At 38.2% G+C, this 269,134-nt stretch overlaps 3 protein-coding genes and 1 long non-coding RNA gene across 10 annotated transcripts; 1 reads left to right on the forward strand and 3 right to left on the reverse strand.

Annotated features, from left to right (window-relative positions):
* Positions 1–1,602: 1,602 nt before the first annotated feature.
* On the reverse strand, positions 1,603–44,903 carry GRXCR1 (glutaredoxin and cysteine rich domain containing 1). Of its 2 annotated transcripts, XM_085059896.1 has the most exons (5): positions 44,505–44,891; positions 35,229–35,240; positions 10,697–10,936; positions 3,515–3,580; positions 1,603–1,856 (listed from the first exon to the last, which is right to left on the reverse strand). In XM_085059896.1, exons 1-5 carry the CDS (start codon positions 44,889–44,891, stop codon positions 1,677–1,679), a joined length of 885 nt encoding a protein of 294 aa, XP_084916022.1. In that variant the 3' UTR covers positions 1,603–1,676. The 2 variants fall into 2 exon arrangements, with proteins under 2 accessions (XP_084916022.1, XP_084916021.1); XM_085059895.1 differs by lacking the exon at positions 35,229–35,240 and having other exon boundaries at positions 44,496–44,903.
* Positions 44,904–108,586: 63,683 nt separating this feature from the next.
* On the forward strand, positions 108,587–212,096 carry ATP8A1 (ATPase phospholipid transporting 8A1). 6 transcript variants are annotated; one of them, XM_085059059.1, is made up of 37 exons: positions 108,587–108,894; positions 114,722–114,836; positions 116,032–116,131; positions 117,871–117,969; positions 120,974–121,019; positions 124,950–124,990; positions 125,893–125,966; positions 130,250–130,319; positions 130,936–131,063; positions 135,528–135,639; positions 136,451–136,616; positions 138,836–138,963; positions 140,981–141,058; positions 143,497–143,585; positions 144,041–144,085; positions 146,683–146,755; positions 149,290–149,395; positions 150,598–150,680; positions 150,865–150,914; positions 156,313–156,382; positions 157,350–157,434; positions 160,875–161,014; positions 162,065–162,203; positions 163,368–163,432; positions 166,595–166,767; positions 172,057–172,240; positions 172,347–172,457; positions 178,502–178,576; positions 178,697–178,819; positions 181,274–181,352; positions 185,213–185,274; positions 187,660–187,716; positions 188,164–188,271; positions 200,001–200,089; positions 200,509–200,601; positions 207,212–207,303; positions 207,635–212,096. In XM_085059059.1, the coding sequence occupies exons 1-37, from the start codon at positions 108,846–108,848 to the stop codon at positions 207,730–207,732; spliced, it is 3,495 nt and encodes a 1,164-aa protein (XP_084915185.1). In that variant the 5' UTR covers positions 108,587–108,845; the 3' UTR covers positions 207,733–212,096. The 6 variants fall into 6 exon arrangements, with proteins under 6 accessions (XP_084915185.1, XP_084915187.1, XP_084915184.1 ...); XM_085059058.1 differs by lacking the exon at positions 125,893–125,966 and adding an exon at positions 128,507–128,580 and having other exon boundaries at positions 108,589–108,894; XM_085059061.1 differs by lacking the exon at positions 144,041–144,085 and having other exon boundaries at positions 108,588–108,894.
* LOC146438416 (uncharacterized) lies at positions 172,721–189,054 on the reverse strand. Its single transcript, XR_014851761.1, has 3 exons — positions 188,916–189,054; positions 173,532–173,625; positions 172,721–173,039 (listed from the first exon to the last, which is right to left on the reverse strand). It is a non-coding gene; the product is annotated as an uncharacterized LOC146438416 (long non-coding RNA).
* A 3,837-nt stretch (positions 212,097–215,933) lies between the features above and the next one.
* Positions 215,934–218,465, reverse strand: SHISA3 (shisa family member 3). The gene is made up of 2 exons (XM_085059897.1): positions 218,174–218,465; positions 215,934–217,325 (listed from the first exon to the last, which is right to left on the reverse strand). The coding sequence occupies exons 1-2, from the start codon at positions 218,463–218,465 to the stop codon at positions 216,874–216,876; spliced, it is 744 nt and encodes a 247-aa protein (XP_084916023.1). The 3' UTR covers positions 215,934–216,873.
* Positions 218,466–269,134: the final 50,669 nt, after the last annotated feature.

The raw sequence follows: 269,134 nt of genomic DNA on the forward strand, positions 1-269,134 counted from the left end.
GAAGATCCAGACACTTCCTCTGAGCCTTGATGTAGAAGCTGTAGGAGCAGTGGGATCTAACAAGCACTTTCAAGCCTGCACATTCAATGTGTCATAGAATATGCATAAGTCCCTTAGATTCAAATCTTCAAAAAGATAAGTAAGCTCAACTTGTCCAACTCTTCAGCACCAGCTATCACCTCTAGACACAGTAAGTGGAAGAAATGGGGAGGAAAGGCGGCTGATGATGCAGGTGAGGAAAATAAGGCATCAGAAAAACAAATTCATTTAAACAGGGCTCTTTTTGCAAACCGTGTTTTGCGGAGCTGTGGCTACTCTGGTTTATACCACAGCTGTGCTGTGCGCAAAACACTGAAAGAATACCTGAGTTTTCCATCACAGAGAAATTAAGAATGGTTATATGGGAAAGCAGGAAGGAAAATGTGGTACCCAACCAGAGTAAGCAACATCTGGTAAAGCCAGCTACACTTACCTAAACCACAGTCAGCAGAGCTTTACAAAGAATGAGGCAAGAAGCATAAAGTAACACGGTTTAACACTTGCTAAAGCAGTTTGCCAGGGAAGCCTTTTCTAGCCAACACCAATTTCAACAAGGTGCTTTCTACTACCTTTCTACTACTTGTGTCAGTATAGGCTGGCAGCAGGAATGCGAGGCAGATGTGCAACATCAAAATGAGCAGATGGTGGCAGCTTGCTAAAGTTACCCTGTTAAAAAGTATTCTGTGGAAGTGTGTGAATGATAATGCATTTCCAAACTGGAATACATTCAGTGTGGAGAGCCCACAGTCCATTGAGACTAGTCACACATGAATTCTCTTGTGTTTGTGTTGGGGAAACCCACCAAAAATGGCAAAGGTAAATACAGTACTGGAGTTGCCTGGGCCTTCCTGGAGCGCAGATGCCCTGAAACTCTCATGCCAGGCTAGTGATCAAAGCACAACAATTACTAAGATGAAAAAGCTGAAATCTCATCCTCAATTACTTTATATGCAATTTATAAAGCTGTCAGGTGTTCCCACTGAATCAATAAAAGATCTACTGTTATATATAGAACCATAAAGCTCTGAGATACTACAATGGTTATCAATACCTACTATGTCAAATGTTTATGTAACTTTGTCTAACAACATTAATTATGTAACAAACAGAAAGCAGTACTGGAAGAGTAAGATGATTAATGGGACTTTGAAGAAATGTTTCTGTTCTTCTGTTGCCACATAGAATTCATGACAGAATTCAGTGACTTTTTTCAAGGCAGTGCTAAGTGGAATGGTTTGGGCTAGTCCACATAACTAAATCTTTATTCCCACTGCTTTTGAAAGCAGAACTACGCAATAATCTGAAGGTTAAGTTTCATTTTGCTGCAATTTTGAGTGCATTACTCAAAAACACGTGCTATTGCTGATGATCCCATATGGAAAGAGGAGGAAATCACTTAATGTGATAAGTTTTCCAGACTACAAATGTCTCTATAAGGATATAGAGAAAGATATATTCTGGAGTTCATTATATGGTCTACAACCAAAGATTAAAAAGCTCAAATGATCAAACCAGCAGAAGTATACTACAAATGGATTTTTATTGACTGAATTGGATAAAGAGATTAATTTTAAAAAATCATATTACAAACTGGTGCAATACCACAAAATTAGTTCGAACACGTGGAGATGCCATTTTTAGCCTGCACAGGTCCTGCAGCGCTGTAGCCCATTCTCATTGCAAGCTGTGCACTTGAGGGCTTTGAAGGAGTCCGTAAAGCAGTTCCGGAACACAGACATCTTGCTCCCATGGCACGCTGAGCACGGCAGGAAACCAAAGCCCCCACAAGAGAGGCACTCCTGAGGATGCTGGACTCTCTGCTCAAGGAATTGAAGAAAGACAAAAATGTTACCTCATCGACCACCAGAAGGTCTAGGACGATAAGCACTCCAGGACAGCTAAAAATGCATACCCTCCACCCCATCCCCTGGCAAACCACCACGGAAGGCAAGTCTGACTTTTCTTTTGGTCAGATCCACATGCAATGTCAGAGAGGCTCACTGCAGGTTCATTGGTTGCTTTTTACCTCAGTTGCTTGCATTTATACTCGCCAAAGTAGCCAGCTAAAGCACAGCTTGCATACATTACTCGGACATTGTTTAGGTCTAGATTAAATCTATGGGGCATTGCAATGATTGAATCCAAACTCCAGACAGTTTATGCTGATGTTATGTTTTCTGTGCTGCATGTTAAGATGTTATGACTTTCAGCATTTGCATGCCCATGCTGAACATATTATACCTATTATAGTTATATCTGATGATATCAAAAATCAATTCATAGCTCCTGACAAGTAGTACTCAAGGAAATAAGTGGTGTATTCAACTTTATGGATTGAATGTTGAATTTAAGTGTAAAGTGTAAAGAAGAGAAAATATCAATTTTCAACAGTTATACCCTGAAAAAATTGCTTCAGGCAAGATTTGAAGCCTCTCAATTTTCCCAGTTCCCAAGTAAAACAATAAATTTACTCCATTTTTTATTGGATTAAAGACAATGGAGATCACAGGAAGAGATTTCAAAGATACTTTTAAGTTTCACTTGCTTAAAATGTGGCTAGTTTGTCCAATGATTGCCTTAAAGTTCAAATCAGAGAAAGGAAAGGTACGCCACTTTGGGTACTTACCACCGCATGTTTTAGCATTCCACTGTGGAGTAAAGACTTTACAAGTTTATTCACAAAGAAAAACCAAAAATCCATAAAATTCCTGCTAGTGTTAGTCTGGGGAATTCTGTACCACTAAAAATTAGTGACAAATTATTACCAGAGTATAGTAAAATACCCACAGAAAATGTCATACCTGGAGCATCATCAAGAAAAATGAAAATATTTCTGCAAACCCATTAATAATAGCACTCATCTATTGAAAGCTCTGATGAACATGAAAAACAGACACTTTTTTTCTTTTTGTTCTGGAGCTCATAAATTGGCTGTTCTTCTTCACCAGGCAAACAGCTCCTATTAGCTTCTCCAGGGAATTTGTGCAAATTGTTGTAATTGGAAACTTTCAGCATTTGCCCAGATTTTGTAAACGTCAAGCTATAGGTCTAGCCAGAATGCAGATACAAAGATTCCCATCATGTTCACTGTAACACACAGGACAGTGGTGCAGCATTCACACAAGAAGCCTGACTCCCCCCAGGCCAGGGTGAAGGTTAAATACCAAAAGTTATGGGAAAGGTTAAATATCAAAAGTTATGGGAAAGAAAAAATTATTTCCTTTTCCTAATATAACAAAATCTAGATATAAGAGAGATGGGCATTTTGAGTTTGTGTGATCTGATCATCATTCATGTTTTCTCAAACTTAATGGGCTGTGATACTATGATATCATTAATTCAAAGAGTAAAACAAAAAAAGCATTTGGGATCATCAGTTTTTAGCAGAAGAAAAGGAAATGGTAAAGAAGACAATCTACTCAATCACAAGTAGTAAATGTATATTCCCTCTATTTATTTGTAGAAATATAATTACCTCAATTTTGGTTAAGAGATCCTGCAGTTCCCCAGATTCATTCATTAGTAAAATTTTCTCAGCACCCTATTAGGAAAAAGAAGATTAAAAATGTCAGCCATTTTACCATGAAAAAACAGAGATGATTAGAAGATTTGGTCTTGAAATTTTAAACAGTCTGAGGACAAATTTGACTCACATTGATTATATTGCAATTAGGTCAACCTTAGTAAAGCTAGAAGGAGAGGAGAATCTAATCACAGGTCTGATAGTAATGCCTGAAGTTTGGTACCAGGTGACATATCACATTGCCTTTTCTCTAAAAGGTGACGCAGCCTGGAAATTCTGATTGTGTTCCTTTTGTTTTACAGGGTATGTTTCCTGTCAGAATAAGAAATATTTCTAGTTGTCACGTCAAAAAAATTACAATTATATAAATATACAACACATCAGAGAATGCAGCAAAATGAGAAGAGGAGATTGTGTTTCAAATATCCTGGCATCTGAGAATTGAATTAAGACATAATGTGCTTAATGTATAACACAAAGAGAAAAGGACTAATGAAAATACTCTCATTGATGTCAGACACCACAATAAGTAATAATAATTAACCTGACTACATTAGGCCTCTGAGGGTTTCTGTGTCCTGAACCAAGGCTCTATCGAAGTGTTGGGGATTTTTTTCCTCCTGAAAGTAAACACTAAGAGTTCTGCAGACAAGATTAAAGTGTCAGGGAGGGTACGGACTTTTTGTTCCCTTTCCCTTCTAATTAGAGGGCCACATTTGAATGTCTTCACTTAAGTAACCAAATTCATTGAATACTAAGTATTGTGAAACACTTGCAGACACTTTTAATTAGTGAATCACAAGACACCAACAAAAGGTGAGGAAACTGAGGCACAGATGCACAGGTTTTATTTGCTGCCAGGGATTGACCTCATGATGAGTTCATGCCATTGTGCTGCCCCAGTTTGCTGGTCCCTGCATGTCTTTTTTCTTTGAGTTTTCTTCCAGCGTTAACGAGGATGTGTGGTGGGATGTCGGCACACTTCTCAGATGTGCCATTAGTTTGAGCTGCCCATGGTCAGCCCCAGCCCCTCTCTCAGTTTCTGAGAGGTACAGGAAAAGCTGCTGGTGAGCACAGAGAATACATGTGTGTCTCTAATGTACCTCTAAGTGTCCAACCATTCACAGCACCTTGCTGGGGACTACAAGTGTGTAGCCCAAAAGCGAAATTAAGTCAACCAAATCTTTCAAAGGTCTTTGTATGACGCCCTACTAAGGTTATTTTCCGTGTAGAAAGCCTTTTTGCTCTGGCTTTGTACAAAACAGGAGCACTTTTGACTCTGTGTTTGATTATTTTCATTTTAGTTAAAAAGGAAAAGGTTCATATTACAGTGGATGTGGAAAGCCACTTTTTCAGTGGACACTACTCTTACAGTGTTATACTTTCAAAGAGGTATTTAATAAAAAAGAAGTATCACACAAGATTATTAGTTGTACTTAATTAATCACAGAAGATGACAGGGGACTGATGAGGCTTATTGTGCTGACTCTTTTATTGAAAGCCATTATGGATCGTGGGCACAGAGTGCACCAGCTCCAGCACATGCCCTAGGCTTTCTGTGTCCCCAGTGGAGCAGCTTTTAGCACTCTGTTGGCTGCTTTCACTCCTGTCCTCTCATCTCTCTCTGCTCTCACAGAGAGCAGGCAATGGGAGTGATTGGCACAGCAGTGAGGACTGGCCAAGGCAGCCCATGGAGTGTTAGCTCAGACCCTGAATATGCTGCAGCAGCTTAAGACAAAGCTTGTGCTGCCCATCTGATGCAGAGACACTAAGGGTTTGCAGCTTTATTGATGATGGGATTTCAGTATTCCCAGCTCCTTAACCTAGACAAGCCTCAATTTTTCCCCTTTAGGAAAGGATCTCTTCTCTGCAGCCACAGCTGGCAAAAGCATTCCTGTGACTTCAGATCATGTTACAGTGATGTTGTATGAAAATGCTAGCTGGCTTTAACAGCACAGTAACAAAAAGTTTGAGAGGTTTCCCACTATAGATTTGTATTTAAAGGATTTATATTTCTGATGACATTCAGTCAGTCAGCTGTGTTCCTTTCAAAGTTGAAAGGTATGGTTTTTTAATTAAAACATGAACATCAGAATGGCTATCAATGTTTTTAACTGTTCCTGTCTGTCTTCTCTGATTAATGGCTGCTCCAAGTGAAATATAAATAACAGTCTGCAGAGGTTAACCTTCCCTCTGGATCTTTGAGTCTTAACACACAGAGTATATAATTAATAGAGTAATTAAAGCAGCTGTTAACTAAGTCCAATAGCTGCTTTCTGACCAGAAAGTGATGCTTTTCTTCCTGGGTTGTGCTCACTCCACAATTACTCACAAAGGTATGTGAAGCATTAAATAGTCTGTCTCTCTGGAGATTAACATCAGGAGTATGAGGGCAAATCTTTAGAGAATCAGCAGGGAGAGGTGAGTTTGCAGTTTTGGTAACCAGTTAAATTTCAAAGCAGAAGCCCTTGAATCCTTTATCTACTCACTTTGGTGAAATTCTACTGTGCTGGAGGAGTCCAGGGGCTGTAGTCATATCTTTGCCCTTCTTTTGGAAAGGAAATGCCACAGACTTGGCTAAATCATTCAGCAATTTTTCTAGACCATTTTAATTAATAAAATTATTTTCCCAATTATCCCTTGAGAACATCTAGAAACTGCCATAATATTTCAAATATTAAATTCCTATATGTAATTCCCATTAACTGCAGAACTAGGACAAGGTCCACTAAGTTTTCTACTGCCCCAGCTCAGTCCTGTCAATAAACTTGTGTGTTGCTACCTATCTTGGATATAACCCACTACCGTTTTCATTGTGTAATTCTTGATCAAGGAATAAACACAGATATATGGCTCTGCATTTGGCCGTACTAGAATACCTGCTGGTTTTGGGAAGCAGCTTCTCTTCCACATCATTCCTTATATACTGAGAAAAATCAGCAAGGCACTGCAACATCCCTCTTGTGGACACATTTGCTGTGCAGGTAAACTGCACGCCCTGTTTCCCATTTTGCTAAGCACATAAGCAAGGCCTCTTTTTAAGGCAGCAAAAGGGCACTCACACAGTTCACCATCAGTGGACCTGCCATGTTGTTCACTGTGGTGTACCAGGGAGCTTGGCTCTGTGTGTCCCTGTCTGCCCACAGCTCACACCCTTCAATCTGCAACACCACAGCTCTCCCAGCCTGGGTCCCCTGGGCAGCAGATACACAGTGGGTGCAAATATCTGCCTGGAAATCTGCCCATAAACTCACAAAATTGACTCTGCTGCAGTATAGTACCAGCACCAGAAATTCTGGATTTGGTATGCAAAGAACAGGAAAGGTTGATGTGTTAAAAGGAATTGAACCCTGCATTTCCTGACATGTCAAACTGCAAAATGGAGGAGACAAGTGGCAAAATGCTAGGAGATGGAATAAAATAATTACATCGTAGTTTTACTGTAACAGAGCCATTCATATCTGCCCATCAAGTGAATACCAGGAGAATGTATTTCACAAAACACAAGGCTGTAGAGAGCTACCAAACATATATGGCCGCTGGAAATCAGCTAAAAGGAAACTGTTAATTCTTGTTTTCTAAAATTCAGTTACAAAAATAGCCTCATCATTCTTTGGAAATAATCATAACCAGTGTGTCAAAGAAAATCATTTTACTGTAAATCTCACGCTGTTGTGGATTAATTGTAGCTGGGAAAACTAAACAGGAAATATTTTCTTCAGAAAAAAAGTCTTAAATTCACATATCTGAAAAAAAATCAAGTAGGTTTGTATGGCAAGTGAATGTTAGTATTCAATCATGTATTTCAAGTGGAAAAAGAAAATACATGTATTTTTAATATATAATGCTGTGAGTTATCTTGTTTACAAAGAATGACTTAATTTGCCTTTTTTTATTTGCATCCCTTTCCAGGAGAGTGGGTCTTTGCATAACATAAACATTTAACAATTCCCAGTGCCTTCATAAGAGTAAATGAATCCCCTTTTTTTTTTTTTTTCTGTGTGGCTTTCTGTTTTCTGGAAGTAATTTTTTTTCTGCATTGGTATCCCAGCAGATGGCATAATTCCATTTCAGATGGAGACAACCTCAGGTGAAAAGAAGGGATTAGATCAGCCAGTAAAGAGCATGCAGCAGAAAGAGACTGCAATTTCCTGACAGACTGATATTTAGACAGTGTGTGTCAAGAAATACAATGATTCAATCCTGAAAAAAAATGAGAAGATTAAAAGCCTTGCTGTACTGCAGCATGCAGGACTTTACTTGACAGGGGCTAAATATGATTTTTCTATTGCTTCTGCCCAAGTCAGAGATTTGTTTCATTGTCCCTTTGCAGGCAATGATAAATTCCACAGCACTGAATATTTATCCCCACAGCTTGCGGTGCTCAAACAACTTTGTCCATGCTTCTGAACAGTTTGGGTACCATGTAGTCTATCAGATGCACATATGCTGGGTTTTGGTGCTTTTGTTACTTTTATCTCATTGAGAATAATCTTTCAGCTTTCAAAACTGTTAATATTTTAATTCAGGGTTATGTTTTTTTTCTCATTATGACTCACTGAAAACTGCATAGCTCAATATAGATTCTTCTTTGTATTGCCACATGCAATCTCCTCCAGGGAGGGATTTTTCAGGAAGTAAATATTCAAAATTTTTAAAAAGAGAGAGAAAAAAAAAAAGAAGAAAATATTGCAGTATTTATTTACTGACATACCAGCTTTGGGATTTCTGTGTTGCACTTGCATATCAGAAGTTAGTTAATATAAAAGGCATTATAGAAATATCCACTGTTACCAACGAGACCAAATTGTGTAATTGGTTCTAAATTGCATTTTAATGACACACAAACCTAGCACAGGTACCAGCCAACACCCAGCCTTTGGGGTCGTGATGCACTGTCTTCTGAAGGGGAATTGGCAGAGCTGGGGGGTGAATAGTCCATTGCCAGACCTCCTCAACATGCAAAGTGTCTCCCCCCTTATTTCTCTAAATGAATGAATTTCAAATTCTCTTGCAAAGCCATAGTAAGACAGAGAAATAATTTCCATAAAATAATGGGGCTTGTCCATTTACCAAACAGAATGTGTGCCCACAGGTCCCTTGTCAGGGCAAGAGGCTCACCCTGGGGCTCTCTTTTCCCACCACCCTGCCAGCCACAGGTGCTCTGTTTGCAGCTACCTGCACTGCCCAAGCAAGCCCTGCTCGCTCTGAACTTTCTCATCATGGCTCATTTCGACTAAAGCACTCTAGAGAGTGTGCTGCAGCACAGCAGTGCCTCCCAGTATGATGATGAGTAGTGGAGAGAGGCAGAGGACACAAAGCTGGTGTGGGAGCAGGGGTGAGGCACACACTGCCATGTGCTCTGTGTGAGCAGAGGAGCTCTCTCATGCACTGTTCCCTGCCTGCAAAGCTGGTTTGCCACAAATAATGTCACTCTGATGTGGAATAACTACAATCCTCTCATTAAAATAAGTTTGTTCTAGTTAATTACAGTGTTCCTCATCAATTTAAGGGAAAAAAAAAGAGAAAGAAAAAGAAGCAAGAAAACACACCCCATATCTGGGGGGTTTTCTGGTTTCTAGCATCCTAGTGCTTTTCGTTTTCTTGAGCTAAACAAGTTAAATGCAGTTGCCTCACTGCAATAAATGTCTGTAGATCAGAAAGCTAAATTATGTCATTTTTTAACATATAGGAGGTAGATTTGTCTCTCCCACAGAAAGCTATCTTTCTGATTCACTTGCCTTCTTTTCTATACCTCTCCAAAGTATCTCATACAGTACTTAGTTTTAATGAGATTTTATTGGTTTTTACACTATCATTGCTCTGTTAAAAGAAAAGATTCTGACAAAATTAAAAAAAAAATAAAAAACAACTGGCAGTGACTTAATGGGACATCCATAATAGCAAAATAACAGTATCCAGGCATTACCTACAGCTAAGTAAATAATTTATTTAATGAATTTCAATATCTTCTCTGAATTCTTTTGACACATTGATCATACATAGGCTGAGATTTTCTGGAGGTCAATCATAACTCACTACTTACACTTTTAACATGATAATTAGTCTGAATCCTGTTGAATTTTAAAGTGCTGTTGAATGTAGCACTCCTGCTCCTGCACTTCTACTCTGAGAATTCTCCAGCTTGGAGTTTTGATAAAAGCATATTCTACTGTGAAGTAAAAATCACCTTCTGACAGTATTCTGCACACAAGTGATTTTGTAGCTGCTCTAGTGGTCTGGCAAGGCCTGTGACAGAAAATGCATTTGCTATACAGCTCAGGGAAACCTAACTCATGCAGAACACACACAAACTTAGGAAGGTATGGGGAAAAAGAGGAGAAAGTGTTCATACAGGCCCAATATGTATTATCCCTGATTGTTAGTTACACTGCATTTTGTTACTTAAATGTTTTGTGAAAATGAAAGCTTTAAGTGTTGCAAACACAATAACCTCACTATGTTTAAATATTGTTTGCCTTCACAAATCGCAGTCTCGCAGTTGGTGCTAATTGCTAGCTTTTTACCACTCAAGACAAATACCTTCTCTGAGCTCCCAACTCTTTTCTTTGTGTCACTTTCCAGAATCTTTTTCTTTTGATTTTTTTTCAGTCTATAAGAAATACATTTCAAAAGTACAGGTTCAATGAAAAGGTGATTTCAGATATCACTAGGCTTCTAGACCTAGAATTCTAGTGTACAAGTGGGGATTTTAATTTTCCATTTGGAGTTTATGTCTTACAATAGGGCAGAGTTGAACTGTTTTTCTCTCTCTTCTACAGCTAAACGTTTTTTAAAGTAAGTATTAACCGATTCTGTATCTAAAAAAATGTTCAGTTGATTACAGATCCTGATACATGCTACATCATCTAAAATTCAATGTATATTTAAAGTCTGACACTCCAAGGTGTTAACTTCATAATCAACACACGTATTACTAAATGGCAGGTTTATGCTATGTGTGTTCATCTTCCTGGGTCAATCATACATGCAGGTTCTCATGAGGGAAAAAAAGATGCATTTATCTAGATTTTCATTGTAGGCAATTTTCTAAAAACCCAGCTTCTCACTCGTCAAGATTTTCATCTGCTCTTCCCAGCTGTAGAATAAAACATTGGTTCACGCTTTACTTACCCCAAGGTAATGGCCATCAATAAACACAACAGGGAGTGAGGGAACTTCGCAGACTCTTCTGCACCTTTCATCTAGTTCTTTTCCATAATCACTGTTCAGAGCAATATTTTTTTCTTCGAACTTAACTCTGTGATTTTGAAATATCTTTCTAACCAGTTCGCATCTTTCAAAAGTGGTTCTCACCACACGAAGACTGGTAGTGTAAATTACTATGCGGCCAAACTCTGGGACTGTTGAGACCTGGAAAAAAAATAGTTCCCATTATACTAATCAAAGCTTTAAAAGCTTCCAAGTATTGAGTAATTTTATTTAAAATATTATTTAAGAAAAAAAAAAGCATCTTAAAACACAATCCAACATTTAACTTTTTTCAAATGTGAAGGTGGAACGCGAAGAATTGAGTTCTTGCAAACACCATCTTAAGGCAATATAAGTTGTTTAAGTAAGGTGCATCTTGACTTTTTTTGGAAAGTCTTAGAGATGGTGTGTCAAGTTATTTATTTTCAAGAAACAGATATATTTTTGATCCTGGTGGATTTAAAAATGCAAATAAATTGACGCTGTTCTGCTGACATCTGATTCTGCTAATACAGTCACTCGTGTTTGCACAAACAGAGTCTGGTAGTACCCAGACTAAGACTAAACTTGTAGCTCAGATGTTGGCAATATCCTTCAAGACAAGAGCCTAATCTATGCTTTAGCACATCCATGAGTAAACATTAACTTAAATTACTTTAGTTCACCTCTCCATGATGAACTAGATTATGACTGCAGAAGGTACAGATGTATCCCTAATTTTTAATGTGGTTCCACAACAAATTACTCTTAACATCCAAACAACAATTAAAAAGTATGTTTTGTGTGTATTCAATGTCCAATTGAAAACCTCTTGCAGCTGGCTGGAAAACATTTCACGCTACAATTCAGATTTGACTTTTTACCCACTTTTACCTTTTTCCATATGTAAAAGTTTATGCCGCTTCTTTCCTTTCTAGGATGAAAACAATTAGATAGTGTAAATATTACAGGGGTTAAGTTGCCCGAGACAGAGGGATAGATTTTCAAAAAGCCTGAGCATCATTACTCTAAACAAAGAAATTATATTTAAATAGGTAACTAAAATCCCAGCTTTTTTTAAAGGTGGTAATGCATTTCCAAGCTTTCCAAATTATCCATTATATTCAGCAAATTATATTTAATTATTTCATCAGTATTCCAGGTGTCAAAACACAAGTTGGAAAATAAAAAGCAAAGATACCTTTACTACCCAGCAGCACTGTATGGAAAATGAACCTTGATGGGTGAATAGATAATTTTTTATCTATGTCATGGAAAACCTATAAAAACATAGTTGTTAATTTGGGCAGATGCCGTTGTGGATTTTGCGATATAACCAGTCATGATTTATCTTACTACCTAAACACAAAAAAAAAAAAAAAAATAATCTGTGCAAAAAGTATATTCTGCTTAGATAGGTGTTTTCAAAGTTCTTCATATGCTAAAGGATTCTCAGGAAAAATATTTGCATTTCACAGATCACTTACAGAAGACTGGAAGTGTAATTGGCAACATATGTAACCATGGCTTTCATCTCCCATTCTGGAAAGGAACCTGGTTGTGATAGGTCAATATTTTTTCTCTTTGAATGGATGACAGAAATTCAATTTTAGGAACAAGTGCTATGAAAATGGGCTACTTTTCTCCAGCCAGTTTTTGAGGTTGAAAATCTGTTATACTGCTATTGCAACATTGACTCTCCTCCAGGTTATTGTTCACACATTCCAAGGGAGAGAATTAGCTCATCCTCTATGTAAAAGACAAGTACTCTACATAAATGCTGCAAAATATTTTAGTAACCATACATGGGTTGCTTGAAGGAAGAGGAGTTCATTGTTTTCACAAGCAACCAAAAGGAGTCTTAAAATATTACTTAAATAGAAAATTTCACATGTTCATGAATTCTTCCTCTTTGGAGTGACAATACATTTTGAAGTGCAAAACTATTCAACAGGATGGAAGCTCTTATTCCTCCATAGCTCTAATCTCTAATGCTGTTTGTTCCCAGACACCAGAGGCTGGCAGCATAGGCACAGACAGTCATTATCTGGTGAAGCATCAAGACTGTGGTGTCCCTACAGCATACAAATAAGCAGCTGAAGAGACGGAAAAATGGAAAGTTGTAAAGTGATCTGGAAAGATATCAAGTGGAAGGTGTGTACAAAGAATCGCTTTTATGTTTATTCCTTTATTTTTTCTTAATGTGGCAGTGAAGAAATATTACTGTTTGCCCTGCAAAGAAGTATCAAGGACATTGATTAAATAATTATTCAGGAAATTTTGGTGAAAACCTTGTTTTCTGTCCTACAAATGCACACAACTTCTCCTTGCAAGGACTTTATCATGGCAGAAAAATCTTTCTTGTCACCTGTCTGCCACATTGGTAATTAAAAACAGGGGGTTTATAATAAGAATCTATGTTAATTTTTTTTTTTTTTTACCCAATATGAAGGCTGGAAACTGTAATATTTAATTACCAGAATACACTCTTGAAGTAAATCAGTAAACACTGTGTTTTCCTTTCCTAGGTTGGAACTGTGGCAAAAGCATAATAAATAACAAGCAAAGTAAACAAATGAAAAGAAAGACACTTTAGAAAATGAACTTTTTACAATTTTGCTTTGCAAACTTGAAATTAGAATCACCTCATGTAACACACAAATGCACATAAAATTCTAGGTGAAATTAAACAGAAGGCAATTCTCTGGTTAATGGGCATGACAAAACTTTAATAAAGCTGTGGAAGTTGGACAGATGAATGTACCAAAAGATTTGGAGCAACTTACATTAACCACTTACTTGCACTTCTTGTAGGTGAAATTCTCATTGAAACAAGAAGCTTTTATATATTTTTCATTTATTTTTTGCTTTGTAGATTGCTAATGCATGGCTGTAGCTCTAGTACTTTTCCTACCCTTTCCCCCTAGATTTTACAACAATAAGCTAACCTTGCAATACATTCCTGAAATACTGTTTCATCTTATTGTCAGGAAGAGGACCTACAAGAACATTTTGTTTTCCAACCAGAATCTGAGAAGTCATAACAAGAACTGGGGCAAAGAAGCACTTGGACCAACTCCAAGGCGCTGACCCAGGGGTGGGTTACTGGAGCAACTGAATCTCCTCTTGGATGTACCCATTAGATATTCTAATTAATTAACCTTCTAAATTGGAGAAATTCTGTGCCAGATGTGCCCATCACCACTGGGACACCTGGAAGCTTCCAAATAAGGGTCTGATTTTTACCTTACAATTGCAAACACACTGTTGCAAGGGTCTTTTCTCTTTTGATTATAGGCAGCACTTATGGACATGATTTGGCCCAAGGTGGCAACTTTTGTGTCAGATTCAGGAAACTCTGTGCACATGGGCTAAGATTGTGTTTCAGAGAAAGGGTCTATATAGTAAGATTGCCAAGGAAGGGATTTAGGTTTTCAGGGAAAAATCAAGTTGCTTTGGTAACAACCCTCTACATAATTTAGAGCTCTCAGTTTAGCAGCCCAGTGTAACCATCTCCCCAAGAGTCTAAGGGCACATCCTGCTTCACTGCTTCAGCCTGAAGAGCTTGCATTTTTCTTGGGAGTGTCAAAGAGCCAGGAACAACAAAAGCATGACCTGCACCACTTCACAGTAAAGCTGCTACTTCCAGTGACTAAGAAACAGCTGCCCCTTCTTTCTGTCTAGAGAGAAACGTAGTTGCTTCATCAGTTCAATGCTGTTCGTGACTGAACATGAAAAAACCACAATGTTACTTACATTGTGTCTGACTCAGTTTTTTCCCAGACTTCTTTATCAGGTCGATCATAACTTTTGAAAGTCATAGAATCATAGAATGGTTTGGGTTGTAAGGGACCTTAAGGATCCTCTAGTTCCAGCACCCCTACCATGAGCAGGGACACCTCCCACCAGACCAGGTTTTTCAAAGCCCTGTCCATCCTGGTCCTGGTGTACAACTGGGGGAAGTCTATCCCTGTACTGGTTTGAAAACAAACCAGTGGGAGATCACAAGTCAAGATTGAAATTAAAAATAAGTGAAATAATACAAGGAAAAGCACTGACAAAGTCAGATACAACCTAACACCCTGTTAGGGTGGTAGTAGCAGTCTAACTGAAGTAGTCCAGTTGAAGCGGTGATCTTGTGAAGGTCTAGTCTCTAGCTGAAGATCCAGTAGTAGCTCTGGTCTTCTGTGAACCCAGTAGACAGGGCTAGCTCAGGCAGTTCCAAGGCTAGGTTATATCCAGGTGGGAACACCTGGCTCCTCCCTCCTGGGCAGAGCATCTCACAATGGGATGAGATAAGTCTATGAGTCACACGGTGGGTCCTTGATGGCCCATTGCCTGTCATGCGGGGTGGGTCATTAGCAAGTGATAATAGCTAACGGATGGCCCATTGCCTGTCATCCGGAGTGGGTGATAGCAGCTAATGGCCCACAGCTGGTGGTAATAGAATACTTAACTACATCAATATTGCAACCTAGGACATTATCCACCCCTTATTCTATTACCAACTACACAGTTCTCACTTAAGATAAGGTCTCTTTGTGGGACACAACGGGTTTCTCTATCTGCCTGCATCACCTACCAAGTATAACTAGGTCTTTGGGCAAAAACCACTCCACGGATGGGTTTGCCTTTTCCTGAGGTGGGACTAATCCAAACAGTCTTTCTTAAAAAACCTCTTACGTGTACCACAGGGACTTTATCTCTATCTACTGTGTGCAAAGGTTCGGACTCGGCAGGACCGGCTCGATTGATAGAACTCCTTGTGTTAACCATCTAGGTGGCTTTTGTTAAGTTCAGTTTTCAATTTTTGAAGGTTCCCCCGCCAAGTGCCTTTAAAGTTGTCTTAAGTAGTCTGTTGCACCGTTCAACTTTCTCGGCAGCTGGTGCATGATAGGGGATATGGTATATCCATTCAATTCCGTGTTCTCTAGCTCAGGTGCTTATGAGGCCATTCTTGAAATGGGTTCCATTGTCAGACTCGATTCTCTCAGGGGTACCATGTCTCCACAGGACTTGCTTTTCTAGACCTAAGATGGTGTTCCGGGCAGTAGCATGAGGCACAGGGTAGGTCTCTAACCATCCCGTGGTTGCTTCGACCATGGTCAACACGTAGCGCTTTCTTTGGCGGGTTTGGGGAAGTGTGATGTAGTCAACTTGCCATACTTCCCCATACCTGTACTTTGACCATCGTCTCCCATACCACAGAGGCTTTACCCGCTTGGCTTGTTTGATTGCAGCGCAAGTCTCACAGCTGTGGATGACCTGTGAGATGTTTTCCATGGTCAAGTCCACCCCTCGGTCACGAGCCCACTTGTATGTCGCATCTCTTCTTTGATGACCAGAGGCATCATGGGCCCAACGAGCTAGAAATAATTTTCTTTTGTGCTGCCAGTCTAGATCCACCTGTGACACTTCCACCTTGGTAGCTCGGTCCACCTGCTCGTTGTTACGATGCTCTTCATTAGCCCGACTCTTGGGTACATGTGCATCTACGTGTCGAACTTTCACGGTCAGCTTTTCTGCCCGGGCGGCGATGTCCTGCCAAATCTCAGCGGCCCAGATGGGTTTTCCTCTGCGCTGCCAGTTAGCCTTTCTCCAGCGATCTAACCATCCCCACAGCGCGTTGGCTACCATCCAGGAGTCAGTGTAGAGATAGAGCCTTGGCCATTTCTCTCGCTCGGCAATATCCAAAGCCAGTTGGATGGCTTTAAGCTCTGCGACCTGACTCGATCCACCTTGTCCCTCGGTAGCTTGTACAGCTTGTCGTGTGGGGCTCTATACTGCAGCTTTCTATTTCTGATCTGTGCCTACAATTCGGCAGGAACCATCGGTGAAGAGGGCATAGCGTCTTTCACTCTCCGGCAGCTCGTTATACGGGGGTGCTTTCTCGGCACGTGCTACTTGCTCCTCTGCTTCTTCTGAAGATAATTTAAAAGTCTCACCTTCAGGCCAGTTTGTTATGATTTCCAGAATCTTAGGGCGATTCGGGTTTCCAATACGGGCGCGCTGTGTGATGAGGGCAATCCATTTGCTCCACGTGGCATCAGTGGCATGGTGAGTAGAGGGAACCTTTCTCTTGAACATCCACCCCAGCACTGGCAGTCGGGGTGTAAGGAGAAGTTGTGTTTCTGTGCCGATCACCTCTGAGGCGGCTTGGACTCCTTCGTAAGCTGCTAAGATTTCTTTCTCGGTGGGAGTGTAGTTGACTTCAGACCCTCTGTAACTTCGACTCTAGAATCCCAGTGGTCGACCTCGGGTCTCACCAGGCACCTTCTGCCAAAGGCTCCAGGACAGACCATGGCTCCTGGCTGCAGAGTAAAGCACATTCTTTACCTCTGGTCCTGTCCTGACTGGGCCAAGGGCTACCGCATGAGCGATCTCCTGTTTGATCTGGGTGAAGGCTTGCTGCTGTTCAGGGCTCCAGTGGAAATCGTTCTTCTTGCGGGTTATGAGGTAGAGAGGACTCACGATCTGGCTGTACTCAGGGATGTGCATTTTCCAAAAGCCTATGGCGCCTAGGAAGGCTTGTGTCTCCTTTTTGTTGGTTGGTGGAGACATCGCGATGATCTTATTGATGACCTCAGAAGGAATTTGACGCCGTCTATCTTGCCACTTTACTCCCAGGAACTGGATCTCTCGGGCAGGTTTCTTGACTTTGCTCTTCTTGATGGCGAAACCGGCTTCTAGGAGAATTCTGATGATTTTCTCTCCTTTCTCAAATACTTCCGTTGCTGTGTCGCCCCACACAATGATGTTATCAATATACTGCAGATGTTCTGGAGCCTCACCCTTTTCTAGTGCAGCCTGGATCAGTCCATGGCAGATGGTGGGACTGTGCTTCTACCCCTGGGGCAGTCGGTTCCACGTGTACTGCACACCTCTCCAGGTGAAAGCAAACTGAGGCTTGCACTCTGCTGCCAGAGGAATGGAGAAAAAGGCATTGGCAATGTCGATGGTCGCATACCACTTTGCTGCTTTGGATTCTAGCTCGTACTGAAGTTCTAACATGTCCGGTACAGCAGCACTCAGTGGTGGTGTGACTTCATTCAGGCCACGGTAATCTACCATTAGTCTCCATTCTTCACTGGACTTACGCACCGGCCATATAGGGCTGTTAAAGGGTGAGTGAGCCTTGCTGACCACCCCTTGGCTCTCCAGTTCTCGAATCATCTTATGGATGGGGGCCACAGAGTCTCTGTCAGTGCGGTATTGCCGGCGGTGCACTGTTGCTGTAGCAATTGGTATCCGCTGTTCTTCAATTCTCAGTAGTCCTACAGCAGACGGGTTATCTGAGAGACCAGGCAGGGTATTCAGTTGTCTTATGTCTTCCGTCTCTACGGCTGCTATCCCAAAAGCCTAGCGATGTTCCTTTGGGTCTTTGAAATATCTACTCCTGAGATAATCTATGCCGAGGATGCATGGGTTGTCTGGACCAGTCACAATGGGGTGTTTCTGCCACTCGTTCCCAGTTAAACTCACTTCAGCTTCTAGTACAGTCAGCTGCTGGGATCCTCCTGTCACCCCAGAAATGGAAATGGATTCGGTCCCCACATACCTGGATGGCATCAGGGTGCACTGAGCGCCGGTGTCAACCAAAGCCGTGTATCTTTGTGGGTCAGACGTGCCAGGCCATCGGATCCACACAGTCCAATAGATCCGAATATCCCTTTCCTCTACCTGGCTAGAGGCAGGGCTCCTCTAATCCTGTTTTTGGTGCACGATGTTCTTCTCCTGTAAATGTGTTCCTGAGGTTCCTTCAAGAGGATCAGTCATATTATCCTTTCCATTCTGTCGGGGATTCTGTCCACAAGAGACTGGGGCAGTGTTGTACTTAGATGAGCCTCTTGAAGTGGATGTTTCTGTTTTCAATTCACGTACCCGGGCTGCTAAGGAGGAGGTGGGTTTCCTATCCTACTTTCTCATGTTTTCCCCATGCTCCTGAAGGAAAAACCAGAGGTCACGTCGTGGAGTTTGTCTTCTTTCCCTGGCTGGGGGACGTCTGCTCTTGATGGCAGAGACTCGGGTTGGTTTCGGTGTGACATGGAAAAATCCTTCTTTGAACTCTTTCCTTAGTTTCTGGAGGCTCTCTTCAATCAAGCTCCGGACTTGCTCGGCCAGGTTTGTTTCCACTGATGAGACCTGAGTGCATAGTGGAGCGGTGACAGTGTCCTCATAAATTCTCAGTTTGTTTGTTAACACGCCCACCTGGTCTTCGCCTTCCCTCCACTGCAATGTTGCCAGGTAACGAGAGTATATCTCTGGTCCGAGCCGCGCGAATCTTAGCCACATTTGTGAAGTGCACCGGACATTATCTGGGCTCTTGGGGAATTTCTCGTTGTCTGAGAAAATGATCTCTAGCACGGCTAATTCCCTCAGGCATCGGATACCTTGTTCTATGGTGTTCCATTTTCTTTGGTGCATCTGGAGGTCTTCTTTGCACAGGTATCTGTCCCGTACACTCAGCAGCAATCGCCGCCAGAGGCTGAGAGTTTCCTGGGTTTTCCCAATCTCTTGGTCAATGACCACATCTTGAGACAGGGATCTCAGTTGTCTGGCCTCACTTCCATCCAGAATCGTGTCATTAGCTGCGGCGTCCCAGATACGGAGCAGCCAGGTCAAGATGGACTCATTCGCCTGCCAGGTGAATTCCCTCCGTAGGTCACGCAGCTCCCCCAGGGATAGAGAGTGAGTGATGATCTCCGGCTCCGTCTCTTCTGATTGGTGAGATGGTCCTGCCGCATCCTCATCAGTCGCTGTGCGGACTGACTTGCTCTTGGATTTCTTTTTCTGGACGGGGGCAACCGCTACTGGCTTTGGCTGTTCTGATTCGGCAATGGTCTGTGTTGAGACATTGACTGCTCCCTTGGTTCTTTTCCTCTTGCCTGCTGACTTGTTTCTTTTCTCCTCCTCTTCGAGAAGACGCTGTACAACACCAAGTATTGTTCTGTTTCTCAGCATGAGGTACACTGTGCTGGTCGCAGAGAAGAAAGAAAACAGAACTAACAGGAAGATTATGCCATCCTTAGCATCCAGAGAGAGCTCAATATTGTCAAAAATGGCTGTGCCTGGCCTGAAATGCTGGAAGAAACCGCTCTCTCCTCCTAGCCCCAGAGGGTGGGTGCGATTGCTGAGGAGGTCCCAGATGGAGCAGGTCAGGTTAGGCCAGGCAGACAAAGTCGAGTAAATATACCGAATGGTGTTCATCGCCTCACAGGTTACTATGCAATAGGCATAATAAACCAATAGAGCAATTTTCATTCCATGCCCTGATCGTAACAAGAGCAATACGACGGGCAGATAGTTTCCCATTTGAGGAAAGATATAGAGAGCGAGATAAAGCACCCATATAGATAAGCTGAGCATCGTGGTGATAGGATTTCTGAGTTTCCCCAGGTCGAGCCCCACGTTGGGCGCCAAAATATGTACTGGTTTGAAAACAAACCAGTGGGAGATCACAAGTTAAGATTGAAATTAAAAATAAGTGAAATAATACAAGGAAAAGCACTGACAAAGTCAGATACAACCTAACACCCTGTTAGGGTGGTAGTAGCAGTCTAACTGAAGTAGTCCAGTTGAAGCGGTGATCTTGTGAAGGTCTAGTCTCTAGCTGAAGATCCAGTAGTAGCTCTGGTCTTCTGTGAACCCAGTAGACAGGGCTAGCTCAGGCAGTTCCAAGGCTAGGTTATATCCAGGTGGGAACACCTGGCTCCTCCCTCCTGGGCAGAGCATCTCACAATGGGATGAGATAAGTCTATGAGTCACACGGTGGGTCCTTGATGGCCCATTGCCTGTCATGCGGGGTGGGTCATTAGCAAGTGATGATAGCTAACGGATGGCCCATTGTCTGTCATCCGGAGTGGGTGATAGCAGCTAATGGCCCACAGCTGGTGGTAATAGAATACTTAACTACATCAATATTGCAACCTAGGACAATCCCTCTGCCATCCCACTGGTGTCCATCTGACATTGTTGCAGCTAAATATAATCATTAACTGGGCAAATCTTCTGCAAGCAACATGAGGGATGTCAGCCATGAGGTTAAATCTGTGAGCTCATTATCAAGAGGGACCGCAAAAGGGAGGAATAAATTGCTGATGAAAAAGAGAAGGCTTAATAGAGCAAGCAGATGAGCAACAAAATGAAGGGATGCTGGGGACTGGAAAAGGGCTGAAAATACAGGACTAACCAAAACTTAAAATATCAGGATACTGACAGAGGAAGAGTAGTATAGACTAAATGTAGAAATAAAAACATGAAAAATATGACCAGAAAAGAGACAGACAGAAAAACAAAACAACATAAATGATAAAACAGGGAGAAGGTCACTGAAATAAGACATCCTGAACCTTAAAAAAAAAAATCCCAGTAGTCAGTGTAACTGTAAAACAAATGTATTACAGAATATGTGAATCTTCAAGTTGCTTAAAAATTTTGGAGCACCTTTAAAAAAAAACAAAAACTTTTGTGTATTGCTGGAGCTTCAGAAATATGAAATATTTGAGAATCACACTCCTAAAACATGTCTTTGAGAATTTATCTTTTCTGTATAACAGTTGCCTTGACAATAATAACAGACTTCTCAGCAGCTCTGAAAAGACAGTACAACAGTCAGGTGTTTCCATGGTGCTTTCTGGCTTCTTCTGAAAGCCAGATAAATACGATAAATCTCTCATAGATATCTCTGGGTTCAGATTTTCCCCACCACACCTTATCCCTGACTTCTGAGTCCAGCTGCAACTGAACAGGCAGCAAGAAGAGTCTCTGTTTTTTTATTGGTCTCATGGCTAACTTGGCCCTGACCAGTCCCACCAGTCTGAGCAGATATTTCTCTTCTATTTGTGAGGGGAATTTATAAAATTAAATATTGAATAACAATACTAAATTAGTTCATCAGCATATTTGTCATAAATCACTCTCTAAATACTATAGATTTTCTTTAATATATTTTATCATTTTCTATAATACATTTTTGTCTGCCTTGCTGGCTTTGAGTGGCTTATTATCTTTGGACCAAAACCCTTAATATGGACATTTTTGCAGCACAGCTAACAGCTAATGGTGGTCCAAGCTAATGCTTTTCCACCTGTAGTATAAGGACCACTGCTATACCTCGGGGCATAAAGTGATTGCTCCAAAAACAGTGGTAAAATTTGCTTTTTGAAAATCTTTGTATGTGACCATGTCTGCAAAACAAGTAAACAGACAAGTCCATCAGTGAGAGGAATACTATACTCATTATGTTAGCCTTATTTTTATTTGGTTGCAAATGAAAACCATGAGAGCAACATTACCAAAGTAGTCACGGGATTTTTTTAATCCTCTCTCTAGATAGAAGGAGTTAACTTGTGCTTTAACCCCATTGGATGAAAATAATAGCTATTTATCTTACATGCATATTTATAAATCCTTAATTTCAGTGGAAGCATCACCCACAAATTTACATTTGATTCTTTTTAAGAATGAAGTAATAAATTTTTAAAAAGTTGAGCTGGTGTCGTACTTTGGTAAAAGCTGAAAAGCTTTATCACATATGAGATTTTTAAATATTTTTACTATGTTCAGGTATAACATCCAACATGTTATTCACGCAGTACTGAATTGCTTGTGTGACCTAAATCAAGAGCTGATATGCTCTTCTCTGTCTCAGAATATCATCTTTCAACATCTCAGAGTGTTCTGCTGAATTATGCACCCCTTGGCTCTGTAATTAGATACTATCAGACTGGCAGCAGTATCTGATTCACTAAGTAGGCTGAGGCAGGAATCTAGAGCAGGTTACAAACCCTGTGCCAGAGATGCTTCAGTGAGTAAATACAACACTCATGATCTAATGAAAATGTTGAGCAAAAGAAAACCATAGTAAAAAAAATTAAAATAAATAATTTCTGTTTATATATAATTTATGTAAAACATATATATATATTTACATGTCTAAAAACTTTCAATTAAGCTGCTCACTTTATAATTGGCATTACATCATTTATAGTTTGAATTTGTATCAATAACTGAACGGCAAGAAGAATTTTGATCTAACACTAATTTTCTGATCACAATCTGATTTGAATTTCTGTTTTTATTTTGCGCACAGAAAATGAAGGGAAGAAAATAGCTATAACTTTCTTGTTGAAGAAGTTCTGCAGAAAAACAACCCATAATTTAACTAGTTAATTTCTGCAAGCTTTTACTAGCTTTGCATTTTTAAAGACTTTTAAAACATATACTAAAATTCATTAACGTTTTATGAAAGACAATTTAAAAGACAAAAGCTATGACCAAAATGTTTCCATTTTTTCTACGATACTGAACATACATGTTTTCAAAAATGTATAGCATTTAATGACAAACACCTTTTCATCAAGCCACTGTTTATGTGAAATTATGTAGCATTCTTTGAATGAGATGGCTGAAGACTGAAGGTCTGTGTTCTAGAAAAACCACAATATTTGCCATCATAACCACATAGAACAATGCTAATGGTGTTGTGAATCAGTCCATTCTGTCTGTTGGTTGCCTGGTTCAAATTAAAATTTTAACATCATTTTTCAAGGAGAATTGATTTGCTGGTCAGAAGTTCTCTTCCAACACAAAAATTTCATCTACCAAAGTAAAATGCTTTTCTTTGCCAAATTAGATGTATTTACACCTCCTGAAGTTGTTGCAAGCAGTCCCCAGTCATGGTGTGCATTCCTGGTATGAAATCACATTCCACTCCACTTCACTGCAGTCCAGCCCTTCATGGGCTCTCACACAGCAAAAGCCTGTGCACACCTAAATTTGAATTTATAGCCTCTCTTAAGTGCTTTATTACGTTAATACTGCAGTCCTGTTTGCATTGCCTTCAAGGACCTGGCACTACATCAATATTCAGTAAAATTCAGACCTATATTAGATTAAGGAAACCATGCATTTTAGAAAAGCTCAATAGAATGAAGACTGGTATCTGCAACTCAGCAAGTCATATACTCAAGTCAAAGCATGTACTGGACTTCTCTTAAAATAACATTATACTTTTTCTTATGCAGTTTTGGCAAGTAAAGGGACTATTAAACTGTAGGACTTGTTATCTGTGACCCCTTAGGGCAGTGGAATGACATCACCAGTTGCCAATCCTCATAACTATCAGCAGGCTGGGAAGGTCCATCAGTACCAATTACAAGCAAGATCATCAAGAGCTGCACTCCTAAACAAGGTAGCTAGAGATTCTGGGGCACTTCCAAACAGGTACTATCTTTGCTTTCTCCAGGAAAGTGTTCAGGTCACTGTTCTTCTCAGCTTTTAAAACAGCACAGATACTTGTGTGGCTTTTGTCAGGCTGTCTGCTGTAACTCACCTCCCCCACAAACAGCAGCCCTGGGAATACATCAATTTCCAAAAAGTGTACAGGAGCACAGGCTCCTCTGCCTGTCACAACACACGGCATGAGACATCTCTTTTTTTCCTGTTCATGTTTCTTAGGACTAGATAATTCTGAGGGGTTGGACACAGTTACAGAGAAGGACTATGATCCAACAGTAGCCTGAATTCTCTGATCTAACTCCTGGGCAATTCTTGTCTCTCTTATCTACACACACAACATATACTGCTGATTGTAAAACAGCACAGTTTTACCTCCTGAAGGTTGATGTCCTCAAAATTGCTTAGCTGCAGTGTAAAATAGATACAGTGTGCAATTATACCTCAGATATTGGTATAACATATTTATATACATATCTGTAATTCATTTGTACTTTTCAGACTGTATATCAATGTTGGGGATGTCATAAGAAAATAACAAAAGTAATAATAATATTGCATCTGATATTTATACTGTTCCTTTCATCCTAAAATCACTTGGCAGTATACTAAAACATGAAAAGCCAAAAGGAAGCCTTTCCATCCTCTGATACCACATGTATGTGTGTCATTACCTCTTCTGTTCCCCAAATAATAAAACACAGCATCATGCCTCTTTTTCTGCCACTGCAGACTTTTCCACATATCTTCTGCACAGACTGCTGTTCAAGGGATATCAAAGTGTTTTGATTTCAAAGCAGAAAGAATACTTACAATACCACAGCAAATGAGCAGAGGGCATGCCCTGGCCTCTCCCTGCTCTTTGTAATGCTTCAGCTCTGGGCAGGTTCAGGAGGTACAAAGACTCCAGCTGAGCTCACCTCCCAGAGCCCTTATTGCTGCTCATCCAGCACACATTCATACAGCCAGGTTACAGCTGCTCACAGGTGACCTGAGCCCAGAGAAGAGAACAGCTTATCTCCCCAGGGTTCACGGTCTCTGCTAGACCCTGCTGCCTCTGCCTCTGCAGCCTCTGGAGTCAAACTGTGTGACACAGGTCTGGCACTGGCTCGGGGGTAAAAGCAGCTCTTGTTCAACAGGGCACAGCAATGCTGGGAAGTCAGCCAGGGCAAAACGCATTTCAAATAAATGAAAAATATGTTCAAATTAGTTGAAAGAAGATCCATATCTGTCCATGCCTAATTGGATTTTATTTATCAGGTGCTGAAAGTCCTATCAGTATTTTCTTATTAATGTATTTATGCCATTCTGCATATGATAGGATAAAGTGAAATATTTGAAAATCAGAAGCAAATGTTCCTGTGATTAACTCTTGCCTAATCTGTGCTTCTCCTGGGAAGAAACACTGTAATATAATGCTTGTTTCTCTCTTTTGTTTGCTCACTCCTTATTTCTCTCTCCTCATATTTTCCAATTTGACATCTCCAAGAAACTCTTCTCAAATATAAAAAGTGAGAATCTCTGGGAAGACTCTTGGATATGCTACTCTGGTTTATAAGAAAGAAGCATTTCTTTGTTCTGCAAGGACACTCCTCACAAAGATTGGAGGGGAAGAGGCAGGAGGTACTGAAAATAGTTTTGTGCTCAGCAGTTTGCATGGGGCACTAGAACCTGAAACAAGGAGTGTCCAACAACCTCCTTTAACATTGTGCAGTTCTGTGAAACACACCTGAATCCAGCAGAAGCCAGACAAGTTGTACCTAGACTGTCTTGTGACATTGATATGAAGCCACTTCAGCCAGGGCCTCATGTGTGAGGAGTAGGCTAAGATAGGTAACAGCTGAGTTGTTACTAATATTTGAAAACCCCTTAATTGTTGCAGAGATCTGTGTGATTCAATTTGCTAGTGTCCTCTTCCCCTCACATAGGCCTTATAAAGACACCAAGTAAAACACAATATTATGGAGCACAGAGCAAATATCAATACAATATTAGAGCCAGCCACATGGGCCCACAGGTAATTATTTTGCCAGTAAAAAGTTGGACTGCCAATAATTTTGGAATTTCTACTACCAAAGAAAATCATAGAACCATAGAATGGTTTGGGTTGGAAACAGACCTCAAAGCCTACTTGATTGCACCCCTCCTATTTTGGGCAGGGACACCTTCCACTAGACCAGGTCACTCAAAACCCCATTCAGCCTGACCTTGAACAATTCCAGGGATAGAGAATTCACAACTTTTCTGGGGAACATGTTCCAGTGCCGTACCACCCCCAAAGTAAAGAATTTCTTCCTAATATCTAATCTAAACCACTCTCCTTCTGTTGGAAGTTATTGCCCCTATTCCTATCACTTCATCTTTATGGCTTCTTTCATATCAGAAAAATCCCACACAAAATTCAGTATAGTGCAATTTTCCTAACAGTGTTAACAGAGAAAATTATTTCAGAAAATTTTCATCAACCAGCACAGTAATAGTGCAAAAATATTATGCAATTATTTTCTTAGGAGAGACAGATTCAGTTCTTTTCTGTTCGTTTACAGCAGGAACCTCCCAGTGCATCATTAAGGCAGCAGTCAGAAAATATCTAAGCCAAGTTTCAGCAAGGAATATGATAACTTTCCCCTTCATTTTCTAAGTATGCTGTGGGATCTCACACCAAAATAGACAATTGAAACTTCATATACAATCTCTCAGCCTCATTATGGTCTCTCCTACAAAATATGTCTCTGTAGCCAAATGCTTCCTGTATTAAGCAACACTTGAAATCAGGAATTGGGTGTTGTCCCATTGTTTGGATCATTTGAGTATATCAATCATTGTAAGCCATGGAAAGAATTACTTTAGGATGATCATTTTGTATCAATTTGTTAGACTAAAAATACAGATACATTTCAAGGTCTTTAACCAGTTCCAACTGATAGCCAAGTTTCAGCCTTGTAAATGTAAATGTGACAGAGAGAAAGCTCTGTTGTTCACAAGGCATTCACTAAATGAAGTGAATGAAACAGCAATATTTCCTAGAACATACTAGGGCAAAGGGAATGTATTTGTCATTAAGAAGGTTGACTTGAGGTATACTTCATAAAATTATTTTCTCTCTTGGAGCACAATTCTTTGAGCACACATTATTGACTATTCACCTGGATAAAGTTCCGTGGGAGTTAGTGTATGTATTTTACCAAACACAGTGTTTTCTTGTTAGATGAGCAAAATGGTCTCAGACCACATGGGAAGTACACTTGCTTTTTCTGACATTGATCTTCATCTTCACTGAGAGCTTGAGTGCTTCTCAGCCTTCAGTGGCAGGCACATTCCAGCCTTGTATTTTCATCTGTTAGTTCAGTAACTGTATTTTGCCATCTCTGAAACAAACTGATTGGGAAAGCAGAGAGTAAAGAAAGTTAATAATTGCTCTGATGCTGTTAATCAAACAGCTTGTTCATATATTACGCTCTTCTTCCCTTATCAATTCATTTAAGAGTAGCATAATTCCCTATACAAGAGGAAAGGTGCTAGGATTATTTTACTTTATAAACACAGTATTTGCAAAATGGCTCCTTTGAGACGGGGAACAACACTAGATCATAAAATATTTCTTTCCATTTAATATGACCATGCTTAATAACTACCTTAACCAATACAGGCTACATCATTGCCCAGAGAAGTTGTAAATTCCCCATCCCTGGAAGTGTTCAAGGGCAGGTTAGATGGGACTCTGGGCAACCTCGTTTAGCAAGTGGCACCCCTGGCAAGGGGGTTTGAACTCGATAATCTTTAAGGTCACTTCCAACCCAAATCATTCTATGATTCTGTGATTCCACATTGTGCAAACTCCAGTCAGCACCTGTCCTAAAAATGAATTTTCTTTGCCATTGGGTTATGCCATATTACCCCTCTGTGCCTACTCTGTATTTCAAGGTTGATTGTAGTGTGTTGTAACCTGGCATCCAACCAGGGAAACATTTGTTTTCCACAGGTGCAGTGCTCGTAGGAGATTTATAAGCTAGTGTTCCTGGTGTTTGATTATCTGCTATGTTTGATAAATGGCTTCCAGCTGAACAATCTCAGTGGCAATATAAACATTTTTTCTTTGTTTGATGTAATCATTGGATCAGGAAATTGAAACCCATACTTCTGCACAATTGTGTTACAGTGTTATAGGATATATTAGCTCTCAGAACTGCTTCTTGGGTCTTTGCATAAAATAAATGCTGATTAGAAGTGCTTATTAAATTTTATTACCACCTCTTAAGCACTAGACTGTGCTGGTCAGGTACAGACGAAGAGCTAAATTCAGGAAAATTAAAAGGTAAAAACTGCACAAATTTTGCAAAACTTCAAATTCCCTTGTGGTCAGAACTGAAGTTCTAGTGGAAATTATGCCACAGTTTGTTCTTTTCCCTAAAAAAAATAATACAAAGAAAATTTACCATAAGATGTGGTTAAAATATAAGTGTTTTTAAGCTGTAATCAAAAGAATGAACAAGAGGAATAATCTTAATGTCGGTCAACAAGAAGTGTGGCTGAAGTACCCCTACATATTCCCGTTCATCTGTCCTTGCCAAAACTTCTGAATTCAAGCTGTAATTGAAAGCTCATGTTTTCCTCATCCCTTTTTCTTTCTTCACTTCAAAGATCTGACCAGATTGCAGAGTAAGCTTCCCATTCCCTCTAGAAACCCTGATTGCTCTTCATCTCTCTTCCATATCAAAGTCATTAATTTCAAAATAAGTTTTAAAATGAACACCCAATTTTGCCAGGCCTCCAGGAGAGACTTTATTTCCTCCAACACTGCCAGCATGCAGAAGCCTTTCTTCTGCTGCCTCTCCCTTTTGGCTTTTTTCTCTCAACACAGAGTACTTCACTGCCACACTTGACGTTTCTGGCAACTGTTGAAGAACGGATTGAAGTGAGGCCCTTACCTTTCCAGGAGATTTAAATTAGGTCAAAATCACAAGCCTGTGCTGCAGGTGAGCTGCAGATCAGCTGGGAGCTGATTTCCATGGTGCCAGCTCAGAAGTAGATGGGACCTCCTTGGTACCTTTCAATAGGGCTGAGCATATAATGAATCAGGCAAAGTGGGAGAGAAGCCCACCAGGGGAGTCACACCACAAAGCAGATAGATGTCCCCAGATGAAACTTGGGGCATTTGTGGTGAACACAGTTTCCTGGTTTCTGGACATTTATACTCACTGAAAATGTCACAAATATCTTGCCTTTTTGTATAAAGATCATCACCGTGAATTGCCACGGACCATGTACGACGCCATCATTTCAGATGAACTCTGCCCTTTGGCACTTTCTGTTGGTTGTAGTTTAGGTCTGAAATGTTGAATTTGAAGTATAGTTTCTCTCTCTGGTAACCTTGTTGAGGAATTTTCTGAATCCAAGTGAACACATTTACCTAATCATATTAACACTGAAGATACAGAGCACTTAAAACTATTGCAGAGTCTCTCCACAGCCAACACATCAGCTTCTCAGGCTCCCAAACAATGTTTCTCAAACCGACAACACAGGTCTTCCATTTATCTCCAAGATATCTCTATGAATCCAGATCCCAGGGAGTTTTCTCCAGCATCTCCTGGGTAAACTCAGTTTTTCTCCACAGTATTTGATCTATCTCCTGAATTCCCTCTACAAGATCAGTGTTTCTATTTTATTTCCCTCCAGCCAATCCTATGTATTCACAGTCACAGGCCTTGTGTAATTACCACTTGAGATTTTCTGAAAACAAATTATCTTATCTCAGTATCTACAACCCAGCTGAAACAATTTGCCATGATCTTCGTTTCCACTAGTTACAGCTTTTGGTTAGATTTATCTTTTTGAGGGGAGGGGAGGACTTTTTCTTCCCCACCAATATCCTCTTGTGTTTCACTCATTAAATCCCAGTGTTCCACATCATTTTCTGTCTCATCTCCTGCACTGCTTGACGTAAGTTGAATTCCTTCAAAAATCATCCAACACAAAATTTACAAAAGTGGTGAAGTACTTGATTATGTGTAAATAACTTGCAACAAAATTCACACCCAGTCCAAAGAAAACTTGCTGTGAAGCATTGCATATCAAGGGTCAAACTGAAAGTTCCCTCTTCTGCAAGAAGAGTATTATTTCTGGCAGATATGACTGATGTTGTGACAGGAATGGACACAGCTGTGATGTTTACACAAATGTACAACATTATGTTGCTGCATGAATCCTGTGAGCATTTGGAGATATTTTAATTTGGGACTAAATTTTGGCTTGAAATTTCATTACATATTAGAATCATTTGGCTACAGTAACATGTCTGATCTGTGTGAAACTAAGGGAACCCAGCTTTTAATTACCTAGTGATGGTTTATTACTATATTACATCGATGAGAAAAGACAAGGAAAGAGCTGAATTTCTACTTTGGCTATCTTCCACTGTTTACCTGGAGACAGTTCACTGAAGACTTTGCTTACAGAACAGCAGCATAATTGTTTATGCAATGTGCCTTGGACATGAGTAAGATACAGGCACTTTAAAATGTCTGGAAAATTGTGAAGTCAAACTAAATGTGAAAGTAAAAATTGTTCACAGTTTATCATTCCCACACATTTTCTGTGTCTACCAGCAGACAACACATAATTAGAGAACAGGCAAATTGGAAGGTCATTGTTACCTCAATGTACCTTGCAAACAGAAACTAATTAATGTAAAAGAGGGGGGAAAAGTCTACAGCATGTCACCTAAGGAAATGCTGCTATCAGTAAATTAAAAATGTATGGCTTAGCTGCTTAGCATCTGCCTGCCTGAAGCTGTGCCTGTAAATAGTGTGGAAGACCAGAGAACTGAAACAATGGATCACAGATGGGTCACGAGTAGAATGTTAGTATTAATTACACAATTCTAAACAAATTACAGTCCCCAGAAATCTGAGAATAAGTCTCGTTTCTTAGAAGATTTGTCCTAGATTACACCATTTAATTTCTTAATGCATAACAGGTATGAGTTACCACTTGTTGATAACAGTTATAAGTAGGAGTATGAAAAATAATTATTATTCAACATTTGGTCAGTGTTTATTTCACTTTTATCTTTCATAGCTACTAACAGGAATAAATAGACTGAGTAAAATGAAATTTGAACTTCTATAAAATGGAACTTTTTCACAAGTTTTAAAACTATTGTTCAATTTTTGTGCTTTTTTTTCTTCTGGGTCGTTCTCATTTCTGGTTCTACTCAAAATAGGGAGGGTTGGAAAAAAAGGAGGGAACACGTATGTCCACTTGAAAGTGTTCCGTTTATCACTTAGTGTTTGGTCACTTGACCAAAATGAACTTTTAAACACCCCTAGACTTGCCTATATTTGGATGTATGTACGAAATATTTGAATAAATGACTAGTTATTTTTATGGCATAGTTATTTTTCATACTGTCAGTTCCCATTTTAAGTTACCTTGGGGATTCCTTTCTAATAATGTGAGTAGGATTTTTAAAATATGTTTAATGCTCTTGGGATGGAATGTTTAATCCTACTACATACTCAGACTTTGGTGGTAATTCTACTGTTTACTTTTGTACCTTTTCCCATGATGACACCCTGAACTGTTTAAAAAAAACACAATACATTTGCCTAAAACAGCAGTTGTGGAGTTCAAATCCTATTTTCTCTTGCCATGAGCAGTTTGTCATTTTGCTTGTCATTTATCACACTCTTCGGGATGTTTGAAACTATGTTGCCTATTCAGGGACAATCATTGGCCAGCTCATGTCATCTTTGAGAATATTCTGTAAGTAAGGATAGCTTTAGTCAGAAGTGAACCAGAACAGGACTTGCTGAGGATAGAGAGATAAAAATGAAGGTGTTTGATATCTCAGACCATGTGGAGGTCTGCAAACAGCATCGCTCTGGTGTGTCCTGGTTGGAGAACCCTGACCCCATCTGTCTGTAGTCACTGCTGCTTCACCCAGTAGAACATTTCATACTGCAAAGAAACAAACTTGTGTGATCAGCAGCAAATGGCTGTCATGAAAATTACTCTGTCTATTCTGGCCCATTTCTTTTTAACTTGCCAGCAGCTTAGGAATACCCCGTATAGTGTTTTCTGCCAGGCAGATGAAGTTTTTAAAAAAGGAAGATTTCTATTCCTTCCCTCTTTCTCTTTGCTCCTCTCTTTCACCAGTTCCTTACTCATTCTTTCTAAAATATTCCCTTGGTGTCCTTAAACTGCTAGAGAGACTGATAAATGCTAATGATAACATAATAATAATACATACATACAGGGGTATCTGACTCATTTTACATTTAAACACTGCCAGGTGCAGTTAACTCATGCAGTGATCCTCTTTATAATTCTCAAATATCGGCTAGTTTGGTTAATTAACAGGCATTGGAGGTCTTTGAAAATTGTATTCTAAGCTATTGAGTTTCTTGCAAATGCCATACATCACATTTCTGACTGAAGAATAGAACAGTTAGTTGGTGAGGTCCTGCTCATGTTATTACATGGCTTTTATTTCTTTGTCAGCTCTGCTGTGTGTGGTAAGTGGACCTGTTTTCCCAAGACTTACTTTCAATGTACCAGAATATCATAGGAAACAGCACAATAGTCCATTACTTCTTTGTATTTGCACCAGTGCTGCAACTGGTGATTTTCCTAGTGCTAGAGAGAATCAGCAAGTAAAAACTGGTATTCAGGAAAGCCCTAATCAGTTACACTTAGCTCCATCAACAATATATTACATTTTCATTGAAAACTGTTTCAGACTTTCAGGGATTAATTACAGCCTAGAGTCAGTCCATCTTATCTAACAGAACTGCTCACTCAAAAAACAACTAAAGAAGGTAATAGCATAAATGATATGAAGTGTCCTTCTCAACTGCCATCAGCAGTATAGAAAATTGAAAAATTAATATCAGTTCTTTACAATTGACCTTCCTAAGCAATAAAATGACAGGAAAGGGTTAAACAAATTCTGGTTTTGATTTGGGATGCACTCTGGTGTTTTCATGTTCAGCAGATAACAAGATTTCTGTCAAAAGTTATTTTATCTGTTCTGTATTCCTACAAATGGAAGCTGAAATGAGATGCACTAAAATCCTGAAACTCCCAAGGAATGTTGAGCAAAACTGGGAAACTACCACACTCCCTTAGTTTTCAATCCCAAACATGTGACAAATTATGTGCTTTTTCTTTCCCGACGCTAAATACAACTTGAGGTCTACCTGAAAATGTTATTCATGCGGTGGAGATAAAAAGAGGTTATTCTGTAAAGGTTGGAGTTATCATTTGCACTACACAGTTAGGGGAAAGGACAACCATTTGCCAGGTGGACAAAGAGCATTATCTCACCTGGGGTCACAATGCACTCTGCAACCCGTAATGAATTCTGCCCAGATCTTTGAACGAGGCAAAGATCAAAGTTACTGAGTCATTAGTGCATCAAAGTGCTGATCCAGTCCTTGCCTCTCAGAGAGCCCTATCACTCAATATATGGAAGTGATGCAAAAGAGTATCTTGTAGTCATAGCCCTACTTTGTTCTGCATTAGCACTGAGTGATGAAGGACCTTGTTTCCCTGCTATATTACTTAACCTAATTGGAACTATGGTCTCAGCCATCTCATTACTTAATAATACCTAGAAATTTGGTACCTTCATCTTCAAACCCTGAGTAGTTAATTATTACTTATATACCCAATATCCATTTTTTAAGTTAAAGATCCATCTATATTGCACACTTAAAGTGCTTCATTTCTTTTTTAAGTAACAGATTTTAAAAAAAGGCAGAAAGCTTGAGATTTTCATGCAGAGAGAGAGGATACAACTCCTAGACAGCATACATAAACCAGCTCTGCCCTAAAATAACCTATACTGTGGCTGCTAGCCTTGATGCATGAAAGGGGACAGATGACTCATCCACCAGCTCTGTGTGAGCAAAATACAAGACAACTTCATGAAGCAGAATTATAGGTTCTATTGCTGGAAAAACACTAAGGGGTAAGATTTTGTTCTCTCTTGGTTTTTAACCATATGGGTGTAATGTCTGAAAATCAGAATATAGCAGGTTGCATGCTCTATAGCAGCTCCTAAATCTGTTAGTCAAAATAGCTGCCAAGTTAGTTATTCTGTATGTGTCACATCTGCAGTTGGACTAATGTTTTAGCAAGGGCAGTGTAAGCAGGTTTATGTTCTAGTTTAATTCAGGATTTTGCCCAGATATGTGTATTTTTAAAATAAAACAAATACTAATGTTTATATAATCATACTTTTCATGTAATGATCTTCTTACAAGGGGGTTAGAATCTATATCATGCCATACAGTTAAATGTGTTCTGTTCAAGGAATAAGATTACAAATGAAGATGCTGAGATTATTAAATCAGCTGCCTGCTTTTCTTTTGGAATGTTTCAATGGTTTTGCATAGATATCATTTAATACTGTGCAACAAGAAAAATCAATAAGAAGATTTATTCTAATTTCATGTCATGTCTTTAAATAATACTGAAACTCCATACTTGATTGCATTTCTGCTAGCTGAACAACCTTCTGCCAAACTGAGAATTGAGATAGCATAAAAAAACAGATCAGAAAGTTCATTAGACAGCTCTCCTTTTTTTGAAACCTCTTGTCCATTGCTGTTGTGTCTTCAAAAGGCAACTGCTGGAGCAGCTGATGATAATACCACCTGGCTGAAAAAACTACATGATTCAAGTCTACTCCCAGCCAGGAGCAGCTAAAAAAACCCAAACATATAATATTAGTTACCTCCATTCAGCTGCAAATATTGCCCAGTAAAATTGTCCTTCCACCCTACAATCTTCCAAATGAGGATGTGAACATCATCCACCAAGCAGACAGGTTTGCAAAAAGCTTGACTACCCAGCAGACACAAGAATAGCTGCCATGACAATATTTTGCAGAACAGTCTATTTCCTGAACAATTCATTAGGAAACTGAGCCTTTTAAATGCTTATGACAGTTTGTTTGGACTTGGAGGGTCTGAGTAGGTGCTTATATTTTTGAATCATTGTGGGATTGGAAAGAACAACCAGATTTACCCACTGCATGTGAGTGAATCTGATTGAAAGCATCATAGAATTATAGAATGCTTTAGGTTGGAAGAAGGCCTTGAAGATAATCTACTTCCAGCCCATCTGCCATCAGCAGGACACTTTCAACTAGACCAGGCTACTCAGAGACTCATCCAGCCTGGCCTTGAACACTTCCAGGAGTGGAGCATGCACAACTTTCCTGGGCAACTTGTTCCAACACCTCACCACCCTCACAGTAAAGAATTTTTTCCCAATAGCTAATAATGTGCTGTCTTTGAATTTGAACCCAATCCCCCTTGTCCTGTCACTACATGCTCTTGTAAAGAGTCTTGCTCCATCTTTCCTGCAAGTTCCCTTCAGGTACTGGAAGTCCACAATTAGATCAATCCAAAGCCTTCTCCTTTCCAAGCTCAACAAATCTAATTCTCTCAGCCTTTCCTCATAAGAGAGGTGCTCCATCCCTCTGATCAATTTGGTGGGCCTCCTCTGGACTTGCTCCAACAGGGCACTATCCCTCCTGTGCTGAGAATCCCAGAGCTGGATGAAGCACAGCAGGTGAGGTCTCACCTGAGACCTCATCAGCCAACACCTGGAAAGGGAAGTTCTCAAGATGCAGCTTAGGACCTGTGACAGGTGGAAAGGACTTAAGCAATAATGCTTAAAGCTCTCTTTGTTCACTGTGTCTGTCGGTCTGCCTCTTATGACATTCTCCACTTGAACAACAAGGAAATGTTTCACAGTTGCCTGAAGGGCTAAGAGGGACAGTCCTTTGTGTTCAGATGTAGTAAACCAATAGCATGATGTGAGCAGCTGGGCAGGAAAATACCACATTTTCTTTAAAAAGCTGTAAGCTCTGTAGAAACTGAGTTCTTTCTGTCTTACAGACTTTGCAAAGAGAAACAGATTTTTCTTAAATAACAGTATATGACTCCTGACAATTCCTAATAGTTTTAAAACTTGTTAGATAACTATCAATCAGTAGTATTCGAAATAAGGGTACTGAGAGTGAATTGCAAAGAAACTATTCTTTGCCTTTGTACCAGCATTGACTGATTTGTCAGTGCAGCAAATAGCATTGCATGGTGTTATAAACATGTGCAAATATTGGCCAGTAAGGCTTTTTATATTTCTTTTTGAGAAATGGAGAAAGAATGAATCTGTGTGTCATTTTTCTGCAGTACAGAACACATACTCCTCTGACACTGATTGATGGTGTCTCTAGATAAAGTTCCGAAGCAAAATGGTACTGAGGTTGTTAAAATGCTTTCCACAATTCATACTAGCAATGAATGATGGTTTTTCTGTCTTCTTTCTTGCCATGCGTGAAATGAGTCTCTACCTCAGTGACTCCAGCTGCTCATCTGTGACCATTTCTGTTGCTTTGTAGGATGGAGGCTATAAAGATTGGTTCTGTGGCAGCTTCTCCACAATATAACTGCATTTGCATCAAGCAAAAGCACAAGATTGCCTGTTCAAATGGGGAATTGTAACTTTCCAGCTTCTTTTCAAAGTCAACAGGCAGGGGATGCTGTCCTGTCTATTATTCCTCTTACAAGCCTTGGAAAAATTCAGTGAGGTTTGATTTTCATGTTTTGTACTACCTTGCAATGTAAACTGCAGCAATTACAAAGGTTTTCATGCATGAAAGCTTTATCCTTTTCTCTCTGGTAACAAATTCCATTCTGAAGAATGTTTTATTATATTTCAGCTACCAAATTATGATGCTACCAAATACTACAGTCACAGGTTAAAGTTCTAGCCAAAAAAAAAGTCTCTGACTATTTCTTTCTTTCAAGCTATTAATCACATACCTTGTTTTGGTGCAGTATGTAATAAACTGCCAAGCCTAGTAGATAAATATCACAGCAAGCTGTTGACAGACAGAGCAGTCTAGCAACACAATACCTGTGGCACATATACATTTATATTTTCTACTTTGTGTAAGCCTACTTGTGTAAGCCTACTTGTGTATTTGCAAATCCTAGTTCAGAACTGAAACAGTTTTGAGAACTGTAAACTAAATAATGAGATTTTAATGCACCTAACTTGTTATAAATTTTTTTAACATTTTAATAAAGGAGATGTTTTCCGTACTCATTGTTACCATATTTTTTCAATTGTACAGTTGAAAACTCTGGTGACAAATTGGCCCAATGTAGCCAAATATTTGCTTCCATGTTTGTAAAGTTTTAAGTAAAACATACTTCACCTAAGACACTCAAGTGCAATGAAGACCCTTAAATATTTGCTTGCAGGGTAATCTGTTTGTACACAAAATCAAGGGTCAATGACCAAGTATGATGATAGGATTTAAGTACATGGGAAATTTATTTCATCTTTATGTGTTCTACAAAATGTGTATTTGCTGTGTCAAAGGCATGCATAGATTCAGGAGCAATGAACTAGCAGGCAGGCTGTTGTACCATGTCAAAGAAAAGTGAATTGCCCCAAATTTTCTTGATAGTCCTAGTTTTAAGAATACTTCAAAAGATATTTTCTCCTAATTTTCCCTCTGAGTTACCGCGTTGAGCTTCAGATGGCAAGAGACAAGAACTATTGCTACTAATTAATGATTAAGGCTAATCAGTTCATCTTTTTCATCTCTGTTCTAAGTGGCTAATTCAGGAAAAAAAAAAAGTCCTTCTCTTAGACTAAGTAGAAAAAAATTCTGCACTAATATCCTAAGATTTTTTTGATAGGCTGCTTGTGTAACATGACTCTTTTTCAAGTTAGTTTGAAGCAAGATGAAGTATTTTCCATGTTAATTCAAAAGCTGAGCACCTTATTGAGCAGTCCCACAAAGGGACATTATGTAAGAGTCCCAGAGCAGTGCATAAGCTCAGACCCTATGCTCATCTGGTATTCCAGGTCATCTACCAGACAGATAATTAAAAGTAAGAGTCTGGAAAGCATATATGGCATTTCCTGCTAATACTGTTTCATTTTATGACTATTTCCAGCTCAGAGAATTTCCTGAGGCCAATGTGACTTAGGAATCCCACTTGGTACAACCAGGAAGCCTCTTTTTCCATTTGACATTTGTATTCATTCTTTCAAAAAGACACCAAAACTATTTTTAGATTTAAAGAGAGAGGATGAAACAAGGTGGCAGAACGTGATTATTTGCAATCTCTTGTGCCTTGAATGCCTGTTTCAGTCTCCTCTCTACCTCTTTTCCTTAACAAGCAAGTCACAGGCTGCAAGCTTTTCTAGGATACCTCCATGCAGGAACAATGCGATAGGTGGATGGATGGATGGATGGATGGATGGAAGGAAGGAAGGAAGGAAGGAAGGAAGGAAGGAAGGAAGGAAGGAAGGAAGGAAGGAAGGAAGGAAGGAAGGAAGGAAGGAAGGAAGGAAATGGAAGTCAAGCATAATGCTGCAGAACACAGTAGTATTTGGTATGTTAAGCCGAGAAGCAGCAAGCCTGTGCTCTGCTCCTGCTCCAACAACTTATTCTGGCTGTCTTGTGACTGTCTGTTTCAAAGTTCATCTCCCATCACTGCCTCCTGCAGACATAATTTGTAACAAAGCAGCATCTGCTTATTTACTTTTTGTGTAGGAGCTGATCCAGCAGGCATGCTCATGGGACACCTACTGCATGAAGCCATGCAGGTGGGACAGGGAGTGGAACCCTTATTCTTTGGCTCCTGTAGGACACAAGTGGGAGGTAATTGTCAGTTCCTGTCAGTCCTGAGATTCTGAGGCACATGGCCAAGGCAGAGCATTAGTCAAATTTTCATTTATTTTTCTGTAACAAGCAAAAGGCTGCTTTTCATAATCACTCGATCCTCTGTGTCATTAGAATTTTTCCTGTCCTCCAGTGGATTTCAGTGCAACACTGTTCAATAATTAGTTTTCCAGACTTGCTAACTCTAGGAATATACACTGGAAGTTTGTACCTCAAATACCTGCAGCTCACTGGGATTTATCTCTATCCATTTAAGGAACATTACTACATCAAATGTTCTGTACAAACAATCCATCACATCTTTTTCTTTTGTAAATTATGTCCATTTGGGAGTCACAGAGTGGTGTGTATGGATGAGAATATGAAGGCAAAGTTCAGGAGACTTTTTACAATTTTTGTCCAGTCCTAGCAGAGGTCTTTGAATTCAAAGAGTCCAATGATTCTGGAGTGTCAGCACTGATCATCTGCCAATCAACAAGGAAGACTTGCTGATCTCATCATGACTTCTCAAGTGAAAGAGCAGATCTCTCTTTCTCATCTCCCCAGACTTTTGGGGATTGTAGTGATATATGCTCAGAGGCTGGAGCCCTCCCTACGCCACCCACCCTAAAAACCTTTGCTTGTACTAGTACACAAGAAACTGTCCTTAACATCATTTTGCAGCCTCTGTCTTCTTTGGAGGACAGACTTTCTGGTTTTGCTGCTGTATTTCACTTTGTCTCTGATTCTAGCAAGCCCTATTTGTTTGTAAGCTCTGCATGCCCTGCTGTGTATTCACTTCTCCAGGTAACCTACAAGTAAAGAAAGATGAAAGTGCACTTAACCACCTGAAAAGCTCTCCTTCTCTTAACAAGCTTCCACCTGATTCTTTCCCACATTTCTCTCTAAACATTAATAAGCTCATTCCTTATCAGGCTGAATAATGACTTTCACTTTGCAACCCTAAGTGTGAGCTCTACCTGAGAAATTGTGCTTGGCAATAGTGTAAAGGCTGAGTACATTATGTCTGACTCCTCACCCATATCCTCCCTGACGCAGTGCTCACAAAGGCATTCATCAGGTTTGTTAACCAGGCCTGCCCTTTTGCAAGAGACGTCAGCAGGCCCTGCCTGAGAATGAGTTCTGTGGCTAATTTAGCAGAACGTGACCTTTCAGAGGAGGCTGGAAGGCCAGTGGAGTGTGTAAGTATGGAAATGGAGGAAAAATACCCATGCTGAAAAAATGGAAAATGAGGAGAGACCTGTGTAAAACCTTTGGCTGAGCTCCATTACATTGCACATTGGGATGGAAACCCAGTCTGGCATAAAATGATCAGTGCACTATCTAGTAATGTATCAGAAAACCCAAGGATTTTTGCTCCATGTGACCTGAAAGCCATCATAGGAATAGCTTAGTCATAAAAATTGGTTGTGAAGAAAATTATATTTATTTCAAGTGAAAAAGAACTATTTCTCCACTACTTTTTAGGGAAAGATATAGAAAATATTCATACTCATTCACATTTAAACAATATTGTAATATTAGAAAACAAAATTTCTGGTACTGTACTGGAATAAAAACACAATTGCTTCAGATATGCAGAGAAGAGGATTATGCTTCTGATACAATTGGCAAGTCATTTCAGAGCTGCCCAGCTTCAGAGCTGCCAATGCTGTCGGTTTTAGTGTATCAACATGAGAAAATGTCATTTATATCAAGGAGATGCATGAACAGAGAGACTGGGAGTTCCAGCTCCTTCCTGCTTTTCAGGATTTTCAGCAGTGCGTGTTTCTCACAAATAAAATGTCCCCAGCTGTCTCACGCCTGTATTTCCAGCACTGTGGGGGGCTGCCCCAGGCCCAGGTTCGGTGCTAGTGGAGGCTGGGTGACACATGGGACTGTCCCTGACCTCCACCGATGACCACCGGTGACCTCCCTCCCACCTTCCCCGCCCAGAGTGGTTGTTATGCCAACACCCATCGCCACCCCACCCACCACTCCTCACCCCTGCCAGGATGTGGTTGCTATGTCAACAGTCGTTCGTGGCATCCACCCCGAGGAGGAAAAGGCTGCAGGGGTTGCCATGGAAACTGTGCTGTCCTGAAGCATCAACAAAGCTGGTCGCCTCTCCACCTTTCTTCCCCCAGAATGTTCTGCCACGAAGCAGGAAAAAGGAAGTGTCCTGCTCTGTCCCACGTTCCATCCCCACGGCTGTGTTAGCCCAGCTGCAGCAGCTGCTCTTCCACTCACCTGGCAGCAGCTTCACCAGCTGTGCAGGGATGACCTGATGGGAGATCTTTCACTGTCACAGTGCTGGAGCAGCTGTCATCTGGGGACAGACAGCCCTCGGACAGAGAAATGTGAGGGACTCAGCTTCCCAGGGAACAGTGGAAATGAGAAGTCACAGATTGAGTGGGTGAGGGAAGTGCTCAGTGCGTGACTGTGGGAAGATATAGCGGGGGACACACATCTACTTGGCAGTAGATACACATTCTCATACCAGGCTTATATCATATAGCAACAACAACCAAAACCACCTTTTCGTCTAGAAATACTTCCTGCATTACATCACTCTCTTAAAATTGAGCAAAGCTCCAGAGGTGAGATTTTTCTTTCAGAGAAGTTTGTTGCAGGAAGAAAGTGTCTGAACCAAATCTGTAGAAAAGCTGTAGTAAGAAAATGTGTCAAAAATATGTACAAATCCAAATATTTCCATAGAACATTAAAATACACAGGAGTGCTTTTAGCAAAGGTATTTGAACAGAAGAAAAATCAATGGTCTTGATTCACAACAAAATGAAGCCCAGTTAATGAATCCCTGCTTATCCCTAGAATACCTGAGAAAAGTGATTTGCTTTAAAGGATCTCTCCTCTATCACAGAGAACCTCTTGGGAATTGGGAAAATAGTATATTAGAGGAATTTTCAGAAATAGTCTAAAGAATCAGAATGCTGACCTTGCAGTAAAAAAACACCCCCTAGTTTCAGGATCACAAGACAAGACACACACACACACTCAGTATTTATCTTCTTACATACACATTTTAGTCAGTACATGATAGAGTAAATACTGAATAAGAAGTGTTTGCATACAAGAATTTATCAGTGCTTACAATACAGGATTGTCAAAAGTTCATGAGCATACTGTGAGACTACAAATACTGGCTTTGACACTAACTCTGAGAAATATGCAATGAACCTATCTCAGCAGATTTCCTGCTGCTGGATCATCAAAGGGCCAGAGATGGACTCTCCTCAGGGAGGGGGCACTCTCCTCTTAACTATTGTTCTACCTCTGCTGCTGTTTATCTGAGAGAAACATGTAACTGCAGATGACCTCACATAATCAGAGGTAACTTATAAAAATATGCAGATCAAGAGATTTTATGTTGTACCTGCTAATAAACACATCTTTCTACCTTATTATATCTTTGAAAGAACACTTGTTGTTCTCTAACTGGTATTACAGCACAATTAATTGTCTGAAACACGCTTAAAGAAAACTAGAAATCATCCTCTAATCTCATTCTAAACGACATGATTTCATTTGTAATTGGACGGATTTCAATCATATTTCTCATTAGGATCGAGCAGTTTCGAATTTATCTCAAAGCTAACCTTTGTGTTTTGCTCTCCTCTGTGCTCACCATGTGGCATAAAAAATTGGCTCACAGTATGACATAAAAGATAGCAAACCATCATTTTTTTTCACTAGACTTTCAGCTTTATCTCTGGGGAAATGGGAATTTGTTTGTGTAGAAACCTCAAATCATTATATTCTCCGTATTATCAAATACATGTCTTTGATCCAGCAGGTGTTTAATGTAAGAATATACAGTTATTTCTGGAAATCACTCATCTAGACCTGCCTATGAAAAAGCTGCTCAGTTCCACATGTATTTTCCCCATCCACTTTCAAAACCTGCCTTTTCTTCTGGACTTTGCAATGTCTGTAGCAGAGAGTTCTTCATTGTAATTACATGCGGTATGAAAAACTATTTCATTTGTTTTCATCTGATAATTTAATTCTTCCCCTTTCTTCCACAGTAAAATATTGTCAATAAAAAATTCCTTACCACCTTTTAAACCAGTCATTATTTTACATGTTTTAATTAAAGACTTCTCTGGTAGACTTGGATGCATGTAATTTTCTGAAGTGATAAGATGGATATGCCTCCTTTCAAGAAAATACTTTCTTCTGGCAAAACACATCATGGAAACAGCACTGGTCCTAGCATTAACTCTGCTAGGAATACAAGAAGCTTTGCAATCAAAGTACATTGATTTCAATCCATGGGCCTTTCCTGAAGAACTTCCAGCCTAAAACTGGGGTTAGAAAAAGCAGTATGGCAGAGGCACAAATTAAGGTACATATGCCTTCAAATGGGTCTCTTTATTTAGCTGATTCAAATTTCTTAGCTTGGTGTCACTGATGTAGTAGAAGACAGCTTTCAGGAAGTAATGAGACTAGTGTGAGAAAATGGTGTACTCTGTGCAGTGAAACAGCACGGAACAGTGGAATTTAAGTTGGAGAAGAACCCAAACATGCTTCAGTTAGTACTTTGTGATTCATATCTGCCTAGAAAAAGTGAATTTGTGATAAATTTTATCAGAGTGAGGAACTCAAGGACAAAATCTTCCATGAGTAGCTTCAAAGAAAGCAAACTACTCAAGTGCTATGTGATATGATGTAAAGAACAAAACTGAACAGGCAATTCTCCTCTGAAACTTCGACTTCCACAGGAACATTCATATTGATAAAAAGACTGTTAATTTAGATACAACACAGAGGATAATTTCATATCCGGAAGCAAGAGAATGTTAATCTACAGCCATTCATAAATGTAATATGACATTACCTCATGTCAAAGTAATTTCAAAATGCAAAAACTCTCATTAGTAATATCAAATTCCCCATGATCGAAAACTGCATAAAAGTTTTTAAATAATGCCCTGAAGCTATCACAGGGTAATTTAATTGAAAAGCATAATTCTGGATTCTAAGAACCTTCAGAAAGAGTCTGGTTGCACACTTGTTGCTATCTGTGTGAATATTAATGATTGAAAGGCTTGAGTGGCATATAGAGATAAATTATATATATGGGATAAATATTTTAGAACTTTTATCTTGATTTTTCTGAAGGCCTGTGTTTCTCTGCCTAAGGCATTAGTGTGGCATATACTGTTTCAAATACAGATATTCTGCTCCTTCTACAAAATAGATAGAATACAGATATTAATAAAAGAGACCTCTAAGGTTTCATTCCCCTGAAATTTTCATGTGGGAAAACCGTCATTGCTGCCACCCTGCACCTAGTTAGATCTACTTTGCAGATTAAACAGAATGGAATTTGCAAGTATACATATTTACATGTAGGGAACAGTAGATAACATCGTAAACTCATTAGAATTAATATAATAGGAGTGGAAACATGACACATCCCTGTAAATGACACATCCCTGTACAGGAGACCTGTATAGATCTCCAGCAAAGCACCAGTTAAATCCTCTGTTACATTTCTCTCCTAATCCATACATGGGAAGCACAACATACATATTTCTCCTCAGCAAACATGAGGTCAATTTTGAAAAACAAAGTTCACACTCAATATGCAGTGTGGAGCTGTTTTATGGTAGAAGGACCAGTGAGCCTCTCTCATGCAACAACAGAAAGTGGATAGCAATGGGAATGGGACAGAATATTGAGAAATCCTAAAGGAGAGCAGTTTGACCAAAGGGAAGAATAGTGTGTGGAGTTAAAAGGAACAGAGAGAGGGCTTGCAGCCAGCAGAACTGCATCACCTACCTGAAATACTTTTGCCAAATTGTCAAAAAGGGCTTGACCAGCGCTGACTTTATGCTTGACTCCCCTGACTGTGCCATTTTTGCTGAGGATGTTGACTCGCTTTGTACCAAACCCCTTCTCTTTAGTGGCTCTGACTAAAATGAGCAAGTCATCCTGCTCGTTCTCATTTTCATCACACTCCGACCCTATGTGTCCATTCTGCTGCCCGTCCACTTCGCTCAGCCGGCTGGTCTGGTCAGTCTCAGAGCTGCTGGCATACTCAGAGTCCAGAGAGTCAGCAGCCTCACCGTCGGCGTACACCTCCTTCAGCACGCGCCCGCTGTGCGAGGACGCCACGCGGAACCGAACCTTCCTCGAGAGCCGCTCGCTGTCCGCCTTCACCTCGCTTTTGAACATCGCCTCTTCCATGGACAGAAACAGTTTGCATTGTTCCAGCGTGGTGCCCATCGCATTTGCCAGTTTGTCACACTTAGCAACAATATCGGCGCTGTTTTCTGTTGACAGGGGTTCTCATATTAAACTAAAGAGGGTTCCCGAGAAGCCACTGCCGTTCTGCAGTTAATAATGGATGCATTTGTGCTATGGTTACCTTTAAACTAAAACCTGAAAAGCGATCTCATTAATTAAATATTAAAAAGACATTGTGTACTTTTTAGCACTGAGGAAGAAAGCAAGAAAGGGAGAAATTATATTCATTGATTAAAATAAAAATTCAGACTCATTAAGGGAGGAGAGGGAGAGGGAGAGGGAGAGGGAGAGGGAGAGGGAGAGGGAGAGGGAGAGGGAGAGGGAGAGGGAGAGGGAGAGGAGCATTTGGATAATGCTCTCAGGCACAAGGTGTGACTCTTGGGGTGTCCTGTGCAGGGCCAGGAGTTGGACTTTGCTAATCCTTGTAGGTCACTTCCAACTCATAGTAGTGATTCTGTGATTCTACAATAAACAAAATAACAGAAATTACACAAGTTTATATGAATGCAGTTTGATTCACTAAAAAAGGCAAAGAGAAGGAGTTTTCCTCAAGATCTATAAAGGCAAAACTGTTTATGTTCATTGCACCTGAGGGAAAAAAAAACAAAAACTTCAGCACCTGAGTCAATGATGAGCACATTTCTTTCATCAAAACAATTAACTTCCCTGCCAATCAGACCTCATTCATGGAAGTCTGCTTTTTATACAAGCTGAAGGAGATTCAGCAGGGAGCTCTGACTTGATGGGTTTTGATGCTGGTCTTTTCACAGACTGGCAGAGCAGTGGAGAAGCAATTAGTCAGAATTTGTTGCACAGAATAACACAATGTTATTAAATAAAACAGAGACACAGCAAGTACCACACAGCAACCACAGCATATGTTCTGTTTTGTCAGGGACTGGGCAAGGGAATCTGAACAAGGAGTAAGTGAAAGTTAATTAATTGAGGCAGCAGGGATCAACAATGGGAAGTAGGGTAAGGTGGATTCATCCACGGGAAATCATATTGCCCTATCCTAGCACATCACAAGTAGTGGTTGCCACAGTATTCAGCATCCAGCTCTAGATGTAAAAATAACCAACCCACACTTGAGGTTTCTGGTTATGTCTACTCAATATCATGTAGTAGCACCTTAAACCCCCAAGCTGATTCTGAGTTTGCATGGTGATTCCTACTTGCAGTGCTATTTCTGTGTTTCCTTCATTTAAAGAAAAATGCAGCATCAAGAACTCAATCCTCTTCTCACTTTCCTGACAAACATTCCCTAGACACTCTCTACAGCTTCATTTTCTCTCTAGACTCATGAATACTGAATTGCTTCCTGAAGCCTATGACCCCTGACAGTGTAGGCATGAAATGAGTCCCCAGATGCCCAGCCAACCCAGAATGGTAATGCCTGCAGTCAAAAGCAGCTGCAGAGCTTTGAGCATCAGAGACCTTCTGGTCAAGATTTTAGAAATGCAGGCTCAAATCTTTCAGCAATTATGTGGGGGTTATTGTGACTTTATTTTGAACAAGATGCATGAAATTATTGCTCCTCAGCCCAAATAGAATCACGATTTTCAAGGCTGAAATCTAAAATTAATTTCCCATCCACAAAGTGGAAACATAATGATTAGTGGAATTTCATAGCACTAGTGTTTGCCACACTTTTTTCTAAATGAGATGATTCACTATATTATTAACTACTATAATTAATACAGAAAAAATAGGCAAAAATAATAAGTTACAAGAGTTAAAATACATTGTTACTTATCTTTCAAAGAAGAAAAACGTCTACTATCAAAGTCTGTACTAATATTGAACACAGTTATAAGATGCTTTGTGAAACTCATTTGAGGAGGAGGATGCTGACTCACACTGATTGTGTCATAGCCACTTGCCCACAGGAGTTTTGACAAGAAATACAGTTCATTATTACTAAAATGTGACTCAGAACATTCTGTAGAAGAACGAATATTTCAAAGTGTCTTTTATGGAATTATCCAAACAGGGCTGCAAGATACCTGGAGAAATTATCCAGTCTGCTAAGTATCCCAAAGTTAACTGTATCATAGTGTTTCCATTATTATCTGAGTGGCTTTCTCTTGGAAACCTTCATTAATTAACTTTGTTCCTATTCATTTTTATTTAAATAATACAACCCAACTGTTTTTCAATTAGCTGCCACACATAAAAAATATGAACTTCTCTAACAGAAATATTTTGCACAAAAATTTTATCATATTTTTATCTTCTCCAATTGACACTATATATCCTTTAACAGAAACCAGGCAATGGGAAAGCTTGCATTGTCTGCAGTGCAAAGGATTTGATGCTACCTGAGTGATTTAGAAAGTTAATGTAGCATTGAATAAATGCAGAATTAATCAGTACCACATTTAAAAACACTCCAAATACTGTTAGCATCTTGTTCTCTGTTAGTAGAAAATTATCTCATTGTTTAGTTCCATGGCAATTCCATTGTTCACTGGGAAATATTTTTATGTCTGGTTATAACAAATAAGAAACTGTATGCACAGTTTTCTCTGCAGAAAAATAATTATGCAGAGTGAAGTGTGCCTCTTGACAGAAGCATTTACATGCATAAGACTTCATCCTGATGTTCCAGCTGCAGACCTTCTGTGAGGGAATATGTGACTTTGGGGCTAAGTGAACATATCCAGTAATAAACAGATTACAAACACTAAATAGGTTGTATTCATGACATAAGACATCTGAGAGTTCAAAAATCTGAGATGCACATATTCGTACCATCTGCCTGGGTGCATGTCCTCAACAACAGCAAAAATGCAGACTAAAATTATATTAAATGCTTAAACGAACTCCACTTGTGCAGTTTGATGCTGCACCCTGCCAACTGTTATATTTCTGTTCATCATTTTTAGCTTCCCTACACACACTTCTTTTCATTCGAAGGCTTATTTCATTTAATGAAAAGTATCCATTAAAAACTAATGTGGAGGGGGGGTTGCAGTAATGAGATATTTCTTGTCCATAATTATTACTCCTCCTGAATCATTTAGCTATTGTTAGATTTTATTTCTGCTTAGTTTGGTTCTAACGTTCTGCCATTGATTAATTCGAGGCCAGGGGATCCAGCAACCATAAAGTCAAAGCACACAGGAAATAAACTGTTTCTACAGAGATCTCTCCTGAATTGAGAAGCACTCTGTTAAAAAAAGAGCAAACACGTGGAAATGAGCTATTTCATCCATTGCCTCTTATGTGACTCTGTTTCATTTCACAAGGAACTGGACCAACCCCTTACCTGGATGTTGTGATAAATAACATGGCTGCCAATAACATCCTCAGATTTTATCATGTTCAATGTATAACTAAGTGGAAAGGAACAAAGAAGATGATGCTTCTGCTAGTTGTTGGCTTCTGATGCTTCTGCTTGACATAGAACTAAGATATCAGTACTGGAGCAGGGAACAGATGCTGCACGTGGCAAATAGAAAGACAAACATCTACTCTGAGACTGACACCTGAGAATTCACACTCCATGCAAGAAGGTACCTGCAGAGGCAACTCGTCACACCTTTCATCCATGACAAAGTAGAGGAAGTCTACCTAATAAATTTAGCCCCAATATTTACCTTTTAAATTACTGATATTAGCTCAGGTAAGTCAAAGCTGTTAATAATTTTAAAATTAAAAAACTAAGCTAAAGCAGCAATCACATTGTGCCAAGTGAGAGCTTTATAGCTGTATCAGGAAGGGGGGGAAAAGAGCAGAAGAGAATAGAAGGAAATTCTAATCTCATTTATAATTCTGATATAATTTCTTTAATGTATAGGTAAATCTTGCTGTGAGAGTTCATCATACATATACATACTTCAATTTCAGCAGCTTACGCAAGCGGACAATCTAACCTAGGTATTCCATTTCACTAAGTTTGGAGCATTACCAGCTTCATCTCAGAAAAGAACCACAATTCAATAACATTAAACTGCAGCAAAATGTTTGAAAGGATATCTAGAAATGTATTAAGCAGCAAAGATTGTTTGCACTTTGCTGAAGAAGTGTAGAGTGTGCTGTTTGAAATTTCTAAAAAAATGTACCTCATGACATTTCCATGGATCAGAGAATAAAAGGTATGAAAAAATAATATAATTTGTAGTATTCAAATAGCAGCAAAATGGAACCTGAATCACGAAATGAGGTTTTGGGAGAAAAAAGATGTCAAAAAAAGAAATAAGATATGCTGAAATCAACAACTGCCTTCTTAATTTCTGAACAAAGTATCATTTTAATAGACTGGTTTACCCCATGACAAAGCACTATATGCTCTGTTTTGATGCACAGTGTATGCAGGACCATTTTGTGTGATGTATTTGCAGGTTACTAAGTATATATAGCAAATCTGTAGGCTGACTTGATACCATCCACACTGGTGTCATTCATCCTTAGACAGATGGTATGAATTCACAGTGACATGCCTTGTGATACTAATTTTTTTTTCACTCTACAAAAGACTGTTTCCAACTCTATCACACTGGTAGTAATCAGAAGCATATTCTGAAATCTCTAATTCTTAATGCAAAATTAACAAAGCAATCACCAGGATGCAGATATTCAAAAGACCTGGGTTTCCCACCTGTTGCTGGGGAGAACGTATTTTGGTTTGTAAAAGTAAGTGTGTGGTAAACTTTGTTTATTTTGCTACAAGTAAGTAAAGTTTGTGAGCAATATACTCTATGCTTTAGAGATTACAAAAGCAGATGATTTGAACAGTGAATGCTAACCAAATTGCTTCTGTCTGAGACAGATTTAGTGCTTTTCCCAATTGTTCAGAGAAGGACCATTCCCACTTGCTAAGTTGGCAAAACATCTGCCTACTTTTCTGCAGGTCCAGAATAACATTTTAACTGTAGTAAAGTTCATGAGGGCAGACAGAGCACATTCAGGTCCCCATCAGGGAACTCTTGCATCTGGCAGTTGTTTGTCAGGTGTAGCAGCTGCTAAATGGAAATCATACAAACAAGAGCAAACCAAGGGTACTGTCACTATTATGATGCCTAATTATTCATATGACAAGTGCTTTACTGTCATTTCATTTTATTTGCAGATTTCATTTAACTTCTGTTAAATCATTGTTAGACAGAATGTGAGGGTTTCTGTGTCTATACTTCTGTTTACATTAGTGAATTGGGTGCACTGCTTGTTTAATTTATATAGTGAAGGAATTAAATGAATGAGGATATCAAGACTCATAACTAGGCCATTCACTCAAGTGCACAAGGAGGTAGGGGACATATGGGATCTTTCTGCCATCCTTTTCGCCAGGGTGAGCAGAAAGTCTCCATTTCCAAAATCCTTAGGGAGAAATCCTCTACATTCCATTTGGAAATGCAATCAGTTACTATCCTGAACTTGAAATTCACAGCCATTTCAACAGATCATTCATTTCTACTTTTCCCACCGTAGGTTTTCATAGGAGTCAAGCTGCTGAGCTAAGCACAGCAGCAACAGTACATGAAAAGCTTCTGTCATTACATGGTGCTTCAAGACTTAATTTGTTTATTTACACTGAACAAAGTAAAAGGTCAGACCTTAAATGTGTCACATATCTGAGTCTTGCAAGGCAAAGACCAGCTTTCCTTCAGGAAAGCCTGGAAAACACTTATAGCATACTGACTAGAGTAGTAAAAGTAGTGGCTGGAAATTTTGATCTATGTCAGCTCATAACAAGCATTATTTTTTATTACTTCTCTTACCTAGCTGGTATAAAAATGTATTGTTTTCAGCTCTTTTTTTTCCCATTCAAGTAAGTGGTCATCATAGGATGTGTGTAAATGTTAACTGTCTCTCCAGAAGCTCTAGCCTGTAGCTAGCCACCAAAGTATTTGGTGGACACAAATTTTATCATCTAAACTAGGACTGAGTTCCTATGCTGGGCTCCATTAAGATCTCTGTTATATCTTCTCCTGTGTTCTAGTTGAACAGGAAAAAATCATGAGAGGAAAATATTTCCAGTAAAGCAGCAATTTGTAGAGGAAAGAACTTTGTTGTGGAAAAAAAAATGTTTTAAAGATGGGGTCCATCAGAAAAAAACTCTTCAATTCAGCAGAGAACAAAAAATGCATGCTGTAATAGGCAATAACTCAGCCAGACTGTTCCTTCGTGTGATGTACTGGACAGATATTAAATAGACATAAAATTCCACCTACCCAAGTAACACCACCAGTTTGTGGGGCCACATATGCAGTAAAGTTATGTCCTCCTTGGGGGGTAGGATTAAGCACAGAGTGTGCACCTCTCCACCAATCCATCTCCCTGACAGGTAAGTCCCAGGGAAGGAGATATGGATGTCAGAATCTAGCACAGAACACATCTAAGGCTCAACCAAAGGATTGCAAGACTGTGGAGCAACCATTAAAAAAAAAAAAAAAAAAGACAAAAATGTTGTTTTCTGTCTTATTATCCCAATGGCTCTGCCTGGACTCCACTGAGTTTGGATTTACTGTAATTTATACTGGAAACAATAGGTAGGCCTGTGTTGCTAAAGAAAACAATTGAGATTAGAAGATATTAATAAAGCAAAATATTTGTACATAGCCCTTGTAAGTTCTGCTTAAATTTCCTAAATGTGAAAATATCTTCCCATATTTTTTGGTTCATTTATGAAAACTTTGCTTGAAATCTGACCTAAAATTTGATACCCCTTCTCCATCAAATGTCCCAGTCCAAATGCCAAAGATTTGGAAGAAGAACCTACTACAGGAAGCACTGATTCACCAGGAAGAATATCCCCTCCTGTATCTATATTTCATTTATAATTTTTTCAATGACTAGGTGTGAAAAACAAGGTTCACTCTCCTGTTAGGATTAAAAAGGTTTAATAAAGGACAATAGGGGACAGATAAAAGCAAAAGGTCAGCGCTGGGTGCTTTGGCATTCAGCCAAAAAAGCACACCTGGTATGGACAGAGACACCCTTTACATCCTCTTCAGCCTAATGCATATTCATAAACAGTTATACATATTCATATTTCCCTCCAAACTATTTTGCATGTTCTGGGAACTGATCCGCCTCCTCGGAGCATGCGGAGTCGTCTGTCATTGATCCTGTTATCACTCCCAGATTGTGGTTCCTGCAGGTGACAGGTGCTGATGGCTGGAGTGTCAGAGGCAGGGTCCATTCGTGGGATGTTATCCAGTTCAAGCAGACAGTTCAAGCATTCTAATAAAACTATAACAGCTATTTTACTACTATTAAACTCAGCTAGTACTAGAAAGAAAGACCTTAGTCATCATTACACAGCAATTTTTCACAACCAGGCTACCTCTATAAGAAAAGAGTTAAAACAATACACATAGTATCCATTGTAATATTTGTGAAAAGCCAACATTATGACATGTATTTATCACATAGGGAACAACCAGGAACTTTAAAAAGAGATTTACTCTTTGCTCGAAAAGAAAAATAACTTATGACAGTTTCCAAGGCTTGTTTTCAATTATGGCAAACAGCTCCTCTTCATTGGAAACAAAGATGAAAAAATCAGCATGAAAGCTTCAGAGAGTCATTTCCATTCTCAGAGCTCCACATGAAACAGTCTCAGCAGCAGCAGAGATAGCTGAACCCTGGCCTGAAATTTCTCATACATCTATTTCTCTCAGTTCCCACTAGAGACATGGGCCATCTTTCTGTGTTGAGCCTGTTAAAAAATATAAATAAGACAAGTATCAGGAATAAAAGGACCTGGCATTCAGTTACATTGGGAAGAACTGACGCTCTGGTGAAATTCAGTTTAGTGATGCTCTTCCTCATGTGATTCACAGCCATGTATTAAGTACCACAAATACGCTTTCCAGGTTATACATGTTTATGGATAGCATATCTGGGTAATATCATCTACATAAAATTTGAAATTCTATAAAACTTCTGTCATCTTTTGACTCATAAATACATACATATATCAGACACAAAATCCTTACACCTCTTCGTACAAGGTTGTTTTGTTAGGTCTATATGTTGCTTTCAATATTTTGGACAAACTCCAAGTAGCTCATTGAATGCTGCATTGTTAAATTTTGAAAGTGGTGGTCTTCCCCACACAAATTGATTTGTTCTGTTAAACAGCTTCTGAGTCCTATTGCTGAGCTGTGAACCTCATTAGTGAGTAGCCTTATTTAACCATATCTCCTAAATGCTCCTTGGAGGCAAGAAAAGTTTAATTATATAGTTTTAATGGAATTAGTCAGAGATTCTTACAGACAAATGAAAAGGACTTATAAGTACTGTGAGTCGGCTTATATTTTTTTCTATTTTATTCTATTTTATTCTTAGGTTATAGAAATAGTTTTTTAGGTCAGTTTATATCCAACCAGACTTTTTGGATGGGCAAAAGTTATTTTGGGACTCTCTGAGGGAATCAATGCTAGCAACATATAAGCAGCCCTTTTTTTGGTCAGATTTAATCTTCTGTGGTAGTTACTGCTTGCAGACTTATGAGAGACTGAACTGTTAATGTTTAATGACTCAAACAATCTACCACTTAGCAGCTCAGGTGCAGAGGGGATGTTCACCACGGCTGGAGGCAACAGCTGAGTTTTGAACAAGGTAAGGGGAAAGGCTAACAGGAGGCAAATCCTGTGAGGTGGGATAATGCTTTTTATCATGCCAATGTCCCCCCTTATATAATTGCTAAAAACTGACATACATACATACGTACATACATACATACAAAAAGTGTTAAAACTGCCCCCCGGGAAAATACCAGGACATTCACACATAGCCTGAAGGTATTAATCCCTGCAGATGGGCCATAAAGGGCCACAACTGACTCAACTTCATGGATGTGAGAGGCAGCTGTAATGTCTTAGAAGGTGTCATAAACCATTAAAGACTCCTGAAGTGTCCTGTGATTCAAAGTGACATCCAGTGTGAAACACTTCACCTCAGGAGAGGTATCTGGGCATTCCCACCTGAACCTGAGCAAATATAAGCCCAGTGGATTCTGTGTTTCTTGGGCTTCCCCCACTCCATCAAGACAGAGGCCAGCATTTTGATGATACTGAGACTCTCACCACTAAGACCAGAAGAAGAAGACAAACAGGACACCATCAGGATCCATGGACTCTTTCTTTTCCTGTTTATTTCTCGGTATCCCTCTCTGTTGTAACGTGTGTCCTGCCTGTCCCTGACCCCGCCCCCCTGACCCCTTCTGACTGGATGTGAGTCAGGACCGCCCCCCATCCCTAGAGATAAAATCCCCAGCAAGATCCGGAACAGCCTCTTTGGTTCTGGACTCATATGGAACCTGCACCCTCCCTTGCCTTCCCTTCCCCCTCCCCAGTCTCCCCATTCCTCCCCTGTTTTCCTCAATAAAAACACCATGCAGACCAGGAACCAAACAGCTGCCTTTCTAAACCTGCAACGCTTCTACAAGAACCGTGTCTGACCAGCCCCACAGCTCGTGGCCATGGAATGACCATCCTGCGTGTTCCGGTTCTAGGGCAGCCCTCCCCCCGCAGCAGGGGGGGCTGCCCTCAGGTTTTGCACTGCTGCACCTCTCTACCTCACATTAACTGTTAAACAAAAATCTGCACTATTGACTTTGGTATACAGTCTCATTTGCACCTTAATTTGGGCAGAGACATTTCTCTAATACTTTTAATAACCGGGTCTTAACAAGACTGAAAATTCTGCTGCTAAGCCTGCAGATGTCTACTACAACACTCTATCTGACTTGAAGCACATACCTTGCATGCCTCCCTCTAACATTCCACTATGCATTACTTTTGACATATATTTTTGAGCCAAAAACATGACTACTAGTCATTTACAGCTTTCACAGGAGAAAAAATATATTCAGGGCTTTCTTCTTATCATTTTTTTCTCCCCAGAAAACCACATCATTATTGTGATAGCAGACAGCAGATTCTCTAGTGATGATAATAATATATAATAATGCAGTTTAGGTCTCATTTCATACCAAGGAATAGAAATACTGAAAATAAGATAAAAGACTTCCATTTAGTTCCATTGTTACTAGCTGACGTCGCCTCTAGTATTCTCGCTGCAGGTTTCTTTCATTCAAAACTTGATAAATCTCTATATGCTTGTTCTCCGTGTCTTCAGTTTTTTGCCTGGAAAAGGCTCCAAAATCTTTTGAAGTTGGTTTTTTTCCAACTGCTGCTGTTGTACATAACATCAGGCTGACTCCCGTATAAAGAAGTTGATTTGCATACACTGTGATTCCCCATACAGCCATCAGCTGATAAGAAATCTCATCCAATCCCTGGATTGCAGTAATGTTTTTCATTTATGGTGGATATCAGTTTTTGTGACATAAATATTTATCTATATACAAATATATTCAATCCTAGATGGAGAGGATAGCATTTCATACAGCCTTCAGTATATCAGACATATATCAGCTTTCTCTTGTGTGCCTCTGGGGAGAGTTTAACAGCCATGACTTCCCAAAGGTAAATCGTTATCACACCTGGAGGCAGAAGTACCATTCATGGACACAGAAGAGGTGAGATTTGTTTGACTTTTCCACCAGACAGTAAACCACAACTGAGTCCAGAAGCAAACAGACAGAGGGCAGGGCGTTAGGGCATTGGTCTGTTTAATGGCTGAGGTAATTGCAAGAGGGATGAATCATGCTCTGTTATCTCAGCAAACAAATGGGAAATCACCTCACTCAGTCTGATTCAGAGAAACCCTTACTGTGAGCAGGGAAACAATGTCAGCAATGCTTGTCTGAACTGACTGAGGAAACGAGGCTGAAGCTGGGTGAAATCACTGCCTTATCCCAACAGACATTCCGAGCGCACTCAGTGCAGACGAGGAGCCTGGGCAGTAATTCAGCCGCTGGCACAGGGATGTCAGGTCTGTCAGCACAGCCAGGCTCTGGGTGACGCTGGCACTGCAGCCCCAGGCAGGTGCAGGTGGCTGGAGAGGCACCGCCAACAGGGAGGGAGGCCTTCCCGTTCTGCTTGACAACAGAGAAACAGGTATTTTTGATCGGAAGAGGAAGGAAAAGCTTGGAAGGACAGATTATGCTTTTTTCCACTGGCACTGATTGTTTCAAAACCATTGGGAACAAATGATGCAGTGAGATCCAGATTTTTCCCCTACACTTCAGTGCACTGTTGCTATCGTAAATCTAGTTATTTACGACGCCAATTTGCAGTCACTTCCCTGGGCCACTCATTTGCGATTTAAAAAAAAAATATGCCAAACACTGTCTGAAAGGATATGCACATACCATAGTGCCAGGGAAAAAATTAAAAATATGAAGCCTTCCACTTTAGCTACCCTTAATCTCTTTAGAGACTGCTCTTAAGAACTGGGAAACACTCACCAGCTCAGTACCCAGCAGTCTGATATATGAACACTGTTTAATAGGTTGCTTCGTACAATATAATGAATCATATATCTTCAGTCACATATTCTTTTGTTGTTGTTGCTTCCGTAATTGTTATTATTGTTATTACCATTATTATTGTTATTGCCATTATTGTTATTATTATTATTATTATTTCAGTCTTACTACATTCCTCGGGAAGCCAAAAGAACCAAGTACAGCTGCCATACACTACTCTTGTTTTCTTTTTGTTTTAGCTTGGATTTTGAGCACTTTGGCTGAGTTAATTCAATTTACAGGCTCATTAACCCGACTGCAAATGAAAGAGGAAGACAGTGTGTCTCCACAGGAATTCTCAATGTCAGAATCATCTCTGGGTCTTAAAATCTCAGGAGCTTCTGGTGAAGCATCAGTCTGCTTTCTTATACCTGAACCCAAAAAAGGATCGAACAGGTGAAGAAAGCACCAAAGAAACTGAAAGTAAAATTATAATTCTTTTTCCTCCAGTAAATACCACATTGCATGTGAATTTCTCTATAGGCTTCATGGTCAAATCTTTACAAATAATGACTGACTTGCCAAAAGGTTTTTAAGCTAAATCTCTTTTTTTTTTCCCCCTGATTTACTTTAAAGCTGTTTCAAAACAAAAGAAAAAATTTTCCTCTCTCAGAATCTTTCTCTTTCTAGCTCTACCTTGATTTGTCACTGCTGAGAGACAGTGACAGTTTTCAACACTGTTTCCAGAAGGCATATCTGAGGGCTGAGGTATCCTGAGCCTGCCTGCACAACTTTTCCAATGTAGCCAGCCCCGCAGCGTTATTACTGATCACATTGCTATTCCACCTTTTAGTTAGGAGATTCTTTCTGTGAGTGTGAAATTCCTTCATTTACAAATGTTTTTCTGGTTAGAATACCTTTTGGAGGGGCTTTTTGTTTTGCATTGAATTGTTTTGGTTTTATTGGTTTTATTGTAACTGTTAACTTGCTATTTCTTATTTCTTTGCTTCATGGAGCTGAATTATATCAGTTCCCAAAGGATGCAGCCTTCAGCTGAACACACATATAAAAATTACTATTTCTTTTGTGATGTATATTCATCAGAGGTAAATTCAAATGCACACTCTCATTTTACTGGGATTTTACATTTGAAGTAAGTATTCTCAAAGGAACAATTTCAAACCGAAACTTTGGTGAGGTTCAGTGTCAGTCCTAATTCTAAGCTCAGCAGGAACTCAGACTTCCTCATCACCCCCCATCAGTGATGTTGAGCTCCAGATATTGACTGAGCTGCAGTATATGTAATTTTAAAGTTTACCCTTCGTCTCCATTTAACAACACACAGGTCTCAAACAAGCCCTGTTCACGAGCAGTGGCCTTTATGCCTGGCAGTTAAATGCCTGGTGACTAAATGTCACTTCTTTGAATGCAAAAGCTATTTCATTGTCCAGAACTGTCCCTGGAACACTGAGCAGCATAATGATTCCTGATAAAATAGGCACCTGGGATGTCTGTTACTGCAATGAATTTTCATAGACATGCTCTGTCACTAGAATGCCTTTTATTGTGGTCTCCAAAGGCAGACATTTATTGGACCCAAAAATATCCTTTTGCTGGGACTTCAGTTCCAGGCCAAGTAATTTGTGAGATTTGCCCTCACAAATCTTTCTGTATCTTATATTTTGAGTGAGAGATTCTCATTTTTCTGCAGCATGCTTTACTTATTTTTGGCAAAAATAACCCAGATGGAAGCTAAATCAGCTGAGCAGGTGAAGATTTCTTTTTTAAAAGTGAAACATTTTGGTTGTTTGTCTCTAGCACAGAGATCAGATTATTTAAGGATGACACAGTGAGTGACACAAATTAATCTTAGTTATCAACAGCATTTCCTAAATGGTCAAAAATACTGAGTCAGGTCCCCTAAAATCTTAAGACTGGGTAATGATTGTACAATTTTAAAATGTGCATATTTATTTTCTCTTTGATCTTTAACTCTTTATTATTTTCAAATATTTCCTTGCAACAACATAGAAAACATTCACATATTCTTCAGAGAAGCTAAGATCTCCATGCAATCCTTTTACTTCAGTAGTTACCCAATCGCCCACAACCATGTCCAGTCAGGTTTTGAGTAATGAAATTTTTCAATCTTGTGCTGTTATTGCGATACAACAAAATTGTAAGGATTGCCAAAATGAGTCTCCTAGGGTGAGTTGCAACAGGGTGCCTACAGCATCTTGCATGTCTTGAACCTCTCCTGTAGAGTCTATTGTGTAAGGATATGCTAGCAAAAGAGAAAGTCATTAACTCACACAGCAAAAGTTATTCTCTTCAGTGAGATCTCAACGCCTGGCATCTGATAATCCATCAGCCACCTGCTTACATGGATTTCTGCTGTCAGTTCTTGCCAGGTCCATATTACTGCAGTGTATAAGCACCTAATCTTATTTAAGACTATCCTCACAATGTGATGAGAAAGCACTCATCAGTTATCCACATTGCTTAGCCTGGGAACAGCTGGACAACAAGTTGCCACCCCTTGCTGTGAGAAGAATTCACATGTGGAGTGACCTGAGGGGTGAACTTCTTTACGGATGCTGGATACAGAATCATCTATAGTTCACAAGGCCTTAATTGTCCTACCTGGCTTTCTAGTGATAGCATTTTGTTATTTCATTACAGCTCAGGTCAACACAGACCTTTCTCAGAGGGATGCTCACATTGTCTACTACAGGGGTGGAGGAAACTTGTGAAGGTTGTGTGAACATGATATGAGTGCCAGCAGCTAACAGCAGAAGCCCTCTGACCTTGAAGAAATCATAGATGCTATGCCATTTCCCAGACCCTCAATGATATTGAAACACTTCAGTCCTCCTGGGCAGACCCAAGTCTCATAATAGGAGATGGAGCTTCTGAGCAGCTCAAAGACTTCACAGCAACAGTGGTACTGTATGGCATTTACGTGAAATGGCCCACTATTAGTGCTCAGATGGCTGGACCAGTTTTTTTTTATGAAAAATTTGAACTCTAGATCACCTGTCAAATTTTATTTTTGTTGTTTCAGTCTCTCTTTCCTTTAAAAATATCACAAGCACACAATAAGGCACAAGGTTAAAGCCTCACTGAGTCGAGAGACATCAATGGGTGAAGTGAGGCTTTCTCTGCTCTCTCCCTGCAGCAGCTTGACAGAGGAGGGCAACACAGAGTGTAGCAGGGAGCCAAGTTATAATTTACATGAGCAAATGGGATAAAGTTCCTGTCCAAAACACTAAGGGTAGGATTCTTTGGTTTAGACATTTCAGCTACAGCTTTAACAATGTATTTGCCTGTGGCTAGCACAGGTCTTTCCCATGAGAATTCCTTTTGTGTTTTATAAATAAAGTTTGGATGTTATTAAAAACAGTGTCCCAAGATTTGGACAGTGCAGGCCTGGCCAATCTGGCCTAGGGGGAGGTTTCTGACTGACCAATCTGGGTGACCTTTGAAAACTCTATATATATGATGAAATCAAAACAATAAAGGTCTTTTCTTTCTTGCCACTGAGAACTGGGTTCTTTTCTCTGCTAGCTGCTCAACAGCGACATTTGCCTAAAGATTTTGTTAAAATACTGCCTTTTAAAAATACTTTTTGTCAAATCTGGAGCAAAAATAAAGGAATTATCACAGAATATGTGATAATGAGCTCTGTATTACCATTATTTTTTCATGTAATGCGGATTTTATCAGCTCTGTATTACCATTATTTGCTCATGTAATGCGGATTGATTTTTCCTGGTAGACAAGGATATCAATTTTTATACATATTATGCCCACAATTATGCAAGGAATACTTTAAACGAACATTGTATCTGAACACATTACAAATTTGTACACTTTTGACGCCATATATTATTGTTTCTTAGGACATATTACTTATCATTTGGTATCATTCAGAAGGCCTGAAAAAATGTTCATTCTGGGATAAAAGTTGGCATATAGTGTGATGTTATCACTTACAAGAGTACCATTAATGTATTACTGAAAATACATATGTGCTGTAAAATGCTATTTTATACTGGTAAATAATTGGTTTGAATAAATATGAAGTTTCATAGCCAGTTTTGGTTTTCTGTGACTACAGCTGGAGTAGAGGTACACACGTGCACACTCACTGGACGGAAATGCACTAATGTGTGTTTTGTTTTGTTGGTTTTCTTTTTTTTTTTTTTTTTTTTAAGAAAATTAGGATTATTTCCTCACTGTTGATGTATAGCTGTAGCCCTTACTTCATAAGACTACACTAGCCAGCATATGAGATGACAGATTTCAAGAGCTAGTAGGTTTCCTTGGTGCGCAGTACTTGAATTTGGTGCCATCAGCAGGAGTCAAGAGTCTCACTTTACCTTAGAGTAAATTAATAATGCTGGCGATATTCCACTTTTAACAAACACATATTGATGTATTTCCATTACGTATTTCATGTGCATATCACAACTTCTTTGCCATGTGTTGTTCAAAACAAAAAACTATTTTATCTGCATGTGTGTTTCAGTGTCATATTTGAACTCCTTGTACCTCCCTTTCTCTGTCCAAACGACTCTCAGCTTGGAACATTTTTCTCTAACTTTCAGGCACTATTAACAAGACAATAAAGCAGAGTGAGAAAGATATTAATTGGTATCATAATTTTCATTAGTTTCATATGCAATTATTTCATTAGGAGCAAATATTTTATTATGGCAAATTCTCTGAAAGCCTCTTAATCAAATTCAAAATTCCTGGCAAATAGCAGAAACATTTGCATATTGAGCAAAGTTTTCACAGTCCTTTTTTTTCTCCACTGCTTTGATCCCCTGTTCATCTGCTTCCCCACCAATCAAGTTTTGCTGCTTTGCCTGCTTTTTTCTGATCTCTTTTGTTGATCCTTCCTTGGAGGAACAAATATCACACGGCTTTTTACAGTAAAATAAAATTACTATTTAGAATGTCTAGCTTGTAAGCTTTCAGCAATATAAGTATTTGTTTTCAGTAAGTCCTACTTTATTAGCTATGTACCAGAAATGCATCGTTCCTCTGACTGGAACAAGATAGATTACAGCCAAGTAATTTCCAACCAAATTATCAAACTATGCAATTTGCTGTTTCATGATCAATAGGTGGTGTAATGCAAGAAGTGATTTCATACCTCTCTGGCTCCAATAATAAAATAATTTTATTACACCAGAATTATATGTATTATCTTCAAACTGGCTGTACCACTTCATATGTTATCTTGGGAAACATACATATTCCTAGTGAATTGGCTGATAATTTAACAGTGTTTTTTTTTAGTTTGACCTGAGAAAGTAATCTGTCTTCAGTGTTCCTAAGGACCTAATATTTTAAGGGGAAAAGTGTAATATCTCATTGGATCTGGGCATTTCAATTATTGTTTCCTTTGCTGAAATCAAGAACAAAACAAAATTTATGCAGGAATAAGAAATTAAAATACATTTTCAAATGGAGCTTGAACTGAGGCAATGATTGCAATGCCCATTGATAAAACTGATTTCTTGTTTAAATATTCAAACAATCTGACAAGCCAGAGAGTCATTTTGTCTTCCCATTTAAAGTCCAACATTGCAAAGTAAGAGTTGATATTTACATCTTTTCTGATTTACGTATATTTTCCTTTGGACACTGTTGCTTCATGTGTCTAACTCATAATCTCTAAATTGCAGGCTTGAAATATATAATATTGAAATAATGATTAAACATTTACTGATTTAGCAATACATTATTAAGAAATTAATTGCCTAATAATATAATCAAAGAATAGGCATATCACAACTACTGTTTTAGCTACATAATTTTGCATAATTATTGCAAACAATTACAAAGCTATCATCACTCAAGCATCATGAAGCACACACAACTACTACTGACTGAGAGCTCTATCACCCTTTCCTCCCATCACCACTCAGTACATGGCTGCAAGTCCATCTACCTTTACCACACCCCACACCAAGTCTTTCAGACACAAACCTGATGGAAAGCTCAGTGGGCTGTCTAGGAGAGCTCTCTCCAACACCCCAGAAGATCTCAGTTTACAAGTCATCTTCACTATTTGTAGATTTCTGTGATCCTAGCATGAGAAGATTCACCCCTCCTCTGTTCCTTACCTGATATCACTCCTTGTTCCAGTTTATTCTATTTCTAGAACCACCTTTTTCCACTCTTGCATCTCTTTCCTTTGATCAAACTGTTCCTTATGGACCAGATCTTTTGCTTGAAGACATATCTGGCTCCTCTTCACCTTCCAGTGTAGTGGATCTATCTTGTACTTGTAAGCCCTTAGATAGTGCAGGATCCTTCCTCTTGGTGCTAGAAGTCACCAACTTCCATTCCTTCACTTCTCCAGAGGCTGCACTAACTGTAGGATGAGGTATAGACACTGCACCCTTTTATCTCCTCTTACCTCATCCTTACCTGATAGCAGCAGGCACCCTTAAGTTTCTCAGAGGTTTCACAGCCATTCACCAGTGATCCCAGATCTTGTCCCCAGAAGCCCCCTAAGCAGAACCCATACAAACTGCTGTGTCTGTGGCTGCTTCTCTTTGTTGTGCCCAGGAGAGTCCCCACAGCAGGAATCACTGAAACCCTGCAAAGAAGCTAAAAGAACACAGCATCCCAACAGCTTGGACCAGCTCAGAGAAAAGCAAGCCCTATGAAACTTTGTAGAACTGAAATGTCCGTTAGATAACTGCAAATATCTGGAAAAGCCTGAGCAACCTCTGTATAGATAAGCTCTGAATTTGAAGGGGAAGCATTTGCTCTTATGGTTTTCCATGGCTGTTTTCCTCGACCAACCACACTGAAAATCTGAATTTAAACTCTGAATGTATACTAAATATACTAAATTAAAAGGCTGTTTCTTATGGCCATGTGTTGGCAATCCTATGATGTTGATAGTAGAAGTAAGGCAAAAAACCCCTTGCCCAAAGCCTGACCTATTTATTATATTGACCATATGCTTCAGGTTCTCTACACTGACACTCCAGCCAGCCAGAAATTTGGACTATGGCATGTGTCTCTCTGACAGACTATGCCAAAGACTTTTCTTTGTGGCCTCATATTTTGTTGCATCCCTTGCTGGCAAGGTTATAGTTTGGTACTTACTACATGTGCAGACCTGGAGCTCAGCTAGTTATCATCTGCCTCTCAGGCTGTATAATGGAAGATTCTGCAGATACCCAATTAAACTGTGACCACTGAAAGGTAAAAGAAAGCAAACATGAGATCAGGCACAGATCTACAAAAAGTCTCGTCTGTAAGACAGAGTGGCCTCAAATGTCAATGTCTTTAAGCTTTGTAATGTTTTTTATTCCCAATAATTGCATGTATGTGGAGCACTCTATATGCCTAAAGTCCAAATGGATGTTCATCTGCATTGCTGCAGTGCACAATGTTCCCATGGTCTGCAAAGTTTTTAGAGTAAAGGAAAATCTTGGCTGTAGACTGTGCCTGAAGTGTCTATTAGAGCTTACTTGCCCTGTGGACAAGATAAAGTATCTTTCTACCTGACACATTCCTGGGATAGATGTGACAGACAATACAGAAACTGCAGGTATAGTGCAGATGAAATATTTCAAGTCAAGATGTCCAGCAGCAGAGTTTTCTTACATGCTTCTTTGCAGTTCATTCATTAGGATATTTGCACAGATGGGAGAAATTTAAACAATAAAGGCTGAAGAATGTAAATATGCTCAGGGCAAACACAAACCTGTGGAGACCTATAAAGGGAAATCACTACATTCTCAGCCTCCATTTTATTCATGTTTTGTTTACTATACAAACATGGAGAGGCAGAGGTGATGAGGCATGTGCTCAGGAATTATTCAGCACCATCTGGCATCTTGAGGTAATTAGTGTGCACTGTATCTCCTTTGGAAACCATAGCAACTCTACAATAACTTAATTGTGTTCTCTGATGATGGCATAATAAATAATAAGTGTCCCTGCTATAATATACTAATTAATGCATTTTCAACTACCCAGCTGCTGTATACAAAAGTCCTGTCTATTACGGGTTTCTTGGTAAGAAGTGTTTGCAAAACAGAAAAAGAAAAGTATTCAAAAAGACCATAATTTTTCATGACCTCACTCCTAGATAAATTCAAGGAGGAAATGGTACATGATTTAATTGATTAAGTATTGTGGGAATCAGTCAGTCAGTCAACATGGTATATGGGAAATACATCAGCTTTGTCAAACAAATCTAATTGCAATTCTTAAGAGCATAAGCTTTGATGATGTAAAATAAATAAGCAGATGTAATCCACACAGCTCTATAAGGTATTTGATGTACTGCAACATGACAAAATGAGGCTAGAAATCAGTATTACCTAGTATCAACAAGGTGCATATTAAAAAGATCAAGAAAGGGCTAACAAATGGGAGAGGGGGCATGAGTGGGCTTTTGTGAAGCCAGACCTCAAAATCACAGTTCAGCTTTACAAAATGCAGTTTTTTACATCCAGAAACAATGAATACAACCCATTCAGCCAAAACAAATTAATCAAAAAAGTAGTGAATCTGAAAAATATTTCCGAGTAGTACTAGTTTCAGAAATTAATCTAGATTTTTGGGAAAAGAATACAAACTGGTGGATCCAGTAGCAATAAACCTGGTGTTAGAATATGGCTAACAAAGTTCAGGTGCCTGCTTGTATGCATTGCATGCTTGTTTGCAATGGAGGCAAGAGTGAAAGAAATTATTCATGGCTGGAGAAAAATCTCGAGCAGGAAAATGTGGCCATGCTGCAGCCATGGCATTAGCCAGTGTTTGTTTGTCACACTAGCAGTGGGAAGTCACCAAACCACAGCACAGTGCAAACAAGGCCAGCTGAAGGACAAGGGTTATTTACTCCATGTGTCATCTTTTCCTCGATTGCTTCCAGAACATGTGCTGGTACTTCAGCACAAGGCTGCCCTGCACAGTGAGCACAGGCCAGCTTGCTCAGAACCAGCCCAGGGATCTCTAACCAGGCCCAGCATCGTGTTATTTATGTTATTTAGACATGACAATTTTGTGTACAGCTCAATTCGGACACCATGAAATATGAGAAATGGAAGCCAAATGCATATTAATGTCCTAAAATCAAGTTGGATACTTTTTGGGAACACCCAGGTGACTGGGCTTAGTCCAGGAGATGGCAGTAATATTATGGCCTCTGCTGTAAAGAGGATGTAACAAGAAATGATCACATGGCCCCAATCAGTGAGCACTGACCTATGATTTAATAAAAATATACCATCATCTCATTCCCAGTCCGTGTTTACCACCATTACACTGTCACACTGTGAAAAAACCCAATCCTGGAACAGTACAAAATTTGGAAATACTGTGTTTACTTTAAGACTCAATTTAACTAGTCAGACACGTTTTAAAATCAGGTATTTGTCAGTAAAACCCAAACTCCTTAATAATGGGAATTCTCAGGGGAACATGTGAAATTTATCCAACTGAATATTACTAAGTGAGAGTTAACGACGCGTGCCATTGTCATGCATTAAGAATGTCAACACAAATCTCTCCTTAATGACAATCATATTGACTTCATTTTGTAGTGATAGGACAAGGAGTAATGGGTACAATTTGAAAGAGGAGAAATTTAGGTTAGATATAAGGAAGAAATTCTTTGCTGTGAAGATGATGAGGCACTGGAACAGGTTGCCCAGGGAGGCATTGGGCATTCCAACCCTGGCAGTGTTCAAGGACAGCTTGGATAAGGCATTGAGCAGCTTGGTCTAAAGGGAGGTGTCCCCGTCCATGGCAGAGGGGGTTGAGACTGAATGTTCTTTAAGACCTCTTCCAACTCCTTAACATTCTGTGAATTCTATGATTACGTAAAACACCAGCACAAAAATCATGTTTGTTCTTCTCTTATCCCACCAGGCCTGTTGGTCATATTAGTTTTGACCCACCTTTGTTTCCTAACACAGATATGACTGTGTTGATTTTCCAGCTTCTTAAGAAGGAATGTACATTTTGAAATCCAATGCAAGTAAATATACTTGGATTCAAAGTGGTAATTGAAATATTTTATAATCTTATTGTTACAATACTCAGCCCCATGCTAGCTTAGGCCAAAACTGTACCTAGATCCCTAACAACAGACCTAGTTTGTTTTATGGCAGTACAAATAGTGAGTTATGAACAGTTGTAGAGCAAAGATATTGAAGATAATATCACATACAGTTAAAAAAAATTGTGGTTCAAAAATTTAATTATGGTTAAAATGCATTGATACACTGGAAAAAATGCTAAGCATATACACAGGACTTTCAGAAAGAACAAATAATCACAAGACAATTGTGAATTATGCTTCTATTCATCATGACTCATATTTGAGTCATGGTAAGTGAAATTAATTTCAGTCACAGGCATAAGCACAAATGCTTTTTCTGTGGGAAGCTAAGAGTTGTTTTGACTGGTTATTAGTACTGCCTCAGATGACCATTCTCAAATATCTGGGGAAAACAAAATCCCACAAGGTCAGATTCTGCTGAACTCATCCCCATTCCAGCTCACAGAAAGAAACATTGGAATGATTGTGCATTTTTTCCTTTTCTCTAGCAGCCAACCCTTCCTTTAGAGACAGGTCATAACATCTACTCATGCTGAATTTAGTCACAGCAGATGAAACTGCTCCTCAGACTCCCCTCTCCCTGGCGTGCAGTGTTCTCAGCCTGCCACACGAGGGTTTGCATCCCACGAAATGCACATTTCATGGGGACCACTCCAGCATTCACACCTTCCACCAGTTCTGTGTCAGCAGGACACACAGCAGCACCACGGCAAGAACTATCAGCCAAAATGAGCCTTTTGTCATTTACGAGATGACAGGCTTGGACAAAAGTCTAAAGACTTACATCTACTCCTGTGAAAAGCAGATGATTGTGTAATATTTCATGCAATCAAGTCAATAGAAATTTGTTAATTTGTTTCTGTATTTTCTAATACTGAAAAAACTAAAGGACTGCTATTACCTTCAGTTGAACCGGTTTCAGCCCTGAGCTAAAAGGGTAATTCTACAGACCTGTGTAACTGACGCAAAATTCAGTAATGTTTGTATTTTTTTCCTGATTCTATTACATGAGCATACTTCATTGTTCATTTTCAGATATACTGGGAGTTAAGCATAAAAATAACAGTAACTGTGTCTATGTAATGTGTGGAGTGGGAGGAACAGGGGGACTTTGAAACAATTTCAGAATTAATAATAGTGTGCTATTCTAGGCACTGCTATTTTATACTAACTTCATAGAAAACTTCAAAATTGTTAAAATGTTTTTTGTTAGATGAGCAATGCTGACTGCATAAAGTATCTCACATTCTTTGCGGGACAAGGGAAGGGAATTGATCCATTTCCTTTCCTTTCCCCTTCCTTCCCCCTTCCTTCCCAACTCTCTCCTTTTCCTCCTCCATCCATACATTTTGGCAACTTGAATTTTCATGTGACAGTAACTCTTACCTTCACAATGCCTGTAGCACTGAGCTTATAGGCAGCAATCTAGCAGTCATGACTACAGACAGCTGGGGCTTTGTCCTTACAAGACATTTATGGATATGTGCCAAAGAGTAAAAGTTAGTTCCAGATGAAACCCAGTCTGAGCAGTCAATGGAACTCACCCCTACTAATAAGCCTAAGTGAGATACTTCAGCAGCTTGACTTGACAGCCATCATCAATCTCAATGCAGAAAGCAGTTCAGATAATTTACTGCTTAGACAGGTTAAGGTCTTTCTCCATGATTTTAGTTAATCCACAGAATCACTCAGGTAAACTTAGCTTCATTTCCAAGAATAGATGGATAGATGCTGAATTCCCTGCCTCAGATGTTGTAACATCAAAAAGGAAAAATGTTCTGGGCTGATTAAGGTAGTGGTGCTCTAACAAACTCAGCATCTCATCCAGATCTGCAAGGAAGGTGTGTAATGCCAGGAATTTTCATGGCTTTCACCCTGAGGACTCTCACACTCCATGACAGCCTTGGCTCTCCATCTCCCTCAAAGAACTTGCTACCCTTGCTCTCCTCCTCCTGCCTCCCACAAGTTCACATCTGCTGGCATGAGTTAATGCCATTTAGCAGTCTGACATTCTCTAAAGAAGCACTACCTTCCTGAAAGGTTTCAGCCTGACATCCCAGGCAGTCTGCAGAGGTCTGCCTGAGGACAGAGCCATCACTCACCTGCTCTCATTCTCCCACATCTCAGTCCTGCATTCCTCTTCCTGCAGTGCTGCCACAGCCTCCCCAGGAACAGAGCATCTCTCACAGCCTCCTTGGGCAGCAGCGTGTCCTCACCCCACACTCCTATGGAGGGCTTTTTCTGGGCTGCACACCGGGCTGTGCAATCTGCTGCATTGCCTTCATGTAGAGCAATGGGAAAATTCTTCCACACCACATTTCAGGGCTTCTTTCTAATCTTTGTTTTTCCTAGACTAAAATCACAAGCAATTTCCACAGCTCCATTAGGCAAGGTATTTCAGAAAACACTGACAACCTACATAATATGATTATTGTAATAATGAGGTCTTTCATGGGGCAAGTCTATGAATAATTACTACTAATTATGTAGCTGATAGATGCAGTAAGCCATTCATCAGGGCTTGAGTCCTGCACATTATAGGCTGTAATAACTTTTTCTGTTAGTGCAAATGCTGAGCAAAAAAGTGTAATCAATGAAAACATTATTAAAGATCTCTGCCACCACTAGAAAACAAATTGAAAATGTTTTTCTTGGTTTTGTTTTCCTTATTTGCTCTTGCAGCATTAGGCAGTAGTTGACCTTGGCCAATGACTCAGTCTGACTGCAGCACTATTTGAAAAACAGGAGTGAAGCAATAAGTACAATAGGAAGAATATGGAAAAGAAGAAAGACGGGCTTCATGCAGAATGTCATTGACTTTCTTTGTTAAGAAAATTTAGGAGGAATTTTTTTCTAGAAAGAGCTGAACCAAAGACAATAGACACAGAAAGTTGTTTTAGAGAGCTTAACATTCCCTGGACTGTCATTACACCTACCACATATAATTAAAAATTTCAGATTCATAAAGTTGGCATGTCATGCCTTATTCTGGGATCAGATACTCCTGAATTGTTTAGGGGGGATGTGATGGCAAAATCAATGTAACAAATATGGTTGTGAATACACGTAAAACAATAATACAAGAAACTAAAAATATTAGCATAGAATTCATATTAATTCAAAGATTAAATATTCATATATAAATGGACAAAGTTCTTCTTGGCCCCAAGTGCTCACACACTGCACAAGAAAGGGAACCAGAGCACACAAAGAATTCTGGCAACATTACAGCCAAGGAGATAATGCATGGAAAAGCAGTGGCTGGGTCATTATTTCTTTGACAAACGCTGACCCTTTAGACAATCTGGCTTAAAATTTAGGAGGTAAAATGCTGTTAAAGTGTTTGACACGGACTTGTGAATTTTGGTGTTTTCATGTTCCAAATTCTATGTGGGTTGTTTTTTGTTTTCCCAGAAAGAGAAGTATAATGTTATTAATAATACCAGGAAGGTGTATCTAGAATAAACCCGGGAAGGAAATAAGTAATTTTAAGTGCATCAAGAATATTAAGGATCATTCAAAAGAATATAAATTCAGAAGTTTGTGAAGAAGAAACATGCAAAAATCAACTGTTTGCCCAAAAACAAACAAACAAATTAAAAAAAGCACAAAAAAAAAAAAACCCACCCCAAAAACAAACAAACAACAACAAAAAAACCATTGTGATAATGCAACCATAGTAGTATTTCCTGGGGAAAAAAATCGTGGTTTCTATGAGCTTTTAAATTTTTGTGACAACAACAATTATAAATACAGGAAATTGAGTAGATTCCTACTATGAAACCACAACTTAAAAAAGGAAACAGAGGCAAAACAAAAACAAAAAGAAAAGAAAAAGAAAAAGAAAAAGAAAAAGAAAAAGAAAAAGAAAAAGAAAAAGAAAAAGAAAAAGAAAAACAAAAACAAAAACAAAAACAAAAACAAAAACAAAAACAAACAAAAACAAAGAAAAAGAGCAAACTTCTAAAGAAAAGTCTCAGACTTTATGACAATGTTCCTCCAACAGTATATCTGCCTATTTTATACTTTCAGAGCATTTCAGTAACCTCTGCCACAGAAGATACGGAAGACCCACAAATATTTTTTTCACTGCAATGAATTGACAGAAATACATCTTTTTATCTGAAGCAGAAACTAAACACCTCAATAGCATGCACGTGCCTTCTTGCTCAGACCTGTGGGTACAAGCATCATGTTGGTCATAATGGGAAGTCCCTCTGACTCCAAGAAAGCAAATCGTATTTGCATCTGTCTTTGTAGAATAAAGGCTGCAAGTTGCCATTGATGTAGAAGAAAAAAAATATTATTTTGGCAGGTGGAAGAAATGATAAATCTTACCACACAGTTCTCTGGCATGAAATTGCAGTAAATATTGCACCTTTCTTTCCTTCCCTTTCTTTGAGTATATACTTTGCCAGCTGTAGTTATATACAAACACCAACTTGGAGACAGGTTCTCTAGTTCCAAATGTATTCACACATCACTGAGGCTATCAGTCATCTGCAATACCTGGACACAGCTCAAGGTGGAACTATCTTATTTTTATTCATCTTTACCAAAAAAATAAAAATAGCAATAATTATATGCTTTTAATAATATTAATAAAAGTATCAAAATCCATGTATTTCTCAACATTTTCTTAACTGTAAAACAATCTATCTCCAAAGAAGTAGGAAGTAAGTCAAAGGAAAATGGATAAAATTGTGTTCTAATTATTTCCTCTGATTTACTTCAATAAAACAGGTTTTCCTGTTTTAACGCCAGGTGGAATGATCCAGCAAAATGAGATAACAAAGCTCTGAGCCAAATCCATGGCAATCAATGCAAAGCATTCATTGATTCAATGAATATTACAATGCATTGAATATTACATTCAATATTCAATGTATATTAAATTCCATCATCTTCAACACAAGCCAGATTAATCCTAGTTTAGTTCTCTTGATATCAGTTTACTGGCTCAAGTGTCTCGTTTTTCCCTTGAGCAGTTCCACTGTAGCTTTTTTTAACTGTCTCCATTAAGAGAAGGCAGAGTCATGTCAATACAACAGAGCTGAAGGGGCTCATGAGCCCTGTGGGTTTCAGTCACATCTTCCCCTCATCACCCAGCCATGGAGAGAGGAGTCCCCTACTGATGAAAGCTGAGTGAGCTGCAGTCTGCCCAGCAGCCTGCAAAGAGCCTCTCCCTCCTCTGCAGGTCTTTTATAAATGGCATAAAAGGAATACAAAAATCCCATGAGTATTCAGAAGCACACTAAGGCTTCCAGAGAATATGCTCAGCAGACCCACACAAGAATACAACTCTTACTGCTGAAGGAGACACAGAGGAAGGTCTACCAGACAAATGAATAGAAACTTCTCCGTATCTGTAGTTACAAAAATAAGGTGCTTAACAGATGAGCTAATGAAGACAGGATCCACCACAAGGCTGAGCAGCAAGTAAGCCACAGCACAGTCTCCTCCTTGCTTTAAAGATGTAAGAAAGATGGATCCCTACTTCTGGCAAGAAAACCCTATTACCACAAGCTTTGTGAATAATTTCTAAGGGAAAGCTCTCTGTTTGGCAGTGTTAATATGATAGTCAATGTTTCATTGGCAGAGCTGGCTGACTGCAGAATGGAAACTGGAGTACAGAGACCACTTCTGGTTTTACAAACAAGACCTTTATAGATTGCAAAGGTTGTAATGCTTGTCAAAATTTTTTACTATGCATCCTTCAACATTTATTCATCTCCATGAGTTTACAAGTGACTGAGTATCTTTTCTGGATTTAATTCACACTCTATGTATTGAAACAGCCAATCTAAAGTTAAAAATGTGTCTCTAAGTGACAAGTTCTAAATCCCATCCTCAGGCAAACAATAATTTGTAATTCCTGTTTGCCACTTTCACATTTTAAGCCAGTCCCATTTAATTAAAACTGCAGAAGTAGGTTATTTGTAAATCCTAGTACAGTACCACTATAAAAAATAAAATGCTAGTTTTACCTTAACCAAGTTTTCAAGTACATCATGCATGATTACTTTACCTTAATCTTTAACGTCCTCCAGAAATTAAAAAAATGTTTCAAGATTCTTGCAATCAGGAAAAAGAAATACAGTAGTGACACACATGAGAAAATGTTTCATTCCTTTTGCAGTCAAATTTAGAGTATAATAATAGAGTAGATTTTGAATACACAAGCTCGAAAATGACTGCATTTCAGATGCACTGAGAATAGGGGCTCCATTATCTTTATTGTATAAGAGCAAAAGACACTCTATAAAATGAGCCCAGGTATTTACAACATAAGTTTACAACTCACTCTTCTTTATACTAGAGTATTATTATACCTCCCAAGTGTTTTTATATTGAAAGAGTGGCTGCTTCCTTGCAATGTGAAATTGATTTAGTATTTCATAAAAGAGAAAAAAATCAATTTTTTTGAAACTGCTTTTTTAAAACCATATAAAGGGCTGTATCAAGTCAAGGGACCAAAAGCCCTTCTAACCTGATATTCAGGCTCAAGCAGTGACCAATAATGGGGGCCTAGGGATGCTCTTCCTTAATATTCAAATTCACAGAAAATCTAAAAAACAAAATGTATTTAGGGTTTAAGAATTTATTTCATTGCATTTCCTAACTGCTATGACTAAATGCATCTAGTTTTAAACTATAGTTACAAAAAATTTGTGTGCATATAATCCATCTATAATAAATACTCCCCATTAATTATTTCATCTAAAACCACAAAATATTTTGGAATACAATTAATGTAAAACAAGCTAAGTTACTTTGTCACTACAGTACCTTTTTTCTCATTTATGGGAAAAAAACTTATAAAAGACCAGATTATATGGAGTGTATGTGGAATAATTCTGCTTGCCAGTCCAAAGTGCCCTGTGTAATTTACTCACCATTAAAAGAATTCACAGAATTTGATTTCTATTTATGACAGTATTTAATTATTATGACATTATATAAAATGTATTTCTATTTATGACACTTTTAACACAATGCAGATGCCTGCTTTCATATACATCATAGGATTTCTGTATATGTCCAACTTAAATCTATTTCTGGCATACCTCCAGCTAAAACTTCATTTAAAAACTACACTTGACAATAAGGTAAAACCCTAAGTCACCAAACAGGACAATAAACAATCTTAGGCTGTTTCCGGAAAAGTGACAAAAGCAAATACTTTCGGCTCCTTTTTTGTTGTTGTTTGGGTTTTTTTCAAATTCAAAATAGAGTTCTAAGTCCTTTGAATTCTTCAAAACTGACACATTAAGCTACTACTTAAAATAAGATGAGGATGTAAGAAACAGGAGCAGCCTGGAGCACCTGGCAATGAGAGCATTAAGACATGCTGTACACCTCCCAGCTGAATGTTTTTTCCTGAAGTTGTTGATTTAGCCACAATAAAAATGAAAGCACATTAACAGTGGATTGAACAAAAGAAAGTTTTGTACCAGGGTCACTTGGTCATGTCCACATGGAACCAATGATTGCCATACCATTTCTTGGTATATAATTTTAGGTTTGAAAAGTAGGTAAACAGAAATGTCGTTACAAAAAATACTCGCACTGTGACCTGACACAGAATCTGATTTCAGATTTGATTTCAAATGTATGATATCTGTAGTGTCTCATCTTCTTTCATTCTTGTAGTGAGACCTTAGTGCCTGAAATCACTGCATATGTTCCCTCTACTGAAGGGAAAATAAACAAGGTGAAGAGGGAAGTGATGCATGCCTGCTCACTACAAGAAATTTGCAAGCAACTGTTCACAGAATAAGAGGATGTTCCACACAGAAGCTCGAAGTGAAAGACAGTTCTCTATCTGGAATACTTATTCAATCTTGATCTCCTGTTACTATTTGGAGGATGTTCTGGACATGAATATTGAGTTCAAAAATAATTGGGACAATGATCATTCTTTCAAGCCCTTGATGTAAAGCTTCTTCTTGCCACCAAATTAATTATAATCTTTTATGGTAATAATTAGTGGAAACAAGGACAACTCAAAGTCCCAAATTCAGATAAAAGATTACTTCTCACAGTAATATCTCACCATTTCCCTAACCACTGCTTCCTCCAGTGAGCACTATGGAGGGGGATCCACAGGATTTTCTCCAAGTATGGGAGGAAGTCCTCCTAGTCAGGACTTCCTAGTCATGCGACTTCTTGTCCTTGCTGCTGCTCTTCCTCTAGTCAATGTACTACAACAACTTGTTTTTAAGGGTTAATATAAGTTCTAAAGTTTAGAGTGGGACACATTGCAATGCTGCAACATCCTCTTGAAGCTAATATATACATTTAATCTCTTCTTTTTTTATATCAGGTAGTCTATGAAAGATTAATAGTGCTTTGAGGCTGGCTTTGTTTTCTTTACCAACAGCTTTATTGCTCATTTTTCACTTAAGCACTGTGTTCAACTTCCTATTAGGAGCTCAAGGCAAGTGAAGTGCCATATTAAAGATCAACTCGTTCAGAAACAATGATCTATGAAGGCACTAGAGCTAGCCATAGGCCGTGTATATATTGCATTTTGGTAGGATCACACAACTTTCTGCCAGTTCCCCAGGCTCAGGGATGGTTTTCCACCCACCCCAGCTGCATCTTCACTGAAGAAGCCTCAGTTATGTCCATACCACACTTCTGCAAGGAGACACACAAGGTTTGCATACCCTTGTTTACCTTGTCCTTCATGCATTTTTGGTATGACAGAATGCTAAACCAGGGCTGAGGTCCTACCTGAACAAAATGAAAGCCTACCCTTGGGTTTTCAGTTGCCTCATGGCTTCAAGATCCTGCCTTTCAGGCTATCAAAGTAAAAACAAAAGCACAGGTCTTATGCACAACCACATGAACACGGTGGCTACCCTAGAAAGCATCTCAGCTAACTTTTGCTTACTAAGGTTAAGTGTCCTAGAGCAGTGAATAATGCCAATGATACTGTTTATAGCTTTGCTTCTAAAGCACAGTTGTTCTGCTCACAGCTGTTCCAGGAAATGTCCTCCATGAAGGCTCCCTATTTGTTCTGAAAATGCACATACACAAGAAAAAAGACACTACTTTATAGTAAATTGCATAAACAACACAGAGGTAGATGGAGACAGGCCTTAGGACAAGGCAGGCTTTTTAAGATCATATTATCCAGCACTTGCACCTTGTAAAGAAAGGTGCATTAATATGTCTCATATGAAACCTGAAAATGGCACTAATTTGGTGACATTCTTCTAAAGACTATGCAAGGACTAACTAACTGAGTAAGCTCAATCCTCCTTCAAAAGCCACAGTAGAAAAATTCATGTACCAGGGCAGGTGGTATGAAAATGACCGCTTCGTAATTTTTATGGACAGTCATTTGGACTTTAATGTTAGCTGGAGAATAAGAGAATAACTTACTAAACATACCATAGGAGTGATGCCTGTTAGAGCCTTAAACTTGTATCTGCCGTTGCCATCAAAAATCTTTCACCAATTCATCAGTTCTGTTCTCTGTTAAAAAAAATTAAGCTGATGTTTTAACTAAGTGATCACCTTCACTAGATGTGTTTCCAGTTCCACTTTTCATCTGATATTCATTTCACAGGACATCTCTCAGCATTACAAGTCAGCTACATTTCCTTCACTGAATTACCTGTTTCACTGAAAGGTGCTGCTCTCCCCCTCCTTTTATAAAAAAAATAAAATGTCACCATCGTAAAATATCAACCATGCTTCAGGCCAAATGAGCATCATGCATGTCTCTAGCCCTACTTCCAGTATTACCATCTTCTCAGAGCACTTTGCTAATTACCTGGCTTCAGTGGCTACCTGACAGTCTCCTTGCAGCTCAGCTGGGGTAATCTAACATCACCTTCTGCTGGACCTCAAGGCTGAATTTGATATTATCACTTGCCCGTCTTCACTGTCTACAGACATACTGGAAGAAAACTGTACAAGCCCAACTATTGCATAGGAGACACAAGCCATAAAAGAGAATCAGCAAAGGAAAACCATAATTTAAAAAACAAAACAAAACAAAGCAAAACAGTTGGATATTCTGCAAGAATGTGTTTTGTGTCTTGAAGTGAAAAGCACAGCAGGTTTCTCTCATATGTTTTTCAGTTGCTCATTTTAATATCTTTACCTAGTAGCAGATTGCCTTAGAGTGGGAATTAAAGTCATTCTCCAGATGATTTCATCCCCTGTTACAACATTGTTTTGGTTGCTTCATGAGCAGTGAATCTTCTCTGTCTTGCCATATATACAGAACCTTATCTTGTCTTTCCTCATCCCTATGGCTTTTTTCAACTAGCATCAACTCTGCCATTTTATAATAAACATTCTTTCTTTTCTTAGACTCTCACCTTAACAGATTTCATCTCAGGCCAGCAAGGGAGCAACTGCCCAATAGAAAAGACTAGTCTAGGGTGAAATGGGTGGGAGAAAGAGAAGAGGATCAACTAAGACTACAAAAATTATTAGTGGAAATAAGGCACATTAAGGAGAAAATGGTTGAGATTAAAGAAAATAAGAAAAAAAGTGAAGAGGAAAAAACCCAAATAACCCAAAAAAGAAAATTCAGCACCAAAGTTAAAACAGATGATGAGAGTCAACTTACATCACCAAAAGCTCATACACATATGTTAACATGACTCTTCTGGGAACAGCATGGGAGTTGTGTGAGAAAAATATTTTGCCGTAAAAAGATCTTAGGATGACAGCAGGTCAGTGGCAAAACCACAATGATAATTTGCTCAAAGGGTGACAAGTCCTAGAAAAACAAGTGAGATAATCCCTTCTTATTTAGAGAAACAAAGCTTATGATTCACTATATGAAATATAGAACCAATGGGTCAAAGCTCAACATTAAATCTTCTGTCTATAAGTACGATGCCAACAAATGAAAAAGCAGACCTGAGGAAAGAAGATAATGAATTATACATAAGTGTTTCTGCAATATTACAAGCATTTTTAAAAAGTAAGTATAGAATGAATATGCAAGCAGCTTCTTTCTGTGTGGCAAGGTCTACTTAACAGTTTGGTGTAACTGAAACCCTACCTGCTGCTCCTCAATATCCCCAGGGTGTGGGCAGAGGCTGCAGACTAGCTCTTAGGAAGAGACATGCGGCACCATGGAAGAGAAGATGCAAGTATGAGATTGCTGGGAAGGCTCCCTGAAACACTTGTCTCTTCCCCATAGCCAGTATGCTGGCAGTGTATTCCTGGGACCTTCAAAAGGCAGGATTTCACAACTTATATATATATATAAGCACAGACACACCAGAGGCATACCTATATTTACATATATTGTAAACTATTGCCATTACCAAAGAAAAGCATGGAGCACAGAGTTACCCAGGTAGTGGAGATCTTGACAAATTTTAAATCAGTGGAAGGCCTGTACAAAGAGGTACTTATAGTAACAAAGATGGAAGATAAAGATTTGTAGGAGCTAGGTGTGTCCAGGTATGCAATTTCAGGTACATAGGTTTAGGAAGTTTGCAACTTTAACATTTTCACACTTTAAACCATACCCTTTTGTTTGCTTCTGTGCTTCTACCTAGCACGCGCCTAATATGTGTTACTTTAAAGCATCTTTCAGAAATGGCCAGGCTAAATATACTGAGCAAAGAATACAAAGTGGCTCCCACCCAGAAATGACACAGAACACATGGGAACTGCAACCACAGATATTTTTAGAATATATGCTCTGCAGGTGTGTGGACCCTCAAGTTGAAACACAGTATTTTTACTGGAATCTCTTCCCTTTCATGTGAACACACCCTACTGAGAGTAATGGCCATGTTGTATTGCCTATACTTACAGTATAGAGGACAGACAAGATCAATATCTCCTGTGTAAATTATGCATATTTTTGGTTAGACTTTAATCTGTTCCATTTAAATTCATGACTCATTTCTTATGTGTAGCTGAGACTTAAGGAGCTACATTTAAATTAAAGACTGTGAAATTACAATATTTTGACAAATCATAATGGTTAGTGTTCAAAGTTTTCTACTTCAATGGCACCATAGATTTTTAATATGCTAAAATTAGTCACCAAGTATTATTAGAAATTAGTCAGTGGTTTTAATGAACTGGTCTTGTCCCCATTAAACAAAAAGAGAGAATTTTAAACAGAAATTTACATCAAATAGGAAACTGTCTAAAACCCTTACTGTATGTTTCATTTTCAATCAACTTCTCTAACACTTCAGCCTGATGGCCTGGATTGAGACCTCCCCAGTAGATCTTCCAGCTACACCTACGCTCCCATTGCACTATATCCCTCTCTTTATCACTCTGCCTCAGAACTGGCCAGCATTTGGCAATTCCACCCCAAACATGAACTATCTTAGGTGTCCATTCCTATGATAGTATGGATATAGGCAGATCTACGCTATAATTTCTCTTATGTAATGCTGTATCCAAGCCAGAATCATGGTCCCAGTACTAATACTATGCTAGATGACAGACACACATAGTCATGGCTTATTCTCAGCAAGTAAAAATCCACAGACAGTCCACTCTCAAGTAGGATTGCAGATACTGGTTTCCAAGATGGTTTATTTCCATGACAGATAGAAGTGGGGGTGACAGAGATGGGTTAGGAAAGCATGTCTTCTGTGAGCTTTCTTCCAGAAGCTGAGCCTTCTGGAAGAAGAGGTTTTGGAGAGCTTAACTCCGCCATAGCAGAAAAAGGAGTGCAACCTCCTGGCTGCATGCTCCCAGACTTCCAGATATGCAAGACAAGGATATTGTCTTTAGTTTTGACCCCACTCTCTATGTGCTTAAAGGTGCTGGAAAATTGATAAACCTATAATGCAGGAGTTGCAAAGTCAGGAGGTACAGACGCTGGTCCAGCAGAGAAGGGAGCTGACGCAGCAGGCCTGGCACCAGTAACTGAGAGATTAGATTAATCTAGAGCCAGAAGTGGGAAATAGTTCTTTCTCAGCAGCCACCCTGCAACAGTAGTTTCTAGTTTATGAGCCCTGAGGGAGAGCTGGATCGACAGCAGCTGTGAGAGCTATTTGTCAGGAGTGTTTGGTCTGATCCTGAACCTTCTCTTACTTTTTGCCATTTACAGTGGAAGCTAGATGACATAAATTCTGAGCAAACTTAGCTTACTCAGGGGAAAGTGGGGCTGGAGTGAGCTCTCTGGAAAATCCCTCAGCTCTCAGGCTCCAAGAAAGAGCCTGAATGAGATTGGAAACTCATCCTGGACAGGTGAGTGAGCAGGATTCAGCTGAGCATCCAGCCTGTAGTTGGGCTTGGGCACGCTAAGAAGTTTCTCAAGGTATATTTCTAAACATTCCTGGGAGCTGCTGGGGTTAATAGTGGATGTTGTGTGTTTCATCTGATGAGTATTGTACAGGGGAAAAGGAGGCACCTTTGTTTGGTTTGTATTTGTCTGTCTTGAAGAAAATAAGCCTTATTTCTCAGATATGTTTTCATCAAGGCCTCACCAGCTTGGATGGCAGGCTCAGCTCCTCCTCAGAGGCCACCCTGCATCCCACCCCCTACAAACACCTTTCCCCAAACACCCAATACACCTGGTCTTGACCAGCTTAAAGAGTGGCACCAGACACTGTTAGAGCTGCCTCTCATGGCAACTATTTGTCAGAATTATGTTCTATGTAGGACTTCAGCAAAGTCAGCACTTAAAGCATGGAAAATACATGGATTAATTAATTTCCAGATTTTTCAAAAGTATCTGTTTGTGGAGTATGAGACAGGACACAATGCCCACCTAATACTATAGGGTAAAAAGTGTTTTTCTTCCACAGACAGTCTACGTATGGATATTGAAAAGAGCAGAGGCAGACAGTCTTAGGAAACAAACTAAGAGAACTTCCAGCACTGCATAAAGGTCTGAATAGTAGACCAGAGAAGTGAGATCAATAGGATGTAATGGGATCTCCAGGGGGATGCCTCCATCTAAGGAGATACCTGTAGCACTGCCTTCATTGAATATAGTGAGATGTCTTTCAGGTCCCTGTCTTGTACCTTCAGTGGCTGCCTGGAGACATCACTTATAGCTGGTTTTCTGCTGCCTTCAAATAACCCACACAAAGTTTCTCTCAGGCAGGCAGACAGATGTGATTGTGACCACAGAGACTGGTATGCAAAATATCTCAAGTTAAAATTGTGCTGCAGAACATTACTTCATAGTCTAGACTTACCCCTTCTGCAACAATTTAGGGGAGGTTACACACACCTCATGTAGGTTATAAGCTACACAAAGATCTTCACTATAAGAAGATAAGCCTTACCAGAGTTTTGTACTAAAGCATAATAGCATATACTGATGGGTGAAAAAAATGCCCCAACATTTAGTTTCCATGGCAATAGGAAAACTGTGACTAGTTTTCAAGGTCTTTGCTTTCTTTCTTTTATTGTTATTGCTGGTTGTAAAATATCTGAAGGAAGAGCAGCTAAAGTGCATCTACTCTAGAAGGAGATACAAGAATCCATCATTCAAATTACATCATCCATCAAGGATTAGTTTCCAGGAGTCTGACTTAGTGTTGCTTGAAAAATTACTTTAAGCAGTCCACAGGTGGGAATGGACATAACAGAGCAAGAATAGCAAGGCAAATGCCAATCTTCCTCCAACTAGCAGCACTGAAGCAACAACATTAGATTGCCATCTAAATATCATCTCCAAATTGGAATGTTCTCAGGACTCATTTTAATATACATATCAATTACACAAAGCCTCCTCCAGTCAACGTTAAAAAAAATCCACCTTGAAATTTATCTGAGACTCTTTCAGCTAAGCCTGTTCTGTGTTAGCTGAAAGTGGCTTGGGACCTTCCATCCCCTGTGTGCAGATGTGCAAGGAAGACTGATCAGAGGCCAGGCAGCCCAGGAAAGGTGAAGAGATAAGCTGCAGAAGAGTGTCTCCCACAGTCTCCACCAAGTAAGGAAACCTTGCTCTTTTTCTTCTATTAGGACTCCAGCATCAGTCCAGCTGTTGTATGAAATTGGTAGGTTCCTCAGGCTTCTGTTGCTACCTGGCCTCTCTGAGGGCTGTTTTTAGGGCAGCCAACCTTACACCACTGGAAATGGTTTATGGAATTCCCAGTCATTTCTAGATAGTCTCAATCATTTTTCAGGATGTTCTTATGAATATGCAACCTACCACAAGAACAAAGGTGGTACAAGACAAGACCAGCTATATTTCTTCTCATTGCTGCTATTGTTATGGCTTTCAACTGCATGTGGATTTTGTGATGGAATTGGCATCCATCTCTCGTCACCACTATCAAACAGCAAAGGGTAAAAAGCACTGCTTGAGCAATGCACTTAGAGAGCAATGCACTACTTAGCTGTCTACTCTTATGTACACTCAGTACACTTAATCTACTTAGTCTGACATGGCAAAGACCCAAATGGGTGGTAGAGGGCAAGATGGCAGTTCTGCTTCAGTCTCAAGCCAGCAAACAGGTATCATTTTCCTAACTGTGAGTACTTTGGGGGAGGGAAACAGGTGGTCTGGGATAAAACTCAACAAGGAGAAAGGCTGAGATGATACAATGGAATAGATTATAAACTGCATTTGTTTAACTAAAAGGTGGTAGAGACTATTTGCCACTTGGTCTATAACAAAGGGCCACTTTTACTTAAGGCTTGGACATGACAATTTGTGTGATTAAACTCTGAAAGACTTGTGTAAGACATTTGGAAGATTTGTGTATCAGTAAAATATTAGAATATTCTTTTTGGTTTAAACTGAAGGGGTAGTCTTTTTTTGTATCAGATACTGATGAATTTTAGGTTCATTATGCTACATCAGTGTCCTCTAAGCCTAGGCTTGTGCAGGTCATTAGTATGAGTTTTTTCTTGTTTTCTTGAGAATTTTCTGCCTTTGTCTACTTTCTCCCATTTTCATTTAAGCATTTTACATTGTTCCTTTGGCTGTTTTAAAATGGCACATAATTACTTACAGTCTGAGACCCAGCAGAACACTCAATCACCTACTAATGTATGAGTCTTACACATTTACCAGAGGGTAATATAAAATCCAAAAATGTCACCTGGCTAATTGTTTAATAATACTCATGCATTCACTATGCTACATCCTGCCACAGGTGCTGATAAAATGGAACACAGATGAATAGCTGTAGGCAACTTGCAGATAAAAACTTCAACCCCCTTGTTCAAGTCTTCCTGTCCTCTGAGCTTGCCCTGTGAGCACAGTGTGCACAGGAAAGCTGGACACACATAGCAGTAGACAAAGCTGGTAATATCACCTATTGTCACTCTCCTGACAATTTCCATTGAAAGATACTATTTTGGTTGTTTCTGCCTAACTATTTGGACTAAAATTTTCTATGCCAGGTTCTCTGCCTGAGGCTGAGTTTTATTGGAAGCATTGCAGGGAAAAAATACTCTGCTGTGTCAGAGAGCAGAGTTGATGGAGGAGGGGAATGTGTTGCTTTTTCTACATTACCAAAACAGTTTAATTAACTGAACAGGAATTTGCTTACCGCTGTTTTTCCCAGTCCTTGCAAGGTGCTACAGCTGAACAAGTGGCTGGATCTGTGTGGCTATGGAAAAAAACACCTGGATGATAAAAACTGCAGTGGAACAGATGTGTTTGAGTAAAACAGGTTTCAGATGTCCATTTTTGTTTCAGTGAGACTATTCCCAGCTAGAAAAAGAGGCTAACTCTAAACATTTACAGAGAAATTGGTATCTCAAAGCAGAGAAGGAGGAGAGAGTACTGGGATGAGACAGGAAGAATATGCACTTGAGGGAGGGAAGGAGAAAGGGAGAAAGGGAGAAAGGGAGGGAGAGAACAAAGGGGAAATGAGGAACACAGGCCTGGGCTTGCACCAGATAGCACTCTGTATTCCAGATCCTGATGGAAACAGAGACCACCAGGTTCCTTACCCTTTCCCTGCTAGCAGAAGCTCATACTGTTCTCATCATATGGCTGCTCTGAGAACAGAATGACAAGTTGTTATCTCACCCAGTGATGGAGATTTGTGTATCGGAACTAAAATACTCAATACTGTTGATTGACCCTGCCATGTTAATACAGTCAATATGATTCCTCTACAGCAGCACGAGTTTTCTCAGTTTCCTCAGAGTGGTTAGATCTAAAAAATATGCAGGAAAAAACATAAATTGCAAAGTCACTTATATAAAATTAGATTAAAAACTGATTCTGTATTTCCCATCACATTTCACGTGGGACTGATCCATTTAATTTCTCGCAGCAGTTAGCTGCCAAATTCTGTTTACATGCTTGCAGCAGAGAAAAACAGCAACCAATAGTCTAAAATGGGCATTTGGGCTGAGGGGAAGAGCCTGAGCATTTCTCAGTTCACTTGGCTCTCGCTCCCTCTCAAAAGTATGGGGGGAATTGATTTTGCATCTATAATTCAAAACCAAACAGTTTGGTAACCTTACCGTTAAATGCATGTGTATATATAATTTACCATTGCTCTTAATTTTAAACCTCCATTTTAAGCTATTTCAAAAAAGAACAACTTTCTTTGGACAGACTTTTTTTATTTCTACTCCCTACTTGATCAGTGCAGCAGGCAGTGAAATGCTAGAGTCCTCCCTTCCTCCTTTCTTTTCTTCCTCCCTCCCTCACACGGAGGATGTATTTACAAATCGTGTTTTACAGGAGGCTTCCAGACTTTAAACACCCATAAGCAATGCAATGAATCACAAGCACAGACATAATGCTGCATACACAGGAAGCAACCAAAATCACTCAAAAAAGTAACTGAAAAAATAAACATGTTCTGGGGTGGTGTTGGAAGTGATAGAGAGGCAGGAAATGCTCATTTCTGAACCTGTTCATTCTGAGTTATTTGAGGCATTGCAAGGAAAACAGCTAGCAATTCTACCTTCCATGTGATGTTTTTCATCAAATGAAGGATGCTAGCCAGAGACTAACCACTTCATCAGGTGTCAGGCTCAATGTGCTCTTCCCCAGCTCTCAAGGAAATGTGCTCTGCAGTCACATTAGTTAGGGGGAGAAAAAAAAAGGCTTATTTTTAGTGATATCCACTTGAATCACTGAGATTTCCGGCAGTTCGGAGGCCAGCAGCCAACCCTCAGGCCTTGCGTGGCAGGTGGGGATTTGGTGTGTCTCTGAGGTGACACAGGACTGGGCAAGAGGAAGGAGCCAGATGGCTGCCTCAAAGCCCAGCACTAGGCGAGCTGCCTCAGGAGAATGAGCTGCCACTGCTTTAGCTACCGAGGAGGAGGACTGGGGGAGGGGGAAAAGCACTCTCGGAGCATAGAGCAGCCAGCCAGCGTATATTCAAATGCCTGCTGTTCCCTTTCATTAGAAAGATAATCAGACTCGAAGTTAAAAGCAGTTGTGTTGGATATGTTTCTTCCATAATCCACCCCAAATTGTAGGTTTCACGGTAGCCTGAAGAGATGAAATTTAACAAATCAAAAAAGTCCATTTAAGCAGAATAAGTTTCAGCTGGGTATGCACCTTAGCATCAGAGCATCTCTGGGACCTGATCCATGCACTCCTGCAGCTCCTCATGGGCAGCCAGATTTGCACTATTGAAGTGAAATGTCATTTGCTCAGTGCAGCCTGCGAGGTGACTCAGGTCTAGTGTGCTCATCAAAAACAACAATGTAAACACATTAATAGGACATGGATTTCAGGCATATCAAAAATTACCTGGAGCACAGTACAAGTCTTGACAGAAATTATGTTCCTGCACATTAAAAAGATTGAGAGCTAAAAATCAGTTCATGGTAAAATGGAAAAATATAAAAGAATACCGCAAATAAAACCCATCTCTGCTCTGGGCATATTTCTCTTTAGTGCAGAGATCATTTCCAGAAGCTGCAGGAGGAAATAATTGTGAGAGTCTGCCAGACAATCTGCGACACAAAAGCCTGGAATGGAACGATAACCAGAGAAAAGCACTTTATTCCCTTTACGTGATATATTTGTTTTCCCATCAGAAACCACAGAGCCATGATAAGCTGATGTTAGGATTCTGCAGCTCTTTTCTTATGATGGATAGTTAAGGAATGGACTATAGCTATATTAAAAACTTCTGGTGGTGAAAGCCATCTCTGTCCAGGAAAGGCTCTTTTTAACTACCCAGCGAGCATCTCTTGGGTGCAAGATGGCACATGGCATACACAGTCTTGCGGTAGACTACTGCAGGAAGGCAAGCAATTCTGGTAACCAAGAAAGGGCTTCAGGAGCTCATTGATATTCTGGGACTATAGTTGTTTTGTAGTTTTATAGGAACATTTCTTCCTTTAATGCATTTTCCAGCAGATTCCCTGCAAAGAGTTCATTTGCTTGAGCCACGGGTGAGAGAGAGATTTCTGACCTAAAAACAATATCTGACCTAAAAACATTTTGGAAAGGAATGGGGAAGTGAATTGTGAAAGATTTTTTCTTTCTTTCTTTCTTTCTTTCTTTCTTTCTTTCTTTCTTTCTTTCTTTCTTTCTTTCTTTCTTTCTTTTCTTTCTTTCTTTTCTTTCTTTTCTTTCTTTTCTTTCTTTTCTTTCTTTTCTTTCTTTTCTTTCTTGTGTCTTCCACACACTGAAAACCCACAAGAAAAGACAGTGCTCTCTAAAGCAACATATAGCAGGAGTAAGGTGCTGCTCTGAAGGTTACTGCATGCTTAGCAGAAGCAGAGAAGTGGTTTATCATGGAATGCAGCACATAAAGGTCTCATTTGAATTAGCCTTGTCAATGACAAATATGGTTAGTAGCCCAAATTAACCCACTGAAATTTAAGTAAGCAGAATGTAATTAATGACTTAAATCGATAATGAAACTACCTATGTTAATCTTTCAAAAACAGACATTAATTTTTTCCTAAGCTTAGTCAGTACACAGATAAACAGCCAAAGTCAAAACATTATTTTCTTCATGAAGTTCCTTACCACAGAGATTTTCAGGCTGCAGTGAGCTAGCTAATGAGATATTAATTCCCTTTTCTTTTAGCTAAGCATAAGGGGGGATACATCAGAGGAAAAGAGAGAAGGAAATAAATGTGTGTCAGTGTTAGCACACTGAGTAATTTTAATTTCTGCCCCCCCCCGAAAAAAAAAATTCAAAATAAACACATGCATTGTTTTCTAATATTATTGCACCTAATTCTATCTTATGGTTATCAAGGAGAGGTACTCAACTGCACATAAGAGAAAAACCATTCCCCTGAGGCTGGAAATAGAAGAGATTGTGCAGTTTCTTTGAATGTAGTCCAGGTTCTGAAATTGCAAAACTTCTTTCTGTGAGAATAATCTTTGTCAGTACTGAATTACTTCTATCCACATTAATATGGGCTGACACCCTAGATGCACTTTGAAAGTCAGTGACCAGATTTTTTCTGTGCAGCTACTGAAAATTAATATCATAATGAATCACAGCATTTTCTTTTCTTTTCCCCCTCCTTTTTAAGTATGTATATATATATTAGAGAAAATTTTAGAGAGGAAATAAAATATCCTTCAACATTTTCCCCATCTCCAAAGTAGCATACACCACATAAAGGTTCTGTTTGTCACTTTTGCAAACACTTAAATAGCATGACAATGTAATATTCTCATCCTTTTCACTGTTTGGTATAAAGCTTTTACCAGCTACATCACAGTACTCTTTTATTTTGCCCATCAGGGAGTTTAAAACCCCCAGTGCTCAAGGATGCTGGGTTTTGCACAATTCCCAGTGCGCCTTTTGCTCTGAGCTGTGCCAGGAAGTTTGTGTCCAATGCTGAAGCCAAATTCTTTAGGACACAATGTGAGGAGGCGTCCTGCTCCTCATAATACTTTGGGAAAAAACCCACCAAAAATTATAACTAGCTTCCTAAAAGACAGGTGTAACTGAAACTGAAGAGTTAAATCTTTCTCTAAGCTACCTCACATGCATGCTCCTGAACGCCAGCAGAGCAAAAGGAGCTTGCCTTGGACAGCCTCTACTTTAAACAAGCATGGCTAGAAATTGCAGACGCTGATCTGTCAAGAAGCAAATTCAGTTTACAGCAATGCAGTTGCTCGATCTACTGCAGACTAAAAGAATGCCTGACTGAGGTCAGGTTTCCAGAGTATTCAGCAAATGCAGACCTGTAGACCTGAGTCTCCAGAAAATCTTGGAATTGTTTACATCTGGTAGTATTTTCTGATTCCTTCTGTTCACCTAGTAAGTATAGGAAAGAAGAAAAAGCATGATGATTTAAAGTAGTCAGCCTTCTGTCATTGATTAATCTATTTAGACATCTACAGGAGTTTACAAAAATAGATACAAAAATTCCCAGACCCTGGACTTTTTGTAAACCCATGAAAGCACAGGTTGCCTCAATGTGATCAGAGGTATGGAAATAAACTGAGGCAAAAGTGGAAATGTAGCTCATAAGTCAAACAGTACACTCAGGATATAGCTATAGTCTAAAATCATTGTTTGACTGTCTTGAGTAACCTTTAGTCTCAAATCAGACAATTAACCTGGAAATAAAAATCTTATCAGAGTAGAGAGGTTGATATTATTGCACGTTACCTTATCAAAGTGAGACATTCCTTTGCAGCGACACTCACTGATGGGTACAATTTCTTTGCACTTGGCAAGCAGGGTACTCAGTTTTTCTCTGCTAAAAACTATCTGGAGCTCTGTGCTGCCAAACACAAATGAAAAATTGCTACCCTAAATAGCTAAAATAGACAAGCAGTCTTACTGAAGGAAAGCATGCCACTTCTGCTCATGTGTTCCTGCCAAGCTGCATGAAGGACCACACTTTACATCTGGGTCACATCACTGGTGGTAAGTTTACCCTGCCCTTTGTCTGGGTCAAACCCTCTCCCTACAACACACTCAAAGCCATAACACTGCAATCATAAATTCTCCTCCTAGAGAAATAACAGGAGGAGAAATGTAAGAGTACCCTAAATCCTTACTGTTGCTCTGTTGATACACAAAGGTAAAACAAGGTGAGGTTTTAACAGCTGCTGTTCTGAAAAAGTACGCCTGTATTTACATGAAATGATGCAACAATTCTCTGAGAAGGAAAAAAATTGTATCTGAGTAAAGAAATTAAAGTTAGTATGGTGATGACATTGCTATAACACAATAACATAAAAAACAACCCTTGCAGTAATGCAAGGGTTGCTAAATTCTATCCGTCCTGTCAGCCTCTGGCACTACCTGTTATGGGAATCTTTGATTAATATTTAATCTTTTCTCCAGAAATCAGGTCTACAGATATGCAGTTCACAGTATCTGCACGGAAAACAAGTACATAAAACCAAACAATATTAGCGCTAAGATTGCACTCTGACTGTGAATGGGGAGAAAAGAGGTAGGTAAAATACCATAGAGAGTAACAGAAGACTGACCACAGACTCATTTTAGTCTGTCTTTCTGCAGTGTGGAGTACAGTCCCTGTGTCATGTTGGCTGGGGAGCTGACAAATGAAAAAGCACTAAAGGGCATTATTGTCTCTCCCATTATCCTGTCTTTAATGATCACACATTCAAACCAGTAATCTGTGGTGGGGCATGATGTGAGATGGCACAGAATTGCTTTAAGTAATGTGGGTAATGTCTGACATAGAGGGAATAGCTTAGATCAGTGTTTAAAATTTAATTTCCTAGACATTTCAAATTATTCTTCACTTAACACTAATTTAATATTTAGATATAAGTCTCTTCAGGGAAGGGGAGACAGAGGAAGTGTGACTGTGATGCCAATGATGGGGTGGTTAGAATGAAACAGCTAATCTAGAAAGTTAAAGCAATATAGAAGATAGAATTTATAGCAACTGTTCTTACTGACTACAGTGGAAAAACTGCACAGATGATTCCACTGTTTTGAAATGTAAATGCTGAATTGAATGTCATAAACCTTATTGCTGGCTCAGAAGATAGGGTGGTATCACTATGAACCCAAGCTGTATAATCCTAAATGTATTAGTGACTGAGATCTTGCTCCTAGAACATCATGTCTCTGTTCTTATTAGAGCCTGTAGCAAAACCAGAAGGCAAACAGCAAGAGAAATGGCTCTTCCCAAAAAAAAAAGGAGCACAAAACCAAAAATTCTTCCAGTCTTTCTAGTTATTTCTGTAACAGAGATTTATTATCCCCTCAAAAAGCAATTGAAGCACATTGCCATCTTCCAGATGTGAAGAACTACTTAAATGAACCAGAAGTATTACATTTTTCTGAAGGTAAAAAGAAATCTGCAACCATGTTGCTGCACGTGGGATACAGAAAAGACTTTAAGGAAATGAAAGTCCAGACAAAACAGCTTGTACAAGTTTTTTCCCCTGTTCCCTGTGCAGGACCTATCAGAGAAACAGACTGCAGTGAGCAGAGTGATGGGTTGGTCACTAGAGATTGTACATCTGTAGTAGCCCCTCCCTTCATCTACAATATGGATACAAAGGCTTAAATAGAATTTTCTATGTGGATAATTCCACCTGTGCTGGTTTAACCCAAGAGAATTGAACCATTCCAATTGCCTCCACAGCAGAGATGTCCAGGATTGCATGTGATAAAAAGTCCCTGGAGGAAGTTTGGACACCAAAGCCAAATTCCATCACTCTAGCTGAAAACAAAATAAGCCTGAAAGAATGCAAAAGGCTCAATACTTCTACGATCAAGTACTAAGAATCTGATGCTGTGACATTCAGTGAAATGTTTCTCTTCTAACCTCAGGGGAGCCTGTGCAATTCACAATGTCTGCTTCTGCTTTCTTCCTGTTCTGCTGGGCATCAACAACTCCACCAGACCACCTTCCGTATCCTACATGCTTACCATGATGTATCTGTGAAAGCAGCACTTTGTAGCAAGACCTTTCCTAATGCAAGACAGTTAAAAAAAAAAAAGCCACCAAAAATCAACCCACATATTTTCAACGGTGGTATTTAAATGTTACTGCAATTCTTTGTCATATTGTCAAGAGAGTTTTTGTATTTTTAGAAACTAGGCAGCGAAAAATAGAAGAGTAAGTCTAATATTACTCTCCTCTCGACATATAAGCCATTACGAAACGAGTTTAATCAGATTTTTTAAACTTATCTAAAATTGTTTTTATTTTCTTTTTTTACACTACAGTTTAATTCACCAAATTAAACTAAAAATTGGAATATGTCTTGATAGAACAATGTGCAATAGAATTCAGATTACATCCTACTCCCTTCTGAAGCTCAAGACAGTGACAAAACCATCTTCTTCACACTCTAAAAAGCAGGAGTACAAAAAATTATTTCTTAAAAAGAAAAGGGAGGAGAGAATCTCTGATATAATTTTTACAGTCTCTATTCATAGTTGTTTATGTTGAGTGCTCTGTGGTTTTGAATTGCTAGTATAATTTCAAGAGTGGGTAAATCAGGGGCAGGAGGGGTGAAGGAGGTAGGAAGAAGAAGCAGATGTTTCAAATGAACTGCTGAGTGCAGAGATTGGTCAGTTAATTTGACACAGCCAGATTCCCAGTGCTCCCTGGACATTGCTTTTCAAAAGTCATTAAGTAGCTGGCTTAAAAGAAAAAGTTTAAATTAAAACTGGATTTCATTGCTATGGCTATAACCATTATGTTTGAAAGACAAACATGTAATGTCCTACTTTTGTAGCTTCTTGGGTCATAAAACAGCAAAGTAGGCAAAGCCAGGAGATAAAGAAAAATCACTACTTGAATTCAGGTTGATCCTGAATTTCTAGACTGAGGTTACATTTTTCACTTGCCACTGTCTCCTTTTTTTCTTTCCCATTTAGTATTGTGTAGAACTATATTTCAAGAAAGGAGAAACTTATGAACCATAAAATACTTTTTCACAGCAAAGAAAAGTTCCCATATAAAATACAGGAAATGAGAAAAAAAATTATCCAACAATATATAAGTTTCAAATGTGTCTTCCAAAGGAAGCAGAATCAATAGCCTAAGCAAAACAATTGGTTCATTTGACCAGCTTTTTTCCTGTGTTCTAGAAGAAGGGGTAAAAAAAAAAAAAAGTTTTCTCAAGAAAAGAAGATAGGAATTCTCATTATGTTGAAACATGTGGCCTGGAGTGACAACAGAAGAAACCAATGTATCTTTTACCATCAAGTGAGGATACATGTCTTTACTGTTTTCTAATTTACAAAAGACAGCTTATCTGGATCAATCATTATCCCCACTAGCAGAAATAATTTGAGTTTTCCACAAGGTGTTAATTAAACTTAGCGACTGAACAACAGCAGCTAAAAACAAAAAAAAAACAGATAAATAAAAATTTGGCAAGGTTAGAAAGCACATGATCAATATAATGTTAAAAATTTTTAATACAAGGGAAACATCCAATATTGCTCAGGGACGGGAGGAAAAGACAAAGAAAGGTAACAGAAGTTATGCTTTATATGTGTGATAAGAAATCACACATTCATCCAGATGTTGTTGCTCTGGTGGGGAAAAATTAATCAAGCACGAAAAAGCCTAAGAATATTTTAGTCCTTCTATAAAAAGTAAAGTTTGACCTACATGGATCCTGTGCAGTCTTGCATTTTTGCATTCTCAAAGCAGTTTTGTTGATGTGTCATATAACTTGTAATTTGGACTATTTTCCAGCCAGGTCCTATACTGTTCACCAGCACGCCTCACAGTGGAGATGTTTCCAAGCTAAAGGACATAAAACATTAGGATGGTATTAGGACTTCTGTGGTTACTTTTTTTCTTTTCTAGTCTCTGTCTCATTCTGTGAAAACAACACAGACAATAAAAGTAATTAGGATGAAAATAATTCTATGCCCAACAAACTTAATGGTGTCTTAAAATCAAAGTATGCAAGGAAGATTCAGGTCAATTAGAATTATAATGATGTAAACCCCAGAAGTGTAATTCAAGGCCTACTCATGAACACAAAAGGGAAAACTATCACTGCATTAAAGCACCCATCATTCTCTTTCCTCTTCTCCACAGAAATGAGAATTTCCGAAGAATAACATATAAATATAGCATCACAGATGCAGCTACGGCAATTCCTACAAAATATCTCATAACAATACTTAACTTGAAACTGCATTTCTTGTCTTTTACATCTAATAATTAACATATCTGGGACCTGGGCACACAAAACCATCTGAAGTTATTTTCTTCTTTGTTACCATCAAAAAATATGGGCCTGTATCTCCCATGTGTCCTCCTTACACATGCACATATGCATACACACAAAAGCCATTTTATACCCTGCTTTGAGGATTCAGGCTTTGTCCTTTCTCTCCTACAGAGACAGAAGAAGCTCTCAAGAAGAATGACGTGAGTTAAGAAGTGGGGCTGAGGAGTCCTGGCAGGGCAGGGACCACTGGGATTGATGTGCAGTAGTTCCCTGGGTGGAAACCAAGCTGCCCTGCAGGTGCACCAAGCAGAGGACTGTGGAGAAATTGTGTAGGTCTGCTATTAGTACAATAGTCATCTCTGATTGCTAAAACTGATTCATTCACATATATTATTTTTTCACTCATTTAATTGTCAGGTGGATTGTCAGTTAGATACTGAATACTCCTATATAGTTAAATTTACAGCAGAATTTTCAAGCAGTGTCCTGATATGTATGCTCTCCCATGTATTTTCAGAATAATCAGGTGCATTCACATTGCGAAGCTATCAAAAAACTACTTTTGACAGGGATTCATTCAGCCTACTCGCCTTGCTGTTCCAGAGACAGGATTTGTGTCAGGTCAAACAACCTTCACATTTTTTTGACACGAGCACGATGACAGATTAAGCACACCCTGAGAATGAGCACTGAGAATGAGAGATGTTTCTTGGTGGGGGGAGCAAAGGCCAGCTTTTTTCTTGGAAGGCAAGTGCTTAGGAAAACTACTGGGCTTTTTGTCAGCAGGCTAACTCTTGATCCTAGCACACAGCTGGCAACTGTGTTTGCTTGGCCGGCTGTGGCTGCAGAGGCAGCGTGATCGCAGCGCTGCGGTGGAGCAGAGGAGCTCCCAGCATGGCAACATTGCTCTTCAGCCACTCAACTGTCTGCTGCAGAATACAGGACTGCAAAGGAAAAAAAATCACACCGGGTGAAGGGCATCTCTCATTTCAATTGCATAATAAAAGTTCTTCACTGCACCCCTTTTGTCCCCAGTGTAATCAAGGACTCAACAAAGCAGTGACATCTTCACTTTAACCATATAAATAGTGGCTTTGAACCAATATAGTGAGCATTTTGTGGTGAAATTAGAACTGAAATGGGTAGTCTATAAAATATATGGACTGCTTTAAAAGAATGTCCAATGCACTGAGTCTCAGGACTGCAGCCCTGAGACAAATCTCAAGGTAGAAGTAACCTGTGCCATAAGTCACTGCATGGTAATCCAGCAAGCACTTTAAAACCAGCCAAACCTTCTTCACCCAAACAAGTAATGAGTATTTATTCAGTATTTTGCCAGACTGTTAATCAAATTTTATTGATTTTCATCAGTTCATAAACATATAACAGTTTGAACTTCACATCATTCTTGACATAAGACCTAGATTAAAAATATTTCAAACCTAATGAAAGTGTTCCAAGGTCTGAAAAGAATCCAGATAAGTTGTGTTTATTTGGTGCCTGACAAATGCTGCTAATATCTGAGCCAGAATGTCTACAATAGCTTTTTAAAGCATCAAAACTTTTTTAATTGATTCATTTCAGAAGACTTGTCAAGTAGAAACACATATGGGGGTTCTTGTAAACTCAGTGGTAAGAAGCAAAATAAAGTAACTAAAGCAATAATATTTGGCAATCTGGAAAAGCAAATTTGAAGACTGGCAAACATTAAAATCAATCTAAAAATTCCATAGCATATGCTCCTATAGCATCCAACATTTATCTCCTCAAACAGGATTAACTGAATAATTCATAAGTGCTGCAGAATGGGGAATGAATGAGTTCCCTATACTAATCTCTGTGAAAGTGATTACCAGCATCACATGGGGTTCCCAGTATTCCTTTTTACACCATGAATGAATGTTTTACTTCAGTGTCATAAATGACCACTCACAAGGGCTTTATTCTGTCTATGCCATCATTATGTATAGAACATACACTGTTTCCAGCTATTTGCTCTTGCAGTGTGTATTATTTTCAAAAATAGTGCAGCATAACAATTGGAAATTTGTCTTCCATAGAAGCAGAGGATTTTTGTGCATAGGACTGAAATCAAACACTCATTTTACAGGAAAAAAAGAGCATATTAAAGGTATTGGTTGGGTTAGAGATTGTGTTTAAGCTCAGGACTCCTTTTGCTCTCAACTGTGTGTGCAAAGGCAGGGACTTCAATTGATAATATCAATTTTATTACCTGTCAAATGTAGTTTATAGCAGGTGCTTTTTCAGTGACAGCATCCCCATCCCCAGAATGATTTAATCACAAAGCCAAGTACAGATAATATTCTTGTGCAATCAACAAGAATCCAATTAGTGTATGTGTCTCCTTGGTTTTATCTCGGCTCTTCAGGCATTACCACAGGGATCCAGCTCTCGCAGCTTTGTGCAAGCAAACATTTCTTGAAGCAGAGGAGCTTTGCACTGACCAACACACTTGGGCCATGCAGTGCATTTATACAACTCTTCTGCTTCCTTTTTAGATGGGTCCCGCATCTATCTTTGCCTTCCATGAGTGGTCTGTGATCCTATTACCCAAATTTATTTGACACCCTCTGTGGCCATTGTTAGTGGAGGCTACAGTTTTCCTTCCATGTGGCAAAAGGCAGCTCCCAGGGGGAAGAGGAAGGCAGTAAGAGCAAAAGTTCTGGGAGTGAAACTGCTGGCCATGCACACAATGAGAATTGAGAGCAGGGTAGAACACCTGCAGGAACCTGAACAGGTTTCTATTCCTCTTTGTTCCTTTCCTGTGAGAGAAACGAATCAATTTCTTTTCATCGCCACATTTCCTTTGGGAAACTAAGGCAAAGGTCATGTGCTGAATGCTGAGTCAGTGCTTTGATTTATGCACACGTTGCAGTTCGTGTTTTATCCCTGCACATTGTGTAATCATGTGACATTGCCAACCACTAGTCAACTTATCTACACAATTAAAATAATTCTCCATAAATATACAGGAAATGCTAAGCATGACTGTAAAATAACACATAATTTTATGGATTGTTATTTTTAAAACTCATCTTATTTAGTTTTCTATATTTGCTCCTTTACAAGATAAGAATGAAAAGTAAGCAATACTACTCATTTTTTTCTAAACTAAGAATTTTATCATTTTTTCCAAAAGCTATTATCAGCCACATTTTACTGGTAAAGAGACAATTGTGGAAATCACTGCAGGAAATGAGAGGCGCTATCTGGAGCTAAATTAATGTTTGCCCTCTAGCTCACTGAAGAAAACAATTAATAAAACAGGGATGCTGTCAGTTGGACACATGCTGCTCTTCCACAATGGAGGATTAAGCACCTTCACTTTTTTCCCTTCCGTTTCCCAGAAAAGCATCCGGTTTAGCAAAACCACATTTTCTTCTCTTTTTTTCTTGTATTTTGCTTTGGCAAACTATACTTTCTCCTTAAATTATCTCTGCATAGAGTTCCATTTGGGTTCAAGTCTACTCAGTTCTCTGGGCCCTAAGCACACTGCAGCTGTGCCTGGTATCGCTGAGATATAAATAGATCATCATCTCAGTGGGTTTTAAAGCCACAAATAAGCTCATTAAAATTGACACATTGCATAAACTGCATTCAGTTCTATTAATGCTGATCTTTACATTCAGTAACCCTGAATACAGTTATTCCATAACATTGCAGGGAAAAGTGACAGTCAAAGTGATTTCTCCGGATTTAAGTTTACAGTAGGTATTTCTCTGAGTAGGAACAGCCTCCTTTTCAGCAGGCTAAAGTTTGAGAATTAAAAGAATGTATAGAGCAATATTTTTTTTGGCTTAGAGGGAACTTATCTTTATATCCTCACATGCATCAAATTCACCTTGGTCATAGAGATAAAATGTAAAACAGGTATGGTTGGTGCTGGTGGAGCTTTCACAACTAGATTAGCTAGTTAAACTCCACCCATGGTAAACACTGTTCTCTGTTTCAAAACCTGAATAATCATATGTTTTGATTTCCAAACATCTGATGTAACAGTGATTTCACTTTGTAGTCTACATTTTATGATCCTTTTCTCTCAGATAAACATTAGATTAGTTGCCTGGTGCCTAAATATATGCTAGTATTTCTAAAGAACTAGAAGAGAAATGAAAATGGAAGACTTTGAGAAAACTTTCTTTTAATTTCTCCTTCAATTTTCCTTTTCTGGGACAATAGAGCTTTTCAACTTCTTTGAAATCTTACCAACCTTCCACTACATTTGCATTCTATAACAGATTTATTTATATTTAGCATTTTTCTTTGGCTAGCATAAGAGGTTATGATGCTGGATTAGTGCTTTATTCATAGCAGGATTTCAGATGAGTCACGGATATATCTCTGCAGCAGCTGTTGCAGACCTTGTAATGCCATTATGCCCTGACTCTGAGCTGCACTCAGGTACTGTGGCTACCCTCCTAGTGATTTCTCCAACACAGAGGCCCTTCAATGTAGATGATGGAAAAGTATCAATGAAATTTTGATGTAGAGCATATCCTGTAGGCATAATTCGCACAACATGAACTTTATTAAGTTTTGTGACCTTTTCAGATCTTACACGGAAAAACACTGCAGAAATGAGGAACATGTACTTGCAGAAGTTTGTAACTGTGACCTGTCAAAAAAGAGACACTTCCTACAACACTGTAAAAAAAAAAAAAAAAGGAAGAAAAAAAAAATATCCCAGCTCATGGAAACAAAAAAACCCAAACCCAAAAACCCCAACTAGCCAATGAAATGAACAAGGGGAAAAAAACCTCACAAAATCAACAACAACAAAAACTAACCAAGCAAAACCCTTCCTTGCTCATAGTAAGAAAGTAATCCCACAGAACAAAAAGAAAAACAAATACTTCTTTGATGATGATTTTAAAAAATTCTATTTCCTTGTTCATGGTAAAAGCCTCTGCAGACTCACTAAGGACCATTAATGTCTATGAGAGCTTTTAGAGGACCTGCTGAAAAAGTACACAATTGTACTACAAAAAAAAATAGATCTCCTCTGATACCAGAAATTTGGTCAGGAACTCTGAATGTCTGCAGAGGATTAGAAAGAGTCTTACATACTCCCAACACCATTATAAAATTCTGAGTTATGGGGAAGAGTTATAAAAAGCATAGACCCAGATAATGCTTGAATTTTAAGCTTCAATGCTAAGAACTCTGCTAAGCTTCTACCCTTGAGTAATGCCATCTGCACAGAAATATTAACCCCATATTTACCTCTAAGGTCTCTTATGTTAAAATCATCACACTCAGCCAAATTCAGATTTAGAGCAGATAACCTGTTACACCTGGGGAGAGGTACATAAACTGCAGACACTTGTCCTAAGCACGCAGTAAATAACTGCTGTGATTACTTGTTTCTGTCAAGTCATCCAGTGGGATAACAGGCATTGCTTTGGACTAATGGAAGATATATACCTGGCTTCTTGCACACATTTCTAACATTACACTTGCTAGTCAATGCTCATTTCATTTTATTTCATTCCACTGCCTTTTTTTGAGCATATCTGGAGTATATCTGCTTTATCAGGATATAAATAAAGTAATAGAGGACATACATACAGAGATTTAATAGTAACAAGTTCTATTTATGAAAATGAGAAAAAGAATGGTGCAAATTGTTATAGTGTGAGGATACACAAATAACAAGGGATAGAAGAATAAGCTAAATAGTTTTTTACACTGCTGATTACCCAAAAAGATAGATTTTTTTTGACGTGTCAAGCATCTCAAAGTTAAAACATGAATTCTCACCCAACTAATATAAAGAAATGGGCATCTGTCATTTTACACATCCACTCACTCTGTATTAGAACCTCCCTCAAACCTTCTCAGAGACTCCTCCCATGCTGCATGTTTTCATTTTGCAGTGAACCCAGCACAAGGACATTATTTTGTTAAAAGGTCATGGAAAGCATTAGCTGAGTACACTCTTAAGGAAAAATATTTCATAAATACACATGGCTAGAATATTTCATAAGGGTCCAGTGTTGCAAGGTTTTGAGTACATGAGCAATGACCTCATTCCCCAGATTTGTCTGTATTTATCACTTATGTAAAAGGCAATAGACATTGTAAATATTTACAAATACATCTACACAGATCAAAATAATCTTGTTCTATAATGATAAATATTACCTCCAGGCAACTAGGTATAGGCTAGATATAGTATGTGTGAACAAAAAGGTACTGTTAAACTTAAAGCTGGATGTTTTAGTTCCTTACATTGGCTGTTCAAAAGTTCCTGAAACAAGACACATCCGAATCTTTTTTTTTTAAGATGTATTGTGGCTGCCTTTCTATCTAGGTAGTTTTATAGATCTCTTCACTGTGATATTGCAGAGTTAAATGAATGCTGAAGACAGACTTTATCAGAAAATAAAATATCATGTCATGTGCATCCAACATAGACTAGGGATAATTATATTCTTCATTTAAGAAAGCCATTCTTTTAAAGATTACATTACAACGCCCTTCTGCTCCTCATGTTTTTTTAATTGTGCCCCATTACCTTACTCTAGAGAAGACAGAAAATGGATAATGCAAAAGGTCACATCATTGAGGGAATAACCCTGATTCATAGCAGAGTATTATTTGGCACTGTGTTTTTTAGGGAGAAGTAGGTTTTTAGTTTGTTCTGTCAACTAGACAGTAACATGATGGGTTTAAAACCACTGAAAAAAAGATCTGGGCAGTAACCTTGCACTTCTAAGGTCAGTAACAAAAATGACTGTCATGTTTAGCATGTTCAGGATTTCACCCTGAGTGTTTTATTTTTACTAAAGGACATAGAATATATCAAAAGAAAGTTTTTCACAAAAGCAAATGAAAACAAAACTTCTTAGGGAAGCTAGGAAAAGTGGTTTGTGACCAAAGTCTAAACTGAGCAGTGCTTCATGCGTGCATTAAAGCCTGTAAGGTTCAACAGGATGCTGTGACTTTCAACTCAGGACAAACTGACCCTGTAACACTTACAGTAAAACTTCCTAGATTTTCAGAGGCATTCTAGAACCAAAGATAAAAAAATCCATCATGCAGGTTATTTTCAGTTTTCATTAAAATTGCTAGATTTAAAGCTAAACAATCTGAAATCTTTAATGTCAAAGTCATTCTTTTACAGGTGGACTAACATTCCCCTGGAATGGCTTGATGAAGTGTGCCATGAGTATTCTGACACTCCTGAGTTTCAAATCTTACCTTTTATAAGAGTTGTTGGACATTTGGTTATTACCCACAGGCCAAGAGCTGAGGTTCTTAACCAAGGACTAGGACAAGCACTAACCCCAATGTCAAATACCAGACATTTGCCCATGAGTATGTAGAAAGCATGAGCTTCTTGATGTACTAAAAGAGGTGTACTTGGGTAGCTTAGGACACTTTATCCATTATTTTGACTCCTCTCTCATTCTTTGCCTAGTACAATGATCCATTTCTCCTACCTTCCCTATCCACAACTATTTCCTGACTCCAGTCCTCAGTGCTGCAATCACACCTCATCTTCTTTGGCACACAGTGGTCTCCAAAAGTGACAGTGAAAAACACAGGAAGTTTAATTTTTTTAGTTGTTCAACGTTAATCTATTAAGTGCCCTCCTGATCTGGGAAAGACTCTGGGAAAGACACTGGGAAAAGCTAGTACAGAGGGGAATCCTGCTCTGTCCCTCTAGTCCCAGAAAGTGGTGTAACCTTCAGAGATTTGGCTGCCAAATACTGACTGCACTGAGAATCTGCAAGCTCAGATGTTTGGAGTCATGACTTGCCCAATTTCAAGTTCACTTTATTTTCAGCCTCTTCTGAGCAATGTCATAAAGCATTCCCCTGACAATTAGGCAGATCAGCTGCACCTCTGCAAAGGTTCTGCAGTTTCTTAACTAAATGATCAGTTAATATTTACCATAGGAGTCCCTCACCACACTATTTTCTCTCTCTCAAAGGGCTGGCTGCTCGTGTTTGGATGCAGTGAAATCAGGAAGTGACAAGAAGACACAGAGACCAGTTTCCTACCTCAAATCTGCTACACTGCAGGAGGGCACTACAGGCTGTGCCTATTGTACTGCCCTACTACTGCAGAGTGACATCTGCTCACTCTCCTCAAACCATGGAGCTGACTCATGCACTATATTGCTTTGTTTAACAGATTCTGTTATGAGTGGATTTCAGATGGATAATGAATTTTTGGTTTATGGCTTCCTTCTCTTTACTCATATGTGAATATTCCTTCCATCATAGCTTCTAGCTATCTTGATACTTAGATACTTAATCTCTTATCAGCACTTTCTGTAACTGCCTGTAAAACTGAAAGCATTTATTTTGATCGAGATTCTTCTTATTCCCCTTCCTTTTTCTCCCAGAAGCACGTATCTAATTGGATATGAGTATTTTAACAATGTTCTTTAAAAAAGTATCTCACCTATTTTCAATTTAAACTTCTGTTCACCATCCAGTTATCCTATACACAGTGTCATAACATCTTTAAAATTGAAAGTGTTAAAACCAGCATCAAATGGAGGAAAACAGCAGTGAATTCTATTATTGTTATAAATTCAAAATTATATAACTTAAATTTGCACTGATTTCTTAAAGTGAAAGTAATCACTGAACAGCAGAATTAAATGGTCATGCTGTGTAATTAAGACCTGTGTGTGCCACTAGTCATTACCCTTTTAGCATCTTCTTGTATGATTTGCCCTCACAGAAGAAACCAATTTAGAATAAACATTTGCATTTTGTTTCTCTTCTGTGGTTTTATTCTAGTATTTGCACAAGCATGTGATCAGCCACAGAGGCCATCTGGCTGGCCACACTCTCCCTGATCCATTTTCTTTAAGTGTCAACAGTGCTTGCTAATGTGCCATCTTCCTTCTGGATAAATCTGCTTGCCACAGCACTTTACCCAAACTATCAGCATGACTGTTTCAGTTTCTGTCTGCTGAGCAATGACTGCTTGTGTGTTTGCCACAGCTTCACAAACACCAGGGAATGTCTGCAGAATGCCACGGCAACCTTGAACCCACTGTGAAGGGCAAGTAGTCTGGCAAGAGTTCAAATCTTTGCCTTGTTGGGTTTTCTTTTTCCCAGGCATGATGCATTTTCTCTTATTTTCTACAGCTGTGAGTGACTATCAAGAGAGTCACATACAGACCTCAACTTTCATGTTCCCCTTTAATTGTCTGCTTTTGTATGACTGCACTTCCTGTTCACCCAATTTACTGATTATAGCATGACAAGGTCATATGGGTCCAGCAGACAGGTACTGGCAGTCCTGTAAGGAACTGTCTCTACTGTGGACCTATGTTTATGACTTAAGACCATGGAAACCCAAGATGCTGATCATTTCTGCCCAGCGTTGCATGGTCTTGAAAACCTGCAAAGAGACTTTGACAAACTGGGCAAACACCCACCATATGAAGCTCTGAAGTACTGACTGGGCAATCACAAGCCATACAAAGTTCAACAAGGAAAGTGCCAAACTGCACCTGGGATGGGGCAATCCTGGATGTATGGTCAGACTGGCAAATGAGATGCTGGAAAGCAGTGCTACAGAAAGGGACCTGGGTGTCCTGGTCAGCAGAAAGTTGAATATGAATCAGCAGTGCCCTGGCAGCCAGGAGGGCCAGCTGTGTCCTGGGTGGCATCAGGCACAGCATTGCCAGCTGGGCAAGGGAGGGGATTGTCCTGCTCTGCTCTGTGCTGGGGCAGCCTCACCTCTAGTGCTGGGGACAGTTTTGGTCAGTGTAAGAAAGATATAAAACTATTAGAGTGAATTCAAAGAAGGGAAAAAAAGACGGTGAAGGGCCTTGGGAGGAAAATGTATGAGGAGTGGCTGAGGTTACTTGGTCTGTTCAGCCTGGAGGAGACTGAGGACAGACCTCACTTCAGTCTACAACTTTCTCATGAGGGGAAGGGGAGGGGCACACACTGATCTCTGCTCTGTGGTGCCCAGTGACAGGACCCAAAGTAATGGCCTGAAGTTGTGTCAGGAGAGGTTTAGGTTGGATATTAGGAAAAAGTTTTTCGGTTGGGCCCTGGAATGGGCTCCCAGGGAAGTGGTCACAGCACCAAGCTCTACAGAGTTGAAGAAGCATTTGGTTAATGCTCTCAGGCACATGGTGTGACTCTTGGGGAGGAAGGACTAACAATTGGACTCAATGATCCTTGTGGGTCCCTTCCAATTCAGCTTATTCTGTGATTCTGTGACCTCTTTTGAAAGGCTAAGCACTGTTCTTAGCATTACTACTGAGGCGAAGACCTCACTGTAATAGGGCTGCCATCATTCATGTTAATATCAAACAAGAATAGCAAGGAACCTTAAAGAACATGTAGTTCCAAACCCCCTGCCATGAGCAAGGAACTTTTAGCTAGACCAGGTTGCTCAGAGTCTCATCCAGCCTGGTCTTGACCACCTCCAGGGACGGGGAGACCACAACCTCATTGGGCAACCTATTCCAGTGCCTTACCACCCTTACAGCAAAGAATTACTTCCTCATATCTAACCTAAACCTACTCTCCAGATTAAGGCAATTTCCCCTTTTGCAAAAAAAAAAAAACCCACAAAACAAACAAAACAAAAAAAACCACCAACCCCCCCCAAAAAAAAACCCAAAAAAACCAACCACCCATTCAAAAGATATATAGAACCTTCCAAAGTCAAGAATTTGGACAACTCCTAAATTGTGTGACAATGCCTAAAGAAGTAAATGACACAGTGAAGACAGCAGAGGTCCCCAAAGATCTCTTCCTACATAGCCTCCCTCTCTGTCTATATCCATCCTGCCTTTCTTGCAAATTGAGTTATGGGAAAGCCTATTTTGAGAAAAGATATGTATGTTCCCTCCACATGTAGAAAAGAAGATATGAAAGTAAAGGATAATGAGGTAGATTTAAAGAAGTATTGATACACTCACTTTGCTGACCAAAGGAATGTTCCTGATGGCACATTTAATAACATCTTTATTGTCTTTTCAAGGCCAAGCTACTAAACAGACCAAGACCTGACCATAATTGCATTGCACAATTGTGGACATCTGTAGGTTAGCTGCTTCCAACTACCACACTTCCTTTTAGCATGTGAGATCATTACTTTTCGGGAACTTGCATGTCTGATGTGGGCCAACTGATGCTGCCACACGGTGTTACAGGATGCACACCAGAGAACATGTTCTTGGAGACTTCCATTGCAAGCAATCATGAGTTTGGGTTATGCAATGGAATTATAATAGCCTTAGATATTTTTTCTTTCAGTGCCCTGAATGTGAATCCAGAAGAGTGTAAAGAAAATTTGAGTATTTAGGCTCAGGTATAGTGCCTGAACTACAAAGAATAGGATATATAGATGTAGCATCTATTTGTTACATTCTGGATCTGCTTTGTTTGTTTGTTCTCTTGGTTCTGCTTTTTTGCTTTCCTCTGATTTGTTTATGCACTTAGGCACTGCTACAGCAGCCAAGTGAGAAACTAATAGGAATGCTTTCACAGGTTTCCATAAATCAGCCTAGAGATTGAAGAATTTCATGTGTTTTGTGGCATGTTCTCTATGTCTAAATATCCACTTCAGGGGTTTGAGGTTTCTTTTATTGACATGTTTTGCCTCAGGGAAGGAGAATTTTTGTCTTTCATAATCATAAGGGATATGCTCAATATAAATTTACACTGTCTTGGACAGAACAAGCACATTCTATAATGAAAATTTCATAGATATAATATTTGGGCAAACAGAAGATTTGTTGTTTTCTGTTAAACCACCAAAATAACTGTCAGGAATTTCACTGGGAATACTTGAAATATCAGCAAAGAAAAATCAAGTTATTTTTAAAAATTGCTTTGGAGATATATTTATCTGAGAAGATTAAAAACCTAAGAAATTCCAAAGTTTAGAAAATAACAACGAGTTAACATATAATTTTGTAAATAAAACTTCTTATTACCATTTTAACAGTTTCAGGAAGAATTTTAAACCACTTATCTGATCTGCTTATAGAATTGTTAGCAGAAGCTTATGCTTAGACATAGGCACAACAGATATAAAAATCAGTACACAAAGCCTGTAAGTATTATCTTTTTAGAGGGTCAAAGAAAGTAAAGAAAGAAAAAGTAGGCTATTGCTCCTTTGAGCACAGCACTAGCTGTTCAACAATATTCTCCCAGTAAATTACAGACTCGTGAGCTGAAATGGTTGTTTTCCTGTACCTTTTTGAATTTTAGAGGTAGCTATTTATAACATTTCATTAAACACTTCCCATACTATGGGAGTATCTTGTGTATCAAATTACAAAAGTAACGGTTAAAATAATAGGAGAGTTTAATTGCACAGCCACCAGTTACTGTGGTATCCTAAGAAGCCAAAAAATACATATACCAGAAATCCTTTCCACGAAGCTCTGGAGAAGAAGCAAAAGTTATAGTATTAATTTTCCCTTCCAGAACTGTATGAAACCTGGACACTTGCTTTCTATCAATGTATCACAAAGGGAAATTGCATCACTTCATATACATTAACAGCATTAATGGAAAAATTTAGATTAAAATTTTATATATGTCAAGTTTGTGAAAACTTCAAGCCTGCTTTACACATGCAGTCATCTTACACAGAGTATTCTTACTCTTGTAGGCTACTACAATGCATAATTGGTATACCACAAAGAATGGAAATTTCTATATCTTCTAATAAAATAAGTGTTTATGTCATTTGCAAGAACAGATCTGAATTGGGTTAATTAGTCTATATCACTGACGACCATTAGAGAAGAAATGGTGAGATAAGACTGGATCATCATAGATCAGTCAAATCATCAAACTATGGAGTAGTAGCAGTGCTATTTTTGACATATGAATAAATGTGTATTCTTTCACAATTTTCTGTTATTAGCTCAACATTTCAGCTGTCATTGCAAGACATTTTCTCTGTCTGAAATAACTTATTCTTCTCAATGAATATGCGATTTTTCTGCATATATTTAAAAAATGAGGTTTTCTGTCATCTTTTGTTCCAAAAGGTAGTGTGTGCTAATAAATTAATGCTAATAAATTTCTATCTGTTCCACCAGAGCTTCCACATATTTCAAAATACACATTGAAATTGAAGAAGAAACTCAATTAAGAGTGTAATCTAATCTTTAAAGCAGAATATAGGCATATTGTTTCATTTACAGCTGTGCTGGAAAACTGACTGGCTTGCTTCTGTTTTGTAGTCCTGTCATGTACATTCCAAACAACTGATGATCCAAAACTAAATATTGGAATCCTTAAATACAGGACATGTTCTCAAGTGCATAAACTGAGCACACTCTCAGCTTAAAAGGCTGCAGAAGCCTTTTCTGACCTGCTTGTATCGAAACAAGAAGGGTGGTGTGTGGAAATGGAAACTTCTTGAGGAACACAGGCTCTATTTACATAGAAGGGGTGAAAGGATGGGGCTCATACCGCTGTTTTCCTAAGGAAAGAAATAAATACAAGGGCTAGTTGCTTCTGCTGCCAGATCTTGTGGGGGAAAGGCAATAGAAATAGATGCTACTGTGCTTCTCCTCGAGTAATGTCGCAAGTGGATGGGGACTGTTAGGAAATACAGTGGCTGAGTTTCATTTATTTGGATGACATCTGGATGAACTGTCTGCTGTGTAACTAAATGGTTAAACTTATTTATATTAACATTGAGACTTTGTAGAATAAAAACTGGAAAACTGGAGAATTTCTTAAATGACGGTAAAATTTAATAAATCTTACTCACTTTTTCAAATATTACTCGTGCTATAATTTTTTAAAAAAGGCTTTTTCTTAAAAAAAAAAAAATTAAACTTTCAGAGTAACTCAGAGTGCACAAAAGTATACCAAGAATAAAGCTAGTAATTTTGTTGCTGTGCTGTTTTGTGAGGTGGATAGTGGCCTTATTTGTAAAATAACTATTCACAACTTTAAATAACACTTGGCAGCATTGTTATAGTATCTTCTGTTCTCAAGAGGGTATACTTCCAGCTGCCCAAAGATTTCAGTAATAAGCACCACTTGCCAGGCATATTATAGCCAAAAAAAAAAAAACAGTTTAGACATAAAATAGCATCCAAATGTGGATTTAAGTGACAATCCTATTTGTCACCAGCATTGCAGTAATTTGGAGGAAAGTGCATGTTGACTGGCATGTTCATTGATCTGTAGTTAATTTCACAGTTTCGTTGCAGCCTTTTAACAACAGTGTAGCTGATAGAAATTGCAATACACCACTCCCACCCCCCTAAAGATCCTCTGTCACAAAAGGGCCCTATTTATGCTGGGAGGTTTATATATATATATATGTTGAGTCTCCTAAATGACTGCTTCAATCAGGCTTCAATGGAATCTCACAGAAAACTAGAAGTTGTTTCTTGCCGAAAGCAACTTGCACCAGCCAAGACTGCCCATGGCTGGCTGACCCACACTGAATACTTCTTAAAACTGGATGAGCAATGCATGCTGTTTACAGGCATTTTGTTTTACCAGAAAAATGCATGAAGAGATCTTTCTATAATCCTTGTTTCTGGTTCTGAAAATAAAAACAACTCAAAACCCACAAATATATGAAGAACCCACACAGATGGCTGCATAGGATGAGGCAGAAGAGCATTTTCCTTTGAAGGACAGTCTCAAGCACGTTTTCTGGCCTGTGACTTGAAAGAAATCCATGGTATTTATTTCCTAATGCAGTCTTCTGTGAAGCAAAGTATTCCTCTTCCTTGGTATCTGCGCTTGGCATTTAGGAGAAACAAATTCTTCGTTCACTTTCGTCCATGAATGAAGTACTGCTTCATTGATTCTTAAAATCACTAATGCTGAAAAAGACCTCTAGGATCATCGAGTCCAACCATTAACATCATACTGCCAGGTCCACCACTAAGCAGCGACAACATCTACATGTTTTGCTTGATCCATTTACAGAGATTAAATTTATACCATTTTATCAAAGAAAGATTCACTGTTGCTGTTAAGAAAGGCTACATATATATATATATCTTATTTTCTCATAGCGGGTATGCATGCTCTATAGTGAAAACAGCAGCAATCCTACATCTGTAATCTGTGTTATGTACTTTCTGGAGGACACAATGGTGGCCTTTAGTGGACACGTCAGCCTCAAATTCTCTCAAGATGCATGGGACAATAGCAGCTTTATTCCATTTCCGAACCTCCATCATTCTCTAGGCAGCCAGTATGCTTTATGCCTGACTGAAACAGATGCAAGATATAATTACACCAAGTAGACCTGCCTCCAAATCCCATCACCTTTCCCATTTTCTTCTGCATCCTGTTTTTACCGTGGCTGCTTTTACCGAGGCACAGGGACAACATGCGGCAGGCGCACTGCTCAGCCTGTTGCAGTCACCCCAGTGACACAGTCACAGCCTAGAAGCGCTGCTGCTGCTTCCGCCGAGGCATCTGCGGCTGGGACCTCCTTTCCAGCAGCCCCCACAGGAGCGCTGCATTCACACTGACTCACGGCTGTCAAACTGCGGCATCCTGACTTGAGGGGAGATTAAAAATAAAAATCTGGGCGAAGAGTTTGAAGTGTGCCTGTCAAAGAGAGCGCGGCACCAACCCTCTCTTTCCGTGAATGAGGGCTATAGAACACCGTTTCGAATTCCCTCTCCGGATGAACGCCTCCCGGTCCTCATCGCGCCCCTCGCTCCATTTACACCTCGCTCAGCAGCGTACGAGACCGAGGGAGGCAAGGAGTCCGTTCTGCACATAATCACGGCTGAGCAGCTCTGCTGGCTCCCCGCCGGGCCTGCTGCCCTCCGCCCCCTCGCCCCCTGCCCAAGCCGCCGGGCTGCACACGCCGGGCATGCCCCGCTCAGCCCGCCTGGCCCTTGCCACTGCCCGCCCCGGCACGGCACGGGTCCCGCCCGCCGCGGCTGCCGGGGACACCGGGCGACCTTCCCCGGGGCTTCCCCCGCCCGCCCCCAGCGCCGGGCAGCGGCCCAAGGCTCGGAGCGTTCCATTCCCCCCGCGTCACGGGGTGACGGGCGCATCGGACGCCCTTCGCTCGCCCCAGAGGCGGGACGCAGACCCCCATAGCGCCGGTGCTCGGTTAGGCGCAGCGACCCGACAAGCCTGAGCCCGGAGGGACGGGGAGATGGCGGCGGGACGCCTCGGGACAAGGAGGCGGGGAGGGGGGAGGCGGAGTTGGTAGGTTCCGGAGGGGGCCGGTGAGAGCGGAGCGCGGGCGCCGCGGCTGTCAGTGAGGAGCGGCGCCTCCAGCGGGGAGAGGCGCAGCCGGGCAGAGGCGCAGCCTCGGGCTGCTGGAGGAGCTGCCGCCTCGGGCTGCTGCCGGAGCAGCCGCCGCCGTCGGGACTCCCGGGCCTCGCAGCGGCGCAGAGCGCGCTCCGGCGCGCGGCAGGTGCAGGGCGCGCCGTTGGAAGGAGGCGGCCGCGCCACCGCCCCGGCGATGCCGGCGGTGCAGAAAACGGTGTCCGAGATCCGCTCCCGCGCAGAGGGTAAGAGCCGCCCGCCTCTCCCCGCCGGCACGGAGGGACGGGGGAGCCTGGCCGGTGTTCCGGCGCGGAGCTGCGGCGGGGTCTGCCCGCCTGGCCGGGAGGGGGCGGTGGGAGCCGGTGTCGCGCTGCCGCCGCGCTCCTCAGCGCGGTCTCCGGTCGTGCCGTGCGCCCCCGGTGGGGCTGCGGCGGCACCGACCCCAGCCTGGGGCGTGAGCAGCGCCGGCGTTCCTAGGGAGGCCTCGTCTGTATGGCTGTCGATGCCCGGTGAACGCCGGGCAGCACTTTGCCCCTGAGCGCTGGCAGCGTTTCGGGGTGAGCGGTGGTTTCGGTTTCCCGCTGTGGCTGCGCGGCCCGCCGGCACCAAGCGGCTGCGGTGGCTCATGGCCGGGGGTGCTCAGCCCGGGAATCATGCGGGATCTCTCTTTTGTGTGCAGCTGTACGTGTGCGCTGAGCATCAGAAATAAGCCTTTCTGATACAGGGCATGTGCCGGGAAGCTTCGGGTCTTGCTGATGTCTTGTGCCTAAGCGGAATTGCTTAGCCTTCAGATAACGTGTCAGCAGCTGCCTTGTGTAAATGATCACTGCAATGAAATTACATTACTGTAAGATTTATTGCGTGCAGAAATAAATTTGAAATCGTGGAGCCCAAAGCAGTAGTATGTTGGGACAGCATCTGATTTTTGGTTGCTGTAGGTAACAGTAACAGTGTCCCGGTAATGAATGGCACAAGAGGTACTGAGGCAGGTATGTCCCCTTGTCTGAAAGTTTCCTCAGTTTTTGTGGGTGTTTTTTGTTTGTCTTTGTGTTTGTTTGTTGGGAGGGGTTGTGTTTGCGTTGTTTGGGTTTTTTTTTCCTTTTCGCTTGTTTGTTTTTTTGCTTTGCTATGCTTGGTATAGGGAGGCAGAAACTTCCTCCCTGTGTCTTTCTTCCTTGTTCCAAACGAAGAATATTTATTTCATTTTTGTGCAAGGAAAAGCACAATGAAACATAGATTAGAAGTGGGCTGTTTGCTTGATGTTCTTTTCCAGTTTTACCACGTTATATGCCTTCCTTCACCAAAAGTAGGTTTGTAGGAGGTCTGGCTCTGCCTCTGCCTAGGAAATTTTAGCGGCAAAGAAATAGAAGAGTGCATCTTTCTAAGAAGACAGGAAGAATGTGCATCCTTTCAGGAACACTTTTGAAAGATGTATACAACCAGAGCAGCAGTCCTGCTGTACTCACAGTGATTAGCAGATGCATATAATGAGACTAGTTAAATGTCCAATTTTTCAGTGCTTAATTTCAGTTCTTTTCCACTTACCCATGTTCTAGACAATTGGTTTTCATTGCAAGCTGAGCACTGCATAAATAAATTGGGAAAATTGATGCTCTCTTTAAAATTATCTAATTACAGAATTCCTAATGGTTATTAACTGGATAAATGTGGTGTTCCCTAAAGGTAACTGGCTATCTAAGATTTACAATGGCAGTACAAGGGAAAAAAGTCTGGTTTATTTTTCAAGGTTGAATGACTGTGAAGCAGTTGAATACTGTGTTTAAGAAGCTTACCAAAACCACTTCCTTTAGGACTGACAATACATGTAAAACATCTTTTAAGAAACTTAACTTTTGCAAAATGACGTGATAGTTTTTTCATTGTGCCAGTGGAGTTGATTCTATGTAACTCATACTGTACTTTACTATGTATATATATATAGTACAACTCAATAAATTTGGAAATGTTATTGTTTTCTTAGTCTTACATTAATGTGACACTAATTAATTTTACCCATATTTAGTTCAGGTTTTTTATACATAATTCACAGTGAAACCATCGTCAATGAGTCTCTTCCTTTTTTTTCTTTTTGAGATGAGTGCTTCCAAGTCTAGTTAGTCTGCACATTTGGACTATGTAGTTGGCATTTCTAAACAGCTCTTTGTAAGTAAATGCTACTATTTTCTAAAAAGGAGAGCTCCAACACTCTGCCATGTGGGTCTCAGTATTTGACAGGGACATAAAGGAACTGTAAAACCTAGTTCTGGCAATCACACAAGTCTCTTAGATAAGCAGTATGTACAGTGATGATAAGGCTACTTACAGAGAACTCCACCGAAGTTTTACCCCCTGTGCAGAGTTGTTACTGGCAGGGTCTGTCCCTCTGTGTTCTTGGAACACTAGTAATACTGTAATCACAAACAACATTACTGCTGTCATGGTGTGGACCTTTCCTTAGAGTAGCCTAAGACTTGTGGGTATCTGACAGACAAGCTTAGTATTACTTTCCTTATTCTAGAATTTTTGTATTGTAGCTTCAGGATAAAAATCTCATTTTTCTTGCCTGTCACTGCAGCAACTAATTTCTACTTCAGAGACCTTTTCCATGGATCATGAACTACCTTATCAGGCTGGACTGTCTTGACGTCATCTCAGAAAGAACTAAGCCCTCACATGAAGAGATACTGATAGTGTTATTAGAAAAAATCAACTGTTTTGCTTAGATGAAACAAACCAAATCAGAACTGTCAGAATGACATGTGCATGTATCATTCCCGAGAAGTGGTCAATAGTTGCACAGAAGAATTGACAGGTTACGTGCAGAGAGAAAAGAATTTGAACAAAAAGGACCTATTGATTTTGTGCCATTCTTCCAAACCTCTGCAGGTTCTTCATGGCTGATGAAGGATAACCACACATGCTTATAATCATGTTTTAATAGATTTTTTTGTCCCATTATCCTGTTGCAAAGAACATGTGCTACTTACCATTCTAAAGTAGTATGTGTATCAATAAAGTCTCGCTCAAGGCACAGAAGATCTGGCCCTCTTAAACAAATTTAGGAAATTGGTGTCATGTATTCTGCAATTGCAGAAAACACATGGGGAATCTTTGAGTAGTTTGGCCTACATAAAACTTTATTAAATACAGTAACTAACTGTGGTTATTTTAGCTATATATAGCTTCACAGTTAATATATTCATCTATTAAATAATATGAAATGGAATCATTCAAATAATTTTATTTCTTTTGTGAGGTTCTGGGAGAGTGGAATTGTTCTTGGCAATTCTTATTAGGGTTCTCTGAAGATTGAAGCATTAATCCTTTTCCTCTGTGTGTTGGTGGAGTTCAGTGAACTATATTTGGTCATAGAGAAAGGATAGAGATTTGAGGTGTCATAATGCTGCCTACCAAAACTAGTGGGTAATAACTAGTTCTTCATGTTAGTGGAGGTAAATACCTGTACAAAATCTAGGTGAAGCTGAACTTGGGTAAGATGAGATGACTTTCACATGTAGAAGGAATGTATTTTGAAATTCTGTAGCAGTCATCAGATTGTCTTCAGCAGACTGTCTGGTTTTGTAGTTCCTAATATATCCTTAGGTGTTTCTACTCATGGTCTTTAGGACTATATGACGTTTTACCAGATGTAGTGATTGGTATAGTCAGTTGTGTCTGGGGATTTTTTTGCCATGTCTGTTTAGATCCCAGTGTTTCACAACAGGGAAGAAATTTGGTCTAGTTCTAGACAGGCTTGGCCATGTCAGTGGTATCAGCCAGTTTAAGCAGGTCATTTAAATTCCCTTCTGTGCTCTGACTCCTCAGAAGGACAGGCTGATAGGTCAGGTTCCCAGTGCCTGCTCTGTCACTGAAGGTCTGTCGTGGCATTGCAACAAATAATTCTGAAGGCATCCTCTTTTTCATAATGATTCTGTCTTTGAACTGTGCCACATTCTTCAGGAATATGAGCTAGCAAACTGACTGTCCTGGCTTTGGCTGGGATAGACTTAGTTTTCTTCCTAGTAGCTGATACAGTCCCATGTTTTGGATTTAGGATGAGAATAATGTTGATTATACACTGATTTTTTAGTTGTTGCTGAGCAGTGCTTACACGAAATCAAGGAAATGTCAGCATCTCATACTGCCCTGCCAGGGAGAAGGCTGGGAGTTCACAAAAATTTGAGAGGGGAGACAGCCAGGGCAGCTGACTCCCAGCTGGCCAAAGGGATATCCCATACCTTTTGGCATGGAAAAATTAGAGGTGTGGAAAATACTTGGGTGATGTTTACCCTTGAGAATTTACTGTTGTTGTTTCAATAATGTAGAAACTTTGTAATCAAGATAGGTTTAGGAAGAGTCCCAGTAAACACTGTGTGTTTGAAAAGAGGTACTTCTTCAACATTTCTTGTTTGGAAGCAAAATACGGTCTTCCATGGATGCTCTTGTTGAAAGAAGCTCTAATTGGTTTGGGGGCTGTGTTGGTTTGTTTCATTGGTTACTTATTTATTTGTACTTTGTTATGTTTTTGTCAGCTGAGGCTGCTGCATGAGCCCATGCAGTTCCTTGAGATGTATTGTGTTGGCATCTGTTGAGGTGGGCCAGTCTGTTAGGCTGTCTGCCCTTCCTCTGAAGAGACTTCTTGAGATACCTACTGAAGTTTGAATGTGTGCCTTTCATCAGTCAAGGAAAGAAATGGAGAAATTGCAGAGGGTGAATGCAGTAGGGGGGATTCTGGTATCATAATAGAGTCTGTGAATTATGAATGGCAAATGGCATGAAATGAAAAGTTTCTGCTGAGCCTTTTCTCAGAGTGTGGAGACTTTACCCTGCAAAATACTGTCCAAAATGTGTTTTGGATGCAATACATAAGAGGTGATGTACTGGGCCAGTGGACTGGAGAATAACTTGGATTTTGCCTGACCCGTTTGCAAGCATTTATAGTACCTGCTACAAATAAGCATTTTCGTGTACAGCCTTAATTATCCTTGACACGCTGTACATTCTGATGTATTCAGTTGCATTATAACATTGGGGTTTTCAGTGTCTTATTCTCATCTGGAATGAACAGTGTGTATATAACAAGCAGCTGTATACACACAGGTTATTGTTATCGTGTTAAAACTTTATGGTGATTGATTTATGCTCTACCTGTTGGTACTTTACAAGCTCCAGCCTCAATACTGCTTAGGTCTGTTGTCAGCAATGTAGTGGCTGGTGGACAAACTATTAGTGGAAAGCCTTGGGAGAGAAGAATACATTGGTATTCCCTTTTACAGATGACAGTTGGGATGCAGGTTGGCGCAAGATTCCTCGTAGTCCATAGAAGAATATACATAAAGCTCAGCTTTCACTGACCAATGGAGGCAGGTGCTGGGAATGTCAGTGAGTCTAATAAAACTGTTTCAAGTTAAGCACACACAAAATGAAGAACATACTGATGTCACTTCTCAGGGAACATACAAGAGGTCTAAGCAGCGGGTTTCATCTGGTGAACAGCTTGTAGATGCCCTTCTTGTTCTCCTTCAGGTGTAACAGCAGGAACATGATGGCTGTGGGAAAGGTGGGGCCTCTGCATGCTGAAAGGAACCCAGAGGCAAAAGACACAGAATTGGGTGTAGTAAAACAGTATATTCTCCCTTTTAGTCTCTACTGATAAGATCAGCCTTCAGGAACCACAGGTTCCTTATACCAGTTGGTAAGTCTGAAACAAAAAATACTTACCTTGGTGAGGAAGGAGCAGTTTAAGGAACAGTTAAACAAGTTGGGCAGTACAAGAGTCTATGGGATCTAATAAGATGTAATCACAAGTGCAGAGAGAGCTGGCAGGTCTCACTGTTAGGCTACTCTCAGTTATCTTTGCAAGGTAATTATGGTCGGGGGGGGTGTAGATTTTTACTGAGTATCTTGACTATATAAAAAAGACTTTTTTGTGTTTTCAGGGGTCATTACTGGTGAGAAATGCAAATACATTGAGTTCACGTTCACAATAAGTGTCCTTTTTGTCTCAGGAAGTGCCTTGAATCTTGTGTATGTAAATCTGTTTATATGGAAAATCATACTGTGTTTTTACAGGCTATGAGAAGACAGAGGATGTTTCAGAGAAAACTTCACTAGCTGATCAAGAGGAAGTGAGAACTATATTCATCAATCAGCCCCAGCTAACCAAATTCTGCAATAATCATGTCAGGTATTAACAAAAACACCAGAACATTGCATGTTGCATAGCAAAATTGAAAAGATGTAGTTTATTCTACCTCTGTCATTTCCAGTGACCACTAATGACAGGCTAGACCCTGGCAGGGGCAAAGAAGTGAAATGAGGAGACAAGTGAGTTGTTTCAGTTACAAACTTGACCTTCTGAATTTTTAAGAATGGGGTGGGGAAGGTACAGCTGCTTTACAGGGGTACCATCAGCATGTCTCTAGATTTGTTCTTGAGATTTCAGTTCAGTTCATCTTTGAACCTATTCCTGGTAGCTGAAAGCTGATGCAGATGTACTGCACTTGAGCATAGTATTGTTTGTGCCTCGGAAACACTTGACTTTGTCAGTCAGCCTGTTACAAAGATGCTGTGGTTGCTTACAAGACTAGTTTTCAATTTCAGGTTCAGGCTTTAGGGACTTTGTTGATGGTTTATGCTATGTTTTTTGTTTGCTTTTGATGAATTTTAAGTCATACAGTAAATACTTGTATGTAATATGTGTTTAGATCTGATAACATTCTCAGTTCTGTTGCTAAATTCAAAGGAAATGAATTGCAAAGGTACCTCTTGTCCCAGATAGATTTGTTTTCTGAAGGTACCTTTGATAATGTACAGACGTTTTGTAGACATTGAGAATAGTGTGGTGGTATTTTCCATGACCTTGAGAAATTTTATGATGCTGTTTGTTGGTGTATACAACTTGTCTTTCTGTCTTTTGCTTGGTTACTAGACAGCCTTTTGAGGTCTTTTGCAGGATACATTAGTTCCCCCTTATATTGACTGTTTTATGCAAAGTCAAAGTAAATATGACCGACCTAAAAAGAAGTTAAAATGTTCTTACAAGTCTTTTGCTTAAAAGTTTTTGCATGATTGTTTTCACTATATTGTTTTAGTACCTTAGATGGTGATGCTCTGTTCTCAAAGAGATGTAAAAGGCTGACGAAGAGCTAGAAGCTCAAACATTTTGTGAAGATGTCTTAGCAGAGATTGTGTTGCTAGGATGAATTATATTCTCTTCTACCAGCCTAGCAAAAGCACACTTAATATCCAATATTTATCAGTTTAAAATCAAAAAGCAAACTGTTCCATTTGAAAGCTTTTATAAGTGAGAGGGAAAGAACACATTTGAAGATTTTTTTTGTACTGTAATAATAGCATGTATTTTTGTCTCTTCTTTTCAGCACTGCAAAGTACAACATAATCACTTTCCTGCCAAGGTTCCTTTATTCCCAGTTCAGAAGAGCTGCTAATGCATTTTTTCTTTTTATTGCATTGCTTCAGGTAAGATCAACAATAAGATTCTAATGTTTTAAACTTGCTAAGAGAGCATTTATGTTACAGACAGAGATACTGAGATACGGGCGTTACTGTACCATTCTCTCCAAGCTAGCTGGCCTCTCAGAACAGCTGTGTTGTGTAGACATATCTTTAATAAAATGCTTGGGTTTGTGATTTTTTTACTCCTTGGAGATAACAAAATGCACACAAAAGATTTTTCTGCAAAACAGGTGAAGTATAGCTGAAATACCGTTGGGTGAAAAAGACTTGTGAAAAGAAAATTCCATTTAAAAATATTTGGCATATACAGAAAACTGTTACCTGTAGTTGGCATTTCTTCTAGAGGGTACGGGCTAAAAATCTGAACTCTATGAATTTTAATCTTGTAGGTTCTTTTGAGGGACAGGAATTGCAGCTGAGGGGAAGTGGTTATTTATTCTTAGAGATAAATATTGAACAAAGAAAACCACTTGTGCAGTCCAGTACTACGGCAACTATTTCCCGTAAACCAGCTGAACAGTGTGCTGATTAGGAAGGAAGCACACAGTCTTTTTTATACACCACTGTAGCTTCATTAGGTATGTTTGTACAGTGAAATCCCTCACCCAGCTTACTGAGACGTTTTTGAAGAACTACATAACATTTGGCACATCTATCAGAATATTTTAATTTTGCGATGTTGATAAAACAGGTTGTGGGGTTTTTTTTGTATGCTATTCTTTGAATGCTGTAGTTGATGATGAATGAAAAAATGAACTGTGTTCAGGTGCAGTCATAATTACTGTTGACTAGTTCTGCATTTCAAACATTTGTGATAAAAACACATTTTCTGATTGCATGATTTCAAATGCATTGTTTAAAATGTGTTGATTTGTCTGTTGTGGAGGTCATTGTGTTAGGGATTGACATACCAAAAAAAAATTACTGAAAAATTGCGCATAAACTGCCATATGTACTTTTTCCTTCCTCACTTCAGATGTTCCTGCAGGTGAAATGATAAATAGAGATTCTCTTTTAACCACTTTAAGGCATCACTAGTTAGTGTCCTCTTTTCTTGCAGAGTTCTCGTTGTCGTCACACCACATTACCCGTTATAAATCTGTGAAGGCAGCAGTCTTTTCAACTATCAGTGTTTCCATTAAGAACTCTAGTCAATATAAAGATAATTATGGATAACCATCCATGTAGATCACATAAGCAGCTGCATTTTCTCACAGTTGGCTTTACATACATATTTGCTTGCATCACCTGTGCCCATACTTGGTTAGCAAAAACAGGGTTTTTTACAGTAGTCTGGCAGAAAGCAGCTATTTGAAATTTGTCAGTTAGTATCTGGTATGATAAAAATATCTCTTAAGAGATTAAAACTCTAAAGAAGCAAAAATACCTGGGACTAGTGTCCACTCCAACAAAAATCTAAACTGGAAAGCTTAGTTGTATTTTATAAATAAGTATTTTAATTCAATTTGAAACACAGGAAAGGAATATGAATATTCTGCAAACACTAAAACTCTGAAAATAGTACCATTGAATGCTATACTGTTTCAAATGCAAATATTCTTTTATTGTATCAACTTTTTTTGAATGGAAGACTATAAATCTCTCTTGGAAATAATCAACACCATGTCTAAAAAATTAATTTGTTTGTCTTGTCTTTATTTGCACAGAAAGTACTGTTTCTTGTATTGAAAATGTTTCCAACCAGTGATGCAAAAAACTTTTTCTCCTTTTTTTTTTCATAGCAAATACCAGATGTATCACCGACAGGCCGCTACACAACATTGGTTCCTCTCTTATTTATTTTAGCTGTAGCTGCAGTGAAGGAGATAATAGAGGATATTGTAAGTATTTAATAGTGATACTTTGTAAATAGCTTTCATGTTTTTTCATTTATAATATTATAAAAATGTTCCCCAGTTGTCGAATCCAGGTCCAAGCATTTGATGCAGCTCTTTATTTCTAATGTCACATGCATAAAATCCATATTTTCAGTGTTGTGACTTTGCGTGGTTTTGTAGACAGCAAGGGGAACAGGCCTATTCAGTTTTTCCTGTTGCTGCAGTCCAGTGCAATTTACTGTTAGCATTTCATATCTTAGTGCTAATTGTGATCTGCTGACTCCTGATGGCCAGGAACGAATATGGAATTGGTCCTTGTTAGGCAGGTGCTCCCACCTATGCTAGGCTTTCCTAGGCTTTTTCCAGTCAGTGTCTGTGGAAGTGGTTGTTTTGCTTTCTTCTTGTTGAAAGAAAACTTTAAAAGTGATGGGACATTGTCAACACAGAAGTGTCCATTTTGACTTACTTTATTTTGAAGGGAGAGAAAGGAATTTCAGTTTCTGTTTCACTTTACACAAAAAATGTTGGGGTTTTGTCGGTGCCTTCCTGCCCTCTCTTCACTAACAGCACATGACAGAAACCTGTCTCTCTAACTTGCTTAAAATAATGGAGTCTTTTAGTTGATGTCTTTTGTATATAAGGATCTAAATTACCCTTAATTATTTACCAAATCACTCTAGATGCTAAGGATTTCTTTATCTGCTTTTGTTCTATTTTGTGATAGCAGTATGTTATGAGAAGGACAAGGCATTAGATATGTCATGATATGGCAGAGTACCTTGCCCACTTGAGGAGTAGTGTTCCTGTTTGTGGGCTCTTCTCTGGAGTTTTGGAAAGTGTTGCAGGTAGTATAGTCTTTCTCTGCACACAAATATTAAGCTCCCTGGGAACATCCGATTGTGTTTGAGCAGAATTACAATACATGTGCAGAAACATGACCAAGAGCTAGGGTGTTGAGCTGCACAGGAGGCTTAAAATGGAGGGTGGTTGGTCACATGCTGCCTTTTTTGAAACAGTCAACTTGGTTGTCTTGTCAGTAACCTGTGTGAACGGATAGCAAGCAAGATATAAGCCCTCTGGGTCTTATAATGCTCCTAGGTCACAGAATTGAGTGGTCCTACAAAACACAATGAGGTTTCCATTAATTTGTTTTTCTATTTGGCATGTTTAGTTTTTGCTGTCTTACAGTCAGCTTCTCCTTAAATGCCTTTGTTGCTTTCTCTTTACATAAACAAAACCCCTTTTGAAAAAAAGCCATAAAATCAATTCATGTTCTTTCAGATATTTTTAACCATTCTGCTGTTAATGCTTACAGACTTATACCATCTGTCAGTGTCTAGGCAAATATAAAACTGAGACTGCTACTAGCGTACAAAGTGTCCTTTTTAAAATTATCTCATCCAGTTGCTTTTGTTTTGTCATTTATTTCTAGTATTTGGTCTTTGCAACCTGAAATGTACAGTTTGCTGTGGCAGGGGAGAAAGACAGGGATCAGGTTTAGTGGGATTTACATATATCAGCTAAATAAAGTTCTCATTACCAGATGTTACAGAGATACTTAAAAGCAATACAGCTGTACTGGGTTTTGCTGAGAAAGCTGACCACTTTCTGCATAGTAAAATATTCAGAGTGTTTTCCCTTAACCTTTAATTTTCATTATGTCTCGGGATTTTACATAGTGAGATATCTAGAATCTCCAGGAATGGTAATTCTCATCTAACAAAGCTTTTGGATGGAAACCTTGTATATTGATATCAATAATATACTTATCAAAATAATACTTCTAGGTCAAGAACCAAATGTTCCTTTTTCTGGAATGAAATACCAAGAAGAGAAAGATGTTAGCAGAAGATATTCATGAACAGCTTGTGTTTTCCATGTATGCTTCAAAGGTGCTAGCAAGATTTGTGACATGCAGTGCTAGATTGTCAGCTTTTTGCAGTGGTTTTCACCCATCATGGCTCAGAAAGCACTGGACATTAATCTTTTTGAAATGGAGGAGATTCACCCTGTGCTTTGGTCAAGTTATGCTTCCCCTTTGATCAAAGGTTATTTATCTGTACAGTCAGCCATCTTTTTGAAAGAAGAATCTGCTGGTAATCTGTGAAAATCTAGTGAAAAATAATACTTCAATTTTGCAAAGTTATAAGGGGCCCTTTTAAGACCTGCTAGCTCAGTCATATCAACATTTTATTGACAATAAATCACTCAAGTAGCTTGACTTACTTTTCTTTCATTTTCACAAGCATGCTTCTGATTTTGTTTGTGTCTCAAAGCCATGAATTTTAAATGTCTGTTTAGAAAGTTTACATAAACCAGTTAATTCTGTTTAAATTAATTTTCCAAAACATGTTCCTGCTTGGGAAAAACGGAGTTCATTAGTCCTAAATAGTGTGTTTGAACTAGTACTCTCCTAAGGTTTTTATATCTGTTTGGAAATACCTTGAAAATGCTGGCTGTTAATAGCTGCATCAAAAGATTACTGTCAAAAGATTTCTCACAGCTGTATTAAAGCTGAGGAGCATCATGGCCTGTTTGGGGGGTGTGCTGTCGATTTTTTGTGTGTCTGTTTGCTACTGTTGTTGAAGTCTGCAGGCAGCTTTGTGGAAGTGAAGTCTTATGTTTACGCAGTCATTGCTTGACTTCAGATGTCTGTGTGAGACACTTAGATGAAGAATTGTTCCATGATCTTTGCTGTGGTAGAATCATCTCCCAGTTCCAGGAAAGGGCAAAGTTACGACACTCAAATGCACCAGTTCTTGTATAAGGAACTTGTTTAGATAGAGATTGCCCACAGGAGAGGATATTTTAGTACAACAAAATTAGTCTGGAACCAGGAATGACTTTCCTCGTGTTCATAACTACACAAGTAATTAATAGTCCTGTTTAAATATTTAGATGGTTTATTGAATAGATGAGCAGGAGGGTTAATATCTGGTTTTTATTAAAGTATGAAAGTTTTATTTTATCAACCAAAGTCTTTAACCACTCTGCATTTTTAATTTAGAAAAGGCATAAAGCTGATAACGCGGTGAACAAGAAACAAACTCAAGGTAGGAAGTTTTTTTAACCTTTTTTTGGAGGGGAGGGAGGGGTTGAATTTTTGCATGTAGTAGTAATACAGTTTGAACTACTGACAGTAATTGAATGTGAAATTGTGTGTGCAGATTATTTCAAAATTTGTAATGTAAACAGTTGAAATAATAATTTGCAGTGACATTAGCCCCACAAAATAGAATATATTCTGGATTAAGGTTGTGAGGTTCTGAAGAAGCTTGAACATTTACTCATTTAGCGCAGGTGATGCTGTCGTTAAAAGATGATAATCACCTGTATATTTAGTGGGCCTACATTATAATTAAAAGTCTGCATTTCTGACTACACGTGCAATTTTTTTCAGACAGCAATAGGAAGGAAGCATCAAAAAATAGAACCATCTTTCTATGGTACTTCAAAACAGTGGATAAAGACTTACAGAGTTCTTTTGGGTTTGATTTGTTGTTTTTTTTATGAAATCAATGTATCAGTTTGATTAGAGATGATGAACTATTTAGTCACTGTACCCTAACCAAAACATTGGAATGTAATTTTTTTTAAATAGATTTTGATAAAGAAAAGTAGTATTAAATCGAGGGATTATTTTAGCTGAGAAAGTGAGGGAGATATTAATATGTCCTAAACACACTTGTCAGGTAGGAAGTCAGAGTTTAGGTTCCTGCTTTTCTGCTCTTCAGCTTTTCATGCTATTTGTTCTGAGGTAGACCTCTTGTGATGGAAATGGTCCTGTTTCAATAAACAGGAGGAGGAATGAGTGTCATATGAATTTGATTTCAGAAGGTAAGAAAAATACTACAAAGAGAAAAATTGTACATGGAAACATTTTTAAATATATAATAGAAAATAACCTTAAGGTTTTTAGGGAAGAATGTAGTCATTGGTTAAAGTTAAAAAATTGTGTAGCACTGTGTAATACTGGAAACATGAATTGTAAAGCCTACATAAATTGTATGTAAATCTTTCCTGTAAAATTTATGGGGGCTGGGAGGGCAAGATAGGAAACTACTGGGCATGTAGAAAATACTAAGCTCAATAGCAGGTGTGGAGAGATTCAGACAGGGAGACAAAACACTTGACTGAAAGCACTGGAAATAGAAATCTCCAGAGAACAGGCCTGGAGAAACAGACAACTTCTTAGTGAAACATAAAAACAAAGGAAAATTTAATGTAGACATCCAAAATTCTTTCAGCAATTATTCATAGATTTTGAGACTACAAAGAACAGTTTTGGTGGCAGTGAAATCTTAAAATGCCTTTTCAATTTTTCTTTTTGTCCAGAGTATACAAAGTTTTAATAAAAGTCTTGTTTTACTCTCATTTTTGACTCTTCTTGTTTATGTCTAATCAGGGTCTTTGGTAACTGTTCCTAAAATTCCTGAATGTTCCATGCGTGCAAAAGAGTATCTTGGAAGTTAAATGTGTGATGAGGATAAATGAAATATTGCTGGCACTGAGAAACACATTTCTTAAGCTAATGCGATTCACATCAACACAGCATTAATCCTAGTGTCCTGTCAAAACAATTTGTTAATGTATTGTCAAATACAATCCATTATCAAAGCAATAATTAAAAAATTAATCAGTATGGTACTCTCTTACTTTGCTTTCATGTATTCAGCAGTTCTGCGACTCTTAATAGCAACAGTGTGCATAGTACATTGTATATCCAGCTCCACCTTTGGTTGTCTTTTAAACACACAAAATTGTTAGTGAAATGGTATATGCTTGTGTAGGTTCTGTATGGGTCTCCCTTCAACTTTCTTTTCCTTAATGACCATCTGTATCTTGGTTAATCTTAAGTAACTACCTTTCTAAATGTCCACTACTATAAAAAACCTTTTGCAGAGGATTTGGGTGTATTAGGCTGCATTAGAGATAACTTTTGTTACCTCAGGCTGCGTGCATATATGATACAGTGGGACACCGTCAGGCATTTTGACAGGATTAAATCTGCATTTCTGCAATGTGATGAAGTAGCCTTCTGTAGGGCAGCTGGAACATGCTTTTAAAAACTAGTTGTTAGAGACAGCTGAAAAGTGGGAGATAGAAATGCAAAAGTCAGGCTATGTAAGACTTCATGGCACAAGTTCTCTAACCATTATGTAAAAGGTGCATGGCAACACCACTTCCTTTTTAGTTCTCATAAGAAAATGGATTTACTTGAATGTTAGTATATGTTAATTGTCCTTAAAAGCTTGCTGGATCAAGCTAGGGTCAGAGTACTCTTGAGATTTCAGGTGGCTCAGCATGTTTTCATGTGTCTGACTCATCTGTTCATGAGCTGATTTTAACCAGTTAAAGCAACTGGAAACAAATCCAGAAAGAAAGAATGATTGTGTACTTCCATGTAGTGGGTTAACCTGCCTCATCAAAGGGTCCAACAAACCTTGGAGGCAGCATGCATAAAGCAGTGAGGGCATGTACTTTGGCATGGCACCCTGACCTGGGCAGGACAGGACCTTCCCTCTGCAGCCAGAAGCTCCTTCTTACAAAGCCCCTGGCCACATCTGGTGACTTACTTATATTTCAGACCTGCAGAAGTCCAGTGGCACTTATTATACAGTAGCTATTTGGGAAACTCAGTTGTCTGGATTGTTGCAAGGTATATTTTTAATTCTCATCAGTTCTTTGATCTGGTTGGTGCCATGACCCCACAAACAGTATTTCTGACACAAGGGGATGGAAGTAGGTAGTTGGTAGCACAGTTATCAAATGGCTTGGGTTCCTTAGGGGAGAGTGTTACAACCAGTCATCACTGAATCTATAGTTTTACCAGTGGAGGGAAATGGTTTGTCAAAATAGATTTTATATAATGATCAGCTGGTTGGTGAGACAGTTGTTAAAATATCTTGCTTTCTGTCAGAAAGGGAGATTGCTCCATCTACCATTGCCCTGAGCATATCAGCACTAATAAATATGGGGGAAGGAAGGGGAAGAGTTATGAAGCAGAAAGAATTACTAAGCAGGTAAAGTAATGATTGCAGAAATTATTGAAATACACAAGAAGAGGGGTCAGTCTGGACAGAACATCCAGGAAGACTTAAATGTATGTACAATATGTATTACTAGATTTTGATCCATTTTTTTCAAGTCAACACACTCTTCCAGAAGAACTTGGTCCTGATTGAGAACTTAAGCTTTCTGACAGTTTGAAAGAACTTCACTGGAAGACACGGTGAAAGTGAAATCTGGAAAAGTTATCTGAGTATTGATGCATAGCAATATGTTTGCCTTTTCTTTTTGCACATCACTCTTCAGTTACTGGGGCTAAAAAAAGTTACTTTTATTATTCTCTGAAAACGCAATCTTGACAACTGGCAACAAGGCATGGTTTTTGTATTATAATAGTAACACTCAAAACTAGAGTGGTGGAATGTGGTTACAATAGTAATTGCGACTACCAGGGGAACACTATACTAAATACTACTCTAAATAGCATTGATTTGGGGGATTTTCAGTATATTTGTGGAGGAAGGGACTGTAGTGATCCTAAAGTTCTCTAATGCAAATAGCAGAATAGATAAATTCTAATACGCCTTCTAACACTTTTTGTGAATCTTGAAGATGTTCCTCTCACCCCCTCCCAACAATTTAATAACTTTTTAACTTTGGAACTTTTTATTCTAATTACTGATTTATTCTGGAAAACACATTATCATAAAATCTGTATCAGATTTATTCAATTCTCAAAACCTGTAAAATATTCTGATTAATTTTGTAATAAGATTCAATGGTATAAAAACTGTTACAAAGAATATGTGCTGTATCATTGAAATGCTTGACCTGAATTCATAGAAACAAGGCATGTTGTAAAATATTATGTAAATGAGATGTGTCTTTTTGGCTTTTCATAAGAAATCTAGCACATATCTCTATCTTGCAGTTAGATTGTGTGACTGGAAAATTCTTTTTTCCTTTTTTTTTAGTTCTACGAAATGGTGCATGGGAAATTGTCCACTGGGAAAAGGTGTGTGTCTTTATTTGTCACTTTTAGAGCATAATGCATATTTATTATTTGTTTCATTTCTCCAAGTAATTGTTACTGATAAAAAATAACTGGTATTATGGGAGATGTATAATCTCTTGTATTTTATTTTTGTTTGTTGATATTTGTCTCTCAAAGCATATTTTGAAGTCAAGTCAGTTTTGATGGCATGAGTGCAAACTGGTGGACTTTAAGTTCAGTGGAAATAAGTTGAATAATATGATGGCATATGGCAAAATTATGCGCTTCCTTACTATTATTTGGTTTGCCAAGGCAGAAACTATTTTATGGAAACTCGTTCCTTTGTGTATTTGTTGAACTTCATTGGCTTAAATCATGAGAACCTCTAAGACATATATGCAGTGCTTAGGAAGGGCCTCTTTAAGGTATGTTTCAAGAACATCATGTTCTGCTACCATCTAGTCACTTAGTTTTAATGGCTTCCATACCTGAATGCTTGAAGAAAATTTCACCCACAGTAATTTGGAGGCAAGGTTCAGCAGAAATTGGCTTATAGCTTTGAAGAATCAAGGATATAGTGTGGTACAACAAAGCTGTGGTCTTAGGTGAGATTAGTCTCTTCTTCAACTCAACTTCAGTCTTTCACTAAAGTATTTTACAAAAGCAGCAAAATTAAAAAACTGCATAGAGAAGGCTATTAAAGATTAGGCTTATTTGGCTCATTAGGCTTACTAAAGATTAGCTTTCCAAAGAATTCCAATAACTTTTGAGCAGAACTCCAGTTGCACAGTGTAATTCCTCTAAGTGTGTGAGTTTCTAACAGTCTTGCTAGCAAATTCCGCAGGTAAACATTTACTGTGCTTAAAACAAGGGGGTAATACATTTTGTTTGAGACCATTAACCAATTCCCAGTTTTCTTTCAGGTAGATGTTGGAGATATAGTTATAATAAAAGGCAAAGAGTATATACCTGCTGACACTGTACTGCTCTCATCAAGGTAGAGATGCCCACTGATGCTTATAGTGTAGAGGCTGGTTTCTCTACCCTGCATTTATTTATTTATTTGTGATTGCTCCAAGGAAATAAAGAATAAACAAAAGTGCTGCTGTTCTGTAGTCTTTTGTTCATTTGGTCATTTATCATTTAAGGCAATGTTGTTTTTTTTAAACTGTGACAATTGCAGTTTTGAAATTACACTGCCATTCAATTTACCCCTAAGAAAAATGTAGTCTGTTATTTTGTTGTTGGATATACTACAAAAAAGGCTGATTCTCTGTCTAAAAATTGGACTTCAACTGCCATTTTTAACCGTGTTGGCTTTTTGATATGTATCCAACAAATTTCATCCCATAAGTAAATCAAAATGGATATATTACAGGGAACAGAAATGGTTTTTAAATTATATAGTCTCCAGTTTGATAATTGAATCAGGAAAAAAAGTGAACATGAGATGTGAATCATCAAATTAGCACGGTCTGAACACTCACTTTATTATCTAATATATATATTATGAATAATTTCATCAGTGAAAGACTTAATTTATAGCGTGTCATGCTGTGACTCTTTACGTGGACAATCAGAGGTTGTTTATCATCATTTCCTTGGACAGTTTTATTTAAGAAATCCACATCTTAAGTGGAAGATGCACATTTTTCAACATCTATTTGATCAGGTCAACAGACTACGTATGCTAAGAATCCTTTTTAATGAATATTATGAATATTATTTGAATGTGAATGTGTTGTAATTTTTTTTTTCTGGCACAAGCAGAAGTGTCATGTATATGACAACAATCTAGGTATAAACCCTCTGGCCCCACTGAAGTTAATTAATCCACTCATGCCTGCAATTAATAAGTTAGGATCCTAAGCATTTCTGTTGACAGACTGTGGTATAGACTAGTACAGTGTTTCTCTGTCTTCCATTATATCTCAAAATTAAGTGTAGCTGTTTCTAAAACACTTGTATTAAATTATTATTAAGTGTAAAGTAGTTGCCAGATAATACTGTAAATTTTCCCCACAGTCTGTCTTCAGTGCTAATGTTAGTCATAACTTAGCTTGTATCAAGTGTTATCTGTAAACCTTTTACTTCTGTACTTTGAGAAGCATTTATAAATTTTATTGGTGCTTCTCCACCAGTATTTTCACAGGCAATATACCATGCATCAAGGACACTTGTTCTATTGGCCTGGAAATAACTTCTGTCATGCTACCCTAGTGTCTTGCAGGGGGAACAGATTGCAGCCTCTCAGAGCAGCTTCTTCATAATCTTCTTGAGTAATCCCCTAGATTTGAGTCTGTGCTTAGGTGTCTTCACAGCTTTGCCCTTTCACATTTGGAGGACACTTGCATCACAGTTGTGGTTTACACACAGGAAAATACCAACTGCCTGAAAAGCCTACTTTGCAATCCTTGTTCCTGCTGAAGGAATTTTACATCACAAGTTGATAGTGAAAATAATAGTTAGCTGCTACTGGACTTGGTCAGGACTGTTTCCACTTCAACCCCTCTTTAGTGCCATTGTCAGAACACACTATGTGTATCCAACTGTTACTCACATGGAATTTTCCTGTCAGGTTTTCTTCTAGGATTCAGTTTGTAGTGGGGACTCTTTGAATCACGATTGCTCTTCTGGGCCCAGTCCAGGCATTTCTTCCAGCTAAAACTTCCTCCCTAGTTATATTGCTAGGATCGTGTATCAGCCTTCTTTCCAGGAGAGAAGCCTGTACTACTTACACGACCTCTAATTTTGCCTGCACACCAGCATGTGCTCTCCATCTCTCATCTCCATGTGGCCATGTATTCTCCAAGAAGACACTCTCATCAGTTTTGCTTTCAGGTGTTTATTGATGCCCAGTTACGTTTTAGGTTCCAAAAGCAATGCAAGTCTGTGGGCCTGGCTTTAATTCAAGGTAATAATATTTGGTTCTTTCTACCAGCAGCAGCAGTTTGTGGAGAACAAGAGGATCTTAATTATATTAGGAAACTACAATCTCTTACAGTGGAAGAACACAAACTTCTGTGATTTAATTCTGTATGGTTCCTGCTAGTTCAGTGTACACAGAATTTTCCAAAACGGAAAAAATTACAAAATAATTTTCAGCATGTCTACATAGAAAAGGTACTTGTTACCTGGCTCTTCAGAGGAGTTGATGGAAAATCTGTTGTTATGGCTTTTATTTTTTTAATTGATGTATGTAGTGGCGAGAAACTTGGTCAGTTGAGAAACAGGCATAACAGTTTTTTATATTTGCAGTACAATGTCAGTGGTTTTGCAGCTTAGAGTTTATGCCTTACAGTAAAAGAAAACATTTGAGTAAAAATGAAAGTGTTCAAGCACTTTTCTTTCTGACCTGATTAAAATAGATTTTGAAAAAATTGTCATCAGACATTTTAATTAACATGTATTGTTTGAATAATAATTTCAAACTCTTGTCTTTTTGTCTTTGTTCATTTGTTTTGTTTTGTTTTGTTGGTTCTTTTTTTCCCTGTCACTTATTTTTCTGTTCTAATCATTTCAAACTGGGATATGTAGGTGGCAGTAGGGGAAGTAGTGAAAGTGACCAATGGGGAACATCTCCCAGCTGATCTCATCAGTCTGTCATCAAGGTTAGAATAAAGTAGTTGCACAGGATATGTGTATGTGGGTCCTCATATACCAAATATGAATAACGCTGCCATGTTGATAACCTTTGCTTTACTATTCACCTTTCTTCAACAAAATCTACGTATTTACAAAATTTAGAAAGGGTTCAGTTTATAAAAGTACAGATCATTAAAGTGTAAATACACAGTAACACTCCAAGAAATTAAAATTGTTTCACTCCTCTTGGTTTTTACACTACTCCCATGAAATTTTATTGAACAAGTTGCCATTGAATAAATACAGTTAAACATCAGGGTAAATAAATGTTTAAAAGGAAGATACATGTGTTTACCAACCCACTATTTACAGCAAAGAATATAGTTTAACGTTGGTAGGACTGGTAGAGGACCCTCTGCACAAACTTGGATGTTGCACAATCTCTGCTGCATGTGATGGCAAAAGCAGCATTGTTCTTGTGTATTGTGACAAAATGCATGTTTCTTAGACATGTCAGCTTTCTGCTATTGTCTGCACTCTTACCACACTTTGTTTTTCCCTAACCAATCAATGGGCCTGCCTTGATCTAACTAATTTACTTTGGAGGTCACTGTAATCTGCTACAGTTACTGCAATTAAGCATGTCTCACTTAAAGTGTCTTTGCTGCCTTAGTTTGTTCTAAAAGCGCTTTACAAAAAATACTGTTTGTTTTTTATTGTTAACTAATAAAAGTGTTAGAATTGTGAAAATGTCTCACACAGGTGGTTATATCCAGTCTAAATAAAAGTTATTTATATTTTTAGAAAAGTTTGCCAAGAACAAAACAGTAGCCTGAAAGCACCTTATGATAATGATTTGTCACATTTTATTGCTTGTACTGTACAAAATTGTTTTAGAGTAACATGCTTAACATTATCCTGCAAATAGTCTAAAATTAAGTCACGTGTTAGTAGCCACTGTTGCATTAATAAAGAAAATTTTAAAAACACTAGATTCCTGAATTTCATACTAGAAGGAAGGGAAACACTAGACGCTTTAAAGTGGTGTAGAGAGTAAACCTTTTAAGTTTTAAGAGGTTTTTATGACTTCCTTGATCCTTTCCAGAATCAAAACTTCTTTCTGTCTTGGATTTCAGTAGTAGGTGTTCTGTCCTCATGCCCAGAAAATGGGAGCTGACTTGAGTAATTTAGAAATTTCTCAGTATGTGCCAAATAGATGAAGCATTCAAGTAGTAATATTCTGTGTGAACTTAAAACTTTTAATTTATAAAAAAGTTTTTGAAATGGCAGAAGGAGAATATATTTCAAAAACTGTATTACGTTATCCATAATTTAAACTTCCTTTATAAGAAAACCCTTGGCAGGGAAACTTTTGTGTTGAACTCCTGCTGCCTGCTGTAGTAGGCACTACAAATGCACAATGCTGTGCCCATATCATAATCTCATGTATAAAGATAGAAAACTTCTGCTGTGTACAGCACTTTTATCACTGTTTCATTTAAGAAAATAGGTTTTGGCAAGCTTCTCTGAAAATGTAAAGTTGTGTTAGTTTTTATAGATGTGGCTGTAAATTATTCTAGTTCTGAAGAGCTGATAAGAAAAACCTGTTTGCATAATTAAATATTACAATATTGCAGCAAGTTTATGGATTTTGCCATTATAATTTTTAATTCAGGATTTTTTTTTTCTTAATAGTGAACCACAGGCCATGTGCTACATTGAAACATCTAACTTAGATGGTGAGACAAACTTAAAAATTCGACAGGTAGGAATTTCACTTTTGAGATTATTGCTAATGTTATTTTTGTCTATTATTGCTTATAAAAACATTATATTACATCCATGGATGTTTTAGAAGACTCTGAAATTTTAGTGGTTTGAATAAAAAGCTATGGGTTATTGGCATCCTAAAAGTGGAGGAAAGAGTGGTTACTCCTAATTCGTTCTTTGTGCTTTATTTTAGGGTTTTGCTTTGGGAAAGTAGGTAGAAACATAAGTAGTTTGGGTATTGGCTTTGTTTCTAGAGAGTAGATGATGAAGCAGAAGCCCTGCAGAAAGAAGCTGATGATGCCAGTATTGTCCTTGCAGGTATAGGGACAGGTGGGGAATAGCAGTTTTTTACTGAGTGTGCTGTTGCTGTGCAGGGACATTCTTGCTGAGCTCTCTGATGGATTGTGACCCTGTCTTGGTCATGGTGTTTTCAGATGCCAAGGTGACTTTTTCTCTGTAGCATCCAGCAGTGCGACAGTAAAGTGTAGCTGGCCCATTTTGCTCCTGTAGGGATGATTGTGTTCTGGTCTTGCACTATCAGTTTTATAATACATAGACTTGTTATTCTATAGTGTTTTTTAATGTCATGATAAATGAATTTTTTCTCACAGGGTTTGCCACTAACATCAGACATCAAGGACACAGAAAGCTTGATGCAACTTTCAGGCAGAATTGAATGTGAGAGCCCAAACCGACATCTCTATGACTTTGTTGGAAACATCAGACTGGATGGGCATGGGTATGTAAATACAAGCAAGAAGATATTGGGAGATTCAGTCTAACAGTAGCTAACTATGTGTTCTTAAACTACTGTAGTTAAAATATGTGAATATGAATAGTAAATCTTTTTTTATGTATTCCCTGCTAGAATTTACTCTTTTGAAAAACTAGAAGCATAAAACCTTACTTGTAATGTCTACAACTTGAATTGTTTTACTAGTTGTCCTTTAGAAAGCATCAGGTATTAGTAATGAAGAGAATGCTAATCAGATTCTGACAGTTCTGGAATATGTACCTAGTATTTCATTTCTTAAGTATTGCATCTGTTACAGAAGCTGAATAGAAATAGTTTCTTGTCTGTTTTTTTTTAACTGCTCCTTTCTTCTGTTTGTCTAAGTGTGGAGTGGAACAGAGTCCATTGCTATGTACCTCAAATTCTTCTAATTTTGTAGCTGAAAGACATTTATTTCCTTAGTTTACTGAAATTGTGCTCCTTTAAAAATACACCACATGCACTTACAATACTCATGCTTGTTCAACTGCTTAAAAAACTCTTCAAATATTTAAATGCTTACCAAATACTGATATTCAGAGTCCTCTGTGGGTTCACAGGGGATTTACTGCTAGATCCAGAATTGTTGAGTTGTCCATTCCCAAAGATTTTCAGTGTTTCTTATTTATTTGGTAGGCATTCATTTCTCCATATCCGGTATTGTTCATGTTTGTGGGTTTAGACTGATACATATAGTATTAACTAATGACTAAATCCTCTTTTTTTTTCCCTTAATATTCCATTTTTTATTTACTGATTTCTTACAGATGCATTCCAGGAGTTTTCAGTCACAAGAGTGTGGATGTATTATAATTCCACTGTGCTTGTCATTAAGAAGAGAAAAACATTTACCTGTAATTCTTCTCTGAAGGTAATAGTTATACCAGATCCACACGTTAGTTCTTTCTCCCTGACTAGAAGGAGAAACATGCTTTCCTTTCTAATCTAATAATTTAATTTTTAAAAATTGATTAAAAAAATAAATACTGAATATGCTGATGGCTATTATGCCTCAAAAATGTGTAGGAGCACGCCATCTGCTGGTCAAGCAGTTTTTCATTTGAGAAATTCTGTTATGGATTATTTTGCCCATAGTTCCTGTGCAGTAGGATAGTTCCAAAAGTGTGGTTCTAATATAATATTTACCTTCAGTGAAAAAGAATTGCAGGTAAGTAACTCTTTTTGTATCCTGGCCTTACTTCAAGGAAAGTATCAGGGATAAAAAAAAAATCAGGGATATGTTCTTTTTCTGCCCATGTTAAAGGGAGTGCAAATTTGTCTAATTGACATTTATTTGTCCAGAATTTTAAACCTTCCTACCAGATTATGCAGGTCCAGCAATTGTGATTTACACTTTAACTACTACCATCTTTACATATTTACAAAAGTAATGGAAGATACTGAAAATGTATCTCCCTCGTCTTTCATTTTAACGTAAGTCATTGGAGTGCCATAAATGTTGTATCTTGTTGACCTTTTCAGTCTTTGCTTTTTCCCTTCATGGGAGAGCAGCTCAAAAAAAAATTCCTTTTTTTCCTTTTGGTTACCCAGTATTCAAGGAGACAGAACACCACTACAGTTATTTTACCTTTTGAATAAATCTGTGAACTAAAAGAGGCAAGTTTTCTTGCTATCCTCAGCTTTTGAGTGAGCTGACCCTTACTGTGAAAGTGTGCAATTCTTTATTATGCTCATGAGTATACAGAAGCATGTCAATTTAGTTTTAGTCCATGAAGACAATTAGCTAGAGAAAGGAGAAAAGTTCTTTAGCATGGTGTATATGAAACAATGACTAGACAATGGCTCGGAGAATGGTGAGGGCATTGTGCAAAACAAGGTCAGATTCTGGTTATGCAGACCTACAGTAAATGTTTTCCTGAAGACATTCTTAAAATTTTGGATAAGAGTGAAGTATACTTGTTAACAAAAACATTTTGGTGGGTAAGTTTTCTTTATTTTTTTATATTACTAGCTCTTCATATACCCTTGAGAGCTGTGTCAGGAAAGTATTCAAAAAGCATCTTTCCCCACTGAGGACATCCCTTACTAAAATAACAACCCAAGTCTGTTGGTGAGAGTCAGTAGTTACATAAAATACAAGAGAAATCACATGAGCTGGATCAGTTTTGAGAAGGCTGAGGCTGGGAAATAAGACACTTGAGATCTCTGTCAAGTCATTGCAAAATCACCCACCTCATTGGAGAGTGGAGTGTGATCACAATGTTGAGTATTAGTCACATGACACCTGGCAAATCTGGGCTCTCCACGTCCTTGGGTGCTTTGCTGTCTGTTCTCATCTTAGTCTCTGTACCAGTTCTATTGGAAACAACTCCCACTGCCTAGAATCCTGTTCTCTTCTGATTGTCTTCCTAGTAAAAGACTCTTCAGAATAAAGTCCTGTCCGAGTTGAATAATGGTATCCATTTGAGAGCCACTGTCCTGGTGGGAAAGAAATACAGTGGATTCTGCAACAGAAATGACTCTACTACATATTTTTCACAGGTTTTAGAAAGGGTAAACAAAGAGAAAGATCAGGAAGTGGTAGACAGAGTCTTGGAACTTACGTGATGCTTGAAGGAGTAAAAGAATTAAGAGCTGAAGGTTTTGACTTCTGCTTTCCTCTCATTTAACAGCAAAATGAACAAGAAGTCTTTTGGCATTCCAGAGAAGGTCCACAGTTCAAAAAGTTTTCAATTTACCTATGGGGAACTTGTATATAGCCTAGAAAGTTTTTTCTTTCATCTTCTGGGACATTTATGTTAGTTAGTATTTGCAGACTGAAAATATCTATTTATTCTTAGAATGATAGGGAATCCGTTCCTTAACTGAAGTGTCTGTGTTGTGTTGATGAATGGTTCTAAACTTTTAGAGTGGTTCTGATCAAGGAGTGCAAATAAATAAAAAGTGCAGAAGCAGTCTTTGATGGCAACAGGAGTCTGTGGCTTAATGATTTTTGAGTAATTCAAACCCCAGAAGTTCCTTTCATACTTGAAAGGACATTTAGTCTCCTGGTTTTGTCATGATATGAACACATTTCAAATACAAGAGCAACACAGTTCAAATTTAGAAAGCAAGTATCAGTAAATACGTTTTGTATTTCCATTTTCTCTTCTCATACCTTCCTTTGATGCAGTGCCTGCACCTGGGAATTGTTTTCCATGGTAATATCATTCAGCATTTCAGTTGCTGAGACATACTTAGTTGCTGGGTAGAATTGCTTAAGCAGTTTGTATGCTCTGTGCTAGTTTCCTAGAAAGTAAGTGGACCAAGTCGTAATGGGGTGGTGTTTGTTAGTAGTTTGATTTTAATAGAAAAGCACTCAAATACTTTCTCAGAATAATTTTTTTTAATTTCTGCAAGAACTGATTAAAAAAAAAATGTTTGCCACTGTTAATTTTAAGAGGAATAATTCTATTTGCAGTATTTGAATCTTAAAAATTTGTATGAAAGGAGGGAAGGGGACATTATGATCCAAAGGAATTTACCTGAATCTCGCTCACTGAGACTGACTGTACTTGAGCTACCCAAAATGTTACTAAATAATGGCTAAATAACTAAACATGGCTTTTTCAGATGCTTTATATTTTATATGTCGGAGATACAGTTGCTATCCTTTATCAGTTAATTTGTGATCTTAATAATGTGTTATTTTCAAACAAAACAATTTCAAAGAATTCCAAAAACTAGAGCACTTTTGACAAGTCTGAAATGCTAGCTGATATTTATAGAAAGAAAAATACCAAAACAAGGTGTTTGTCTGAGGAAAAGAGTAATAATTACCAAATATTTTTGTATTTTAAGAAAAACTTGACCTACATTATATGTTATAAAGTCAGCTGTCTGAATTTAAGACCGTTAAACGTTTCCAATGTCTTTTAAGGGTATGTTGCTCCTTTACTACACACAGTTCTAAAAGAACAACAGAGAAAAAATATACTTCATTTCGCAGTTTAAAGAAGGCACATGAAATATTATTGTGATTGTTAAATAACTGTGTTCATAAGGATATTTATTTCTCTAGAAGAGTGGACTAAGTTGAGAGTTTAGAAAATTATTTCTTTTGAAAATCAATTTTGTAAGACACCTTTTAGGAAAAAAACTTGGTAATCACAAATCACAGGAAAATAAGACATTTTTAGTTCCAGTGTGCTTGGTTAGTAATACTATATTGAAATTAGTAGTCCATAATAAGAATTAAGTGATAAGTAATGTTTTTGGAAACTTAGGGATTTTGGCCTGTTTTTTAACTGTTAAGTTTTCTCTGTCAAGTTTTCTCTGTCAAAACTCCCATGAAGTTAACTTTGAAAATTAAGTTCTTAACATATTAACAATATTCATGTAAATTTTGAGAAATTAGTTTTAACAACTGATTACATTCATTCATTGACATTGATTGGTTTAGTTTTAAAATGTGAAACTTCTTTCTTCTAGTACTGTTCCATTGGGATCTGATCAGATTCTTCTACGAGGAGCTCAGTTGAGAAATACTCAGTGGGTTCACGGGATAGTTGTCTATACTGGACATGACACAAAACTTATGCAGGTTTGTCACTTAGATTTTGTCTGTCTATTACCTTAATTTACCATTCCATGGTGCAGAAACATGGCTTGATTCAATATAGTAGTAAAATGACAATAATAGAGCATCTTTTATACAAATTAAAAGCAATAAAAATGAAGCCATTTCTTGTTATTTTTAGTCATTTAGTTCCAAAGTAGTTTTTCTCCTAGTAAGCATATTCCTTGATTCTATTTTGTAACTTGTGCTCTGAAAACTATTTTATTAGCAAGTTCAGGCATCACAGTTTGTCTGTCTTTTTTTCTTGACTGCTCCTAAAATTGTCCTCATATGGAGCTTTCTTTCTAGTACAAAGGCCAGAAAACCTTTGTTTTCTTGTCAGAAAACAAAATGAGGACGGAAGAAACTGAAATTACTGTGCTTAATATGTTTTAAAATATTGAAATTGAGATGCACCTGTTGAGAAAAAAAGAATTCTTTTAGATTGGTCATATCATATTTAGTGCTTTTCTAATTTGTAAAATAGTTACTTTAAAAAGTATGTTTGTATTAGCAGCGGTCTTCTAATGCACTGACGAGGTGTATGCACATTCATTTTTAATGTTTACTGTTAACTATTGGTGTTACAAGTCTTCTGTGTGATCATTTAAACTTCTTGTGTCACAATTCTGAAGCTGTAATTCAGACATTTATAAGCTGACAGGTATTTTTTAAAGCAAAACAGGACATTTATGATGATAATGTATTTGGGAGAATATTTAGAAAAGGATACAGCAGCATGTAATTTACCTCATCTAATATTTAATAGCCACTGTAAGTTTTTTGTCTTTTGCAGAATTCAACAAGTCCACCTCTTAAAATGTCTAATGTGGAACGAATTACGAATATTCAGATTTTGATTTTGTTCTGCATCCTTATTGCCATGTCCTTGATCTGCTCCATTGGTTCAGCTATATGGAACAAAAGGCACACTGGAAGAGACTGGTATCTTGATCTAAATTGTAAGATTTAAAATATTATATTAATATTTTAGTATTTAGTTGCCTTTCATATTTGGAAGCGGGGATGATTACCTTCCTTTGCACAGTGAATTTGTTGTCAATCTCTCCTCTTTGGTTGTTAACTAGAGTCATTAGGTTAGGTAAATCACAGAAGGTATAAAATTTGCCTTACTTTGCCATCTGAGCTCTTGCTAAATTCAGGAAGGGCGTGATGATTTGTTTGCCTCTACTTCTTTCAGGAACTACATCTCTGCAGCTCAGCAAGGTCCCTATCAGCATTCCACTGGCATAAACAGTCAGCTTCCTACACATCAGACTAAAGCCACTCTGAACTGTTACCAATAGGTTACATTTAAAGTTGCAGTGACTTTCATGAATTTTTAAACATGCTTGTCTTAGGAAGAGATGCTGTAGCTTTGTAATTTTTACTGTGTAGGGATTTAACTAACTAATATCAGAACCTAATAATAGACTTCTCCTAAAGAAGCTAAAAGAGGCATGAGAGGTCTCATCTAACGTTATCCTGGGCAGCTGTACTTGAGGTGGATGCAAGGCAGTGTGATGTTTTATAGGCCTTCACTGCAGTATGCAACATATTGACATAGTCTGACCCTCTGTGAGGGAACAAGATTTAAAAGAAGTTTTCATGAATATTCTTTGTGGTCACTTATTCATGTTTTCAGAATTTCTTATGGTGATTCTAGAGCCTTCTTTACTTGGGCAGAACCAGAACTAGAGTTTCTGTTCCTGAAACAAAGCTCCTGGGTTAAAAGGTTCTGAATGTATTCAGCAAAGTGAGATGTTAGGGGTTTGGTAAGTTTTAAAAGAAAAATCTTGGAATTCTGATTTCAAGGCACTCCTAAAGTTTCTGTGTCTTCATTTGTGAGGAACCTTGCTTCCCTTCTTTTTGATGCTGAGCAAGAAACTTTTTTAATTAGGAAATTTTAACTTTCATGTTTTCCTAGTGAGGTAAGAAAAAGAGAAATAGTTCATAGGATATTGGCAATTTTCAGTAATATCAAAGAATGGCATTAGATGTGCTTCATATATGCTTTTTTTTTTTCTTTTCTGGAAAATATAAAAGTTTTAAGAATATAGTGACAGTTATATGGTTAGCACAGTAGTGAAGCAGTTCATAAATAATTGTTATTCCTGAAAAAAGAAACATGAAATAATGGCCATTTGATTTTTTGGTGTGTATGTTCTCAACTGATTATTCATCTCAGTTTATTTTCTGATACATGCCCCATGATTAAATGAAATCGTGTTGGGTTTTGTAAGGTATGTCCTTAGAGGCTGTGTTCAGCATATAGTTGTTCTGATACCAGATGCTTTTAATATGTAAGAAGCATTTTATTCCCCTTTCCCCACAGTTATTTAATTTTTAGCTCCCTGGTCTTTTAGACTAGTACTTCATTTGATGCTGGAATTTATATTTATGAAAGTGTCCAAAACCTTCTTTCCTGGATCTTAGAGTAACAACCAAATCCACATTGCATAGACAGTGGAAAACTATCTGAGGCTGTTTTTTCTTTGAGATACCTTGAATACAGATAGGCAGGCCCCATCTTTGACCTTTTTGCTGTGCTGGAGAGCACACCTACCCATTTGCATCCTCTCTGAGCTGCTACTGCTAGAGTTATCTTTAAAAGGAAAACTTAAAACTGTAAAGGAAAAGTAGTGTAAACTAGTTTTATATGTTAATATTCACATTTCCAGTTGTTTTAGAACTTTCATTAAACTCTCTAATTTCATCTCTTCCTTTCGTGGGGTGTGAATTCACCTTTTTCATAGTATTTTGCTTTGTTGAGGGAGAGTATATGATTGTATGAAGGTGGATGGAGAAAAATTCATTCCACTACATATTTCCCCCTTTCAAAATACAAAACTATCAAATTTTGAGTTTAGAACGTGGTTGCTCATATAGATATTCCCAGATTTTGATCTTAAAATGTAGCAAAACAGGGAATGGCTGGTAAGTTTGTTCTTCAGAAACTGGAGATGATTGCAAAGGTCTCTGAATTTGAACTCCTCTATTATAACAGAGATTCCTAACTCTGATCATGGTCATATCTATAGGCAAGTGATGCTGTAATTAATTCCAAAGTTTCTTCTTAGAGCATTTAAAAAATCAGCTGTCAATGCAATGTTCTGAATGCACTATGTATATATACTTCTAAGTACAGTCTCAAATATTTGATTACTTTGTTTTTTGGCAGATGGTGGAGCAAGCAACTTTGGATTGAATTTCTTGACTTTTATCATTCTCTTCAATAATCTTATTCCAATCAGCTTGTTGGTTACACTTGAAGTTGTTAAATTTATCCAGGCATACTTCATAAATTGGGTAAATATTATTTTTATAATATGCACTAATTTCTAAAATCAAGTGGTTTACAAATAAGTGAAGTGGCAGGTTGCTTGTCTATATATGCATTTTTTCAGACTTTTTCTAAATGTACACACTTAAGTATGCTGTTTATTTATTATTAGTGGAATCTGAGGAAGTGATAATAAATTATTTTATTTAGTGCTCTTATATCTGCACCAGATGGATTTTGGAGTGTGTTTGTTATGATCCATGAATTACAGGGAAGCAAAATCTCTACGGATTGTGGACAGAAACTTCAGATTCAAATATTCATGAAAATGGGATTAAAATGAGGTTGAATATTGATATCAAAAACTGGTATATTTTATTTAACAGTAAATGAGAGAGAAAGAAGGAAATAGCAAAAGAGGTTGGGGGAAGGGACAGGATGAGTGAGAGAGACAGATTAAGTAGAAATAGGTCACCCTTCCATGGGTCCCAAGGATGTATCATCAGTACTCTCCATCTGGTCTTCTTGGTGGTGAAGGTCCCCTGCCAAAAGGCATAGAATTCAATGGATTAATCCATGTTTGGGCCAGGTGGGAATGCCCAGGTGCCTCTCCTCGAGAGGGCAAGTTTGACACTGTCCCTTGGATCAGTCTGGATCAGTCACATCATTGTGCATCACATTCCTGAGGTGCAAAGCCTCAGGAATGAGTCTGGGGAGCGCTTTGGGGGTCTTTGATGGATTGTGACACCCCTCAGCTGCTCCTCACATGAATGTCCTGTGGATGTGGCCTTCATGGGGTGAGGGGGGTTGTTTCACAACTGAGCCAAACTGTGTAATGGAGGATGGGTGTTCACTGCCTCTGACCAGATTGCACCACACACCCAAGACCCTCCTCCTCCTCCCCCGTTAGTTGGGAGGGGGAAGTCTGTAGGAACCTGGCAGCAGGAGATAGGCTTGAGGGCCACAGCTTCCCCCAGACTGAAGCCAGCAAGGGATGATTTTCAGGACAGCTGCTGGGCTCAGCCCTCCCATGGATGCTCTCCCAGCCTTTTCAGTTTCTTCCCAGACCTGAGATGGTTGAACAAAAGTGTCACTTTATCTTACCTCAAGTTCTCTTAGGTGGCTTAACTCGCAGTCTAAGGTTTCAGCCAGGGATCCCATTCAAGGTGGGCTTTGGTGGTGCAGCTTTTCCAGTCAATGTTTAAGCCATGAACTGTAACATTTCACTCTCTGACAGTGGTTTTGTGCTTTTTACCTTCTCGTTACTGATGTTTAGGTATCAGTTTCATTCAGAATCATTAGAAGAAAGTGTTTTGCAGTGCTGGGGAGTTTTGCCCAGTTTCATACTTTCTTTCCAGACGTAGCCCGTGTTTTGGGGGTTTTTGGCATTTTGCTTATTGTTTTGTTTCCAAGCACAACCATAGTTTAGTGGAGTGGAGTTTATTGCACAAAGGCAGTGTCTGTTAGTATTATCACTTACAAAATGTATAAAGATCATTTTGGCATGCTCTCATTTTTTTTTCTTAATGAAGTCGTGAGGAAAACAAAGGGTTTACTCTGTTTGGTATGGGAGTGAGCTGTTTTGCTTAATGCCATGTAAGCGTGCCTTCCATTTTTCCCTTTTTGTCCAAATGTAAATTTATCATAGTATTCTGTATACTTTAATCTGATTCCTTGATCAAATGTGTGAAATAGATTTGTATTTATGAGATATGTCATGCAGCTATAGATAAGAATGCATGTGAAGTAGCAGGTGAAGCATATGCTTTATTTTAAAAGTTAAATACTTCTGTGAGCAATCAGATGGTTTCAATTCAGTAATTTTTTTTTTGTGCTGTAAAGCAAACTGTTAACAAATTGGAGAACACAATTAAATTCTTCCTTTATTCGCTGTATTTTAAAGTAAATATTCAACAAAGACCCAAAGATCTATTCATGTTAGCTCTTTTCTTCTACACTTAATTTTTCTATTTATGTGCAAGATTTTTTGTAAGAAGTTACAGAAGACTGATTTTTTAATATATGCACTTTTTTTGTCTGTAGGACATAGACATGCACTATGAACCTACAGACACTGCTGCAATGGCTCGTACTTCCAATCTCAATGAAGAACTTGGACAGGTAGAAAAAAAATTACTGGTTCTAACTCTGTGTATTGAAATTATTCATGTGAGGATTTATTTTAAAAAATATATTCTTGTCTTAGTTTTACTTATTTCTATTCTCTTCATTTGGTAAATATTTTTAAAAAAACTTTACAATATGAGCAAATTAAAACAAGTATTAAATGAACAATCTCTGTATCAATGTGCATGTGATAATCACAGAAGATTGAAGTGTATCAATAAAGTTACAAAATTAAAGGAATTTTGAGCATTAAGGCTGTCTGTGGCACAAAATTTAGTTGCAGTATATACGCTTACAATAATGTGTGTCTTTAGTATGTCATTTTTTTCCACATGCTCTGCATTCCTCAGAACAGACAGTGAGTATCTTAGGGATGAATCACAGTTTTATACGTCATCTTTTTTTGCCACTGAAGACTGGAAGCTGTGAGTGGAATGGGGGCTCATGGCTGAATTAAACCCTGGAAGTTTGGGCTTCATTCTTCTTTTTGTTTTGGAATTCTCTCTTAATACTGTAAAATCAGTTCAACTTTTCACAAGAGATCACTTGGTGTATATTGTTCATATTATGGAAGTATGACTTAGTACAGTGTGTCTGGGGCACAGAGGGTGCTTCTAGAAGCACTATCTATTATATTTGCTCTTTCAGTCAATTATATTTGCAGTCTTGCTTTCAAAACATGCTAAGCTTTCTGATGCACTGGTCATGGGAAACTCCCGCGGTGGAAAATAATTTACATGCTCATTTAATTGAATTGTATTATGAACACAAGTATGCATGTTCTTGCATTTCCTAACCTAGAAGTTTTCATAACTAATTCTTTATTGCATGGGAATGTAAAAGTTGTCTCTAGCTGTCCAAAACCAATAAATAATAACTTGGTTTTAGCCATATAGCAAAGCAGTCCTAGGGACTAATACTGAAGAGATGTGCCTTTTGGAAAAACTGGTTGAAGATTAAACATGTTCTATGACTGGTCTACATAGAAGAGGACAGGGCCTTGGCCTGCTAGGTTTAACATGTATGTGCAAAAAATTTTGTTCTTTTCCTGGCCTTAAAGGGGAGTACAAGCTCCTCTAGTGAGGAAGAGTCTTTGTTGAATCTTAGCTTTCCTTCTGTTTCATTTTACACTATCTGTTTTTTCTATCTCTGCAGCTAGTTTGTTTTGCACATTCCCAGACACATTCTTTTCTTTTGACTTCAGTAGTTTTTGTCTTCATTTCTTAGGTTTCTCATCAAATTCTCCTTCACCACCAAGAGCCAGTCAGACTTCTTGGGATCTCCACTTTCAATTTTTTAACAGAGTCTTAGTTTGAGCAGATTTTTGTAGATAGACCAAAGGACTCTACTAAAAAGAGCAGGTTTCATCTTTGAAGTACATGAGGTTTCCACAAAATGAAGAGAAGACTTCCCCCACGAGATCTTCAGGTTTTAAGAAAGGCAAAACTTTGGTGCTGGGGAAGAAGGTTGAATTTTCTTAGCTGCAATACCCACTTTCCCATTATGCCCACATACACACAAAACAAAAAAAGGCAATTTGCAGCATAACGCTGACACAAAAAAATGATTAGAAAATTTATTTTAACTGCTGATTTGGCTAAGGCACAATTCCTCAGAAACATTTCTAGTAATACATAGCTTTATTAGTCCTAGATATAATGGTATAATGTAGTTAATTCCTAATTAAGAATCCTTGGATTTTTTTTTTAATTAGAAATAAATTTTAATGAATTGAAATTTACCTGTGACTCATAGAACTTTTGGTTCATCACAGACGACTTCATTTCTTCATATATTAAACTTTTTTTCTTAAGATTAGGTTTAAACTGAATTTAAGAATATCACAGGTTCATGTACTTCAGCTTTGAATTTTAAAATGCTTTACCTAGTAGTTTCTGGAGCAGGCATTTATAATGCTAGGGACATGGGACATCTGGAGTAGGTAGAAAGGGATGTATTTCTCCTTTTCCTGTAATCTGGTGTTTCTGAACTGTTGCTTTTTTACTAACGTTTCAGCTTTAAAAGGATATTTCTATGATGTCAAAAAGAAGAGTTTAGAAATGCATATAGACACTTTTCTTACAACATCGCTTTCTGTCAGAAGTTTAATGTTTTACTGGCAAAGTCATTGGTCTCCACTAGTTTCTTGCACTTCAGCAGTGTGTAGAGTGGGGAATAGTTAAGTGTACTGCCATGCACTGAAGCAAGCTTAAGTGTCCTGACATCTCAGTTGATTGATTTATTTGGAAATGGGTATGAAGGCTGTGCATCTGCCATGTTTATGTATTGGTTTTGTTGTTGGCTTTTTTTCCATAATCTGTAAAAATTGCAGAGCAGGTAAAAATATTTTGTGTGTTGATAGTCGTGAATTGTACTAGATATGTCATGAACTGCTGAATGTTAATGTATAATGGATTTTATCATTCATTTAGGTCAAATACATATTTTCTGACAAAACGGGTACCCTGACATGCAACATCATGCAGTTTAAGAAGTGTACCGTAGCAGGAGTTGCTTATGGGTAGGTATTTTTATATACTTTCCTTCATCTGTGTGCCTCTGCCATATGGTTCTGTCCATATGTACTCATGGATTAATACTACAGTTAAACTTACACCTGACCATATCTACAACTAGCAGTCAGCTTATTGTGACCATGAAATTTTACTCACAAGAGACAGCATCACTTCTGTCACAACATCTCTTCTTGGACAGAAACAAAAATAAAGTTGAGATACTGCAGGCTTTCTGCTGTAAGGCAAATTCAATATGCATGCTTTTGCCATAGTTTACTCTCTTTAATGTTGTTACAAATAGTCTTCTTTCATTGCAATCTAGGAAATCTAGCAAAACAGTTGAAAAACTTTTTAATAACTTCGTTTTATTAACTACTTTTTCTTATACATGATCCAATTTTTTAGCATTTGTGATTCTTTCTCTTCTCCCTGTTCTGTTTTTCCCTTGCTTCTTGTGCAGCCATTGCCCTGAGCCTGAGGATTATAGTGTTGCTTCAGATGATTGGTAAGCTCTAAAAATAATTCAGTTTCTGCTGTTTCTTGAAGATTCAGCTTTAGAAACAGTGAGCAATATGTTTAGAAACAGAGTTAAATGTGAGGTAGTTTACTACTCATTTCAGCACTGAATTCATACTGACTGACAGTCTTACCCAGATTTATGCCACCCCACTTCTACAGCATTAGGTTGTATACTCTGAAATAGAATCTCTAATAGAGTCCCTGTAATATAGTACTGAGGGTCCTGTACAACTCAAAATTACATATTGGAGAGAAAGTTTTGTCATTTATTACATACTTGGTATTACAATAACTTTAATCACACTTTTCTATCATAGTAATATGCTAGTAATAATCACTAATATGCTTAGAAAGACAATCATATTTGAGAGTGAAAAATATGCAATGTTATTGCTACAATTGTACTTCCTACAGATAGTTTTAGAATATTAGCACTACATAGTTCTTAACTGGAATTGAGATTAATGTGAGTCCCAAGTGTATTTGGGTGCTATAATGTCCTAACAGGAACCTCAAGAAAGATAAAGTCCTGGCTTCCTTTCTGCTGCCATCTGCATGATGCCTTGTACTTCATCATACTTTCTTAAACTAAATATTTCCAATACCATTTGAAGTAAGCTCAGATACATCAGAGAAAAAAATGTCATTTACAATCTTTGAATTATCACTGTTTTATTTGTTGAAAGTGAACAAGGGAATGTCACACGAAGCTGGAATGTGTTGTCATCTTTTGTTGAAAGCATTTGAAGGGAAAAAAATCTTTTCTAAATTACAATTAATAAACCTTTGTTTAGATTAAAAAACCCTCCCACAACACATAAAATGTAGTACACATGCACATCCCAAAAATCTTACCTGCGCTAATATCGTCATTTGATGTAGAAGGAAAATGTTGCTTAAAGATGTATGCAGTTAAGTATGCATACAAGTGGTTTCATTAAAATAATGCAATGCTTACATTAAATTAAGCATGCTTGCTTATAAGCTATTTTTGACAAAGGACTGGTTTTGACTAATACACATAAAAATCTCTGTGAGCACATCTGAAATGGATAAACTGGTATCTGAACAGTAGTTCAAAAAGAAACAACCAAAATCAGTTCTTCCCTTTTATAGGCAATGAACATATTAGAAATACTTGTAAAATAAGATCCTTAAGAATTTTTTTGGTGTGTAAATCTATTGCAATTAATAAAACCTGTTTGTGACAGTAACATTTGTAGCTCTAAAATTACTTATATACTAAATCCTTTATCTTTTAAATCTTCTTTTTCTTTTCTTTCTTTTTTTCTGTTTTTTTTCTGTGTGTATGTGTGTTAGAAACAATTGTTTTCCACTTTGTTACAGCACGAACAAATATTTTTTCTTATTTTAGCACTGAGAATCTGGAAAATTTCCATCAGAAATCTTTAAGCAAGCAAAGCTTAAGGCTTAGGCTCTAAACAAATACAATGTGTCTGAAGACGTTAACACTTGGCATTTCAAGATCTGTTTGCCTTGCATTTAGAAAAGAAGTCTTGGTAAAGGAAAATGGTTCCAATTTCCCTCTTTAGTTAGAAAAACTAGTCCTTGCATGGCGGTATAAAGGCTGTATACATATATTCCTCCTTGGTAGTTAGTGCAGGACTAAAACAGCTCACTTTTGGTTTTCATAGAGAATCTTTAGACTGCCTTTGATGTATATGGCTTATCCTTCAACTTAAATAACCAAATGTGTTTATTCTTTTGTAAGATTGTGTGATTCAAAGCAAGACCCAAAGTAAATGAAAAAAAACCCCTTCAACTGGATTCACTTTCCAGCACCATTTCATTTCACTCAAATTCAAGCTCAACTAGATCATCTTATTTCTCAGCTGTAATATTAAGGCTCTAGTCAGCTGCAGTAACAAATCTTCTTAGAAGTATCTGCATTTTTGAGCTGTCTCAGTCAGCCAGAATATTTGTGCTATTTGGGAGATGTTAGTGTATGATTTTATTTCTCCAGAACCACCTCCTCCTTGCATCTCCTAAGTCCATACTTCACCATTGTTGTTGTGGCTTTATCTATCAATTTAATATGTTCATTTTTGATCATCAGTAATAGAAGGCAAACCCTCTACATGCAGACCTCTCTGATGTCTGAACTCATTTGTTACCTCTTTCAGATATCAGACTTCCTTTTCTGTATACATTTAAAACCCTATTCCAAAACTGCTAATTTCTTGATGAAATGTCATTTCTTAGGGCATATAATTTTCTGAGTCCCTTCTATAATCTCATTCTAGAGATCAGAAGACAAGAAGCCACAGTCTTACACTGTGGATACATTTCTACTTCATCCTTCATTACCTGAAAGAATGAAGGATTCATTAGTCCCTCATCAGAGGGACTTTGCTGGATTTAACTGCATTTATATAGGCCAAGGTTTCTTTAAATTAAATAAACTTCGGAAATGTGAAATGAGTACCTTTTCAATTCTTTTTCTCACAGTACGTGATTGCAGACTTTACTGTAGCAGCTATAGTCCAAACCTTGGTTTTAGATCATTTGTATATAAATTTTTTAAATGATGCTAAGAATAATCTCTTTTTTACTCATTTCTAGGCAGGGTCCACAAAATGGAGAAGATATAACATTCAGTGACGTATCATTACTGGAGAATCTTCAAAACAACCATGTAAGTTACACAGAAAGCATTGCAATTGTTTTGTGAGATGAAACCATTGCTTTCAGTAAGTCAAAAGATTGTGTCCTTTTGTGTTAGTTTGAAAACAAACCAGTGGGATATTGTAAGTCAGGATTATAATTTTAATGGGAAAATTAAAAATAAGTGCAGTAATACAAGGAAAAAAACAAAACACTGACAGAGTCAGATACAACCTGACACCCTGTTGGGGTGGTAGCAGCAGTCCAAGTGAAGTAGCTCAGTTGAAGCAGCAATCCTGTGGAAGGTCTGGTCTCCACCTGCAGGTCCAGTGGTAGCTCTTGTCCTCTGGGAATCCAGTAGACAGGAGCAACCTTCTGCAGTTCAAAGCCAGGTTATATCCAGGTGGGAATGCTTGGCTCCTCCCTCTTGGGTGGAGCATCTCACAATAGGATGAGGTAATTCCATGAGTCATGCAGTGAGTTCTTGATAGCTCATTAACAGTTATCAGGGGTGTCATAGCAGGAGATAACAGCTAATGCCCAACAGCTGGTGGTAATAGAATACTAAATACATCTATATTGTAACCTAGGACACCTTTGAAAGAAGATAAATAAATTGTGTATTTGTACCAAATCAGCATGACCTCATGAATACTTTTATAGTTGTGGCTGATATGAATACTTTTATAATTGTGGCTGATATATGTTAATTAGATCCGACCCTTTTTTTCTCCCTCCCGTTTTTGTTTGGATGCTTTGGTTCAAATGTTAGGAGTTTAAAGTAGTCTTGTGTCCTTCAGTGTGTGAGTGTTTTACCAGTAGTCCTGCTCTTCTATTCATATGATGTCATGATATCCATTAATGCTTTCAGGGTGAACCAAGTTAATTTACATTCTGACATTACTAACCTGGGCTTGGACAGGAGTCAGGAGCTGAGCATATGCATTGGGTTTGTGGGCATGCTTCCATGAGGTTACATCTTCAGTTCAGATGATGAAATAAAAGAGGCATTTTGGAAGCTGGCATTTGCCCCAAAGAGTCAGTACATTTCTCAGGAAGTTAAAAAGTTACTATGTGATCTGATTAAGAAAGAGTACCATCATTACCATTTTCTGGTTTTTGTTTGTACAAGAGATGTTTTTACCTAGTCATAACCAAGAGCAGCTACTTTAAACAGTGTAACTGTCTTCTCTTTTTGAATAGTGTAAGTAAATTGCCCTTTTTTCTTAAATTTTGTCGTCCCAGGAAGTTAGTTCCAGTTCAACTGACAGACAGGGAAGCACCTTTCTCTTACAAATGGAATGGTCTTTAATGGTAGAGAGAGAGCAATTCTGAAGTGTATCTAAAGCAGAGGGGGCTCTTATATTTACCTGCACAGGCCATTAATATTTACAGTGCCAGTAACAGAGGGTAGCATAGTTTGCAAGAGGCATCAGCTATTACTGCTGTTCTCAAAGTGTCCTTGGTGTTCAAGTGTTGAATCTTCAGATTTTTCTGGTAGATCCACAGTATTAAATATATGTAATATGAGCATGCAAACTGTAAAAATGCATTTGAATGCATCTTAAAAATTCAGGTAAACATTCAAGAGAGGTTTCCCCACTGTATTTTAAATGTGTTCTGAAGGGCTTTGGAAAAGAAATTTTAATTCAACCTTCAGAATACATCTTAGAGGATCTGGGGGCCCTAAGTGGAGGAGAACAGCAACCTGCTTCCATAAGTGCACTACAGAATTAAAGTAGGTTTTCAGAGGTTATTGTATTTTATAGAGTAATTGTAATGTTATTCTTAGTCTGCTACAAATCTGAAATACTATAAATATGCTCCAAGAAACCCTAAATTGAGGTGGCAGCTGCTTTAAGCTCACTTAATGAGCTGGGAATGCTGGGGTTTCTTTTAAACAACCATTCAGGAGTCAGTTCATTCATTCTGCAAATGCCACCTCTTCTAATAAGGTTCTTAGCTGTATCTGTCAAGTCAAATCAACTAGTTTGCTTATATGTTTATTTTCCCCTCTATTGGCGAAATAATTTTAATTTTTTTCAACTTTTTACACTTAGAAGTGCCTCCTATATTTGTCTAAATGTCTTCTTTAAAAGCAGTCTGATCTTGCAACATTTTCTATGCGATTTTTGTTTGCTACATCTTCCTAAAGGTTCTTAAAAAATGTTGTCATATGCAGTATTAGACAAAGGTAAAAAAGATTATTTTTTAGTAAAAAAGACAACATCCAAAGAGATTTCTGTGAATAAAGTAAAATTCTTTACATACATTGTTCAGACTTACCTTCCCTAAAAAATGCTTATTTGAACTCTTCTGTGTTTCTGGTTATCTAATTTTGAATGTTATGATAGCAAATGCCAGTAAATTCTCTTTATATAACAGTATGTAAGTACAACTGAAATAAGTTATTCTCCATGCTGAAATTAATGTACAGATAGTTTTTAAAGAGGAAGAATCTTTCATTCAACTTTTGTGGGCTATTATTTGTCTGTATCTATTTTTACATTTTGCTTGTTCATTGCTTTAACGATTAATCACACTCTGCCTCTTTTTATTCCTTAGCCAACTGCACCTATAATATGTGAGTTCTTGACAATGATGGCAGTGTGTCATACAGCCGTTCCAGAAAGAGAAGGTGATAAAATTATATATCAAGCAGCATCTCCAGGTGAGACTCAAATAATTTTGTGAACAAAAAGTATTCCTTCAACTCAACAAGCAAATTTTATTCAGTTTATAGTTTTTGACGTATCTTCCAAACTTAAAAAAAAAACCCAATCCCTCAGAAATATAATTAGTATCAGCAAAAATCTGTTTTGTCAAAAAAGGATTTATACTTTTCAAATTTTCTTTAGAAAATTAATTTGAATGTCCCATGGATTACATAAGGGCAAAGAATCAGTAACCATACAGCACTGCTAAGGTGTTTTCAGATTGCTGTGGAATTCTAAAGGAACTGCTCAGAAGTGAATAAATATCAAATCAGGAAACAAATTGATGTCCTTGCTTGTGAACCTATTCTATATTTGGTAACCATGATACTGATTTAGAACAGAGACTGTGTAATCGAAGCAGAAATGTTTTTAATAGGTTAGAAGTTGTAATAAATTCTATTAGAGATTGAGAAAAGACTATAATGTAAAAGGTCTGTTTCAAGCCTCTTGTTCATAGACAGTTTTTGAACTCAAGAAATGATGAAGTAAGGCTAAATTATTAAAATAAGCTCAGCTCTGCTGAGCTAATGTGTTACAAGTTATGATGGGAGAAATTACTTAAAGTGCAGAGGTTCTTCCCTGGCTGCCATAGCTTCTTGGTGCCTGTCTCTCTCTAAATCTTGTCCTTCAACAGCTGAAAGACAAGGGCAGAGGTAAGGCCATAAATAAAGCTAACTAGGCCACGGCAATGTTTTATTGGGCATTGCAAGCAAATTCCATTCTGACATCCTGAGCCACTTGGAGAGAACTGATGACTATTGGACATGTGGTTGCTGGTTTCCTGAATATAGACATTAAAGTTATCTATTTACAGGAATGACTTACCACTCTTCTTTTTCAAACCAGAACTTAAACAAAAAGCAATGTCCAGTGCCTACTGAGTAAGCTACTAGCCTAGGTACTGTGAAGAGCTTGCTCTCATTACTGAGCTGAGGCAAGTTCCTTTCAGGGCTTGTTTTCTCTGAAAGTAAAGTCATTTTGTCGGTTTTCACAGGAGAAACAAAGAGTTCTTTCCAGCAGCATATCTAGTCTTAAAATTTATAAAGGAAAAGGGAAGTCACAAGTAGAAAAGCTTGGACTGTGTTGATTAAATCATGGGGTAAACTAACAGTTTTCTGGTTTTACCTTTGTAAAATAACTATTTAATTGGCTGCAGATGAAGGCGCATTGGTCAGAGCAGCTAGGAATCTTCGTTTTGTATTCACTGGAAGGACACCTGACTCAGTAATCATTGAGTCTGTAAGTACATTGGAGTAACATTATTATTTACTCTATTTGCTTCTGCTTTAGTTTAAATAATCTGAATAACTGCATCATGATACTGTCATTTGCATTGACTTGTTGTTTGGTTGGTTTTAGTTCTTTTGCATATGTTGTTTTTATTAATTCTCAGCCTTTCTTAATTCTTTTTATTATTATTTAGTTGGGACAGGAAGAGAGATATGAACTGCTAAATGTCCTGGAATTTACAAGGTAAATGTGTACTTGATGTCTTTTTGTGAAAATACTTAGGAACTTCTCTCATGGATAAAAATTTTTGTACTTTTTATATTTTTACAGGCAAAGTATGCAGGTTGTGTAGCTTTTATCTGTAATGTGTAAACACAAAATAGACAAAACAGTGCACATGACTAAGATTGCACGTCCTGGTTTGTTCTAAAATATTTTCAGAGGCTTTTCCTTTTTTCTGTTGTCTAAGTTGTGACTAATATTTTTCACTTTTGCTCAAAGATTGAAAAAACCTTGGATCTCAAACCTTTAAAAAATTCTGTGAAAAATAGTATAGGAAAATATTCAAACTTGTAAACGTATTTCTGAAAGCCCTAGCACCATATGATTTATTAAAAAGTAAGTGTATTTATCTTGACTGATTAAATTTTGCACGCTTGTATAATAATGGCTTATTTAAATACCTAGATTATCTTCTAAGCAGCACCACAACAGCATTGACCAATTAGGTTTCTTGGAATATGAGTTCATGTATCACATACTTAGTTTCCAGTAAAATTTTTGTGTTAAAGTTGTTTGAGTTATAAAGGTACCCATAGGAAATACGGATGCAGCTTCAGTTCTTATGTAAAGGTGTTTATATTGTATCTGTGTATGCTGTCTGTGTTCTAAATGTTTGTGCAGGATATTGCTTCCTTTGGCACAGGATAAGAAAGGGATTTGCATGTAGAGAAAACTCCTTTTTTTCTTAAAATGATTACTTGTAACTGTGCCTGTGAAAAGTGATTGTTGTTTTCTTTGGTGTCCTATTATATTTTCCTTGAGCTTATCTAAAGAAGCAAAAAACTCAAAAAAATTAATCCAATGCAATATTCGAAAGACAGACTGGAGATATGTATAAATTGGGTGAAATCAGAATAGTTGCCTATAGTTAAAGTAATAGCAATAATAATGTGAAACCTAATAAAAGATGCAACAGAAAGTAATTGTTATAGCTTTGAATGTCTCTTAATGTCTGTTTGCAATTGGTGTTGGCTTTTTATGTCATAGAGGACATATGTGAATTTTCTGAAATTCATGTCATGGTTTAATTTTTTTTGCAGGCATTTCTTGCATTTTGTTTTCTTGAAAGTTAGCATGTATGTAGTGCAAAGAGCATTGATATTAATTTCACTTCTGTGAAAGTCTGTACTGCATTTCTGGAGTAGCAGTGAAGGATTCCTGCTTTGTTTCTGGTTTCCATCTTCGTCTTGATTTTACAGAGTTTTTGTTTAAACTTTGGTGTCAGTCTAAAATGGTAATTTAAACAGTGATACTTTATGGAGGTGGGAGATTTGCTTTTAATCTTAACCCTTGGAGGATTAAGCTTTTTGGTGGATACTGATCACAGAACTTTATTAAGTATTCAGTTTTTATAGCTGTTTTTGTTCTTACTCTGCAATATTTAGCTTTGCTTGGAATTGACTTGTTGGAAGCACTAGAGGTCACCCGTGTTCCACAGCAAGAGAAATTTTGGCTCCAAAACAGCTCCATTTGTATGGGTAGGAGCATGTACCTTCAGAGAAGTAATCTGTTTCAAATAAACTGTTAAGAGTTTGCAGGTGTTACAAGTTTTTCAGAAAAAATGCAAATCATTTCCTTGCCACTTTCAGGTACAGGCTAGATTAAGACTCTTCTGCAAGTAGAGTGCAACGGTGTCAACATTTGATAGGACAGTTTTCCAAAGAAATGTGTTACGGAAGTAAAACTTGTAGGAATACTTGTTAGACTTGTCACTTCTGGTATTCTCTTTCTTCGGTGATTATACTTGTGTCTGTGAAAAGAGAAGTAGACTTACACAGCACAGTAATTATACTTTGTTCATAGCAAGGAAGTAGTTGTCAATCTAGCTAGCAGGTGAGCATACTGAAAGCATACTGAAAGTATTATACTGATAATGCTTAACCAGACAAATATTACTTCTAAAATGTGGTGCTAATCTCTGTGGAGCAAATAATGTCTTAATGATTTGTACTGAGTTTATGTTGCCTCCAGTAGGTAGTCTGTTCGGATGCCACAACTGCTGTGGTACCTTTAATTCTAGGAAGTGCAGAGTTGTTCAGATCTGCTGCTGTTCAGGGCTCCCTGTACTGTTAGAGAAGGAACTGCACAGTGTTGTGTCTGTTCTTGTATTCTGTCACCTGGTGCTGTAACAAATAGAAAAACTGCAGCTGTCTCCTGGCAGCCCAAACCAGCTCCTAGGGTATGTGTCTGCAGGGCAGGGTAAAGCAAGGCACTGTGTCAGAGATCCAGAAGCACAGACGTCTTATGTTTGGTTTCATCCCTGTGCCAAGTACATGCACTATCTTTTCGCCTGGGCCATTGGTGAAAGTGAATAAGATTCTGAGTGTGTGATTCCTTGTGTCATTAAGTGTAAGTGATGCCCACTATCAGGGCACAACTTGTGTGTTAGTCCTTGCATCAACATGTCATTACTAGCAATGCTGCTGAATGAGGTTTTGGTTTGTTTTCCTGGGATAATGAATTGCATTTTTAGCACCAGAATTACTTTCACTGGCAAGTATTGAGTACATATGTAGTAATAATATCTCAATATCTGGAATATGTACTATCTATTGATTTAATGACTGATTTTCATCTGTATCCCTGGGATATATCTCCCTAGCATAGCAAAAACCATCTGTGATAATTACAGTTTAAAGCTTCTTGTCTGAATTCCTATATTTTTGATTTAGAATGCCAATATATTTACCTGTAATTCATACCTTGGCTAGTCTCTCCTGTGTGATCAGTTTCATGAGTAATCCCTGTTGTTTTAGCTGTTGTACTGGGCAGACAGAAGGCATCCCTAAAGCATTTGAGGCCCTACCTCCTCTCTGTCATTCAGAGAGGTCCAGAATACACTGATCCCTGTTTTGTGACTGAAGACCTGATACTTCTAAAAGTAAAACAAGAATGAGTGGTTAACAGAGGAGGTACCAAAACCACTGTAGTGGTGTTTGTTTTCTGTGGTTATTTCATCTTAAATTAAGTCAGATTTTAGAGTAACTGGACCTATCGAGAGCTGCTTCTGAAAGTGGCAAATCTTATGACTGAGGGAAGTATTTCTGTCCCTTTAAGATGCTTCTGTCTACTTACAATCCCATGGTAACTCCATGGGAATTACCAGCTAGTCTGCCTCTTGGTCACAGCCCAAAGGGTTACCCAGCCAGCAGGTGTATAGAGATCGCAACAGTGGGTTTGCAGGATTCCATAGCACACAAGGACACTGAGGCTTTATTGTCTACTTTTTTTTTCTTATTACAGAGTACTACAAATTACTGTTAGTAAAAGAATGTATACAAAAACACCCTGAGAACAATTTGCATGGGGTGGCTCTTGGAGAGGCTATGTGCTGGGTACAAGTAAGTCAGTGCAGGACACCACCACATGCAGCAGTCAGTAGATGCTGCTAATTTCTATATTCCACTTGGGACAGCCAGGAGATGATGGTGTGTTCTTTTCTCTCAGACCAATTTATATTTTTCCAAATTTTTGCTGATTCCTAGTTTCTCATAGTATTTTCCCCCTTTTCCAGAAAAAAAAGTTGTAGCTACAGTTTCTTGTTTTGTGCACATTGATGGTATATCAGGATGCCTCCAATTTCTAGGCTGGCAGCCATTTTCTCTGTCATTATTTCAGCAAACATCTTCTGTTCAGTATTTTTCTCCTTCTGGCCAGGTCCTCTTTATGGCTGCTCCCATCAGTTCTGTGGCGAAGAAGCAGAACAAAACAGTGGTCTCGCACTGACAGTTATTTGTAGTAGTGCAATTTTGTGGTTTACTGTAGTTCACCAGGAAAGAAAATAAACTTGTCACTGCAATGAAGAGGCTTATAAAAAGTTAGAGGTCCTAGACAGTAACTCTTAGTCATTAGTTTTATTGCAGTTTTACTAAGAAAGTTATGTCAGTCAAGATTCAATATCTGTCTGTATAGCTAAACTTTCAGAATGCTACAGGAAAACATTGGTTATTTTTTGATACATGTTATGTAGAATAATATGCAGCTGTATGCAGGACTTCAAGGTTACAATCTTCTGGTATTGCAAGGCAAGTACAAAACTGCTGGGCTTTTACCTGTCAAGGGCACATATATCAATTCATTGTTTATACACAGCCTAAACTACTGTAATCCCTCCACAATTTCTGAACTTCAGGTAAGTGTAATGAGTTTAAGTAGCAGTAGGCTAGATAGTCTTGGCAGGAATTAATGTGGATCTGAGACTTGCTTTTATTTTAGGTAGCTTAACTCTAGTCTAGATGATCTTAATTTCTCCAGTGTTGTTTAAGTAGATCCCCAACTGAACACTGTCTATGGAATTCTGCTTATCTGAGATGTTTTGGATTAGAGGTGAAATGGAAAAGGAGTTGCAGTAGCTAATGCCTTTATATGCTCTTCTGTGCTATATTCACAGTAACAATGTTATTTAATATTGCTGTTCAAAAATTTTTACTTGAAGCAAAGAGCACACACAGGTGGAATTGGAAAATATTTTCCTGAACATACTATTCAGCCCGTTACTTCACCAGTAATTATAAAATTCTTTCCTTCACCTATGTCCACATTCCTTTTACAGGATGTTTTCCATGGCAGTCTGAACTTCAGGAACCATTCATACAATAATGCTCTTTGATGATGTATAAATGGGATCCAGTTCCAACAGGAACCAAAATTGTTAAAGGATCATTTATTTCCATCTTGGTTTTACTGTGAACTGCTGTATGAGAAATGTTTTGTTCTCTGAATAGGTTCTGTAGATTTATTTATAAAGTTGAAATTTGAAAGACTTACGATATAAATACACATCTTGACAGGACATGATCTTGCACCTAAAGAATGCTTGTTGGCAAACCCAAAGGGAAGAAGACAGAAAGCAGACCGTGACAGTCTTCTCCATGCGTTCCTCCAATTTCTACCTCTGTTATGAGGACAAAAAGAAAAAATACTTGGATTTTGTTGGCAGCTGAGGGCCAGAGAGTAGCTGAAATTAGTCCAGCCCCTTTCTAATTCTTAGCATACTGAAAACTTTGTGTGATAAATGAAATTCTGGATGACAGTAATAGGATTGCAACACAGTACAGTGTAGGAGAGACTCTGGCTGGCTGGGAAAGAAGAAAAAACTGAAACAGATACGCTGCCTCTTCATTATATTGGTCACAAGTGCTTTGTGCTTTAAGAAGCTTTTTTGTCACCAGTAGACAGTATTCAGTTGAAGGTGAACATTCTCAAAATCATTTTGATGGGAAAAAGGCCTACAGAATAGATAGCACTGACTTCTTATTCTGTGTGTAACATAAGATATATATTGATGTTATTAGGTAAAACATTAGTAAATGCTTATTTTTATGAACCACCTTATACAGAGCATTTATTTCTCTTTTAGCACTAGGAAGAGAATGTCAGTGATAGTTCGCACACCATCAGGAAAGTTAAGACTCTACTGCAAAGGAGCTGTGAGTTTTATTCTGATTTCACTGTAATGAAGAATACATGCTACCAGTACAAATATGAAAGCAAAACATTGTTATAACTGCAGTCAAAACATTGAAAATGTGGGGGAAGGAATGTTGATATGCCTCTTTCACTTTACTTTGTTTTGCCATGTAGCTGTTCAGTGTAATGTCTTCTTTCAATAACTGCCTGTGAAGGTATGACAGACCTGTTCACCCTATCCTTTGTACTGGACTAATTTGTACTGGACTAAGCATAAAGATTTGTGTTTCATATTAATTGCTACCTCCTGTACTCTAAGAAAATGGATGAACATGTAGATGAATGTATTAATTACTTGCTGGAGTAGCTGAGCATGGGTCACTAGGTAGATATAGTAACCTAGCATAACTGACTAGATGGGAATTTTAACCTGTTATTGATATTACACAGAAGTAAATTTTCCCAAAACCAAAACCTGTGGAAAAGTGTTGTTATCGTAATGCATATGGGAACGGCAGAGTTGCTCATTAGTTCTCAGTCTGTATGTAAAGTTTGAGGGGGAAGGAGATGAAATTCGGTTCCAGGATGGTTTAAGAAAAAGTAAGTTGGTTGAATATAAATGCCCATTTTGTATCATCTCAAGTGAAGAAAAGCTGGCTACAAAAAACTGAGAATGGCAGTTATGAAGCACTACACTGTAGGCTTAATATTAAAAGAGGAAGACAGCATTTTGGCATTTTTCAAAATAAGGGGAAATGACATACAAAAATGTAGAAGAGAAAAACAGCCTTCTAGCAGAATTTGTAAACTTAGAAAATCTGAAGATTAGAATGTACTTTCTTCTGAAATAAGATTATGTCTATTAATTTTTGATGCGTAAATAATACGGTTCTATTTTTCTGCCATTTTCCTACATGATTTATATTGTCTACACAAAAAATCATTTTTCTATTAAAGTATTTTGAGCTAATTTTATTTGTTTTGTAGGATACTGTAATTTATGACCGTCTTGCTGAAAGTTCAAAATACAAAGAGATCACCTTAAAACATTTAGAGCAGTTTGCTACAGAAGGTAGGTGATACCATTCAATATAAAAACAAATATGAAATTCAGTTACTGCTCTGTTTTTCAAATTTTTAAGTTTCCAGTTTTTCAATTTTATGTTGCTATAGTGTTTTACTCATATTAAGTTTGAAAATCATGTTTTAGCAATGTCTCCTTAAGAAAAGTCTTCCTCTTCTTGAGAAGTTTCAGTAACAACTTCTTGCTTAAAAAGCCCCAGTAAACAACCCAACACACCCACAGAGAACACAGTGGAGTCTTTTAACCAAAACATATTTTTCCAGAGAGCAAACACATTGCACATTTTTTCTGTGAAGATCTCATTTCCCATGGTTGCTTTCATGTCCCACACACAGTGAATGCTGTAGGGATGGCACAGAGGAAGAAGTAGCCAAAGTGAGGATGGTTGGAAATTATTAGCAGAGTGCTTTTAAGGTGGCTTTAAGCTGTATTGTTTCTGTCACAAGTCCCTATAAGAGGAACTACCAGCATCCATATGGGGTGTTTTGGTGTCTGCAGTTTTATTAATCACTTTTACAAAACAGTTGCCAAAGATGGGGAACCTCTTTGTTAGGGTTTGTAAAGTAGGAATAGTAAGTAAAATTTAAAAGACCATGAAATGCAGATGATTGATACAAGCCGCCAGTTAGTTACTTAATTATAGCAGATTTCACAGTACAGATGTGAGCAGAAAAGCAGACTGTAGAAAGGTTCCTGCACAGTTCCTAGGTCTTCTATGCCATACTCTCTTAGTATCTCAGTGAAGTATTATAGTGTTGTGCTGTGCAGTATCATAGTGTTTTAATTTATCAGTGACTTGATAGAGAGTAGTTGGAAGCAGAATTCTAAGAGTTATGGGAACCTGAACTGCACAGTTTTTACCTTTTCATTTTTCTAATACACTGCTACTAGAATATTAAGATTATCCTTAATGTATCTTAAAGAAATAAACTTACACTGGAAAGCAAACTTTATTAAAATATTTTCCTTTTAAAAAACAGTCCTTACATTTTGTTAACTGATCTCTGGCCAAATATTCTTGTTATCATGAAAGGTCATTTTTCTGTCATACATAAGACTTCTCTAGTTTTTGTCTTTTCATTTATTATGGAATTTAGAGTTTTGACCAGTGTATTAAGCAGCTTCAGTCTCTTGGTTCTATCAGTGCCAGAGAAGCAAGTTGCAGATCTGTGTCTTTTCTTAGTTTTTCATATCAAGATCTCTGCAGGAAACATTTGGTTAGTCTTAAAGAATCTTAAAGTAATAAAATTTGAATAAATGATACAATAAAGTTGCAAGCAGAAGTAAAACCAAACAAATTTGTCTGATGGTACAGCCCACAGCCTCAGATACACACTGGGGTTCTAGAGAGGCTTAACCAGAATTAGTCAAGAAAAAGTTTCTTAGGTGTGAAGTTAGTTTGGGTCATGAGGCAATATGTTTGGTTACCAAAAAGACAAAATTAGATCACTATCTGTTGTCCTTTGTTAATTGATCCGAAAATTTCAATCCAGTTCTTAATTGCTGTTGTCATTAAATCAGTGGTACAACTCCTTAGCAGTCAGATTGCACTAAATGAATCAGCATAAAAAGTGAAAAATTCCACCTGTGTTTTAGAACCACTGTACATACATTAGTATTAAAAAGTTTGTTCAGGTACTTTTTGCATCCTTCTTTTCAACAGATGAAAAGATCTACTGTTCATAAGAGTGAATTTCTAACCTTTTAAAAAGCATAAAATTCAATCTTTAAAAAAATTACATATGACTGGAATCGATTAAAAAATTGGTATTTATTTTTGCTTCAGATTTAAATTGCAGCCAATGGCGTTGCAAAGTTTCTCATGAATATCCTTTCATGTGGCAGGACAGTATGTCCTTGGCATTTGCTGCATGCTCTTGGTGTGTTGTTCAAAAATGAAGTGGTTAGCATGGCTGGCATTTATATGTAAGCATTCATTAAGCTTGAGTGTTAATGCTTGCCTGGATAAATAAAAAAATTGTGTGTAATTTTCCTGTGTCATTCCAGTCTGTTAAGAAGCAGGCTTAATGATATTTTGTTTTCCACTTTTTATTTGGAAGATTCTTTTACATCACAATGAAAAGAATCATATTAAAAATAGAAAAAATAATTAGGCACTGATTTAAAAAGAGAAAGCAAATATCTTGAAAAAATTATTTTCTGACATTCCATGCACTTGGATTTCATTTCTTCGTTTTATTGTCTGCAGAAAATATGTTGAAAGCATTGTGAAATAGTATCCCTGTTAGTCAGACATAGATTCCTTTCCTCCCCTTCACCTATATTCAGAATTGTCAGAATACTAGGATTACACATGGTTTTCATCCTGAAGATACTAAATTACATCTAAGACACAAGTATTATTTCCTTCCCAACCTCTTATAATTTCCAAACTGCTGCTAATGCTAAGCTCTGTGCTCCATCAACCTGTGAACAAATAAAGGTAACAAATAAAGGTAACATTTATCCATCCCTGATTGTGGTGCTGTTCATCTCCCAGAGCAGACTGGGCAGGTGACCAAAGGGTAACTGCATTAGTTCTGCCTGCCCCACTTCTAAATCCACCAGCCTGTGAACTGTGGCTAATTTATGAAGAGTTATGCCAACCTCATTCTCTAGAAATCTGATAACATCTGAAAATGATCTGTTAGAAAATTCACACTTAGCTACTTAAATTGAATGTAAACGTGTGCTGTCAAAATACAGATATTTCTTAAAATCATGCAGTCTCAAATTCTTGCTGTAGTGCTTAATTCAGATTTCTGCTGAAGGAAAAGATCTGTTAATAATAACAACCAGCTCAAAGGTTTTTAAGTAAAATCACCAAATGGTATATAATGATTTTACTTTAAGAATTTGGAAAGCTGAAACAATCTTTGAGATGGAAAAATTAAATGAGGGCATTCAAAGTTGTCTTCTAGATGATAAATTTCAAACTAAAATTTCTTAAGGATATTGAGAAGGGTGAAAAGGGCAGTTGTAACCTTATGCTGATATATTTTAACTTTACTTCTTTCCAGCACAGCAGCATTTAAGTTAATAAAATTTTCTCTCAGAAATAAAATTCAGTTTTACATGTAATGTTTCAGTGTGCACTTGTTCAGCAAGTGTTGGGATTGCTTCATGTCTTGTTTACAGTTTAAACTAAGTCAAATCTTACATAAAAGTTGATAATTTTTTCCCCTGAAGTATATCACGTGTATTACATTCAGCTTCTTCAAAACTGTTACTCTGCTGAATAAATTTCTATTTATTGCACATTTTTACTTTATGTATATTTAAAAAGTTCTACAAGATGTGCAGCAGTAAGTTGAAAATCAGGCATAAGCATACATAGAATACAGAATAAATTCAGCTTTCAAAAGTTATTTCAGGCATATCAGGGAAGGGACTAACAAATACTGAATCATTATCTCCTTTCTTTTTAGGCTTAAGAACGCTGTGTTTTGCTGTGGCTGAGATTTCAGAAAGTGATTATCAAGAGTGGTTAGATGTCTATCACCGTGCTTCTACAGCTATACAAAACAGAGTACTCAAACTTGAGGAGAGCTATGAACTAATTGAAAAAGTATGTGTAGTTTGATTTAGCTTTCTGGGGTTTGGGTTGGTAGGTGGGGAGGATGGGGGTGGGCAGAGGGATGAGCAGAAGAGTGGGTTCTTAATTATTGTCTTTTTTTTCTATACCATGACAAGGGAATCACTACTGAGGAATACTGCTTAGACAGAAAAAAATTATCTAGCAATATACTGACAGTTGTGTCATGTAGTCTTGCAGTTTAGATAATCAAAATGAAGGAAAAGTTAATCTGACAAAGTTTTTGCTGTAAGTAACTACTTTGCTAGAAAGTGTAAGTTAGGGTGGAACTACTGAAAAGGTTTTTTTCAGAGCTCTTCCTGTGTGTAAAAAAAAAAGTAATAACAGATAAACAACATCTGTAGCTTTTTAATGCTATGACAACCCTGCTACCTTTACAAATTTTTATATTGGCTACACAAGTACTTCCTCAGGATGTAGTTTGCAGGCCATGCTGCTCCCAGGATTGCACACTATTAGATTTAGAATGGGGTCTTTACATTTAGCTAGTTTTAAAGTTATAGAAATAGGAAGTATAAAAATGGCTGTATTCACAAAAACTGTGTAGATTTGTTCTACACAGTTAAAATCAAACATAAAGTACTAAGATAAAGTACAGAAGTTAAAATCAAACATAAAGTACTAAGATTAAGATGAATTGACAGGTGTTTTGGATTTTTTTTCTACAAAATGAGGAGAAATCATTAAAAGAGAGAAGGCATGGTGATAGCACTTCTGAAGTCTTTAAATCAGAGAGGTGCCCCTCAGGAAAAGTTAACTGTTGTTGAACAAGCTACTGAGCTTGTGAATAATTGGTTGAAGTTTGGGTGGTCACACTGTGCAGTTTTGCCAAGCTGTGCAGCTATCTAAGTTCAAGCTCATAGGAGTAAACTGGAAGTTCTTTATTTGTTAATATCAAATCTGATTAAGGAGTTTAGAGCATTAGTCTTGTCATAAATGCTGGAGTTAAATAAAATAAACAGAAGATTGAAATTGAACTTAAACTGAAAAAAACTATATGTATGAAATGCTTTATGTTCACAGAATCTTCAGCTGCTTGGAGCAACAGCAATTGAAGATAAACTACAAGACAAAGTGCCTGAAACCATAGAAACACTCATGAAAGCAGACATAAAAATTTGGATACTTACTGGGGACAAACAAGAGACTGCCATTAACATTGGTATTACATTTGCATTTATTTCATGGCTTTGTTACAGGTTTAGAAATAATAGCAATTGATGGAGTAAAATTGCTTCCAGAATGGAAAGTTGTCTTGTAAAAAAACAATAGTATTATATGTCACTCCAGAATTTGAATGTGATCTTACTTTTAGTCACTGGTAGGGGAAGGGTAAGGAATGGTGGATTCTGCCTCTGTTAAAATACTAAAAGCAAGAAAGTTTTATTAGAGAGGAGGCAAAAAATAGGCAGCTCTACTTTTTTATAGCATATGGAATGAATTAAAAAGAATAGATTGGCTTTTGACAATGAGAGGGAATAATATTAAGAGAATATATGTATTCTTACTTTCTCTTCTATTTTTCCTTCTTTCCAAGAAAGGTGAACTAAAGTACTATAACCTTTTAACAAAGGTTTATTTTTATTCTTTCCTTCTATTATGAAGGATGGGGAAAAAAGACTAATTTCAACAATGATTAATCAGTATTCTTAAATAGTTATGCATGAAAGCTGCTTTTAAGATTTAATATTCTTTGCATGTGACAATATCAGCACTTTTGCTGTAGACTAGATACATGCCCAAAATAAAGCCTTACTTTAGTCATATGGATCCTTTTTGTTGGCTGTTATTATCTCCAATCTTAAAGAACTTTCCATATGCACATGATACAGTTGATCTAAGGTTATTTCAGTACTTTCAGGGTTGAGTCAATACACATAATACTAATATTTCCACTTTATTAAGAATGGTGATAGATATTTTTGTCTAGGCAGCCTACATTATTAGCACACAACATGCATCCTGTTCAATTCATCAAAGAATAAAAGGATGCGAACATGTATATATGCAAGTTTTATATGAAATGCAAGTTGCATTTTAAAAATTTGCAAGGCTCAGGGAGATCTGTTGTTTTCTATAACTCTCTTGAAAGCACCTCTGATTAAGGCAGAACAGTTGCAAGTTACAGCAAGAGAAATTCTAACTGTTCTGACTTATGACCTGTATATACTTCTATAAAATGCAGTAGATTTTTTTATCCTTTATTTCAGCTAGGGAAATCTTATTTTTAATTATTCTGTAGTTGTAATACAAGGGAAAAAAAGCCTTTTTATATTATGATAGATTTTGTGGAACAGATTTTTGAAAACAAAATCTTTTCTAACAGGTCACTCTTGTAAACTTTTGAGAAAGAATATGGGACTAATTGTTATAAATGAAGGCTCTCTTGACGTAAGTAAAATCTTCAAAGTTCTCAGTTAATGAAACATTTTTTCATTGCTTAAAATGTCCAGACATCATGGTGGAGGTGGTGTAAAAAAATAAGATGGAGCATCTATTTATCTGGACAAACGTAGAAAATTCTGCCAAAACCATGGGTTGGGAGGATGTTGTTTATGTTTGTTTTGGGGGATTACTTTCCTAATTTTAGTATTCCATTCTTGGAAGACTGTATGGTCTTTGTGACAAAATGTTTCTGAATAACTGGAAAACAGTCTTCACGTTCTGAAATCACAGTGTAGCTACTACACAAAGGAACTTTGCAACTATGAGCAAACAAATTCCATGTAGATTTCATCTCAAAGCCAAGAGCTTCACATTAAATGAGCATTACAAATAAACCACTTCTAGTGTGATGATTCAAAAGTCCAACAAATATCTATCAAACAATATCTCTTTATAGTAAATTTATATAAATATATTTTAAGAGTAAAAGGTGGTGCCTGAAATGATAACTGCACTGTACTCCCTAATTCAAACTGGAGTGTCTAGGTTCCATATAGATTGAGAGATCCTTTCCTTATATGCCCAAAGTGCAGAGTACATGGAGATGCAATTATGGCAGCTGAATTTGTATATGCAAACTGGTCACTTGCAAATCTGGTTTTGGTGATACCATGTATAATGGGGTTTTTTTCAGCAGCATGTGAATGTAGTCTGAGAAGCAGCTCAAAAAAAAGAGTAAACTAGCTCTGTGCGCATATTTTAACAAGAGACTATATATTTATAAAGTTTTCTGCCTCCTTTGGTCGTGCATTTTACTGTTTGATGAATGTATATCTTGTGTCCTACCCTTTGCTTGCTAGTGTGTTGGAATGACGTGTCAGCCTCTGTTTTTCTAGTGTGACTGGTTGAATCAAAAATTACCTTGAAAGTTCTGATGGAGGATTGGATCAGGTCTCAGGAAATGGAGGGAGGGATGGACTACTGTGATTGCAGAACGCTGAGTCAGTGCAGCTGCAAAGGTGGATCAGTTCCTCTTTCCTTTCTGCAAACCAGTAACAGTTGGCAAGAGACTGTAATACTTAGTTGGAATATTGTCTGTCAAGGAATTCGCATAGAATGAAACTTTGGCTTTTGAGTAGCATAGGTGCACCTCTTGTGCTAGTACTCTGTGCACCCACGGGGGCTGCTGGACAACCCACTTTCCTCAATGCAGGAGGAGCTGAGCAGCCATGAAACATTGAAGAAAATAATCCCAGTGTAGCAACACTTGTGCATTTGGGATCTTTGAGTTGCTCTGTGACAGTCCTTTCCTCTTTGTCTCTGTAAAATGTAGCCTTTTGTCTATATAAAGATGTTGATAGGTTCTATGGAGTTAGGGAGGTTGGCTTTTCTTAGTCTTCATACTCTTCTGAAAAACACTGAAATATTGCACTGAGAACAGTGGCAGTAAGTGGATGCTTCTTCCCTTTGCTGTTAAAGTAATAGTACATGTCCATTGCATACCAGTGGCTTCTCCTAAAACGTAGCTCGCTCAAATCTAATCCCTTTATGGACAGGCAGAGTCCCCTGTCTCTAAAACATGTAAAAAGAGACTTAACAAAACAAATACCTCATCAGTTTGGTCATTGTTATGACTTAAACATGCAAGACAGAGGAAGTTAAAAAGAAAAATAAAAAAATAATTTAAGTTAGAATAAAAAAAATTTGTTCAGACTGTATCCCAGCTCTGTGAACTGAGCTTACAAAGATGATGCTGAAATAAAAGATACTCTCTTTATATGAACAAATATCCTTTATTTATGAAATTAAAAGAAAAATACCTTAACCTCACCCACCTCCCCACTCCCCAATAGGCATTAGCTGGTATAGAACTTAAAGCATTTAGTTATCTCAGCTTTCCACAACATTATTTGTTTTGAGGCTCTATTCCCATGAACATATGCTTAGCTTCACAAACAAAATGTAGCTTTTGTTAGTCAGTTGTTATAGTTGTATAAAAGAGCACTAGATTTTATTTGCCTTCATGTTAAACTAATGGATTGCTAAATTTCACTATAGTACTGTTAATCATAGACAGAAGTCATAGCCTTATTCTTTTAATTATGAATTTAAACTGGAACTAGAAAATAGTTTGATTACTATTCAGTGTCATTGAAAAAATATTTTGTCAAGCAATGGTGTCAAGTGAATCAGGGACATTTTTATGCTGCTTTTGATTGAGGATTGCAATTTCAGCATAGGAAATGTGCCCACAAAGGAATATTAAATACGATAGTTTTATGACTGGGGCTTTGTTTTGCCTTGGAATAGGGTTTTTTTTGTTCTAATATGGAGCATGCTTGGAGCTACCTGATGGCATGTCTGCTCGTGATAAAAAATTAAGGTCAGTTTAAACAAAAGAGTTCACCACTAAACAGTATTCCCAAGTGCCACATCCACAAGCATCTCCTTCATGACACTCCATGACAGAGCTGTACTGTAGCTAACTAAATGTCAGTGGCCTTCCCAAAGCAGGCTGCTGCACAAATACAGATGATTGTATTGTCTGCTGAAACTAAGCTGAAGTTCTCAGTACTGGATCACAAAATAGTGACTTGTTTAGGTGTGATTCAAGCTATCATTAGCAATTGAAAAATACAAAATCTGTTCCTTTTTATAGCATGGACTTGATGTTATAATTGTTAAATTATGTTAAAATATTAATTTAATGTGATAGAATTATCAGTTATAATACCTGTACTTATATTATGAATTATATGTATTTCCTTTTTTCTAAAAGGAAATTTTCTAAAATTTAGAAAAAATTTATATAATAGCAAATTCTTGTGTCTCTATATATGTGAATTGTCTTTTGCATTATTAAATAAGTTTTCTGTATACCTATGTCTTTTGGCAAATATTTATGCAACTATTGTTGCCATTGAAATACCATTGAAAGCTCCATCATAACTTTTTTTTTTTGCAGAATGCAAGAGCAAATCCTACACATTTCTACTATGTTTCTAATAGTGCAACTATTGCAAATTTCTTTTTACTTTATATTTGATAGCAGAATCAAAAGGCAATTTCCTCAAAAACCAAAATTCCAGTGCTTCTGATCATACTGAAAAAATTGGATTTAAGAATATTAAGAATTAAAAATAATGGACACCTTTTTTTGTGTGACAGGGAACAAGAGAGACACTTAGCCATCACTGCAGTACTCTTGGTGATGCTTTAAGGAAGGAAAATGATTTTGCTCTCATCATTGATGGTAAATCTCTGAAGTATGCTTTGACATTTGGAGTAAGACAGTATTTCCTGGATTTAGCTTTGTCATGTAAAGCTGTTATTTGTTGCAGGTAAGGTTTGCATTATTCTTTTTCTATGCTATTTTTATTGACATACAAAAATTAAGAAACTGAAGTTCTGAAATAAAGTCATTCAAGTGAAATATCACTGTAGAGCAGTGTGCAACAGAGTGTACCTGTCAAAGTCACTCAGATTGCATATCTCCAGAAAAATAATTTGTAATCCATTGAGAGTAGTCTCAACAAGGTTGAGACACTAATCTTGACCTTGAGTTGATATTCTAGTTAACTGCAGTTTTTTGCACATCTGGATTCTTCTGTAGGTCTTTCTCCACAGGCTACTTTTCTGTAAACTGTGTGTTACACTGTGTAAGAAGCATATGAAAATGTTAAAGGTACTACTCGGGCTGCTTTTAATACCTGAAGCTGATGGAAACCCCTTTTTTAATCATTATTATGCCTGATTATTATGGGGTTTCTTTTTGCAGTGAACCCTTTCATCTTTTTCTGTAAATATCAACTATTATAGCTATAAGCTTCCATTGTTCCATTAAAATAAATCAGATTCATCTGAAAAACCTTTTCAAAATTGGAACTTTTTCTGCCTTGCGAAAGGACACAGAAAAGGAAGTAACATTACAGTGTCCAAATAATCACTGGTTTGTAGTCTTTCCATCCTTTCTGAAAAGCAATGTCATGCCTCCAATGGACTTTTTAATAAATGTTTCTGTGATTAAGCTTTGTAGCCATGCCTCCGCCTGAAACAGTTTGAATTTCAAACTAAGGTTTTACTGTCTTTTTAACTGCGATCTTACACTGATACACAGTTTTATACTGTGTATAAACATTTCCTAATGGCAGTACTCTTTCTGACAGGTAAGTTGGAGTTTCGTGCTTGTTCTGCTAGGTTGAGTTTTGTTCAGTACAGTAACAAGAAGGAGATGCATGTAGAACTGATCTTTTAAATCTGTATTTATTTTTCTTCTCTTTTCTTGACTACAAAATATGTTTTATGCCATTTGAAGAGATAATTTTGCTGTTTCTGTTGACCTGTGGAACCACTGCTGTGTATTCTGAACAGAAAGCTGTCTTTTAGTGTTTGCATTTTTGTGATGAAACAACAAAGTGCAAAATTAAAGTTTCTGTTCTAGTAGAATTCTTTCTGCCATTTCTTCATTTTACACTTCCATAATATACTTAGGTCAGTTGGTTTCAATGCATATCCAACATATATCTGACATATTTTGTGGTTGTTTAAAAATTGGCTACAGGTTTAAAACAAAAATACTTGCTCATAACACTTACTGTTTTAATATGCACATTTTTAATATCCCATGCTTCCCAAAAGTCAAAATTATGCCAAAATATTTACTTCTGTTAAATGCTTCATCTTTAGCAACAAAAACTTCATTTCTTTGTTTAAATGAAAATAAAAAGTTTAAAATGGTAATTTTTAAATGAGGTAAATTACTTTTAAAAAGTTTTATATCTATATAATCCTGACTAAACAAAAATGTAAGCCTTTTTTCATCCATGTAAAGGCAGTAAGCATCTTAAGCTCTCCTTTGTTCTAAAAGTACAAACTACATCACTTTCTTTTAAGTTTTTAGACTGCATTCACTTGTTCAGAAGAGTTTATTACCAATGGATTCTTCCTAAGACTAGCTGTCCTAACACAGATTAAGCTGACAAATATTCAGTAGACATTTCTTAAAAAAAATCTGTGTATGTTATTAATTCCAAGCAGATGTTTGGCTTAAAGACTTTGGCAAACTGAGTTCCAGCTCTATATTGGTTTCAGAGTAATATATGCAGGAAGAATGTTAAATGGGTTATTCTGGAATAAAAATGTACAGCTAAGAGTGAGCAAAATGAGTAAAAAATACTTTTTACTGGTTTCACCATGAACTTGGGGCAATGAGAGTGCCATCTTCCAGCTGCCCCTGTAACATTGTCTGAAAAGGAATGAAGGCACTGTTCCTGGGAAGTTAAAAAGATGAAAAAGAAGTACTCAGGTCAAGAATCTTCTGTAGAAGCTGGTTGTAGCAAGTCTTGGTACAATTCTCAACAGCAGAGTTGAAATAAAATATGTACCAAAAGATCATAGATTTTTTCATATACGTGGACCACAGAATTTTTCAGAAGGGCTGTTGCCCAGAGACTTTCATCCCAAGTTTTCCACAAGGCTGTACTCATCCCAAGTAGCTTTTTCAGAAGTGTGATAGCATGTGTTCTGCTGGCCACTGAATAATGTGATTATATAGCTACCTTCCATCTGAAGGCTGTATTATTTTTCATTCCTTTATTTTTTTAAAATAAATTTTTAAACAGTTCTCTCTAACACACTTGGTAAGTTGACTTCCTCAGCATAGAATCCTCTTGCAGCTTTTAACTAGTCCAAGGTTCAGAAATTTTGTATATTTTAATTAGTAAGAATTCTGATTGTTTCTATAATTTACTGGTTTAGACAAAAGTTAATTTTTTGTGAATGTTATATGAATAAATGGTATCAGCACATAAAGAGCATGTCTAGAAAACTTTGGTTTTCTCGTACAATTTTCAGCTGTGTTTCAGTATAATCATGAAAAACCTTAGCCAACTTACAAGTAACATTTATTTTAGTGGGAAGAGGCTTTCCTTTCATTGGAAATTATGTTGGTTTGGTGAAATTTGCTTTGCTAAAGGACATATTCATCAAAATTTTTCAGACTGTTTCTATTTTAACCTTATTAGCTTTTCACAAATATTTGTAACTTGTATTTGTTAGTAAAAGGAATGGATAATAGCAATGTGATTTTAGAGATTTGGGGGTTTTATGAACTTCTTTTCTACTCTGCTGCTTTTGCTTTTTAAGTGAACACAATGAAATTAGTCACAAGCCTCAGTTGTCGTTCCAAGAAAAAATTTGGTTTCCAGTTTTAAAGTTTATAGCTTGTCTGTCATGTGATTTGTTATTCTATCTCTGGTTGTTTTGGTTTCTAAAGTTATTTTCTAGTTGCATTCTTGTTCAGACAGAATGGAAGGTAGCTGCTTTGACCACTAGCTTCAGCAATCATGTAATTTCTCGTTAGTTGTGCTTTTTGTAGGTATGGTACAGTTTGCAGATAGCTGGACAAAGTGATGGCCAAGCTTTGTCTTAAGTATCTTAGTGTGCTTAATGAAGAGAACATAATTGATGCTTCAGAGTTCTTTAACCATAAAAACTTAGCATTGAGTGTTAAGAATTTAGTATCTCTTTTATGCTTATTTTAAAAGGGATGGCAGTTTTGTTCTGTTTCTGGGGTTTTTTTAAGGGGGAACAGGAAGTGCAGTGAGGAAATTTATGCGACCAGTGGGAAAAGAAAATTTTTCCTCTCAAATCAAGGATCAAAAGTTTGGTCCAAATTGAGAGCAATGCATTGTAACCTGTAGTGTCAGCATCAAGTTATCCAGCATCAAGACAGGCCATTCATTCAGACTTAGCTTAATGCCAGAGATCACTGTGCAGGCAGGAACATTTTATTATGCCACATACTGAAAAATAGTTTGACTAATGTATTTAGTCAAAGAAAAATTTGGTTTCCTTTGTAGGTGACTTGTTTTTACTGTTGCCCTCATTAACACTGGGTTTATGATCTTAAAAATCAATTAAAATAAATAGGGTAGCATTTTTTGCCACAGTCACTTACTGGATTTGATAGAATTCTTTGAATTCTTTAAACTAGAGAAAAACCTTGCCCATCAGGAATCTCATTACTAATATAACAGTATAACTTTCTCAAGTATCATGAGGCCTTCACGTACTTATGAGAATGCTCCCTTTGGGAACCTCAGTTTGCAGGAGCAACGCCAGCATTACAGAGATGCCACAGTACAGCAGAAATTTTGGTGCCTGGTGGTCTGGTTCTTTTTGTTGCTGAGCTTGTGAGAGCCTTATAGCAGTCTTGGTTTAGGTGAGAACTATAATCACAAACTCCATAGACCATGTTGCTTGGCAGTGTCTCAGTCAGCAGCAATTATTTACAACTAGTTGCTCTTCTGTGATTTTCCTTTGCAAATTTATTCCCTAAAACTTAGTTTCTTGTATATTTCTGTGGGTTTATTTCATTTTTAACCTGGAAGATTTAAGTCCAGGTTATGAGTATCCCTGCATATAAGCATTAAATTGAATGAAATTTTGTCACTGCTGGGGAAATCTTTCTCAACACAAATTGCCAGGTTCTGGAAGTGTATAATAAAAAAAACCAAGAGGTTTATTGCATTGAGTGAGCATATAGAAAACTGGTAGGAAATTAATTATAAATACCTGTTTTTACTCCAGTTTTCAGTGTTACTATATATCCATCTTCACACAGGAGTTATGCTTTAGTACCAGAATTTCTCTCTTTATAGGAAGCAGTGAATGGTGGTAGTTTGGGAGCTTTTTGCTCTTCATCTGCTTTCCATTTGTACCATTAGACAAGAGGGGTTTGGTTTGATCCTTGACTCCAGTGCCAGGATGCACTAAAGCAGACTGCCACTCTGCTTAAGGTTTGTTCCTTATTTTCCTACCCTGTGAAGCACAGCAATCCTAGCAAATAATTTCTGTATACTGTTTTCAGTTACAGTGTCTCAAATACTACAATGACTGAATTTCAGCTTGCAGAGTGGAACTTTAACCATACGAAATGGGAGATACATGTGTGACACATACAATGATAAATGTAGGCAAAACTGATATATTTCCAGTCAACAGAGTGTCATCCCTGGAATAATTTGTCCCCTCAACTGTGAACAGACATTCTCTTAATGACAGATAATTGAACAGTCCTAAAAAGAACAAGGTAGAAGTTACCAGCAGAAAAACTAATTAGAGGAATAAGACTCAATGTTCAAAGTTACTTCCTCTAACTTATCAATGTAGGATGTGTTAACGTAGTGGCAGTCCACTCTGTTTGTTTGCTTTGAAATCTATCACTTAAATATCCTGTTGCTTGTGTATAAAATACATATTTAAACAGAGAGGAAAATAAAAAGTATAACAATTAACTGTGCCAAAATCTGCAATTGTTGCAAGTTGCCACTGGTAGTGGCAGCATTTGGGGTTCCTTCCATTACTGTGGTTTAAGGGTCCATTGCTGTTTGACCTTTTTTTCTCCAGCCCTGTTAACATCTTGCTTCAAAAAATCCATGTTTTCTATGAATTTTGCTGCCAATGTGCTTTTAGCATATACCCTTGAAGGGCAATAACAAGACCATGTCACTGACCAGGATCTTAATTGGCCTGGGTTTACTAGCTTTGCACAGAATATAAAGTATGTTTTAAAAACACATTCATTTGGAGGTCCTTTATTAAACCTATCTTTTTGTGTTATCCCATAGGGTATCACCACTTCAAAAATCTGAAGTTGTAGAAATGGTTAAAAAACAAGTTAAGGTAGTAACTCTAGCAATTGGTGATGGAGCAAATGATGTTAGTATGATACAAACAGCACATGTTGGTGTTGGTATTAGTGGGAATGAAGGTCTTCAGGCTGCTAATTCTTCAGACTATTCAATTGCTCAGGTAAGTCATTTTACTGCAAAATACCACAATAAAATATTTTAAAGTATTAATATTGATGTGTGTGTGTTTTGATTGCATGTTTGTTCATTTTTCTTATTTTTTGCAGTTCAAGTATTTGAAGAATTTGCTGTTGGTTCATGGAGCCTGGAATTATAACAGAGTAGCCAAATGCATCCTGTATTGTTTCTACAAGAATATAGTCCTTTATATTATCGAGGTAATTTTACGGTACATTAAATTTTACTTCATGATAGTAAAAGCTTCTATTTTTAGCTTTTGGTTATTACATATGATTTTAAAGAAGTATTTTAACTGTAAATAAATTTATTCGTACAGAATCTTGACATTTTTAATGAACTGGTTAATATTAATGATTGTTTTTTACTTAAAAAAACCCAGTTGTTTAAAAAATGCATACCAAATATTAGCAGCAAATGTGTTTATAATACTGCTAGCTTTAAAGTGCTGTACATGTAACAATGTTGCAGTAATTAAGGAATCCAGTCAGAAGTTTGTCCTAAATTTATTAAGAGGTGTTTATGCTTAAGCTCTTTGCACTGGTGTCAGGGGCTGGCTGGTTGCAATCTGAAGCTCTTTTTAAGGTGTCTGTTCACTGCAGGGCAGTTGCTGTTCAGAGCAGTGCCCAGGGTTTTTAGTGACAGGTTTAGTTCCACTCTTGGGTACCTTCCACTTGCTGATGGGGTGACTGTGCATCCTTAGTCTCCTGTGCAAGAATGGGGGTACTTGCCTGAAAGTAGCTGACCTAGTTTTTTCACCTGGGATTTTAAGGAGTGAAATCCTGTGGAAAATACAATGGTATGAGGGGATTGTGTTGTAATAAATGTACATTTATTGGTTGGTATGGTTAGAACAGCATGTATGGTTTTCACTGCCTTCATGAGCACATATCAACCTTAAAATATTGAACACATTTTAAAACGAATTTTTAAATGTCCTCACTGCCTTCCCTTTAATTTTTGCAAATCTTAACCACAAAATAAGTTTTATAGATAGTCTTATGCATTTTTGCGTTAACAGGGTTAACAGATACTCTTTAAATTTTCATCGATTTTTAAGTATATTTTCGAATTAGTATCTCAAACTTGCAAAGTTTGTGTTCTGTTCTACTGGATGAAAATGCTTTATTTCTGTTAAACCTGATGTAAACAGAAGGTTAATATTTCAAATTTTTATACTTATTTATGTGACCTTACACTGTTGTCATATTTGAAAATACTTTAATCATTTTTTATGTACAAAAGTTGTAGCCAAAGGAGTGTGCTTTCCTTACCATATTTTTGCATTTTCTAGATTTTCCATTTTTCCCTCCTTACTGTGTTATTAGTGCAAATAGATTTCTCTCTAAGTAGCAGGAAGTTTATAACCTGTTTAGAAAGATGTAAAGTAGGAAGCTATGGAAAAAGCCAATTGACTAAAAATCCTTTTTTGCTTTAGAAGTGGCAGACTTTAGATCCTGTATTTCAAAGGCTGAATATCTATTTGCATGATCAGACTTCCAGAAGTACTGATTAGCAGTAGCTCTAGAAGTATTTGAAAAAACCGTATTAACATATACTTCATGCTTATAGAAAGCATACAAATGTGGGCTTTAGAAAATGCAAACTTATTTTTCCTAGTTTTCTGTCACTGTCACCCGCAAACATATCGTAAATTTATAACTTAGACATTAAGTATCCCACTATTAGTATTCTTTGAGAAAGAAAGTTAAATGCAAGGCACAGAGATCATAGTCTAAAAATCAAAAGGCTAGAACAGGTAGTCTGTGCCTCCTGAGCAGATGGAAGGGCAAACAGATCATTTTGATATGGGTTATGACCTTTTTTTTATATAATCCATGCAAGCATTTTTCCATATACACCTTCTCTGGAAGGCAAGATGAATTCTGTCTGAATTCCTGTATACCCAATGTTTGTCAGCTGAGAAAACTTTTCAGAGATGTTAATAGTTCATGTCAGTACTGTGAGTGAATGGGCAGAAATTCATCATTGAATGTCTCCAGAAAGGACAACTGCCAGTCTTGAGTCTCTCTTTTCAGTTTTTTTTGTACAGATCAGGCGTGGGAGCAGAGAGCTCAATGAGTATTTGTAAGCTGCTGCTTAATATGCAGAAATGCTACATCAGGAAAACTTCTGTGAGGCTTTTGTGGCCACACCCCCTCTGTCTCGGAGTTTAGAAAATAGTACTGTGAAAGGCACGTCTGGAAGTTACTTTAAACAAGTTTTCTTCTATTCTGGCAATAACTTAATATACCTACCTCTATTTAATAGATGCGTGTCCTGGTTTTAAATGTCTGGTCAGTACTAATCAAGAAAGTAATGTGAAATACTCCATTTAATCTAAAATTCAGCCTTTATCCTAGGCATACACGGGCTGATATGAAATTGGTGTCATTGGTTTCTTGGTTCAGAAAATGGTAATGGTCTATAGTAATATTCCAGCACAGTGATCAGTGCTTAATTACATTTAAAATCCTATTCATAAGAAACTAGAAGTGGTCTATAATGTTTTTTTATTCTGTGTCTTGATGCAATAGCTACTTAAATATGGGCCTCCTCTTTTGTGTAGGACTAGTCACAATGGTTATATTGTGAAGTATCAGTCTAAGTTGCAAGTGGTGAAAACTCTGAATCTCTAGTAGACCACTAATGTGCTTTATTAAGCCTGAACAGAGCATCACCCTCACCTAGGATAAGCCTATGCAGAGTCTCATACTTATTTTGGAAGGGCTGTCATTACTTTATAATGATAGTTGAGACTGAGATTGATCTCATGATTGAGAACTCCTTTGGGGATTGGTTTTAGTTTTATAATTACCATTACTATATACACTCTGTCATTAAACTACTAATTTTATGAAGTTATGCAACTCACCCTTTGACATCAGAGGAACAAAATTTTCCTATTCCTACTTCTCATTTTGCTACCTAGTAATAACTAGTAATAAAACAAAATAACAGGTTCATATTAAATAAAAAGTGTTTACAGTTTTAAATACAAGAAGAATTTTGAAGATCTGCTTGGGTTCAGGTGCTGTGGTTCATTTTGACTTGATGTGTGCAAACTGCACCCAGTTCAGTTTGAAATGCACAGCTGAAAGTGATTGTGCTCATGCCCACGTTTTTGCATTACATGGTTGGAAAACTTAAAAATACAAGTATCTGCATTGCTGTCTATCATTTTAGACAGGCTGGGGACCTAAATCTTTCCTTTTCAATGGAAAATTTTATAGCTGTTGAACTACAGAATGGTCTTAATTTTCACTGCCTGTTCACTTACATAGTCTAAAATACTTTATAGGAGCACCAATCACCTGTCCTTCTGTACTGCAGTGCTGGATTAGAAATTTGAGTTGTTAGAATAGGACCTATACCCTGAGAGAGATTTGTTCGAGTCTGCCCCTAAATTAGTATTGTGTACAACATCCTAAAAACTTACTTTGCTGGTACAACTGCCTTCATTGTCCATCTTAACTATGATGAAACACACTTGTCTGTGAATAAATTGCCCACTGCAAAGTGTTTCTTGTCATTCTCACTATTAATAATGTAGTAAGCTCCATATTCCTTCTTCTCACATATGGTTAAGAGTGTAATTTTCTAGGGTCCAAGGTTCTGAAGTTAGGGCAAATAGGTGGCTTACTTTCTTCCTCTCTCACACTTTGAGGCACGGGCTGTATTTGTCCTTCCTATCTTTTTTTTTTTTTTCCCACCCTCTAGGTCTTTTAATTTTGAGTCATAGTTGTTCTTAATGTGAATATTCAAATACTATCTTGTAAACAACATAAAATTAATGTTTTTGCTTTGATGTTAAAGATGTTTTGTCTCATAAAGTCATATATCTGGTATTCCACTAAACAGTAGTGTTTCTACTAGAGACAACTGCTTTTAGCCACATTGAAAAATTTCTTCTTCACACACTTTTTTGGATAGATTCTGTAAGAACTTCACAACCTAGAGATGCTACCAAATTGTGTGTGTCTTTAGTTTGCATCTAGACCTCTGACCAAGATATATTCCAATCCCTTATTATAATGAAATGTACTAAAATGCATATAACATGGATGCTTTCTTTGGAAGAAAGTAAATGCTAGTATTTCAGAAGTCAATATTATGCCTTTAAAGATTTCTTTACAATTTAGAGTAAAACAGTTTTCAGTTTAAAGACCTGGAAAATTCTAACTTTATTTCTGTACAAAATAAGCTGGAGACAGCATAGGTTTTAAGGAATAAAATGATGCACAGCATTTCTGAGAGGCTTGGTAGCAACTTCATATATGCCATTTCATTGTAAATTAAAATTTTATCCTAAATACTTGCATTTCTTTAAAAAAGTAACTCCAAAACATTTTCAAGTGTTGTTTAATATCATTTTCCCTTAAGAGTAGTCAACATGTGGAATAGATTCAGTGTATATACTTAGGTCTTTTATTTAAAATCAGAGTTTTATAACCTTTTGCCTGCTAGTTAAATCACAGTAGAAAGTTAATGTCTTATCCATATACTCCTTGGTTATGAGGGGTCAAGTATATGTGTGCTTGTGGTCTTTTATTTTCTTCCTAGAGAGTAATACTTTTCTTAAACTCTGTCTGAAATTACCAGCAATGAGATGTACACATATTTATGACCAGCTACCAAGTCACATATTTTCCACCACCCTAACCCTTTCAAATTAAGATTTCTAAAAGTCACTGCAGTATTTGATACAAACAAGGAAAACACAGTATCAGTGGTACTGATGTTAATTGTTCTGTAATGCAGAGCTGATTAAGTACTCATCTTGCACCCTTACACTCAGCTACTGAGAAACTGCTGCCAACAAATGTCTGCTAAATTCATCACAATTAAATCATAATTCCTATTTTAAAAGTCAAAAATCAAAACACACAAGAGCTGGTAAAAGTCTGATTCAGCTGAAATAAAATAATTCTGTTGTTTTTTCAGTGTATACTCTGAAAATTAGAAAATGGTGCTTGTTGCACTTAAATCTGCCTAAGCAAAGAAATTTAGCATTATAAGATTTCAAAACGTTCAGGATATTCTCTCTTTCTGTACTGCAGCCTCAAACAGTCATGACTTTGTATCCAGTCTTATTCCAATAAGTGGCCACCAAAAAGAAAAGATTTACCCTTCTCTTATCTGTTGAACAAAGTAGCAATTTTGGCTGGGTTTTACCTCCCATGTTTATTGTTAATAGTTGCCAAATTCAGAGGGTTTTTCATCACAAAGTGGTCACATGTTCAGACATTCCACCACATGATTAGAAAAATCTGATTTTGGTCATAGAATCCAGTCACCTGGAGGCCAGCCTTGGGTACATACTGAGAAACATAAGTACTGATTGGAGCAATTCTTGCTTTCTTAGTGAAGTTCAATGAAATGTGAACTGCAGGAAAGCAGCATCTAAAAATTGACTTGAAAAACATGAGTCTTAAATTGCGTAGAATGATGTTCAGATGATTTTGACTTGTGTCCTAGACAATATCATTTCAGTGTAACTTGTTAATAAAGATTCATCAGATGTCCTGCTTCTCCACTTCGTCACTGAACTAATATAAGGGTGAGGAAATAGGAGAAAGTAGATAAGCTGCATGCTATGCTGGAAAACATCAGAAAATATTTTATCATGCCTTTCAAATTAAATTTGATTTCTTTGAACTTTTTAGCAAAAAGTGATAAAAATTATGCAATAAAAGAGATATTCACTTCCCTCTCTAAAGTACCCTGTATTTGAGCTAATGCTTGTTAGCTAAGTAGTTGTACTTTACTTAGTGCTTTGGTAAAGCCTAATCCTCTCATGATTAAGGAGTATTGGTATACTTTTCAGTTTCAAACAGCAGCTTACTCAATTCTGTTAGTCATTTGCTAACAATGAGAAGATGATGACTACTAACCTGTAGGTTCCCCCTCCACCAGCCCATGAATTTTTATTTCATTAAGAATTTAGTCAGCTTAAATCACTCTTAAAAACTTAACCTGACATTTCTTCTGAAAACAGTTACCTCCTTTGAATATTTTCCTGTTTACATGGAGATGGTCACGAATCTGACTAGATTGCCCTCTATCTGCTCTTGAGTGAAAGTTGGGTTTATCATTGATTTTTTTCAAATGGGTTTAAACCAAAACATTTTTAGCTGTGTTGTAAATGTGTTCTAGGGATATCCCTTTTCACAAAGCTGAGGAAAAGTCTGTTTACTGTACCTTGCAGGACATTTGAGTAATCCACGGTTCTAATCTTTTGCAGATCTGGTTTGCATTTGTCAATGGCTTTTCTGGACAAATTCTTTTTGAAAGATGGTGTATAGGTCTTTACAATGTGGTAAGACAATTTGTGTGATTTTAGTTATTTTTAACCATGAAAGTTTCGTGATTAAGCAATCTTCAAACAAGTCTTCACCTCTAAAGTTTTGCAATTTTTTGTTTTTAAAACAATTACTAGATGTTTACAGCAATGCCTCCGCTAACTCTTGGAATATTTGAGAGATCCTGCCGAAAAGAAAACATGCTGAAATACCCCGAGTTATACAAGACTTCCCAAAATGCACTGGACTTTAATACTAAGGTAGAAGTTTTTAAAAATCAAACATAATAAAGCAAAAATTCATAGGAATTCAGTATAGTTAACATTTTTATTCTATGATGCTCATAATTAAAAATTATGGGGATTTTTATTACTGCTATTTCCAGGTGTACAGTTGTCAGTGAATGGTACAAATCATATATATATTCATTTTTTGCAAGTATGGAAATGGACAACAAGGATTTCATTTTTTTCAATCCCTTTTTTTTTTTTCTCTGCTGGTAATAAAGCTGTCTTCTGTAGGCAGAAGTGATTAGACCTCACTGTCACTGGGCTGTATGTATTGGTACTGTTATATGGAAATGGATTACTGAAGCCTGTGGAGAAGTGTTGCAGAGTACAATAAGAACTGTCACTAGATTTGTAGAGGGAGGGACATGGTACTATTCTTTGTCGATTTGGAGTTGTGATTTTATGGTTTAATTTTGAGTTTTGGGAAAAAATACTTGGAGTCAAGAATGTGTCAGTGTGGATCAAAAGGAGTCTGAGGCTACTCTTGGTGGGAAATGGGTGACATTCGTCTTACAGCGATCAGCACAAGTTGTAGTAAAAGAATGTAGGACTCTTCTTCAATACATAAAATATATAACATTTCTACTGCATTGCCCATAAATAATCTCTTTAAAAAGCTAAATTAAACTTGTTCCTGGGTCTGTGATTTCATGAGTATTTGACATTTGTAAAAGTTCCTTTTGATTTTATTTTTTGTAAATACGATTGTGACATTTAAAGTAATCAGTCATTTTATGTTGAACTTGGAGACATTTTTAATATATCCTTGAATTAAGAATGCCTACATGTGATGGTCTGTAATAGATGTGCAGCATACTTAGCTCTTATATCTGTGCCACTTGTGCTGTATAACTGGAGTTACCCCAATATATTCACAATTATTTGTCTAAACTATCTTTGTTCACTGAAGCAGATGAGATTTTTCTCCTTCCTCATTTCATCCCTTCACCTACAAAAAGCACCCTGAAAGTTGTAAGGGCACTAGGTAACAGAATCTCTTGTGTCCCTGTGAATGCTTTACAAATAGGAGACTTTTCATGGTCCCATGAATATAGACACTTCTGTGTTGTGATAGTTTTAATAAATAATGTAAGTATTTGGGGGTTTTTGTTTTAAAATAAGCTTTTAATATTTTTATTGTTGCACAGATGTATTGTTGACTTAATTGAAAATTCTGTGGCTGTTCCCATACAGCACTTGCTATGAGTAAATGTCTACAAACTTGCCAGCTGCAAAATTCCCACCTATATAAGTTGAATAGTTGGTGTTAAAGATTTGGAAACATTACTGCCTTGAATATTGATGCAGATATTTGTTATGGTAAAAGGGATCAAAGGTTATGAGGTCATGACAGAGGTTAAAGGATTAGCATGGAACAAAAAGAATTGGTCAGGAAAATGGAAAAGTAGAACTAATTTTTCTTGCACCCACCTGTGCTTTCTGTCAAATAAAAACTTCTGGTAATGACATAGCAAGAAGGAGAGACAAAGGTTAATGAGTAGCACAAGTTTAAGTGTGCAAAGTATTGGAGTGTAAATTGGATCATGCAACCTAGTGTAGCTGTATAATCTAACAAAAGACATTGAGACATTGTGGAAAATGTGGGACAGGCAACTTAATTTCAATTGTTTGAACACCTTAACACCCAAGATACACATCAGTTAGTTACAATAAAAGCCATAACAGTCAAAAGCATTGTTAGTGAAAAAACATAATTGCCACAATGAAGGAAATGGGCTATGTATTTTCTATTGTGTTTTTATGTCATTATGCAACTTATTATGGAAAGCATTAATAGATTGTTTATCCTTAAACTTGATACAGTTCTTTTCAGAAGGCATCTTTTACAAATGAAAATAAGTGTCAATTGTTTAGTAAGTACATTAAAGGAATTATATGTTGAAACTGTGCTCTTTAAGAATGGAGCATGTAAGGAGAAATTAAGGGAAGACATTGATATTTGTCCTTTTTTAATTCCTTTGTGTGTGGGAATATGTAGGTTAGGCATATGTGTAACTCAGGTTTTGATTTTTCTACCATCCAAATTTATTCTTGCACTAAATGCAAATTATAAAAGCTAGAGTCCTTTTTAATTCCCTACTTAGAATGTAGCAATTGTTCCAGCTGTCTGGTTTAATTTAATTTTTCTGATGATATTCCCATATGTTTATATTTTAATTTCCCTTCTGATTTGAAATTAAAAGGAGGAGATAATACACACTTTTTTTCAAAGCATAAAAATAAACAAATGACCCATGAAGAGCTAAGAGGCAGAAAGTGCCTGTCAGTTATATTACTTCACAGTGGTGGCCTGACAAAAACACATTTTGTGAATCTAACACACAGATAAAAAGAAAGGTCAGGGTTCACAGAGCTAGTTTATTGCAAATGGTTCTCATGGATTTTCTGTTTTCTCTCTCCTAGGTTTTTTGGGTTCATTGTTTAAATGGCCTCTTCCACTCATTCATTCTGTTTTGGTTTCCACTAAAAGCCCTGCAGCATGGTAAGTGTTATGAAAAATAAAAATATAAATGCTGAAAAGTACAAAATATCTAAATATTATCTTTTTTCTAAGGGGAGCTTTGTAAATACTAACAGTTCAGTTACATTTCAAGATGCCATTTCTAGAACTAGAACAGATGCCATATACGTACAGTGTTTTATTTAAAATCTGTGTAAAAGTAGGAATATTATGTACGTATGCCTTTAACAAGCTCAGTTGGGTTTATGTAAACTGAAACGAGATGGAGAAAAAGAGATTGCTATTTAATTATGCTTATTTTTATAAAATACTCTGCCATAGCAAATGCCTGCAAGATCCTAAAATGCTACTGTCCTTTGTATTGTCTCTTACATTTTCTCAGCTTTTATTTTTGTTGTGTATACATTCTCTCCTATTATTTCAAGGGCTTACTAACCTGCTAGTTTATATTTCTATTAGTAGGATTGTGACATCTTCGACTGCTTGGTGCTGTCCATCTTCTAGTTCAAGTGCTGTATGTGCACCTGAGCTGCAGAAGGAAGTGGGTGGTTAAGTGGAAAGTGTTAAAGGAAAGTGTTAATTAAAGGAAATTTGAAAGCACTGCTTCCACTTTGTGGGCATGTTTGGGGCTGGGAGAGCTCTCATAAAGATGGGGTTTTGTTTTGCTTCCAATTTGTGGGGAGAAAAAAAAAAAGTACCTTGCAGCTTTTCTGAAAATTAGTCTGCTCAGTTTCGGTGATATAGCCAGGCAGTCTGCCCTAGCATTAGGGACAGAAATGTTCTCATGCACATTTTGAAACTGTTGAGACTAGATAGTGAGACAGCCACAGCTGCTTGTGCCCCAAAAGGTTAAGGGAAAAACTTCTTGTGCAGTATTTTACACTCAGTGACTCCTAATGGGTAAAGGGAAGTATGCAGCAGCCTGTTTTCTCTGAATGGTCACTCACATCACACTGAATGTGAGCTCAGTACCAACAGTTTGCATTGAGAGGTTTAGACTGCCCAGGTGGGATAAGGTCCTGAAACAGCAGTGTATTCTAAAACCATAATCTCAAGTCCAAACTGAAACCCTGTTCAAAGCTGTAGCAAATCCATGTGAGAGATTTACACATTATACTATGAAGAAGTGTTTAATGAGTATATGTGGTGTTGCAGAGTAGAATTCATGTGTGAAAGGCAAAGCTGAGATACTTGTATGAGCACTTGTGAGAGCACTGTAGCTCAGCCTTCTCAACCTGCAAACCCTGGACTAGAACTGATTTGCTGGCAAGTGGCCTCTACAAGTGGGAACAAATTGCCTTCTGCCTTCCCATTTCATTGCTACAGAAAGGATGGGTAAGGGAGTAGAATTGGGACCTGGAGGAATTGTGTACATGGTGAGATGGTATAATCAGTACCTGGCATGGGTCCAGGTGCTACACAGAGTCTTGCTTGAAGGAGATATGAGAGCAAAATAAGACATGCTATTAATTGAATTTCTGGTGTCTCTGTAAAGAGGAAAGGGGAATAACGCTATTCGTTTCCTAAGGAGGAGATTATGAGTACCAGATACAGGAACTTCTGAGAACAGGTCCCAGCTTCCACCTTCTCTTAGCAAAGAAGAGGCGCAGGAAGATCATGAAACGTGAAAGCTGCAGCTCAGCTTTGTGCATTAGAGTGCTGAGTCCCAACATTCTGGCTGCTGGATATAGACATAGCTGTCTGCTTCTGTCTTATTCTCTGTTTTGTAAGATCTGTCTTGTAAACTCTGTCTTATTCTCAATATGCTCTTCACTGCTTGGTACATATTGTAAAGCAGTGCAGTACATATTTGAGCAGGTATTCATTAGAATGTTGAAAATCAAATCTTGAAGATTATTAAAATTTCTTGGAGTACTCCTCCTGGTCAGATTCTCCTGTTTAGTCTTAGTCTTGGTTGTCCACCTGTTTCTTCTCTGTCAGTAGAAAATTTCAAACTGTGTATGTCATAGGAGAATGTCAAGAATTATGTGGTCAGAGAAAAGGTATGGATTTGTAAGAAGCGTTTGTCAGAATTGGCTCCATGGGATGGTACCCTTGTACAGTACACAAAACTTACACTCCATGTACTGTCATGTGGATACAAAAAGTGACACATAGATCTTCATAGAAGCTTCTTCTGATGCAGCTTTGTAAACATAAATGGCAGAAGCCAAACTTAAAAGTACTAGTAAATTCGCCAGGTGCTCCCTATTTTGTATAATCTTTAAAATAAACCATGGTCTCAGCTTTTTTTTCAGGCTTCAGCTCTTGTAGTCCTTCTTGGTGTGTTAGTCTGTCCAAGGAGAATATTAAATAGGGGAAACATCAGAAATGCAAACAGTATCACTAGAGCTGAGCACGCAGCCATGGTGAGGTCCTCATCATGGAATGGGAGACAGCTAGATTAAAGAGGACTATTTGTAAGGATTTTTATTCTAATATTTGCATGTGAACTTGTTGCCTGCTGTCTTCCAGAATATCAGTAAATAGATAATTTTTTTTCTGTGTTAAACTCTCTTCACAAGCCCTGAAAAGCTTTTAGAGAGGAGCACTCTTCATCCGCAACCAAAATGGGTTTAATGTCAAGCATATATAAAGATGATACGAAGGCTGGAAAAACATTCAACACAAATATGAAAACATACTTAATTAGCAGTATTTAATATACCATATCGTATGCCAGCTGAGGTAGTGGGAAAGTAAGTGTTTTTCAACTACAGGCCATTTTTATCAGCATTTGTCACCATTTTTGTCACCTTCCTCTGTCCAGCCTAATCAGACTTATAAACCCATCCCTCAGTGCCCCCCACAGAAAAATACCTTTATTCTTCTCTTTCCCCCAATACAGCTTTTAAAAAAAACCTTATTATTCTTTTCTTTTTTTATTGTGTTTTACTTTCATCCTTACTACATACACAGCATTTTGGTATCTCTGTATAATGCAGTAAAAAGCAATATCCCAGTGGTTAGAACCTCTACAGCAGAGTGTTACAGTTTAGTTAGCTTAGTTGCAGTATATTAACAATCTTGAATGCTAAAAGCATTTCAGAACTGAACATGTAGACACCTCAGTACATTTAATTGAGAATTATAAACTTCCTCATAATAATTCAGTTATCAGTTATCCCATGTCTAAAAAGAAATTTGACAGAACTGGTATCAGAAAAGCCTGTGCTGTAAAAATACTCATAAAGTTTTGATAAATAATGGAAAATTCACTGCTTCAGAATCCTGAACTTAGGAAACACATGTGGTTTTTATGAAAATGTGATTTTTTTTTTTAATGAAAATGCTTCTCTTTAGGGCTCTGGCTCTTTGCATAACTGATGTGTGTGTGTTTCGATATGTGCCAAATGGAGGTGTACTTACATGAATCCACATGTTTGAGTTGGGTAACTTTTATGAATGACAAGCATCTGAAGAATTTAAACTGAGTAAATTTTGTATTTTTCCTGAAGTTGAATTCAGAAATAAGGATAAGAGCAAAGATAAGTTTCCATACTAAATATACCAGAATTCGTGAAAATCTGACTCTAAGCTTTCTGCTTAGTTGTATGTTACAATCAATGTATGCTATAACCATTATATTTCATTTTTTTCTACAGGTAAGATACTATATCTCTGATACTAAAAGTAACTCCAATTGGTACATGGTGTTACAAAAAGTTTCTGTTTCCTCCATAATCCCTGAAGTCACTGAAAGTTTTAAAGCACTAAATATTATACAAGTCGTAGTTCTCTAGTGTTCAGTACAGTTCAAGATGAAATGTTAGTACCCTGTAGAAAGTGCTACCATCTCTTTTATATCAAAATTAAGATTATATATAGTGCTGTTGTGGATATTTAAATGTTTTTATTTTTATCCCTGTTTCCTTTTCCAGGTACCGTATTTGGCAATGGCAAAACTTCCGATTACCTGCTCCTGGGGAACACTGTATACACTGTAAGTCTATGTTGGCTATATCTTTAACTTTTTTTTAAAGATTGGGTTAATTTTTTTTGCAGTGCCTTAAGAAGTGCAAGAAATGGCTTTTGAATGAATTTCTGAGAAGCTTTGAAGTGCACTTTGTGTTCTAATTCCCATTTTTAAAACAAAGCAGTTTGATAAAGATGCAGAAGATGTGTTTGTCCTTTACTGTAAACTGTCTGGTTTTTTTTAATAATGGGAATTATAATTCCCTAATTAGCATGATTATTAAGTTTCTGCATTGGAGAAATCTCAGGTTATCGATTATAGAAATGGTTGGTGGACTTCTGAAGATAAAATCCTGTTCTGTCTCCCTTAATTTATCATGATGCCCTAAAAGAGGCATTGAGCCACATTGAAGAAAGGCTGTTGGATGCCTTTTCAGAGGTAATTAAACCACCAGAAGTACACCTGACCCATACCTGACAGTAACCTTCCATTACTCTGATAGATACTAGTCATTATTGGGTTTTTTCTTTTAATCTTTTATCTCCTAGAATAAATTAGTAAAGTTAAATATGTGTTTTTCGCTTACTAGATATGAATGTTATTTAATAGAGTGTTTTCCAAGATCTCTTAGAAGCAAAATTAACTTTATGCTTACTGTCCTCTGTCCTTCAATGTTAAAAGTTTAATTAATTTTTGAAGTTTCTTGCTGTTGGCAGGTTCAAAAAAGAAATTAATTCTTCCATTAAAGCAAGGGGCTGTAATATGAATTCACATCAAAGTCAATTTCCTTAGGGAATAAGGAAGCATCATGACTGAAATAAAAGGAAAATACTCTAGACACATGCTGAAACAGAGGTGACAATGCACCTGATCTGTCGTCACCTTCTACAACTGGTTTTCAACAAGGAGAGCTGAAACTTGACCATCCTGAGAGGCTCATTTCTTGCTACTAACCTGCATAGTGGTCAAGAGTTTCCAAAAAAAACTCTATTTTCCTTCACTTCAGATTAAAAGTCTGGGTTTATATAGAAGTTGCAATTGATGTTTTCCTGCTCTTGCACAGGAATTCAAGGAAGTCTGGAGCATATGTGAATTTTGAAAGACACAAAATGGGATGGAGAATTTTTTTTTTTTTTAATCTGCGCATGTGAAGTGCATGTGCAGTAACAGTTGTCAGTCATATCAAATTTTTTTTCGTGGTCTTTAACAGCACAGTTGAAATAGGAGTATCAGGATTTCAGAACTGAAAGTGTAAGCTTATAGGTGAAAGCCTTCTGGCAGTATTTGTATTCTTCTGCGCACCAGATATAGTGAAATATTTGTCATACGTATTCAACTATTTACTTCCAGCTTCTGATTGAAGTACATTTCTTCTGAATTTTGAGGTTGCTTGAAGTTCAGCACAAACAAACTCACTGACAATCAGTGCTGCCAACTTGTCCAACAAACTAGAATTTAGACTATAGCTGTTAGGGTTGGAGCTTGTTCTTCATGACTCCTTTTTTCACCATTATGTTCTTCAGATTCCATGTAAAGAGACATTTGAGATACACTTTCATAAGTGAGTTACAAAATGTAATAACTATCTCTTTGGTAAACAGAAAACTTGTTTGAGTGAATTTCAAAGGAAGGAGACAAACAATTTTCCTGGATGAACTAGTCCTTGCTGTGGTATTATAAACTTTCTCGTACTGCTCATCTGTAAACTAAAATGGAGCATATCCTACAAACGTGATGTTTTCAGAGACTGCTTCATAAAAAGTATAAAAACAAGAAAAGAGTAAAGATGAGAGGGAATAATGAAAATGACATAACAGACTTATTCAACATGTTATTTGTATGCAAAACACTGGTCTTAGAATACCAACATTTATAGCTTTTCAGGGTTTGGTGCAGATGACTTGTTTACTAATGAAAAGAGCAAAACTTTTGGTTATATTTTAAGTTTTGATTAATGTAAGTTTGAACAATTGCAAGCTTTCAGTCCAGCATCTATGTCTTGTAAATCTATCTTGGTGTAGAAAGTAGTAATTCTGTCTGTAACTAGAGGTTCTTCAATCTCTACTGAAGTAGGCTACTACACTTTCACAAACCTTTCTGTGTAATCAAAACACCATCAATAAAGATGCTAACAGCTTAGTAAGAGCCAGATTTACAGAGTTCTAAGAAGCAAGGATTAGATTTCTAATGCAAAAGAAGAGTTTTCTAAATCAAGTGAGGGGCTGTTATTAGTGGAAGCTAGTAATTCTTAGGGTTCTATTATAAGCTCATTACTGGGATGTATCCTTAAATCTCCTAGTGACAATTTACTTTTTCTTGTCTTCTCCTGAAAGTTTAACCAAATTAATAATTTCTGTATGCTAAGATTCCCGTATTAATTAAGAATCCTCTGTCTGCCTTTCTCTCCTTAAGTTTGTGGTTCTGACTGTGTGTTTGAAGGCTGGATTAGAGACCTCATATTGGACTTTGGTAAGCAAATGTCTTTACCCTATTCTCAAATGTTCTGTGAAATATGATGGATGAATAATTGCATTGTTTTCTTCTTACTTATTATATTGCACCCTTTAACAGTAGCAAACTATGGTTACTGTGTAGAAGACAGAATATCCACATACAAAATATAATGCTTAGTACTGAAAATGAGGACAAACGTAATACTTAAAGTAGAAAAATCAAATTACTCTGGACTTACTCTAACAGAATTTAAATTGGCTTAAAATGCAGTAATATTGCTGCTGATAGTATCATTTTCCTATAAGAAATTGCTAACTGAAGTAGTAAGAGTTAAATTAATACAAGTAATGGAAATTTAATCCAATATATCAAAATTGCATTGTAAATACTAAGTAGCAAAGATGTTATTTTATGTTACAATGCATCTGTGATAATTGTTCTTTTGTTTGTTTGTTTTAACAGTTCAGCCATATAGCTATCTGGGGAAGCATTGCACTTTGGGTAGTGTTTTTTGGAATCTACTCTTCTTTGTGGCCAGTCATTCCTATGGCACCTGATATGTCAGGAGAGGTAAAATATATTTTAACTAACATCCAAATGTGTGAAAAAAACCTTGTTTCAATCTTCAGTACAGACCTAATCCTTATTGGATGCTTCAGCTAACTAGAGGTGCATATGTCATTCTGTCTTTTATACCTTCAATACATTCATTTCAAATATTTTGAATTTTTACTTTTGTGAAAATGGAGCTCAGCTAACTGGCTGGGAGTATGTGGTCTAATGAGAAGGAATAGACAGGTAAGCTGCTTTACAGTTCTTAGGTAAGTTTTAATTTTCTGAAGAAAATTTATACCAAATCCAGAACTCAGAGTTACAGTGCTTATTTTTCCATAACATTTTTTTTATAATGAAGCAGCACAAGTAGTACCCTGGTTAGGGCTTTTTTTCATCTTGAATTTTAGACATTTGCCAAGTACTTGTAATTATAAAATGCCTCAAAAAAATTTGGGGTGCCGTGACATTGCTTGAGCTGCGTGTCATGCACACTTCCTTTTCCATTAATGCACTGCTTGGAATGCATTATTGTACTGTATCTCTAACCTTTTGACAGTAACTACTGGTTTCTCATTCATTTATAATCTCATTTGTGTAAACCTGCTCTGAATATTGCACATTGGATTGAATCCATAAAAGATGTTTATTTGATGCCTTACCTGATCTAATTGGAACTGCAGTCCCAAATCCTCTATACCATTCAGTTCCAGAAACATCTGAAGTTAAGTATTAATTTCCCAGACATTAATGTCTGCTTCTGGGCATGACCAGTACCTCCTGAGCTGAGAAGTTTAGTGTGAATTCGCAGTGGGAATCAGAAACTGAGAATGCCTGCTTGTGTCACAAAGAAACTCTTCTAATGGTTCTCAAACCGTATCAAGTCAATCAAGCCTTACACCAGTAAAAGAGTGAGTCCCTTTAACTCCACCACCACTGTGTTATAATTCAGAAATTTAAAAATTCATGCCAGATGTGGCAAATGTAGGTGCATATCTCTCCCTCACTTGAAAGTATTTAAGACTCGTAAATCCAACCTCCTATATAAGCAGTTACTGGAGAAAATAGTATATAGGCATTTCTGTAACTACTACATTTTAATGGAAAGCACAAGGTATTAGCTTAAATACTTGGGCACCTAAGGAAAATAATTTGAAATCACACAATTTCTTACTGGCTTTCCTCTCTATTATAATGCCTTACCTACATGTATGTGTAGATTTTGTACATTGCCACATTGCCTCCACTACACAAAATTAATTCTGTACATTATTGTAAATTAAAGTAATTGAAGCTATCATACTTCAGCATTTTTCTTCATTTACATTGCATTTCATATAAGAAACAATATTTTTTGAATTTGGGGGTTTTAGTGATTTTGTAAAAACTTTATGGTTTTTAAAACAGCAGAACTTCTGTGGTGATAAGCACAGTGGGAGCAGAAGGGTGTGTTATACCTGGTAAGACATACGGATGGCTGCTTGACTATTGAAATAACAATGTTTTAGTTAGTACATTTTCAGACTCGGGGGTTATTGTGAAAAGACCTGTTTTCGAAGGAAATGTAATTCCTGTGAACTTATAGAAATGGTCCTTCATTAAAGAGATGTAGCTGTCAACAACAATAATACTTGTGTGGTTTGAATCCAACATTGTGCCAAAGTAGTGATTTATGAACCTAAAATCATTTATTTGTTGTGATAAAACATCATCTGTACTTGAAATGGGTAGTCTTACTTTGTTAGTGTGTTTGCTTATGCATGTATGTGTAAATAGTAGCTTCTGATGTGTGTATGTGCATGAAGTTGTGTGAAGGGAGGGTGTTGTTGACTGAGATTGGTTTTGTTTTCTTTCTAAGAATATATTTCGATGTCTGTGATGTCAAAATAAAGTTTTCTAAATGTATCATAGACCATTCAAGCTTATGTTCATAGCTCTGGTCTAGCTTTTTGCTCTGCACTCTGTGAGGCTAAAAGTCCTGTTGATGCACACTGCAGCTCAGGTTGGAAGTAGGATTTTTGGATGCTTTCCTGGTAGCCCCCCTACTGAATGAGTCCTCTCTGGCAGGGCAGAATTCCCTGAGCTTCTTTGTAGCAAGTCAGGCCTTCCGTAAGTATTCAAACTAAAAGACTCACAAATTTAACTGTGCAAAAGATTGTGGTGTAACAGAAACAAATCCAGATAAGCAACTCTCCTTGCCTGTGCAAATACTGCTTGTCTGATTTCTTCAACTGTGTGAGTCAGGCTTGAAAAATTAATCCAAAAACATTTGGCAAAAGTTAAATGAGTCAAAAGCTGACATATACTTCTTAGCTTTTTGTCCATTTTGGTTGATCTGACCTGATAAATTATTCTGAAAGGAACTTTCATGCAGTTTTCTCCCAAATGTGTTCATTAAAAATGCCCCCTTTTTAATAAACTTCAGATTTATAAGGATATATATAGTTATATGTTATATAACTATGGTCCTTAGAAAGTTTAAAGGTATTCTCTCTCTTCTTCTTAGTAGGTTTGTAATCCTTTTCTTAGAATTCTAAGAATTCTTTCTTAGTAGGTTTATAGTCTTTCCCATCAGTATTCTTGACACTCTATTCATCCAATCATTCAGTCCCAGCTAGAAGATACATCTTCTATGAACATCTCTTTCATGTCTTCTTTTAGATAGAAAAGAACTTAATGAAACATTGTAATAAGGATTCAGTCTTTCTTCATATTAATGTCATGAAAATGATAAGATTCTTCCTGCTTATTCTTTGTTCTGTTCTAAGAAAATAAAATTTGAATACACTTGAAGGGAGAGAAAAAGCAGATGGAGATAATGGAAAACTCATTCATTGGATGCAGACGAAGGTTTTATTCTGAATATTTGAAACTCATTTTTGGTATACATTCCTATAAAATATTCAACTCTGATGATAAATGTGTTTCAGTTGAAAACACTGCAAGGTGATGTCTCAAGAAAAAAACAGAGTTGTAACAGAAGAAAAGTTAGTTCATGCTGCTAAAACACGTTTCAGCACTGACACTAGCGGCCCAAAGTTAAAACATAAGACTTGTTGGTTTGTGTTCTTCTTTTACCATCAAAGCATCACCCAGCCACTTCCAGAACAATGAAACAAATATGTCACATATTTTTGCAAATTTTTCTTTTTACACTAATTTTGTTTCAATCTTTTTCTATATTGTTCCAATTGTACAGAAGATATTTAAAGTTGGCTTTTACATATATGTTGCTGTATGTTGGTATCACAGAGAGAAAGATTGCAGAATGCCGAGCTCTAGAAGAAAATACAGTGAAATGAAAAATCATTACAGTTACAGCACTTCTTCTCTATTGTCTAGGCCACTAGACCCCTTTTCTTGACATGTTCCTAATACTATAATTAAGTATATTTTTCTTTCTCTGTCTTTTGCTCTGAGTTTTCCCAGAACAAAGAGACACAGGGGCCCCTTTGATCCAAAATGTTCAATTGATCTAGAATGCTGAGACAATTCTGGTATCAAGACTTTTTTTCTGGTCTTTCAAGATCAGATCCACACTGGACCAACTCATCCACCTATACAGTACTGTTTCTCACACTGTGGAAAATTCATGGCTCTCCATGGTACACTAATCCTAAATCCCATAAATAGTGGTAACTTATTGCCAAAGAGGTAGTACACCAGAAGAGTTGAAATTTGACTTTTGGCTCACATAAGTAGGTATCCTGGCACAAGTGTTCTCCTTATATGAATAACTGGTAGTTCTGTAGCTGATTATCTTGAGAGATTGATAGTAGGCGTCTGGGTTATAGTAGCTGAAACACGTTTCTGTGGTAAAATTCTGAAACCAGTTCCATCTTGTCAACTTTAAAACAGTTTCTATTCCAATTGTGGGGGTTTTTTTCTTAAAGAAATAAAGCTCCAGATGAAGAAAATGTCATTCATTTTCCCTGATTGATGATGTTCAGATGAAAACTCTCAGTTCACTATTGTGTTTGGGCAGACACAGGCTAGAAAGAAAAATGGATGAAAACTACTAAAGTAGTGTAATGGGCTTTAAGAAGCTAAAGAAAATTGAAAAATAGTCCATAAAACTGAAGAAGGATATGTGATAAAAAGGGGTGATCATCTAAGTAATTGATTATGTAGTATGTAGCTAGTTCAGGTACCATAACAAATCAACTTCATGAGTCTTGTAGTAGAAACAAGACATAAATATTTTATCATTAATTAAGCTGAATTTATTGTTTATTTTCATATTGTTCTGCTTGTACTTTAAAATCGTTCATTTAAAAATTACTTTCCTTGAGCTTATTCTAACAACTGGGGACTATATTCTTCTAGTCTTAGACACAGATCCTAAAAGACTAGGAATTCAACTTCTATCTGCTTATGACAGTATTAAAATACCTTTTCTGCAAGGAGGATTTTGGTAGTAGTAGCAAAACATAATTTCTGTGGGAAGGAACAGGGATGCACAGCTTATGAGAAACAAATACTGAAAACATTGCAAAAGCTTTCCTTGATTTTATAACAACTTTGCAGCCTCTGTAACTGAGTCTTTATTATATTAAATTTGAATTACATCTGCAGAAATGTCTATTCCTGCATTTGATGTCTGTCAGTACTGTCTAGTGTGGAACAAGGAACTTTATGGCTTATTTTCTTAATAATTTACCTGTAAGGACTGTGCTTTTAAATATAAATGCACAAGAAAGAAAGGGAAAAAGGAAAAAACCCAACATAACATTCTTTGTAGGCATTTTGTGCTTAGGTTTAACACCATATGTTTTGACCCATTACATTAAACAAGTTGCATTTAGTTTCAAAAAAAAGTGTCACTACAGACTAGAAGATTTCTATTGTGGGCTTGAAAAAATCAACTGCATGGGTCTCTCTCTCTACTGCATTGATATAAATTCAGTTGATTCTTCTATGTATAACATTAACAAATAGATAATTGAAATGTACTTTCAAAATATTTTAAACAACTTACGGTATTTTCTCAGTTTAAGCCACATAACGTTTGCATAAATTTCTAAAAGTAAATGCCAAGTCTCTTCACATTTGATAAGGTATTTGCTTTGCAGGTGAATTTTCTTTTTCTTTGAAAGTTTTCAATACACAGGAAACTTCTGTGATGCTGAGCAAAATGCATTTTTGATCCTTTTGCAATAACTGCATTAACTAATGAAATTTCTGTAGCTTACATCATGTAATGAGAGCCGCCTCCATTCATGTCTCAGTAGGCTGTAAAACTGCCAGAACCTTCCATTAATGATTCCACCCTTGCAGTTAATAGGTCTGCTTTCCCTTTTAATGCCACTTTTAAAAAAAGTAGACTGATTTTTAAATTCCAAAAATAGATACATTTCTAAAATAGTATGGTTATCTCTTTCTGGAAAAAATATGGTTGTGGTCTGAGTTGAAAACCTGTGATTGAGTAGGGGTGACAAACAAACCAATCTGTTGTATATTTCCCACTAGTAAAGTTCCTTGGTACTGTTTTGGGCTCTGAATTGTTAGGCCTCTTTTTTTACACCTATGTGATTAATAATAATACTTAACTTGAATAAGAAATATGACATTGATACTAAAGCAAAAGTTCAGTATCCACAAAACTTTTTAATTTATTGCGGTGCTGTAGATAATGCACTGTAAAGTTCTCCAGAGCACCATCTGTTTCTGCTCTGTCTGACCCAGGGGATTTATAAAACTACTGACGGAAATTGGAGTTAAGGTACAAGCGTGTATTTTACAGAATTTTAGATCATTTGATTGAAGTTTGCAGAAGCCTTGTGAAAAATAGTAGTATTTCTTGTGGGATGATTTCACTGCACTGTGTAGGAAAGATATATTAGAATATATTATATTGGCATTATTATTTTCCTAAATATTGATTCTGTCTGTATTATGCCAAGTGGAATCATGCTTATTAAAACACTAGATATGAATCCTTTAATGCCTCTACTGCATTGGGGTTTTTTACACAAAAATACCAAATAACTCTTTTAAAATATATTGTACAGATATTTCAGTGTCTAATGAACAGATGTTGTCTAGTGAGATGTTTGTCTAAAGTTTGATCCAAAGGTGGGAATTTGTTTTAGTGTAATGTAGAGCAAAGCCTGTCTTCAGAATAGAGCACAATCATACAACAGTTGAATGGGTCTCTAGAGGTCATCTGCTCCAGTGCTTCCAGCACTACACCAAGTTGCCCCAGACCATGTCCAGACAGCTTTTGAAAATTACCAAGGATGAAGACTCTACAACATTTCTGGACAACCTGTGCCCCTGTTCAGTCACCCTCGCAGTAGGAAGGTTTTTCTTGATGTTCAGATTTGAATTCCAGTTTGTGCTCCTTGCCTTTATGCCATGACAGGGCACCACTGGAAATATCCTGGCTCTGTCTTTGCACCCTCCATTCAGGAATCTATCTCCATCAGTAAGATCCCCCTAAGCCTTCTCTAGACTATAGTCCCAACTATCTCAGGTTTCTCTCCTGTATGAGAGACGCTTCAGGCCCTTCACTGGACTGTCTCCAGTATGTCTGTGTTTCTTGTACTGGGAGGCCCAGATCTGGACACCTCCCTAGGTGTGACCTCCTCAATGCTGAGCAGAGGGGACCTGCTTTCCATTCTGCTGGCAATACGTCGTCTAATGAAGCCTGAGATACCATTCACTTTCTTTGTCTCAGGGGCCCATTGCTGGCTCTTTTTCAACTTGGTGTCCATTGGGATCAAGTCCTTTTCTGCCAAGCTGCTTTCCAGCTGGGTGGTCCGCAGGATATACTGGTGCCTGAGGTTGTTCCTTCCCATGCGCAGGACTTTGCACTTCTGGTTGTTCAACTGCATGAAGTTCCTGTCAGCCCATTTCTTCAGCCTTTTGAGGTTTCTCTCAATGGCAGCACAATCCTCTAGAGCATCTGCCACTCTTCCCCTGTTTTGTGTCCTTAGCAAACTTCCTGAGGGTATGCTTTGCCTCTCATCCAGATCTTTAATGAAGATGTAAAATGGAACTGGACCCAGTATTGACCCCTGGGGTACACTTTCACTTACTGGCCTCCAGCCAGACTGCCAGTGATCACCACCCTCTGGCCATTCAGCCAGTTCTCAGTGTATCTCACAGTCTCTTCATCCAGCCCATACAGCAACAGCTTCTCCATGAGGATCTTACAGCTTTTGCACCCTGCTGTGTTGTCCCTCCAGCTGTAAAAGGTGGCATTAATGGATACTTCTCTCTTGTATTTTTAAAAAACAGCTGAGTATTATTTTAATAACCTTTGCAGAGTACAGCATAATAAATAAGTTTAAATGGTTGTATATTTAAGAAAAACTGCTATGGTACTTTTCCTCAATGTTAGCAGAGAGAGTTATAAATAATGCCCCTAAACTCTGGGACATAATGATTTCTCTAAGTTATTCAAAACAAGAGAATTTTTGTGTCATGCATTTAAGGAAACCTGGCAGATATCTGAGTTGGCAATCTCTATTTCTAAAAATTGCCTTGAGCTCTGTATGGTAAACCAATACCAAAGTCTATCAATTCTCACTTCATTATCACAAAACTTGTGGAATATAGTCATTCTTCAGTGGCTAATACCTCGGGTAGTTGAGCTGTAATTTAATGATTTTCTCTTTTTTTTTTTTTTTTGCTGTTGCAGTGCTTTTTACCATCTGGATTAAAATATTATCCAAATTCTGTGTCTTTATTTCAGGGGGAATAACTGGTGTATTAAATTTTCAGCAAGGGTTTATTCGTTAATTATAGAGCATGTTTAAAGTAGAGTTTTCAAGAACATTGAAATAATTCAACAATAAAAGCTAGGCTTTTTCTTCATAGTCTAAAATATTTCTCAAGCCAATTCTCAGCAGAAAGTCCTTATAGGCATTATCCTACAGTTTTAGCACATTTTCATTCCCCTTCCAAGTTTTCCCAGCTTGTCTTTTCAGACCTGTGAGTTTTTACAAAACAATAATCAGTAATCTGTATGTGTCTTCCCCTCTATATCTATGTGAACCTCTTGTTTAGAGAAATAAAATGTTTCAGTGTACATTTGTGGAGAATATTATTTTTTAAAAAATTCAGTGATTTATTGATGATTTTTTAAAGTTAATCAGAATTCATCCCATAAAACATATCCATTTTAGTTACCTGTCCTTACCTGAGAGCCTAAAATTATGTTACCATTCTGATGCTAACATATTTTAACTAATTAATTAGTTATGTTTAAAGTTTGCTTTTAGTCTTTCACTTCAGGAATCAAAAGCATTTGTCTAAGGGATTTTTCTTTTTCCATTTATTTCCCAATAGGTAGTTTCCATTTTGACTCCTCAGACCTTCACGGGTTTAATTGTACTTGGTCTAGTAATAGACATTTATTTGTGAGCCAGAATCTGCTCTTCCCAAATATACTTCAAAGATCTTTCTCCATATTCAGCAGTTATATTCTCATTCTCTCAAACAGGAGCAGCAGAGCTGATCTTCCAACTGCCCAATTTACCTTTTCCCCTTCCAGTGGTCTGTCTTGGTTAATAACCAGGGATCCTAATAGAGAGGAACTTGCTTCTTTGGAATTCTGAGGAGCACAGTTTTTAATTAACTAAAAGGAGCTAAAGGCTGTTTTTTAAACTGTACATAACAAAGAAAAACTAGAGATAATACGAGAAGTCACTTGTAGGAGCTTCATTGCAATGGAAGTTAAGGCAGATCTGGTTTAGTACTACAACAGTAAGTACTTTGGCATATATGAAGGCAAACACATGTAGATAACGACTACTAATGAAGCTTTTTCTATAGGTTGAGAAAAGAAACTTATGCTGGTTTGATGGTCTTGAGGTATTTTATAGCTTTGTAGTTCATAGGAAAAAGATATGTACCTAGGTGATACCTGAAATAGATAAACTGAAAAGAGTAAGCTTTCCTGCAGCAAGAATTTTTCCAGTTTTCTTCTTTCTTTTCTTATTTTTAAAAGGCTTTTTAAAAACTGAGCTAGCTAGCTGTTTTGGCAGATCATTTCATAATGAGGAAAAAGCAAATATTCTCTGTTCATTCTGACACGTAATTTCGTAACACTACATCAGTGCGTTAAAAATGTTTTGCAGTCAACATTCTCACTGCCACTAAGCCATGAAAAGAAGTATTTCTCAGAATTCTTTTCTTTTAAAAAAATGAGAACCTATATAAAAATCTGTATATTGCGTTTTAAAAAAATGTCAATTTATTTTAGAAAGTCATAATATTGATCATGAGCTACACATAGAACAAATTATTTATCTTCCCTGCAGGATTTATAAGTCTTACAATAAACTGGGCTTCCCAGCTCTCATTTTGGATTACTTCTGAATTCCCCTGGGAGCCACTTTTGTGGCAGATTCCATTTGGTTTCACAAGGCCTAAAGGGGGAAGACTTGGCATAGACCACAAATCTCTCACATTAGGAACAATTTGTAAACCACAAACAGAGGCAGCCAGAGTCCGTCCCCAGAACAGGCTGCTCCTGTTAGTGCCATTGTCTGAAAAGGATTGGTTTGCCATTTCCCAGATGACCTGCCTATGTGTAGAGAGAAGTGAAAAGTTAGAGACAAAAATGTTTTCTACAGAGTGAGGGGGGAGCTTTCTTGTACAGAAAGGAAGGAAATACCTCTGTGGGATTTTATTTTTTCCCCTCTTCGTCCAAAAAATACAAAGAGGGCCTCTGTCTTTAATGCGAATGTCGGCTTTAAATCTTTTAGGTTTGGATTAACTCTGTAAAAGAAAAAAAATCTGACAGGCTTTCTAATATGACGCAGAAAAACTTTTTTTTTTTACCTCAATTCATGTTGTTCATTTGTAAAGCCAAAGGCTGGATGGAGTGAATAGCAGGCGCCAGTTGTTCCTTCATTCATAGTTAGCATTACAATGGTCAGAATTAACATCCTAAGACCTACATTATCACTTCTGCTGTTTCACCAGCAAACATTTAATACCAGGTGGCTAACACAAGGATTGCTCTTTGCTATGTTCTTATAAATTAGAAAATGTTGTTAATAATAGGAAGTGACAATTGTAGGTAGTTCAAGTTGTATTTTTATGCTTTTTCTTGTTTTTAAGGGAACTGTCTATCTAATTGCTACTTAATTCTAAAATGTCTTGCAAAATGCATTTGCAATAGACATTTCCTATTAGCTCCTGTTCTAGAAAATAAGTATTTCATCAAGTATGTCAAAAGTCATGTTTTGTTTATAAAGTGACTGCTAATACATTGTCTTCGCTAATACATTTCTTCCACTTTCTGATACAAAAATTTTCTCCTTTTTTCTCCTTTGAAAATGTGAATTGTTTTATTTTGAGCCTGCCAGTGCTCAGTGTTTACACCTTTGCTGACAGCTGTTGGCAGAAATAGTAGAATCTTAGGGTATAATCTATGTCCTTTTAACATGGCCATGAAAAGTTTACCAAATTCTGAGTTAAAATACATTCTAATGCTTTCCAAAGAATGTTTCATTAGGAATTTGGATACAAAACCAAGGTAAATAGATCTTTTTACTTATTTGAGAGTTAGGGGTTTTTTCTGAAAATAATTTGCTTCTGTTTTCATATGTCAACATATTGAGTATAATTCTAAAATGTTCATGTATGCACATTGAGAAATCAGATTTTAGCTACTGCAAGCTACCTGCATTTGTGTGCTAATTAAAACTAGTAACATTTCAGCTTGTTTATCGTACATACTGAGGCTTAACCTTTGAAAGAAATTAGTCTCCAAGTAATGAAACAAAGGATTTGAAAGGGTATTGTTATGTAGTGATTTTACTTTCAGCCTCTGTACAATCTAATTACATTATAAAAGTATTTCGAATACTGACTGCAAATCAAACTTCTAGTAATGTGCTTCATTAAGGATTTATCATACTCCTAGAATCCTTAATAATATTGATGCAGACATTTGAGCATGCATTACAAGGCTAAAGACTTTTTTCCTTTGATGTCCATGTATTGTGATGTTTGTTTTGGCCACTCAGTATGTTTTAGTTTGTAGTATTTCTACAGACCAAGTTGTGAACAGAAGGAATTCCTATGTATTACATATAGTGGTGTATAGAAAAAACAAATACACAGATAAAGCCAATATACAGTTTTCAAATATTCATGTATTAATGTGTTAGATCTTCATTCAGCAATATGCTGCATACTTTCCTAATTACATAAGTAGTTGTTTCCTTATTTCTCATTTTTAAACAACCTGTTTAACGGGAGTCTGTGGCAGTGCAAGCACTGTGGTACAGTGAGTTCTGAGGGAGATAACTTTGATCCAAGTTATATTGCAGAATGATTGTAACTCTGGCCAGTATCCATATGAAGGGTCAGAAATCACTACATCCTGTTAGAGTCGATTGCAGATTTGAAAATTGTGCTTATAATGTATTGACAAAGTTGGGAGAGGGTGGATTTTTGATAAATCTGATTTTAATGGAAATGCATAGAATCAACATAGTGGTACAGAGCAGCATTTTGGAGATTTCCCCCGAGATTCCCCCATGCAAAGAGCTAAGCAGTGTGTCTTTCTACCAGCTTCTTGACATGAAGTAATGCTTTACTATTTACTGGACTTACGTCGCAACTCAGGGGATTTTAGAAAGGAGTTCAAGTTCTATTTCACATTAGTCAGACTAGAATGGTTCATTTAAATTTGCTTTTGATAGCCTCAACTAACTACTTGATATTTCTAAGATTTTTTTCCTAGTTCTTGTCATGACATTACATTTTGTGCATTTTCACTTCAGGCAGCTATGATGTTCAGCTCTGGAGTGTTTTGGATGGGACTTCTTTGTATTCCTATGACAGCTTTACTTCTTGATATAGTCTACAAAGTGTGAGTATGGAAATGCTGGGGTTTACAGAAGAAAGTACTAACTTTTAAATGTGTGTTCTAATTACTAATATAATAAAAAAATAGATCCATGCTGGTGATTATGTAAGATCAGTTCTAGTGATTATATAAAATTATTTTTTACCATTTTTGTTTTTGAAAAACTTCATTACAAGAGTTACTAGTATTTTAAATGTTTGTATAATAGCAGTGTTTTATTAATAATTTTTTGTTTCTAATTTGCAAGAACAGCTGCTAAAATATGTTCTTTAGATTTGTTTTTTGATATTTCTCCTTGTAAAGCTTAGTTTTAAGTCTGGGAAAATGGGTTTATAAATTGAACATTTATATAAGTATTAAAACTATCTGTTGCTCTACTTTCAAGAAGAGTAAGTCTGGCAGTATTTTGTATGTATTTACAGAGTAAAGAGAGCTACTTACAAGACACTGGTAGATGAAGTGCAGGAGTTGGAAGCAAAGTCTGAGGATCCTGGAGCAGTTGTGCATGGCAAGAGGTACAGTAAAAATCTGTAGAATGTTGTCTTTAAAAAAAAAAAAAAAGCTAAATATATTAAGCTTTATAAATGTATCAAAGACAAAAGGTTATTTTTCAAAAGCCGTACAAATGAAAGGCATCTGTGAAGGAGCTTTGGGTCTGCTGAGCCTGTGTTTTTTCATATGGTCGCATAGAGGTTTTTACCAAAATCTTTAACTGATGTGGTTCTTTGTAGCTTACTGGTTTTTAGTTCTTATGTAGAGAACAAACTTGAGGTACAGTTGACACTTTTGACTGTGTCAACAATTAATTCACAAACAAAATAAGAAGCAAATGGGCTAGTACAAAATGAGTTTAAATCTGCATCATTCACTAGTCTAGCCATAAATAGGGCCTAAGCACAAAAAACTAAAAATTAAATTCTTTAAAAGCTGCTCAGTAACATCGGGACAAACAGCAAAATCTGTCTAGGATTTTTTGAAATTGAATGTGACAAGCTGACTTCGTATTTAATGCCAGTCCACAGCAAACTAATTTGATTAACCTGCATAAGGTAAGAAAAACTTTTAAGACTCCACAAGAATTCCATTGTTACCTCCTCCTTCGTGCACCAGGCAGATAATTTGAAAAGGGAGAAGGTAAAACTGAACAATTGGACATTTTTTACATGTAAACTCAGCATAAAGGTGTGCACTCACTAAAATTTTTTAGACTTTTTAACCCCAGCTGAACTTGTAGCAAGCACTCACTGAATGTATGAGATGACAAAATCCCCCTTTCCCCCCTTTCCAATTCATTAGTGCCATTTGGCTGAACTAGAGCTTTCTTTTCTTGTCTTCATTTTCATGAGTTTTGTGAAGTCTAAAAAAAAGCCAAAACTGCTGATACTTGATTTTCCTGTTCTTTCTTTTCTTTGGACTGCTGTTCTTTTAGTATCTTCATGGCAAAGGGCTTAGCCAAGAAGGCTTTTTTCCTACCAAGCTATGCACAGAAAGAGACCAGAAAAAAACACAAACAGCCACTTCTTTTACTATAGGTTCAATTTTCAGAAAGTCCCTTTTGTTCATAAAGATACTTTAGTTCCCTTTCCGTTCAATCTTACTGTATCCCTCCTCCAGTTCACTGGGAATCAGCTTACTAGGATTTACCAGGCTGAGATCAAATTACATCAGATACCAAGGTGATAACCACCATTTTTTAATGGGGTAGTATCCAGCTTGTGTGAGAGCTTTTACAAGAATGTTTCTTCTGTAGTTGGGTTCATGTTCCCTGATGACAAGGAACAGAGGATGTGCCAAGAGGCCTGGAAGCTTATCCCCCCACCTGTGGAACACCTGCTCTAGTGGGGTGGGCTATATAAGAGGACATACCTGCATATAGTCTCCTATCAGGCTCTATGTGCTGTCTTGTAGCAGCAGCTTCACACTGGAAGCACTGCAGAATCCCCTAGCTGGTGGCAATTCCTACTTTGAGCTTACTTCTCCTTCAGTAGTGCAAGACCTAACTAGTGCTTGCAAAAGTAAGTTCTCTTACTGTTAAAGGTGATGTAAATTGATTGTTATGGATGCTTTTCTCTAGTGGCAGTGGTCATTCAGATTGAGGGCTCCAAATTAACTAACTCATCTATCAGTGTGCTGAGCTTTGAGCCAGGAGCAATGGATGCTGTGTGCTCTTTTGCAAAGAGCAATAGCTGTAGAAGAGTGAGTTGCAGAAAAGAAAGCAGACATTAGTACTGGATGGAACATCTTGCGGATACAGAAAAAAGTAAGGTACTTTACCTTTTTAGTATTTCATACTTGCATTCCCAAGACTTCTCTTGTATTCCCAAATTCAGCTACTTTAACTTCAGTTGTCTAGGCAGGATGCTTTTCCCTTTTTCCACATACGGCATGTCTTCCAAATCCCTCCTTATACAGGTAAGGTGAACTTGGTATTTTCACCACTGGTTTTGTAGTTATCTTTTTATCCCACAGTTAAGTAGTTATGAAGGCTCCATAAAAGCTGTGTGGTTACCTGCCAGAATGTCTTTCTTAGATCTATTCCTTCGCCCCAAAGTTACTTTTAGACCTGTATTTCTGAAGGATACAAGCATCCACTTTACATGCAGATCAATGGATGTTACAAAACTCAATATTGCTTAAGATTTTATTCCCTTCATTATTTTTAATCTATTTAAATTCAAGTGATAGAGCCAAAACTTTATGTTTTATGGAGAAAGTATTCTTTGTTAAATAAATGGTCTGATGAACTGACTTACTTGCGTCTAATTCAACTTTCATAAACATTTTTGAGTCTTCTAAATTCCAGAAGCCTGGATTAATAAGTTACCAGTATAGAGTAAGAAGTTAAATGAGTAAGGAATGTCCTCCACATCTGTTTAAAACAGGTACCTGAGACTTTCATTCTAGTGTGCATACCTCTGGGAGTACCTTTTTCTGTTGTAGCAGAAGAAGGGATTAGTTCTCATGAAATGCCAGAATAACCTAAGAAGATACAAATCACAGCTTGATTAAAAGGTAACTGGGAAATAGTGAGAAAGATAACACAGGAGCTTTTCCACTCTCCACTCCCATCTTCAAAATACAACACAAAATAAGAGTCTCAGTTTCCACAGATAACAGGTCAGGATTCTTCTATTGGATAGGTGTTGTAATCACTCAGTATCTGAATGTTCATTGAGAAGGGAGCCTACAGGAAAGCCAGGAGATTTTATAAGGGTGTGTGGTGGTAGGACTGAAAGAGGGTGAGTTTAGTTTAGATATTAGGATGAAATTCTTTACTGAGAGGATGGTGTGCACAACAGAAGCTGTGCACAAACCCCATCTCTGGAAGTGTTCAAGGACAGATGGGACTCTGAGCAATGTGATTTAGTGGAAGTGGAGATGATCTTTTTAGTCCCTTTCAGCCCCAACCATTCTGTGATTCTGTGAAGTACAATATTGTTCATTTTTATTGCTGTTTTTTCAGCTAGGATATATTTGTTGCATATTTTTTAGAACTGTGTTGACATCATATTGAGTGCATTTAATTACAGCTGATATCATTGGCTTTGCCCTTGTGGTGTTTCCCTATCAAAGATTAAGATGGGAATTTTCTATTTAAATTATAAATTTGCACTTTCGGCTGTTTTCTGAAAATCAGGATAAAAATTGGCATTGACATTGAAATAATTTAAAATATTGTCCTTAAAATATTTTTGTTGTACTTTAGAATGTGCATTAAAAGTAGGACATGATAATACAGTCTTAAAATCTACCATCTCTTGTATTTTTACAGCAATTATTTGAAAATGTTTTTAAACTGTTTTCATTCAAGGCTCAGGAAGAGCATTGCTATTGTGTCTTGCTGTTTTAGTATGTGTAAGGATGTTTAATGAGCTTTTTCACCAAAACTATCAAAAAATACTTTATGTGGTTCTTCTGTAAGCAACACATTAAAATTTGTTTTCTCCCATATATTTGTCATTAAAGTAAGAATATATCTTGAGTAAGAACATGGAAATTTTGCACAGCCACTTTTCCAACAGAAAGAAACTTTAAAGTTGGAGATACTATTGACTTGAGGGTACCTTGATGGCATAAATAATGGAGCAGTTTCAGTGTATTAATAAATTTGTGCCACACAAAGTACAATTTCTGTCATAAGAGACATTGTAATTGAAATGCCACTAAGCCACTTCTACTTAAAATTGAAATGATTAAGGTAAAAGGACTTTTTTGTATATAAACTATTGTTCAGAAAGGGGTTTTTGGATAACTTATATATAATGCACAACCAGAAACAACAGTATTAATACTTGCTGCAAAAATATTTTTACTGTGTTGAATACTACATGGACTAAAAATAACATCAATAACAGCCCAAACTTGTGGAAACATCTTTAGAGATATATACTTCAAATGCTTCTTCATAAAATCATTCTTTTTAATTCAGTTCACTTAGAAATTATTTTTAGACCTGGTAATTGGTTGGTCAGGAATACATAAAGTATTTTTTTCCTATAACTGTGGTTAATTACCTGTAAAGGTGCACATTTCATGTTCAAAACCAGGTAATATTCTGCTTGTCCATATAGGTACATATAATGAGCACAAGCATTTAGTTACTGTGATCTAACATTAGTTAATTATGAAACCATGTTTTCTTGGCTTTAAACATAGGTATTTAAATATGCTTTTGAATGGCTACAGGGTGATTTATAATAGAGAGCCCACAGTATTTCAAGTATAGAAAAAGAGCAGAATTTAATGCCTGGATAGCTGAAAGCACTGTTCTCAAGTGTATTTCCTATGTATTTTCTTTACCAGCAATCAGATCTGTGCACTGGAAACTTCATTATACCTAAGACATGCATTCTCATGTTCTTGTAAAGCTTTAAGGTGGTATTTTCACTTCTTAGCATTTAAGCAATCTGAACAACCCACACCGGAACATAAGCAAAGAATGATGGTACCATGAATGCTATAATAGGCATGCTAGTATTTTTAATAAATTTTTTTTTATTGGAAAATAACATCAGTCAAACATTTCATTGAAATTTGCTGATTTCAACTCACATTTAATAAGTATTTCATGGATACACTGCAAAGGAGATACAGCTGATAACTGTATCTAAGTGGTCTTCAACCTCCTTGGCCTCCAGTCTTGTATGAAGATACTGATTTATTTATTCACTCTCTGTATCCTTGTGGGTTAGGTTTCAGTCACTAATTTTTTATTAATGTTGTCAGTTAACCAGTTTACAGTTCTGAACTAAAAAAGAAGGCTCCGAAATAGCCTAGAGGAGCAATCAGGATGAAAAAAAATCACCAGAGAGTCAGCTTAGGAAAGTACTGAGAGTAAGATATGTCCCAGTACTTCAGTCTTTCCATTCTTGATTCAGTCAGCAGATGCCAACTACTTTCCTGGAACTGGTACCTAATTTTTTTTTCTTACAAGGAAGTCTCATTCCATCTTTTCATTCAAAACGTGGCCACAGAAGCAGTTTCCCCTGCCTATCACCTTAACCTGTAGATTTTGCAGGTAGCATTCCTCTAAGGATGTAGAAATAGTAGGTTTATTTTCCTTTTCCAACTTAGAAAAGCCAAGCTTTCACCATATGCTTTAACCACTAGGCTAAAGGGGAACAGAAAGGTGAGATGAACCATGAGTCTCTCCAGTTTAAACAGTGGTTCAGCTTTATATATAAGAAGTATATAGTCACTGAAGAAAGAATGAACATTTCCAGTTTAATGGTTTGAATGGTAATCTAGTAAGGAAAGCAGTCTAGTTCCATTCTTGCACTATTTAGTCTGGTTGATAGCCTGGGAAAGTAAGTCTGTTGAGCTAATTGACAGTAATATTAAAAAGTAGTTTGCATAATCAAACTTGGTAACATAAGGTGTGTGAAATCTGTTTTACTTACTACATTATTGCACAAGAGAAAACATTAATTTAGCGAAACTGTAACAATATCAAATCACTATACACTCATTAAACATTAGATACATATTTTTTTTAATTGAACAAATTCTTAGACCAGTTTACATGGAGAGGGGGCTGGATTTTTCAGCATCTGAAATGTTTAAATGATAGGTTGGTATTTCTCTGAAACACAGGCTGTAGTTCTCAGTGAGTATCAAATCAAGAGGAAGACACTGAAGAGTTTGGGGTTTTTTTAATATAGTCCCTTGCACATATTTAATATGTTACTAAAACTGACAGATTTTTCAGTTACTCTGAGCTATGGCTCATCTACCTGGTATTTATTTAGTAATGTGTGTTCCTATTAGAAAGAGATTCAGTGTAAGAAAACAGACAGAAAGGAATCTCAATACTTTTCACTACAGTTTGCAGCATTTGGCTGACACTTAAGTCTCAATTTAAAAAATATTTAATGCTCCTGTTTTCCACTTGGGCTGAAACGGGGAGTACCTTGGGTCACACTAAAGCACAGTAAGCATACAAGGCAGCAAACTCAGTAGTGCTGGGAAAAAAGGAGAAGGGCTGAAGTGGCCAATCTTAGCAGCAATAGCAGTCTGTTATTTGGGTATGATCTCCAGAAAAATTCCTTCTAGAGTTTCCCGGGGAATACTCCTTTCTAGAACTCTTCTCTTGGAAGTAATATGTTTCTGTACACACAGTTGAGGACCATGAATGTGGTTTTCCCTCCACCTCGTTTCCCATCCCTTTGGGGTACTGTGTCAGTAGAGGCTGGGAGCACTTTATGTAAGAAAAAAAAAGAATAATTCAGCCTGGCACTATTCAAGCTGTGCTACATCAAGGAAGACAGTGCCTTCCCTTTACACTGTGTGTTTCAAAAGGAGTCACACTCAAAACTTCACAATATTATTCATTTATCTGTGTTGTCAGCGCACAGCAGTGTTTCAAATGGATATTTTGCCCGTACTGTGACAAGTAAAATCATTACCAGGGACCTGGACTTAATAATCTGTCCTCACACAAGCTTTTAATCATCATCTTAATAATTCATCAGGCACAATTTAAAATGAAAAAGGAGGGTGGACACTTCTCATTTAATAATTAATTCCCATTGAGCAGACTCAAAGATAAAGGGATAGTGTAAATATTTTTACACTAATAAAGTAAATATTAAGTAAATATTTTTCATGCGTCTACTTTCTCTCTAGCTTAACTGAAAGAGCCCAACTACTGAAGAATGTTTTCAAGAAGAACCATGTGAACTTGTATCGCTCTGACTCTTTGCAGCAAAACTTGCTTCGTAAGTGTTCACTGACAAAAATTAATATCCATTAGTAAAACAGCAGTAAAATTCTGCCTTTCATTGCATTTATTTATCGTAAAGATGCAGTATCCTAAACGCATTAGACCATGTTCTTTGCCTGTGGTTAAGTTTCACTTCATACTTACAATGCTGTGCAGAGTTCTTTCTGCAATTTTAGAACTGAAAAATTCTGTAAGAAAAGGCACAGGATTTTACTAATTGTTGAAAAGAGGTTTATTCCCCTCTATTCACCTTTGTTGTTTTTATTAAAGCTTTAAAAAAATAAAACTGATCAAAACTCTGTTTCTATTTTGCTTTCTATCTGCAGATGGCTACGCCTTCTCTCAAGATGAAAATGGAATAGTTTCCCAGTCTGAAGTAATAAGAGCTTACGATACCACAAAGCAAAGGCCTGAGGAATGGTGAAGGAACACAGCTCGAGATTTAGGCCTTAGTTGTTACTTTTGTGAGACAGGCTACTAGATCTTTGCTGGGAGCTGCGACCATGGTGCAGTTATCAGACATTGAAAGATCTATGGTGGTCTTGTTCCATAAAGTTTGGATTTGTGTATTCAGTAGACATAAGCACTGTGCAACTATACTGTAACACACCATCTCTAAATTTTTAACAAGTATTTGCTTAGCCTTTGTAAACAGATTGGAATTTACCTTGTATCTTGCCAGCTTGCTTATTTGACAATGAAATTGAGTCAATACTGGTCATATACAGGAAGGGCAGTGGTCAGATTGCTAAACATACTTTACATTGACAGATCAATTAGCATATGTGAAGGTTTTTTAAGTGTTAATACATTTAAATACAATTGATAACAAGCCTTTGATTTCAACAAGTGCTGAAAAAAACAGTATCTTAATGGTGTTAATTCACCTTCTTAAAGATTTTGAGTCAAGATGCTCATAGATGTTTGTGTCAAACTAACCTAAAAACATTTGCCAAAGAAGTTCCATAAATGTTTTCTGTTGTTAGAAACAATTTGAAAGGAAACTATCTCCAGTCCTGATCTCAGAACTGCATGCTTAAGTCTCCACACTTGAGGAGTAAGTACAGTGAGTCTAATTTGAGTGGCCTTTTTGGCATTTGCTTTCAAAACTGCAAGTCTTTGCACCTTTGGCCTTATACAAGCTTTCCCCTTATTTTCTTTTAGTATTGCATATGTTGAATATGGCTGCCAACTTGTATAATGGAGTACACATACTTTATTCTGTTTTTAAGAATTGCTCTGCCTTACTTCCCTTTAGCAAACTTAATTATTTTTGTGATGCTTAGTTGTATCTGCTTTTACTGTAGGTTCAAAAGAAACTTTGTTTTAACTTATTTTTTAAAATTAATCAAATTTTCAACGTTTTTATACTGAGATTATTTGAAATGCATACATTGAAATACAGAGCAAAGCATGCCCTTCGCTAGTCTGTGGTATGTACTGGTTTATTTGCACTAAAGTCACTTCCTATAAAGGTGTGAAATACATTACGGCAGTTCCTTTGCAACTTACTGCTCGTGCAGAATACTTATATACTCTCACCTTAGTTAAAATGGAGAGGCAGTGACTGCAGAAAAAGATACACACCTGGGATGAGAAAAAAAGAGGGAAGTATTAAATGAGAACATTGTGATACACTTTTTAAGTAGTTACAGTTGGTATTTCTCAACTTACCACCCAACAACCATCAAGTTTCAAACTAAGAAAAGCTACTTGAACTTGAAAGTTCAGTTAATTCTTGCAACTTTTTAGTCCATATTTAATCCTGGGTTTTAAAGCCACCATAATAACATTTAAAATAGAACTTTCTATAGTAGCTGTTGGTTTTATTGTTAATTAATGTTTTGTGCATTGCATAGGAATGATATTTTTTTCTTTCAATGGAAATCAACCAGATGGAAAAGCAGAACAACAATATCCCCAGTGATCTGTTAAATTAGGTATTTCCTCTTTGCTCTCCAGATCATAACAAGTCCTCCTGTCCCATCTTTTCTCTGCTCTCCTTCATTTGTCATGTAATTATGAAAGGTGACTTTTAGCTCCTTGCTAAACACTTAACATATAATTAATCTCACTATCCAACTTTCTCATGCTCCATTCTAAGAGAAACTTAAAAATCCAGTAAAAAGCCCAACAAAAGGCAGTATATGAAAGTACATATTTAGGAAGGCAAATCAATGGCAAGGCAGTCTGCATTTCATATGCATGTTGCACAGTGGCTTCCTCTCACTTTCCCGGAGTGATCTTTAGACAGAAGGCACAAGGACAAAGGGAATGTATCCCACTAGAAACAGTACTGCCAGTCAGTCATGCAGACAAGAACTGCCTTCAGAAAAGCCATTTCAGGCATAGATAAATAGATGGATCAATATGGGAGGGCCAAATCACTTGACCTAAAGCAACAAAAAATTTGGGGGTATGCCCCTTTCCTAAAATGGGGATTCTTGTTTTCTGTCATCCAAGGGACAATGACCAACTTCAAAACATTTCTGAAATTAGCCACAACACTGTTGCTCCTTTATAATCTGTCAATGTACTTAACTCATATAAAATTAATCTATATGTTTTCTCTTTATGAGCAATTTTTTTCTGTTCTAAATTGTTTAATTCCTAATTTTGCAGATAAGTATTAGAATGCATTGCAAAATCTATACAGTGAGATATTTACATGATCTCTTATTCTTCCTATGAAATAAAATTCTGTCTCACCATTTTAATACAGTTTGAAGAAAACAACACACACTATATCCCCAATTTAACTGTCTTTAAAAGGAAGAAAGTGACTGAAACAGCTCCAAGATCCTAAACTTAGACTAATTTGAAGGTTTGTAAGATAATCTTATCACAGCATTTCATCCTAACGTCTTTTCAGAATTTGAAGTTGTATTTCGCTAAGTGCATTTTTTTATTACTTTTGATGAGTTTCTCTCCTGTCTCAGTACTTTTTCTGATAATTAGTGGTTGAAAGATACCACTTCTTAAAAATAGCAAAAAAAGACAAATGTGGCAAAAACTGTGGGTTTGATTGCTCATACAATTCCATTTTATAATATAAGGTTATCTTAGTTATGTGTGCCAATTTTAAAATCAGGCCAAGTATACAATATGCACTTTATTTTCATCTTAAGTACAAAGTAATATAATCTATTACCATCCTGTTAGTACATCATGTCTTTGTTAAAATAAGGGGATTGTGCTGATGTTTGTTTAAAGAAAAAAAGTTTAGGCAGAAATGCTCATAACAATGCCTCTGTTCTTACTGTTTGAAAATTCAAAAGGGTAATAGAGTTCACGTGGACTTTTTCTTCTGTTTCATATGCACTGCAAGTTAGTATTAAAAACTTGCATCTAAAAGTTGAACCAGTGCCACTAAAAAATCGGGTATCTTATATAAATACTTTTGCTTGATTATTTTTAAATATATACATACATATATATATATATAAATTATTCAAAAGAGTAACTGGAAACAAATTTTAACAAACCTATTGACAATTTGTATCTGGAATTTTTTCTTGCCATTTCCTAATTTTACACATATTTTTGCAAAGCAGTTTCAACAGATTTATACTTAGTCATCATTCTATTTGTATAAAATGATAAATAAAATATTTTGAAACACTAAGAGATAGCTGAAGATTCCTGTATGTCCACATGCATCCATAAAATTCACCTTGTTACAAAGATGAGCATTAAGTGTCTTAAGACTTATATCGTGACATTTGAACCCATTTTGAATGATGAGTAATTTGGAATATGTGTTAAATTTAAGGAAAGAAGTTTTTTTTCCCTTTTTTTCTCGTGTATTGTGTAAAAGCACTTGTAGTTCTGATGAATTTATCATTCTGTCTGCATGAGGCACTATTTCTAAGTGTTCTGAGGCGATGCATGGTGGTTGTTGATCCCTGTTTTTTAATGCCTTCGTTAAAAGTCTGCTCATAATATATCGAGAAGCTAGTGCTATGTAAGCAAATGAGTTTGTCAGTTCAGCTTCCTTGGTACTGGATGTTTTCACTGGTAACAAAACTCAACAAATGAGTTGCTCCTTCCCCCCGTCTGCCCTCACTCCCCCAGTTTCCTCGCTGTTAACCAACAGATCTTTATTAAACAAAGGAATATTTTAGCATTCCAAACCTGGTTCCTGCTTATGCAAACCTCTACTCATATAGGCTTCAACTGGACTCCTTGTGAGTATAAGGACAACTCATCTGAGCAATGATGTGCAAAGTTGGGCACTTTTGAGGGTTGATAATGAAATAAAAGTATTTCCATGTAGAATGTGATTTGTAATTGCAAAGCTGTGACCAGAACAAGTTGTTTTTTTTTAAATCATACTTTATGGTGTTTCTTTAATGTAGCATAGAAGCCGTAAATGCATTAATATTGGTTTTCTACTTCAACATAATTTTTCATTATGATTTTCAGTGTTTGATATGTATGAACTGCTGCAGAAAGCGGTCAGTCTGAAACAGCAAAATTTGCATTCAAGATAAAGTGAAGTTTTACAGCTCCACTAAGCCATTACTGCTGAAACTGTTGTGGAAATTATGAAGCTGCATGAATGAAGATTTTTTGACTTGATGTTTATGGTAGTTTCTCAGGTTTAGTTTTAACTGGATGTTAAATGCACTGTGTTTTTTAAATAGTTCTTTTAGTAACACATTCAGTTCTATGCAGTGTTAAATGTCATTTGGCATTTGGTGAATGTGCATGTTTTGAACTGCAAATTTTAAATGTTTTGTCTTCTAATTGTTAAAAAATGAATAAACTTTGCCATTAAATTAATAAGTTTTGTGGACTTGATTGGTTGGAAATGCTAGGAATTACTTTCAGAGCAAAACATATCTCATCATTCTTGGACTTGAACTCTTTAAAATGGGACATACCAGAAACAGTATTTCACAAATACCATAGAGTTCTTATGTTTTCTAAGGTAAAGTGAAAAAGTACAGAATTGTTTCAAGGTTTGTTGGGTTGGTTTTTTTTAACACCTACTTTGAAATGTCTTTTTTCATTCTCATGTGAAGTCTAGAAAAGGTTTAAAAAAAAAACAAAACAAAGAGCACAGGAGTCTGCAATTCAGTGACTTCCAGCTGAGCCCTAATACGCTGTGGTGGTGATACCATATTTTGAAAGAGAAGTATGCAGTACAAGAATAATAAGGGTAGGAATAAGGAAACATCACCTCCCTTTCAGATGACAGTGGTGAATACTGTATCCTTTGGCTTTGATGATAATAGTTTTTTCCACTAACAGTGCCCCCCCCTGAAAAAAATCAATATATCCAAACCTTAAATGAGTTGGTTGTAGATAGGTGACTGATTCTTTATATATACACGAGACAATTATTTTGCATTCAGTCCAAGCAGGTTTGATAACAGATGCATCTTAGATAGTGCTAGTTTCACAAGACCCAGTCTGTAGTAGCAGAGCTGGTTTAAGGATGTTCCACCTCATGATATGTTACCATCTATATTAAACTGGCAGTCAGTGAGGCCATTGAAATTATTCAGGTTATAATCCAGTTTATAATGATCCAGACTTCCCTTTCAAATCCTTTCCCTGCTTTCTTACAGCAAACATTATTTAAGTTAAAATCCTTTCACTAACCTGATTCACTAACCTGAATTTGCACAAATCATAGACAGAAAGAATAAAAATAATAGAAAGGCACTTCCTTGTCTGCCTTTGCTAATGAAAACAGGATACCATGGAATTACAGCCTCACTGTTAGCGTGAGTCAAAAACTTTATGTGATATTGGAGAGCAGTGGCTCCCCAAAAGCAGACACATCCTTTAGAGTAGTTCAAACCCAGAGAGCAGATTGCAACAGGCGGCAAAATAGCACTGAAAACCAACTTCATCTCCTTCACATTCCTTAATGTCTTTATGTCATGTTGTAACTAAGCAGTAATGACTAAATACTTTTGAAATGGCCACTTTCTTTTTTTAATCCGGTGGGATTAGTATTACAAATAATCCATGAGTTTACATAGCCACATACTGTACGGCTCACCTAGTTTCAAATAGAATCCTTCAGACATTCTTGCAAGTGCATGTAACATTTTTCCTAGCACTGGAAAGTCTTGATGCATTTTGGAGACGCAGACTTAAGAACCGCAAATTGTGGAAAACCAAAACAAATGGCATGTCACTGTTGCTCATTATTCACAGAAAGCTTGGGTTTCATCTAAGTCATTGCCAGTTAAGGGCAATCAAAACATGTATTGCATAGTGTGTGAATAATAATTTAATGAGTATGAATATTCTTTCATTTTTATTTTAGATTGGTGTAGGTCCAGTAAAAGGAGTATGAACTAACTCCACAAATACAAAAGAAATGGTTAAATCTACTTTGTTAACATGGCAGTAAAGCAAGCACTGCCTGTAAATGTTACTTCTGATAGCAAGCAATTGCTTTCCGTTCAAGCATACATCCAGCCCTTCAAATCATTTCATTGGTCATTAAAGTGCTATCACAATGTCATTTCTGTCCTGTCTGCAAGTTTTAGGAAAATTTCCTATTCCTATAAATCATAGGAGTATCTAGTGCCAAAAAGCTCTTTTCATTAGAAAGGAAATTCAGCATTCTCGCCTGCACACCAAATCCATCTAGGTCGGAAACTACTGGCAAAAGCAAAAGCATTTCCATCCATGGGTTGTGTTCTGGCCACCTCCTTTCCTCTCCCTTCAGCTATATAGGTCACTGCTACTGTAACTACATGAAAAATAATAGGGTTTTTTTTTTTTAATTTACAGATTCTTCTTTATCTAGCTATGTGCAGATGGTGCATAATCCCCACCTCAACTGTTTTATCCAGTATAGCTATTTTAACTACACCTGAACTTTCCCACCCTAAGGACCACATCTGCAGGATTTGTTGCACTCTGGCTACTGACCTGTGAAGTACTTAGCACTCTATAAACTTACAGACTTATGTAGGTTTGATTCAATGAAATTATTCCTGTGTGTCAAGTTCTTCAACTATTTTATGAGGACAAACCTTTTATGCAGCATCAGGGGAAGAAACTGAGTTCCACGCTACATGGCAAACTTCACAGCTCTCCTTAGGCTGAATAATCTTTAAAATCTAAGGCTGTATGCAAGTGTAGCAGAAGTATATTCCTATGTTAAAACATTAATAACTGACTGCAGAGCCCTCTAAAACCATCACAGTGAAGCCGCCTGGCCCGTACAGCACCAAATGGTGATGGTAAAGGGACTGAGCCTAACTCACAACTTTGCTGTGTGCAGCCTTTCTTTGAGGAAAACTGAATTTCAGCCACTCACCACCTGTGTCAGCAGCTCTGATCACTAATCACTCTTTAAAGGTACATAAACTACCCCTTCTTATTAAAAACTGATCAAGTTTCTGCTTCCAGAATGGGTCTGTGTTGCCTTGGTTTACTAGATAAAGATTTCTTCTAATTAGAGACTTAACTATAAATTGTAAAAAAATACAGTTTGCTTTGCTGTTTCTGCTGTATACAGGAGTGATCAGCACATCTCACAGTACGCTTCTGAACAAGACAGCCAACACCTCGTGCAATATTCAATGATTTTTCCAAAAAGTAATTTGTCGAACAGTCCCCTATTTTGTAGCCATTCAAAATATGCAGTGAGGAGTCCAATGAAACCTCATCAAAGGCAAGCAAAAATTTACCTGCCCCCTTCCTTGAAGATTGTTTTTATATAAATAAAATAAAATCACAGGCCAGAACACTTACCTTTCAATTAATTTCCTGAATACTCAAAATCTAATTTTTAGTGTCTCGCAAAACATATACACAAATGTGTATCATGATTTAGGTTTTAATTAACAACTACATCATTCAAGCTAGAGCCTATTACTTAAAACATCATTGCATAGAACTGGGCTTTCTGCTTAGAAACTGCATTTCCATCAGTAACGTCTGTTGGATTGTAATGCTAATAGTGCAATACAAAACATATTAGAAGGGTTATTTCAAATTTTTTTTGTCGTAACTATTGATTGCTAGATGTTTGCTAAGAAAAAGATGATTCAACTTTTGAGAGAGAACCAGTGAAGCTTTTCTAAACTACTTGTTAAATAGGTCAGCTGTAACGTACTTCAACAGATCCTATACACAGGGAGTTGGAGGCTGATAAAATAGAAAACCTCAGCCTCTGATATTGTAGATTCTGACCCACAGAATGACTTCGTTTTTTCACAAAAATAAGTATACAGAGAAGGCTTTTAATGGCTCCATTTTTTTCTTGTATATTTTCCATTTGCTTACTGCACGTATTTGGTTTAGATGCTTTTTTTTTCTTCCATTTGGTTTGTTGGTTTACTTAGGTGAAGGAATGTAGAAGGGCAAACAGGATTTATTCCTAGCGCAGGATGTTTAATCTAAAATACCCAACTAATCAGTGTAGTTTTCACCACTTTTTCACCACAGCTGCATGTAAAAGACATAAATGAATCTATTAGTTCTCTATATAGTCAGAATTTTATATTATTTTAAATCTGCACAACAGGTGCAGTTGAAAATCATTTTAAAAAGCAGAATAAACTATTTTAAAAGGAAAAAAATACAAAATAGTTACACCAACAAATTCAACAAACACTACCTGTACTGAGTCATACCGACGACACAACATTTAAACCACACAGTTTATTGGTAATTTTTTTTTTTTTGCATGTGACTACTAAATAATTAGTGATGTCAATGCTGTAAATACATTTTAAATTACAAGCTTGTCTTTACATTTTATACATGGCCGATTTTACAAACAGAACTTCATTATTAGTTTCTCCAATTTACACTTGCTGAGCAAAAAGCTGACAATAAATACTTCCTTCTGAAGAATGCTTTAGCAGAAAGCCATTTTTAGAATTTTATGTGGAGAAGTTATTGGTGATATTACTGAATACATTCTGCTTTTGTCACAGCTAATTTGGCTACTTGGGACTGTCTGATCTTCAACTAGCCTAATTAGTACTGGATTTATCTACCACAGTTAAAGTTTACTAATACAAATATGCCATGTAAGTTCAGGTAGATTATGTGTATTTTTTTAAAAACCACTGCATTCTGATATCTAATAAAATTATTCCTCTTATTTTCATCGCTCCTGGAAGTGGTAAGCAGTCAGATGTTTTCAAGGATCCTCTTTAGTAAGTATTACTCCTCTCTTATTTCTCAGGCTTATTGCTGCTTTATAGACTTATTCTGATTATTTTCAGTGGAATGCAGCCACTGTTTGTTAACTAAGTTAACTGCATTAGGGTAAAATGTCATTTGTAACATGGAGTACCCTTGTCCCAGCATTGTTGTTTTACTTGTCTCTGAACACATTCTGCACAAATTAGGCAGAGCAGTCCGTTTTTAGAGCAACTGTTTGGAGTGGTTTACAGTTCTTTTGTAAGTGTTATCCAAGTTTGGGAAATACAACCTCAAGTGAGACCCTGCACTTTTCAAGGGCAACTCACCCACGGGAACAGTTCTGACTTCCTCAGCCACAGCACACATCAGTGTGACACCCAACAGCAGCAGTCCCTGTGCTTTCGAAGGCTGCATTACATCTTCACAATTCCTTTCAGCTCTGAGTAAAATCAGAGCAGCTCTTCCCAGCCAGGGCAGGCTCTGGCTGGAGAGGATACCCAAAGTACGGCGGCGACACCAGAAATCCCGATGGCTGGGCCAGGTGGACAGTATGGGCTGCCTGGAAGCAGCCAGATGTGTACGGTGGAGGTGAGGATGCCACAAGGCAGCCTGGCTCTGCCCGGGGAAAGGAGAACCTGCGAACCGAGCTGCTGGTTGAGCTGGAACTTGTCGCCGTACTGGACTGCCTGGATGGCGTCCTGAAGCTGGTGGAGGCCAGGATCATGGGAAGAGTCTCAGTCTGGTAGCTCCGCAGAGAAAATCGTATCGGCTGCGATGGTTGTTTAGGTCTTAAACACGTGCAACAATAAACCGCTATCAGTGAGCCCACGATAATGAAGGCAATAAATATTGATCCAACAATGAGGAATGGAACGTAGATTGGTTCTGGGAGAAGAAAGAAGAAGAAAAGCTGTGCAAATTAGCCCACTTAAGTAAAAAGTCTGCTGTGTAGAAATAAACTCCACAGTGTTTATTAAGCCCCACGTAATTTCAGTCCCAGTAACACAACAATCTGCTCAGAAGGCAGACCTCTCAACCATTATCATTAAAAAAATCAGAGTTTAAAACCTGTAGATTGCAGTCAAAATTTCCTTCTGTTGACAGTTTTAATAGTTACCAAAGGTAAAAGCTGTCTACAAGGTGTCCCTTTCGCTGGTTCTAGTTAGGTACAGCACAAGAATGTCACTCCTCTCCCCCTCCCTTATCCCCCAAACCGCCGGGACCGTCCAGTGTAACAGCTTGAATCTGCAAGCGAAGCTCAAATGCTGCAGATGCTCTTAAATCGCTTCCTTTCCTAAGGTGGAAGATAAGCGCAGAACGTGTGCCTTGGGAAACCAGTCTCCGTATGCGCCGCCGGCTTTCTTTTGTTTGGGAAACTGACGGCCACTCGCACGGTGAGCGCCGCGGCCCGCTCACACCCCCGCGAGCAATAAAGTTAAACAGACGCAGCAGAATTTGCCGATGCGAACTTAAAATACAAGCGTGCCTTCCAGCCAGGCGGGATGGCGCTGCCGTGCCCTCGGACGGCGGAGCTGCAGCCGCCGCGCACCCCGGGCTCCCGCTCTGCCCCGGCGCGGAGCCGCTCCGCAGCCACAGCCGCACCGAGCGCACCTGGAGCCGCGCCCGCCTCCTGCCCACCCGCCGGGACGGGGCACGGAGCCCGCGGCCGGCCCGGGGGATGCTCCGCGGGGCCCGTCTCCCGCCCGCCTCGGGACCCGCGGCCGGGCACTCACGGGCGGTGACTCCCGGGTCCGAGGGCTCCCGGTCGTTGGTGCAGCCGCCCTGCTCCAGGCGAGCCTCGGCGGCGGCGCAGCAGTAGCGCAGCGCGCAGGAGCCGCAGCAGATGGTGGCTGCCGCCGTGTCGAAGCCCTCGGGGCACTGGAAGCCCTCGTGGTAGCCCCCCTGCCCGTCCACCCAGCCGTGGCAGTACTCGCCGCCGCCGGGCTGGCCCCCGCCGCCGCCGCCCAGCAGCCCCAGCAGGAGGCAGCGCAGCAGCAGCCGCGGCAGCTCCCGCCGCCCCGCCATCTCCCCGCCACCGCCGCCCCGCTGCCCGCCCGCCCCGACGGGGCGCGCAGGGGGCGGCTCCGGGTGCGGTGCGGGGCCTCCTGCGCCGCGTCCGGGGCTGGGGCTGGGGGGGCAGCTCCCCAGCACACTCACACACACACACAGAGTCAGTCTCACAAACGAGCTCCCTCTCACACACACACACACACACACACACACACACACACACACACACGCACGGCCCCCCAGCCGCGCCCCCGCCAGGCCGCCCCGCCGCTCACCTGCCGCCCCCGGCCCCGCCGCCCCTGCGCACCGCAGCATCGCCCCGCTCCTCGCTGCCCCCGCGCCCTGCGACTCGGCCAGTCCCGCTCTGTACCTGGCGGTCAGACGGGTCCGAGCGCGGAGGAAGAGAGGCTGCGGGCAGATCAGCGTTTGCTTTTCTAGGGCTTCTTCCTCTCGGCGGGCTGTGCCCGGCCTGTGCTAGAAAAGGGCTGAGCGGGAGCGCGGGCACCACCCGTCCCGCACACCTGACCGTGCCCCTGCCTCCCCGCCTGCCGCAGCCACCAGCAACAAGGGTTCCTCGCACCGGCAGTTTATTAAAGCAGCCCTGCGCTTCTAAGGGTTAAAAAACCAAGCACGGCGTGTGATTTATTGCAAGGACTCTTTGCTTTTTAACCTGTTTCCCTTCCTCAATACTTCTTATGTGCAAAGACATAACGGCATATCCCCAGAAGATTTATAGCCTCTTTTAGTCAAACACCAGGCCCGTCACCTCTCTTTTCCAAAGGGAGAGAATGAGTGTGGGGCTAGGGAGGAGGAACACATCTGTTCATATGAGAATCAAATCCTTTTTCTGCTGGAAGAATAATAGCAAGTCACCAAGCAAAAACCACAAAAGGAACTGCTTATCCATTTATTCTAGAGGAAAAAAACATTTTAAATGAACTGAGCAGATTTGGACTTCTGGTTCAAGCAAAGAAACATTTCTTTAAATGATGTCTCCCCTGTGTGCTATCTAAGAGGCACTCCTGCTCAAACGGTGAAAGTGCTTACGAAACTTATATTAAAGCTGTGCTGAACGAAAGAATTCATTTTTCCTGCATCTGAAACTTCCTGACATCATTTAGCCGCTGGGTATGAATATGTATATCAGAATCTGACCACTTGTCCAACATTTTGAATGCCCATGTCACTAATTTCCAAAGTTGGCAAGTTTAGTTCAACAAAAGGAACAAAGTGTGCTGTGTACCAGCATTAAAACTGTGCACCCAGAACCATCTATCAAGACATTAGACTTCTGGCCAACTCCTAAATACAGTCCACAAGCACAATATTTGTGTTTGTTTTTCTTTTAACTAATCTATTCTCTTTTTTTTTTTCCCCCTCTGACCTTTTTTTCCTGTTTTGATTTCTTTAAGTATAACCAGTACCACCAAATCGGAAAAGCAAATAAAAAACTTGCATAAATGAAAAATATTTTTCATGGCTATGTAACAGATATAGCTATAGAAATAACAAAACTGGATATAAAAGAAAAAAAAATATATTTTGAAAGTGAAAATGTAATATTCTGCCCTTTTCTGCATTTTCATTTTGAAATGATGATGTGAATTAAACTTTTACCAGCTGTCCTGACTACAAGTTCCTAGTTTTTATAAGCCAATGTTAAATATTAATACAGTTTTGCATTTACTTCACCGTGGTTTTAAAGCAAACATAACCTTCATGGAATGTTTTAAAATGTATGACTTTTAAAGGCCTAATCCAACTTCCAGGAAGGTCAAAAGGAATCTCTGTGTTGACCAGGATGAGGCTTGGAGCAAGAACTCTGTAAGGTCTTCATGGTGCATTTAGCTGTCTCAGGTGCAGAGGACAGAGAGACAACAGAGCCACCCTCTCAAATTTGCAGGAAAGCCACATTTGGGGGGAGTCAATGAGTAAATATCTCACAGCTCATATGTTGATTTTGTTAATTAATTCATCAGCTTCCAAAAAAAAGAAAGTGGTCTGAAAAAAGCCTTCTGAGATAGAGAGATTTCAGATCTTAAGCTACCTCAGGAGCTGCAGGGATACAGTTCTGGGTGGGGGCACTGAGGAGGCTTCCAGTCCACAGGTATAAGGAAGACTTTGACCTGGGTTTATTTCTTCTTATTTGTTCCATCTGTAGTGCTTGGATTTTTAATAAAAATATTTGTCTTTGTGTCCCTTTAGGCAGAGGCTACTCTCTGCTCCCCCCTTGTATAAAGTGATTGCAGCTGTAGAGGGTCTCCTGCAAATAGGCACAATTAACCTTCTTTTTATTTGAGTCCCAAATTTCCCCATCCTGCAAGAAAAATCATTTAAGAGTTTCTCATGTATTGGTTTGCAAGTGTGTGTGTGGCTGGTTTACTTTTGTGTGGCTAAATGGCACTTCAATCACACAAGTTGTGCCAGATAAATCAGAGGCAGATTTCAGGACTTCTCCTGCAAACACTGCCAACCTGGAAAGCCTGGAAGATACATGAGTTTTCCTATAAACTGCTGAGGTCCTAACTGACTTCTCTGGTCTTTTTTCCTTCTCTGAAATACTGACACAGCTTGCAGAATGTGATGTGACTATAGTGGAGGTGAGCTGGATGGTTCTGACCTAGACAGAAAAAAACTTTGTTCTGCTTCCCTTTTTGTAAAGGTTACATCTGGGCAACCACATCCTTAAACAGGTCGGCATGCTAACAGATTCATTTGCATTGATTTTTGTTATTTGGTTTAAAATAAACCCACAAATAATTAAGAATACAGGAAGAAAAACATTACATAAATTGTTGGTGAGCATCCTTTGTCTGCAATGTGAGGACATTGGATGGCTCCGAGTAGCTCACTTTTAGACTGGTTTCTGTTGGGTGATGTTCCTGCAAAGTACCAGTGCTGATTTTGCTTATTATTTATTCCTAGCCAAAACCTTCCAGCTTCCAGGTGATGTGTCATCAATGTAATTACATCACATTAATTTAGAAGGAGAAACATTGTTTTTAAAAGCTCATATAGTTCTGATTGTTGTAGTTTATAAAGCACAATATTAAAATTAATGAGGGTGAGATCAGTCATATAATAGGGAGAGAAGGTAAGATAATTTAATTGTATTTTAAAGTATTATTATGATTCACCAGGCTTTTCTTACTGTCTCCACAGCAAACCTATGGGGGAACACATTGTTGTACTCCTCATCTGCTTCTGTGCAAGATCAAACAATTTTTCTTAAATGACTTCTGAAATCATTGCCTCCCTGCATGCAGTAATTACTTAACTACTGTCAAATAGATAAATTGTAAAAACAGATATTAAAATCTTCTTAAACATATTCATATTTCTTAATAATAATTTTGCTACGTTCCATTTTCTGGATTTGGGCTTTTTTTCCCCCCTGTTTTCACTATTATACTTTTGGTCTTCTTTTAGAATATAAAGCAAGCCAGTGACCCATGAAGCTCTAGCATGAGAGTAAATCCTAATATTACTTCAGGCAGGCAGTACTGATGTTAAAATCCTGGAACTTTTGTTTGACTACTAGTGTCCAAGCAGAGACCAAATCTCCCAAATATTCCTAAATAATATCACACTCCTGTCTTGACTAGGGCAATGACAGATAGGCTCAGCTCATATCTTCTTGATGGTCGTATCTTGCAAGATTGGTTATTTCACCCCAGCTCTACATTAAATTTTGTCTTGGATTTCAGAGAGTAAAAAAGGCCAAGTTGAGTTACCAGCTTGTAAAAACAGCCTGTTATAAGCAGATTTCCCTTTAAAAATAAAACCAAAATAATTTGCCATCTAAATTGCAAGCTCTTCATCTACCTGAGTTGCTTCATTAAGCACATAAAGACTGTATGCTGCTCTCTAGAATGATATCCTTATTCTTGGCTGGTTGTGAGAACACCCTTCCTGCAGCTGCCTTGCTGGGAGAGCCACCTGCCAGGCCACAAGCATCCCTGTCACCTGCCAGGCCACACACGTCTCCTGGGCTGGAAGGGCTGGCAGCAGTGCTGGGAGGTGCCCCAGAATCAGCCCCACGTCCCACAGAGGCTCCAGCTGCCTCTCCACTTCTCTGGCTGCAGAGCCTCATCCTATTGCCTGCATCAGCAAATTTAAACAGACCCAAGTCCATAAAGTGTATTTTGGTTGACTGAATCAAGGGGAAATGTGGTGCTTTTCTTCTTTCTTTTACCTTGCTTCTTTCTCAGTATTCTTTTGTATTTGGGAGGGAGAGACTGTTCTATGCTGTTTTGGGGTGGAGGCTGCAGCTCTGACATTCAACCTTTTATGATTTATGCCTGGGATTTGACCAGCACTGTGTGGTTTTCCACCCCAGTCAGGAATATCACTGTGTTTTTTGAAGTCTCTCAGCAATATTTGAGGGGTAAGGTTACATAAGCCAGCTGTTAAAGGCAGCACCACTTACTCTTGCCCATGGGTTAATCCATTGAGAAAGCTGGTTACACCTTGGGGAGAAAAATGTAGAAGTCAGGCTGTCTCAGCCTCATGATTGTCAAAGTGAGATTAATCATAAGTGTGTTAGGGCTCACTCGGGAAGTAGGATGTTGGATTACTGGCATCTTGATCCATGTATTCTCATGTCACAGTAATGGTTCCTTATCTGAAACCTGCAGCACTGCTAGGGAGAGGAGCTAGGATCAGACCTCAGAAGTCATCATTTGTCTCCTCAGACATCAAGAGTAGAAGACATTTTCAAGCCAGCAATGCAGCCATCCCTATTTGAGGAACATATTATCCCAGCCACCCCTCATCTGTCCTGTAGGCAACCACTCCTGCCTTATTCTTGAGCTCTACAGAGACCAACCATGTCATGAAAGGTGAAGGGATTTGGTTGCACATGGTAACTCACGTGTGCTGAATGTATCTCTTCTACACAACCACAGCAGTGCTCTCTATCTCTGCATCCAGGGCTGCACAGAGCTGTTGGGAGCAGAAGAGCAAGGACAGATGTCTAGAATAGATAGGAACTGGTGATCTTACAGGATGTGCAATTGTCCTTTCTTCACTCTAGCTGTGGCTAAAAATAACCTGTCTTATGACTACCAAGCAAGGTTTTCTGAAGAAGTGTTTAATTTACTTTTAAACCAGAAGGTCCTGTGCTTTGGAATTCAGAAATGAATTCTCCAAGCAACAAGTCTTGATTCTAAAAAAAAGCCCAGTATATAATTACACCAACCACTAGTAGAGCAAGACTTAATAAAAACCTGACATTAAAAAATAAAGTATAAAAATTACTATTTTGTTGTATTTCTAACAGCTGTTTTCAAAGCAATGAACATAGGGAAATGTTTTGACAGTGAAAAAAGGATTGGAAAATGGCCACATTTTGACCACTGTTTCACTTGAAAACTGTTAATCAATTGTGATTTGGCACAGAGCTCCTTCTCTGTAACCTACAGAGAAAAAATGAGTTATTGCTAGTAAATAACTATATTTTCTAATAATGTTAACTGCTGTAGCTATTTTTAATCAGTACCAAGTTTACCAGCTAGAGGTGGAAAGCTCAGTATGCTATTGCCAGGCAATTCCCTAATCCCCCAAACAGTCATATTAATGAATAGTGCACCAGAAAGGTCAAAGGAGAGAGATAGCATCAGACCTGCTCTGCTCTGCAGTGGAGTGTGCATTTCTTTTTCCTTGCAACAGAATTAATGACCAAAAAACAGTGAAAGGATGTGAGAGAACATTACATTTGAGTGTAGAAAAGTATAGAAAGAAAATGAGCTTACCAGAGAGTGAAGACAACTGGTTTGTTTTTTTCACTCATGCCAGGAAAAAAAAATGAACATTCAAAAAGAAAAAATTAATACATACCAATGTTTTTTTCTTTTTCTCCAAAATAAACAGTGCTGAATATGAGGGCACTGTTTCAATCCTTAACTAACACAGTGCCTAATAAACATATGCCTAAGTTTAAAAGTATGCAATTTCCTTTTTCTGTTATTATGAAATTAAAGCATGAGAATGACTGACAATGCACAAAGAAATCTCCAGATGGACACATTATGGAGCACCTTTAGCCTTAAGTAAGATACAACCTTTAAACAACTAAGGAAAAGCTTGTTTTGTAGAATATATTAATATCTAGCACTACTAGTTTGCTTATTGTACATGAAAGTTGTACACAAATAACTCATAGGCAATAGAGTCTCTGGATTTAAAAGAATAATTCCTTTGTAGCACTAAACCTGGTGAACTAAACTGGTCCCTTACACTTGAATGAGCAACCAAACAGATAATTTTAATAAATATTTTAATAGCACAAACTGGAATTTTAAGAAATGCTTATATTACTGCTGCTACCAATTTATTCTGGGCATTAAATAGCAGTTCTCCAGTGCTAAAAACAGGGCCAAATTCTGCATCTTTGAACGTGGAAGCATATCTCTCAGTTCCTCTGGCTCAGGTCCTCCACACCTTCTTCCTCAGGCTCATTTCTCCCAACTAAGGACCACCCATCCAGGTTTGCATTGATATAATTGCATGTTTATAACCGATAGTTGTGGGGTTTTCCATTCATTGTATTTATCCTGTCTTTGGACTGGTGTCTTACCACTTCCTACAAACAGCAGATTTCCCAAAGAACTTAAGACATTTCGGGTCTGAAGAAATTAGCATTTGGTACCATAAATTTGTTCTGTATTTATGATAATCTAATCAGTGAATGACAGATTAGGTGAAATTAAAGACTGAGACCCATATTCTTTGTTCTGACTGTAGGTGGGTAGGATTTCAGGAAGAGCTCTACCTCAGCTCCCACAGCCTAGGGTAAGTCAGGGGCTGGGTCCCCTTGGCACCATTTCAAGTAGCTGCAGAGCTGCTCTGTGCTCAATGCTTGTTGCTCCTGATCCCTGCATTTCCAGATCCCAAGCAAGACAGGTCCTGCCACTCACCTAATCTGGTCTCATCTCTGTGCCCATCCAGAACTGCTCCAGGGGATGGAAGATCTGCAGCAGTGTCACCTCCATCTCCCCATGCCATGAGCAGGCTGTTGGGCACTGGCTGCCTGGCTGATCAGGACATGCACACAGGAAATATTTGGGGATCCTGTTCTGAAGTGCACTCTCCTAAAATTTACCCAAACAAGATTTATGTGCCAGAAAGAGGTCATATCTAGTGAAACCAATATACAGTAGTTTTAAACTTTGGGTTGGTGATAATAGGGGACTGGCTTTAACTCAAGGTAATAGCTTTAAACAAAATAAGGAGAGGTTTAGGTTAGCTATGCCAAAGAAACTCTTTATTGTAAGGGTGGTGAGACACTGGAACATGTTGCCCAGAGAACATGTGGATGCCCCATTCCTGGAACAGTTCAAGGCCAGGCTGGACAGAACTTTAGGCAACCTGGTCTATTGAAAGGTGTCCCTGCCCATGACAGGGGGTTTGGAATGAGATGGTCTTGAAAGTAATTTCCAACCCAAGCCATTTTATGATTCTATGATTCTCTGACATGAACAGCAGAGTCTGCACAAGCCCATTTCACCCTTTGCAGTTTAGAGCATTACCACCATGTATGAATCAGTACAGTTTTGAAGTCTGATTGTAACTCAAGGAAAAATTGTGTAGGAAGACATTGCATGCAGAACCAGTACAGGCTATACTCTACCATGTAGGAAACCTAAAAAGGACTAAAACTTTAAAGAACTGTGAGGAGATTCATAAAATGTTTTGGTGAGCACATTAGTTATTTTGGAGAGCAGTAATGTTGACTTAAAATATTTAGCTTTTGAATTTGACTTAAGGTATTCACGTAGGCTGAATGTAGTCATGTGTTTGAGGAATTAATAACCTTATTTCTAAGTATTACTTATTATTCTTATATACAACAGCCTGAGGAAATTTTCTTTTGCTTATCTACATTTCAGTCTCTGCTTAGATTTCTTCTGGGATCGGACCTATAAAAACAACTGGATTTATGATACTCTAAAGTTTGCAACAAACACTTAACAAATACTCCTATTTCATATAGAAATTTATAGTGTTTGAATATAGTCTTCGATGTTATCATTTTTGGTGTTGACTGAGTGAAGTAGTTTTCCAGCAGATGTCAAGAAAGCAGCTAATAGGTAAATAACTACAGAAAGTAACTGCACACTGCCATCTACGGAGCAGGCCTGGGATATGGCAGGAGCAGTTTATCGCCACAAGACATGAGAGGGGTATTCATAACCAGAAAGTATCATGGATTTTCCTCTTCTGGCAGCAGTTTCTGTTAGTGCAGAGCATGTGTAGCAAAAGAGCCATTATGATACAGACTGTGCATGACTGTTGTGTGAGGAATGAGAAATGACACAGAGTGTGGAGAGTAGTGATTTCTCTGAATGATGTTGTTTGTAGTATGAAGGCTGCATTTGGAACAGCCATGCAGGAGGGCAGGAGGAGTGCATGTCCCATTCCCAGCGGGAGAGCTCCCACGGGGATGCCAGGTTGCAGACATCCCCACAGCCCAGTTTGAGTGGTGTGTTGTGGGAGCACCGTGTCAGATCCCGGCTCTGGTGGATGTTTCATCCACCAGCACTCTCTCCCTCCCCACTCCTCACCTGTTATCTGTTTTTCTCCAGTTGTCTCTCACCTCACCTCCCTGCCAGCTGCTGCTACTGCCCAGTGCTGGCATTTTCCAAGAGCTGGAAGGATCGGTAAGGATTGCAGGACAGTCTTGGTTCCACCCAACAGTTCAATTCATCCACCCAACAAGGCTGCAGCCACCTGCTCAGGCACAGCCAGCAGCTGCACAGGGATGTGGCACACAGTCCTGCAGGAAAGAAGCAGGAGGGTGTCCAGCGTACCACACACATAACTTATATTAGTAGCACATCAGAAACATTTTATTCTCTCTCCCAGGTTACTTTTTGCAAGTGAAAAAAATCAAGGGAAAATACATCACTGAAGAGCCTCCTTCAGCTCTCCCCCTCTATCTTCTACCCTGTGCATTGCTGTCCTTTTCAAGAAGCTTTTGAAGGACACTAAGTGGCTAAAAGAAACTGGGAAACATTGTGTAAAGCAAAAGTAGACATAGAGGAAGAACCAGGGATATGTGCAGCTTCTGCTTTTACCACTCACTCCTGTGGGCCTTGCAGACCTCCAGAGGTGTCCCTTGAAAATCCCCAGTGCTCAACAGAGCATGCTCTGCTCATAACCTGGTTTTGAGCTCTGTGCTGCTGGATGGCTGTGAACTAGAGAATCCCACTTGTGTTTATCACTTTGTTGCTGGGGTTGTTTTTACATCTCCTGTAGCAATAAAGCACTGGGGTTTAGATTGAGGTAGGCTGAGCTAATGCTAGCACTAATATGTGCAAGTACACTGCTTAGCACAGCTGGGTCCAACAGCTGGGTTTGATAGCTGGTGTCTCTACATAAATCTTTGACAACATCAATAACAATCAGTAGCCTCAGCCCTAAATTACTGTTGATCCAATTATAAAAACCAGTCCTAAATTAGCTGATTCACCATTAGCTTCTCTCTCAGAAGAGAACTTAATATTTATCGTACAGACTGCCTGTAGCCCCCTGTTTTACCCACGTTTGGCTTCCTTCAAGGAGCTTATCTCATCCTGAATTGATGATGAATTATTACAAATTTGCTTTGGACATCTTACTTCAGACTTTTGGCTCAGGGGCCTAGAAATTTCTTCAATGCCAGACTGTTGACTTCAGCCTCAATTAATGATTGCTTTTTATCAGCTTAGCTCAAATGTTTGGTTTCTAACTTTTGGTTGCGTAGTCTAAACATTTCCAAAGTCCAGATAGAATGGCTTTAAATTAAAATGTTATGATTTTGATACTGACTCGATGTCTTCCTGGCTGAGTGGGAATATTTTATTCTTCCATCACTTTGATTAATAGACCTGTTACAAATCCTATGCTTTAGAGTACCAAGGAGTAAAACAAACAAAAACCATGTAGATTAACCTAGTTAAGACCTAATCTTACAATTCTGTGAGAATCTTTTTCAATTGTTCAGAAGTTAATTCACTGTCTAGTACAATTTTCAAATTATGAATAATTGCACTTCTCTGCAGTCACCTATTTGTCTTTTTCTTAGCCTAAACTTTTGTTCTGCAGCTCATATGCTCTATGGTTAAACATCACTCTATTACACAAGCACTTCAGAGTTGAACTTAAGTATCAGGAACATATTCTGCAAGAGTCTTTGCTAGCAAATTACAGATCTTTACCACTAATAGTTAGGTCAGGATAAAAATTCATGTCTTTACATGAAACACTGGTAGTTCTGCCATCAGTACCAGTCCTCAAGCATGCTCAGCTGTGGATTCTAGACCAGTCACAGATTTCATAACTGCTTGTTCCCACACTCTCCATCCTAATCCCTTAGGTATTAAAAACATGCTACAGGAAATCACAGTCTTTAGCACAATAAGAATAAAAATGCTCAGGTTCACTGTTACTAATACAGGTCATTTTGGCATATGGGTTTATAATCAAAGATGCATCTTTATTTTGTAGACTTACTTTAGTACCCTCTTATTAACTAACCAAGCAGATTTTAACAATTTTTTCCTAAAAGATAATTAGTTAGCTTCTGGTAAACAGGAGATATGTTTGAAATTGAATACACTTTTCATTTACTTAAATTTATTGTACCAGCTAGGGCTTTTTATTTAGTTGGAGAAGTTGAACTGAGGCGGAGACACTAAAGCAACTATCAGTCTTGAAAGTCATAAAAAAAGCACTTAATATTTTTTGGTTTGGGCAATTTGAAATTCTTAAAGTGCTCATTAAGTTTATTAATGTATGTTCAGGTATGAATATGTGTGTATTCCCTGTCTTGCATTTGCCAGCAGTTAAGAAATGGAATTAACATCTTGTCTTAGTGCATACTTCGGGTTTATGCAGAGTGCTGCAGACTATTCCCATCACTTTGGGATGAAAGATTAGCTTTATTGTTGAAAGCACAAGGACTGAACACATATGCTCAGTTCCTTGCACAGCCATGTGGACACAACACAAAAAAGGATTTGAAAATGTGCTGAGACTTATTTGAACCCTAATTCAGTTAGATAAAGTAGAAGCATCCATTTGATCAAAAGTGTGCATCCCACTAGTGAATTAATTGCACATGAGCAGCAGGGAACTAACTGGTGACACAAGAATCTCTATGGAAAATATTTAGCTGCCCACAGTAGTAGTTTCCTTACTGTGATAGAGTCAAGACTTGTTTACAGCAGTGGCCTCTTGTGACCACTCTCATTCACGAGGCAACTTAATCTTACAGGTAATTTATTTGTTTTATTCCATTCTCATCTCTAGTAAGTTTATACAAACCTTTGACTTCTGCCCTGCTGTACAGGTCAGGGACATCAGATACTATCTCTTTATGTGTGCAAAAATCATTACTATTATCTGCTTATTAAATGGCTGCCTTACCATCAGTTGTCCTGATTAATTCCATGATGAGAAGTGGGAGGACTGTTAAATCCTCCCTTTATTGGAGTGCTTAGAACTTTATACATAGGCAAGTCATAAAAGGAGGATTATTTTGTACCCTGGTTGTAAGCATGATTGCTCTGGCAATCACAGTTTTTGTATGAGTGAATGTGCTCAAAAGTAGATTTGTAAGTGAAGCTCTGGGCAAGAAGTTAAAAATGTCGTCACTCAGCAAAAAGTGCAAAGTTACACCAAGGTAAATTTAGAGATAAGTTTCCTTCTGTATTTATGTGTTTGTTTATTGATTAGTTGAAGATTTAAGACTCACAGATATTAGACTTATAGTGAAATATAAGTTATGACACTTACCTGCATTCTCTTTTACTCATTCATATATTGGTTTGAATATTATAGAGCTCAGGAGGTCTCTTCTGAGGTAACCTCAGAGTCATACTGTTCTTGGTCAAATAATCTGTCCTGAAATAGCAGATAAATTTTCATGGGTATCAGATTATTTTTCTCCTGACTAGCTGCACCTGGTACAATAAAAACACCACTGGGGCTAGTTAGCAAATACGCTTTGGTATTGATATCTGAATATTTTCTAAATCTCATTGACTAGCTCAGCAGTGTAATGAAATATCTAATGCCTGTGTTGGTTTTCCTACTAACAGTTTTTTCTGTCATACTGGGATACCTTTAGAATAGAACAAGTTCTCTAAAATCTAAGTGATTTACAAACTTTCCCTTTATTTCTCCAATTCTTTCTGAGAATTCAATGTCCATTTTTTAAATTACATCATTCTCTGTCTGATATTTACTACTGTGAATTCAGTTTACCACCAATTACATAGTGAAAATAATCATTGTTTGCAAAATATGGGTAGCTCTGACCACATGTGTGCCTCCAGCCCTGCATTGCTGACAGTCCTGTCTCTTCTTCTTGGTGCTACCTGTTCTTCTAAGGTGATTCTGAGTTTTGGAGGGAAATTGTATAGTACATACTCCATCATTGTCAATGTTCTTTGGACCAACTGTGTCATATCTATCTGGAACACTCAGAGAAATTGAGGCAGAGTTCTGAGTCCTTTGCCTCTGTTTCAGTGTGACAGAACCAATGTGATTACAGGGAAATATTCTGCCCCCTCAAGAGTGTATGTTCCCTGTGAACTTTAGTTAAATTTATAGCTCCTCTTAGACAAATAGCTGTGAACAAGATAGCTGCTTTCTGACTAGATACAGACAGAAAAAAATTGTGCTCAAAAAAATAATTGCTTCTATCCATCATCTGTACCTCATCTCAAGAGTGGTCTGCTGCAACTGTTCTCCTTGGAGTAGCGATGGGAAATACTATTTGAATCTTCCAGAACCTGGTAACACAAAAAAGTATCCTGACACAACTTGGTGCTGGATACCAACATTTTTGGCCAAGGGGTCTACTTGAATTTCTGGGGAGAAGAAGGAAGGATTTCTTTTCGTACATTTGTCTCTCTTCTCATTCAGCTCTAGCTCCTGAGACAGTCTCATCCCACTCAGGCTGGAGCTCTCCAAGAGGAATGCCCTCATTTCTGGGGGAGAAGAAGAAAGCTCCTGGCCAGGGCGTGGGGAAGCAGGGTGCTCTAGGCATCCTGCCTCCACTGCTGGAGCATCATCCCTGCATCAGCAGGGCAGAAATACAGCACTGCCAGGCAAAGTGCTGCAAGGCCTAGGACAAGGATTGCTGCTGTTTCATGGGAGTTTGTATGAAGAAGTTTAATGTTTGCTTGAAATCACAATGCTCCCAGAGCATTTTAACTGCATTGTAAAGGTGCTCAGAGGGGTTGCTGATGGAACATGGGTTGGCCAGGAATGTGACCACACCACAGCTGTGATGCAGCCTGGCTGCCTCTCCCAGACCCTCTCCATAGGTCCCTGACAGCACTGTGGCTTGGTGAAATCCATGGGAAGCTTCCCACAATAGGCTTTTCATCAAGCACCCTGAGTAGATGTGGCTTGTGAAGATGCTGTCCCCTGACTGGCTGCCCTCTGGGGACAACTAGAAAGATTTGAGGAGTGGGAAAGAATAAAGTATTTTGCTATATTTTTGGCATATGTTTGTGTTTATAGGGCATATGTTTGTTTTGGCATATGTTTGTGTTATCACCATAACAACTGATATCTTTTGCCATTCTCTTGCCTGCTTTTACTAATTTGGATTTTTTTTAATGCAACAGTTAGTACATTAGCCTTTAGTTTAAATTGTGCTTCCTTTTGAAATGAAAATATTATATAAATTACCAAATTAAGTCCAAAATATTCTTCAGGCAGTTCAGTATTTACTTTTTTTTTTTAATTACTCTAGCTAGAGGCATGTTTTTGGATTTGTAGGTGTTTGGATAACTTAATTTAAAAGAGCAAAACGGACTAGACTAGATAAGAGAAACTTAGGTCAAATTATTCTGGTTGTGACATATGTGATACATAATGCTGTGTAATTAGATATTAAAATGGTTTCTGTACAGCAGGATGTTTTATGAAAATGGGACAAATGTTTTTTAAATGTACCACTGGAAACCAGACAGATGGTAGCCTGTATCCCCAAGGAGGATAGCTGAATTCCACCAAGTTTTTTCTAAGAATTTGAACTGTAGTGAACAGGAAAGGAGGGAATTTCTGATTATAGCTTAGCTTTCCATTAGTCAATGTTTGGCTGAATGTGCAAAGGATGTTTATATGGTGCTTAGTCTGGACACTAATATTTTCTGGAGATTTTTCTTTTTTGAACAATAGCAGAGCAGATGGTGACGAAGCAGATCTAGCAATAAATCATGGAGACAGGATACTTGAAGCAAGCAAGATGATCTAGAGGAAGAAAATAGAAACTGGGAGATAATTGTTACACAAATGCAGAGTGTATTCCCAGTAATTTTATTAATTCTGGGGACAGTACTTAAAGGCTGAGCATTTTTGTGTAGCTTGGCCATTAAAACCCCTATTAAAATTTTTATTCCACATCCTTTGGGAGGAAAACTTTTCAGGGCACATACAAAAAAAGATCTGCTCTGCACTGAAACTTCTGGTGACCACACAATTTAGAAATGCCTGACAATCTTAAACTGAAAGATGCCTTTTGATATTCACTGGGTTTGTGGCTACATGGGACTTAGCTCTGAAACCATTATAGCCTTCAGGACAACCTGGTGCACAAAATAGTAATGGGAAAGGCACCTACAAATATTTTATGAAGCACAAAGGAAGAAAGAGCAATCCCAGGAAGCAACATCTCAGTGGAAAAATTTTAGCCCACTTGCAGTTGGAGGGTAGTTCTCCCTCTGCTCCCTACCTGGGAGGCAGCACAAAGCCCCTGTCTGCCAGAAGCTGACACTTCTTTGTCAGCCAGTCTGCAGCCTGACGCTGGGAATGGTGCTTCCTCACAATTCCCTGCTGTTTGCTCTCTTGCTGTCACACCAGCACCTGCATCAGGGGTGGCACTCCCTGTCTCTATCAGATCTGCACTCAGTATTTCTCCAGGAGTGTTTATAGCTCATTCCCTGGGTCGGAGGCTGCTGATACTGAGGAAGGAATTGGTGAGTGGTTCAAGGCCCTGGATAGGAAAGGGTCCCTTAGGCCACCCTTTGTTGCACTAAGTGAGGCAGAACCTTGGCTTCCAAAACGTCCAATGGGATGAGGAATTGTCAATTCCCAGCTTGTCAGGCTCAGGCAAAGAATTACTGTTGCATTTGGTGCAATACGCTGCAGCTCAGGTAATCCAGAAGAGACAAATTATCCATTGATCCAACAAATATTTTTCCCACCAATCTCCATATCAGATCATCCTGGTGCCTTTCAGGATGTCCAGGCACAAGCAGCACCACACAGCCCTGGCATGCAGTCAAGCCCAACCATCTCATCATTCAGAGATTATCAAGTGGTTGGTACTCATGCATCCCCTTGCATCATTTGTCACTCACTCAGAGTTAGCATTTCTTCTAATCTGCCTCATCTCAGTGACCCTGTGAGACAGTTCTACTACAAATAATTGCTGCAATGAGGTGTGTTTTTCTACTGCACAAAGGAACATCACACAAAGGAGCCTCCTTTTAGCAGATGAAGGGCAAGGAAATCTAAAGGCAGGACTATTGCACAGAAAGATTGGCATGTTTGGTGCAAAATGTATCATAAAAATGTATTTCAACAGCTTGAAGAGAGAGTAATTTTCAATCAATTATTATAAAAATAGAGCTATAAAAGTCAGATGAGCAGTTTTATTGTATTGTAATGCCTCCCTTTTCTTTTTCTGATCACATATTAGAATGACTTGTTGCAATGTGAAAACAGGTAGAAAAGTGAAACAAGCTATTAATGGGAAGAGCTAAAAGCATAGTATTTTCTTTGGTTTTTCAGTAGCTTGTTCCCAAGTTTGAACAAAGTGAGCAACAAAGCTTATGTCTCCTGTCTGCACATATTGTTGTGTAATGGCTGGAATTCAGCTTTACACTGTAGATTTTCAAGATACAGCCTGATTTCCCATGTTCCCATATATATCAAGCTCTATATAATCAAGGCTTACATGCTGAGATGCATTTGGGATCTGATTGCTGATTTGTCCATTTCTGATTATCATTAGGACATTTATGTATTAGCTAGATACTGCAGAATTATCATCCTTTGAACACTAGAGTATGTATGAGGAGCCAGAACTTCTACTAAGTGATACAAACAAAATTAGTTTGATTGTAAACTATATGGTGCAGACATATAAATAGCTAGAAAATGTTGTGTGTTAGAAGAGGTGATGAGAGGCTCAGAAAGATAATTAGTAGACAACTTGCAGGGGAAAAAAAAAATCCATGCAAGAAAAAGATAAAACTGCCACCTGATGCGAGTGGCAGCAGAACCACAAGCAATACCACATGCTGCTTGTCGCTGCTTGATACAAGCTCACCAAGCCTCAGAGGGGGTGATTACACCTGAGGTACATGTGTATGCCGTGATTTTACCTCGTGTTTGCAGCCTAGAGCCATGCACTCAGGCATGCTGCTGGTGATTTGGAAAGGTGTCCTTCCCACTGGAGTGCTGGCTGAGGGTGGGGACTGGGGAACTGCCTGGGGCACCCACAGGGAACATGGACACAAGGCTCCCTGGCCTTTAAGCCTCTCCTAAGCCAGGCCAATGGCTGGTGTGAAGGTCACTGCTGGTGAAGATGTGGTATAGTTGTATGGCCTTGCAACCATGATGAAGTCAGAGGAGTTGCCAGTGGCAGTGGCTGCACCAGCTTTGTCCCAAGTTGGAGCTGGTGCTAGTTTCATTTTGACCCTACCATCTCATCTTCCCAGTGTGTACATTAGATGTGATTGGTGAGAGATGCCTCTGCCAAATTAAGGTGCAAACAAGCCCATATGCCAAAGTCAATAATAAATATTTTATTTAACTGTAAATGTGAGGTAGAGAGACAGGAAGAAATTGAAAAGAGAAAAGAGGAAGAGAGAGGGAGATCAAGAAGAAAGTCACCCCCCATGGATCCAGCAGTATCCTGTTGGTCCTTCCTCACCCTGAGTTTCTTGGTGCTGGGAGTCCTGAAGTAATTCAAAATTTTTCTACTATTTATATATTTTAGCAGACAAAGGAATTAATGCTCATTGGCTGCATGGTTATTTTATTGGTTAAATAATTCCCTCACTTCTAATGCTAATTAGTCCCATGCTCAGTCTTTCTCTTTTTTGAGTCACTGGGTTTCTTGAGCAGGTGGGTTGTGATCTCCCTGACAGAATTTCCTTTCACTCAGTCTGAGCTGATTCCAGCACAGTTGCTTGTCCATTATCAGTGACACATTCTTCTCCCCCAGCTCTGTCTACCTCCCCCTCGGTCTGAGAAAACACCTGGACAATAGTACCACCTTTGTCTTATCTCAAGTTCCCATCGTGGTGGCTTAACTTACAGTCCAAGTTCCAGGTATCCATGGAGGTGTATAGGCTGTAGGAGCTTTGGTGGTCGCAGATTCCATCTGTGCCATAGCTTGGAGTGATCTTTCTTTCACCACTGTTACGCCTATGAGCAGTTGCTTCTTTACACAGTTTGCCACAGCAGGAATTTTAGTCTGTATGCATGACCCAGGATGAACTCTCTTCTTTTCTTCTCCTTCCTATCAAAGAAGGGATGAGAAGATAATGTGAAACGGAATTTACTTATTACTCTTCAGTTCTAAAAAACAATTATAAGAAATGGTGTTGGAACAAAAAGTTTATTGAGTCACATTTCAGATGCCTTACATAATGTTTTCTTCCTGACAACATTAGAAGACCATCAGAGTAAGGAGGGTGAAGTTCCTGCATCTGAAATCTTTTACATTGTTTATCATTTAATGCTGTACAAAGCCAGGGTCATAATAACACTTTTGTTCCTCTAGAGTCATTAAATCTATCCAAATCAATGCAGCCAGACCTATTAAAGCTTGACAATAGCAAAAAAATTACCAAATCAGGAGGTAAATGCATTGCAACATGGTGGTGCAACCTTTTCAATTGTGAGGAGAACTAAAGCTTAAGGGGAAATATTCCTAAATTTTAATTCTTCGTCAAAGTCAATATAAGGAGAGAAGCACAGGATCTGGATCTATGTCCAGTATTATCTTTTAGAGATAGCTCTTTGTGACAGGGCTACTCCCATCTTAAAGCAAAGGAGGAAAGTTTTGGGGCTTCAGATCTGGGAGCCCACACACATTGATCACCAGAGGGGTTTTGGTGATACCTGCTCCAGAAATGGAGGGAACATCCTCATGTTATTCATGAACAAGACTGCTGTCTTGCTCCTTATAATAATTTTACATTGCTGTGAAGAGGACCATTACAATTTTAAAAAGAGAGGCAATATAACTCATTAGTTTTAAAATACTCTTTTAGTTTAAGAAAATTGTTCTGTTAGTCTGAGACATAATGATGACAGAGAAGCCACTTGTCCACAAACAATTTTACTAAATAATTAAATGTATTTCATCTTACTGTTAGCAGCTGGAAGCACGATAGCTTCTTTTGCTTGGAGTTAGTATATTAAGGTTTGATTTGAAAGATGTTGCTTCAGTGAATGGGTAGTACAATTATAAAATACACTCAAATATCCAATGAGAACTGTTCTTAAGGTATGACTTAGTGAGACACTAGTTGCTAGTATAAAATTTTCAGCACTATCTTGTGCACAGATGTTATTTTTAAGGAAGAAAAAACCCTTCTGGTGCTAAAGCTGTGGGAATGAGGCCCTTTTCATGTCAAGAATGAAGTATGAACTGATAGCTCCTGAAAGGTGAAGACTCACTTATCAGTTGTGTACCTTTAGAGTTATGGCTGGATGAAGTCATTTCACCAATTATCTTTACTGATGTCCTGAGCAGTCTGTGAGCTTGTCTTTGTTACCAGTGACAGTATGGCCCAATTTGATGCCCTCAGACCAACATCACTAAACAAATTAGCTTTCCATTCCAAAGAAAATATAACCTAAAGCAAGCTATGATTTATGTGAAACAAATGGTGGCTACAGCCCTTGGGGTCTGTAGTCTTACCTCTGGTCAAATTACTCTTAAAACCACACAGGAAAACTCTGAAATTCAATTAATGAGTAGGAAGGACTCACTACCAAAAAATAAATTGCTAGGGCCTGTGGGGATACTGGCAAACATATCAAACCTTCCATAAGTGCAGCTTTTTATGAAATGTTCAAATGGCTTGAAAGGTTGGGGCGCTGGGTGAGCAGCTCTGCTCCCTAAGAGCAGTGGAGGGAGCAGCAGCACAGAACATCCTGCTCTGGGTTGATTTTCCTGTGACACCATATATCATGTAATTAAAAACTCAAAATATGGGTACCTAACTGAAAATGTGTCTGTTTTGTTGGCGTCTGATACAGAAGCAGAAATCACTTTGCACAGTCAAAATCTCTTTCCTTTGTCCGTTTTCCCCATTTAAGGGAGTTGTTGTTCTTCTGCCCCTCAGAAAGTGGAAGGTCAGAGGGTGTTGTAGAATAAAGGTTAAGAAATAATAAATGATTACAGTTACAACCGAGTTTATTTCCTTCATTCCACATTACCGCCTCTCTGTGGTGCTTAAGTCTGGTCTCAGTAACAACAGAAAAAGCAAGGTCTCCAATCCCTGTTGTCATTTTTCACATTTGATATAAACTAAACCAAAATAAACAAAATAAAAATGTTTGGAATGCCTGTAAAACATAGGAAATGTTTAGGTAATGTGAGAATTAAATGCATTTCCTGATAGTATGAAACACTGGAGTTTTTTTCCCACCTGTCAGAAGATGTAAGAGGAGAAAGAGAATGGACAATGATCTTTTTAGAGTTCCAGCCCCTGGAATCATAGCATTTTAAAAATAAAATCTTTTATTTTCAAGATAGTTGTCTATCCTTGTGGAACTAAGCAACTCTTAAAATAGTTCACTTAGGAGAGAAAACAACAGTCTGACTAATTATTTTAGAAGAGGTGAGACAGATAAGATACTCTAGTGCCTATTTTCCCCACCTTTCTTTGACTCCTGAGCACCTCCTAGAATTTATACATTTCTTCACTAGTAGCAACAGGAACAGGCCCAAGATCAGAGGGATGTGCACTCATCTCTCATAAGGTTGTTTAGCTTTACACAAATGTCAAAAATGTTTACGTTTGTTACATATCACTGTAGTTACTTGTAGTTCTCAGAAAGAAACTCATAATGCTAGATGTTTATCTTGTTTATTCTCATTACCCTGGGCTTGACAGCATGACATCAAGATTATCTGGGTATGTTGAGGATCAGAAGACTCTTACTCTGCCTATGTAGAATTAGATGTCAGGCTGCACTTTCTTATAATGAAAATATCCAGTTGTATATTCTGGGTCTCTTGTGACTGTGTCCTTACTTCAGGCCAAGTAGTCAGCAACTGCAGTCCCATGAATTTATTCAAACATGGGAAGCAGACTGGAGTGTGCAGCAGGGGCAATTCAGAAACTACTCCGATGAAAAGCATTTGAACCGAGATTTTGGATGTCCTCCAGAAGTTTTCCTTTTACAGGGACTGTGAACTTCAGCTGTGGCAGTCTTACAGAATAAAGAACAGATTTCTCATATATGCCTGTGTTCTCCAGAAAAATGGTGTGGCATTAACCAAACACACACCTCTAAGCACAAAGTAAGTTTATAGCTCCCATTTTTAAGTGTCAACATGCTTGAGATTTTGCTTTTGACAAGTACCATTGATGGATTTACACTTCTGGAAATTGGAACTGGATTCCTGCAGGGTGAGTCTGACTTTATTGCATATAGGAATACAAATGTATTTCCAAAAATCACGTAAGCAAAGCTCTAACTCTGAAAGAATTGCAGACTATATTTCCACCCTTTAAGCTGAAGTTATACTTTTGAAAAATCCCTGTTATTTTCTTTCCTCACAAATAAGTTTTCTAAATACCGAGACCTGGTTCAGACTCAAAACTGGGATCTGGGATCCCAGCTGAATTCTTTCTATTCTCATATGCATCCCAGCAGCAAAGGTCTGTTGGTTAAATCAGGCCTTTAAAATGACTCCTCTGTAATTCTGTGTCTTACAATTCAGCCTTTCCCAATCATCTTTGCAACTAAACTGCCCTCCAAGGATTCACCGAAGAGTGACTGACTGGCATTGAGACTAGATAAATTATTCTGTTGATGGTGCCTAGGAGGTAATAAAATTCACTTGAGTCCCTCAGATCTGGAAAGCCAATGAAGTCAGAAGAAGGAAATAGCAGTAAAATCTGTGTTTTGTCAAAAAGTCAGTGAGTGTGTGACTATGAATACCTACAAGGGGTAGTCTCTAGAAAAAGAGGTTACCATTTCTGCAGCCACCTTTGACACAAACAAAACCTAGAAATAATAGATGATATCGCCATTACATAGGACTGTACCTCACTGATTTCCTTTGTGACCAGAAGAATATTTATACAGCAGTTTCCAGCCAGGGAGCTCAAGAAGCTTTAAAAACTACAATTAGTCTCACCTCCAAGTTCGGGCAGTGCTATCTCTATTGCACAGATGGAGCAACAGTGACACAGGGAAGCTGTTTATCAAATGAGCAAAACCAGCCTGTAGAGAAGGTAAAGCATAAGCCCCCAGATGCCTGCCCCCTGTCCCTGCACTTTGACCATTTTTCTGTCAGAGTCTTAATGAGCTTTATATATGTATAGAAATATCAATGCATAATAATCTGCCTTAGCATTCCGGGGGAGGGCTAATAAATGTAAGAATAAGACATAAATCATTGATTAAAATGTCAGAAGTGATGAGAATAAAAGATTGCTTCTGCCTTTGCTGAATTACATATGCAAATTTGCATACACTACAAAATGAACATCCCTAAATGAATGAATTAGAATCTCATGTAGAAATGACTGAGCCACATTTGCATACAACATTTATTAGGAGGAGATGTGCTTATTTTTGGAATAAACAGTGAGACCAAATCCCTGGAATCTGCTGAAGCAGCCTGTGCCTGCAGCTTGTCAGAGCACACTGTCTGCCCTGCCGGTGTCTGCAAACAAATATGAATTGTTTCCTGAAAAACCATAATTGGCAGAATTGGGAAAACATTGATGCATCCCAAACATTTATAGAAGTTCACCACATTGTTTGTGGTCTGAAAAAAATTAAAGCCACTGAGTTTTTCTTGATATTATTAACCTTTTAGACAGTCAGATTAGTACTTTGGCAGGTTTGAATTCACCATTGGGACAGCAGCATCCATATTTATTTGAAGCAAACTCTATATTCTATTAGCTAAAAGACAGAGAACGTTTCAATGACACCTATCCCAAAGGTATTGATGCAATTAAAATGTATTGGATTTGGAAAGCGCAACGTACCCTACCTACATATACAAAATCCCAAATTATCTGGCAGAGAGAATCATGGCTAAAAATCCTATCTGAAATCCATGTTCTTATTCAATGTATTAATTCAAAACATTGGGCTTTTCATAAGATTTCATTAAGTACTGGATCTTCTTTGTGGCTTTATTTGATCTACATCTTCTTTTATTTGAAGTAAAGGTGAGCACACTCAGAATCTGCATTTTCAGCCACCATAAAACCTATTCCAAGTACAGGAAAGTCTATGAAGTCTATAAAGTTATAAAGCACAAGGGGAAAGAGGAGAACAGGAGGAAGTTTGTCAAATCCATCACGACTCCCACCCACAGACATCCCACAAGACCCTCTGACCACCTCTTCTTCTTCCTTTGTTTCTAGTTACTTCTTGACATGAAGAGCTTATTGAAAAACATGTAAGCCGCTTTTCCCTGGGCACGGTATTTGCAGTAGTGACCCCACAACTATTTCGAGAGCTCGGTGTATTCATGCCGTGGTTTAACCCCGGCCAGCAGCTCAGCCCCACGCAGCCTCTCACTCTCTCTTTGCTGCGATAGAGATGATCGGAAGGGTAAAATCCCCATACTGAGTACTATGAAGCAAATTAACTCTACCCCTGCCAAAACCAGCACAATTTATCAAAACAATGGACTGCAATGCAGAAAGAAAAAGCAAACCACCTTTTCTATACACCTGGCTGCTGTTTTCTGGAAGGCGTGCTGCCGGTGTTGCTGTCCTTCGCCAGCAAGCCCGGTGCGCTCGGGTAGCTCTCCCTCGGAGCTCCGCCGGGATGGCCGTGCGCGGAGCTGGAGCCGCTGCCGCCAAAAGGGGGCTGGGAGCGCCCTCTGCAGGCGCTGCGGGGCCCGCTCGGCCCGGGGACATCGCGACAAATGTCGTGTCCTTAACCTCATCCTGCTCAGCACACCTCGGTGTGTCCCGCCCTGGGCCCGGGGCGAGCGTCCCTGGCAGGTGCTGGGCTATTCACTCACCCAGGGAATAGCCTGAGCGGGCAGGCTCGCTGGCTCAGGGCGCCTTCAGCAAGTTCACAGGTTGCCCCGAGGTTGATGTGCCTGAGGGAAGGGATGCCATCCAGAGGGTCCTGGACAGGATCAAGAAGTGGGCACATGGGAACCTCCGGAGGTTCAACAGAGGCAGATGCAAAGCCCCGCACCTGGGTTGGGACAAACCCCGGCATCCGCCCAGGCTGGGGGATGAATGGATGGGGAGCAGCTCTGCTGAGAAGGACTTGGCAATGCTGGAGAGTGACGTGACCCGGCAATGTGCTGGTAAGCACGGAGAAAAGATGGCTTCAGGGAGACCGTGTTGCAGCCCTTCAGTACTTAAAGGGTGCTTACAAGAAAGATGGGGATAAACTTTTCAGCAGGGTCTGTTGCAATAGGACAAGGGGCAATGGTTATAGAAGTTATAGAAGTAGGATTTAAAAGAAACCTGGATTCTGCTTGACAAAGACATTTTCCTGGGACGTTCTCAGAGACATAAAATAACACATTACCTTCGTACAAATGAATCTTGGAGAGCTGGCTCCATTATCAGTAGCACTATGTACCAGACACCTCTTGAGGAAAACTCTGTGGGGAGGAAGATGGTGGCACTGTGGCCACTTGTAACATTCCCATTTCTCTGTCGCTCTGAAGTGTGGGGCACAGGACATCATTCTGTATAAAGCAGGGTCTCAAAACATGCCCAAACCTCAGAAGAGCAACTGTCTAGCTACACATCCTGCCTTCAGATCTCTCAGAGTTCACTTTCCAAAGGCATGAAGATCTATCCTCTCCCACATAGCAACCTTTCACTTCTTGACAATTTTATCTTACTTTTGGCAAGCTCCAGTATGTCAGCTCCAAGCCCATTTGTGTTATTTGGAAGGTCTATTTTTTTTTTTTTAAATGAGACCAAAGCACAGATCTGAGCAAGGAACATGGCATTTCTTTCCATCTCTGTAGAACTTCGGTGGTTTGGTCATAACCTGGATCCCTGTGAACAAGCCACAGGGCAAGCACAGAGCAATAGTCTGGCTCCTACTCTGGCTCACTGGCCTTCCAGGGAGACAATTTTAAAAGAATTAAAGTTCAGAAACCTTGGAAGGTTCACTCGTAAACAAGATTTTATTCAAGTAAAAGGATATTTTCTAGGTTTGATCTTAGCAGTGTCACCAGCATAATTACTGGCATTTCTAAATTGTTTCTCAAGGCAAGATGAATCCTGAAGAGATTGTCATGATCTTTGTAGTGACACCAGATTTTACATTTTACTTTATGTTAATTGAACACCTAAAAACTTCATCCTTCTAATCATAGATAAGAAACACTGCCTAGAACAGACTGAAACAAAATAAAAATTCCCCCACCAATGGAACCTCCTTCAACTTACAAATCCATAAATAAACAAGAAGAATAAAAAACATATCCAAGCAACTTATCTTTTAAAGATAATCATTTTATTTAAAACACAATATTCAATGCTCTGCATACATTTTGGCAGAAAACCAGTATGTGCTAAATGTATTTTCTCCATCTTTGGATACAGTCTTATTGTTGGAGAGATGCCAATCAGCTGGCATCCCATGCTCACCATAATGGACTGAACACGTCCCCAGAGTCATTCCTCTCAAGTTATACCCTGGATGGATTTATCCATTTGTGTCCTTTCATCAGGTTTCACCAGACAGTTACTAACAGGAGGGCAGAAGGAAATATTGGCAAATGTGTCAAAAAGTGGTCATAGCTATCTGACCATTTTGAGTCTGAATATAATAAGTATTGATTTTTTTTCTCTTTCTTTTGTATTTGGTACTATTAGTTTAGCATTTTTTTACCATACAATTGTTAGTAAAAACCAAAATCAATATAAATACAGCCCTTCAGTTCTTAATTTTCCGTGTTATCTACACTCATTTGTGCTTGGATTTGGATGCATTTTTTTTAAAATGCTCTATTATCATTAATTTTTTTTTTTTTAAATAGTCCAATATTATGATTCCAGAAACTTCTGTTCAGTTCAGTAGGGGGGGTACTAAGCATTTACAGTGAAAAATCAGACTTCTGCTTAAGGAGCTTCATTCCCAGTCTGGAAATCACAAACGGCTTCCTATCCTATTGATTTGTACAAAATCCAAACTGATGGGATTCCGACACAGCAGTCATCCAGGAGATATTTAAAAAACAATTATTTCATAGCAGAAGTAAGTTTGTCTAGAGACCTATGAGGAAATAAGTGAAAATTTTATGTATTTTCTCTTGTCATGGTTGTTTCTGTCCAAATCAAAAAACTTTTAAAGTAAGTCCCAGTAGCAAGTTCTGTGTTATCACTGTCAGGTAGAAGCACAGGATCTATTTAGTCCTTGGTAGTCCTTGGACACAGAAAAGATGGACCAATCTCTTTCAGAGGGAGATAATGGAAGCTATTATGAACTCAAGTCACAAACTTCTTTGCATTATTCAGTTTTGCACTTGCCCTGAAACACTGATGATCAACAAGAGACTTTGAGGTCTTGGTTTCCCCAAGCCAATCCAAATTTCTCATTATGACAATATATGATCTTAAATACCACAAATCTCCTAAAATCTAAAGACACCCACCCAGTATGCCTGGTGAAACGTAGTCCTGGGGGAAGCTCGGATGAACCTCCAGCTCAGCACACATTGGCTTTCTCCGTAACTGAACCACCACAAACTGGCCACTCTTCTCCCAACAACCCAAAGATCTCCTGCCCACCAGGCTCTGAACCTACCTAAACCTCACCATCACAATCAGCACCTCAGAGTAGCTCATACCTGGTGGCCTTGCAGGACAGTCTTGCTGGACAGGAGCTGTGGGTTTAAGCTGAGTGGGGCTCTTGTCCCAGACCTCCCACTTCTCCTGTTACCCCTCCAACCATTGGAGCTATGCATTGCTGAATAGCAAGCAGACCCTCTGGCTGAATTTCATGCTCTGGGGACATGAAACCCCTAAAGAGAAACAATGGTCTCTGCTCTACCTTTCAAGGAACTGGTGCATGTTCTTAGCAGAAGGAAAGACTCTGAGATGGAAATAGTAACCAACAGCCCTGAATGGAGGAGCTGGTGATGTGGCAGAAGGTGGCATCATTTTTTGAGTGACTATTAAATGGCATTTGGAATCATCCTGCTTGTCAGTACATTCCCCCTGATTATTCAGGGTTTAAAAAAAAAAAAAAAAAAAAAAAAAAATCACTGTATTTAGTTGAACAGTTAGTGTCTGAATTTCCAACATCTGCAACAAATCTACTAAGCCTAACAAGTAATTACAAGAGTTTCCCAAAGCCCTGAAAACCTTGCCCCCCTGTCAGCAGCAGCTGTTCCATTAATTTAATAGTCTGCATATTGCCCTCAAGATTGTAAAATTGCTGCTTTATATTTCTGCCTTGGCAACATAGATGTATTTTGAGTGCCTTTTTGTCACCAAACCACTCTACTCCTTCTAAAGAGAAATACATGAAGACAGGAAACTCTCTTCTATGGTTGCAAGGAAATGGTATAAATGGTCCATGAGATGTGAACTATTCCCAGGAAATTCCATCCCACCCCATGCACTTCTGGAGGGGTGTTTTACAATGTTGTTAGCATAAATTAATGAAAGAACTGTAACATCTGAGCATTATATAAAAGAAGGGTGGTATCTTAGAAAAGCAATTACTTTTCAGTGTGAAACAGTAGGAGGTACAGGCCATTTTAAAAATACTTTCTGGGTTTGTACTGTCCATAATTGCTAAATATTCTCAATCCCAGAAAGAGTTTGTTCTGTCTTTATTATTCTTTTTTTTCATTTTCTTTGAAATTATAAAAATGCATTGAAACCACTTAAAAAGTGCATTCAAAACAGAGTGTGCTCAAAGCATTCTGTCACAATATGTTTTAACTAGAAAAATTCCAAAACTCAATTTTGAAATGTCTTACAGGAAGATTTTCTGTAACATTTTGCTTCAGTCGGTAAAACATTTTCAAAAAGTTACAACATCTGTGGCAACATATTTGGTCTAGATTAACTCAGTTTCATCCTCAAGCTTTTTAGCTCAGAAATTTTAAATCAAAAATAAAACTGTAAATGTAATTTTTGCCAAATGGAACATTCCACTATCCTGCTCCACAGGCATTTTCTGTGTCTTCCATAGAATGGAAATTCCACTAGAATTTCCCATAGGAACAAGACTCTGCGCACAACTCTCACTAAAAACAGCAGCCCTACTGTCAGATCTGTGGGAACTTGCTGTCCCCAACTCCCTAGCATTGCCTTTCTGCTCCCTTCAATAGCAGTATTAATGAAGATGTGGAGTCTTGAAGGTTGATAGATTTTAATTTAGGGCAGCAGTTTATCAAAAGGATTCCAGATTTCAGAGCTTCAGGACAGGGTTGGCTCCAAGGCTGGCTCTGGTCCTCCACACAGAGACACCTTGAAAAAGATATCTGTGGATGCTAGCTCAGCTGAGTCCCTCAGCTCAGCTGGCAGAGCCTGTGAGCAAATACAGGAGAGCTCCAGAGTCCATTCCAGCTGAGTCCCTGTGGATGGAGATGAAGAAGCATTCAGGAAGCCCTCAGGAAGCCTATCAGAAGGGTGCCCTGCCTCTCCTTTAATTGAGATCCATGAGACCTTTCCCAAAACAGAATACTGAAAATAAGGCTATTCCATGTAATCAAATTTGCTGTGGGCACATTTGCCTCTCTCCAGTTTTTCTCCACATGGGTGCTGTGAGGTAAAATCTGCCTTTCTAAAGTGCTCAAAGTACAAGTGCTCAGAGAGCTGGGATCCATGGCATGGCCAGAGGCAGAGTGGGGGTAACCAGCCCCTGGGTCCTCCCCAGCCTCTGTCACCAAGTGGAGACCCTCCCTCTGCAAGGCTGGTGTCACCCCTGCAAGACGCTATGCCAGGAGGAAAGGAGCCAAGGAAATGAACAGTCTTTAGACACTAACTGGTGGTTTTAACAAAACAATGTTAAGGATCAAGCCAGCTGACAAGAGAAGTGGCATGCCTGAACAGGGTACCCCTGGCACTGCTCAGGGGAGGTGAGCAGCACTGCTGCTCTCCTACAAGGATGTACTGACATGCTTTGCTCACCAGGTTGCAATAAGGGTCACCAGTTCTGTCCACAGCCTTCAGGGATGAGCTGCTGTGACATACCTACAGCCCTGCAGCTCACCTATGCATAAAACCCACATTGTTTTAAGTCATTGTTGTTAAATCTGCATATTTCTCTATTAATACATTAATTAAAAGCTGGCCTAGGTTTAGATTGTCACTCTCCAAAAATAAGGCTCTGTAGCCATCTTAAGAACGTAGAGAGAAACAATAGCAAAGGCCTGAGAACTAAGAGGAACATATTTTACCCCAGTACAGTGGTACAAATCCATGGTATACACAAATTCTGAAGAATGTTCAGTTCAAGTCTTGGGAAAGAGATGAATCAAAAGGTATTGTGATAAAACCATCTTCATTTATAGGTAATCATCATACACAGTTACCTGCATGATGACCCACAACTTCATTGATAATGGACATCACACAATGAATCGTTGTTCTGACGTTCTCATGTCATCACATAATTACTCTCTCTTTTAAGTCTGTAAATCTTGCAAGATCTGGGGAAGCACTGCTCTTCCATTTTGGCAGTCATAACCTTCAGTCACTTGGGCCTTTGGTGTTACACCACATTTCAGTGTTCACTCTCACACATCCAATCTCTGTGAACAGCTTCGTACTTCCTTTCTCCATTTTAAAAGCCTTCTTAGTTGCCATATATGCTCATGTACAACTAAGAGGCCCAGACCTACACAAGAAATCAAAGGAAGGTCTTTTTCTCATAAAGTCTGATTAAACTCCAGTATAATACCACAACTAATATCACAAAAGCCAAGCAAAAATGAGCTCTGAAGAGATTAGACACATTCATGGACAATAGTGCTACTGCAACCTAATAAACATGGGGTCAGAGGCAATCTCTAGCTTAGTTATGGTGCACTGTTATTGGTGTGCTTCCTTAGGCATCCACTTCTGGCACTTCCAGAGAGCAAATTCTGGGCCAAATGCAGGTGCTCTCTTCCCAGCCTGGTGTCTCTGATATCACTGGTTTCCAGAGCAGGATGGACACACTTGTTCAAGAGACACCAGACAAGAAAGGTGCAGTTCCTACTTCTTGAGCTGAAAGGAGACATGGTTCAAATTTGGGATAGAGCTGCCTTAGACAGCACTTGGGATGTCTGCAGTGCCCACTCTCAAATCCCACAAGGCTGCACAGGGCTAGTACTCAACACATTTCCCTGCTTTATTTCTCTACTCAGGGAAGGTGGAGTGGGTGACAGGATGTATTAGTTTGAAAACAAACCAGTGGGAGATTGCAAGACAAGATTAAAATTTAATAGGAAAATTTTAAAAATAAGTCAAATAATACAAGAAAAAGCACTGACAAAGTCAGATACAACCTGACACCCTGTTAGTCAGGGTGGTGATAGCAGTCCAAATGAAGTAGCTCAGTTGAAGTGGTGATCTTGTGGAAGGTCTGGTCTCTACCTGAAGGTCCAGTGGTAGCTCTTGTCCTCTGGGAATCCAGTCAACAGGGCTGGCTTGGGCAGTTCCAAGGCCAGGCTATATCCAGGTGGGAATGCTTGGCTCCTCCCTCCTGGGTGGAGCATCTCACAATAGGATGAGATAAGTCCATGAGTCATGCAGTTGGCTCTTGATGGCTCATTGACTGTTATCAGGGGTGAGTCATGTAACAACTAATGCCCCACAGCTGCTGGTAGTAGAATACTGAGTACATCTATATTGTAACCTAGGACACAGGAGCAGGAATTTCAAAACACAGATGAATGGAAGAAAATCCAACCAAGCTACACATGCAGGCATCCACAGTCTTCAATTTAATGCTACTAATCACTGCATGACCAATGCAGACTAGATCCCTAGTTTACAGGCTCCTGTGCAGGTAACTGAAGATAACTGCATTCAAGAAACCAAAGGATCACACATCCAGTAATACGCAGGATCAAGGCCTACAGGGGTTCCTGCCTCAGGACCAACATCCTCATCTTGGTGTAAATCCAGTCCCCCAGCACAGAGGAGAGTCAGTCAAGCCTTTTTTTCTAGCCACCTATTTTCATTTTGACATCATTAATCATTATTCTACAATAATATCCTCTCTTCTCAGGAGCACATCACTGTGTGACCATTTCACCTTCAACTTTTTCCACAATGGCAAAAGGTTTGTATTTTAGGCTTAAAATCTTGGTATGTCGTTTTGGCAGCTCAGCCTTCCTGTACAGAAAGTATGTCACCCTATTATGATCACAAGTATCTCTAGCTGGAGAGCTAAATCCTGCTTATAGCAATGAATAATAATAATCAATATATACTGTATGCTTTCTTTCATATTTTCATGTATAAATTGCCCATATCCCTTAAGAATTGGTGTGGGAAAATACATTCTGTAGCATTCTTTGTAAAAAAATAGTTACAGCCTATGCTACATACTAGAAATTCAGCGAGACACAGCAAGAAATCAATAAAAACACAAATTGCTCCATCAATACGTACATTCATTTATACTCTTCAAGGTTATCTTTGCTATGCCAGCACAGAGACACATTTTCTCCATATATAGCCTTGCATATTAAACCAGGCAAGAGAGAAGGGAACGGAAACAAAAGCTATCAGTACAAATCTAATCTAGCTAGCATGCACATTCACAGACTTTAGAGTTGGTTTTCCTCCCTGTTCAGGAAGCAGTCTGTAATCTGGGCACACCAGCTGACACTGACTCTCCATTCCTTGTAAAATTATCTTCTCTCAAGGCAGGTATGTTTAGTCATTGAAAATATCCCTAAATTCATCTTGTGTACATATCACTCTATCCACCAATGTAACTTCTATGAACAGGACTGCTTTGGCATCAGTGAAAGATGAATGTGTTATGACCAATGGATTGATGGATTAGGTTCTGGTTGGTGCTCATCCATGTCAAAGGAGAACTAAGAGCTCACATAAGTGTCTTTTGGGCACTTCATGTACATGGACTTTGCTGGAACACACTTCTCCAGGAAGACCACACAATACTTATATCTCTACTCATTTTCCCATTCATAGGTTATGATGGTCTTATTTTCAAAGCAGAACTAGGTCTGTTATGCAGAAAGACCGAGTCTGCAAACATTATAGTTTAGGGACAGAAGAGGCTATGTTCCTAGTAAGAAAATGGAAAAATGCTAGGAAAGATGTGAGGTAGCATCTGTCAGATGTCTTTAATAGAGTCTAAACAAGCACAACAGTGACAGGGAAAGGTTTCTTTGCATGAGGTCTCGGATGCAATCTAGCTGTACCAGGAGATGCCTTTTTTCCCTGTAGCAGTCAGTCATTGCAGAGAGCAGCATTTCAGGAGCCCACCCTGGTGAATACATGCACTGCTGGTTTGGCATGTTATTAATATTGCAAACCATAATACGTTACTTTGGTGCAGAATTCTAATTGCACCATTTATTATTTGTACTAATCAATCAAAGCCTGACTTGCCATGCCCATGTCATTGTTATTTTCCCATTTTGTCCAGTCCTGATGCAGTCTCTTGCCTCTTATTTCTATTGTGTTTACTATTAAACCCAAAAATTCTACAAGGTTGAGCTGAACCTGCACTTTCTACTTGGAACTGATCATTACATTGCTTATGGTGGATATCTGTTATTTCTGTAGGCAGATCTTCATGGTGTTCCCAAGAAGAGAAAATGAGTCTTGAAAAAGCACAGAAGGAGCTGCCTCCTTCACACCACCTTCCAGATGCTGAGTGTATGGGCAACAGTTATTCTTTTTACTTTTATCCATTGCTAGTGAGAACATCAAGGTATAGATGTGAATTAATTTGATATGTTCTGGGCATCTCAAATCTTAATGTAGGATCGTTACTGCAGAGAGTGTCATGGATTAGTTCATTTGTTTCTGATCAGACTTCTGTGCCTAGAACTTACATGTCTGATCCAACTAGTTTTCTGAAAAGCTGTATAATTTTTAAACAATATGGATTTTTCTTTTCTCAGCAGATGGTCTTCTCAGATTAAAGCTTCATAAAAGCCCTTACCAACACCATGCAAGAAAGTAAGATGGAAGTCTGTGTTCTTGGAAAGCATCTTGCTGCTCTGGAGACAACTGAATGCATCTCTTTGCCCATGCAACACTTAATATGACTCCATTTCTCTGCATGTGAGATACATTTTTATTACACTTTATTTTAAACACAGATACAGGGAAACCTTTCTCCGACCTTTCCCTGACAAAATCTCTGAGAATCTCACAGGCAGTAGCAGAAGTCTGTACCAAAAGACCCAAACATCCATATACCATGGGAGTTGCATAGCAGCACAACCTTAAAACTGTAGAAACTTTGTATGCTGGAAAAGTTAAACAGAACAGTTAGCAAACTTGTTTGTTTCCCTCTCTGGAGGTGGCTGAGAGCAAACTTCCTAAGTGTTTTCTCCTACGTGAGGTGTCTCAGCAATACACGTGTTGATTTTTGCCCAGTCCATGTTCAATATGGAAATTACAGTCTTGCAATTTTTGTAATCTTCTCACAATCTATCTCTGGATTTCAGCATTTAGGCAGGCAGGGGCACCGCAATGTCCCATGATTAGCTCTGATTGTGAAACTCCTTCCATAACCAAAATGATAAAAGTGATCAATCACCTTAACAATAGTTAATAGCTCTTATCCAAAGCCATAATAACTCTGCCCTGCAGTTTTACTATAGCATGCTATTACCCTATGAGCCCAGCCTTGTGTCTGAAACAGCAGTGCTCTCTCTCATCTAACAGCCTGGAAGGACACCATATATCATGGTCCTACAGGCTTCTTTCCACCTTCCTCCATCTCTGCTCTGTAACTCCTCCTCCTCCTCTCTGACTCTCAGTCACCATCATAAAATCTCAGTTACCTCCCTGGGAGACTCTCATAGGAAGTCTCCAGTCCCTGGGGCCATCTCTTGCAATCTGGCTGTCTTTCACCTCACCGTAAGTCACATCAGTACCAGAACATTCCTTTTCACACCCATCCTTTTTCCTAGAAGAATGGAAAAACATTGTGAATTTTTAAGCACGTTAGTGCCTGACATTTGAATGCTAACATCCATATATTGTGAATGGTGAAGTGAGATTTAAACAGTCTTCAATCTTCTACACATGTTCAGAGACTGGTAACATTCAATGTCCATCCTTTTTCTCAGGATACTTTCTTAGCTGCTTCTCCTCCTCCTCCTCCTTCTGCCATGCAGTGGCCATGCAAAGCCAAGACGTGTAAGACACCTGCTTCGTTCAGTACCCGAGATTACCTGATGGGCAGCAAACACCACTTCTGCACAACAGCTGGTCTGAACTGGCTCCTGCTGAAAGGTACAATTCCCTGCAGCTTGAACCCCATGGAGCTTCTTGCTTAAGCTAAACAACTGTGATGCTGACTTGAAGGAGAATTGATTTCCAAACCCCAGAGCCCAGAAGGGCTGGACACAGTGAGGAATTACCAGTCACCCTCCTCTTGAGTCAGAGCATGATTCCAGGGCCAACAAATGCCTAGTGACTGGTGAGCTCAGAACAGCTCCTTTAGAGCGCAGGATTTTGGAAGATCACTATATGATTTCTATACAACTTTTTTGTTTCCTCAGATCAGGTGAACTTACAGCCATATCTGCCAGGGACATGAAATGACACAACAAATTTGGGTTGGGCTAGAAAAAGCTGGAACTTGTAGCTATAGTCCATCCTGACCAGGCCCAGTCCAAGCGCCAGGCACTGTGTGGGGAGCACCACCTTTGCAAACAGCTGATTGATGAAGGGATTTCCACAAGGTTTCAGGCAGCCTCAGAGCAGGGGAGCTGGTAGGTGCCAAGAGCAGACCTGCAGGCAGCAGGGCATGGCCAAGCCCTGCACCCTCACTGAGGGCTGCGTGACAGCTGACAGCAAGTCAGAGAGCACCAGTTTTGGTTCACAGCATCTCACTTCCTCACTTTGCTGTCAGCTTGTTTTTCACTGGGCTAACTTCCTCTCTTGACTGGCTGGCAAGACTAAAAGATTGTGAAGGCCAGTGAAGCCCTGCTTTTGTTTGTCCTGCTTCTGCCGCAAATGCTGATTTAATGAATAGATCATAAAAGAGATTGCTCAGGCTTAGCCAAATGTTTTCAGAACCAAGTAATTCAGGGAAATACTAGTTATTCAATACACAGCCAAAACCATCAGAGAAGTCACTGTTTACGAGCTAAGTAGGGAAGACAATGGAAACATCTGCCCCCTGCAAGAAGACTGCAGTCAAAGGAATTCCTCCAGTGAAGGTTTCAGAGATGTAACAACATTGGAGGCATAAAGACAGTGGATAAATTGGTGCCAGTGCAGGGAGTCATACACTGAGTAGTTTGTGAAAGACTCAGAAATACTTGAATATCAGTCCTCAGACTACAAAATCACAGAGGTCATGTCTTGAACAACCCTGGTTATAAACCCACTCTGGGCAAGAGCTGCTCTGATGTCTGTCTAGAACTTCCTAAAAGATGTGCCACAAGAACTACTATAAGAATTCACTGTCTCCAGAGGACTTACCCTTATTGCAGTGATCATAAAATCTTTGAATTGGAATGGGATTGGAATGGACCTTAAAAATCATCTAATCCCAAATGTCCCTCTTACCTCCCTGCAATGGGCAGGGACACCATCCACTAGACCAGGTTGCTCAAGACTTTATCCAGCCTGGCTTTGAACACTGCCAGGGCTGGGACACAACCTCCCTGGGGCAGCCTGTTTCAGTGCTTTAACCCACTGACAGTAAAACATTCCTTCCTAATATCTAACATGAATTTCCCCTCTTTCAATTAGTGCCCATTAATCCTTGTCCTGTCATTACAGCTCCTGATGAAAAGGCCCTCTCCAGTTTCCCTGTAGGTTCCCTTCAGATACTGGAAGGTTGCAATGAGATCTCTACACAGCCTTCTCTTCTGCAGGATGAACAGCCCAAACTGTCTCAGCCTGTCTTTGTTGGGGACTTTGCTCCAGTCCTCTTATCCACTTTTTGACTCTCCTCTGGACTTGCTCCAACAGCTCCATGTCCTTCTTATGTTGGGACACCAGAACTGCACTCAGTGCTCCAGGTGGGGTCTCACAGAGCAGAACAGAGGGGGAGAATCACCTCCTTCAACCTTCTGGTCACACTGCTTTTGGTGTAGCCCAGGATCCATAAGCTTTCTGCCAGCTCACATTGAGATTTCCATCAACCATCACCCTCAAACCCTTCCCGCAGGGCTGCTCTTATCCTCCCACTTTTCTTTCTTATCCTCCCACTTTTCTTTAAAACCAACATTTTATATCTCAATAAAAAAGGCCACGTGAGACAATGGGGCTTAAATGATTGTGCTGGGACTAATTCTTTTTTTGCTATGATTATTTTAAACATATCTGAGGTAATATGGGTTTTAGCCTGAGCAGATCTTATTTAATCAAACTTCCCAACAATGTCATTCATAATGATGACAATCCAGTGGGAACTTGCAGCATCCTGAATTAAATCAAGTAGAATATAAATATAACCAAGGTATTCTCAAAGTAAATACGACTAACCAGTTTAAAAATGGCAGCTGGCTTTTGCTTTTTAATTGGGGTGACATTTTGCAAGGCCATTTCTGAGTGAGTTTCATATACTTTCATTCTCTTCTGCTTTTCTTATTTTTCTAATGTTGCCAAGGCATATATGAAATACATTTCAAAGTACAGATATCAGCTCATTTACAGCTAATTATAATAGGCAAGTGGTGCAGTAAATGGAACACCCGATTTTCTCCCCTCTTTTTTTTCCTTTTGGTTGAAGCTTTTGTGATGTTCTCCAGGTGACTCCCATGCATAATGTAACACTAGCAATGCTGTTTGCATAATAAGCTATTTTCTACCACAGAAGCAGAAACATTTTATCACTATAGAGAAGGCTTGGATTATGAATACATTTTCATATAAGTTGATTTATGTGAAAATTACCAATAAATGCATTCTAGCCATAAGTAAAATGTTTGTTCCTACTTTAAGGAGTAGTATTATTTGAAACTTAGGGGGAGGGGGAATGCACATCCCACCAAGGGAAAATACTTTATTAGTATGATTCAAATGTCAGAGCTTGCAGTCACCTTCTGAGGTATAGAGCTTCCTGAATTTCCTCCAGTGAAGTCAAATGAGAGTGGAAAATGCTCAGCACTAGATAGAAGTACTCTGCATCTCACTACGCTGAACTCAGGGCTCTACGGCATTTAATGCAGTATAAATACTAAACAAACTTGGCTCTAACCTAATGGCACCTTCTGCAGTCTTCACAGCACTTGCTTCTTGCCCTCTTGTTTAGCTATGTTTTAATATTTTGAGGTTTCCTTATTAGTCTTCTTTTAATATTTTTATTTCAATTAGAGCAGCACTGTCAGTAAGACCATCTCTGGAGTCTCACTCCCCTGCCAGTGCTCTAGGAACAGGATTATGCAGTCTGTCCAGCCCAGCAAAAGCTGACAGGCACCAGCACCTCCATGTGCTCGAGCAGACCCACACCCCTCTCACACCCACACTGCAGCAAGCAGAGCAGTGGGGTTAAAAAAGCCTCCACATGGCCCTACACCCATTTCAAGATCAGCACAAGATCACTGCTCACGTGTTTGGTCACAGATGAAATGTGACCTAGATGCATATAAAGCACCAGTCTCAAAACTGACACCCTTGAGACTGAGCGGGTGCCCTTTGAAGGCAGCAAAATAGAGGGCTTTGGATGTGGCCATTTGCTTTGGAGGGTATCCCAGAACCAATTAATTGCCATTGCAAGTGCGTTTTTGATGGGCTGGGGTAAAGAGGCATTCCTCAGGAAGTGCTGGATTGCTCCTACTCAATGAGGAGCTGTTCCTGCAAAGTACAGTCTGTAAGCAAACCCTGGTCCTCCTGAGCCTGTGGGGACCTCGGCAGAGCTGCCTGGCACAGCAAGGCTATGTCCCAGCAGAGCAGATCAAGCTTCTACCTTTGAAATAATGAATAAATGTACACCTCAATTTTTCAAAGCAATACACTGCTCAGATCTCCTGCTACTGTAAATCAAGGTGGTTTTATTGACACCAGAGGAGTTCTACTGGGTTACATGAGCTGAATGCCTGATCCTATGCTGGTGATCAAGATTATTGCTGCTTAAAAGATAACTCACAGAAGAAAACTTTTCATATAATATGTCAATGGTTTTCAACTCTACAAAATTAAAAGGCTAACACTATTTGGAGGGGGATTGACTACTGCAAATGAGCAATATATAACATTTTTTTGCCTGAAACACCACTCTGTAGTTGTAAACAATGCTTAATGTCATAATTTCCCTGTAGATTTTGCAAACTTCTGCAAAACCACTCTTTGTAGAAATCCATTGCTTTCACGTGCATTATACCAAATAGGTTGGTGTGAACTTTCTTCCAAATACATACGTATTTTTCTAAATGCCTTTCAGTTTTACTAATTAACTTCTCTCCCTTCCCCTGTGGATTTGCCTTTGAGGAAAAGCACTGTTCAGCAAACAGCCTTGAGCACTACATGCCATTCTTCAGTTCAGCAGCTGAGGAAACGCTGTGACTCTTTAGCAGGTGTCACTGAACCTCGGTGGGAGACTGGGCCCTCCACGGTGGGCTCAGCAGTGCTCAGGCCCACACTGCTTGTGGTCCAGCCCTTGTTGATGGCAGGATACACACTGCAGTGTCTTTGTATGAGATCTGACAACGCTTCTGCCCTGAGTTGCCTCCAGGCAAAATCCTGCATCATTCGTTCCCACACTCTGCTGCTGGGAAGTGTCTGCACCTACCTCTGCTTCTCATTTAAAGTTGCTGTTAGGGTCACCTTATAGAGCCCAGCTCACTGTATTTCTCACCAGAGTGAAGAATGTTTTGTATGAAAAGGTAAATTAAACCCTTTTCCTAAGGAGGATATTCTCTGGGCACACACAGCTTTCCTACATGACCCAGGCAGCACTCCTGTGCCATGAAGTCTGCTGCTTCCATGTCCAGCTCCACACCATCAGTCCAGAGGCACAAATCAGCCAGCTCCTGCAGCTTGTGCCCCATGTCCCATTTTTGGCCCCTCTCAGGTGAGCATTGCAAGCTACATATTTTGGCTCAGGATCCCTTTTTAGGGGTACCACAAATCCTCCCAAGCCTTTCCTGCACGATGTCCTCTTCCTGCTGTGGCTGTCTTGTAGCCTACTTGGTAGCTCTCCTAACAAACGAAGGAGACTGCCTAATAGCTCTAAAGATGCCTTAGCAAAGTTTCTTTTCCTCTGAGATTCCTGTCTGTTCTCTGCGCTCTGACACTCACTGCTGGCACTGGTGCTGTGGCAGCTCCATTGGCCCCAGTTGTGGGTCACTGAGCCAAAATCTCTGACATGAAGAAGGAAAGGTCCAGGTTACTCTAGTGAAGACATGCCAGGTTCTCCTAAGCAGAACGTACCCTGAAGAAGTCCTGGATAAGTTCCCTCACTTATCACTGGATCTTGGGCTCCCAGCATGAGTCTGGTTCAACTTCCCGTGTCCTGTGCCTGTGCATAACAGCATTGATGCTAATTCACAAAGTAGCACCAATCTCTGTGTTTTCATATTTTCAATTTTAAAACATTTTAAACTATATCTGTTTTACTACCATTACATATATTTATTTGTCTTAAGATAGTAACTAGTGTAACTGCTGGAGCATGGATTCAAGAAATTAAACTAATTCATATTCAGATGAGATGGTGTGGAGACTAAAGGTGGGAAGCAAGCTACAGAATAGGGGTATTAGATCATGCATTCTTAGTTACACATTTACTATATCTATAACAGCTCACTTTCCTATTTTAAACCCTACTAAGTGGAGACTGTTTAAATGTACTGCTGTAGTAATAAAGAAAAGGTCAACTCAATGTCTGTCTTGGCCATTAATCAATCTTTCCCATACTTTCTAATTATCTTGATTGCCTGATTGAATGAAGCATGGGACACTGATCATCTATATGTTTCTTGGTTATATCTGCTCTTGGCACCTTTTTTTTTTTTGAGACGAGAGGTTTTTTTCATGTAGTGACTATTTTTCAAAAGAGATCCCCAACTTCTTCCTGATAACCATCTCCTTTGCTGCCTTATCTCCCACCATTTTCTGCAGCAGTTTTGCAGGCTGTTCCTTATAAAATGTTGAAGTGTCTTTAATCATCTCAGGCAGAAATTTTGTGTTGTTTTTTTCCTCTCCTTTTCAGCAATCTGGGATTCCCAGCATTATTCTCTTTCTCTCTCCCTCTATCTCTTTCTCCCCCTCTCTGATTATGAATTGTAGCTTTTTGTTTTTAGGGAGAGCTTAATGCAATGCAATAACACACAAACACAGGAACAAGTAATAGACATGAAAAGACAAGATTTTTTTATAGTGATAATTCTCTTTTACTCCTGGGTGTCACATATCCATGAGGGACCCCAGAACTTCATCAAGAGCAGTCAGATAGCTTGTTACCAAGACACTCGGGACTGCACAGTTCATCTCCATCCCCAGCTGACAGGGAGGGCCTTGTGGAAAGTGTGGCAGGGGACAGGCAGCAGGTCACATGCAGCCTGCATGGATCTAGCCCAGGGATTGAAAATCCATGTGACAAACAAGGAATACAGAAAGGAGCAATTGTACCACTCCCACATGAGCTCTGGGAGATGGTTTGGTCTCAATTCAGTTGTGTGGGGTGACAGGAGACCTGCAAGGATGTAAGCCTCATCTTCATTTTTCTGTACTGAGCTCACTGGGAGTTTGAGATGTTTAAAGAATGCAAAAGGGGATCCTTTAGAAGCATTTCTCACCCTCTTTGATTATCTCTACAGCTTGACTGAATGAGTCATGCAACCCAGCTCCTTCAGATATCCATTAATACCAGGCAAACAAAGTGTATTCAACACATCATTGTCTTATTGTGAGGTTTGTTCTTTTATCCTGTTCATAAATAGTTTGAGAACAAATGTATTAATTGTTTGAAATTTTTGGCCAGTAATTTGTACAACTTACACGGAGCCTGCGATTTTCTTAAGTAGCTTATGGTGAGCACTGCCTTCCTCAATTCTTCAAAGCTGCATCAGCAGGCAGGCAGCCTCCACAGCCTTCCAGTGACAGGCACCAGCAACCTCCCCAAAATTCTGCACACCTTGGCCCTTGCCAGAGCTAGCGTGCACTGCTGGTGTGAGGCTTAGGTGCTCCAGCCACATCCCAAAAGCCTGGATCAGACTGAGTTTCTGCAGCATGGTATAAAAATGGAACTGGAATATTGCTGGGCAAGCACTCTCCTAATTTTCTTGGTGCAAATGCTGTTACAGAGCAACAATTCCAGCTCTTAACAACCCCATTCTTTACACACTGACACCCCCAAAATCAGGGTAATTTCCCCAGAAGCTCTGGGGCAGTGGGCTGAAGCTGGGGAAACCTAAGCTACTGCATTCCCCAGGGCAGCACCAGGGTCTCCAAACCTGGGCTGAGCCAGCTGGCACCTTCCAAAGCAGATACCCACTCTGTCGCTGTTGAGCAGCTAGCAGAGTAATGAAGGCACCAGTTCTCAGTGGCATGAAGGAATGACCTTTATTGTTTTGATTTCATCACATATATAGAGTTCTCAAAAGTCACCCAGATTGGTCAGTCAGAAGCCTTCCCCCAGGCCTGATTGGCCAGGCCTGCACTGTCCAAGTTCTGGGACACTGTTCCAACAACATCCAAACTTTATCTTTATTTATAAAACACAAGAAAATTTCTCATGGGAAAAACCTGTGCTAGCCACACCCCTCGGGTCCTGAAAGAGGTCAGCTGAGATTGCTGGAGTACCACACTCATTTCTCCTCCACTTGTCCATACTTTAATGGCAGAAACAACCCACAATGATGTCTGAGTAACTCCTGATGTCTGAGTAACTCCTGATGAGAGATAGGCATACCCTAACTCTTGGTGCTTCCTCATTCTGCACATTAACCACACAGCAGATGTACTTATTTCTCCACCCTGAAAACCTAGAGAGCCTGGCAATCTGATTTTTCTTTTTTTCTTCTTTTTTTTTTTTTGAGCATTTTGTTGAAGCCAGTTACTGATTTCATACATTGCAGAGCCACACTGGCAGCACTTGCAGTACCTTGCTAGATCCCACCCTGGTGAATGGTTCACTCTACTAGAAATAAACAGTACAGCCAGATTAGCATGGGTTAAGGGAGATTACTGTTACATGACTCTGCCTTATTTCTTAGTCTTCCAAAGACAGCCCCGCAGTGATAAATGAAACAGTACCCCTAATGGAGAATTACTAGCTGCAAAATTACAAACTTTAGATTCAGTAATAGTACATTCAGGCAATATTTACATGACAAATAAGAAAAACCTCTGACAGAAGAATCTTTCATGTACTTGTCTGGTTTTATCACTCAGCTCACAGTTTTATCTTGCATTTAATCATATTGCCCTTCATCTGCCATCCAGTAGCCAAAGTACTAAAATATCCTTAATCTCTCTGTATCTCATTACAATGTGAGACTATGGTCTTGCAAAACTTTCTCTTAAGTATGATATATCTCAGCTGCATAAAGTATATGCTCAAAATTCATACAGGGCATGGAATGGCACTAAAAATTCTAGGACCATCTTAAAAGCAGAAGAACTGGATAAAATGATGCAGAAAATGCAGAGTAATGGGTAGGTAAAGTATTATTAATAGATCATAAAGGCAAATGAAAAATATCAAATGCAATTTCATTTAATGAAGAACACAGAGAAATACATATCACTAGGTCTGATGGCATAAGACTTGCTTTGAAGATTGTGTCCTTCCATCCTCAGAGCAGGGCTCCATGATATCTGTTTAGGGCAAATACAATTGAAGAGAAATCACTTGTTTTGTTTTTAATATCTAAATCTGTAGTCAGTATAACATAACATATTTTCAGGCCAGAAAAACATGATACAGTAAGTCAATAATAGTTACAAAGATTGTTATTTATTCTATTAAATCCTTATCAGCTTTTGATCATAACTATTCTGCACTGCATAGCACTAGGTCCTTAATTGCACGTGATTGTTGTCACACCTTGGTGTTAAAATTACTCATCACCTGCCTGCATTTACAAGTGGAAATGTCTATAGAGAAAAGTATGTGTGAATACCATTGTTGTTGTTGTTATTACTATTTTTATTGCTAATATTTTAGCCTCATCTTGATGGAGTTTTTCATTCTGAAGAGCATCAAGTGGCATTGTGGAAGTCTGGAAATCTCTAGAATGACTGAATTTGGGATGTTGCATTATACTGCAAATAGCTGGCAATTTATTAGTTACACATTCCATTTAACTACACCAGTTTCTGTGTATTTTAAGATCTCTGCTTTTAAGTCTCTCTAAGACCCCTGTTGTTTCAATTGCTTATCACTGTGGCCTGAGGTATCATTTCTGTGCTGAGGATAATAAACAACTCCTCCTCTTTCTGCTGCTGGAGCTGTGACTAACTTAGCATGATCAAGAAGCAGCATAGGATGGAGAAGTAAGTGCCATATGGTAGGTGGTTGATCCTAAATCATATTCGATTCTGCCAGCTTTATTATATGGTCTGGGGCAAACTTCAAAACCTTCTTTTTTGGAAGAGCTGAGCACTATATAAGTCCACAACATATGCTGCCTACACAAGATCAGATAGTGGTTTTGAAATCATATATCCTCTGCTGGGGTTTTTTGCTGTAAAAGGATTGAGGTGTGTTGCTAGAAATAGCAGAAGTCTATTTAATACAACAAATTTAGAAATGCAACATTGAAGGACTAAGCATCAGAGCCATTCCATTTGCATTACAGCATGGAGCTGGATGTCAGTGCATGTTCTGGTGGGGACAGCTTTAGCACTTAGGGTCTGAGATGTTTGTTTTCTCACATGAAGTCGCAATGCTCTGCTGAGTATCAGTTTTGACAACTATCCCACAACCCTAATATTCCTCTAAAGTTTGGCTACAGTTTCACCTGGTTCTTCCTGAGAATCTTATTAATGTTCTCTCCATAGCATATTTTTGTTTTCTCTCACTCACTACCAATATTTGACCCATTTAAAACAAAATTTATGTCATGTAAGCTCTGCTAACTTGTTATAACCAGGTTTATTCTGTTAACTAAAAACATCTTAGCTTACAAAAACTTTGTCAGTCTTGAAGAATGTTGTAGTTCAGAGTTACATCTCATCGGTGTCTGTGCATCATCTAACTTAAGCCAGTTTTAAGGGCAAAGAATTTTGTGATCTTTTATTTGCTTGCAATGCCACAGAAGCTATATATTAAGAGCTTTTTCCTTTATGGAAGAGTAGAAAAAACCTCTCTAAACTCAAAGTTTGTACAGAACCCTGCTGTTACCCTTCTTGCAATCATGTCTTTCAGCTAATTTACTCCCATTAAGTCTATTGTTACAAAGAAAAACTGCTTTGCAAACATCTAATGGCTTCTATCAGTCTGAACAAATGTATCCATAAGTTCCTGCCTCTTAAAATACCTTTTTTTCCCCCTTGATATTCAAAAGAAGCAGTCTCTGGTTGCTTTCTCCTGCAGGTGGGAGACTGTGAGGCCTCAGGCATTTGAAAACAGCTTCTTTTTCTGGGGTTTTGTGGAGACCAACTTGCAAACTTGTTGACCTAAAAGTGGATTTACCGTCCAAAAAACACCCCTGATGCTTCAGTGAGATGGTTCAAAACATCTCCAGTGCTCTTCTATCTGTGTCCAAGCACGGCCAAGGTTTGACCATATTGCCTATACCCCATCTTCCACCAGCAATTCCAAAAGGAAACTGCCTTGCCCCACCATACTGCTGGCTCAGGGCTGTGCACTTTTCAGAGTGCTGGGAACCCACACAGATTCCCTCAGCAGCTGCCTTTAAACTTGCTCCACCCATGGACATCACCATCACAGTAACTATTCTAGCCCAAATGTGCTTGTGCTGTATTCCTGTGAAATTGTCACCTGCAAGGCACATGCTGAATCCTGCACATGGTAAGGCACAAGTGTAACAGAACAGAATAGGGGAGAGGCACTGGAGACACATCCTGGAAGACAGAGATGCTTCCAACAATGTCAGCCCTTCAGGACAGCTGTCCTCCACAAATCTGGCCCTGGATGGAATATCAGACAACAGAAATTAGTTTTTAATACCTCCAGAATTATTTTGAAAATAATTTCTCTTTATATAATGGGAAGAGTCCACAGAGAACTCCTACAGGTCCCCATGAATGGACTGTGAGCAGAGCAAGGCTGCCATGCTCTCCAGAGACAGTAGCTGCTGGTAGCTGGGTTTCTCACAGAGATAAAAAGATTGTATATCCATTACTGGAATGGTTAGTCCCCAGTTTGGAGGGGAAAAAATATTATTGAAAATTAAACAGAGAGACAAGGGTTGTTTACAATCTCTGCATTAAAGATGTGTGATGGGATGAGCAGTTACCTTGCCCAGTGCTGGGGGTGTTGTGCAGTGGTTTGTTCCAGGCAAAGTGTTTATACAATGCATTTTATGTCCCCACACATAAACAGCAAAACAATCCACTCCCCGAATGAGTAACAACCTTTTTTTCAGCACACAATAAGTAATAGGACAGTAGTATACAATCAGCACCTCAGTTTATGTCCTTACAATGAGACTGTAATTCCTCTCACAGCCCCTCCCTGCTTGAAAATCCTATTGTATAAGTCACCATATCATGGCAGATGTAAACATCAAGCTTGGTTTTCCCCACATACAGAAAACTCCTCCCTCAATAAAAACAGAACAGCTTTTTTTATTTTGCGTCACCCAGATATAATCTTGAGGTGTTATGTATAGATCTGCATTACAGAAAGTTACAGACATTTTAGAAAATACAAAATGAAGAATTCAGGTCTTTTGAAGTGAAAAACTGGCACTGTTTTTATGTTGCTTTATCTGCAAAGGCATGAAGAACCTTAAAAATCAGATGGTGTAAAAATCATCTCTCACATATTTTATAAAGTATCATTCATTTCCCAAAAATAACATTTGTATATGCATAACCTTCTAATTGTAGATTATTTGGTGTTAATTATACATAATACCTTGCTATCTGTCAAGACTTCCTCAAAATCTAATTCCCAGAACTAATATTTCATGATCTTCAACTATGTAAAATGCTGACTTCTAGACCCAATGAAGAGTGAAATAACAGACCTTAAACCTCCAGTGGAACAACACTGTCATTTCAGGCCTGTCAGGGAGTAAAAGAGGGACTATTCTGCACTTTGGGAAAAGAAAGGATCATTTCTTCAGCAACTCAGTGAGTTTTTAGCAACAATTGTTTAAAGAATCTCATTAGCATAAGAAAAAGGCTCTTGGTAGAAATGAATTAGCAGTCACAGTGCAGGTGAAGGAGGCAGATAAATATGCAAGGTAAATGGAATTGATTGTGAATATGGTCAATCACATTTCTGTCATCTCCACCTGCTCCCTGTCTGACATACACTCATGTGTCATAGGAAAACAGCCCCACTTCATTTTGTGCTTCATGTGGGAGCACAGCCTGTACCTGCAGAGTGTGTCACCTCCTGTGTCCCTTTGGGCATCTCTGGCCCAGAGCTCCCAGGGCTGCCCACCATCACTGGCTGGCCCAGCAAAGGTATTCCACCCCAGCTAGCAGTGGATGGCAACAATCCCACAATCAGCACCTCTGGCACTCAAGTCAGGGAGAGAAGACAGTGAGGTACAGATATATATGCCTCAAACTGCTGAGAAACATCAAGAAGGATTCAGCTCTCTTCCACTCAGTGTTTAAAACACCCAGTTCAACATATCTAAGGCAAAATCCTGCTTGGGTGTGGAGCAGTGAACAGGAATGGAGTCCTACAGGGACAGTCCTACCAAATTTTAAGCAGGGTTATTGATATGCACAGAAGCATCTCCAGAAAGGAGGGGGGTTCTCAGCTGGTGAACAGTTAGACCAAGGGGTCACACTCACCTTTCCTTTACTTGTGTCAGGGATCCCAAATGTAGGGTATTACTGTCAGCATCATCATCATCATCAGTGTTTGTAGGGAAACACTGGTAACTGCAGTGCTTTGAAAGAGTGGTTAGCAGTGGTTGTTTGGAGAAAGAAAAGAAGAAAAATTAAATGAGCCCTTCACAGGTAGGTCCCCCCAACTCTTGGTCACAAGCAATTCAGTGACTTCTTGGCAAGGGCAGTGTACCTGTAATAGTCATGTAATAGTCATCAACATTACATTACCACATGTAATAGTCAGCAACAGCCCTATGGTCTGTTCTCTGACATCTTTTGTATGCATTATAGTTTGGATCTTCTGAGAGTCTATGGTGCTGAATCCATGGATGTGATGTGTAAAATAAGCATGTCTTAAACTTGCTAGTTTAATGAATGTTCCCCAGCTTTTTCAGTTGAAGAAATACTGAATGCTCATTCTTTATTCACCTTTCCTACACCTTTCCTACACTCATTCTTTTATAACCCCTTGTTATAACCCTTTTCAGGTATCCCTTCTCCAAAATGACACGTCTGTGTTTATTTGAAGTCTTTTTATATGAAGGTGAAGCTGAAGCCTCCCTGATGCACCTCACACTTTGCAAAATGAAAAAAAATGTAGATATTATACTGTATAATCTGAAAAATAATATTTGATCATGTAATTAGACTGTATCATAGGCAAATGCACTAGGGAACAGAGTTAATGTTGCATGTACAACCTTAATTTTATTTCCTGACTTTTAAATGCCGAACTAGGCAACTTTAACATTTTCCTAATGCAATTTTTGTATGGAATATTATATAGGCTATTACATATGCATGCATCTTGAAATATGGAATACATTAGGCTGTAGCACACAGATTGTGGCACACACAATCTGAGTACAAGATGCTGGCACTAGTCTTGAGTGGCACCAGCTCAAAGTTACACAGGTCATTTCAGGGTGGTGGTCTCAATGTTTTTGAGTGTCATTGCCCTGTTGTTTATTTGGTATTTACTGTAAGCCTTACACAGGAGTGTTACAGAGAATTAGCTTGAGAAGTCTTTTTTTAAAATGGATTGATGCAACTTCCTTTTAACAAAGCTCCCCTTATTTGAATATTCAGGCTCCAGCAACTAAAGAGAAAAAGTATGTCCTCAGAAGCTTTAAAAATGATGAAAATGTAAAGGAATGCTATAAAAACATAAAATAATTTTCCAAACATAATGACACCATGGCTTTAGCTCCTGATCTCTGCAGACCTCCCTGGGTAAGAAGACAGTACAGTCAAAAGCTAAGAATTTCCCCTTTCAAGTGGTAAGTGTAAGAAGTTCTTTTCTAGCTACAAAGGGCTATAAGACAACTGACTTCAAGGCTGACTTGTAAAGGATTAGACACTGTCCTTTCTCCATCTTGTTCCACTGTAATGTCAGGGTATCTCTGAAGCTATAAGGCAATTTTAGAGGTTAGAAGAAATCCTTTGCAGAGACACAGTACTGAACAAACTGCAGAGTATACACTTGGATAAACCAGAATATAGGAATGATTGATGTAGCTCATCTAAATAATTCAATATTCAGTCATCAAATGAAAAATAAAACACACCATACATGTATTGTCATGAATTTGTGACACAAGAGTACCGTTGGACATGGGATTTCATTTCCCTGGTCAAAGACACCTAATACGTGTCAGGATTACAAAAGTTTAATATCATATGACAAGAGCAAGATATCTACTGTCTTCAGAGGTTACTCTTGAAGAATGTCACCATGGACTGGATGGAATATACCACTAATAAATCACAGCAATCTTCTTCCAATAGACTAAGTGATTTTTGAAAAGGGCAAAAAAAAATCAAATAACATATTCAGCTAACAGGATTTGATCAGCCGATCATCTACTGAATATTAAAAGAGCTGATCTGATGAATAAATTATTCAGTGGAAGCAGGCAAAATTAACAAATTATGTATTTGCTGAACAACAGCTAAACCATTCAGCACATATATGATTAAATATTTATTCATACATATTTATAAATAGTTCTAACACATTTTTTTTGTTCCATCCAGGTGACTAAAAACTCTCACCTCTTTTTTTCTTTCTTCGGAGGAAAGTGGAAAAAGCCTCTCTTCTGAAAGCTTGATCTCAGGTCAGCATCTCAGTGAAGCCAGCTTCATTTGCATTTTTAATCTGTGTAAGTGAACATGTGAGATCTTAAATGTGTGTCAGGTTTTAATATCTAGTTTTCAAGTTTTCTGGATGCAAGTGTGTCTGTCTGCAAGTCTGCAATTGTAAAGAAAGAAAGGCTGTGTCTGTGCTCATGCTTTGGTCAGATGTACTGCGGCAATGGATTTTCTTTCAAACCTGGACAGCTGTCTTTTTTAATAGTTGAGTTTTCCAGGAGCCACAGTATTTTGCTTTTATACATACATATGGTTAGAAAACAACAATTTCTTTGGAAATCGTGGTCCACTCCATCATTAATAGAGCTGATCAGAGATGACTTTTTCCCAGCAAAAGAAAATGACAATAACCATAGTATTAAAAAATAAAAGTGATTGAAGAAGTACAGAGACAAAAAGCAAAACCCCACAAGCTTTTTTTTGCTTTACAAGCTAAATTCTACATAAGTGAAATGGTTGTTTGTGGAGGGACAGCAAGAAATGCTGCCTTCCTTGCTTCCTTGAAGAGCCACTCTTCTAGCAGCTGGGAAGATTTTCAGAAATTTTTAAATGTTAGTGTAGATTGAAATAATGTAGGCTATCTAAATTTTGATCTCTTCTACCTAAAGATGGCAGAACCAGCATCAAACCCAGTAGATACTTCCAAGGAGGGTGGATGATATAAGACTTCCTCAATTTTAAATTAGGATTCAGAGATAGAGCATTAGCTAAAGTTAACTCTCACCTCTCTGTTGATATCAATGGGCAAGTTCTTCTGTTGTAGGTGACAAACTCACTGTCACATAGCAAAGAAACAAGAATATAGTAATGAGGGTGCTCAGGATATAAAGAGATTTTTGTGATAGAGTAATCACAAAAGTAAAGCTGATGGAGGCTCGGGGTATCCTCATATTATTATCTGAGACAATCACACATATTATCAAATTTTTTCTCAGATCCTTTGCATTTAAACAAGTAAAAGCATACATTTTTATAGACTGTTACTTATTTGAAATGCTGTACTGAGATCACCTCTGGATGTCTTTTGGTGGCACCTCATCTCTGTCTGGAGAGCCAGAGGTGGGTGATGCATGAGGTGAATTCCAGCCTCTGCAAATACAACATCTGTGCATTTACCATTGAGCAAACATGGTTTCATCTGTTTGTTTTTTCCAAAGCAAATGTAGCTTGTGGTGGACACACTCCCAAGCATAAAGACTTGCAGGGTGATAGTGTGATTGAATTCCTTCTCACTTGAAACTGCAACAGTCTCCTGGCCCTACTTCCACCAAATTTTTCCTTTACCTGCTCCTGCCTTTTTTTCCCCTCATTCTTATTAATGTGGAATCCAATTGATTTTATGTTTCAGAGGTTTTGGAACCTCTTACAACTGAGCCATTTTGTGGTGCACCAGTAAGTGTGCAATTGAAGTCTCAGGAAACTCCAGGTTTTGCCCATCACTTTCCTCTTTTCTGGCCTGTAAGAAATTATTTTGCCCCCAGCTTTTTAGGATTTTCCACAGGATTAATAGTGCTATTTCTACATGATTACTAACGCAGAGGAAGACCTTTATTTCAGTTCCATGAAGTGGTTGAACTCTGCATTTAAGAATGCAGAGAAGCTGTTGTCATGATTTCGTGTAAGTTTTAGGAGCTGCCTGAGAATGGGATAGCGATGAAGAGAAATGCAGGGAAGAGTTTGCATTCTTCAGTTTCAAGGCTCTCTTTAAAGCTGGAAAAGACATCTAATCTGGACTGAAGTAATCTTTACTTCAGCAAAAGATCATGTGTCATTCCCATGCCTCCATCATTGTTGGTCTCTCCAGGCATCTTTCAGGCCTGTGTATATCATCAGATTAAGCTGAGTTGACTCTCTGCTCAGTAGACACCAAAAGGCTGATCATGTGTATCCTGTTATGCTTAAACCACAGTCAGGTTTCCCATCTACATGACTTTAAGGAAGATTCTGCTTCCAGCTGTTTTCCTCTGTCCATCCCATCTGTGTTTTCATTGTAACTGGTGTGCACAGCTTGCTTGACGGAATTTGACAGTATTTTTGAACAGCCACCAAGCTGTGAGTTCTGTAACACTTCAATGCAAAATATCAGTGGAGTCTCTCCTTGGAGAAATCAGTGTTTTCTACTCTAATTGAGTTCTAGCTCAGTGTGACTTCTGACCTGCTAGGACCACCTTTTTGCAAGCCTGGACAACAGAGATTGGAAAGTACATGAAGGGCAGGAACCAGTGGGAC

The sequence above is a fragment of the Lichenostomus cassidix genome, chromosome 4, assembly GCF_008360975.1.
Source record: "Lichenostomus cassidix isolate B80296 chromosome 4, HeHo_3.0, whole genome shotgun sequence".
NCBI lineage: Eukaryota > Metazoa > Chordata > Aves > Passeriformes > Meliphagidae > Lichenostomus > Lichenostomus cassidix.

Excerpts from the sequence above, each read along its gene's own strand:
- SHISA3 (XM_085059897.1), bottom strand. The coding sequence starts at position 218,465 with ATGGCGGGGCGGCGGGAGCTGCCGCGGCTGCTGCTGCGCTGCCTCCTG. Across the intron at positions 217,326-218,173 it reads GGACCCGGGAGTCACCGCCC|AACCAATCTACGTTCCATTC; the intron begins GTGAGTGCCCGG and ends TTCTTCTCCCAG.
- ATP8A1 (XM_085059059.1), top strand. The coding sequence starts at position 108,846 with ATGCCGGCGGTGCAGAAAACGGTGTCCGAGATCCGCTCCCGCGCAGAG. Across the intron at positions 136,617-138,835 it reads CTGGTATCTTGATCTAAATT|ATGGTGGAGCAAGCAACTTT; the intron begins GTAAGATTTAAA and ends GTTTTTTGGCAG. Across the intron at positions 150,681-150,864 it reads ACTCAGTAATCATTGAGTCT|TTGGGACAGGAAGAGAGATA; the intron begins GTAAGTACATTG and ends ATTATTATTTAG.
- GRXCR1 (XM_085059895.1), bottom strand. The coding sequence starts at position 44,903 with ATGGAAGAGGCGATGTTCAAAAGCGAGGTGAAGGCGGACAGCGAGCGG. Across the intron at positions 10,937-44,495 it reads ATTTGGCAAAAGTATTTCAG|GTCTCAACAGTCCCAGAGTT; the intron begins GTAGGTGATGCA and ends TTTTTTTTCCAG. Across the intron at positions 1,857-3,514 it reads ATCTCTTAACCAAAATTGAG|AGAGTCCAGCATCCTCAGGA; the intron begins GTAATTATATTT and ends TTCCTTGAGCAG.